Raw genomic sequence first — 242725 nt, forward strand, 5'->3', positions numbered from 1 at the left:
AACTAATTTATTTCATCTTAGATAATGTTTAACGCAAAGTATGTTTTATTCTTCTTTTAAGGTGCAGAAGGGGACAATTCTCCAATGAGGAAAGATTGTCATGGATGATTTCATCGTTTTGTAAAGATGGAGGAAGAGAAAAGATCCACCCCAATGGAAATGGCAAGCTTTCAGTTGTTGGAGAGAAATCCCTTCTGAAAGTATGTTAATATTTATTATTATTGATCTTCCTTAAAAACTAATTTATTTCATCTTAGATAATGTTTAACGCAAATTATGTTTTATTCTTCTTTTAAGGTACAGAAGGGGACAATTCTCCAATGAGGAAAGATTGTCATGGATGATTTCATCGTTTTGTAAAGCTGGAGGAAGAGAAAAGATCCACCCCAATGGAAATGACAAGCTTTCAATTGTTGGAGAGAAATCCCTTCTGAAAGTATGTTAATATTTATTATTATTGATCTACCTTAAAAACTAATTTATTTCATCTTAGATAATGTTTAACGCAAAGTATGTTTTATTCTTCTTTTAAGGTGCAGAAGGGGACAATTCTCCAATGAGGAAAGATTGTCATGGATGATTTCATCGTTTTGTAAAGCTGGAGGAAGAGAAAAGATCCACCCCAATGGAAATGGCAAGCTTTCAGTTGTTGGAGAGAAATCCCTTCTGAAAGTATGTTAATATTTATTATTATTGATCTACCTTAAAAACTAATTTATTTCATCTTAGATAATGTTTAACGCAAAGTATGTTTTATTCTTCTTTTAAGGTGCAGAAGGGGACAATTCTCCAATGAGGAAAGATTGTCATGGATGATTTCATCGTTTTGTAAAGATGGAGGAAGAGAAAAGATCCACAACAATGGAAATGACAAGCTTTCAGTTGTTGGAGAGAAATCCCTTCTGAAAGTATGTTAATATTTATTATTATTGATCTACCTTAAAAACTAATTTATTTCATCTTAGATAATGTTTAACGCAAAGTATGTTTTATTCTTCTTTTAAGGTGCAGAAGGGGACAATTCTCCAATGAGGAAAGATTGTCATGGATGATTTCATCGTTTTGTAAAGATGGAAGAAGAGTAAAGATCCACCCCAATGGAAATGACAAGCTTTCAGTTGTTGGAGAGAAATCCCTTCTGAAAGTATGTTAATATTTATTATTATTGATCTACCTTAAAAACTAATTTATTTCATCTTAGATAATGTTTAACGCAAAGTATGTTTTATTCTTCTTTTAAGGTGCAGAAGGGGACAATTCTCCAATGAGGAAAGATTGTCATGGATGATTTCATCGTTTTGTAAAGATGGAGGAAGAGAAAAGATCCACCCCAATGGAAATGACAAGCTTTCAGTTGTTGGAGAGAAATCCCTTCTGAAAGTATGTTAATATTTATTATTATTGATCTACCTTAAAAACTAATTTATTTCATCTTAGATAATGTTTAACGCAAAGTATGTTTTATTCTTCTTTTAAGGTGCAGAAGGGGACAATTCTCCAATGAGGAAAGATTGTCATGGATGATTTCATCGTTTTGTAAAGATGGAGGAAGAGAAAAGATCCACCCCAATGGAAATGACAAGCTTTCAGTTGTTGGAGAGAAATCCCTTCTGAAAGTATGTTAATATTTATTATTATTGATCTACCTTAAAAACTAATTTATTTCATCTTAGATAATGTTTAACGCAAAGTATGTTTTATTCTTCTTTTAAGGAGCAGAAGGGGACAATTCTCCAATGAGGAAAGATTGTCATGGATGATTTCATCGTTTTGTAAAGATGGAGGAAGAGAAAAGATCCACCCCAATGGAAATGACAAGCTTTCAGTTGTTGGAGAGAAATCCCTTCTGAAAGTATGTTAATATTTATTATTATTGATCTACCTTAAAAACTAATTTATTTCATCTTAGATAATGTTTAACGCAAAGTATGTTTTATTCTTCTTTTAAGGTGCAGAAGGGGACAATTCTCCAATGAGGAAAGATTGTCATGGATGATTTCATCGTTTTGAAAAGATGGAGGAAGAGAAAAGATCCACCCCAATGGAAATGACAAGCTTTCAGTTGTTGGAGAGAAATCCCTTCTGAAAGTATGTTAATATTTATTATTATTGATCTATCTTAAAAACTAATTTATTTCATCTTAGATAATGTTTAACGCAAAGTATGTTTTATTCTTCTTTTAAGGTGCAGAAGGGGACAATTCTCCAATGAGGAAAGATTGTCATGGATGATTTCATCGTTTTGTAAAGATGGAAGAAGAGTAAAGATCCTCCCCAATGGAAATGACAAGCTTTCAGTTGTTGGAGAGAAATTCCTTCTGAAAGTATGTTAATATTTATTATTATTGATCTACCTTAAAAACTAATTTATTTCATCTTAGATAATGTTTAACGCAAAGTATGTTTTATTCTTCTTTTAAGGTGCAGAAGGGGACAATTCTCCAATGAGGAAAGATTGTCATGGATGATTTCATCGTTTTGTAAAGATGGAGGAAGAGAAAAGATCCACCCCAATGGAAATGACAAGCTTTCAGTTGTTGGAGAGAAATCCCTTCTGAAAGTATGTTAATATTTATTATTATTGATCTATCTTAAAAACTAATTTATTTCATCTTAGATAATGTTTAACGCAAAGTATGTTTTATTCTTCTTTTAAGGTGCAGAAGGGTACAATTCTCCAATGAGGAAAGATTGTCATGGATGATTTCATCGTTTTGTAAAGATGGAGGAAGAGAAAAGATCCACCCCAATGGAAATGACAAGCTTTCAGTTGTTGGAGAGAAATCCCTTCTGAAAGTATGTTAATATTTATGATTATTGATCTACCTTAAAAACTAATTTATTTCATCTTAGATAATGTTTAACGCAAAGTATGTTTTATTCTTCTTTTAAGGTGCAGAAGGGGACAATTCTCCAATGAGGAAAGATTGTCATGGATGATTTCATCGTTTTGTAAAGATGGAGGAAGAGAAAAGATCCACCCCAATGGAAATGACAAGCTTTCAGTTGTTGGAGAGAAATCCCTTCTGAAAGTATGTTAATATTTATTATTATTGATCTACCTTAAAAACTAATTTATTTCATCTTAGATAATGTTTAACGCAAAGTATGTTTTATTCTTCTTTTAAGGTGCAGAAGGGGACAATTCTCCAATGAGGAAAGATTTTCATGGATGATTTCATCGTTTTGTAAAGATGGAGGAAGAGAAAAGATCCACCCAAATGGAAATGACAAGCTTTCAGTTGTTGGAGAGAAATCCCTTCTGAAAGTATGTTAATATTTATTATTATTGATCTACCTTAAAAACTAATTTATTTCATCTTAGATAATGTTTAACGCAAAGTATGTTTTATTCTTCTTTTAAGGTGCAGAAGGGGACAATTCTCCAATGAGGAAAGATTGTCATGGATGATTTCATCGTTTTGTAAAGATGGAGGAAGAGAAAAGATCCACCCCAATGGAAATGACAAGCTTTCAGTTGTTGGAGAGAAATCCCTTCTGAAAGTATGTTAATATTTATTATTATTGATCTACCTTAAAAACTAATTTATTTCATCTTAGATAATGTTTAACGCAAAGTATGTTTTATTCTTCTTTTAAGGTGCAGAAGGGGACAATTCTCCAATGAGGAAAGATTGTCATGGATGATTTCATCGTTTTGTAAAGATGGAAGAAGAGTAAAGATCCACCCCAATGGAAATGACAAGCTTTCAGTTGTTGGAGAGAAATTCCTTCTGAAAGTATGTTAATATTTATTATTATTGATCTACCTTAAAAACTAATTTATTTCATCTTAGATAATGTTTAACGCAAAGTATGTTTTATTCTTCTTTTAAGGAGCAGAAGGGGACAATTCTCCAATGAGGAAAGATTGTCATGGATGATTTCATCGTTTTGTAAAGATGGAGGAAGAGAAAAGATCCACCCCAATGGAAATGACAAGCTTTCAGTTGTTGGAGAGAAATCCCTTCTGAAAGTATGTTAATATTTATTATTATTGATCTACCTTAAAAACTAATTTATTTCATCTTAGATAATGTTTAACGCAAAGTATGTTTTATTCTTCTTTTAAGGTGCAGAAGGGGACAATTCTCCAATGAGGAAAGATTGTCATGGATGATTTCATCGTTTTGTAAAGATGGAGGAAGAGAAAAGATCCACCCCAATGGAAATGACAAGCTTTCAGTTGTTGGAGAGAAATCCCTTCTGAAAGTATGTTAATATTTATTATTATTGATCTACCTTAAAAACTAATTTATTTCATCTTAGATAATGTTTAACGCAAAGGTTGTTTTATTCTTCTTTTAAGGTGCAGAAGGGGACAATTCTCCAATGAGGAAAGATTGTCATGGATGATTTCATCGTTTTGTAAAGATGGAAGAAGAGAAAAGATCCACCCCAATGGAAATGACAAGCTTTCAGTTGTTGGAGAGAAATCCCTTCTGAAAGTATGTTAATATTTATTATTATTGATCTACCTTAAAAACTAATTTATTTCATCTTAGATAATGTTTAACGCAAAGTATGTTTTATTCTTCTTTTAAGGTGCAGAAGGGGACAATTCTCCAATGAGGAAAGATTGTCATGGATGATTTCATCGTTTTGTAAAGATGGAGGAAGAGAAAAGATCCACCCCAATGGAAATGACAAGCTTTCAGTTGTTGGAGAGAAATCCCTTCTGAAAGTATGTAAATATTTATTATTATTGATCTACCTTAAAAACTAATTTATTTCATCTTAGATAATGTTTAACGGAAAGTATGTTTTATTCTTCTTTTAAGGTGCGGAAGGGGACAATTCTCCAATGAGGAAAGATTGTCATGGATGATTTCATCGTTTTGTAAAGATGGAGGAAGAGAAAAGATCCACCCCAATGGAAATGACAAGCTTTCAGTTGTTGGAGAGAAATCCCTTCTGAAAGTATGTTAATATTTATTATTATTGATCTACCTTAAAAACTAATTTATTTCATCTTAGATAATGTTTGACGCAAAGTATGTTTTATTCTTCTTTTAAGGTGCAGAAGGGAACAATTCTCCAATGAGGAAAGATTGTCATGGATGATTTCATCGTTTTGTAAAGATGGAGGAAGAGAAAAGATCCACCCCAATGGAAATGACAAGCTTTCAGTTGTTGGAGAGAAATCCCTTCTGAAAGTATGTTAATATTTATTATAATTGATCTACCTTAAAAACTAATTTATTTCATCTTAGATAATGTTTAACGCAAAGTATGTTTTATTCTTCTTTTAAGGTGCAGAGGGGGACAATTCTCCAATGAGGAAAGATTGTCATGGATGATTTCATCGTTTTGTAAAGATAGAGGAAGAGAAAAGATCCACCCCAATGGAAATGACAAGCTTTCAGTTGTTGGAGAGAAATCCTTTCTGAAAGTATGTTAATATTTATTATTATTGATCTACCTTAAAAACTAATTTTTTTCATCTTAGATAATGTTTAACGCAAAGTATGTTTTATTCTTCTTTTAAGGTGCAGAAGGGGACAATTCTCCAATGAGGAAAGATTGTCATGGATGATTTCATCGTTTTGTAAAGATGTAGGAAGAGAAAAGATCCTCCCCAATGGAAATGACAAGCTTTCAGTTGTTGGAGAGAAATCCCTTCTGAAAGTATGTTAATATTTATTATTATTGATCTACCTTAAAAACTAATTTATTTCATCTTAGATAATGTTTAACGCAAAGTATGTTTTATTCTTCTTTTAAGGTGCAGAAGGGGACAATTCTCCAATGAGGAAAGATTGTCATGGATGATTTCATCGTTTTGTAAAGATGGAGGAAGAGAAAAGATCCACCCCAATGGAAATGACAAGCTTTCAGTTGTTGGAGAGAAATCCCTTCTGAAAGTATGTTAATATTTATTATTATTGATCTACCTTAAAAACTAATTTATTTCATCTTAGATAATGTTTAACGCAAAGTATGTTTTATTCTTCTTTTAAGGTGCAGAAAGGGACAATTCTCCAATGAGGAAAGATTGTCATGGATGATTTCATCGTTTTGTAAAGATGGAGGAAGAGAAAAGATCCACCCCAATGGAAATGACAAGCTTTCAGTTGTTGGAAAGAAATCCCTTCTGAAAGTATGTTAATATTTATTATTATTGATCTACCTTAAAAACTAATTTATTTCATCTTAGATAATGTTTGACGCAAAGTATGTTTTATTCTTCTTTTAAGGTGCAGAAGGGAACAATTCTCCAATGAGGAAAGATTGTCATGGATGATTTCATCGTTTTGTAAAGATGGAGGAAGAGAAAAGATCCACCCCAATAGAAATGACAAGCTTTCAGTTGTTGGAGAGAAATCCCTTCTGAAAGTATGTTAATATTTATTATAATTGATCTACCTTAAAAACTAATTTATTTCATTTTAGATAATGTTTAACGCAAAGTATGTTTTATTCTTCTTTTAAGGTGCAGAAGGGGACAATTCTCCAATGAGGAAAGATTGTCATGGATGATTTCATCGTTTTGTAAAGATGGAGGAATAGAAAAGATCCACCCCAATGGAAATGACAAGCTTTCAGTTGTTGGAGAGAAATCCTTTCTGAAAGTATGTTAATATTTATTATTATTGATCTACCTTAAAAACTAATTTATTTCATCTTAGATAATGTTTAACGCAAAGTATGTTTTATTCTTCTTTTAAGGTGCAGAAGGGGACAATTCTCCAATGAGGAAAGATTGTCATGGATGATTTCATCGTTTTGTAAAGATGTAGGAAGAGAAAAGATCCTCCCCAATGGAAATGACAAGCTTTCAGTTGTTGGAGAGAAATCCCTTCTGAAAGTATGTTAATATTTATTATTATTGATCTACCTTAAAAACTAATTTATTTCATCTTAGATAATGTTTAACGCAAAGTATGTTTTATTCTTCTTTTAAGGTGCAGAAGGGGACAATTCTCCAATGAGGAAAGATTGTCATGGATGATTTCATCGTTTTGTAAAGATGGAGGAATAGAAAAGATCCACCCCAATGGAAATGACAAGCTTTCAGTTGTTGGAGAGAAATCCTTTCTGAAAGTATGTTAATATTTATTATTATTGATCTACCTTAAAAACTAATTTATTTCATCTTAGATAATGTTTAACGCAAAGTATGTTTTATTCTTCTTTTAAGGTGCAGAAGGGGACAATTCTCCAATGAGGAAAGATTGTCATGGATGATTTCATCGTTTTGTAAAGATGTAGGAAGAGAAAAGATCCTCCCCAATGGAAATGACAAGCTTTCAGTTGTTGGAGAGAAATCCCTTCTGAAAGTATGTTAATATTTATTATTATTGATCTACCTTAAAAACTAATTTATTTCATCTTAGATAATGTTTAACGCAAAGTATGTTTTATTCTTCTTTTAAGGTGCAGAAGGGGACAATTCTCCAATGAGGAAAGATTGTCATGGATGATTTCATCGTTTTGTAAAGATGTAGGAAGAGAAAAGATCCTCCCCAATGGAAATGACAAGCTTTCAGTTGTTGGAGAGAAATCCCTTCTGAAAGTATGTTAATATTTATTATTATTGATCTACCTTAAAAACTAATTTATTTCATCTTAGATAATGTTTAACGCAAAGTATGTTTTATTCTTCTTTTAAGGTGCAGAAGGGGACAATTCTCCAATGAGGAAAGATTGTCATGGATGATTTCATCGTTTTGTAAAGATGGAGGAATAGAAAAGATCCACCCCAATGGAAATGACAAGCTTTCAGTTGTTGGAGAGAAATCCTTTCTGAAAGTATGTTAATATTTATTATTATTGATCTACCTTAAAAACTAATTTATTTCATCTTAGATAATGTTTAACGCAAAGTATGTTTTATTCTTCTTTTAAGGTGCAGAAGGGGACAATTCTCCAATGAGGAAAGATTGTCATGGATGATTTCATCGTTTTGTAAAGATGGAGGAATAGAAAAGATCCACCCCAATGGAAATGACAAGCTTTCAGTTGTTGGAGAGAAATCCCTTCTGAAAGTATGTTAATATTTATTATTATTGATCTACCTTAAAAACTAATTTATTTCATCTTAGATAATGTTTAACGCAAAGTATGTTTTATTCTTCTTTTAAGGTGCAGAAGGGGACAATTCTCCAATGAGGAAAGATTGTCATGGATGATTTCATCGTTTTGTAAAGATGGAGGAATAGAAAAGATCCACCCCAATGGAAATGACAAGCTTTCAGTTGTTGGAGAGAAATCCTTTCTGAAAGTATGTTAATATTTATTATTATTGATCTACCTTAAAAACTAATTTATTTCATCTTAGATAATGTTTAACGCAAAGTATGTTTTATTCTTCTTTTAAGGTGCAGAAGGGGACAATTCTCCAATGAGGAAAGATTGTCATGGATGATTTCATCGTTTTGTAAAGATGTAGGAAGAGAAAAGATCCTCCCCAATGGAAATGACAAGCTTTCAGTTGTTGGAGAGAAATCCCTTCTGAAAGTATGTTAATATTTATTATTATTGATCTACCTTAAAAACTAATTTATTTCATCTTAGATAATGTTTAACGCAAAGTATGTTTTATTCTTCTTTTAAGGTGCAGAAGGGGACAATTCTCCAATGAGGAAAGATTGTCATGGATGATTTCATCGTTTTGTAAAGATGGAGGAATAGAAAAGATCCACCCCAATGGAAATGACAAGCTTTCAGTTGTTGGAGAGAAATCCTTTCTGAAAGTATGTTAATATTTATTATTATTGATCTACCTTAAAAACTAATTTATTTCATCTTAGATAATGTTTAACGCAAAGTATGTTTTATTCTTCTTTTAAGGTGCAGAAGGGGACAATTCTCCAATGAGGAAAGATTGTCATGGATGATTTCATCGTTTTGTAAAGATGTAGGAAGAGAAAAGATCCTCCCCAATGGAAATGACAAGCTTTCAGTTGTTGGAGAGAAATCCCTTCTGAAAGTATGTTAATATTTATTATTATTGATCTACCTTAAAAACTAATTTATTTCATCTTAGATAATGTTTAACGCAAAGTATGTTTTATTCTTCTTTTAAGGTGCAGAAGGGGACAATTCTCCAATGAGGAAAGATTGTCATGGATGATTTCATCGTTTTGTAAAGATGGAGGAATAGAAAAGATCCACCCCAATGGAAATGACAAGCTTTCAGTTGTTGGAGAGAAATCCTTTCTGAAAGTATGTTAATATTTATTATTATTGATCTACCTTAAAAACTAATTTATTTCATCTTAGATAATGTTTAACGCAAAGTATGTTTTATTCTTCTTTTAAGGTGCAGAAGGGGACAATTCTCCAATGAGGAAAGATTGTCATGGATGATTTCATCGTTTTGTAAAGATGTAGGAAGAGAAAAGATCCTCCCCAATGGAAATGACAAGCTTTCAGTTGTTGGAGAGAAATCCCTTCTGAAAGTATGTTAATATTTATTATTATTGATCTACCTTAAAAACTAATTTATTTCATCTTAGATAATGTTTAACGCAAAGTATGTTTTATTCTTCTTTTAAGGTGCAGAAGGGGACAATTCTCCAATGAGGAAAGATTGTCATGGATGATTTCATCGTTTTGTAAAGATGGAGGAATAGAAAAGATCCACCCCAATGGAAATGACAAGCTTTCAGTTGTTGGAGAGAAATCCTTTCTGAAAGTATGTTAATATTTATTATTATTGATCTACCTTAAAAACTAATTTATTTCATCTTAGATAATGTTTAACGCAAAGTATGTTTTATTCTTCTTTTAAGGTGCAGAAGGGGACAATTCTCCAATGAGGAAAGATTGTCATGGATGATTTCATCGTTTTGTAAAGATGTAGGAAGAGAAAAGATCCTCCCCAATGGAAATGACAAGCTTTCAGTTGTTGGAGAGAAATCCCTTCTGAAAGTATGTTAATATTTATTATTATTGATCTACCTTAAAAACTAATTTATTTCATCTTAGATAATGTTTAACGCAAAGTATGTTTTATTCTTCTTTTAAGGTGCAGAAGGGGACAATTCTCCAATGAGGAAAGATTGTCATGGATGATTTCATCGTTTTGTAAAGATGGAGGAATAGAAAAGATCCACCCCAATGGAAATGACAAGCTTTCAGTTGTTGGAGAGAAATCCTTTCTGAAAGTATGTTAATATTTATTATTATTGATCTACCTTAAAAACTAATTTATTTCATCTTAGATAATGTTTAACGCAAAGTATGTTTTATTCTTCTTTTAAGGTGCAGAAGGGGACAATTCTCCAATGAGGAAAGATTGTCATGGATGATTTCATCGTTTTGTAAAGATGTAGGAAGAGAAAAGATCCTCCCCAATGGAAATGACAAGCTTTCAGTTGTTGGAGAGAAATCCCTTCTGAAAGTATGTTAATATTTATTATTATTGATCTACCTTAAAAACTAATTTATTTCATCTTAGATAATGTTTAACGCAAAGTATGTTTTATTCTTCTTTTAAGGTGCAGAAGGGGACAATTCTCCAATGAGGAAAGATTGTCATGGATGATTTCATCGTTTTGTAAAGATGGAGGAATAGAAAAGATCCACCCCAATGGAAATGACAAGCTTTCAGTTGTTGGAGAGAAATCCTTTCTGAAAGTATGTTAATATTTATTATTATTGATCTACCTTAAAAACTAATTTATTTCATCTTAGATAATGTTTAACGCAAAGTATGTTTTATTGCTTTGCTAGAGTCCCCACTAATTAAGGTTTTACAAGAAATGTTTAACTTATGGCATATCATAGTGAAACAAAACAAACTGAAATTTAAAAAACAATTATCCATTATAATTTTTATTTATTTCGATAGAAACAACTGTTGATTCAAATCAATTGCAAATTGGTGATATAAATCACTAATTCGAACCATTGAATCAGTACCAAATTCTACTGTCCAACACATGAGTCTATCATAATTCTTAAAAATATAATGCAAAGAATTTTTAAGTTTTAAAAATATTATAATTAAAGGGACTAGCTTAATATTAATTTTTTATCTCTAAAGTAAAAACAAATAAAAAAATTGATAGATATACAGTTTTGAACTTGCACGATATAACAACTTTTAATTTGTCCTGTTATCTATGCGGAGAACACTTGATTACGTATTTATACGGATCAACTTAAAAAATTTAGCCTATTTGCTATGCACGGTAACAGCTTCCGAACTTTAGATTAATAAAATAAACCGTCTAATATTTTTACTTAAAAATGTCACTAAGATTGAATCCCGTAGGATATTTCTCATTTGCGACTGGAAGATGTATAAATACTGGAACAATTTTGAGTGAAATTTAATGCTAATTCAGATGTGAGAATAGAGAAGTATTTCGAATTTGTATTTTTCATCAGATTTAAAATTTCTTTACGAATTTCGTCAACAGATGGCACTCCTAACTGATTTGAAAGACCAGTTATAGGAACATAGAGATATGAATTTTAGACTGCTATGTTCTGCTTAGGGAAACAAAAATGTATTTTTATATTAAATTTTGAAATTTGTTAGAAAGTTCATCAATAAATAGCTAAGCTAGCAAAGGAAACTTAAGAACAATGTTTTCTGTTGCATATCAGAAAATTCTAAATAAAATATTTGTACAAGTGTTGTGTTAATTTTATTCTCAGACTACCCCGCATTTTTGCTGCATGTTTCGTAGCGTTAATTTTGATCTCGCGGACTTAGCAGCGTAGAAATGATGGCCGCGTAGCGTAGAAATGATGGTGGTTTAGAAAAAAAAAATTGCTGCACATAGATTGACGAATTTTGCTTCAATTTTTATGTGGTTTATTTTCTTTTGAGCTGAATAGAACGCTGCAAAACCTTTATTTTTTTCTGTTCGTCATTAAAAGGTTCTTTAAATTGCCGGTAAATTTTTAGGCGTCCTTTGCACCATATATGCAACTCACGGTGTCATATGTATTACGGTGAATTAGTTTACAGTGCCACATAAATATCGGTTTATGTGGCACTGTTGTGTTTCTAATTTATACGTACCTGTTTCTGTGTACATGCATCTATGTCATATTTATTTTTGATTTATGATCAACGTTTTTATATTATTTCAATGTCCTTGTAGTGTATCTACCACTACAAAAATAAAATTTCAATTCACTTGTATATAAGACATGTTAACTCGATTCTATGTTGGGGTACCTTTTCATGGATGATGGTTGACATGGTCGATAACAACTCTACCCACACTGGTGACCTTCGAACGCGATGTGAACACGCCTACCTTGGCAGAAACGCCCGCTACTATTTGAACACGACTACTTCGATGGATGGTTCACACTGAACAGTTGACGTGCTATTTGTGACTGCGACATTAATCACCTCTTCGTCGTGCTGTTGTGCTACTCTTTCGATCACGCGCAACGTACAACGTATTCACTCGACTGCTAATGGCAACACAAGAGTGACCTCGACCATGAGCATAATACAGCTCTCGCGATCAGCACTCAAAAGTACGGTGATCTTAATACAGCTCTCCCGACTTCTCACAAAACAGCAATGAATCAACTAGTGGTATCCGTTCATCGAATTCTATCACAGGTATAATTCTGGTGAGGGAGTACTATAGTGTATCTACCACTATAAAAATATAATTCCAATTCACTAGTATATAAGACATGTTAACTCGATTCTGTGGTGGGATACCTTTTCATTGATGAAGATTGACATTGTCGATATCTACTCTTAGATATTCATGAACACAAGCTGTGTCCTCGTTTACCCATTAATTTTTGAGTTGGACATAGTTTTGAAGATATTGTAAAGGAGACATTGACAGACGAACCGAACTCAATCTTATTCTTACGTGGACCTAAATATGATCGCATTCATAAATTCCATTTACACTTTTTTTTTTAAAAATTGGGTATTTATACTTCAAGAAGATCTCCCCTATCCACGCACATGACCTATGATGGCAGCGCCAGCTAATCTTTATTACCAAAATGGCTTATTAAAGTCGAGCTAAGTTTCTCTACATGAGTTAGAATGTTAATTAACGATCAGTCAATTAAATATAGAGCCGTATCACACATCGAATTCGTTGAAAAATCATTCTTTCTCGCTTACTTCCTTTACAGATCTATTACTTGTTTATGAATTTTATTGTAACCGTAATATATTTTTGTTTTGTGTACCTGGCAACTTTGATGCATATAATTTGTTTGTTTATGTTGCACATGGCCACGTGCCAGTCTTTGTGTAACGCCTCTTTGTAAATATATAGCGAAAAAATTGAAATATTTGACAAAGAATCTTTGTGAAGGAATTTAGAATGTGTTATATTAGAGAAATGATTGTTGACGGGCTTGACTTACTCGAAATATAATGAAAATAGCAGTTGCTAACGTAAACAAATGGCACGATTCAGTAACCAAGCAGGGTCGAGCACACTACGCCACTTGCAGGTATGCCCTTTTTATTTTTAAATGTTATTGTAAGCTCCTGCTTCTACTATCACTTTTAACGAGGCTACATTTTTACTTAGTAACTTTCATTAACTGATTCTACTAGTGAGTTTTTACTCAGCTTTAGTTTTGTACTTTCTTTCTGTTCTTTTGTGTTTTTTATTTACATTTCTACCATCCTATGATATTTACTATTTGCCACTAAACTGTTTTATTACCCATTAGGGGTGTTTTGGGTTTGATGGGACCTTATTTGCACGTCATCAACTGTGTTCCAGAGCAATAGTAATCAGTGCGCATGCGTCGTCATTGCATGCTGTGCTATGGCTGCTGTTTGATAACTTGCCTTTGAAATTCTTTTCACCTTTAATTTTGTTATGCATAAAGTTGGTGAGTTTAGTTTTGAGATATGCGACCAGAGAAATCCAATAAATACTTCTTGAGTCGTGAATAAAAGAGAATTTCATCATTTGAACGATATTGTTTTAATTTCACCAGCATTTTTAATGTACTTACCTAATAATAATTTAAAGTATTTTTTATTATTAACTTATAATTACTGTCATGACGGGGATTTTAATATAAATATGAAGAAGGATGTCTTAAAACACGTACATAGGCAGAATGTGAAAATCAAACACCAATGGAGACAGTTTTTGCAACCCATGATTGGAAATGTTGTGCAATTTATAGGAGTCAATTCAGAAAAAAAAAGCATTTGGCCATTGAGTAACCGGTCATCGTAATAAAGCGATCACAATTGAGTACCAGGCATGCTTGGGGATTTGTGGCGCCAACTATCACTATGATTATTAAATATTAGTTCACTCGTTTATGAGACATTCTAACTAGATTCAATCTTGAGGTATCTTTTGATACCTGCGGTCGTGATATGAACTCACTTATTTCGATGGATTGTACACATTGAAAAGTTGTCTTGCTATTTGTGCCTCGTTACTTCTCTGTCTCCTTTACACACAACGGGATATTCCACACACTCGACTGCTCAGAGCAACACAGAAGAGACCACACACATCACTATATGCTTAATACGGCTCTTACTACAAACACTCAAATCTCGGTGGACTTAAAATAGCTCTTACCACAAGTGCTCTTTGTGTAAATGTAATTCTTTTTGTGTAAATTTAATTTTATAACTCCCTCTGTGCAAATTTAATTTTGTTACTACCTCTGTGTAACTGTAATTTTGTGTGAATGTTAATAATTCAATTCATATAATAATACAATTTTAATTGTAATTCATTTTGTGTGAATGTAACTTTGCAACTCATTTTGGCGAATACAAATTTGTAATTAATTTTTTGTAAATGTAATTTTGTAATTCCTTTTGTATGAATGTTAATAAATCAATTCATACAGTAATTCAATTTTTATAGTAATTCATTTTGAGTGAATGTTAATAAATCATTTCATATGATAATTAAATTTTAATTGTAATTCATTTTGTGTGAACGTAATTTTGTAACTCAGTTTGAGAATGCAATTTTATAATTAATTTGTAAAATTTGAAATCTTCAATAGAAGAGACAGTTTCAGCCTAGAAAAACGAAACTTAAAAGAGAAAGGAGAGAAAACCCAAGTTCTAATGTAGAGCTTATTGTTTCAGCAAATTATGGCTGGTTGAATAGGCAGCTAAGTGGGCTGCCAATTGGTGAAAACCATTAAAACCAGAAGGAGAAACAGAAAGAGTAGTTGGCAATTTCATCAACAATGAAACCCGGCGAATATGCTAATGAGAGATGCCTTGCTCTGTTACAGGCAATGTTTTACAGGCAGAGAAAAGAGATCAACAGTCTTGTTAAGTTCCAGGCCTCTACTTTTCACGGAGAAAGGCTTCTTTCTGCATTTCAAGTTGTTAACTGGGGTTAATATTCCAGAGCGCTTGAAAAAGGCTTCAGAAATAAAAATTTCAAGAATCATTAATTTTTTAAAATCTTTGACTAAGAAAAGAAAACAGTATCCAAGACATATTGGAGAAATTTGAAAATGATGATGAAACTTGTGATGAATTGTTCTTAGACACATCTCTGTTTCTGGAGTACTTCAGTGAAAAAAGGGAAGCACTTTTCATTTCAGTTGACGTAAGTATTTATCATTTGTTTTTCAATAAACTTTTTTTGTATATATTAGGAAAATGCTTGTAATTTCAGACATTTTCCTGTAGTTAACCACAAAAAAATAAAATATTTGCAGTTATTGACGTACCTTTTTTTTTACTTCCCAAGACAAAGCAATGCAAAAAAGAAGCTAAAAATGTACACAGAAAAAACAATAAATTTTCGAACACAATGGATGGCCTTATTAAAAAGTTCTCCGCAATACAATGTCTCCTCAGAAACGTTATGAAGTGATGAGCTCGGCTTTAATGAATGAAGCAAATACAAAGATAGCAGTTTTGGATGTTCTCCCGGACAGTCATTACCACCATTAGGCAGAATTTAGCAACAGCTTCGCAACATGGAGAGTTGGGAATGGGCAAGAAATCGTCAATTCTCCACTGCTTTGACTGTCAAGTAACTTCAAATTTTTGTGACATAATTTTATTTTATAACCGTCGTTGAACAGTCGACCCAATTTTTGGGTTTACGACTACCGATGTTCAACTCCGTAGCCTTGTCATTTTGAACCCAATCCAGAAGACAAGGGAACTCCTGTATCAAGTATTGGGAGAAATTTGCTTTCGTGGAGGACTTTTCGATGGAACTAACCCGTATTTGCGTTACATGGAGAGGAAGACCACAAGAACCTCCTACAGTTAGCCTAACGGCAAGGGGACTCTAACCCATGATCCGTCTACCACTAAGGATGTTTCACGTCAGCACTGTGGTCGGTGTAAGCCGGATGCGGAATTCGTATCGACTAGCCATCGCCGGGATCGAACCCGGTTCACCTCATTGAAAGGCGAACGCTCTATCTCCTGAGCCATCGCTGCTCTGTCACATAATTTGTTTAATATACAGCTTTGCTGAATGGAAGGATATTTTTTAAAATCTTGAGCCCTTCCTAACACCTGTTCATTCCCATAAGTTCTACAGTTGCGACAGGAATGCAACCCGCTTCTTTTTTAGGACCAAGTAATCTCGACATTGAAGGATTTCGTTCGATGAAGGATTTGAACTGAAGACCAGGATTGAGAATCAGATAACAGAAAACCACAAAAAAATTTATCTTCAAAACCGAATTACTGCTTTACCGCAATGGCTTCCACCTCGCCGTCAAAGACTGTTCTGTATTTCCCCACGGGAGCATAAAAAGAAAATATGTTCGATAAACTCTTGCTTTCATAATTGTTTGAGAAGGAGCCATCTGTATATACAAGTAACCATTCAGAATCCGGTCATGTAAATTGTTTCAAGGACATAACATCTCGGCACATCTGGCGAACAAGTCTCTTACGAATTAACTTACCAAGTCTCTTAAACTTGACCAAGTCTCTTAAACTTGATTCTACCTCTACAATCTCCAGAGGATTTACTGGCTTTGTTATTTCCTGAATATCATCAGATAACTCATATTCTTTCCGGATAATATTAACAAATTGAAAAAAAGCTGGATTTTCAAATTTCTGATGAAATTTGTGTAATTCATCCAATAAGGATCACCTATTCTAATCAGCTTCTCATATAAAAGCAATGTTTTTTCTTCAACAGTAGCTGTAATAGATTGTTTGTCAAAATGTTGCCGTCATAAATTGTTCACAGCAGCAAGTGATTAGAGGTAGTATGGAGGTTCTAAGTAGTATTTATATCTGATTTATCACTTTCCCTTAAGGATCCTGCTAGTCGTTTTAAAACAGTTAACCTAATTTAAAAAAATGGCTTGAGATTGCATCTATATGTGAAATTACACTTTTAGCTTTTTAATATCTTATAAATTTGATTATTTGAACATTGATTGTAGGTTAAATAATGAATTAATTAACTAGTAAATAAATAAATTTTAAGAAACATAACCAAAATTATAAAATTCTGCGTTTAATTAAATTTGACTTCTTTGCAAGATAACATTTTTCGTTAAATTAATCTTACTTTTAAGTCTGAGTTCTAGGAATTCTCCATTTTCAAAGGTACAAAGCAAGAATACATTTTAAAAATTATTGTATTTTTTGTATAAAAAAAGGAAAATTTGAAAGTGCATTAAATCTATTCTGTAATCAAAATTCTTCAATTAAAGTATAGACATTTGTTATTGAAGTTATACTTCTTATGCGACTTCCAACAAGGTTGCGTTAAACGTTTAACGCTACATTTTTATTGGCCGAGAAATCACGTATTAGGATCCAGTTTTCCCTCATTCATTTCCATATTGTTCTGGTTCTCACTAGCATAAAAATAATAAAAGTCATAAAAGTATTGTTTTTCTATAAATATTTTTTTAGTTTGTTTTGATACACATATAATTTAATAGAGTAGTATTTTTTATTTTCAAATTTAGTGGCTAACAATTGTAAAAAATGAGTGAAAACAATCCCACGGACAATGCGACGGATTTAAGGTTATGTCAAGGTACGTCTCTTGTGAATATCAATTGATTGCTAGGTTTTCTCTTCTGAAATTACATTATGACGCATTCACATACATTATTAATACAAATACATTTTCCAAGGCGAGACGATGAGGCAACCACAAGCACTTCCACTGGTTCAAGAGGTCCACGAGGGAAAAATGCACAACATACCGTTATTACAGAGCACGGAAGCGAGCGGAGCAGGAAAAAGAGTCGTTGAATAGAACTAGTGATGCTTCTACGACTGCTGATTCTTCTACAATTAACGTCGCAGGTTACGAAGTTAAGCTTCTTCCGTGCGGAGGGACTCCACGCACTATTTTTTTCTTTTTAAAAGAAACCTCAAAATAATAAAGGATTTTCCACAAATTTCATTTTGTACTATTAAACAAGATTTATAAATGACACCGGTTGGAGATTATGCCGATTAAAGTATCTTTTCTTTCGCATGTTTTATTTTCTAATTCCATCACACTTTGTTGTCCAGACCATCATTTGTAGGGTATTATCATTTGTTAATAAATCTTGTTTAATAGTACAAAATGAAATTTGTGGAAAATCCCTCATAATTTTGAGCTTTTTCTTAAAAGAGTAAGAAAACTACTTAGAAAATTGCTTGAAACTTTTTTCATTTTTAAGATATTCAAATCGGACTTAACTTATTAGTTGTCAAATACGATTCACTGTAAAAATAAGATAATTTTTTTTTTTAATTTTTTTCCGCACATGCGCTGTATAAAGCAACTACTTCAATTACTCTTATCTAGCGCAGTTTTAATTATTTTTTTAATTTGAAAGCAATAATTTCGTTATCAGTTTAAAATTGATTCAAACGCTTTGCTAATTTTTTTTTTAATATTTGAACTATAGCAAAAAAAAAAATTCTTTTTTTATAAAAATTTTCATACATCTCCATAAATATTTAACCAAGGCGTACGAAGTTTTGTCCAATTATTGCATATAATATCCAAAATAATAGTTATGAGTTACAAATTTATTGCCACATTATTTGGCACAGTTGTTGAAAAATATTTTTAACGTTTGTAGTTCATTGTCGGTACCTCAAACTTCAAAAAGCGTTAAACTTCATTGATATGTAGGAGAAATCGTACCATTTAATGATTTTTAAATTTATGAACTGATTCTCTAAGTATTTATTTTTTAAATATTAAAAAATCTGTTAGTATCGAAGTGTCTCAATTATTTTGTCAAACTCCTGTATTTATGATTAGACACATACATATATATAAATTTAAAATAAAAATTTTTATTAATGTTTGTCATTCCAAATTTTTTTTTTTCATTTTTACTTAATAAAATCTCCTCTCCTAGAGATTACTTTATTACACTATACTTTCCATATCCTTCTTATCTTTATTAAAATGACATAATCAGAAAGCTATAATGGGTAAATGTGATATATAATTTTTTCCCTGTCTTAAAGCATTTTAAAACATGTGGTGAATTTATTTTGCTAAAAATTTTATAACACAAATTAAATCTAAGACACAAATTTATTTAATTTTAATTATACATATGAAGCTTTAATGAAAAACAAACTTTTTATTTTAGTGAATCCTTTTGTTTTAAAATATATCTGTGAATAACAAAATAAAGCGATTGAAACAAAGGGAAAAGAAAAAAAAAGAACTATAGAAATGAAGATTGGTACTTGGTCAGGTAAGCGAAGAATCACTTTAACTAAACAGAAACTAGCATCCACACAGAAATCGGAACTCTTCTGCTAAAGTTTTCATTCCGGATTCAAAAAATAAAAATAATTGGTTTTGTTGGCGATGATCTCGTAAAGGCGATAAAGAATCATGCCTAGTACACACGCAGAGCATTCAGAATTCTTCGCTAACAGCTTCTAATCGCTTTTTAAACGGTAATAACAGGGTCTTCGATATTCGACGGGTAAGGAAGGGGGGATGAAATTCTCCTCGAAGGAAAAACGGATTAATACCCCCAAGGAACCCTTCTAGAAATGATGTTCTTTCTTTCATTTTTTGAAAGAACACCATAATTCAATAAAGAACAGGGAAAACACATTTTATATTTTAATGAAATCTTACTGTGAGTGGGGATTTTGTTACTAATTCAGATATTCAGAACTCTGTGAAATAAGGGGGGAGGGGGATTCGTTTCAAAAAATAAATTTTTTGTTGATCTTAATCTATGAACTTTCCATGATTTTTTCATGATAAATTTTGTACAATACTGAAATCCATGACTTTGTAGGTGAGCAAATACCCCTTATATAAAATGACATAGAACAAATCTAAAATGACAGAACACAAGATATTAGGGCAGTACTATGAAAACTTTTAACTGAGTACAAATACTTTAGAATCTCAGCTCAAGTTGTCCGTAACCAAAATTGTCAACCGTTTGAAATAATTAAATAAATAAATAAATAACGAGTATTTTCATGTACAACGATGGCAATTATGAATTAAAGTGAGATATTATACCTTTGTTTCGATTCACGATGAAAGTTGTTTTTATTAATTATTTTATAACGTAATTATGGCTCATTTTTAATGATACAATTCATGGATTCAGTTGGCTGGAGTTCGATTAAAATATCTTAAAATACATTAAAAATAGTTTGTGAATTCAAATATAATATATACATGTATCACATTCTAGAACAACGATTCCCAAGTGACGTTCCGCGGAATCATAGAGTTCCGTGGAAGAGTTAAAATAGCTTCGACAGTTGAGACTTTTTAAAAAGTTTTAGAAATCTTTAATTATATTTAAAGTAATAAGTCAAAAAATTAGAAATCAAAAACTTTAAAAAAAAAACTTGCATTTATAAGAATTTGCAATAGCATTTCACATTGCGCTTTTCAAATCAAAAGAAAATAACTCAATTCTTTAATAAAGAAATATGTTTCCCTAATAACCATTTTCAACATTTAAAATTTTTATAGCAATATTAAAGCAAATTTTCAGCTAACCTTAAGACAGTGTATGCAACTGTTGAACATAAAACCTAAATTAAGATTATTAAATATAACACGATGAAAAAATTTTATTCCTCTTTTTAAATATTAAAAGTTTAAGATAAAAATAAAGTATTTAACTTTAATTATTACCGGATTATTTAATCGTTTAGGGCTCCATAACCGAAAAAAAATTGGGAACGGCTTTTCTAGAATTGTGCGATTTACTGTCCTGTTAACAGAAACCACAGAAAGAAGTATTTTCATCTAATTTTTGTTTGTATTTATTCGTCATTTGTAGCATGCACTTTACAGAGCTACATACTACCTTCCTTTAATCAGGATAAATATAAATACTAAAAGGTCTTTCATGCTCTATCCATCCTTTAAATTAGGGGTGCGCAACCTTTTTGAGGGAAGGGCCGCATGCCCAAATATTTAGACAAACATGTTGACTGCAATTGTAGGACGTTCTAGGCACTAAACTCTTTTTTGTCAGTTAACTTTGTAATATGTTTGCATAAAATTAAATGCCTTTAAATGTTTGAAATTGGAAACTGCAAAACTTAGTTTTTAAAAAAAAAAAAAAAAAGACATAATCAGAATCAATTTATCAGAAACTTTTTTAGATAAATTGAAGTAATTGTTTTTTTTTGTCATATTACATATTACAAAAGTCCATTTAAGCATAAATTTTAACATTAAAATTTTTTTTCATAGAATTAAATTTAAAAAAAATAAATATTCTGGTTGTTAAAATAAATGCAAGATAAATGCTTTGATTTAAAGAAAGTTTATAGGGTTAAAAATTATTAAAATTAAAACAAAACCGCTTCAGTTGAAAATAAGGTTCAACATTTAGTAGGGAATATACTTTAAAACACTTATTTTAAATTATAAGAGGCAGGGGATGAGAGAGGTGAGGAAAATAAAGAAACAATGAAGGAACTATTTTCCTTTATAATAAAAAAAACTATTAAGATACTGGTTTACAACTCTTTATGGCGATTACATTTTAACATGACACTTAACAGTGGAATAAAATTTACATTACTTTACAAAACTTATCATGATTAAATTTTTTTTACAGTTAAAATTTAATGATATACAAATCATTTTCCAGCATATAATCATTACTGATATAAAATGGTCCGCATAGGTAGAAAATGGTTTGGAATGGATCATGTGATAACTTTTTTGAGCCATTAAATGAAAATTTAATGGTTTTGTTTAAAGACTGCTCTGTCATTTTGTACATGCCAAATTGATTCTGGAAAACAGTCTTTCGACAGAAGAGTTTGAAGTTCAAAAGAACAATTGGCTTTACTAAGCCTACTCTTGAGGAATTTCTTACATTGACCTTTCAGATACAAGGCATCACGCCCACTTTGTAATGATTTTGATATGAAAACACCTGGCCACTTTCTAATGGGTCAACCTATAAATGGTATTCCCGAGCCAAATATAGTTGATAAAAAAGAAAATTTGCTTTATAAGTGGAGCAAGGTTCAGAAAATGGTCCAGTGTATCTGGAAAAAATGGCACAATCCTTATTTACAGTCCCTGACCAAATTATTAGACGTACTATAGGATTCTATGTAAATTCTTAATTATCAGTTGATACTATACAGTTTTATCGTTTTTACACGACTGGAACCGGTTTACACTTCTTTACGTTTGAGTATCAATTGGGTAACATTGTAATGCAATACGTTAAAAATAAATTCAAATAGGAAGTATAATAAAAATCCATTGCATGTGTGTTTAAATATAAAAGTATTGCATATAAACTCGCGCAAAACATGTAATTGCTCAGAAATCAAATTTTAGAATTACAACTCTTTCAAAATTTGATTTCTCTGAAACTATTCAAACCAATTTCGCTCAAATATTGTATTTTAACATGTAAAATGAAATTCTTTAAAATGATGCAAAAAACTGTACACCTTGAAATTTAAAATTTTTTCAAACATTATTTATAAAAAAATAATAAATATTTTCTAAAAGTTATTTTTTTTTATGGAATTATCTTTGATTAAACGAATTCTATAATTAACTATTCTAATTTGCACATGCATTTCTCTTGAAGAAAGTTAATTTACTTGAGTAAGATAATTTTTCGAATATAAACAGTTAAAGTTTAGTTGCTTGTTATTTAAAAGCATTTTTTGTTTCTTCTTATTTGAAATAATAGGATCAAATAAAGCTAACTAATAAAAAAGAAACATATAATATACTTTCAGTCATCTCTGTATAAATATGTTATTTCAATAACAAGAGTAAAAAAAAATTATAATAAACAAAATTTTCGTCTTTTCATTTCAAAACAAATTTTCTGAAACCACTGTATAAGTTCAGGATACTTCATTAAGTATCAACTAAACGATAATTTACCACTCTTCATTCAGGGCTGATCCTAAAAAAATCCGGATTTTTTGCTAACCATGATCCGGAAGTTTCCGGAGATAGAAGGTTCACAAGCTTCAATCATTGATCACAAAAGTTTCCGGAAATCAAATTCTCAAAGGTGGAACTTAAAAACACAGTTTCTTTTATTTGTAAGGGAGTGCCAGATACTTTATAAGCTTATATTCAAGATTAATATTCATTTTCTATCACTAAATAGTTATTATGATCATAAAATCAAGAAAGAAAAATATATTTGTAAATTTCAATTACTTCTCCTGGTCGACATAGGTACTTGTAAATGGTATAGCTATGTGTAAAATTTTAAATATATTTTAAGTAAACTAAGCATGTTGAGAAAAAGAAAAAAACCTTGTTTACACTTTTTCCGATTTAAATTTTTTTTTACTCAAGAAATTTTCCGGAATTTTGATTCGGGCTCACAATTATTGCGTTCATTGCAATGTGTTCTATAAAGGAATTTAGCTCGCTATATTTCTTTGTTCAGCTATTGAGATTTTAAGAATAAAATTCAAATATTTGCTGCCGTTATACTTATATAAGTATAACGGCAGAATAATTTTTCCCTTAGTTTTCTATTTTTTAAATTGCAATGGTAAATTACTTCAAGAGCTAGTGTAGAAAGAATGAAACTCAAGTTTTTATTTATCAATTTATTTGTTTATACATTTTTCATTAAACATTCCCTAAACGTTAAAAACTTCAAATGTGTTTCCAATTTAACTAAGTAATGCGTAATTAAATCTTTTGTAGATCCTGGAATGTAATTAAACAAAATGACATCCGTCATCGCAGTAGTGCATAGCAAAATATTGATTGCTCGTTGTCATTTAATATTCCAATATTCATAGCATTTAAATTTTAATAAGATACACAATACAGTAAAACTTGTGTAAGTTGACCACTTGTGATGCATTGTTTTAGTGGTCAACTTATAGAAGGGGTGGGTCATTGTTTACTTTTTCGTTTCCTACGTGTTGCTAGATATTTTAATTTTTTTTTTTACTTAAAAATTTGATTTAGCAAATGGTCAAATGAATATCTTAAGAAATGTGTTTAAACCTAACTGGAACTACATTAATTTTTGGGGCACCTACACAATTGTGTTTATCCCCAGTAGAAAAGTTGTTGTGCCTGATGAGATAAGATTTCTTCAGGTGGAAAATTTTTACATGAAGTGATGAAAAAATATCTAAGTAGACTTAGGGAGAACTTGAAGAAAGATCTGAAAGTTGATTAAAAAAAAAAAAAAAAAAAAAAAAAAGGGGGGGGGGATTAGTTTCGAGATCCTATCGCCCTGTTGGCCTGTGGAAAGTCATGGAGATATCTCTAGAGTCCATATTTCCTGGGGGTCAATTTTCCTATGCATCCGAAAAGGGTTTACACATTTTTTTTAGGCTCACCCGTTTATTGAACATAAAAACCTAAATGAACTTCAATTTGTTACATATAAATAATTCGAATATTTAACTAACTTTTTTAAAACAATTATTTTGTTAGTTATGCATGTGAAGTGTTTAATAAAAACAATTTCTTAAAATATCAGAACACAAAAACGTTGAAAACTTTAACCAAACAAAATTATTTGAACACTTTAAAATTTATTCTGTTATTACTACACTTACAAACCTATTTGCTCACTATTGCAAATGGAAGAGCAACTTTGTTAACACACCTGTTATCAATGAATCAAAGAAATGGTCAAAAGCTGACCCCCTACAGTTTCCCCTGATGGTCAACTCACAAAAGGGTTTAGATTAGCTTTTTACACTATTTCACCAAACAAGTGAAATTTTAACATACATTGCAAAATGACAGAAAATTTTCTGATTTTTTTTTTCTGGTCAACTTATGAGGGTTTTAGAATAGAAGTTCATAATACTGCTAAACAAAATTGACAGGTGGTCAGGTTACAAAGGTTTTGCTTCTTTACATTATATAGGAAAAATTCCGTTCTTGATAACTGAGATCAACTTATGCTGGTGTAAAACTTACAAGGCTGGTCAACTTGGCAGGTTTCACTGTATATGAATTTTTCAGGAATTTCAACACGAAATCGTTTCACATCATAATTTTTCCAAACAATTTTTCAGCACGAAAATAACAAATGATGAAATTTAAGTACTTCGTCACTAGTGGTGGTGGTTTCGTATGCCTGTAAAAGCAGAGAGGTGCGATCTATGGCCAAGATTCGACTTTTGCCACACCCATACATCACGCCCGTTTATAGGGTGGACCCATTCATTCATTCATCCACAGATCGTCATTTTGATCTGATTCAGAATACAATCAATCTACTTCATCACTATTATAACTAATACAATTCGTCTGAAATTTTGATCAGATCAACTGAAATTGTCATTTTTATTCATTAACTAGCAAAATATTCGGAAGGCGATTCGAAAAAAAAAAAACTCGATACTTTTAAAAGTTCTGAGGAATTTAGGGATAGATTTGCTAAATAAAATCAAAAGCAGTCGAATCTATTATAAAACAAAAACTAAACCAATCACAATAGAAATGAAAAAGCGAAGAAGGTTCTGGAAAAGACGAGCCATAAGAATGTCCCCAAAAGACCCAACTACAACAGCTTTGACATGGGCACCAGATGGAGAACGGAAAAGAGGATGGGGGAGTAAGGAGAAGTGGCTTAGGACCGGCAGGGATGCTACGCCAAACTTTTATTTAGAGAATTAAATCAAGAATACTGTTTTTTCGTAAGGTGTAAAATCAGTTATTAAATCGCTCAGAGAAACATTACGCAATCACTACACTGAAACTCAATGGTATCTATGGCACAAACAGTTCCTTCCAGCTTTTTCATAGCTGTCACACCTTTACGAACTAAGAACTCATGCCAGGAATACACCGATTGGGGTGGTGTATCCCTATTATGATTCTGAATAGTGAAGCTCCCCTTGTGGGTCAACTACGTTCTTCAAAAAGAGAAGACCTCAGCACGGATCAATTGAGTAGTCTAACGTTAAGAACATAAACTGCGCAGTGGAGGAAATAAAAAATATTTCCGAGAATGGATTCCAATACAATTTCAGGCATAATGCCTTAACCCCCATAGTTTGAGATCACTTGAGATAGAAACGAAGCATTTTGACGCATTATAGTTAGTTGCAAAATTTTATAAATTTATACGTGTTATTGATCACCAAACTCTAATGTTAAATCGAAACTGTTTTTCCTTTTTTTTTGTATCCTTAAATAGTACAATTTTCTTCAAAATTTGAAGCAATATTCACAATAAATATAGTTATTGTTGCACGCAAAGATTTTTTAAATTGGATTAACTGGTTTTGTGTAATCCACGAAAATGTAACTTATTTTATGTTGCTTTTTTAATTTTCTTGTGACTAAAATATTTTCAAAAAATAAAAAGAGAGAAAAATTACTACTGGCAACATAATCTATATTCATTTAGTTTTAAAAGAAATCAAAAACTATTTAAACACTTTTATCCTGGAACACACATGGACACAAGCAGAAAACTCCCCAGGATGTAAAGCTCCAGCACCGTCAGCGAATTGACAAAACATACCCGCCTCCCCGGTAAGTAAACAAAACTTATTTTGGCCCATTGGGGGCCCTCTAATTGGTTTATAAAAAAATCCTTGGGTACAATTGTTCGATACATTAAACTCTAATTTTGGGCGGAGTTTGAAATTTATAGGTATAAAATGCAAAAAATGAACATATTTTTATTTTATTAATAAATACAAAGAACTCAAACAAAAGATATTGCACAAGTTTTAAATTGTAATTTTAATTTTCTCATGTGTAAGAAACATTTCATTTAAAATCAGTTTACTATCCAGAGTTATTTCGGGCAAATGAAAAAAGTTAAATATTAGTCATTTGTATGATAGTTCTTACAACAAGGGACAACATAAAGTGATACTTTTCAAACGTCAGTGAAGGAATACATCATTTACTCTTATTGCTATGCAAATTCAGCAACCATCGTTTATACAATCGCACAAAACACGTGTGCAATCCCACAGTCCAACATACAAATAAAACTTGGCAAACAGCAGGTTTTTCGCTTCCGAACGAGTAAAAACGTGATAAAACAAAATGTAGTGACACTAAGCCCGAGTTTTTTCGGGATGATAAATATTTGCAGTATATCCGAGTTAACTCGGGATAAGTAAGGTAAGCGGTTAAACAACGACTTTAGTATCAGTTAAGTGTTCATGAAATCCGGTCGAAATCATTCTTAGTAATTATGGCAGATTAAACACGTGATCTCAAAAATCATCCTTAGTTAATCTACGTAAGAATAAAAAACGGCAGCCTTATTTTTTATTTCGGCATGCTAAAAATTTTGATTGGATAGAGTAAAGTAACAGATTAATTAAACAGCTTTGCGATTTATCAAAGTGAATTTAGATAAAATAATTCTAAATATTGTAAAAACATCTTAAAAAAAGTCAGCTTTTAGCATATCGTTTAAAAAATTAAAGAATCTGCTGATTTTTTTGTATTTTTTTAACGAAATTGAGTGTATTGATTTTTCCGTGATTTTAAAGAATTTCCAGAAGATAGAGCAGGGAAATATATTTTTTGAAAGAAAAATTGTTTGATGATTAATTAATTTAACTTTTGAAACGAACCCATAAAATGAGGGCATTTTTATTATATTAGACAAGTCAAAAATATTAAAAAAATTGCTTGATCTCTATTTTTGAGACTTAGTTTTAGAGTGACGTTATAGAATTTACCGGGGCTAAATGTACTAAACATATATCATGCAAAACAAACATTTATTATTTTAGTTTTTTAGTAAAAGAGAAGTTATTTTTTATCTTTCCTTTTATTAATTTTTTTCAAAACAAATTCACAAAGTTACATACTATTTTAGTAGTTCAAAATTTAATCAAACGTAAAATAAAAGTTTATTATAAATTCATTTGGAGAGCTATTGATTTTAATTAATTGAATGTTAAACTTTGAAGGAACTGTATTAAAACTTTTCATAGTTTTTAAATAAAAATTATGCTTTTATAGTCCTTTAATACTATATTCTAGAAAACTTTGCCTCTGTCAAATAATTAATTTTAGAAAAGAATCTGTTCATTATGATTTCCAATCTGTAATCTACAATCTCTACTTTTAATAAACTATATTGTCAAAAAAAATAATTTTTTGTAAAAAAAAGGCAAGTATAAAAAGTTTAGAAATACATTATTGAAACTTTATTTAGGAACAGTTTTAAGAACATTAAAAAGAAATCTTACAATAAGAAATCTCAATATCTTTAAATTTGACCAAATATGTTGGATTGCTTCATATTAACAGAAAAAAAAGTCATACCCGGGCAAAGTCAATTAAATCAATTTTCATTATAAGAACTCTCTTGCTTCTGCTTCATTAACTCTTTGCCAAATATCACTGACTCCAAAGAGTTGCATAGTTTTACTAACATCAACTTCAATGGAGTCAGTCATTTAGCCATATATTTTTTGATGACTCAAAGATAATACTTCACACACTAATTATAAGGAAAAAGTGCTCTAAGACCCAAAACATTTAAAGTAATTTGAAATAAGCTTAATTGTGTGTTTTAACTAAGTCAAAGAGCAAGCTATATTTACAAACTTAAAAATAAATAACCATCAGAACTAACTAATAATAAAAATCATTATATGTAGAAATACAATTGTAAGAAGAAATATTTAAAGAGCAAGAAAAAAAGTGCAAGTTCAGCAAAATTACAAGTTTGCAAGGAGAGAATAATTTAATAATTGGAATCATATTGTAAAGAAACCTTATATTACAAGAAACTTTATTTCTAAGCACTAAATTGGTTTATGTAAAGTTTTTGATGTTACCTTTTCTAATGGAAACGAATATTTAGCATATAATAAATCATTTAGGAATGATTATTCGATCCAATGTAGGGATGGAAAAGAGTACTACTTTCATGCTTAGAACATTAAAAATAATCTGGAAAAAAACTTCATGTTTAACAACTCACATATTATGAAAATGAATTTCAAGATAAACTGTATTATAAAAAAAAATTGTGAACGGAAATTTAAATATAGTTACTTAAATGAACGATTAATAAGAAAAGCAAAGCTGTAAAATTATAACTTATCCAAAAGAAAATAGTTCATGATAATAATCCTACAGCAAGAAAACATTATAGTCAGAAATCTAATATTTGTAAGTTTTCACAATGTTGTTTTTTCTTCTTCAAATCAACAGAAAAAAAAAAGTATACCCTTCAAAGTTTTCAATATCAGAATATTCTGGCTTCCTTTTCATTAACTAATGACTAAATATCACCAACTCCAAGCAGTTGCTCAGTTTATTAATATCAACTTCAACGGAGTTAGTTATTTAGCCATATACATATATGGCTAAATGATACTTCATACACTTATCCCTAGGAATGGAACATTCCTAGGGATAAGTGAAACATTTAACATGAAACATTTAAACTAATCTGAAATAAAAATATGATTATGCGCATTAACTAAACCCAAAAGAAAGCTGAAAGATGGAAAAATATATACATACATATTAGTATATATTTATGAGCTTAAAAGGTATATATTTTTATAAACTTAAAAGGTAATAGCTGTGTGAGCAACCAATAATAAATAAAATGAAATAACAAAAAAAAGCACTACTCAGTACTTTTAAGTATAGTATAGTAAAAGTACTAAATGAAGAAATGTTTCTACGCAAAAATTAGAGAAAATATTGAAGGAAAAGAAAACTAAGAATAAAACCAAGAAAATATTAAAACCAAGTCTGTAGGCTAAATTTGAAAGAAGAGATCAAAAATGCTAGATTAAGTTCTTAGTAAAATATCTCATGGATTATAGCACAAATAAAAACAAAGAATAGAAACTTAGAGTGAACCACTCATGTACCAGTAAATTAAGATAGCTGCAAATCCAAATGTATTATGACAATCCTGTATTACAAACAGAAATACATTAGTTTCAAAATAGCAACTCAACAACTACAGGTTCAAAAGAAAACTTTCAGCAGCAAGGAAAACAGCAGGTTAATCATACTATGATTCTTTAAATTTTTAAGATCATTTTAATTAAATTAAGATTAAGGAATAACTGAATTATGGAAATGTCACCATTAATGAAAGCCAGAAAAATACAAGTACAATTTGCAAATTCTAGCACAAGGAAATATAATTTAAGGAAGAAAAAAAAATTAATAAATTCAGGCAGATGCCAGAATTTTTTTTAACAAGAAACTAGGAAAACTGTAGATCCAAAGACTATATTGCAATTTCATCTTTATCTCAAGACCACAAGCTATAAATTGAAATCAACTAATACCTTAACCATGGAATTTATTGGTTAAGGTATAAATTCCTTATATAATATGACAGAAAAATAATATGGCAGAAAAATATGAAATATAAAAGTTCCAGGCAAATGATAGAAAGAAATTATAAAGGCAAAGAGAACTTCCGGTCAATAGATCATACTACAATTTCTTCATCTGTAGATAATACCAGCTGTAAATTAAAATCAATAAATAATTGAAGCAAAAATTTAAGAAAAGCAAAAATATTAAATATAAAAATTCCGGGCAAATGCCCGAAAAATAATCAAAGAACCACATAGAAATTTATTTTTCACCTTCAAAGACCACAAGCTATAAAATTAAAATCAATAAGTATTTCAAACATGAAATTCATGAATGGCAATAATATATATATATATATATATATATAAATGTATTAAAGTTCCAGGCAAATTTATAAAAAATTATTCTATATTTACAATATTTTCCCTATGTTAGAAGCACAATGAACATGAAAAGAATAAAATTTATATGTGTGAATAAAATTATGAGTGAATAATTAAGTGTGAGAAAACGTTTAGTTTTGAATAATAAATTAAGAAGATTTAGATAATAAAATAACATAAAAAAATTAAAGTTTTTTATGTTGCAGCCCACTTTCCCGAAAAATGTGTATTACCATCTAAAAATTTATAAAAAATAATTCTCTATTTACAATACGTTCCCTATGTTAGAAGCACAATTAACATGAAGTGAATACAGTTTATAATCTTAATATACAATCAGTATATAAAAATAAGATTTATAAAAAACACGCTTTTGTAAAAAATGACAAAAAATTAATACACAATTAGCTGCAGATAAATCTTTGTAAGCCTACTTTTCAATTAAATGAATTTTAAAAAAAAATATTTTAATAGTTTATATTTACTCTCTGTCAGGTCAAAGTCATTTGTTTATTTTTCTTGATAATAGTCTTTTACCAATGAATACCATTTGCAATCTATACAACTTTCAATTTTTTCACTTAAAATTATAAATTCCCCCCTGGACTTAAAAAAATGCAAACATTCAAAAACACGAAATAGAAAAAAATAAATCTAAAATTAGAGACTATAAAAAGAAGAAATCAGATATTATAAAAAAAGAGAGAACAGGTTGCATATCAAGTAAGCTGTAGCAACACTACAGTAGTCTGTAAAACCAAGGCCAAATATTAAATAATACATTCCCAAAATTTTTACAATAAGTTGAAAAGCTTAAGAGCTCAGAGTAGATTTTTCAGAAAAATACTTGAAAAAGTAAATAAAAAACTAATAAACCCCAGTAAATTTTATTAAAATCTTTTAGATTTAAAACTAATAATAATATAAAACTGCAATAAATCTTAAATAAAATATTATTATCATTCAAAAATTTTTTATTGTAAAAAATGCCTTTACAATTTAGGAAATTTTCTACAAAATTCATGACGTATGAGCATTTTCAGGGAAATGACATAAATATTATTAAAATATCTGAAGCAGAATAGTTATATAAATGTAAAAAGCAAACTGGTATTGTAAATAGAAAATTATAATTAGAGAGGATGAAAAATAAGGTTAAATAAACAATAATAATAACAATAAGACCCAGTTTAAAATCAGGAAAATACCACAGAATGGATTAAATTAAAATCAAACAAACCTCTACATGACAAAAATTTACATTCAATACTTACTGTAATTTACTAATTGTATATTTACATCAACCAACACTGAGCAGGGTGGCCACTTAAATTCAGTTTCAAATTTCCCTAATTTTTTTCAGGTTTTTCCATGTAAACATATTAAAATTTCCAGGTCGTCAAGTTTTTTTTTCATAAAGTGTAGGATAGGTACAAGAAAAGTCTCCATATTATGAAATATTTGTCTTTTTATTCATTTTTTTTTTAATATTTCCAATGGCAAGACAAAAATAAAAATAAATGAACAGAAACAAAAGTAAAGATGACACAACAATAAATTGACCGAAGTTAATGCCTCATAAGTTCTCTGGCCTTCCAATAAAGCACAGTCTCGGAGTCGCCCCTAACGACTGCACAGTGGCGGATGTGGTGTGGATAGGGATATTAAAGTTACAGAGGGGGCAGTAAGGGCTTGAGAAGATCCGAATATGGTGAAGGTGATCTGCAAGACAATCATGTCCGGTTACTATTTTATTTAAGTAAGATATTGTTTCTTATAATTTGTAACTTAGTAAGATAATGTTTTTTATTTTTTAATGTTTGGATAAATTTCTAAAAAATTAAGACAGATGTGTAGGAGATATCTTTAACTAGTAGAATACATTGTTTTTAGTGAATAAAAAATGTTTTAATATGATACATTAAGTAGTTTTTTCACAAAGTGTACCAAATGTGAAATAAAGAGTGACCAAAAAAAAAATTTAATAAATATTGTTTAATATATTTTCATTAAGCAAAAGAAAAGGATTCCTAGTGATTATACCTCAAAATTTTTTTATTTTTACAGTGGCTTTCAAAAGTGTTCGCACACTTATGACTTTTATTGAAATAGGGCTCTTTTCATTAATTAAAATGAGTATTTCAAAATGGGTATTTAATAATAAGATGTATAATCTATTCTTAGCAAAACTTCATGGAATATTTTAAAAACAAAACAAAAGTTTATTTTTAAGAAATCAATAAAAAAATAACAAAAATTTTACTTTACAATCATCGTACACTTAAATGCTTTCAGATTTCAGAATTAAAATTATTGTCTATTACTTTAATTTCTTTTATTTAATTATTTTCATTTAATTTTTATTTATTTATTTATTTGCAATTTGGTATCAAACTTATGTTAGCAAAATTATATCTTAATTTTTGCTGGGTAACTCCATAATATTTTCTTCTATCATTTATAAGTGGCTCATAGTCATAATTATACAACAGACAACCTTTGAAAGATGATTATTTGTCATCATAAGAGGTAAATCAGTAATGAATATTGCTAAATTAGTCTATTTTGTCCCATTCCATTGTGCAACATGAGGTAAAATGCCTAAAAGGTGTACTTCATATCAGCGTGATCTGAGATTAAAATTATAAAATTTGTGCAAAAACATTTCCGCAAAATTTAATAAAAATTTTTTTGCTTATATTTAATTTTCGATGACTTTGCAAAATCAATGATAAATAAGTAATAATATTTAATGGAAACAAACTTAATACATTGGGTTTTCATGTGCATTATGAATCGGAAAAAATTAGTAACTTTATCCAAAACAGTTAAGCATGGTGTCTTTGTATGTTGGTGCATATCATAAGGATAAGGTAAGTAATCATTTATTGATGGCATAATGAATAAACCTGTTTATTTAAATATTTTAAGATACAATTTATAATTATCAGCCAAAAATTTGCTTATTGGAAACTTTGTTTTATATTAAAATTGCCACTGGTAAATATTCTAATTATATTAAAAATGAGAATATTTACCAATAGGCAGAGTTTTTTTTAAAGTGTACGACGACTTTCTTAAAAATAAACTTTTGCTTTGTTTTTAAAATATTCTATGCAGTTTTGCCAAGAATAGAGTATATTTTTTATTGATATATCCATTCTGAAAGATTCATTTTAATTAATATACAAAGTCCTATTTCATTGAAAGTCATTAGTGTATGAACTTTTTTAAGAGACACTATATTTATCTTTCAATATAAAGCTATTTTGTACTTTATATTATCTAAACAGAGCTCTTTATAAAATTCATTGATCCTATTTTATTTAAACCAATATCTAAAGTCAAATCAATCTATAAATAATGTAGTTTGTTAGAAATTAGCATTATTCTAAGAAATAGTCAGAATACAAAAATGAATGTAGTAAATGCAGAATTGTCAAATTTCTTCTTGCGCACTCTATAAGAAAACTGGATAAAATTCTTTAAATCTTATTCATTTTGTCTTCTTAGTTGAAATAAAAATATTTAAAGAATTCCAATCTAACCACATAGTTTTTTAGTTTAAATTAGTCAATTGTTTTTACAACTAGAAACGTGTCCATGTACAGTGCAGAACAAAAAAACAAAGTTTTGTTTTCCTTCTTTCCAAGAAAGACACACGTAGAGCCCATGCAGAGTATTCCCCGAATGCGATAAAATTGTAAATTCAGAGAAAGAAATAGCGTTTTGGTGAAAAAAATTTCTATAGTTAAGAAAAATATATATTCCCATTGATCATGAAAATTACATCAATATGATTTTTTTTGAATAAATCTTGTTTATTTCATTCGATTATAGTAATTTCTTATGGATATGACACATAACAATTAGAATTATATTAAGTCCAGATAATTTAAGCAACAAAAAAGCAAAGGAAAAAAAATTCAGATCACATGTTTGTTGCTGGATCACGCGATATCATGCAACAGAACTCTTTCCTTTGATTAACACTTTTTATATTTGAACCTTTAATAAATGTTTGGATAATTTATTGGCTAGTAATTTGAAGTGTTTAGTGTGGTGCCTGCACATGAATAAAAACTTTTGAGATTTTATTTTAATACCTCCTTTAACATAAATCTTATACATTTTTCAGTCTTTGTCAGCTTTTTATGGTAAAAGGAGAAACAGTTTCAAAAATATCTCAAGATTGCAAACAACACTTACAAACTTTCAACATTTTAATTACTACACATTTCGTATTTTGAATCAAAAATAGAATATTTACCATATTACTTCAAAATAGCGGGAAAACCAAGAATAATTCTTCCCAATTTTTTCATTCCCCGGTTTTCTGGATACCGGATAAATGGTTCTCTACTGTAGTTGGTACTTAAAAGAACCTTTCCATAATTAAAATATGAAATAGGAGGCTAAGATGAAATTGAGAAAATTAGAAGAAATGCAACAATTGAAACGATTTATTGTCAAACATTGCTGTTAGTGATTGCAAGAAAATGTGTGATTGATCGGCTTTGAAGAAAAATAATCCACTGATTTCATTGGCTGAGTGCACAAAAGCTAGTGCTATATAAAATCTTTTGTTATTATAATCAACCTTTGTTGTATAACCAAGTAATTTTTGGAGAATTTTATAACGTTAAAAATAAAACATTTTGTCAACAAAAAAAAAATATCGCAAAAGCATCGAAACAAACTAGAACAATAAATGGATTCAGTCCACAGACTAAAAGGGGAAAAAATCCACTTTTATTATCAGAAGCAAATATCCTAACCTCTTCCCCCACAATCTTTGCCCATTCTGAACTATACAGTCCCATATTCTCCAAAGAGGTCAAAGGTTTATTCACTCATTTAGCTACCATGGGAGTTTAATGTGGTATTCTAGTTTAACAGGGTTATAATGAAGCAAATTTTGATGCAAGTAAGGTATTGCTAAGTTGATGATATTTCAACTGTTTGGCAATAAGAGTTCATCTAAAAAAAGGGGGTTAAACGGATGGTAAAATAATTTAAATTAAGAAAAAAAATTCCTGCTTTTCTTTAAAATTCCCCGATCTTTCTAGGCTTTTATTCAAATTTCCCTGATTTTCTCCAGTACAAAAAAATTCCCTGATAATTCCAGGTTTTCCTGGTGGGTAGCCACCCTGATATAGCAATATAAAAGTATGAAAGAATCGTTCAAACATTTTATGGAACATGAAATAAGAATTTTTTTTTTTTGTTGCATGAAATATATAACAGGGTGCATAGTCAAATCTTTCAACAAAAAATAAGCACCTTTTAAGTACTTTTTAAGCACTAAAAGAATATTTTTAAACACTATATACATTAACAAAATGCAAAATAGCTTACAGAGACTTTACATGATCATTATAAAATAACTAAGTTTCAGATTTAAGAAAAAACTCTTTTTCTTTCTTGATTATATAAACCACCATAAAAAGATGGAGAGTATTCGCATTGCTTGAAATACAGCAAAACAAAAGTATCGAAGAATCATTCAAAGATTTCATGCAATGGAAAATTATAAATTTGCTCTCAAGTATTATTAATGAAATTAAATATAAACAATTATGTTTTGTGGTATTTGTACATTAGACAAAAATGTTACAAAACAGAATATAGCCACTATGAAGCATTTGTTTATGATAGACTATAATTCAACTCTCATAGCACAATAATTGAAAAGCCTCTATAAAAAAAATCATTAGAGATTTAATTCTAACATAAAACTTAATTTGAAAAGTTTGTTTCTGAGATTGAGTTTTGTTATCACTCATTGAAAATTCAAAAGTTAGCTGCTCAATAAATTTTTAATATAACTTTCACATGTTTATAGTATGAGGCATTAAGAAATAAATAGATTCATAAACAACTACTATGATAAAACAACCAATAAATAAAAACATATACACATAAAATGTGCAATTAGAAAACAATTTAAATGTTACCTGCAATAAGATTTTGTTGTTTTTCATGGCAAGACATCTTGTATTGTTCATAAATTGACTACGATCCCTAAAATAAACAAATAATGTCTTAATACCTTAATAACCTCTTAATATCTAAATGAACAAATAATATCATAATATTTTAGAAAAAACAATTAAGCTTAGTTATAAAAAGCATTTAAATTTATAATTCCACAGAAAAAGTCTCAAAATAAGGACAAAAGAAGTTTAAATACTAGCATGTATAATTTAGACTTAGTTAAAAAGATATTTACACTTTTATTAAAAAAATATATACATATTAAGCTTATATTGAATTATTCAAGTGCTTTTAAAAATGCTATATATTTTTAAGGCATGCTAATTTTGAATGTAATTAAATAAATTCTACAAAAAAATTCCAAATTTTAATAAAAGAGAAAAATCAGATCTTTTTTCCTTTATAGACACTTTACGGTTATGCTGCAACAGTTATTGCACAATATAGAAGTTTGTGTCACAAACCCTTTAACAACTACAGAATTTTCAAAGTTACAGAAAATATTTTTAATGGTAGCAAATGCAAAGTATTAATATTTTAATTAACTAAATTTAAAATAAAATTGTTCACCACTACATGCAAATGATTTAAATTAATGTATGAAAAGTCTGATACACAAAAGCTCATAAGTTTGAATTAACATTTAACAAAAATTTTATGTGTTTTAAAATTTCTGCTTTAGTTTACTACCACAAGGATAAATATAGCATTCATGATCACCAAGCACACTACAGGATAAAAGAGGCCTTATAAAATGACTATCCTTCCTTCATATTTTTAAATTTTAATATTACAATAAAGCATTTTTTTTCAAGGGACCGAAGTAAATTGATATATTTACTTCAAAAAATCAAATAACTTAAATTTAATATTTCATAAGAACACTAATTTTGACAATGCAATTGCCATTGTTAAGTTGATATTTAATGTTATCGATGTAGAAAAAATACAGAAATAAGTTTAAAATAATCATACCATTACTTAATAATTTGAGTACACAAATATATACAATTCTTTCCACACACATAGACAAGTAAGAAGGAAAAAAATTGAAGGGAGAAAAATTGTATTTTGGAGTTTAGGAAGCCTTAAGAGTTTCTGAAATCCAAGGCAAATATTTAGAGATTACATAGAAAAAAAAGAAGAAAAAGTCAAAGTACAGAGAAAAAAAAACATATAACCAATATTTTATGCTTTTCAGTCATATAAACAAATTATTCTAACATAGCATATATTAAGAATAAACTGGGACTGTAATTAAATTACGGATAAATGTGATACAGTTAAAATACGCTTTAATAAAAAAAAAAATTATTGCCATCTGTTGGTACTTTCATCAGTGCTATCTACCAATTAAAAAGTGCTAACATCATATATAAGAAACCAGAAATTCAAACGGGAGTTTTGAATTGATTGAGATATTTATCCATTAGCTGGGTACCTTCATCAAAATGGTTACAAGTTTTTCAGCATTAAGAAGGACAGTTACAACTAATCTGATTAATCTTAAACTTATTAAAAATAAACTTTAAGCAGTTAAGTCTTTTGAAAGTTTAAGGAAGCTGTCTAAATTAAGATGGACTAACCAAATAAAAGGTCGACACAAGAATTCAATTTTTTCAAAAGAATAATCTATTGCTGAAGTCCTAATGAAGTTTGGCTATTTTGTTTCTCACCCAGTTAACAGATTAATACAGAAAATATATTAAAATAATGTTCTATAAACATTCAAATAAATACAGGCTCGTGGGCAGTTACTGTTTAACTTGAATCTGGTATTTTCTCTGCTAAGCCAAAATCCCCAACAACTGCGGTCATCTCATCTTCATTCATTTTGATGAGGACATTCTGTAGAACAAAGCATCACTACTTACAAATCATATACAATAATAATAAAAGTTAAAACTTTCAAATTTTCTTTATAAATGAAATGTATATTAAAATAAAAATAATAACACATTTTTATGTCTCATATATTGCAAATGCGCAGCAAATTAGAACATTATAGTAACTTATGAAGATAAAAGATTTCAAATGTTTAAAGTAAAAAAATTTGAGTTAAAGTTGCATGCATAACGATATGTCAAATTAAAGCCATAATTTGCAACGAAAGAAATAATGTATAATTCTTTATATTATATATATATAATGTATGTTTCTAATCCCCAAGAGGTCCATCCCAATTAGACCAATTCCATAAGTCCAAAAATGTCCAGGAAGTCTAAAAACAGATGAGGTTATGAAAAAACCTCGTCGATCTTAAAATCGATACAGTTTAGAATATGCTCGGGCGAAGCCTGAGCAGTCCTACATTTAGTGCAAAGTCCAAAAGTCTTTTGCCCCTGAACATACGAGAGACACCTCAAGTGACCACTTGCAAAGCGAGATAAACAAGTCTGCTGGCTTCTAGGTTCCTCAAAAAGCAAGGCACTTCCAGGTCGTTTTCTGAAATACCAACTATGTGGAGGAGGAACCCTCCAGAGGTCCATAAACATTTTTTTGCACTCTGAAAAGACCTCGTTGAAAGTGGAAGGTAGATCTGGCTGTAGAGGTTCCAAAGAAGCATCCTTAGCCAGTGAGTCCGCCATCTCGTTACCTTTGATTCCAACGTGTGATGGAATCCATTGGAAGTGTACTCCAAAGTCCGCAGAGAGTCTGAAGAGCATCCCCAAAATTGAAGCCGCGGCCCTGTCTCCAACATTCCTCCAGTTGCTAAGGTGTTGGATTGAAGATTTGCTATCTGTCAGTATCCATATATGCTTAAAGTCAGGCTCAGCAATATTCTCAACATGTCTTAGGCCATTTTCAATCGCAATAAGCTCAGATCTGAAAACTGAGCAAAATTCAGAATTTCTAATTTTGAGACTCAATGTGTACGTGGGTGTTTTAATAAAAACCCCACTACCTGAATGACCTTCGTCGCTCTTGCTGCCATCTGTGTATAGTTGTAAAGCATCTGATGGTATTTGGCTAATAGTTTCAAGAGCCATTTGTTTCATAAATTCTGGGTTGTCTTTACTTTTATAGGCCGGGTACAACAGCTCCGTATGGAAATGGATACCTGAAAAATCAGTAACAGGGCTAAAACATGACCTCAAGGAGTGAGGCTCAATTCGGCAGGGATATTGCAAGTCTACAAGATTAATTGAAACAGCCAAAGAGAAGGGACTGTTTCTCTTCAGTCTATGGTTATTTTTCCAATTTTTGAGATAGTAAGAGGTTCTGTTCTGGTCACCAAAACTGATGAGCTTATTGTAGTATTTCTTGAGACTGGAGTTCCTTCTCATGTATAACGGTTGGAGGTCAGATTCAAACAGAACAATTTTATCTGGACAGCTACGCCTCAAACCTGTAATAATTTTTGCAGCACTAATTTGGACTCTTTCCAATCTATTCAGGTTTGTCTCTGAAGCACAGGAATAAATAGGTGCCCCATATTCCAGTATGGGTCTAATAAGTGCAGTGTATGTTAATTTCAAAGTTGTAGCATCTGCTCCCCAGTCTTGCCCAGAAATATATTTTAGGATATTTAACCTCTTTCTACACCTCGATTCCAGCAGTTCGATGTGCTTATTGCCAAGAATCTCCTGGTTCATAATAAAACCCAAGTATTTTGCATTCTTTTCGTAAGGCAAATTTTGACCGTTAAAACAAATAGTAGGTTTATAATTGTATAATATATAATGTATAATTCTTTATAATATTTGTATAATTTGGTATAATTCTTTAACTTTCAGAAAAAGAGAACTTTAGTGAAAGAAAAATCTTGCCTTAGCCTGAAACCTTTTAACTAAACTGAACTTGTGCTAGGAACAGTTTAAGCTCAATTCATCTTAGACACTTTGATGCAAGTGGGACGCCAGTGTCCCTTTCATATATATATTCTAATTACAAACCCTCTAATTACAAACACATATATTTTGGTATTTTTGATTATGAAAATCAGTAATAGTTATGAAAACAAATTGCTAGAAGATTATCACAATTATATTTACACTAAAATATAAAATCCAAAGAAAGTAGTTATTTCTTTTTAATCATATTAAAATTGATCAATTATTGATTTTGTAAATTAAAGAAATTTCAATGATAAATAACTTCCTTTTAAATAGATATAACTGCAATTAAGTGCAAATTTGAAAAATTATTGTTTGGAAGTGAGCAGTGTTTGGAAGATTTAATCTTTAACACATGAAAAGACATAGCTGTATATCATAACCATAAATTATTAAAGTGCTAAATATAATATTTTTCACTCATTTTGACCTAAATTAATATTAAATAATAAAAAATATGTTTAATAAAAATTGTTTGTCAAAGAGTTAAATGTCATACTAGCTCAATTAAGATTTACAAGTATTAAAAATTCAAATCTACTAAAAAAATATTGTTTAAGCACTTTTGGTCTAATTAATTTTTTAAAAAAACCTTAAGAAAAAAAAGGGGGGGGGGAAGAAAAACATCTTGCTGGGGCACGATGTTAAGCATGGCACAAATTTAAACTAAAAAACTATTTTAGGTAAATTTAAAATTTTTATTTTGTTTAATTTATGACACTTAAAAAATAACTGATTATAATTTAATAATTTTACAGCCAACATGTTCTCATAACCAGAGGTAAAATTATAGAAAAAAAGATTAACTCTAAAAAAAAAAATTTCAGTTATTATCCTTACAATACACATACATTTCTCCATAATTATGAGATGTAAAAATAGTTTTAATAGCTGGTAATTTCTTACCAGTGCACACTCTAAAATACAAGTAAATAAAATAAAAATACTAATCAAACAAATCTGATGCTAACAACACAACAATAAACACAGAATGAAAAGAAAGATGAGGTCAAATCATAACAGATGTTTCATACCTTTGAAGTAAGATCTCTGCGAAAAACACCACGTGAATGCAAGTAACATATGCCATGAGCTATATCTAATGGCAGTTTAATTCTTGTCTCCCATGAGAATTCAATATGCTTGTTCTGAAAAAGCTGTTCCAAGCTTCCACCATTAATGTACTAGAAAAAATTTACAATATGAATCACCAAATAATTTAAAATAAAATTAAATACAAGCTTTGCAAAATCTTTTGATAATAAGATAAATATATCAATATTTACAAAAAATCAAATCGTAAAAATATTTAATACTATCATAAACTAAACTATTTTTTCCTAGAAGATAGCTTGCTATTTTCTTAAATATAGAAAAAAGTTTTAAAAAAATAATAAATATATCTAAAGAAATGTTTTTGGCACTAATATATGTAAAACCATAGAAGCATTTACTAGAAAAGATCCTTGGTGATGCCCTTGAAACAAAAAATTTTTTCACCAAGCTACAAAGGGATAAAACCAATGAAAAGTAAAAATATAATAGTAATTTATTTCTTTTCAGTTAATCTCAAAAATTTAAAACCATGAGATAAAAATTTTATCATTATGAAGATATCACTCTTGGTAATGAATGATGTGAATAGTTAAGAAAAAATATACTTTTCAATTAAGATAATTCATTGTTACTAAAATATTATAAAAAACAACATATGATGAAATTAGGTGAACTTTCTTCTTGGTATTTCATTCATAAATTACATAAAGTGTTATAAAAAAAAACAGAATAAGTCTTACAATTTTCTTTTTAAGTTACAGTTCAGATTGAGATTATTTTGTATTTCTCCTATACTTAAATTGAATATAAAAGTTACAACTAGAAAAGTAACATTACTGATTTTCTGAAGAACATAATAAAAAACTTTTTCAACTTATTGAAGATATTGGCATAGGTTCCACACTTTATATTTGCGACTGTTAAAATTAACTCTAATAGTAAAGTGGTGTATTTGTATTAGTATTTATTGACTAAAAGTGTCAAATATTACTCAAACTTACAGTAAAGTAACGCTTGACACTTAAAATAATTTTATAACAAATTATGAAACTTTAAAGATAATACATAGTTAGGTCTTTTTAGAAAAAACTAAGCACCTCAAATAAACAAACCTTTTCCCCTCTTTTAAAGCTAACTAATTTGTATCTGATAGAAATAAAGCCAAACTCAAACAAAAACATAATTTTTCTTTCATTTAAATAGTTCCATCATCATAATTGGTAAATTTATTTTTACTCATAATTATATCAGTAGGGATTATTCTTATAAACACTAATTCATTGATTCTGATTTCAGGATACCAAAACCAGTGGCTTTTCCGCACCAAGAAAATGAAAATAGCTGAAATTAAAAACGCTGGGCGAAAATCATGTATATTTTAAAATTTTGAAGTCAATAGAGGTAACCCCTAAAAACGACCAATTAACATTTTCCCAGTGGCAAAATTGCAGCGACGTGTCGAACTGGTAGCAGAACGTTACAGAAAAACCTTCCTTTTGAAAAGTAACAAGTTTTCTTTTCTACAAGTATTTATACTTAAAATTTTGAATCATGCATTTAATCATTTCAAATGAATTTACGATAATTGTAACGCAAATCCATGTAATATTTCAATTGTATTTTCGTAAATAGTAGTAAGACATATAATAAAATATATAAATAAGCTGAGCTGAAGTTTCTTTTATTTAGAGCACTTGCGGGGAAGAAATATTTTCAGCTTGTAGCTTACTTATATGCGAAGGCTATTTTATTCTTTTGAAATTCATATATTATAGAGAGTTAGATAAAAACATGAGAAAAAATGCTTTGTATGGGAGTAAACAAATACTTGTGTACGAAAAGCTAATTTTACATTTCCTTCTTTTTTATAAGCTACTACGAAGTTTTTTTAATGGTTTTAGTCCCCTAGACAGATTTAGTCCCTTCTCGAGACAGATTAAGCAGAAAAACTGCTCCTATCGTTATGAGCTCACGCTTGATTTGAAAAGATTTCTAATATGCAAGTGCAAATTTTTTTAAATAATATAATACATTCGAGTTGAACTGTAAGAAATTGTATTGGCAGTTACAGTAGTAACTCTATTTAATGTATAAAAATATAGTTTTTATTTAGTATATAATGTTGTTATTATAGCATTCCTCTTTCTACACTGAAAAATGTTCTTTTAAGTTCTTATTATAATTATAAAAATATACATAATTGCAATTTTGATTTTTAGGAAATTCTAATTAATAATTATCTTGACAATGTAAAACATTTAATTTGTTCGAATTGATAGAATACATGTAATTTTCTATGTCACTTCTAGCTAACTTATTTTTGCACTTTTAATATTAAATATGTTTTTAGAATTATTTTTGATTTAATATATTTAATTTTCGAAATTATACAATTTCGTTAATTAATATTTACTCTGAGGAATTAATCTTACTTTATGATATATTACAAGACTTAATTTTCCACCCTCTGTTATAGAACCAATAAATCTCTTGATCATTTTATAATGACTAATATAATCAATAAAAGAGTTCTTTGTCAGAAACTAGTTATTTTATCACGATCATGTAAAGTCTTTGAAAATTATTTTGCATTTTGTCAATGTATATCATGCTTAAAAATATTTTTTGAGCACTTTAAAAGTTCTTAAAAGGTGATATTTTTTTGTTGAAAAATTTGGCTATGCGTCTTGTAGTAGTAAAATATAAAAACTTGTTGAATTAATTTTTTCAATGTTTTAGACAAATTTCTTTATTTACTCTTTTTTTTTTTTAATATACATGAAAAAAATTGCAAATCTTAATTTCTGCACTTAATTTTACAATTCAATTTCAATGAAATCATTAAAAATGGAATGCAGATTAGTTTCATATGTTAACTTTTACAATCTGAATGACATTTTTTAACAATCTAGAAATTTGAAAAAAAAAAAAAAAACCCACCCGGTTATGCAAAAATTTCCTGGTAATTCTTTGGCAAGCCCTGTTAATTAATACTATTATATCAGTGCTTACATTATACATAATAATGGTTTTTACATAAAATTGTTTTTTAGTATTTTTTGATTTTTTTAGGAAGGTATATTCGATGATAAGCAATCATACTATTTTTAAAGTCCTTAATTTTTCAAAATAGTACTTAATTTTTTCAAAAAGAAAGTCCTCAAAAGTGCTTAATTTTTGCTTTGTTGAAAGAGTGGGAACCCTGTATTAATTTTAGTTTTTTAGATAATGTATTAAAAAAGAAGAATATCTGTATTGTTGACTTCTACGATAAAAGGAATGATTTAAATTTAATATAAAAACTAATTACATGGAATTCTAATGTGTCTAAAAACATTTATTTAAATGTCATTTTCAATCAAATAAATGGAATTAGAGGGATTTTTAGCATTGTTTATTTATCCAAAAAACAAATGGACAAACTCCTTCAAAAATTTGATTAAAAACAATTGATATTCTAGTAATGAAATTAAATTCTATATAAAATCATTGAGTAATTGTGTGTTATAATTATCAATAAGTTTATTTACAAATTTTTTTTTTTTTTGTTATTTAAAATTTACAATTTTACCATTTGCAAATCTGTTGCTATAAATCTTTTAATATTCAATTAAGGATTTTTTAAACTAATGTTATTTTTTTCTTCATTGTTGCTTAGGTACATGATGACCACGAATGGCTGCAATTGATTACCTTTTCTAGTCATTTATGGGTGGTGCAATCGAATTACAGGACCCAGTTCATGACATGAAAAAGCAGTCCACATCATCATGGAGCCATCATGGCTTATATTTACTGGCATATATGCACTGGTTCTTGAAGTAAAAATATTTTTTTAAGAAAATTTTTAATTTTAAGGATATTTAATCTCAAATTTATGTCGGTATAAGTTATATTAAATTAGAAGTCTGTTATAATTTAATATGACCTAATATATAGATTATTAGAGTTCTGTTCCATTTTCTTGTTACTTCTATATTCCGATGGTTGTTGGTTTTGCACAATCTGACCTACAGTTTTCTTTTCCTTTTTTTTTAGATAAAATATTTTCTAAATTTTGCAGAATTTATTTGCTAGGATTTTCTTTTTCTTAATACTTATTATTACCAGATCACACACATAAGATTTGCCATGAGCAATAAAACAGGAAAAGATATAAAGAATCTTGAATTAGATCCTGAAAATTAAAAAAGACACATATGTCTGTCTGCTAGTTAGTTATCCTGAGTTGTTAACTTGGTGTTTCTAAAAAAATTCTTTTTTATTACAACCCTGTAAATGAGCTTTTTTTACAAGTTATATCTTTATTAAATATTTCAGGGAAATTTACTTAATTTTTGATAGATTACTGTCAAAGATTTCATTTTAAAATAAACTTAATTTGCATTGACTCTTCAATTTTCAAATTTATCTCATTTAATCTCTTGAAATCTTTATTTAATTCATGTGAAATTTTTCTTCCAAGCATGATGACCTTCTAAATAATGATTGTAAAACACGCGATTCAGGTATGCACAGAGCTGTTGATATAGAATAAAATTCTCATTTTGCAATGTTTGTAAATTTTTCTTTTAAAAGATATTTGGAAAGGAAAAATTTCTTTATTAAAATAAATAACATTGTTATTTAAACAAAACAAAAAAAAACAAAAGGGAACCTTTAATTTTTTAAAAAAATGTTTACATCTATTTTTTTTAAAAATGATTACTTTATTATATATATCTTTTTAAGGCTCGAGTATGGCAGAGAGACTACAGAGATCGAAGAGTAATGCAACCTGATGCGGCATATTATACAGAGGTATTTATTCCTTCAAACTATCGTTTATAACTTTATTTCTATTTTTTGTTGCTGAATTATTTCTACTTCTCAGATGACACCACCACTGAGTATGCCTGGCAACCCCATAAATGCAGTCACCACAAAATTTGTGCGTACATCAACTAACAAAATGAGATGTCCTATATTTTGTGTGGCAGTAAGTTATTTGCAATAAACTTTTGATATTGTAAGCATAGTTTTAAGGAGGAAATATGTAATTTTTACAGGAATGCTACTCTACATTTCTGTTCTCACAGATTTTATTTTAGAGTATGAAATTTCAGAAATCAAAATTGAGTACAAAGTATCAGGTTACAGAAAAGTCTGTGTGTTTTCTACTTTTTAAATTACATATTGTCTAAAAACATTTTCTCACTATGTGAAATTAAAGTTTATATTTCTGATTTATTTGATTTTTTTTTAGCTTTATTTGATTTTTGTGACAAGTTTCTTCACTTAATTTTTTTAAAAAGTTTCTTTATTTAAATATTTTAAAACATTTCTTTATTTCATTCTTTTAAAAAGTTTCTTTTTGTGATTTTCGTATAACTTTCTTCTGCATTTATTACAGAGATCACTCAGTGTACGTAGTTTTAATGTATGTTCGAGGAGGGTTATCTCCTTCTAACATATATTCTAAACGTTTAAATTATAAAAAATGAATAATGAAAACTTTTTCATATTTACCCCCTTCTTACCGTTCAATTTTTCATTAATCAAGTAATGTATATATAACTTTGGCGGGGGTTTTGTCCCCCAAAACTACGCCACTGATATCACTCAAAGAAAATTTAGTCAGACTAAATTTATTTTGAATGATAATTTATATGTAAATTTAGTTGTTATTCATCTTTCATTATGCATATTTTGAACTAATGATTTCATACATTCATCAGTCTTAATACACTCATCATGATAATACATTTATCAGGCTTAACTAATTTTTCTGACTAAATGTTTGAATGAGAGAAGCAAATTGCAAATATTTTGTCATTTTCATGGAAACTTGCATGATGATTATAGTAATTGATTAGAAATGAATGTAACTAATAACAGATTATTATTAAATGTTTATCAACTATTTGTAATCAAGTTATAAAATATTATCACAATTTCTCATTACAGGCAGTAATCATTGCTTATAATCATAACAAAAAGTGGCTACAGATAATCACAATTACAAGTAATCAAAATCTATAATTGCAAGTAATCAGCACTTCATGTTATCATAATTTGAGTTTAGGAGAAATCATAACACTCAGTAATTATAAACTTATTATAACCAATTATCTTTAATACAAGTAATTATAAAATAATTCCAGTATAATTTCAGTAATGCAATCCTAATTTCACGTAAGTTTAATAACATTTTAATCAGGATTGTTGGTAATTGATTACTTTTCTACACAATACATATATTGCATATTAAAATGAATGCTATTGTTAGGTATATTAAATGGATACTTTTAAGGATATATGTGCAAACATAGTTATGTAAATACATTGTACGCACTAATACCTATGCATATTATTGTATGTACATAAATGGGCAATTCTATGGTGACTGGTGTTACATTTTGATATGTTTTCTTATTTTTTAAATTTTTTCATTGATAAATTACATAGGAAGGACATTTTGTAATATGTCTTATTTTTATTTTGAAATGCTCCTCCTTCCATATGCATTAATGGGAAGGTTTTTTGAGATTTAATCTAGAGAAAGCTTTAAACTAACGGGAAGCATTTGAAAAAAATAATGAAATGACCTATAGAAAATTGCAAATAAAAAGAAAAGCCCTTGTGACTGTTGTTACAAATATGAAATATATTAAAATTTATCTAAAGTTTTTTTTAATCAATATTATAAAATATTTAAAAACTGCAATTTTTTATTTTATATCTGAAACAGTTGATAAAAAAAATAAATTTGTTAATGGAGGGAGGCTATTCTAAGTACACAATATGTAAATACATAGAGATACCTTGCACGGCATAGGTAAATGTACAGTGTGTGTGTAGGTATATTGTGACATCACTTACTTTATAATTAATTATGCGCTTGTAATAAAGAATATCCTAAATTTTAGTGGACACCTGAAGGTAGAAGACTGGTGCATCTAGCGGTGAATTTACTTTCTGAAATGGATTAACTTTTAATTTTGAAGCTATTTTACAGGTAAAATAATATTTGTTCTCTAATTTTTTGTGATATATCTCTCATGTCCATTTCTTATGAATTAAAATTTAGTTTATCATAAAATTTATATTCACATATGTTGCTTTTTATTCCTACCTGCAATCAATGTTCATTATTGATATTTCACTTTTTTATTAATATTTTCAACTCCCTCTTTCTCTTTGTCAGAAATTGTCACACTTCACTACCATTCTTTGTCACACTTCACTACCATTCTTTGTCATACTGCTACACAATCACCTCGTATATTACTTAAAGATAAACTGTTAAGTCAAGGGAACCCAAGTTAAAGCTCTCTGTTAAAGAATGACATTTATGCCTTTTATAAGATATTTAATAATTTTTATCTAAATGCAGGATTAAAAATTTTTTCAAGGAGAGTTTTTCTTATAAAATTTATAATTTTTTAAATTAAAAATTAAATAAAAAAAAATAAAATTATGAATTAAAAACAATTTAAGACAATGTTACAATGCTCCATAGTTTTTTAAATTTTTTTTAATAATTTTTACAGTATCTTTATGAGCTGTATTTGTATAAGCCAGTGATGCAAAACTTCTAAGGAGAAATTGTTTGTGCCTTGCTCAGGGACACACACAATTTATAAGTGCATAAAGGAGAAGATAAACTGTATATTATTTTTAAGCTTTTAATTCGTACTTCACAATTAGTTTATATTGTGATCATTTGTAATATTAATAAATTTTTTTATAAATTCTAAAATATATAAATTTTTTACAGTGCCTTAAACATGATGCACCAGTCATCAAGTTTTCTAAAAAATGATGACCACTTATATTAATTGAGGTTCTCATTAATTGAAGAATTGAAACAATTCCAAAAATTTAACCATTCAGTACTTAGGAATAGTTAATTTAGGTAACTTTATGCGTTCCTGTTCAACGGTTTGAATGTCACTCTGATTGGGACTATTTAGAGAAATGTTAGCTTTCTGAAAGGAATTATTTGAATCAAGTTCTTTGTTTAAATTTTTAATGTTCTAAATTTTGTTCTAGTTATTTTTTTCTTTGTACTCTTCTATGCATTTAAATTCCTTTTCAGTGTCATCGATTTTGATTAAGCCCTCAACCTGAGTAATTCTTCGAGATCTTCCAAACTTATGCCCGGTTTTAGAATGTCACTTTCGATTTTTGCAATTATCTTTGTCACCGAAGCTCTAACAATGATTTGTCTACTGCTGAGAATATTTTACATCCGCACTGTGGGCTGTGCGAGCCTGGTGTGTAATTCGTAATCATCAGCTACCCCTGGGATTCGAACCTGCACCACCTCATAAAGAGGTGTTTGTTCTATCTCCTGAGCCACCGTGGCTGTTTAAAAAATTTTTATTTTTTAAAAATTATACCTTTTATTTATTTTTCTTCATAACTTTTAATGGTCTTATATCAGGTGGGCATGATTCAGATAATCTAATATCCATATTAATTGATGAATGATTTTGTGAGAGAAAATAATAAATGTTTCTAATGTGTTAATATGTCAACTACACTGAAGATTTGTTTTCATTTTTGAATTGTTTCGAACTAATTTTATTTCAGTTGATAACTTCTCACTGCTTAAACTTATAATTTAAATTTAAGCAGTACTGTGCTTTTCTTCGAAATTGAACCGCAATATATTATTCACTTTTTAAAGTGTTTCAAATAATTTAACAGTCCAAACAACTTAAATTTGTGTAATTAACATTACTGCTATAGTTAATATTATTATGGAACTCAATATTATGAATTTAATACAATATACTGTTTAATGTTTTGCTAAAATTGATATTATACCATTTTATATTACCTCCTTTATAAATCAATGTTCTTAAATTTCTCCTGTTGTCCAAATATAGTTGATTCTTGTTGTTGTCGGCCATTGAGACAGAGCTGGTGCAATTGTTCTTGTTTTCCATCTTTGGCCAATAATTCTGCCACATCCGCTTACAGGGCGAACCCATTCATTTGTTTACAGAATTTTGACCTGAACCACAGAATCTCTAATTCAGTACCCCAGAGGTATTGATTTGTTATGGAGAACTTTGTAACCTGACAGGTTTAACATGCACCAGTCACCATTTACTACACTGGCTGGTTGGACTCACAAATGTGAGGTCCCTGCCATCCAGGCTATACCAGCCTAGTTGATTTTTAAACTCGATTTATAAAAATTGGTTTGTGTAAACAATAGTAAACTAAATTCAGTTTCCTTAAAAATTTAAATGTTTTATTCTGAAAACCTTAGTTATTTATAGAGTTATAAAAATTTGTACTTTATATTTGCCATTTACACCACAGTCATAAAATATTTCATTTCCATATAGTTAAGGTAAAACAGTAGATTAAACATGTGGGAGCCGTTTTTTGTAATTATAGTATCAAAATTATTTTCATTGTTTATTTTCTTGTTTCTAATTATTGTATGTCACCAGATGAACACAGCAGGGAAAGAATGTGTCTGTTTTTATTAGGGTTTTTGAAAATGTGGTTTTATATTGAAGAGTCTTATAACAAAATGTAACATTAATTTTCCTTTTCTAATGTTTTTAGGGAGGTTTAATCTCAGATGCCGAGTCACTTAATAATTTACGAGAGCTTCTCGTCATAATAAGAATATTACTTTTTGAATGAAAGCTGTCATCTACCTGTGTTTACAAAAATGTCAGGTAGTGTTTATTTATTTCTTAGTTCTTACTTTTTTACATACCGTGTTAGATATTAAAGTGTCAAAAAATGTATCGAATATAAATGTTTATTTTTGATTAGAAGCAGATCTGGGACTCTGTTTTAAATTTCTTGAGCAATACCTTATTTGCAATTGTGTCTAAAAAGTGAAAATTAATCATAACAAGTTTTATAAATATTCATGTTTTATTTCTACTTAAATCTAGTTATTACAAAAAGATAAATATCAAGCATGTTTACCTTAGTTTCCAACTCTGTGCATGTAGTGAGCTGGGCTCGGTGAGATTATTGCACTCGCATGTGCAACTCTGCTGCATTTTGCAAGATATTCTCCATTTCAGTCTTCTTTTTTACCCTCTGAAATCAAGCTGAAAAATCTATTGATCATTTTATAATGGCTCATATAATCAAGAAAAGAGTTCTTTGTCAGAAACTAGTTATTTTATCATGATCATGTAAAGTCTTTGAAAATTATTTGCATTTTGTTAATGTATATAGTGCTTAAGAAAAATTTTTGATTTCTTAAAAAGCATTTAAAAGGTGTTTGCTTTTTGTTGAAATATTTGATGAAACTTATGTCTTGTGAGTAGCATAATTTGTTTGTATGGCATCTTTAAAATCAACTTTTTTTAGTTTCCACTGAAGGAAGCAATATGAGTTATAAAATGTGCCCCATCGTCGTAACATTTTTTTTATTTAAAAATTCTCTAATTAAAAATGGATTGTTATGTGTTTCAATTTTACTTAATTTTTATTCAATGAAGCCTTAGTCTGATAATACATTTTTGAAGCGACAGATTTAAAATATTTTACTTGAACAAATAAAAATGTATTTCTTCTAGCTTGAAATAAAATTGTATTTGCATATGCATATGTTTATAAAATTTCTGTATGCTCCAATTTCCTATTTTTCTGGCTTGATTTGCAACAAGAAGAGGAAATCCCTAGCTACTATGAAATTTCCTTTCTATGTTGTAAACAAAAATACACAAAATCTTCTTATAATTGCTTCTCTAATGCTTGCAGCTATATAACATAAAGAAAAAAAAAATTATGCGTAAACAGTTAAAAAGTAAAAATATTACATTTGCTCATATTTATGAAATTGTTATGAATTATGAAATTGCATTATAGTACCTACACTAAAAATTTATATATTTTATTCTATGTGCATTTTAAATGTTTTATATTATTATTTTAGATAATTTGGATGTTCTGTCACTTGGATGTAATGTTTCCTAAGGATCAATATTTTCTAAAGTCTATGGAAATCTACTGGAAAACAATAATACTATATTATTTGTTTTCTTATCATGATGCTTTAATATATGTTAATTTTAGGTGTTGCTAGCCTAGCCCTGTTCATCATGGTGTGTAGCGTTTTTAAAAAGTGCTTAAAGGTGCTTATTTCCGATTTTCGTTTTTTAAAAGCCTTTTAAGTTGCTTTTTGCATAGGGTGTTTTAAAAAGTACTTAATTTTCCCTTTTGGAAAAGGAGATTTTTTTCTTTACCCTGTCGGTTTTTTCCACGTATTATGCAAAGCGTGGTTTTCTTATGCATACTTTTCACATTGTTCTATACAACGTTTTCACAATTCATTCAACCACAACCCATTTTAACAATTAACCACAATCCAACTGTCAGTTTGAAGAAATACTTGTGAGTCCGTATGAGCGTCTACTGAGCTGAGTTCAGTGAGATTATTGCGTTCAGTATCATATTCCAATATATCATCTTTTCCAAACTGATAGGTAATATTTAAAAAGAAAATTAAATTAATCTAAAGAAATTTTAATGATAAGTAAAATTTTATATTTTTGGAAATATATATATATGTTGCAATTTTTGTTTAATTATACATACTTTTACATAAAATTTTCTTTAAAAATGGACAAATATTTTCAAATATAATAATGTGCATAATATTTCTATTCAGGAATATATCTCAATATGATAGATTGAAAAGTAACAAAATTCATGCCAATTTAGTTTCAGAATTGCCTATCAACATAAATACCTGAACATTGTAATTTTTTCAACAAAACTTTTAAAAAGTTTTAATAAATACAAAATGTATCACCTTTCTATAGATCTAAGAAATTTTACATTTTTGTCTAATCTATTAAGATTTAATAGACAATTTGAAATTGTAAAAATTTGATTTGTTGAAGTGTGGAACTATCCACAAACAATTCTACCAAGTGATTGAAGTATCTTATACATTCTACCTACTTTTTTATTTCAGAATTTTTAGGACTTTTAAATATTATAAAGAAAAAAACTTGAATTCAATAACCACAGAATTTTTAAATGCCTAATTGAGGAATTGAATTCAAATTTATATTTTTGGAAATGACATTTAGTTGCATTTAAAATTAGTAATACTTCAATCAAAAATATTAAAATCTAATTAAAAAAATAATTAATTTACAATTTTAAACTAAATTTTAAATTTTTTTAATGGGCTCATATTATGAAATTATTTCATTTGGGAGTTAAATAACTAATCTAATTTTGAAACTAATAAAAGAAAAAAAATATTTTATTTAACATATGCTTCTTTTAAATTGCATTTTTTATTAAATTTTAATCTGTGATTTGAAGATCGTGTTTTTGAAGTTTTTTATGCTACTATGCAAAAAGCTTTTTTTTCCTCATAATTATTGTGGCAGGGTTCCCACTCAAATTTCAGAAATAAAATCCCCATGCTTTGCCAGGAAAATTTTTCAAAATTCCAGAATATATTTTTTTAATATGAGACAAGATCTCATCAGATATATAATTTTTTATACAATAAATTACAATTACTTTTTGATCAAAAATATATCACATATTATTTTTGTAAAAAATGACATTTCAGTAGATGGTTTACCATGTAGATTTTAAAGTACACAAGTATATAAATTATAGATAGAAGCAATATTTTAAGTACGAAGTCTGAAAAAAATTAAAGACTCAAAGTAACATAGTTCATCAATAAATCTATTATTAAAGAAAAAAGTAATCTTACATCTGATTAAAAGCCAAACTTAATTTATGCAGAAAGATTAAAAATATAGTATTCGAACTGAAAATATTGTTAGATTGAAGAAAAAATTTAAAACAAATTTTTGAACAAAAAGTAGTTTTTACAAATTAATGATATAATTTTAGTTTTAATCCAAAAAAGTTTAACCATGTTGCAGTAAAGCTTTTACTAACTATTAACTTTGTGAAACTTATTCAACTCATCGGCTAATTATCATTATTTTCAAGAATCGTTCCAGGTGTTGGACAAAACTTGAAAAAACTTTACACAAACCTGAGAAATAATCAATTTTAAAATTGATGATAACAATTAGTAACCAATGAGGCTCCAATGTCTAACATATATTTTTATAATTCTGTGTAAAATTTTGCTATGATTAAATTTTGTTAAAAATATTAATTTGTGAAAAATATTTTTGTTAATCAATTTCCTGTTTCAAATTAGTTGAAAATACTTAGTTTTTAAAAATTAAGCTTGTTTTTTAAGCTTTTAGTTATTTTCTAATCATAAGTTGGGTGCATGATGGCAGACTAAATAATTATTAATATATTGCTTCATTAAAAAAATTTTCTTTCCAATTTCTGTCCAAAATAATGCTTCTGTCTAAAATTTATCCAATTGTCTACACTAAAAATCCACATGTTAAGCTTATTTGAATTTTATTTTTTACAAAATTTGATATTTTGCAAATTTTCTATCAAGAAATAAGTTTTATTGCCAATTGAACAAAAATATATTTTATTTCTGACAAAATATTGCCTTTTATAACAAAAGTGTAATTCGGAATTTAATTTAAATTTTAATAAAAATTCTGGAAAAGTCAGGAGATTTTATTACTAAGTTTGAGTGGAAAATTACCATAATTCTTATTATATTCATTTTTAGCTTGTGCAGATGCCAATAGACTAGATGCCATTCCAAACCAGTAAATTGAACTGTCTTCTTTAACACTTAATTTTAAGACTGATGAAACAAGGTAAATACGTTCATCATGTTAAATATTTTCAAAATGATAAGTAGTTTTTCATTGCATTCCTGCCAACATTGGAGAAATAAAATAACAGTGATTTTACAAATTGTGCCAATTTTGGGTTTACAACTACTCGTGTTCAGCTCTGTCGCCTTGTAATTTTGAAACTAATCCAGAAGACAAGGGAACTCCTGGATCAAGTATTGGGAGAAATTTGTTTCAAGGAGAGCTTCTGGGTGGAACCAATCTGCATTTAATTTACATGTAGAGGAAAACCACGAAAACCTCCCACGGTTAGACAGATGACAAGGGGACATAATTATACAATATTAAATAATTATACAATGATAACTTGTTATGTATATAATTTTACAACATACAAAAATTACGGTTGTATACTGAGAGCAATTAAAATAATTATTTTAATAATTGTTCTCACCCGGTAGATTATCTTACAAGTGATGTATTACATCCTAAGCTTACAATATCAGTCTTGTGAAATTGAGGAATGGTTCCTTCAATGGTGTGAACTTTACTGTTGTACCATAAAAACTCAGGTTGAGAGTTGTACTCAAACTGTAAAGGTAAAGAGTTCATGAACAAGGTTAGTACCCAAATCCTAAAACAAAAAAATAAGCACCTTTTAAGAACTTTTTAAGTACTCAAAAAATATTTTCAAGCACTATATACATTAACAAAATGCAAAATAATTTTTATAGACTTTACTTGATCATGATAAAATAACCAGTTTTTGACAAAGAACTCTTTGATAAAGAGATTTTTCGGTTCGATATCAGGGGGTGAAAAATGAAGTCTGAATTTGAGAATATCTTGAATAATGGAGCAGAGTTTTATAATTTTTTAAAGGAAGGCTGCAAGACGTTCCGAATTCATAAAATACTTTTTATATTGAAGTTTTAGTAAACTAAACTCCATTAAAAAAGTATGTTCACCATCCTGTAAATATATGAGTTCATTGTTTTATCTGTAAATTTTTTAATTTGATCTGTAATGTTGACATTTAATGTTAAAAACATATATATTTTTTAATATTTTTTAATACTTTGTTTTAATTATACTTGCGTTTTTTGTATTAACGGACATGTAAATATTTTTTTAATAAAATTGTTTTTTGAAAATAGTTAAGCTTATTTTTTGATTTGTTGCATACAAAACTGTGTATTCATGTGAAAAAGGAAAAATTTTTAAATTAATAAAAATGAAATTGGTAATACTTAATACTCTGAGCCAGGAGTCCTCAACCTTTTTGTACCTAAGAGCAAATAGCAGAATATCGGTCAAATGGCGGTGACTTTGTGGTGACAAAAAAAAGGTGACTATAAGCTCCTTATGATATTAAATTGTTGAAAGAGCTTTTCAAATTGATCTTGAAGTAATTGGAGGTTGATGACAAATGTTGATTAGTCAATTTCATTGCTGTCTATCATTTTTTTCATGTTTGAAAAATGCACAAGAGACTTCATTTTCAAATGTGATATCCACAAAACCAGCGTAGCTCTGAACGAGATCATAATCATTCTTGATATAGGTTTGTCCTTCCCTTCAGCTAAATTATTTAGTTTTTCCATTATGTCTGTTACGAAAGACAAATCTGCTAGCCGAAGAGGATCTCTAAGTTCTAAAAATATTTGATTTTTGGCAGCAAGATAATTTTTTATTTCTTCAATTAAATTTATAAATCTATCAATATATCTGTGGGGATGCAGGTGCTTTTCCTGCGAATTCTATTATGGTTGTCAATATTAAATATTGACATCAATATTAAAAAAGCAAAAAAATTTGCATAGCATTTTATGGGAAAACTGAAATATTTTATCGTTAGCAGCGGGCAAACCAAAACCGATCGACATGATGACCGCGGGAGAGTAGTGCAGGTGTCTCCATGGCCCGACTTAGCCTATTGGGACCCCCTTTGCTTTACTACTTCAGTAATGAAGAACCGAACTTTATGGAGATATTTAAATTTTTCGCCTCATTATAGGTAACAAACTACTATGCTACTTTTTTTTACAAAAAAAGTAGCACTCTACACTTCAAACTACGAATAAAACTAGTGACTACAGTAGTTTCACAACTTGTAGTGCTCTAATTCCGACCACTGAGTTCAAAGGATTTAAACTATGATTGCAACCTATTAAGAAAGTTCATATATTAATTGCACTTTGCATTCAGGAGCAGTGTTAGTACCTGTTTCGCTACTAAAAATTTAACGAGTGCAAGTAATTATAATTGTGTCTTAAAGTCACGAATATGATTTTAATTTATGTCTGGTATTGAAAAGCCGATCTATGTTTGGGTTTACGTCCATCAATGTTCTATTCCTAGTTTTTTTAATTTCGAACCCAGCCTAGAAGACAAAGAAAGTTCTAGATCGAGAATTGGGATAAACTAGAAAAAAATTTTGATAGAATTTTATATGGAGTGGAAAACCATGAGAATCTCTAACGGAGCCTTAATGGCAAAGGAATTCTAACCTTTGATCATTTGATTTAATTATAATTGTAAATGATAATGATATTCGTTTTATTTGTAATTATTTATTCTGATCGTATCTTATAATAACCAAAAATCCAGTTGGCCTATACTCGTGCAAATCCAGAAGCCCCTTTAAAGACGAAAAAAAAATGTCCTTTTTTGGGTTATTTATTAAGACTATAAAAATCAGAACTTTTTTTTACTCCGTCTACTATATGGAATTAGCAATTAATATTCCAAAATATTAAGTGAAGAGACCGGGATAGCCTGTTTGGTATGGCACTGGGCCCATGTCCAAGAGATCGTGGGTTCGATCCCTGCCGGCCGAAGACTCCCCGTGTAGTAAATGGTGACTGGTGCACACTAAATCTGCCGAGTCACAAAGTCCTCCATGTTCCCATAACAAATCATACCTCTGGGAGTATTGATCCAGGGGTTTCCTTGTGTTCTGGAATGGGTTCAAAATTACAAGACTATGGAGTTGAACATTAGTAGTCGTATACCCAAAAATTGGGTCGGTTGTTCAACGACGGTTATAATATAAAATATTAAGTTAATACTTTTCAAAGAAGGACAAAATTGCAGTATTCATGAAAAGAAACTATTATAAGTTTTGTTATTTGCACTTTTATTTTATAAACAAAGTAATCGTTTCTTTCTTTGAGGTGTGAGGTATTAAAAAGAGCAGAACGGTAAAGGAAAGAACATGATAAAAAGTATTAAAAAAAAATAATAACAATTTGCCTCCAAAGGCGTGTGATATAAATTAAACGAGGAATTGAGTATAGTAAATTCAAAAATATTGTGAGTCATTTTAAGAACTTTTAATACGAACTCGTAAACGTATTTTTTCCACTCGATATTTTTTTTTTTTAAACTATCAGACTTTGTTTATCATCGAAAGCAAACCACAAACCCCTTTGAGAACCTCGTTTTCATTTTAAAGATTGAAAATTAGCTAAATATAACATTCTTTATTTTAATTAAGTAATTTAAAAACAATTCTTGCACTTATCAATAAAGCTCGTTAAATTTAAGATAATTTGAGAAGAAAATACTTCTTAATAATTATTTATTATTTTCTATTATTTATGGCAAAATTTAAATTACAAAATAAATTATTTTAAATGGCAAAATTAGAATAAAATCTACGGAGTAGTTCATAAGAAATCAAATTTTAAGCATGGGAGAAATTTTGTCTTCGTAGAGGACTTTTTGATGGAGCTCACCCGAATTTGCGTCACACGGAGAGGAAGACCTCGTGAACCTCCCACGATTAGCCTGACGGCAAGGGGACTCTAACCCATGATCCGTCGACCACTAAGGATATTTCATGTCAGCACTGTGGTCGGTGCAAGCCGGATGCGGAATTCGTATCGACTGGGATTAACGTTTTGCAACATTTTCAGAAAATAAGCAAAGACAGCGGTTGCTTTAGATAGGCTAAACTTGACCTAATAGTGACGAGTAACTGCTGAAAACTCATCAGCTATGAAAATAGTATATTATTCGCAAAAAAGGCATCATTTCATATGACCCTACGAAAAACAGCCAAATGTAAACCTAAGAAACCAATGCCTAAAACCGAAACTGAGAGCAGGATACTTTAAATGTTGGTTACGCAATCATATTTCTATCATCAAGGAAGATTGGTTCGAACTATTTTGAAAAGCGCCTTTAACCGTTCCCTCTGCGGATCCAGAGAGAATTTCGGTCGCCGAGTGTGATGTCCTCCTCTCCTAAATTCATAGATTCCATTTATCTTCAAAATTGAAATTAGCAACCATATGCTTTTTAAAAATAAAAGTATGAATTGAATAATAAATATAATTTTATTTTAAGAAAGATACTTCCGATTTTAATGAAATTACAGAAGTCTTCTTGTTGTTGTCTCTAATGCGACTTGCCAGTATCCAAACCTGCTGGAAGTCAAGCGAACTTAAGGCAGAAAGTGCGTTTCTTGTTTTCCCGTAGCGGCATCTATAATCAAGAATACATCAGTGACACACACGCGTCGCAGCCTGTTAATAGGGAGGAACCATTCATACATCCATTTATTCATCCACAGATCGTTATTTTTACCCGAACCAGAGAAAGACCCATCTCCAATTCAGTACCACTAGAGTTATTGATTTGCTAGGGGAACATGAAGGACTTCATGACCCGCTTCATTTAACGTTCACCAGTCACCATTACAACATAGAAATTCTTTGGCCGGCGGGGATCGAATTCACTACCCCTCGGACATAGGTCCAACCCACTGCCAACCAGGCTATTCCGGCCCACTAAAGTCATTGAGGCGTAATCGCCTAGAATAGTTGAGGTACCTGGGTCTCCTGACCCTCTTTCAGAATAATTGATGCGCTGGGCATGGCTAACAGGACTAGTCCAGCTGAACAATAGTACAATTTACATAAAATTTAAAGAGAAGCTTCAGATTAAATAAAAATTGAGATAAAAAAGGGTGAAGAGGGCCTTATTAAGAGGACGTTATAGCCAGTCCGAAAGAAGATCTCTGCTCAAATCGACTCACAGAGAGGGTAGGCTGATAGAGATGATAATTATGCAATGATTATGAAGAGGAGCCGGAAGGTCAAGAAGACACCCTTCTTCGAAGAGGATGATGAGAGAGAGAGAGAGAGAGAGACTACATCCTCCCCAAAACTTCCGACATCCAGGGAAGGAGAAGAGGGAGCGCATCAGGGAGGAACATAAACCATACTCGGGTCTGTTTTTTCCCCCTCCAGCTGGGGCGTCTTTTTCAGGACGTCCGTGCTACCCTCCAGGGGGTGTTGCATCAACAGGGGCACTGGGAAGAAGCCCCTCTTGCCCTCACAGCCACAACATGAACAGGGTGTGCATACCTGCCAACATTGGATAAATAAAATAACGGAGGTTTTTACTAACCGAAGTAATTTTGGGTTTACGACTACTGATGCTCAACTCCGTAGCCTTGTAATTTTGAGCCCAATCTAGAAGACAATAGAACTCCTGGATCAAGTAGTGTGAGAAAGTTTCTTCGTAGAAGATTTTTTTATTGAACTAAACCGCATTTGAGTTGCATGGAGAGGAAAACTTCCCACGGTTAGTCTGACGATAAGGGGACTCTAACCTGTGATCCGTCTTCCATTGAGGATATTTCACGTCAGCACTGTGGTTGGTGCAAGCCGGATGCGGAATTCATAACCAGCAGTCATCGCCGTGATTCAAACCCGTGTTCACCTCATTGGATGGCGAACGCCCTGAGCCATCGCGGCTCGACTTAAACAATTAACACTCAATATACTGCAGTACTGGCAATAGCACCATCTGTTGAGGAATGAGAGAAATACTTTTACCATCAGTGGATATTTTGTCACCATTTTTTTTTTAAATTACTTCAACAGATACAGAGAAATTTGAGAAAAAACACGTAAACAGGAGATGGTCGTAAAATGCAGGAATCTTCGTTAAAAAACAAGAAACTTGGCAGGTATGCAGGGGATGTCTGTATCATGGAACTAGGAGTAAGTGGAGAAGACACTCACATTAGACCACTCCTTTCAAGGTGAAGCAACCGCGAGAGTTTTCCGCCATCTTACTTGCTGCGTCGTTGTGCGCTCATACATGAGATTTTGTTTACCTTCCATTTATTTAACCTTACTTCACTCCAAATTAACTTTATTATTATTATTAATAATCGCATACAATCTAAAATAGTTGATTTAATAAATAATGTTCCGCCATCTTTTATCTTTTTCAGAATTAAAGAAACCAAGTAAACAACTTTAAAAGCAGAAAAATAATAATCAAATAAAGAAAGAAAAAACTTTATCAAAATCATTATTGAAAAATGTGAGATTATTATTTACTCTTCGCATTTTTAAAGATTCTGCAGTTGATGTATGGTCTGAATTGAGAATGTTTTTTTAATTTACCCCGGCAATGGGTTAGCAGATTTTAAAAATTTGTTAACATTGTTTTCGCAATTTTCTTAGTAAAAATGCTCAGTTTTGCTTTGCAGTTAGCATTTATACTTCATTCAATTTTTGTTATGTCGGTGAATGATAATAAATCCAGGTTTTATAAAATATGTGTCTGACATAAAGAGTAAAAAATAATGTTTAAGAAATCTTGTTAAAAATGGATTAAAAAAAACCCACGTAATGTAAAAAATTCAAGATAAAATTTGAACTAAAAAAAGCTATTGAAATCGAGCGAATCACTATTGTGTAACGCAGGACTCAAAGCAACATAACTTGTTAGGCAATTCGTAGAAAACAGAAAACTTTTGAAAGGCGATTATAATATACACTTTTAAGTTTTATTAGACAGTGATTTTAAATTAATTTTGATGTTTTTCAATCCACCTTCATCATGAACGATTAGACAATTTTGATAACCTTTTTATTTACCCGATTTAATATGATTCATATTCTTTTGATCAATTTAACTTTACATTATTTCCATGAATGTCTAAATTTCAGAAGCGGCGAAGCACGTCATTCGCTAATTTCAGAGGAAAATAAAGTTTTTTTACATAAAAAAACGCACCGACAGGTCTGTGTAGGAGGCAGGGAACTGTCCTTGCATCAGAAAGGTTCTGGGTTCGAATCCCGGGCAAGGCATGAATGTTCTTTCCTTCTCTGTACTATCTGAGAAAAAAAAAAAAAAGAATTCGTTTCAAAGTTAGAGAAAAAAAAGCATTTTTTTTCTCTATTTCTAATTTCAGACGGGGCCAAACTCAATATTGACCCTTTAATTAAGTTTTAAAAGAAAATAAAGTTATTTTTTTGAAAATAACTTCTAAATTGAAAAAAAAAATATTTTTTAAAATTACCAATTTTAGGAGACTATTTTAGCAGCTAATGTTCAAATTTTAGGAGGAGCGAAATATGTTCTTCATTCCCTCACTTAATTTTCAGACTGTTCCCTCTGCCCCACCCCCCGGGTTATCACTTCATGAAGTGTTGGTCATAGCAGACAAGTATAAACCGAACAATAAGGCCTTTATTCTCCGAATAATAATGATGCCCAGCGCATGCATTAAGGCAGTGGTTCACAAACTGGAGGCGAATTCTATCCTCAATAGGGCAATGAGTATTAAAAAGGAAATAAATTAAAATAAGGATAAAATGTAAGCGAAAATAGAAATAGCAAATTTATGCGAAACCAATCATTCAGATGAAGAATTATGAATTTTATAAAATAAATTAAAATGTCTGAACTTACTCGCATATTTTGGGTTAAAAGAAGATCTGTCAGCCAGATTCTCTCAGAACCAAGAATTTTCTTGAATGCATAAAGAATTCATTGTTAAAACAAATAATAGAGTTTTCAAATTTTAATTATGAACGCATTCAATTAAAATAAATATATCTATTACTTTTTAAAAAAATAAATATAAGGTAATAAGAAGAATTAGGAATAATATAATATAGAATTAATAATATAACATAGAATTAAGAATAAATATAACAGAGAGGGAAGAAAGATGGCAGTCAACATTTAGAGGGAGGGTGGCGATAAAACAAAAAATGTAGGCGTTATTTGGCTAAAATTTCTCGTTCAGGAAATACCTTTATCAGGAAGTAGTTTTTATCAAAAGTTAATTATTTTTATTACTTAAAAATTTGAGCAAAATGGGTCAAATATTTTCCAAAATATCAAATTTTAGAAAAATTCGTATTTTTAAAATTAGAAGAATTATTCGATGAATTTCGTTCAAAAAGATTCCAACCTTTAGACTGCCCTCCTGACCAATATATTCGGACCATAATTCCTAGATTGAAGCTACTCCCTATATTTGAACGATATTAATCCGAATGCGAAAAAGTGGAATGTTTATTCTGAGAAAATACGTTTTCTTGTCTAAATTCGTAACTTAAGAAAATTGCTAAGAGTCTATTAATATTATAAGAAAGCACTTGTTTTCGGCTTTTCATCATGGAAACCGCGGTTTTTTAAAGGGTATATGGAGCCCAATAAAAATTCCAAAGATAAATTTAAATATATATATACATATAGAATAAACAAAAACTTTTTTGATAAAAAGATTGGCATTATATTGAAGATTGAATTACTATATATTTTTATTAAACGCTGCAGATGCCATAAAGGATATAAAATCATAAGAAAAAATATTTTCCCTAGAGCTGCGTTTCCCAATTTTTTCCGGCTACAGAACTTTTAAGTGATTGATGTGGCGGAACACCGATTTAAAAAACGAAAAAATAGTTTTGAAGTGAAGAATTGATTTTTGTTATCGTTCAAACAATAATAATTTTAAAATTATGCATAAACTAAAAATGAATAAAATAAGCTGAATTTCAGGAAAAAAACAAACAAATAATACAAACATTGAAAATGGCTATTGGAGAAACACTTTTCTTTACAATTAAACAAATTTTTTTTTAGTGTTAAAGGTTTATTGGAAAATATTATTGTGTTTATTATAAAAAAAGAAGGAAAAAAACGATTACAAGAGACTGAGGTGGTATGATTATTATTTGATTAAAAACACTTCATTGCTTTAAAATTATGCTGATTTGAAATAACAGTAGACATGTTTCACGCACTCAAAATTGGCGCTCATTTTCAAGACTTGCCAGACGCAAATGATACGAAACAAAGGCGATTTGAATTATGTAACGTTATGGGTCCAACGTAAAATGGAAGAATAAAGGTGAGAAACAAAACTGAAAGCTATTTTTTAATTTCGAGTTATTTTTTAAAACTGCGATTTTTTCAGTGACATTTTGCTTGAATAATTCAGTGGAAATAATTAAAATATGAAATAAATTATGATTTGATATAAATATAATATTAGGTTTCTAAAATTGTTACTACTTTAATTGAATTTTATTTTATAACCGTCGTTGAATAGTGGACCTATTTGTACCTCACTTCTAATGCTCAACTCCGTAGCCTTGTAATTTTGAACCCATTCCAGAAGACAAGTGAACTCCTGGATCAAGTATTGGGAGAAATTTGCTTTCATAGAGGACTTTTCTATGGAACTAACCCACATTTGCGTTACATGGAGAGGAAAACCTCCCACAGTTAGCCTGACTGCAAGGGGAGTCTAACCCATGACCCGTCTACCATTGAGGATATTTTACGTCAGCAAGCAGAATGTTGAATTCGTATCGACCAGCCATTGATGGGATTCGAACCCGGTTCTCTCATTGGAAGGCTCTATCCCCTGATTTAATCGAATTGTCTTAACTCTCGGCCTTCCACGAAACACGTCTTTTTTCCGACGAATTTTTGACTCAAATTATAAGGAATAACCACAATTTTAAAAATGCGGTCCAACAAGTTTGTTAATTTGAGACCTTAAGCTGCGAATTGTTAATTTTATTCTTTGCATCCCTTTTTCATTGCAACGAATCAGAATATATTTTCGAAGAATTAAAAAATAGTTTTAGTTATTTACTAAATTTAATATTAATTTAAACATTTTTGTCTTGTCAGATAAAATATATATATTACAATTTTCACGTATCGTTTTATATTGGAAGATGATTCTTTCTTTGTTCAAAGCCTTTTTAAATAATTTCAGAAAAATATTTTACTATTTATCAATTACTTTTGAAATTTTAAGCACATTCGAATTGGATTTTTTTTTCATTACCTTGTGTGGTTCAAATATTAGTTTAAATATTAATAGTTTTTCAGAGCTTATTTTTTTAAATTTTACTCAATGTTTTATATTATATTTTAAATGCATCGTTCAATTAAAATTCCTAAGATCGATGGTCGCAATGCGGTATAAAAATAAATCAGTGGTCGAGTACAGCTCGTAGTGGGTCATGGGGGATAAGATTGCGCAATTTCGTGACCAACGTCATGATTGTGGCAATGTGGTAGACACTACGCACATGCCCCCTTTACTTTACACACCATCTGATACCTATCGATCTGAAGCTGAGTGGGAATCGAACCTTAGCTCTTCTCAATGACTGCCTTAGCCGGTGAGCCATCACGGCTCAAAACAGTGTTAGGAGAATTCCGATAATTTCCACCAATTTTTGCTGTTATGAACCAATCCACTTCAAATTTGTTCAAACGTTAGGAGACACTCCCGCCGGACCAAACTGTCAACTTTAAAATTACCCCCGAGCACCGATTGGGGAGCTTTTCATAGCAATAGTAGATACATATTATATAAGGCCGGGATAGCTTGGTTTTATGAAAACGGGAGTTCGAATCCAGGCGGCCGAAGACTCCCCGTATAGTAAAATGGTGACTGTTGCACGCTAAATCTGTTGGATCACGAAGTACTCCATGTTCTCATCAAAAATCAATACGTCTGGGGGTACTCAATTGTAGATTGATGGTTCTCCGGTTCTGGTCAAAATTATGATCTGTAGATGTATGAATGGGTCCGCCCTATGAGCAAGTGTGGCAGAAGTCAAATTCTTGGCCATAGATGGCGCCACTGGAATTCAGGAACAATCTTACCCCCTCAGCCTATATGGATGAGTACAACAACTATACATATTACATAAAATATTTATCTATCAATTCTAATAGATAAATATTTTTATAATAGTTGCATTGAGATAAAGTTGACGACCTCTCCCAGATCGAACTTATCTATAGAAGTATTTTAAACAAAACGCTCTAGCGGAAAAGACTAGAAAGCTTTTTTCATGCAGAAGAAACAAGTTGCTGTTACGTTTTTCGGTTTTACACGTTTTCACTGTTATTTTTGAACATCTTGTGATAGATTATAGTAGAACTAAAGTAATGAACAGTGCTGAAAAAAAATAAGCAAAACACCTAGAATAACTTTTAATCTAATGACAGCATTTTTAAGTTCTTGTACTTAATAGTTCAAGGGGGTGGGGTGATCTTTAATCTGTTAATTAGTTAGTGCAGATGAGTTACGAAATCAGATACAAAAACGGAATGAGTTACGAAATCAGAACAAAAATTTTTCTACCGATTATGATTATTAACTCCCAAAATAAAGGGGATTGCTGGAAAATAGAATCCCAAAGTTTGGTGAGGGGATCTCCTTATTGTTAATTTTGCGTATTTCGTCCTAAAACGTTTTAAGAAAATAACATAAAATTTAATTAATAGTATGAAAAGAAAGACAAGTGTACATCGAATGTTCTTTAGCCACCTGAAAATGTCGTTAAATGATTTCAGTCGGCCCTGATTATCTGGCATATGTGATGAAAACAATCGATTTTGCAGCAAAAAGCATTTTCATTTTTCGTTGATGCTGTTGTCGTAGGCAAATGGTGCAATTGTTATTGTTTTTCAGTGGCGCTATCTATGGCCAAGAATTTGACTTCGTCCACACCCATACGTCCCACCCGTTTACAGGGTGAATTCATTCATTCTTCCACACATCGTAATTTTCACCTGAGCCAGAGAATGATCAATCTCCAATTCAGTACCCTCAGAGGTATAATTTTTTATGGGAACATGGAGGACTTTGCGACTCGATAGATTTAATTTGCACCAGTCACCATTTACTACAAAGGGAGTTTTCGGATGGCTACATTCGAACTCCCGTTCTCATGAACGTGGGTCCAGCATCCTGCCAACCAGGTTCATTTACCGTTACAACTCCGGTATTGTAAAAAAAATGCATGGAAATTTTCTGCAAAAATTACAGCAATTTTTTACAATGTGCTAGTTGCAAACTCAAAAAAACTTTTTGAAACACTTAATACATTAAATAATTCATTGGATTCCACAAATAAGAAACACGCTCTCATCAAGTTCTAAAAATCTTACTATTTTTATGAAAAAACACACACCTATAAAGTTGTTAAAACCAGTGTAAAGGTTTCATTACTTAAAAAGAAGCTCATTTGAGAACATTTAAATATACTAGGAGGCTCCGTCCCCTACTCGCTAACGCTCGTCAACCCCCGAGAATTGCTACGCAATCCTATGTGGTTCACGCCGTGAACCATGGCTCGCTGCGCTCGCTCGCCAATGAACACAATGTTCTAGCACAAAGATATAGTATATTATCATCAAAGACATAGTATTTTATCATCAAAGACATAGTATTGTACTTATGTAGAAGAATTCTATCAATGTTCTTATTGGCTTTTAAAAAAGTATATTAGCTATTTAGATTGTACATGGTGAAAAAATCAAAACATTAGCTAAATGAGAAACATATTAGCAAAATAAATTATCAAATATTGCAGTTACTCGCCTAAATTCAACTAAATGTGTATAATAAATTAGTTGATGATAGAAATTCTGAATGTTTTAGAAAAAAATTTTATTAATTAAAAATATAAACTTTAAACCCTAACTTTTCCTTGTGAGATAATAACCCTCAAAAAGTCTTTCATTTTCAAGAACACAAAAATTTGTTTTATCGCCAAATGAAATATTTTTTGGTGATCAGCATTATTGAAATCAATTTCTATATTAATTAACATTTGTGATAAAGTACATAGCATTTTAGAACAAAATAAGTATGTTTTACATACAATAAATTAAAATGCATGGCTGTTAGCATTACCCGAGAAATACCACGTGGATGTCGCCATGCTGCATTTCTAATCGGGGAGTTTTGATTTCAGCAGTTCCCCTTGCCTACTGCCAATAGAAGTTTCAATTAAATTTTTTCCAAAAAACATTTTTTTCTGCAAAGCTCTAAGAAATTAACACTAAGCATTTAGAATTTCTTTGAAAACACAATTATAGATTTGGCATCTTGGAGCAATTACTGAAAGGCTGTCAAATGACTTATTGTCCATGACTAAAAACTTGTTTAGTCAATACTAAACTGATTTTCTCAAAAGTCTGACCTTGTGACTTATTTATAGTCATGGAGAAGGCCAGCCTAATTAATTCCAAATTAAGTTTAAATTAAATATTATCATGGGTTTAGGGCATGAATCTGAATTGAACAACCTGATAATGCTCACTCTGGTTATTGTTTCCGTTTTTAAAACCGCTATATGTTGAGCCACCTCATGTGACATTTTTAGCAGCAATCATTGGTCGATTTTCTAACGTTGCCATTCGGGGAGTTGCAATGAGGTTTTTTTTTGGTGCCGTGTAAGAGAAATATATATAAAGATTTTAAATTCATTCACGCTTACAATTAAACTGAAGCTCGTATGAATGCATTAAGTAAGCGGTAAGTATAAATTGAATGTTTTGTATAAAATGTGTGTTTTTTTTTTTTTGTTTTTTTTACTCTTAAGTTTCATAAATTCAATTTTCAACCTGTCAGGTTATATATTTTCTAAATCGTTGGTCTAACTGAGAAACTTTCCGTGATTTTCTTCCCTTTATAACAAGGTACAAGGTGGTTTTACTGAAATAGTTTCTCATTGATAAGAAATTGCACCATCAGAAAGGTTCCTAATTTTACATTAAAATCGAAAATCTTCTTTTTAGTTTTCTATTCAACGTTGGTATTACAAAAAACAATCAATTCTACTCTTTAATTTTTAGAATATCGTTTTAAATGACAATTTATTTTATTTCTCGTTAAATTTATTTCATGTTAGATTTAAAATGTCTTTAACTCCAGATTTTTAGTTTATCCGGTGATTCTTTTAAAAATTTCATTTTTAGTGCTCTATTTTTTTTTTAAAAAAAAGATAAAATTGATGAATCCCAAAAATATTCCTTATTTTTATTTCCTTACTTTTTGCTTTAGCAGAATATTTTATTTTAAGAGAAATAAAATTTTATTCACACATTTCATTCTTTATTGTATTTAATATTTATTTTCAGCAGTAAATTATTGTAGATTTATAGTTTCTGCCTAACCCAGGAGTAGAATTATATCTAATGTTCGGCTACAAAATTCATTGCAAATGTTTTATATGGATTATGAGATCGGTCGAACCATAGAGGGTTTTCTTCATTATTATGCTGCCATTGCAAGTTTTCCAATGGAAACAAACAGTAACTTTTCTTTTCTTCGTTGCAATCAAAATTAGAAAGTGTTAAGCATTGGTTGCCACGAATTTATGGTCAACGCCGATGATAAAATAAACATAGCATTTTTTCATACAGTTCAGTTAAATTCTAACAATAATAATCATTGCAATGTTCTATATTTTAATAAATAAAAACTTTATTATTTTTTTTTATTAAAAGTGTAAGTTTAATTGAAACCAGGGGGAAATAAACAGAATTCTATCACCGTTGTTACGTGTAAATTTACAACAAAATCTATGCATTATTTTTTTAAATATTAAATAAGAGTAAAAATTGCTCAGGATCTAATTTTCCTGAAATTGTCGTAATTTTTTTAGTTTTTGGTAACCCTTTAAGATGACGTTGAATCCCGTTCAAAACAAACTAATTCAAATTTGAATGCGAAATAAGTGGTCTTAAAATTAAAATTAATTTTTAAAGTTTATCCTATATATTTAATAGGTTCCTATTTTACTTGGTTTAAAAAGTTTTCACATAGAATCAACAAAAGAGATAATATTCATCTAAAATATTCAATTACTAAGCATATTAATTTTTAATTTAACTAAATTAACACAATAATTCTAATAATGCGTATCGCAAAAATCTGTTAAACCGGGCTAAAAGCACCTGCAACAGGATTGTAGCCCCCTTCCAAACACATATACAAAAACATGTATGGGTGATTCTTTTTGAACATGACAATTCGAAGCAAAAAATTTCTTCAAATTTAAAGTCTTCGAAATAATCTAAAAATTTTTTTGTATACTTCTTTAGTTACATTTATTAATATCTTACCGACAGCAGTGTAGGTTATTGACATTTAGTCGAGAAAAAAAAAATAGAAATTCGCCAAATCTTGAATGCCAGGAAAATGACATAAGCATAGCTTAGAAGTTTAAAAAATGGTCATTTTAAGTTAATAGTAAGTAACTCAACTTGAGCCTTATGTTAGATGGACCAAAAATTGCTTAAATTAGTTATTTTTATCCGCTGTAGAAAGAATAAATTTTTTTGTTGTTGCTAATATGTACAGAATAAATTTGTGTATAATAATCAATCATTAAATAAATAAATAACATCCAACCATATTACAATCATACATAAACTTGGTATTTGGTTAATATTTGCTTTTCTGCCTTACAGTATTAACAGTTAAAAAAAATTTGGTAACACTTCAATGTCCCGGATTTCATAAGCCAGGAAAATGACAGCCAGGATTATGACAAATTCGCCATTTTATAGCATATAACTTTACTTTAATTTAATATTTTGGCCTAAGACGTTTACATTCTGCAGAAAACAACAGGATTTCTTGAAATAACTCAGATAAATCTATGTAGTTTATGTTATTAATGATTTCAAGAAGCCAGGAAAATGACAACACAAAAACCTACTCATCTTGAAAAAAATTTTGAAATAGATTTTGAACCAGAAAATTGATTCTTTATTCTTGCAACAAGACATGTTCATATAGGAGGGTACCTAATAAATCTATTAACTTAAGATATTGATTGTTGACTCTATCTATTTTGGTTATAAACCACTATATAAGATTAGCCAGGAAAATGGCAGATTTTCTTGGGACAAGCAAATTACTGACTGAAAAAATTATTTTAAACAAAGTTTTCGTTAATAATACCCTTTGCGTATATTCTAGAAATGCTTACATCGGTTGAGGAAAAAAAAAATTAGATATTGAAAATGTTATGGGTAGTTTTGTAGCAAGTTACTATTGGAAACATTGTTTGGGACATGCATGGAAAATGACATTTTGAAGTTCAATTAAATTTTTTAACTATACAAAACAGTCAATGCTAGTGCTAAGTCATTTTAAAATGATAATATCAATGCAATTTATAATTTTTTTTCTAAAGTTCTTTTAATATTATAGTATTAGATCTTGGAGCAAGGGACAGTGAATAGTCATATTTCGTTAGAATCACCCATATACATATCTGAAAAACATATACATACGCTAAGAAATACGTATAAAACATTTTTTTTAAAGATTTTATTCTGAATATGTCACTCGATTTATAATAGCACAGGTGTCGATAGGATCGATGATGGTCTAAAATACGATATGAAGATGAAAACAATTTCTGTATATAATACATTTAAAGTATACTATCGTCTACTTCGACTGGGGCAATTCCTCTCCATTGCATTCAAATTATTATTAATAGCCGGTTATAAGGGGATAAGTTGGTGGACACTTTAGTAATTTTTTTATAATTTTTGGGTTCAAATGACAACTTTGATGCTAATGCCAGATCAAAGGAGAGGTGTCAAAATTTCGAAAAATATATACATATACTGAGAAATCTGTATAAAGCATTTTTAAAAATATTTCATTCTATATATGTTACTCGATTTACAATCATTAGCACAGGTGTCTCTAGGATCGATGATGGTTTAAAATACGATATGAGAAGAAAAACAATTTCTGTATAGTATACATTTGAAGTATACTATTGTCTACTTCACTTATAGGCATTTCTCTCCATTGCTTTCTAAATATTATTAATAGCTGGCTTTAAGGGACTCATTTGGCGGACATTATTTTTAATAATTTTTTATAATTTTTGGGTTCAAATGACAACTTTGATACAAATACCAGATTAAAGGAGAGGTGTCAAAATTTCGAAAAATATATACATATGCTGAGAAATCTTTATAAAGCATTTTTTAAAAATATGTCATTCTATCCATGTCACTTGATTCAGAATAATTAAGCAAAGGTGTCGCTAGGATCGATGATGGTCTAAAATACGATATGAGGAGAAAAACATATTCTGTATATTATACATTTAAAGTATACTATCGTCTACTTCGACTGGGGCAATTCCTCTCCATTGCATTCAAATTATTATTAATAGCCGGTTATAAGGGGATAAGTTGGTGGACACTTTAGTAATTTTTTTATAATTTTTGGGTTCAAATGACAACTTTGATGCTAATGCCAGATCAAAGGAGAGGTGTCAAAATTTCGAAAAATATATACATATACTGAGAAATCTGTATAAAGCATTTTTAAAAATATTTCATTCTATATATGTTACTCGATTTACAATCATTAGCACAGGTGTCTCTAGGATCGATGATGGTTTAAAATACGATATGAGAAGAAAAACAATTTCTGTATAGTATACATTTGAAGTATACTATTGTCTACTTCACTTATAGGCATTTCTCTCCATTGCTTTCTAAATATTATTAATAGCTGGCTTTAAGGGACTCATTTGGCGGACATTATTTTTAATAATTTTTTATAATTTTTGGGTTCAAATGACAACTTTGATACAAATACCAGATTAAAGGAGAGGTGTCAAAATTTCGAAAAATTTATACATATGCTGAGAAATCTTTATAAAGCATTTTTTAAAAATATGTCATTCTATCCATGTCACTTGATTCAGAATAATTAAGCAAAGGTGTCGCTAGGATCGATGATGGTCTAAAATACGATATGAGGAGAAAAACATATTCTGTATATTATACATTTAAAGTATACTATCGTCTACTTCGACTGGGGCAATTCCTCTCCATTGCATTCAAATTATTATTAATAGCCGGTTATAAGGGGATAAGTTGGTGGACACTTTAGTAATTTTTTTATAATTTTTGGGTTCAAATGACAACTTTGATGCTAATGCCAGATCAAAGGAGAGGTGTCAAAATTTCGAAAAATATATACATATACTGAGAAATCTGTATAAAGCATTTTTAAAAATATTTCATTCTATATATGTTACTCGATTTACAATCATTAGCACAGGTGTCTCTAGGATCGATGATGGTTTAAAATACGATATGAGAAGAAAAACAATTTCTGTATAGTATACATTTGAAGTATACTATCGTCTTCTTCGACTGCGGGCATTCCTCTCCATTGCATTCTAATTATTATTAATAGCCGGTTATTAGGGGATAAGTTGGTGGACACTTTATTAATTTTTTATAATTTTTGGGTTCAATTAATGGGTAAAAAATGGATCAAAAATAATATGCATAATGTTTAAAATTCAAAATAAAATTTGAACTAAAAAAAGTTATTGAAATCGATTATTGTGGTCGAATCACTATTGTGGAACGCAGGACTCAAAGCAACGAAACTTATTAGGTAATTCGAAGAAAACAGAAAACTTTTGAAAGGTGATTATTATAGTATACACTTCCAACTTTCATTAGACAATGATTTTTAATTAATTTAGATGTTTTTCAATCCACCTTCATCATCAACGTTTGCATAATTTTGATAACGTTTTTATTTGCCCGATTTAATATGATTTTGAGACCTCTCATTTATATTTAACTTCATTTTTGACAAACAGGGCATAAATATATCAAAGGGCCGGCCAGATGGTTGAGCGGTTAGAGTGCCTGACTGCGGGTTCGAATCCAGCTCCGGACATGAATGTTTATCTGTGTGTGTTGTTCTCTATTGTGTGAATGTGGCCCACCCTATAAACGGGTATCTGTGGCAGTTGGGCACGTTGATCGTCTCCGTGATTTAGGTTCACAGGTACCCGCTGGGTAAAGTTAAATGAATAATACTTCCGGCATCTTGACATTCGAAGTGCGTAAAAGTTCAGTGCCTGCCTTTAGAAGAAAAAATATTAAGGGTGACTGTTATGCAAAACCCTGTAATAAACAAAGAACAATAGCGTGCATAACAAACTTTTAAAAAATAAAATTACTATTTGGCAATCATAATAAAATCAAGTTAGTGAGTTAGTGAATAAAAAAATAATGGTTGAAAAATAATAATAAAAAATAATAAATAATTTACAATTCTGGGGAAAAGCTTTCAAAGGCACGACGTAGAAGGTAGTTTTAAATTTAGTTAAAACAATCTTCTTTGTGATTTAAACATTGTAAAAAAATGTTTTACTGTCAAAATTTAATTGGATAAATATTTTGAAAGCACGACAATATATAAATAAAGATTACATCATTTTTTCTTAACTATATAATACGATTTAATAATCGTTAACATTTAAACACAACAAAAAGCTGATTTCTCTGCATCGATTGCAATCTGTTAGAAAGTCAAATGAAACTAAAACTCAATAATAAATTCTGGCAGATCAAAAAAGAAAAAAAAAAGCACTTCCTTATTTATATTTGGAAGTTGTATTTGTTTATATTTCTAATAGGAGTTATTGGTATTAAAACAAATGGGAGGAACTTTTCAAGCATATAAATTAGAAATTTTTTCTGTAGATATAGAACATTTTATTTGAAAAACATGAAAATTAATTACGATAAGAAAAACCTAATAGATGTATGAGGGTTTAACTTTTGATTCCATACAATCCATTGAGATGTAAAAACTTTTGAAAATTCTTTTTCGAAATTTGCGACATCTTAGATTCGCCCTTCACACCAACTGTTCAGGAGTACTTTTCTTGCATATTCTATGCAGCTTAAAAAAATGGAATTAATTCACCTTCACTGTCACATATACACTTAATGTAATGTGACAATTTTATTTCTAATTTTATTTAAGCCTTCAATTTTTCTTTAAACGTTTTTCCTTTTTTCAATTTGGCAATTTTATTTTTAACTTTCTTGTTGACCTTTCTCATGGTCGTTGCGGTCATCGCACTTCCTGTGGGGAAAGTCAACCAACCCCTCTATTCACGCCTTTCTTTTTCTTCCTTTAATTTTAGGGGGGCTAACTAACCAATCTCTTTCCTTTAAATTTCAAACTCTCCGCCTCTTTAATTTTAATTGGTCGTAGTTTTTCTGGTCTACCCCAGTTAAGAAATTTTTAAGTTTTTTTAAAGGACATTCTCTTTTTTCTGGAGCCTTCGGGCAGGTTAACTTTTTCTTGTTCTCCGAGATGCGGACTTTGGTCCGTATCGAGGGATTTCTTTTTACATTTTTTCTTAACCTTTATCTTAAATTAAATCCATATCTATAATCAAATTCTGTAAATTTAAAATCAAAATTTTATACCTTTAATTTTTCTTTAACATTAAAAGCCCTCTCAAATTTAAGCTTTCTTCTCATATTTATTTTAACGGTTAAATTACTCGTTCTTTTATATTTAACTTTTTGCATGACGCCTTTGGTTTCTTTAAATTCTCTTGTCACCCATTTCCTTCTAAAAGATATATTTTTCCTGTGCCATATAATGTGTTGGAATCATATTGCTTGTTTGTTACGCAATAATCAAAATAAGTAGTTTTACAAAAATAAATGTTTAGTTGAACAGAAAGTTTTGTGTGATTTTTAGCTTTACATTTATAGCTACTATTTATCGCCTTTTTTCCTTCTGTATGTGGTGAGTACCTTTTTATTGTTATGGGCATGCATAAGTGTGATTTTATTAGTTTTTCTTATTGGAGACATCAGCTTACTGTTTAAATCATATATATTTTGGATATAGCATGACTTTACCTTATTTATCTTTAATCTATTTTAGTTTCGCCCTTTTTTCCAAATTTGGTGATACCAAATCATCCAATTTGTTCAAACCTCACACTTTGTGACCCTTCGGACCTATTGGGTTATTGTTATCCCACAATGGCATTGTACAACCACTTACCTTAACGATCACATTCCCTTTAATTTAATTTAATTACCCTTTCATATGTTTCGGCCTTAATTATATTTATCACGACGTTTCAATCATTTAACTGTTATTTAATCATAACTATATCCAATTACTAGTACATATACCAAATATTTCAATCTATTAACTACAATTACACAAATAACTTTACTTTACTTTATTACGCACCAAATAATAATTTTATTTAACTCTTACATTCACGAAGGCAAATTTCTCCCAATATTTGATGCAGAAGTTCCATTGTCTTCTGAATTGGGTTCAAAAATACAAGTCTACGGAGTTGAACATTAGTAGTCGTAAATCGACAGAGTAAAACTATAAAACTCTGTGGGGCTAACATTGCAACGAGGGAAACCATAGATTATTTGGAATTCAGATTGTATTATCAGCTTTCCTGGTTGCCTCACCTTGACTTTATCTATAGCAAAGTTACTAAATTTCAAGCTAACTAAATAGAATCTCTGGGGTCGACTGGGGGATTGGCCCTGATGTTCGGAAATTCATCTACCTAAACAGCACTCAGAAACTTATCTTAAATGGAGCAGAAATTTGGTTTTCCCAACAGGTAAGAATCATTAATAGATTGAAAAAAATGGAAAGAACTTCTTTACTATCTATCACTAAGGCATACAAGACTGCATCTACTGACTCTCTCCAAGTACTTGCTGGAACAATTCCTCTAGATATGGCAGTAAACATAGAAGCTCAACTTAATAATATTTTTCAACATGAGAAGAACATATAATCTATAAACCAATACCTACACCTTATATTTATCATCCGGCTGAAGAAATTTTACTTCAATATCAACTGCATTTACCTACTTATAAAGGACTAGAATTATTCACAGATGGATCGAAAATTTTAGTTAACAATGAATTTAAGACAGGATGCGCTTTCGTGGCCTATCTGGAGGGAGAACCTGTTGAAAGAAAAACCTTTCGCATCTCTGATCACGTTTCCGTGTTTAAGGCTGAATTATGGGCCATTCTCCAGTCGATTCGTTGGATTAAAGAACAAAGAATTACAGACAATATCTCAATTTATACGGATTCCCTGTCTAGCCTGCAAGCTTTGGAAAACAGCAACTCTAAAGAGTATTTAGTCCACTTAATAACGTAAACCCAAAAAATTTAATCGCGTATATAAAAAATCGCGTATTTAAATAATCACTTTTTGACATAATTTAATTTGGTTCAATTGCATCGTAAATCTGAGTTATTTTTCCATTGTTTTCTGGGTGACGAAAGTGATTTGGAGGAATATTCGAAAATAAAAGTCGGCCGAATTCCATATTTTTGGCTCCAGATAGCAACATTTTATTTAACAGTAAAGCAACAGTTTAAATCGAAATTTCAATGTTAATATTATTTTTGTGCAAAACTTATTCGTAAAACAGGGTTAAAGATATAGCATATCAGAAAAGTTTTTGTAAATGCCGCGCTCTCATAGAAATGGTTCATAAAAACAAAGATTATATACAAAAGCGAAACAAAGAAAAGAAAAATCTTAATACTGGAAAGAAAATTTTAAAGCTGGACATCTCAGTTTTCCAATTACCGTATTTTCAAAAAAAAAAAAAAAAAAAAAAAAAAGTAAAGAATAAAGTCTAACAAAAACGCTCCTAAAAATTTTCGCGTTATAATAAAGAAGTTAATTAAAGCAAGTTTGAAACTCTAATAATGAAACTCTCAATTTAAATTGCTATGAAGTTTAATATAAGCGATCTTTAAAAAATGTTGAGTCATGATTAGGACTGGGTGATATAAGAAATTTTGTATCGTGATGCATCGTCAGTTTTGCATCGCGATATAGCGATGTATCGTGATATAGTATTTTTGAAATTCATTTACTTGTAAGGCGCAGAATGTCGGATTTCTATCAAAACTTCATACTCAGATTGATTTAAATCAATTTATGAATTTGATGTATATGTTTTGCTGAAGAAAGATATTAATGTTATATTTTCTAAAAATGATCGCGCAAATAATGAAAGATTTCTTAGTTTAAAAATCAATAATAAAAAAATAAATAAAATTGAAATTTATCAATATATTTACCTAACAATATAGGAAGAAAATTTAAAAAATAAGTTCGTTAAAAATTATTTGTATGCTTAAAGCAAAGTGCTAAATAAATTAAACAAAAAAAAAAAACACTTTTAAAACAACACTATTTTTTATAATTATTATTTCACATAAATAATAAAGTTAAATTGAATAATTACCGAAGTCGGAACGAAAAAACTAAGTAAGGATTATTTTCTTAAAAATAAAAACAAAAGAATTATGATATTCGATAATATATTCAACTGACAATATTGAAAGAAAATTAAAAAACACGATTATACACTTTAATAAAACAAAGTGCTAAATGATTTTAAAAAAAGAAGTCGCTATCGCAAACATTACTAATTTTTTTGAATAAACAAAGTTGATTGACTGATGTCCAAATCCAAAAGAGGAAAAATAAGTTTTGTTATAATTTTATTTATAAAAATGAAAACAGCTAAAGATTTATAAATTTAAAATCAGTAATAAAAGCCCATTAAATTATTATTTTATCCAAAAAGTTTTTAATAAATTAAAATAAAGTAAAAAATAGCCTAACAAATTGAATTACTTTTTAATTTAATTCTTTATGGCCACCTTAAATTATATTTCCGTTTATAATAAATTCAATAATGTAAAATAATACTTAAACATATAATATCAAAATTAATTTTCACATTTAAAATAAAAAAGAAAGTTTTGTTTCAAAGAAAGAATTTACCTAATTAATTAAGAAGCACTTTTTTATATATTCTTTTCAATAATAGATAATTTCTTCGATAGATTACGTTCAGAACAAGGTAACTACGGCGATCACAAAGTCAGTCCCACTGAAAATAATCTACAGATCGATATCAAGTCGCGACAAAGAAGAAAAAAAAAACTAAGAGGTGCGGAAACGAACATGCGAGATCACGATATATGTTCTCAAAACTGATTCTACCGCTCATCTATCAAGGCCGTTTCAATATAACGATACGAACATCGTCTTCCCCAGCGCGAGTTGGCATCGGAACTTAAGAGATCCTTGCGTGTATTGTATCGCTATATCGTATATTGCTATATCGTTCGTCTTCTTTACTCGACGGCTTAAATCAGATTTCTGATGCATCGCCTGGAACGAAAGTCGCTGTATCGACCTGCCGATACAGGCGTTAAATCAATATGTCGCGATATATCGATTTATAGCCCAGTCCTAGTCATGATAAAACGCTAATAAAAAAATTTATGAAGAAGATTTCTTTTTTTTAAAAAGAAAAGGGAAATTTTTTTAAAAGTTCCTTCATCAAATATCGCACTTTTCTATGTTATCTGTCTGTTACAGTAAATGAAAAATTGACAATAAACGAATAAGCTATCTGAAATGTTCCGTTAAAATGTTAAACTATAATAAAACAGAAAAAAATGATACAAAAAAACAATCGTACTTAATTCTTAAAACTACAGGTGTCGAAAAAATCACGAAATTGCCTTGCTTCAATAAAATTTTAAAAAAAAGAAGAAAAAAAAAAGAGAAAAAAAAAGAAAAAAAACAGAAGTATGAAAACTTTTGGTTTAGTATAAAATATCTTGTTTCAAACTTCGTTTTTCCATTTATCTTCCAGAAGACAAATTTGCAAGCACATTATGTTTGCATATTTTAAATATATAGTACTAAGTTTACAGAGATAAAGTTAGTGCTTAGTACACTTATGTTTAATTAAATATTACTACATTTGCCGTCAAAATGTCTAAATAAAATAAGCCCGAAGACCTTACCTGTTGTGCACCTTCATTGAAAAAGATTGCGCATCCCTATTTTAAACGTATTGTTTGTAGACTTTTATAAAATTCGTTTATCCAAAAATAATTGAGAACATTTTAGTAAATATTTTTTATTATTTTACTTAATAATTGTCGAAAAAATTTTGAATGGTTGCAACATTCTTAACATCATTTTAAAATTTTGAAGTACTTAATTTTACACGGCGGAATACAAAATTTGAGCGAAATCGGTTGAAAAGTTTAAAAAAAATCGAATTTTAAGTATACAACTTTTTTAAAAAAATCCTTTTCTTCGGAACTTTTCAACCGATTTTTGCTCAAATTTTGCATTTTGCCATACAGAATCACGTACTTTAAAAAAATGTAAAAAAAAAAAAAACTGTAGAGCTTACAATTAAAACAATTTTTTAATAAAATAATAAATATTTACTGAAATTTATTTTCTTGCATGGAATTATCTTTTGACAGACGTTTTTCATTTCCTAACATTTTTCATATCACTTAAAAAATTCTCGAGATATGGTGAAATACGCTAAAAGTTAAATTAACATTCTGGGATCCAAGATGGGGAAATAAAATCGTCGCACTAAGTAATTGGCATATTTGAGGTCACCTCTCTGAACCAATTAGGATTGAGTCTTAGAACGTGAAGATATCTCATCATTCATTAAACAGTTGTATCCATGCCCTGGGCGGGTTTCGAACTCTCAACCATTGGCTTCGCAGTGAGACACGCCAACCGCTCGGACATCTTCTCCAGCGAAATTAAAATATAAATTATTTAAAAAATGTGAAAAAAAATTTTTGGTACGAAATATTTTTAAAAACAATTTATAAATATGAATGATTCATACATTGGTTATCATTAAGCAATTGTATTTCTCAACATTTAGTTTCCTCCATTTTTTCCACTTTTCAGTGTTTTGAAAGAAACAAGTTTATTCCTGACGAAATCGCAACTGTAAACAAGAACTTGGAACATTATTAGACTAATCATTTTGAGTTGAAAATCCGCTATATCGGCATGACGATTTATGCGTTAAGTCGATTTTTCGTGATATATCGATTTATCACCCATTCTTAATCAGTATCTTAAAATATTAATTGTTGTTGTGGTAGTAGTTCATTTAAGTCGCACTAGAACTGCACAATGGGCTATTGGCGACGGTCTGGAAAACATCCCGGAGGATGATCCGAAGACATGCCATCAAAATTTTGATCCTCTGCAGAGGGGATGGCACCCCCCGTTTCTGCAGTCCGACGATCTGCACGCGAAGTCGAGTACTTTGCGGTAGAACAGTTTAACGAGAACCAATACCGCACATCCTCGGTCCCTACGCAGACTGATCCAAGTGGTCACCCACCCGCACACTGACCGCTACCAGCGATGCTTGTCTTCGGTGATCTGCTGGGAACCGTGTCTTAACGATCAGTCCACTGCGAGACTCTAAAATATCAATTGAAATATGTCTCTTTGTTTTCTTTTATTTATCACTGTTAAATGATTAAGTCACTTGCTCATATATACATTAATTTTTAATTCATTTCCCGATAATTTCTAACATAAGCTTTAACATGGAAATATACATTCATATTAGTTACAATCTTTTATCTGACAATAAATAATTATGCCCGGAATTACAGAACAGATAGCGACATCAACAAACCATTACCACATTTAAAAAAAAACATGCCTACAATTAGCATGAATAGCTTACAAATAACTAAGTACAAATTCAGGCGTAGCTTATTTTTATTTAAATGCTTAAAAGTTTCGAAATTACTATCAAACGATATTAAATAAAAGAAGGAAATGATTGCTTCAACTATGAATATCTTTTACCTTCAAACCACAATATCTTTACATAAAAATCAAAATAAATTTAAATTTTTGAGAAAATGCTATTGATAAATATTAGCAATGGAGAAAATTCTTGAAATTTTATTTCTGTCTAGGATATATATAATTAAAATTTATTTGAATTTAAATATTTATTTTAAGCGAATTAAGTTTAAAGTTCGAAAGCTTGCAGACGATATTTAAAAGAACAAATGATGAAAACGACAGTCTCAACTCAAAATGTTTACCTTTATATGCATGTTAGTATGGAGTGGTAAATAAATACATGTACTTGATAACTAAATATTTAATATAACAAAAGTAAATTAGTTAGGACAAAAACAACAAATATTGAATATAGCAAACAGAGAAGAACGTCTCTTCTCTTCAAACATCAACACCGTACATTACATCTCGTTACTATACATCGTAATAATCTCGTTACCAGATCGTCATTGTCTTTTCGTTTATTACAATATAGTCTGGTGATCAATTATCGTCATCTAGCTGCGTTTATGGTTATGTTCAATTCCATGGCCTTAACATCTCGGCCTTCCTCAATTGGAGCCGTCCTCGGCTATATCACTATTCAGAAAAATTATTAAGAACTCGTACCACATTCGACATCGTTGATTCGTCAGACGTCCTGAGAACCTGAAAAATACAAAAAACAAATGGAAAGAAAAGTGCATAGAAAAGACTCTTTGCAAAGACCTCAGAATTCGTCGTTGGTCATTTGAACTCGTCGTTGCCTTTTGCTTCGTATTTGATTTTTAAAAAAAATAAGAAAAAAAATGTCACTTTCGGGATTAGTGTCATAATCAGTTCAAGGTGTAGTCACAATTAGTTCAATCACAATTTTGAAGAGAAAAAAAAATCACTCTTCATCTGTTGGGCACTTTTTCATAAAGTCTGCTGCTGTTGAAGTGAAGTTTGGACCATCATGTTGTCCAATTTTTTCCATCTCATATCTATCATGTAGTTTGACAGACTTGATTCGGTAAGGTCCGAAGAACTTTGGTCGTAGTTTAAGACCTGTGCCAAATTGGGTTCTTTGTATTGCAACAAGATCTCCTTCCTTGTATGCGTTAGGCTTTTTGTCATATTGAGATTTGCTCAATTTTTGAATTTTTTGGATGTTTTGCTACGCAACTTGCCGGATTTGGTCACGTTCATGGTTAAGGGTTTCCACATGTTCGTCATTTAAAATTTGGAGAATTTTGGCATCATCTTTTGATTTCATCTTAGTACCAGTAAGTAATTCAAATGGAGAATAGTTAGTGGAGGCACTTACTGTACTATTTAAAATTCGTTGGAGATTTGTACCATTTTTCTGGTTCTGCTATAGAGAGTTTACTTAGAACTGGAATGAGAGTAGCGTGTATTCTTTCCACCTGACCATTGCTACGAGGTATTCCTGTTGTAATTTTTATGTGCTCAATTGATTCATTTTTGCAATAATCTTCGAAATTATTTGCTGTAAAAGCAGTTCCTCGATCTGTTATTATTCGCGATGGGTTGCCAAATGTACTTTTCTGTAATTCTAGATTTTTTAAAGCATCAGTTGTTGAAGTTGATTTTACTGGGTATATCCATGTGAATTTCGAAAACGCATCAATTACTGTGAATAAATATTTATAGTTTTTATTGGTTGATGGAAGAGGACCTAAAAAATCAGCATGATATGTGTGAAGAGGCGTATCACCTTTCGGAATTGGATTCAAAAAGCCTTCACCTTTACCACGTTTTTTATTTACTAGTATGCATTGAACACAGTTTTCTATCACATTTTGCACTTTATTTGTGAGTTTAGGAAAATAATAATCAAGTTGGAGAATTTGCACAGTTTTGGCAGTGGCAAAATGACCTTTTTCATGTGCTTGCCTTATAATTTCTGTTTGCATTACTGCTGGGATCACTAACAATTCCTTACCATCTATGACTTTAAACAAAACATTGTTACGCATTTTAAAATCATTAGCTCTATCGTTTAATAAAAGTTGTTTTATTGTTGAGATATATTCGTCATTAGCCGGAGCGTTCTTAATTTTAAGGGTAAGTTCATCGTATGTAATGATCATTACTGGTTGCCGACTCAACGCATCAACGTGTTTCATTTGATTACCGGGCCTATGAACAATTTCGTAATTAAATTGAGATAAGAAAATAGCCCATCTAGCAAACTTAGGTGTTATGTCTTTTTTGTTCATCGTTTGCTGAAAAGCGGAACAGTCTGTAAATATCTTAAACTGGGTACCGTGCAAAAAATGACGAAATTTTTTAAGAGATTCAATTACTGCTAATACCTCTAGTTCATAGCTTGAATACTTTTCCTTGTGGGGTAGTGTTTTCTTGCTCATATAATAAATGGAATGGTATTGACCCTTATCTGATTCCTGAAGTAATATGGCACCGTAACCGTACTTACTAGCATCTGTGTGTAGTTGTAATTTTGCATTTGGATTAAAAATATGTAAAACGGGATCAGATGACAAAGCATCTTTTAATTGGTTAAAAGCAACTCTGTGTTCGTTTTTGAACGAAAAATTATTTTCCTTACGCAATAAATCACTAAGTGGCTTAGCTATTATTGAATAAGACTTAATGAACTTACGAAAATATCCGGTAAGACCTAAAAATTGTTGGATATTTTTTACTGATTTTGGTTCTGGAAAATTTTTTACAGCTTTAATTTTATCTGGGGATGGTTTAATTGTTCCATTCTCAATTAAATATCCAAGAAATTCTATTCTAGTTTGCAAAAATTGGCACTTACTAAAATTAATTTCAAGACCGAATTTTGAAGCAACTTCTAAACTTCTAGCGGCGTTTATGGTTATGTTCAATTCCATGGCCTTAACATGCATTTATTGAAATATTTTGTTCCACAGAGAGTTTATCATTTCAATAAATGCATGGACTCACACTTCTTTTTTAAGAACTTTTTCCTCACATGGAATATCAAAAACAAATTACATAATTAAAAATTACCGAAATAAAGAGGCATATAATGAAGTTGACATTATAATGTAAATAAAAACAAAATTTTTTATAAAAAGTAATTGAAATGAACACAGAAATAGTAAAAATATTTATAGTTACCAACACTGATTCCATCAAAAATAAATAATTCTGAAGTGCAAGAAGAAATGGCGTCTTCGATTAGTCTCTAAAGTGTACCAAATGCTAACTTGGGGGAAAAAGAAAAAAAAATATCAAAAAAATTACAAAAAAATATCAAAAATCATTCAAGTGTCTGCCAAATGCTGCCCTCAGATGCAGTTTTTAATATTAATCAGAAAGCAAAGGACAGCAATGCCAATAACGAAAAAAAAACAATAGTATGCTTTAAAAGTATTCCAAAAAGAATTTCCCAATCCTACTCATATCATATATGCGTCACTATCGATTTTAGCGACACCTGTGCTAATAATCTAGGGTGATACTGACAAGATAAATTTTTTTAAAGATGTTTAATAAATATTTTCCAGCATATATATATATATATATTTAGAAATTTAGACACCTGTGCAATAACTTAAAATTAATAACAAAGTTCTCACGTGAACCAAAAAAATATCAAAAATCGTTTAAGTGTCCGCCAAATGATCTCCTCAGATACAGTTTTTAATATTAATTAGAAAGCAAAGGAAAGCAATGCCAATAACGGAAAAAGACAATGGTGTGCTTTAAATGTATTCCAAAAAGAATTTCCCAATCCAACTCATATCATATATGCGTCACTATCGATTTTAGCGACACCTGAGCTAATAATCTAGGGTGACACTGACAAGATAAAATTTTTTTTAAAGATGTTTAATAAATATTTTCCAGCATATATATATATATATATATATATTTAGAAATTTTGACACCTGTGCAATAACTAAAAATTAATATCAAAGTTCTCGCGTGAACCCAAAAAATATCAAAAATCGTTGAAGTGTCCGCCAAATGATCTCCTCAGATGCAGTTTTTAATATTAATTAGAAAGCAAAGGACAGCAATGCCAATAACGGAAAAAGACAATGGTGTGCTTTAAATGTATTCCAAAAAGAATTTCCATATCCTACTCTTATCATATATGCGTCACTATCGATTTTAGCGACACCTGTGCTAATAATCTATGGTGACACAGACAAGATAAATTTTTTTAAAGATGTTTAATAAATATTTTCCAGCATATATATATATATATATATATTTAGAAATTTAGACACCTGTGCAATAACTTAAAATTAATAACAAAGTTCTCACGTGAACCAAAAAAATATCAAAAATCGTTTAAGTGTCCGCCAAATGATCTCCTCAGATACAGTTTTTAATATTAATTAGAAAGCAAAGGAAAGCAATGCCAATAACGGAAAAAGACAATGGTGTGCTTTAAATGTATTCCAAAACGAATTTCCCAATCCAACTCATATCATATATGCGTCACTATCGATTTTAGCGACACCTGAGCTAATAATCTAGGGTGACACTGACAAGATAAAATTTTTTTTAAAGATGTTTAATAAATATTTTCCAGCATATATATATATATATATATATATATTTAGAAATTTTGACACCTGTGCAATAACTAAAAATTAATATCAAAGTTCTCGCGTGAACCCAAAAAATATCAAAAATCGTTGAAGTGTCCGCCAAATGATCTCCTCAGATGCAGTTTTTAATATTAATTAGAAAGCAAAGGACAGCAATGCCAATAACGGAAAAAGACAATGGTGTGCTTTAAATGTATTCCAAAAAGAATTTCCATATCCTACTCTTATCATATATGCGTCACTATCGATTTTAGCGACACCTGTGCTAATAATCTATGGTGACACAGACAAGATAAATTTTTTTAAAGATGTTTAATAAATATTTTCCAGCATATATATATATATATATATTTAGAAATTTAGACACCTGTGCAATAACTTAAAATTAATAACAAAGTTCTCACGTGAACCAAAAAAATATCAAAAATCGTTTAAGTGTCCGCCAAATGATCTCCTCAGATACAGTTTTTAATATTAATTAGAAAGCAAAGGAAAGCAATGCCAATAACGGAAAAAGACAATGGTGTGCTTTAAATGTATTCCAAAAAGAATTTCCCAATCCAACTCATATCATATATGCGTCACTATCGATTTTAGCGACACCTGAGCTAATAATCTAGGGTGACACTGACAAGATAAAATTTTTTTTAAAGATGTTTAATAAATATTTTCCAGCATATATATATATATATATATTTAGAAATTTTGACACCTGTGCAATAACTAAAAATTAATATCAAAGTTCTCGCGTGAACCCAAAAAATATCAAAAATCGTTGAAGTGTCCGCCAAATGATCTCCTCAGATGCAGTTTTTAATATTAATTAGAAAGCAAAGGACAGCAATGCCAATAACGGAAAAGGACAATGGTGTGCTTTAAATGTATTCCAAAAAGAATTTCCATATCCTACTCTTATCATATATGCGTCACTATCGATTTTAGCGACACCTGAGCTAATAATCTAGGGTGACACTGACAAGATAAAATTTTTTTTAAAGATGTTTAATAAATATTTTCCGGCATATGTATATACATATATATTTAGAAATTTTGACACCGGTGCAATAACTTAAAATTAATAACAAAGTTCTCGCATGAACCAAAAAAATATCAAAAATCGTTTAAGAGTCCGCAAAATGATTCCCTCAGATGCAGTTTCTAATATTAATTAGTTAGCAAAGGAGAATAATGTCTCTAACTGCAATAGACAATAGTTCATTTAAAAAGCAGACAAGAAAAACATTTTCCGACCCTTCTCATATCATATTTGCGTCACTATCGATTTTAGCGACACTTGTGCTAATAATCTAGGGTGACACTGACAAGATAAATTTTTTTTAAAGATGTTTAATAAATATTTTCCAGCATATATATATATATATTTAGAAATTTTGACACTTGTGCAATAACTTAAATTTAATAACAAAGTTCTCGCGTGAACCAAAAAAATATTAAAAATCGTTTAAGAGTCCGCAAAATGATTCCCTCAGATGCAGTTTTTAATATTAATTAGAAAGCAAAGGAGAGCAATGCCAATAACGGAAAAAGACAATAGTGTGCTTTAAAAGTATTCCAAAAAGAATTTCCCAATCCTACTCTTATCATATATGCGTCACTATCGATTTTAGCGACACCTGTGCTAATAATCTTTGGTGACACTGGTAAGATAAAAAATTTTCTGAATATGTTTAATAAATATTTAACAGCATATATATATATATATTTTCAGAAATTGTGACACCTGTGCAATAACTTAAAATTAATAATAATGTTCTCGCGTGAACCAAAAAAATATCAAAAATCATTTAAGTGTACACCAAATGATCCCCTCCGATGCAGTTTTTAATATTAATTAGAAAGCAAAGGACAGCAATGTCTATTACTGAAATAGACTATAGTGTACTTAAAAAGAAGGTGATAAAGAATTTTCCTCGCCCTTCTCATATCATATTTGTGTCATTATCGATTTGAGCGACACCCTGTGCTAATAATCTATGGTGACACTGACAAGATAAATTTTTTTTTAAAGATGTCTAATAAATATTTTTAAGCGTATGTATATATTTTTAGAAATTTTCACACCTATCTAATGACTTGAAATTAATACCAAAGTTCTCTTGAGAACCAAAAGAATATAAAAAAAAATCGTTAAAATGACCGTCAAATGATTAATAATAATTATTAGCAATAGAAGAGCAATTCCTTTTACCCAAATAGGCAATAACTTACATTAAATACCAGTTTTTTTTTTAGAATTTTTAATATTTCTCATATCATATATGCATTATCAGGTATTTTTGAGACATCTGGCCTAAGAATATAGAAAATAAAAACAAAATATTTAAAAAAAAAATTTTTTTTTCTTAGCTTTTTTCTGTTTTAGGGATATCTTCACTCTGATATTTGATCATAGTGTAGTATTTCTTTGAACTATTATTAAATAATGTATGTTTATGAATTCTTTCATTTTATAATAAGTATAAATCTCACTCTAAGAGAATTTAAAAGAACAATAAATTGCTCTCCATATGAGCCCTTTTAAATTCAGTTATATACGTGCTAAACTTTAAAATCTACATATAAGTTGAACTTTTTCCGCATATGTGAATCAGATTTATTTAAGATTTTTTTTTTAAATTCACATTTTTGTCTAAATTTGCACTTTGATTACATTTATGTCGAAATGAGCATCCTCAATGCACGTGACGCTTATGTGCTATTGCAAGGCATGCTCATGCATGTGATTATATATGCGGTAGCACGTAAATGCGTTTGGCCCATGCGTTAGAAGTTCATTTTACATATAGTTCTTTAACATTCACACATTTTTCTCGGGCAGTCGATTGGAGTATAAATGACGTGCGAGAAATTAGTATGATTGAATTAGGAGATGCGAAAGAGAATCTGAGTGGTTGGATATATTTACCCGCGTAATCTCGCTAACTAAATTTTCGTTGAATATGTTTTAAGCATTTTAATAAGTGTAAAAGTAAGATATGATATATTAAAAGAGAAATCGCATAGCTAACTAGTAATTAATGCTCATCACGAAAATGTTTTTTTTTTTTGTAAAATAATTTTTATATTCTTTCTAGTAGGGTGATGGTACTTTCATTTATGTCACCTGCATAATGGGCAATTGGCGACAGTCTGGGAAATATCCCTGAGGATTATCCTTGAATTAGGTAAGTTAAATCTTATTATAAGGATATTAAATCTCATTTAAATAACTGAAATAAAATAATTTCTTTCTGATTTGTTCTCGTATCATTTAAAGTATTTATTGTGAAAAAATCAGTTTAATTAAATGTATTAAAAGTCTTCAGTATTGTTCTTAATTGTTGCAGTCTTTTTTTTTTTTTTAAATCTTTACCTAGGAGATAAGAAATTCTTCAATGGGTAAAATTCGGTTCAGAATTAGTTTTCCTCCACTTTTGGGTAGTTTTGGTGAAAAACAGCTTAAATATCTGTAAACTTGATCTGTTCAATAATTAAAGGCAATACGTTGCTCTTAAATAATAGTGGTACGATGTAGGATTGCAGTACCTAATACATGATTTAGGCAACTACGTGACATCTTAAACAAAGTGTCATTCCTAACTTCAAACAACTTTTAATTACTAAAGAAACCAATAGAATATGAAAAAATAAGTTTATTAACAATTATATGATGTAATAACTAATAAGTACATTATTATATTTTTACTTTATCAAAAACTTACAAAACCGATTAACTTTATAAAAATTTAACGCCAGTACGTAATGACTTAAATCATTTGCATAAATCTTCATGTGAATCAGAATTTATCCTCTAAATCGTTCTCTATTCATTGCTTCTTCAGAAATTGGTGGTGGTACGATTTAGGAGAGGCACAATTTTGGCAACTCTTCTGTATGTTAATAGATGTTGCCCTATAAAAAATTCAGTTTAATATGAGGTTTTAATGTAATTGCCTTTACATGTTGTTCAATAGAATAGGCTATCTATATATATATTTCTCTTACACGGCGAAAAAAAAAACGTCATTACAACTCCCCGAATGGCAACGCTAGAAAATCGACCAATGATTGCCGCTAAAAATGTCACATGTCAAATTTAGCTGAGATGGCTCAACATATAGCGCTTTTAAAAACGGAAACTGAAATAACCAGAGAGAGCATAAGCTAGGCAGAAGTCTTAGTCGATAGATCTCTATTTTAGTATTTTGTTGAAAGCGCTTTTTTTCACGAATTTATTTGACGATTTTCAATTTATATCACGAATTTGTTTTACTAGAATTTATTTGTTTATGCAGGTTTTTCCATTGCAATTCACTTACTTTAATTTTTAATAGACTTATTTATAGCCAAAATTTTAACCTTTTTAAAGAGATATCAGTTTTAGAAATTTTATCTTAAGATTTTAAACTATAGCACATTTCTAATAGGTTTAACAAATTACATTTCATTTATTTGAATTCAAATTTGTTTTAATGACTTAGTATTTACTAAAAAGATGTAATTTTTTTAAAAAAAAAGGTGTTATATGGATTTGAATGATTGTTTTGAATTCTTAGAATTTTGTGCATTTGCAATGTACCTAAGTTAGTAGCGAGCGAAGCGAGCTTGGTTTGCGAAGCAAACCATATAAGATTGCGTAGCAATTTTCGGGGGTTGGCGAGCGTCAGCGAGCAGGGGGCGCAGCCCACTAGTAATAATTATTTTCTACGTTTTTTTTCAAGTCACGAGTATTTTTTATAACAGTATCAAAATTTCTTTTAATATTATTAGTGCTGAGATCTATTGTGAAACTTTGATATGAAACGTTTTCGGCAAGATTTAATACGGTTTCTTGTACAATATGTTATCCACATATTAATTTCTTCATACAATAAGTCGCTGAAATAATGTTGGATTCTATAAAATATGTGGATCGATAATATGCAGCTCTCTCTCTACGGGCAATGTTGCTTTGATGAAAGTATGTTTAAAATGTAACCCTATATAATATGTAGTTGTTGCTTCTATATTATGTGGTCATAAATAAAAGTATTTACAGCAATACTTACCTAGAGGCACTCTTATTATTTTGAGTACATTGGCATGGAAACCCATTACATCTGTGTTTAAATATAAAAGTAAAGGTTGTACATACATAAGGGTTGTGGTGATCTGGACTGGTAGCCAGACCAGACCTTTCGTAAACCTAGATATGTGTCCACGTCGGGTGGAAAGGAAAAGAAATGCAATACTTACCTATAATTTTGAAATTTAACCACTTACAATGAAAAAACATTTATATATACCATACTAAATTTTATTATTGTGTAAATTCGAAGGTGAGTAACGGACCTAATTGAAAGGATGTCGTCAAAATGAAAGATAATCCCCCCCCCCAGAAATATGAATGAACAAACCTCATTCATGGCCATATACAATTGCCAGTATTATTCATAAATATCAACCTATAATTTTGAAATTTGTCACATATATTGTAACATATTTTACTGCCTTTCAAAATTATAGATATTTTTGAAGGGAGTGGCAGCTAAAGGACAAAACTAAAATCTCTTTATTTTACAGTTCTTAGTGGTAAGAGTTTGGGTAACATAGTGACTAGACCTACGTATTCAATGTTTTAATTTTTTTGGAAATTTTTTTTTTAAAACTAAATAATAAGGAGAGGCATTTTTTTCTAAACTATACGTATGTTTCCTTGTCTTAAAATTAATTAAATTTAGATTTACATAAAAAAAAATGCATATAAAGTTTTATCCTCGTAGAAAAGTAAATCAACAAACCTTGTAAATTTCAGTATACAATAACTTGCACTGGGGCAACTAGGATAGTTTTGTAAAGTGTTACATTGGTAAACATATTATTAGTTCTAAGTTTTACACTTACAATTCCGCCCATGCTTATAATACTTGAGTATCTGTCATAGTATATTGAGTATAGTACTTGAGTATTTTATGTACAGGCAAGAAAGAATATCATTGGAAGTTAAAGTAAGATAAGAATGATTCATTTACTATTATTGCAAGTGAGAATATTTATGATAGATCATAAATTTGAATTTAGTTAGGTTTGGCAAGTTTTGAACAATTTGGCTTTTTAAAATTGAAAAGACACGAGGCAATATATGACCCATTTTGAAATTTTGTCAAAAATTTTTTTGAAAAAAAAAAAAAAAAAAAAAACTTATAGTCCGTGGGCTGCACTCATTTATCGTTCTACCTTAAGATATCGTTCCGATACTTTAAGAGCAGTTTTTTCTTTTGAAAAAACGATTAAGATTTTTTAAGATTGACGCTTTTAAGATTGTTTTAGTTACTTTTATTTTATTTATTTCTCAAAAAAATTATTTGGTCATAATTTAATAGCAATAAATTTCACTTCTGGACACTTTAGTACTCTCATCCAATGGAAACCTTGAATTATTTTTCCTCCCACAAGTTAAACAATCATAGATTGTCTCCATTAATGAAATAATTGTAAGCAAATCGATGTATGGACTCCAATTTTTTCCTTTTAAACTTTTGAAGAAATTTCATTAATAATAGGGTTCTTCTAAATGCCATTTATATAGTGATAACATACAGCTCTATTGATCAATATTTGATTTTCGTTTTGAGACTTGTTCAGGCATTCCCTCTTCATGACGTCACACAGATCTCGGAGATCGCAAGCAAAGATATAATGAAAACTAACTGTAAAAAAAAGTTCGACTTTTTCTTGATATTAGCTTTCAAACTATGCACTGTTGTTGTTATTTACGTTGCACTAGAGCTGCGCAATGGGCTATTGGCGACGGTCTGGGAAACATCCCCGAGGATGATCCGAAGACATGCCATCACAATTTTGATCCTCTGCAGAGGGGATGGCACCCCCGGTTCGGTAGCCCGATCACGTGCATGCGAAGTCGAGCACTTTAAGGTAGAACAGTTTAACGAGGACCCATACCGCACACCCTCGGTGCCTACGCAGGCTGATCCAAGTGGTCACCCACCCGCACACTGACCTCAGTCAGTGATGCTTGACTTCGGTGATCTGCTGGGAACCGTGGCTTAACGATCAGTCCACTGCGGGTCTCAAACTTTGCACTATTTCCGTTCAAAATTTTTTCTCTTGACCATAATATTAAAATAAAAAAACATTTTAAAGTAATAAAAAATATTTTACTCGTTGTCGTAAATGACGCTATAAATGCTTCATTTTAAAATTTTCAGTTTTAACTCTTATTATTAAAAAAATTTAAGCATATATCGACACTTTTTTAGCTACATATTGTTCGATAACAATAATTTGTAAAGTTGGGTTAAATTTAGAATCCTGATTTTAAAATATGCTGTTAATGGCATTTTGTTTATAAATTAGGAAACAACAATGCTGTTAATGGCACTTTGTTTATTATCATTAGGAAACAACAACCTTAAACGCCAATTACTGAAACAAAATAATAATTTTAGTTCATAATAATATTAGAAATTTTACAATTGTTTATAGATATTTAAATTTAAAAGAATTTAATTAAAAAAATCAAATATTTAGAATAACTACATTAAACACTATGTTATGAAATTAGAAGAAATTTAATTATTAATACTTTTCATTTGAGTTTTTATTTCCTTTGACTTTTATTTTCCTCATTATTTTTATTTTTCAAGTCCTTTTCTAAAGTTTCAATTCTCTCTTACTGTAATTTAAATTCTGTTTCTACTTTAAAGCATTTATCACAATTTTTTGTACTTAAAAAATTTTCATTCATAGTATTTAAATTGCTTTCTTTTGAGCTTAGAGTTTTTAATTTGTCAAATGCGCGAACCAACACTTTGCGTTTATTTAATCTTTCTTGCCGGGAAGAAGAAAATGGCAAATTTACTCTCGGTATTGCAGTATATTTTAAAATCATTCTAATCGGCAATAGAAGCAAACGATTTCTCATATCATCTTCATAATCTTCCTTCAAGAAATGCTTGCTGCATATTCGTGCATATTTTACATTAAGTGGGTCATTTCGTTTGCAACGTTGTAGCCATTTCTTATATACTAGTTATTCATTTGCTTTAGGGAACACGTGAAAAATTTTCCTTTAGTGTTTTTATCAGAATTGTTGCAAGTTGCTATCACACAAACTGGAATTTCGTTAATTGGTATTTTAAGCTATACAAAAAAATTAAAAAAACAATTGACTAAACTAAGCACAAATCATAAAATTTAAAGGAATTTATGTAGTTTTACTCCGTAGAGTCTGCGTCAAGAATTTCGACGAATTTGTATTAAAGCATTGAACATCTTTGTGAATTTTAGTGCAAATTCAAAACCCGATTTAAACATTTAACTTCAGATATTAGTTAAGATATTTCAAGGATTTTTATAATGGGTACTATTTGGACAAAAAACTTAGTAATTTCCCTCTATTTAAATGTAAATAAATATATTTCAAAGCTTTGTTTCAAGTTTTAAAATATATTGATGTTCAATCGTCTAGAATTATTTTCTCTAGTTTAATAAAAAAAAATATATTCTACTTGTTTAAGGTCACTCTGTGTTGCAGAATGATTCAGTGGTGAATGGGTGCATCAATTAAAGAAACCATATTTAATAACAACAAATTTAATAATAAAACAATAAAAAATATATGATACGAAAAGGGGCTCTCCAATGAGCCATCCAAATCAATCCATTGCCTGCCACATAATTGGTTAAAGAATTATTGTGAGTGAGTGATTACAACGCCCTCTTCTGCTCAGGCAGAAATTTGTAACACTCTGTGCTTGTCTTTTGCTACACTTCATGCTGAAACTACTTGGAATAATATAAGAGAACCTTTTTTTATTTAATCAAAACAATCAATTCTACAAGCTAAATATATTTTTTCAAAATCTCTAATTTTTTTAAAATTAATGTTGTACTAAGACATTAAAACTTTAAATAATGAAAAACAAACTTTCGTTGAATTTTTTAAAATAAATATGCATGTTCAGAATGTGTAAAATACACTGTTCTTATATAAATAAAGTCTTAAAGCTTTAGTAAAAGAGGATTTAAGACAAAGTGTACCACAAAAAAAATTAAAAAAATTCACTTAATATTCATAATTATACAAATGGACTTTTTTTTATTTTTATGTCAAACGAAATTTCAAATATTCATTTGTATGAAATAGTTATTTTTATTTATAAAAAAATTAAAGTGATATCTGAAATAAAAAGAACATAAATATCATTGTAATAAATAAGGGGGAAATATCATATTTTTAAAGAAAATCAGATTATTTTCTGTAGGGTAGCAATCAATTCTTAAAAGGTTCATGAAAGTTCACATTTTTACAGAGAGGAGGACAGATTTAAATTTTCTATAGAAGTCAAATTTCAAATATTTTTCCAAAAATTTTTTAAAAAAAAAACTCGAAAATTATTAATTAGTATACGAAAATTAGTGTCATGTCCCCTCATCATAAAACTATAGTTGTCATAGTCTGAGATTGCTGAAGGCTTTTAGGCCCCCTTTTCATATTGAATTAACAAATCATCTGATATGGTCATCATGATTAAGGAGGGGAAAAAAACGAGATTTTAATATCTCTAAATAAGTATTATAGTATAAAAATTTGAAAGTACTTATATTAAAATTAAGTTAAGTGTTTTAGCGTACAATAACCAGAAGGAACGGGAAGGCTATCGTAATAAACAGACAACTGCTTTTGTTCTGATTCGTCGAAGTACGTTTCTCTTCGGATATTCTCAGGATAAATTCCGTATTTGTGAAAACAAAACCTTATTATTTTGATAACTATCAATTAATAGACAGTTAGAATTCGGGGAACTTTTTAAATTTATGTTTCTCAGTCAAGATTGTCTCACAAATGTCAGGATGAAAATTAGTTTAGAACTATTTTTGAGACTTCGGCCAACGGACTATTAGTGCTTTTTAATATCTGCCTGGAAACAATACGCAGTAACAGTTTCAGGTTGTAAAAATACCGCTACTAAAAAAAAGTATAAATGCTCTTAGTCCTTCTATTTTTCTTACAAAATTTCCTTTATTATAAAATTGCAGAAAGATCAAGTTTTATGAACAGGTTAAGTTACAATATGCTTTACGTTTGTAATTTAATGTTTAAATTACAACACGAAAAATAGCACATTATGGAGACTTCTATGTTTTATTCATAACATACACAGTAGTACAAAAATATTCTTGAACAAAATTTTCTGTTGACAGAAACTTTTTGAAAATGTAACTTAATTTTGAAAAGTAAAATAACCTATTATCAAAATAAGTCATAATATCACAGAAAATTGCTTTTGTATAGTTTTTTTTCCTTACGTTAAAAAAAAGTCATTGCGTCAAGTCATCATCAGTCAAGTTATAAACTTTTGAAGCCCCATACTACGTTAATTTTTTTAAAGCTTTTTTAAAAATTTCCATGATTTTTGAGTTACTATTAAATTATAATAATTCTTATATAAACTCGAAATGTTAAAAAAAATGCGCAACATTTCCGTGTCTTGGGTATGAGCAAAACACTAAATATTCAATGCTCATTTAAAAAAAAGAAATATTTTAATGAGTAGTTGGATGTTAATCTTTACATAAACCAATATACAGGGTGTCCCAAAAGTTTTAGGTCGCAGTTTTAATTTTCGGACACAAGTTCCTATGTAAATCTTGTTCACCATGATATGACAGACCAGCATGTTAAGTTTGTAAACGACCTTTTGGGACACCCTGTATTTAATTCTTCGTTTCATTCTCTGTCTTCTAATATAACACATACCTTTCCTGTATCGCTCTTATAATTTGATTTCAAACTCTCATTTTCTCTCCTTTTTTTCGATGTTATTACAGTAGAGCCCCGATTATCCGAGTTAATGTGGACCAAGACTAACTCGGATAACCGAAAAACTCGGTTCAAGCGAAAAATGTAAATTAAGATAAATCGTGTAGGTTTAAATGTATATTTTAACAAATACAAAAGGTTATACAGATACACCACATGCAATTCATATTTTTACAATAATTAATTAAAGAGTTCTTACTTAAAAAAGTCCTTAATTGTTTTTTGTATAACTTTACTTTGGCGTTTTTCTGCAGCAATGAGTGTCGCAATATTCTTCTTTCAAAAGAAGGGGAGGGGTGGAGCGGTGCGTGATACAATGCAAAGTAAGCTGAGTAGTGCTGATGGATTTTGTTTTCCTGAGTGTTTGTGAGATCAAGTTCAGAATTTTTTTCGGTAGTTTAAAAAAATAGAAAATGTAGAAGCAAAAACAAAAAACAAAATCGTAGAGATATTTGACAGCTCGGTTAAAGCGGAGACTCGGATAACCGGGGTTTTACTGTATTTGTTTGCTAAATTAGATTTAATTTAAATCTCCACGCTTCGAGTTTGTAAACATGTACGTTTCTTAAAATTTAATTTAATTTCAAGTTGAATATGACAATTTTAATTTTTTCATACCAGATATGAGATTAAAGAGTAAATTTATTTGTTAATTTTTTTCGAATTTAAATTCCATGCCATTCGATTTTAACTTTTTCTTCTGGGCTTGCAAAGTTTTTAATTCTATTTTCTTTCACGTTGCTTTTAAAAACTGCTGTTATGGTTGTTTCGAATGCCACTTGAAATATCAGCAACCCTGATTGGTGAAACCAAGCGACTCACCTTGTTTTGTCCAATCAATCTCCAATCACGATCAATCTCCAATTCAGTACCCCCAGAGGTTTTGATTTGTTATGGGAACATGGAGGACTTTGTGACTCGACAGATTTAACGTGCACCAGTCACCATTTACTACACGGGGAGTCTTCGACCGGCAAGGATCAAATCCATGACCTCTTGGACATGACCCTATGAACCAGGCTATCCCGGCCTTTTAAAAATTTAAACTTTAATATAGCCCTCAAAAAAGTAAAAGAATAAATAAATGAACAATAAATCAAAATAAGGCCTTTCTGAAGTGAACTTCAAGTTTTAGTTGCTAAACGCTTCCATATAATATTTTTGTTTTAAATTTCTTAACATAAAATTGCTCAAGCTGTTGATTAGTGATAGCGAGCTGGATAACATTCAATATACTTTAATTAAGAGAAAATTAGTTAATGATATAATATACGTCAAAACTGATTATTTCCTTAAAAAAATTTAAATTTTTTATTTTTTGTAATTCATATGCAATAGAAATATAATCTTTTGCAGCTACGGAGTCTTATTTTCGAACATAAATTTTACTTAAAATTCAACTTTGTTTAGGAGCAGATTAATTGTAATGTCACGCATATTTATGAACCCATATCTATAGATTGAAGACTGGTAACTGAATAAATACGAAAATAGATGTTGGATATTACAACCGCAAAAACGAATCACGACATTGGAATACGAATTGTTACATAGAATTTTAAAAACGCATCAATACAAATCGCGATATTGGATTTTTAAATCTCGTAAATAAGAATTGCAATGAACGATATTGAAATCGCGTGAATCGCAACTTTTAAAACAGGTAAATACGAAAATCGATGTTTGATATTATATTCAGAGACGTCTTGACGGGTGAAAATAAGGAAAATCTTATTTTCTGCTCCTAAAAGCTATAATGTGGAAGGGTTGGCAGCTACGTAGTTTGAATTTTCTATATATATATTTCGATATATTATATCGATATATCAAATCGGAAATAAATATTATTTCATTTCAACGACTGAATTTTCAGAAAAGGCGAAATATTTATTAAAAAAAAAAAAAAACTTTTAGAGAATCGGAGTGTTTGATTTAAAAAAAAAAAGGCTGAAATTTGAGAGACAAAAGCGAAAAAGGCGGAAATCCGTTTAAAAGCGGAAAAATCTCATCCCTGCATGAATACAGAAATAGTAAAAAAGTTTATAGTTACCAGCACTGTTTCAGTCCAAAAAGAAATGGCGATACGTCTTCTATTATCTCTAAGTGTAACAAATGCTAACTTGGAAAATGAGATATTACTCTATTCGGCATGAATCATCACAAAGAAGTATTTTTTTATTCTCGTTTCAATTTTGAGTACTTGTATTTTAATGAAATGTAAAAAAATTAGTGTGATATAGACAAGTAAGAAAGTTAAAAACAATTTTTTTTATATATATTTGTACTTAGCATTAATATAGGCAAATTTTTGTGATTAACTTTCTTAGTTTTTTGAAATTGCATTTACTATTTATTAGTGCTCAACTACAAAAAGTTTTTAAAAAAATATTATTAGATAATGCTATTATTAAAATATAATATAAATATTATAGTTAAAAATATGGGAAAATATCTTAATGTTTTATAATTAGCTACTTTGATTTATTTCTTCGTATTGCATGAAGCTTATTTTCACAGGAGTTTTAAAAGAAATGTTAAAAATAAATTATTAAATGTATCATATTTGACCTTATTTATATAAAGATTTTGCATAATGTTATTTGTGCTTCCTAGTGGATAGGCAAAAATTTCCATATAAATCGGTAAGGGGTGGAAAAAAACGTTGATGCTACAGTTAATGTAAGACAAACGTTTTGCAAAATCTCTCTATTTCACTGTGTAGGGCACAGCAGACAACTGTTTGAAACGAATAAAATAGTTAAGGATAGGTAATAGGTCAATGCTAGGTTGTTCCGATCTAGTTAAATATATTTTTAAGGAAAGTTTTCTGAAATTCAGTAATAAGTTAGAGGTTTGCGAAATAATATTTATGCCAGGAAAAACAAAAACGCTCTAACGCGTCAAGAAAGAGGACTGATTGATTGTTGGAGGTAACAGAAAAAACTTGAATTGTGATTATTAGATACAGGAAGTCGTCATCAGGTTGTCAAACAAGTCTCAATTTCATCACTGGTGATTCTTTAGATTTCGACAGTGTATATGTTTCGCTTTATTAATTTGCTTTTTTAAAACGTGTAAATTATTTATTTTGTTTCCGACAAGTTTAAAAAAAATATGCAAAGATGGGTCCTTATCAAACACCCTGCATAATCACCCGGTGATGAACAGCTTATTAATATAATAAATAATATTTTACTCATATCCAAAAAAAAAAAAAAAAAAAAAATCAGGTTCTAATGTTTGATACCAATTGATTTGATTTCTATTCTGGTTCGTTTGATAACAAATGAATAAAATATCATATGGACTGTATTTAAGATTTTATTATGATTGGTGCTAGGAGCACGCTGATGCTAGAATAACAACTAATTTTCAACTGACTGGGGTTACAAGAAACGGTGGCGAGGATGCTAAGACATACAAATTAGCCTAACAATGGTACATAAACATATTCCAGTATAAAATTTACAAAGATTTAATAAATGATGTAGGTACACATAATGAGAAAATTGACATTCAACTTTTTTAATTGTCCAGTGGCAAAATACACAATTTACTAATGCTACGTTTAACAATCCCCTTGCTTTTTTTAATCTCCGCTACTCAGAACCTTCCACGAAATAGTTTTAAAATTCGTCCCAAGCTCCACTGATTTACAGGACGACAATCCTCCTTCATTAAAACCATCGCATTTAAATTTATGTTGGGTTTTCTACCTTCCATTTTGTTCTTAGTTGCAAATTGTTCACATAGTCGCGAGACCACTTAGTCCAAATGTATTGAACAATTTTTGTCAATCTTTGCCATCAAGAAAGTCGGGTTTATTCAGCAAACTTGGTTCAGCTATGGCAGTTATGGACCTTCCAACCAAAAAATGCCCTGCTGGTGTTAGAACACATCCAGGTCATCAATACCATCAGACAAAGGTGTTTAGGATTCCTTCGACTTGTGTTGTTATTTTAAGGAATTCCTCAAATGTTCATTTCAGATTTCTTGTAGCTCGTTTTAAGTAAAACTTAAAAGGATTTGACTTCAGTGTTATTTTTTTAAGTTGGATATAAATTTAAGTTAATGATAACCATTATAATTACTGAAAATTACCTTAATTTTAGTTTTTACACAATAAAATTTTTTTTCAATTATATAGTTTCTTTAAATAAATTGTCTTCTATTTCAGGTTGGAATGAAAGGACCATTGAGTTTTATAGCATTTTCCATCTTGTGGAATTTCTGGAATAAAAAAAAAACTGCCACCGAAAATTTTCTTTTTTGAAAAATGGGGGGGGGGGGGGGAAGCTGAAAAATTTCGTTACTTTCATATACATTAAAAAATCTATTGAAAAAATGCCACTGTACATTAAAACGAAAAAGAAGGCAATAACAATTTTTTACTGTATTATTAGCCTATAGAAGTTTTTTTCTGGGAAAAAAAGATAGTGCAGGAAAAATGATAATTTAATAGTATTATTTATTGCCTGCATAAAATTAAATATGCGTTTTGTACAGCAGACGATATTAACCATTTACTTGAATTTAGTGGCACAGCTAATGGTGAACAAGAACATGTCCCCAGTTGTAGCATTAGAGCTGCACCAAATTTATGAAGAAAAGAAAATTAATAAAAATTCTAGAATAAATTTTTATCTCTTTATAATACTCCTGTCTACAGTTTCATTTGCCAATTACAGGCCCAGTAACAACTAGCTATTTTTATCCCATTTACCTAAAAATTGAATGGGATGTGTTATTTGTTGTAGTTTGTTATGCAAGTAATTTTATTATTTTTATCTTAACTCAATAAATAAATAACTACAGTACGTACTGACTTTCTCTAAATACATAAATTTTTCAAGTTCTAAGAAAAATGATTGATTTAAAATGTTCTAAATGAAGTTAAATTGCTTCTCCTCAAAAACTGTGTAACTTTCCTCATATAAATAAATAAAATAAAACAAAACTTCATTGATCAATTTTAAGTTATAATATAAATAACTTAAAAAACAGCATAGTTAAACAAATTATATTAGGTTACTGAGGTGAAATACATTATTGTAAATTAACCAAAAGCAATATTTAGATGGTTTCTATCCATATTTGGCTTCATTTTATAAAGAAAAAACAAAATAAGAGATGGAAACAAATAAAATATATGTAATGAAAAGAAAAGCAGTGGTGTCTGACATAAAAACAATTAAATAATTTTACAAATAAAAATAACACTTTACTATAAAAAAAATAAAACTTTGAACAGAAAAATAATTTAATTATATAAAATTTTAGTGGCACAGAACGATTAATTACGTATTTTGAGGTCGCACATAAAATATCAAAAGTGTATCTTGAGAATGATTTTTGTAAATAAATTTGAAATGTCTCTACATATTTGTGCAAGATAAACTGCTTTGTTACAGTTCACTTTTATTATTATTTTTTTCATTTACTATTATTAATGTGACTTTTTTGTAAAAAAAAAAAAAAAAAAAAAAAAAAAAAAACTGTACTTAGAGATTCACTTACTACAGTTAAAAATTTCAAATGATGTAGCCCTTCATTTAACAGCCTATAGCTTAAAAACTGATATTTCTGCCAAACGTCATTTTTAAATCAACGATTTATTTTCAAACGATTATTTTTAAATCTTCAATTTTTTACTTAACAAAATTTGCTTAAACATATTTAGAAATATCAGTAGTGAACACATATGCATGTTGCTTGAATCGCAAAAGAATTGAAAATAAATCTTGTTGTATAGTACCGCCCTTGTACAAAATATCATTTAAAGAAAGACGTCGTTTTGGCTGAAGCGTTAAATACCACCCTCAACTTAGAGGTTTTACTCTCTGGGCGAAGTACACCATGATGAGGTAAAAAATACGAAGCTGTTTTATCAAGAGGTTCTACAACTAATTGCACATGCTGCAAGTCAGCATATTCCATTAAGAATGATTTATAAAGGTATTGCAACTCATCTTTCGGGAGTTTTTTCCATAACTGATTTAAACGGCTTTAGAATCTCCGAGCAAAGCGGGATCCTCTTTCAAAGGCAACTGTAACGCCCTTCATGATTTCGATAATGACTATTTTTATATTAAGTTTCGCAGAACTCAAATTCGACAACACATGGCTTGTCAACAGTTTCTACATTCCAAAATGCTTGTAGCTTGTTTATCAAGGCTTTATATCTGAACTAAGCGTTAATCGACAATACGCTCTATTTGTACTATTATCGGAGCTCCCCACGACAACGTAACCAAATACAGTTTCTTGAAACAACCATTTCCTACATGCCGATCGAAACTAATTTGGCTTTAAAATTTCAAAAAAGAGCTCGCAACCTATAATTAATTCTACTTCTTTTTGTGTGTTAATCTCTGGATCAGCCAAATTAATGTCCGGATGGAATCTTTATATTAGATACTTCAACCTGAATAATAATCGTCAAATTTGTTATCGAAGGAAAAATTAAAAATTCTAAAGATGTTGAAAAACTCCCACTATTGTTTTTAATTACAGTGGCTACCTTTTCTATGATATGTACCGAAATATCGCTCAATCCAGAGACAGAAGCATTTATTTTTTTCCTTTTTCAACATTAAGTTATTAGCTAATTTTTGTTTACAGAAGGAAAGATGAGAAGCGGAATCCAAAATCGCTCTGCATGGATAATAGTCTCCCAATTTATTTCTGATATAAACAACTGGAGTAGGCAAGAGAATATTTTGTTTCTTTTTTTATACTAAATAATTTGAATAAGTGTTCGAATGTTCTTGTGGGAATGCGCTTGCGAGACAGTTGTTTGATCGGCGCCTGGCATAGTAGAAACTGAGGAGTAGGAGGCGGGGAAGAAATTTCATAAATATGAAGTAAAGTGTTGTGGCGTTTCTTACTAACAAAGCAGGAATTATTCAATTTACAGTCTTTTACTTTGTGATTATTCTTTAGGCAATTAATACACAAATTTAAACGTTTTATTTCATTAAATCTATCCGAAACCTTCATATTTTGAAAGGTATTGCACTCATGTGTGGTTAATTTACAGATTACACAAGAGTTGGGATTATTATTCGAATTCAGGAAGGATTTACTCTTATTATTAACAGCTGTTTATAAATTGAAGAAGAAGCTGTTCGATTAATACTATCAAGAATTTGGCTTCTTTTTTCTAAAAATTCTTAAAACTTATCCAATTCTGGCATTTCATTTGATGCGATAGTTTGTTCTTATTGTTTTCTAGTTTATCGATCTACCTTTTTCAAAATGATGTTAAGCAAAAGTATGTCAGATAAATGATTACGATCGAAAAGTAAAAGGTTCAAAGCTCTGATATTTTTCTTACGATATTTTATAAGATTCTGATATTTTTATTAGATTTTATTATGATTGGTGCTACGAGCACGCTGATGCTATAATAAGAACAACTAATTTTCAACTGACTGGGGTTACAAGAAATGGTGGCGAGGATGCTTAGACAAAGATGCCAAGTTGGCGCTATATTTCTGAGACATTGAACAGGTTGAATTTAGAGTTAAATGCCAGAAGCAGTTATACTGAGCTAAAAACAAAAGTTATCACGAATACTTTTTTTTTTCCAATGGCAGGCACAGAATTTGAATTCTTTGCCTATGAAGATGCCAGAATTGTTGCTCATTTCGCGTTACCCAGTGGGCACCTGTGAACCAAAGTCACGGAGGCGAGCAACATTGCCCACGCCACACTGCCACAAACCCGTTTATAGGGTGGGCCACATTCACACACAACAGAGGACAACACAAAGAGAGAGAGAAACATCCATGCCCAGAGCGGGATTCGAACCCGCAGCCAATGGCTTCGCAGTCAGGCACGCTAACCGCTCGGCCACCTGGCCGGCTATCACGAATACTGAAATCAGCGAAATCAAATGATGACATAAACTATGGTTGGCTTGAAAAAAGGTGAAACTGATAAGGAGCAGACGATTGTTTGTCATGATTAGTGTTGGTAATCACGCACTTAGCGTATAAAAGGTACGCAGAGAAAATATTGCTTACCTTTGGTTGCTGCATGGTCACTTGTGTTCAATAGTGCTGTCATACCTTACTCAAGATAACTAAGGCATTATTAATTCAGTAAAAAAGGTCAGATTGGCTTTTTAGACAGGAGTTTATTATTAAACAAACATAATTTGCAAGTAGGCGAGCTCTTAACAAGAAGGATAGATGAATAGTGAAGTGGAAAAAAAACATTATGCATTTCATAATTAAACAGCGCCATCCAGTGGCTAAAATAATTAAAGGATATAAAATAATAAATTGAAATATTAGTGATGACATATATATAGTTTATGACAATTAGAGTGCCCGGAGGAGAAACAGTGCTCACTTATCAGTTGATGATATGTTGACTCAGGTTCGAATCCCAGTGATGGCTGGCTGACTACTCCCTTCTGGCACTGTGCTGTGGTAGACAGTTCACGAGTTAGAATCCCCTTGTCCTCTGGGTAACGGTGGATGATTTCCGTCATATTCCTCTTCATATAACGCAAATGCGGTCATCGAAAGTTCTGCCATGAAGGCTGATTTTTCCTAATGCTTGAGTTCTCTTTGTCTTCTGCGTTGAGGTAAAAATTACAATGCTAAGGAGTTGAGCGAAAGATGCAAAACGGCTGTTCAACGCTGGTTTTAAAATTAAATTTACCAGAGAAAGCTTCTTTTTTTATGCTTTTCACAGACATCTTTTTGTATGACGTCACCTCTAAAATGAGTTTAAATCGTTACTTTGCCGGACCGGTCAGGGGAATCCCTTAGAGGTGAAATCACATAGATGATGAACACTCTGATAAAGTCTGAGTGGTATGCAGATAACAAGTCTCTTTGTATTAACTATATCACGACAGTGCTTTTCTTCACTGTGTAACGCAAATGAGGGTGAGTTCTCCACGAATATGAGTTTATCCCTTTATTTATTCTAGAACTTCTCTTCTTCAAAACGCGGAATCGATAGTCGTGTTTAGTATTCTAAAAAGTATTCTTCATCGATCGTATTCTAAAAAGTGTTTGCTCTTAATAACCAGAAATACTTTTTTTTTTTTTAAATTGACTTAAGATACGCGTACATGAAAATTACATTTGTAGTTAAGGCAGAGTGGTGCGATTGTTCCTGTTTTCCAGTGGAGCCCTCTATGGCCAAGAATTCGACTTCCGCCACATCCGCTTATAGGGCGGACCCATTCATTCATCCATAGATCGTAATTCGGACCTCAATCAGAAAACGATGCATCAGTCACCATTTACAACACGGGGAATCTTAGACCGGCGGGGTTCGAACTCTCGGCCCCATCGCCCTACCGACCAGGCTATCCTCCGGCCTAAGTGAAGTATTTAATGAACAATTCTAAAGTAAGACAACAAAATTATCTTATTTTCAATTTTTTTCCCTGCATGCATTAAAAATCGATAAAAAAAATTGGAGTAAAAATTAACAATGGAAAAATTTCGAATTTGAAAAGAAAGTTAAATTTGGAAAAAGAAAAAAAAAGTAAAAAAATAATTTCTTTATGGAGTTTTTGAGGTCAAGAATTATGACCACTACAGAAAAATATAAAGGATTCTCGAAGAATATTCTACGTATAAGTGTTGTAAAAAGATTGTTCGTTTTGTTTTATGAAAATTTTATCTTTTATTGATATTAAATCGTAAAGTTGAAGTATAAAACAAGAAGGGGGCGTCTTTCTTTCATAAGCGTGGTAACTATTATGTTAATGGATCAAATTCAAGAAGAAAACCTTGGCAACAACTTAAAACCTAAAGATTAAAGTTGCATTTGAATAAACACAAAACGCGCCAAATTACATTTGATGATAAAGATGATAGTCTGGCAACCTAAAATGAATAGGAGACCAAGAATTTAAAGATTATTAACTTGCAGATTAATAATCTTAATTACTTTGTTACAAGATTACTTTGGCGATCTGCCAGATGTTGCTTTAAAACTTTAAAATGAAAGAAAAACAAAATTAGAATTTATTTCAAGAGAATTCTCATTTTTTACTGTTTCGATAATAATGTTTGTCACATAATTTTTTATGCTTCTCAAATTTTATGAAAGCTTATCGAATATGTGCTTGCAATAAGGAACATTTTATGCACTTAATTGTAAACTTTACTGACCATTTTCTCTCAGATAAGAGCCAGCTTTTATAAGAATACGAATGCTGCACCTTAAAACCCTTACTTGGTCAAACTTGGTATCAATTTAAGATAATAATAATGCTTAATTTTCAATAATTTATAACTCAAATGATAATGTATGGACGCTAACGCCAAGACGTTTTACCAGATTTCTGTTTCAACCATTTTCCATTATACACTTTAATTTATGATTTTAATTATTTGTTTGCAGCACAAATTAACAATTCAAATGTTCTTTATATTAAATATTTTGAAAATAATTCATAGTGTTTTTTTCGGTTAGTATATTCGCAGATAAAGAATTTTTTTTTATTATACTCCCAAACCAAAACTTTTAAGAAAAAAAAAAAACTGCCCCAAGAAGCTCAATCAATCATTTAGGATTCCATAGCTGACTAATATTAGAAACCGCTGCGTCTACGCTAGGTCCTAAAAATAATTTTTTTACAGACTCAATAAATTTGAATCTTCATGTTGTACTTCCACATTTGAAAAGTGGAGCCATCCATCTATGGTCTAGAATTCGACTTCTGCAACATCCAAACGTCACACCCGTTTATAGAGTGGACCCATTCATACATCCATAGATCGTAATTTTGACCTGAATCAGAGAACGATCGATCTCCAATCCAGTACCCCCAGAGGTTTTGATTTTTTTTAATGAGAACATGGAGGACTTTGTGACTCGACAGATTTACGTGCATCAGCCACCATTTACTACACGGGGAGTCTTCGGCCGGCGGGGATGAACCCACGAACTCTTAGACATGGGCCCAGTGCCCTACCAACCAGGCTATCCCGGCCTAGAATCCGCTTATGAAATCAGAATCTGTTAATGAAAATCTGTCACATAAACATAGCATCCAATAATTTTTGGCCGAACGGCTAAGTATTTGGCAGTTGTAACGTTGTGCAACCGTTGAGTTGTTCCCCATAATGTTCAACATCCATAAAACAAGGTTTTCTTTAAATTTTATAAATGAATTCCTAATTGTAATTGGGTGATAGAAAAATATGAGTAAGATCTCTACTAGTAAATTGATCCTGTTTACTTTTTTCACGTTAAACCCCGGTTTTTTAATAGTATCCACCGCAACTAAAATAATTTTCCCACGGAGTATTATTTTTTTTGTCCAAAATTTGATAACATTTCAATGTTTATTAGGAGTGGGGAGTTACAAATTAGGCCCAGAGGCCTTAGCATTAATTTCATAATTAAATCTCAAAAATTTTCCCAATCTGTGGTTGACTTTAATTAAGTAATTAGGCTGTAATGCAGCATTATTAAAAATAAGTGGTCATAAATATCATAGTTTTAAATGGGCAAAAGATCAGCATTATTTTAAGATAAGATTTTGAAAAGTGTATCTGATCATAATTTTTAAAGAACAGGATAAAAACATTTTATATTTTAATAAAATATGACTATGAGGGGGGATTTTGTTACAAATTCAGATATTCGGAACACCATGAAATTGGGGGGGGGGGGGGCAAATTCCATTTTAAAAATTAGATTTTTCGGCGATCAAAATTCGACTTTGCATGATTTAAAAAAAAAAAAAAAAAAAAAAAGTTAAAATCATGACAAATTTTGTTCTATACCGAAATTCATAACTTTTCGTGATTTTTCCTGACTTTCCAGGAGCGCAGACACCCAGTATAAATGATTAAATAATCTAAGATTAACATCATTGGGTTTGATACACAGATCTTTAAGAAATATTGATTCGTTTCTTTTTTTTAATTTTTTTTAATGTGAAATCGAAAAAAAAGAAGTTTTCTTTGATTTCCAAAATGAAGCTCAACATTCTCTTAAATGTGGACAACGCGTTGAAAAGGATTAGAACACAAAAGATAGGGATCTCAATATTTAAATATTTTTTTACTAATATGTTCCAAAATATTTTTTTTTTACTCTGCATAAAATGTTAACTTTTAAGTGGCTTATTCGACTCACATTTGAAAATCTCTCTCCGTGTGATGATTTTAACTATTTGTTTTATTATATAAGTTATGCTAATTTAACATTTTGACTTAAATTTGGAATTATATTAGTGAAAGTTTTTATTCATAGAAATATTCCACAAATTAGATTCATTTGCTAGTTACAATATTTAATTTAGCAGAAATATAGCCTTTATTTACTTTGAAAAAATTGTCCTTCGAGACTGAATTCATTTCTTTTAACCTTAGCAAAAGTTTGGATACTTACTTTGAATGCATAAATCACACTTCGTAATTATTTGCTTTATGTAAAAAAAAAATTGTTTCCAAATTGTTTTCTCCATTTACTTAAATTAAAAGGTTATCTATCCTTAGAAGGTTATATAATAGCTCAAAAAGCGGTATTTGAATTAGAAAAAATGAGAAGAAAAATTTAAAACTCTTAAAAATCCTGTGTTAAAGATTCACGACGCTTTTATTCCAAAAAGAAACTGCCACATAAGTATTTTCTTCAACAGAACTGACTTGCGTTATTGGATCGGCTATTATTATCTTAGCCATGAGAACTACTCCTGATCAATTTTTGCTTTCACAAACAAAAATTTAATTCATAAGTAGAGTCAATTCAAAAATTTTAATAATTCGTATAAATTTTTTTATTTATAGATAGTACGCGATTCATAAACATTTTTTTAGCATTCACGTACCTAAACTTTATGTGTTGAAATATATTTCAGTACAAGTTTTAGTGATTCAAAATGACAAATTGGAAACTCATAATTCAGCAACAAAAAAATTATAAAAATTTGTATTTAATTTTTTGATCAGTAGATATTAAATGAATAAAATATTAAATGAATAAATTTTAGACGTTAAATGGATTAACCCTTAACGGACCAATGCCGCACTATAAGCGGCATGGGATATCGGCCCAATGTCTTTAATATGGTAGTAAAAATCATTTTATAACTTCTCCTTCTTATTATTAATTAATGATTTTTTTTAATGGCGGGCACTAGGGGGTTGTCCCATTGGCCACAGAAGTGCCAGAACTGCTACTCTCTTCTGGTTACCCAGTGGGCACCTGTGGCGATGCCACGGCGGTTGAGCAGCGTCGCCCACGTCACACAACCACAAACCCGTTTATAGGGCGGGTCACATTCGCACATTCACACAAAGAGGAAAGGACATAGAACACACAGAGAGAAAGAAACATCCGTGCCCTGAGCAGGATTCGAACCCGCAGCCGATGGCTCCGCAGTCAGACACGCTAACCACTCGACCACCTGGTCGGCTTAGTTAATGATATAATAATGATAATTTACGTAATTAATATTGTAAATTATCATTACAATAATAATAAAATAAAAAATAAATTTCACTATAAAAATTGTGTCAATAAATTTCACTATAAAACTTGGAGAAAACTCAAAATATTTTTTGATAGTTAAGGGTTAATATTTAATTTTACCAAGTTTATTTAGTAATATTTGAAGTTGAAGATATATAAAATAATTCATAATTTTTATTAAAAAATTAAACGTTTATGGAAATTAAAAATGTACACTTTAATAGTAATGGAAAACGAAATAAATTCCTTATTGCTCTCTTCTTATATAAATGTTTTTTTTATTACTTATTTTCTAACAACTTATGAACAATTTTTTTCTTATATATTATAAGAGTAAAAATTAATTGAATAAATGTATTTGATAGAAACTTGAATAAATGCATTTAAATTAAGAGGGAAAAAAATGCTGATGCTAATCAATGGCTAGCAAACATATTACAATTTTCATGAAACATTTGAACTTGAACATACAAAACAACTGAACAACTAGAAACTTTCAGGTAATATGAAATATAATTAATTGGTAACATACTTAGAAAAGCAAAACAATTATATTCAGTTTGCATTATTTTAATTTTCTTTTCAGTTTTCTCAATTATTATTATTTTTTTTAAATTTTTAAATTTTTTTTTAAAATTTTTTTTAGTCTTTTTTATTATTTTTTTTAAAACTTTTTCTCAATCTTTTTATTTATTTTTTATGCAAACTGGACAAATGATACAATCACATTTAATCCTCTTGGATATGATCCTCACCAACCAGGCTATCCCAGCCTTTTAGAAATTTTAACTTTAAATTTAAAGTTAAACCAAAAAAATTAAAAGAGTAAATAAATGAACAAGAAATCAAAATAGGCCGTTCTTTAGATGAACTTCAAGTTTTAGTTGCTAAACGCTTGCATATAATATTTTTGTTTTAAATTTCTTAACATAAAATTGCTCAAGCTGTTGATTAGTGATAGCGAGCAGGGAGCTTAACATTCAATATACTTTAAATAAGAGAAAATTAGTTAATGTATTAATATACGCCAAAACTGATTATTTCTTTTAAAAAAATTAAATTTTTTATTATTGTAATTTATAGGCAATAGAAATATTATCTTTTGCAGCTACGGAGTCTTACTTTCGAACATAAACTTTATTTAAAAACCAACTTAGTTTGGGCTCAGATAAATTGTAAAATCACGCATATTTATGAACCCATATCTATTCAATCTAGCATCTTGACTTTTAGTTTCTTTATCGGTAGTAGCTTCGTAATGATATCAAAATATGGAAGAGTAAATTCTAAGGCACTTAACAAGACAAAGGAGAAAGCAAGCCGAAAAGGACTACGTAAGTAGTTCCGAGATTGACGACTGGTAGCGAGCAGGACTATGTGCTCTCTAATTTATAAAAGAATAAATCCAGGTTTTAAATTCAGTATTTTAAAGTAAATTTCTTCAAATAAAATGTTTTTGGAAGCTAGCTACTTTATTGGAGATAAAATAAAATTACATATCATATTGATAGTTTTATTATTTATTCATTGTAAAATTATATTTTCTTTAGTTTACACAAAATGTAAAATCCACTTTTTATGATATTAATTTGAATAAAAAGTTTTAAATGAAGTTTAAGAAAATGTTTTCAATGTAAGCCAAAGTCATCAGAGGCGGAAGTTCCGATGAAGAAGAAACGTAAAGAACTATTTTAGCAAGTTAAGATCGCGAAGCGGTAAGTAGAAAAAAATGCATTGAATTTTAAGAAATGAGGGGGGGGGGAAACGAAATTTCAAGCAAATAAATAATCCACACTATGGATTCTGGGACAAAAATAATGAAAAGATATAAATTCTAGGAATATGCAACTTTTCGAGGGTAAAACCAAACGGCTTGTGTAGAGAATATGAAGATAATTTTAATTTGCAACGCATGTCTTAGCTTTCATTCCCAGCTCCGGGGATTAACATGCGAGAAAAATAAATCTTCTGTAGAAATAATAAAGGAGTCAGTAGAGGGGAAAATTGAGATTTGCTTAGATGGGCTAGAAGAGATTTATAGTCTTCTAAAAATTATGTAAAGATAAAATTACTGAAATCAAACATTTCCAGGGTGTAGAGTGGATTTAATTCACCCTGACCATTAACTAACCTGTAGTTATTCTAAATATTAAACTATAATTTGAAAATTTTCAGTTATTTGTTAGAAATTTCAAGACCATCAACTAATTAGGGTGGCGAATAAGAGACTTACTGTGATGTTGACTAACTCTAAGCAACTTTTTTTCAAAAAAACATTTCATTTCCTTTTATCATAGAAAATATTCTAAGTAAAGATTCATTCCTGCTGGTTTTGATGAATCGAACAAATTTAAATTCAATTGAACATTAGCATTGAACTGAAAATCCTCGAAATTTTAATTGTTAACTCCATACTTAATCATGAGTATAATGTCCATTTCTGCATAGAGGTCAACTTTACATCTGTGAATCCTTAATATTCACTGTCTACTTAATATTGATGGCTGAACATTATCTATTACACCATTCCTCAAAATGCACAATATTGATTTTGAAGTAAAACATTGATTTTATTAACTTAATTCATGCTCAATATTTATCAGAAAAACATTTTTTTGGAAAAGTTGCACCAGAAAGTTAATCTGCAGATCTTTTATGAAATATATAAACAAACTAAGTAAACAATACAAATTATCAATGAGAAAAATATTTACAACAAACACAGGGCTGCCACTGAAAAAATGAACAAAATAGTATTGGCTAATATATTATTGGCTTAATAAGAACAAATTTTTTTCAATAATATTAGTAAAATTTTATTAAATGACTTAGTTGTCATTACTAGTTTCCCAAATCTCATGCCAAGAAAATCAGTGCTATGTTTCCGTCATATTATATAACAAGTGTCTTCAACAATAAACCTTAGAAAAAAATCATTTCTGAAGTAGACAAGCATTTAGCCTCGTTCCTTAAAAGAATCTCACTTCGAACCTCAAAATAAGGAACTCTTAAAAATGAAATCGCAATTTCATTAAATATTTAAATTAAAATTTGTATATCGCTTTTTTTCATGCTGATATTAAACTGATTATTACTGATTTCATACTGATATATGATTTAAAAAACGTATTTTATACTGATTATTATGGAAATTCTAAAAAAAGCCGGCCGTAAATTTTAGAACTCAAACATAAGACTGTGATTTTGACTAGAAATTGTAATAATTGCGGATAAATGCAAAGGTTGACCCCTCTGGTTTCATAATTTTTGAAAATATTCAATTTTTTAATACTTAAATTCAAGTCGACATTGGTGTTATGAATTTGAAAAAGTCATTTTTTTTTCAATTTCCAAAACCTTGATATATCTAAACGAGATCCTTAAGACGTATAGCAAGTGATATATTATGGCACACAAGCCACCATTGTTCACATTTAGGACATAAATTGCCAGAGCAAAAATAGGTAATTTTAGGAATTGCTTCTCACTTAAAAAAATATCCAATATAATTTTAAAACAAAAATATAATTGTCTCCATTAAAAAAAAAACTATTTCAGAAAATAGAATTCAACTAATTATAAATGAATAGTTCAATAGTCTCCAACGTCAACTCAGTTTAAATATTTTATTTTAAACTAGCCGCCTAAGGCGGCCGCCACGCTAAAGGTAAATAAAGTTTTTTAAAACATAGCAGGAAATCTGAAGATGAGTGGACAATTAAAGTGTTCCTGTCCTGCAATTATGTCTTCATATCCTTGGGCCCTAGCACTGCTAGTAGAGACACGATCCTCTTCCTATCTTCTTTGACGTTCCTCAGGTGTTTCTCGGGCCCTGAGAAACACCTGAGAAACGTCAAAGAAGATTGGAAGAGGATCGTGTCTCTACTAGCAGTGCTAGGGCCCAAGAAATATAGCGTGGTGGACAGCTGGCCGCCTTAGGCGGCTAGTTACTTATATAAAATTAAAGAAGTTTTAAAGTTTTAATTTTTATTTTTAATTTCATTTTTTAAAGATTTAAAGTTTTTTTTTCTTTATTTATAATTAAGATAACCAATAAATTCTTGAAATTAAGTTTTCGCTTAAAAAAATAAATCAAAGAAGTGAAAAATCAAAACACACTTCACTTTTTTTTTAATATTTTGTTTCAATTTTACATAATAAACTTAAAACATACGAAATCGTATAAAGTACACTGCCCGTGCTTGTTATGCAAATCTAAATATATTGAACATTGGAACCAATTTAAACGTTAAATGGATATAAAAATTATAAATGTTATAACTTTAAGTCATATAAGAAATCAATACAACTATGCATCCTTTCATATTTTTCATCTCTTTCATAAAAATAGCATGCTTAAAAGCAAACTATGAAACATGCTTGAACCTTTTACAAAATCCTCAGGTCAGAAATTTATCTATGCAGTTTAGAACAATAAATATTTAAGAAGTACATAATTTTCCTATAAAAGATTAAATAAGTTGAGATGTTATTGGATATAATACACAGCTCTTTAATAAAAACTGATTTAAAAAAAAAACTATAATGATATATAATTAACTAAATATGTCACAGAAGCTGAATAATAACAAATTTTCCTTTTTACAATAAACTGAAGACAAAAAGAAATTTTCTCCGTTTTCACATTCAAATCGAGTAAATGTTGAACAGCCTTTATTTGGATTCATTTTAAATTGCGAATACACAAAATAGCACTTAATAAGTTACCAAAAGTTTGAGATCTCAATACTTATGTTTCTATATTCCCTTTTCAACAATACTACTACTTCAAAGAAATTATTCTCACATAATTTCGCTAAGTATTTTCAAAAATTCCTCTAGCTTTGAAGTGGCTTATTTGACATATTTTTGAAAAGCTCTCTCATTTGATGATCTAAATAACGTGTTTTATTAGATAAAATTAATTTTCCAAATTTTCACTTTAATTTGGAATTATAGAATTAAATTAGCGAAAGTTCAAAAACTGAAAATTATCTTAATTTTTTATCCGTTGAAATAATAACTGCGCAAAAATTATAATTAATTTTTTTTCAGTTAAATATTCTTTAGATTCTTTTTTAGTTAAAGTGGCATTTTGTAATATTTAATTTTAAAAAAAAATATCGTTTATATATACTTTGAAAGAATATTTCGAACAAAATCAGTGTTCAAATAGAATTGTTGATAAAATGATTTTTATTTCCTTTTCGTTTAAGTAAAAACATTACCTTGGATGCAGAAATCATGCTTCATAGTTTTTTTTCTTTAATGAAAAAAAAAAAAAAAAAAACTGCATGGAGTCCCTCCGCGCGGAAAAAGTTAAACTTCGTAACTTGCGACGTTAATTGTAGAAGAATCAGCAGTCGTAGAAGGATCACTAGTTCTATTCAACGACTCTTTTTCCTGCTCCGCTCGCTTCCGTGCATTGTAATCACGGTAATATTGTGCATTTTTCCCTCGTGGACCTCTTGAACCAGTGGAAGTGCTTGTGGTTGCCTCATCGTCTCGCCATGGAAAATGTATTTGTATTAATGTATGTGAATGCGTCATAATGTAATTTCAAAAGAGAAAACCTAACAATCAATTGATAACAATCAATTGAGACGTACCTTGACATAACCTTAAATCCGCCGCATTGTCCGTGGGATTATTTTCACTCATTTTTTACAATTGTTATCCACTAAATTTGAAAATAAAAAATACTACCCTATTAAATTATATGTGTATCAAATCAGACTAAAATATTTATAGAAAAACAATAATTTTACTATTTTTATGCTAGTGAGAACCAAAACAATATGGAAATGAATGAGGGAAAACTGGATCCTACCACGTGATTTCCCGGCCAATAAAAATGTAGCGTTAAACGTTTAACGCAACCTTGTTGGAAGTCGCATAAGAAGTATAACTTGTTGTTCTTGTTAATTTACGTCGCACTAGAGCTGCACAATGGGCTAAAGTATAACTTCAAAAGTTTCTAAAGTATTTTCTCTATTTATTAGTATTGGAAGCTATTTCAGAATTTAGAATAGTTCAAAATCGGAAAAATTGAATAGATACTTTGCACAAGAAAATCACACAGAATTTTCTTAAATGTCTGTTTTCATTATTTTGGACGCAACTTATCAATCTTTGATCTCAGAAAAGAAATATCTATTTTTTAACATAACTAGATTGTGTTGTTTAAGCGGGAGAGAGACAATATTTTTATTCAATTTAGCCGTGAGAACTGGCAATTTTGGCATTCACTAACAGAAATTTAATTCCTTTTTTAGTAGAAAAAATAAAGCAGTAAAATTTGAAGCAAAGGAATCTCAGCATGAAACAGATTTCATTTGAACATACTGATTAGCACTTTAAAATCTCGGACTTGATTCAAAGTATATCGAATAGTTTCAGTTTAATCAGTGTTTAAATCTACAGGAATCGGTGTTTACTGAAGCATGATTCAAATCAGTGATCAGTACCTGATTCAAATAAGTGATCATCAGAATGAAGATTTCAAGAATTTAAATTATAGATATAGCATTCAATATTTTTATTCGTGTGTATTTCAACCAAAACTATGTTAATAATAAAACTTTTTGTTCCAAACACACAAATAAGATGCATGTAAGGACGCGTTATTAATTTTTGAATATATTTATAAAATCTAAAAAAAATATCCGACTTGTATTTTAATTTTAGAATTGAAAAATATTAGTAAAATTCAACATAATTTATTCGCTGGACTTTTCTAATGAATTAAAATGAATATTCGACATTTATACTAATTTTTAATATTTTGTCGTACTTTTTTTTTCAGTTTAAAAAGTTAGCAAAATTTACAATAACTTATTTGCTGAATTTCATTCAATTGTTGAAATGAATAATTTGGCATTTTGATTTTCCCATTTTAAAATTGAACATTGTTTGAAAAAAAAAAAGCAAACTATTAATTTAAAAAAGGTTAAGTACTCATCATTTTTGAGTCTAAAACTGAATAAGGAAATTCTAAGGTTTCTTAGCAATTAAATTAATAATTACTTTAACTATTTAGTTAAAGTTTCACCGACTAACTAAAAAGATTCTAGCTGACACAACTAACTACAAATGTTGAAAAATTTTCAAAACTGATTCAAAGATTTGTTTAAAAATCATATAAAATTCATAGCCATTCTTTTGGTATTCACATATATGTTAAAATATATTTTTCGATTAATATATTTCAGTACAAGCTTTGATGATTTAAAACAATAAATTTGAAACTGATAAATTAGTAAAAGAATTTAGTGAATATTTGTAATTAATTTTTGATAAATAGATATAAATTGAATAAAATTTTCGATTATTGAATGAATTAAATGAATAAATTTTCGATGTAAACTAAACCATAACGGACCTATGGAATGAATATAAGCATCAGGGCCCAATGGCAGTAATATGATGTTAAAAATCATTTTATAATCTTTACCACTCCTTATTATTTTCATATTTTCAAACATTTATGTGATTATAATAATTATAAATTTTGTATTTGATCATTGTAATTAATTGATATTAATTAATAATGTAACTTCAAACTGTCCACAGTTGGCTAACTTGGAAGAGAGTAGACTAAATATTTTTGAACTCTTAGGGGTAAATATCAAATTTAACCTAACCTTTTAAGCGATATTTAAAATAGAAGACATATATCATAATTCAGATTTCTTTACTTGATTTATTTTAAAACTTGTTGTTTCGCCAACTAATAATTCACTTTAAACCAATACATTTGAATTGAGAGTGAAATTCTGAAACTATGAATGACTTGCAAACATTTTTTCTGGAAACAAGATTATACATTTGAACTTTTTCGTATAAAGCAACAGTACAATAAGAAGCTTTATACATAGGCAATAAGACAAAATAAAATTAAATGTTACATAATTAGAAAAAAACAATAATACAGTTTGCATTTTTTTTTTTTTTAACTTTTTTTTTTAATTTTTTTTCTTTACTTTTTTTTTTTTTTTTATATAATTTTTTTCTCTCCTTTTTTTTTTTTTTTTTTTTTTTTTTTTTAAACTTTTTTTTCTTTTTTTTAATTTTTTTTTTTTTTTTTTTATTTATTATTTTTTTTTTTCTCCATTTTTTATGCAAACTGCTAATTAAATATTTGTATATTTCAACACAAAAAAAGCATCAAAGAATAAATAGTTCATATTCAGTGACATTGAAGAATACTTTAAAACAATGAATTTTTAAGGTATTATTAGAACTATAGTAAAAAATATGTGCTATCAATACATGGTATGATGAGGAATCATTAAAGTCAGAATAAAAATTAATGTACATAGGCTTATAAAAAGAAATTCCGAAATGATGAGATTGTTCTAGAACCATCCATTTGACACTGGTGACACATCCCAATATTATGAGTAGTCTTGCAAACGAGAGGCAGTAACTCAAACGGTCCGAGGCAAGGATTTTATTCAGACTGATAGTCTACATCTTCTGCATCTAGGAGCTTCTCTCCTTTATGTGTTCTTTCTAAGTTTAATGTGTAAAACCCTTGGTGAGTCTATCGGTCTGTCCCCAAAGTCCAGCAGGGCTAGACTAGCAGGTGCATGACCACATACACGCTCAGGAAGTACTAGAGCAGTAATGTTTTATCAAGAACTTGATAACTGAGCACTGCAAGATGTGAATTGGGGAAGCTTGTTCAGAAGAGTATCTGGTAAATAGTTCTTAAACCATCTGTGAAGGTCATAGTTGGCGACTGAGAAGACGGATGAGAGCAGTTAGTCCCAGCTTGTCACCTTTTAATGTCAAAGAAACACCAGGTCTGTGCCCACGGATGCACCGGGGGAACGGACCCTATTGCTTTCCACTCGACTTTTAGATCTTGTGAATCTCTGCATAGGTAAGAGGCTCAGGTGGAACCAAGAGTGCCGATTTTCCCCCACATGGATTGGATCAGCAACTGGAGGACAATGATTTCCCATCTCATCTCAAAATGCTTTATTCTATAGGTATGAATCAGTGCATTTTCATCACTACAGTTTAGATGAGATCGTCCTGGTCAGCTTCCGCTATCTCTCTGACGCCGAGTCCAATGTTCTCTTATTTCTGATACCCAACACGCCATCTCTTTCTACATAGTTCAGCCACCTGATGGCTGGGCGACCTTTTCCTGGTACCAGTGGACTTAACCGCGGCAAGATCTAAAGCCACATTCAATTTCTGTGCAGTGCATTTTCATCACATCATTTCTGTTGCATTCACAGTTCCAGAAACTTTCCACTAATGTTTCTTTCAAAGGCCAATAGCCAATGATATAATATCAAAATTGTCACAATACTTCTCAATCCTGAATAAGTTATGAAGGAGGTTTGAGGTAATAAAAATTAACGCGGCAAGATCTAAAGCCGGATTCAGTTTCTGTGATGTTCCGAACTTCTGCAGTCTTAATAAGAATATAGCCATTTTAGGGCATTTTTATGGACCCTTTTTTGGTCTTTGCGAGCATTTCGATAAAATTACAAAACTTTTTTGACACAAAGACAGCTATGACTTAATTTAATACAAATAAAGCATTTTAAAAATATGTAATGATAGCACAATAAACACAATTTAAACTTTGCACTCCTAAAAGTTTTACATAGTAATATACAGTATTACAAATTAAAGCTGTATGCTTTCTCATTAAGTTTGCAAGTCATTCATTAAAAAAAAGAAAAAATATTTTTATTGCAAAATTATGCAATTTATAGAAAATTTACCACCTGAAGCTACATTCAAAATACTAAATAATTTAAATTTAGAAAATTTGAAATTAGAAAGATTAGAATCTTAATTTAGAAAGTTTAATTTAAATTTAGAAAGTAAATAGGTAACTTAAATTTAGAAAATTTAAAATTTTATTGAAAGAAAATACTTTTGAAAACAATTCTACAGTCTATTGATTAAGAAAATTATCACATTCATCGATAAGAACCTTTTTTTTTTGTTATAGAAGAATTTTTGTAATGAAACAAATAAAGCGATACATTATTTAAAGAACTGAAGTTCTCCAAATAAAGTTAAAAATAAATAAATAATCAAAAATTATATTGTGACTGAAAAAAAAAATTTTTTTTTAGTAAATTTATTGTTTTTCTCATGATATGTAATTTTTTTAATAGTCAGTGCTTTCTCTATTTAATGCAATGCATTAATTTTTTTAAACAAACAAGATGAATGTGTTAATTTACACGACTGTTTCCAAAAAGAATTTTAAGATGTACTGAAAAATATTTAAAAATTCACAAAATGCTTATGTGAAAAATAATAGTAAAGGTTTGTATCAGTTTATCATTACAATTCTTCACCATTTGTGTAATAAACAAAATAGATATTAGAATACTCTATGGTACTTAACACAGTTGCTGTTTCCATTTTATAAAATTTTACGCAACTGAATAGAAAATTTATTGTTAAATTCGAAAACCCATTCATTCAATGTTCAATCTCATCTGATTTGAAAATCAATGCCAAACTGTAACAAGACAAAATATTTGAGGTTCCCAGCTTATTATTAGCTCATTAAAATTTTTAATATGATTTCCAGCTGATTAAACAATTAAAACTCGTTATTATTAGGATTAACAAGTCTTTATATAGACACTTATCACGTGATTCAATTTTATTTTATACATTGTGACGTAAAAATATTTACATCTAATTTTAATGTTTTAAAAGATAACTAAAAATGTAGCATGTGTTTTCTCGATAAGAAAAATTAGTGTATTTAAAACTCGTTGAAAAAAATTTAAATGAGAAAAATCTCATCGAAATAAGATTGAAAGTAACTTAAATGGCTGAAATATATTTAAAAATATTAAATGAATATCAAAAATAATAAAAAAATATATATATAAATGATGTCTTATTTCATAATTCCATAAAAATAAGAATTATCCTGAAAATGCAAGTAACTTGCAAAATTTAATTTAGAACCAAAAATTAAATGCAATTCGTGAACGTTTGCAATGAGAGATTGAGTTAAAGAATGCCATTCCTTATGATAATTTATTCAATTGATGCTTAATGAATCCTGTCGTCCCGTCATTTTTAATAATAATTTTTCTCTATATTTTCAGTGTAGACACATTACAATCCGCTATGAATGTATTACGTTATAAACTTTTCTTTTTCTCGCTTTAGAAAAATCAACAAGTGCTTGTAAAAAATTAAACTTAATATTTAAATAATTAAAATAATTTCGCCTTTCAAAGGTGTTTAAAGTTTTTTCTTGATCATGGTTAAAGACGAATAAAGCAAACACTTTGTGCAAAGTTTCTTTTCAATCTTTCTTTGAAGGATTATTTGTGGCTCTCGATAAATGTACCCTAGTTCCCTTTTCATTTTTGTGCTATTATATTTCAAAAAAATTATTGTACGGAGCGTATGTGTTTCAAAATGTCTTTTAAATTACTGACAACAAATATGAAAGACGCTGTAACAAATTTCATTTCCGTCACAAGTTAAGAATACGATATGACTCATCGAAAACTGCGCGAAAGAACATAAACAGTGGCGTAATAGTCCGATTAACACAATCTACCAATAATTTATTCTTTTTTTTTCTAAGAAATTTCTAACAAATTTTAAAGAATTATAAAGAGAAGTAAAATAAATGTGTTTAATTTTTAATATTTAATACACATATTTTGTACTTTTATTTATGTTTTCAATAAATATAATTTGTGCATAAAAAAAAATTTAATACCTTTTTTACGTACCTTTCAAATACGTTTTTAATTGCGGCTCGCGAAAAATTTCAAATTTTGAAAAATGGCTCGACTACCAAGGAGCTTGGCCACCCCTGTCCTATAATATATTATTTAAGAAAATATCTTCGCGAGAAGAGGCAAAGTTGGAAAATATGTTTTTGTTTACATAAAACACCAAAAGTAAAATAAAAGCAGTTGTAAAAAGCTGATTAGTAATTTTTTTATAAAAAAAAAATTAGACCTGATTTTTGTCAGGAAATTCTTAAATACATTAATTGAATACACTGTTACGCATACCTACTGAGTCGTTCTCTTTTCCTTAACACTAGATTCTAATTTCTAAGTCCAATTAATTTGATACTCATTTATGTTTAAATGGTGATTTGAATACGTTCATAAACGACCTCTCAAAGTTTTTGTTCTAAATTTGCAATATCCAAATTTTGTTCTATAATTAAGAGAGCAGAATAAAATAAATTATGACAGAAAAGAAATTCCTTATTTACTCACAGAAGTTTATTTTGAATTTGCATGGTGTATAAATATATAAATAATTTCAAATGGATATCAATTATTAACGTTAATGACTAACAAATGTTTCTTAAAAATTAATAACCATTCCAGCTTAAATGGAAAGACTCAGATATTATAAGTTTAAAACGATGTTTCCTCGCCGGCAAAAATCCAGAAAGACTGTTCAACTTACACCAGAAAAGCGAAATGCTGACCTTGAAAGTGGGACTTATTGTAAAAAAAAGTTTTTCTTTGATATCAGAAAAATGTGTCTTATTTCTAAAACAATTTTATTATTATTTGGATGGCATATGAAATGATTCTTCGAAACACTTTTACTTCAAAATAGTGAATTTTACTAAAATTCGCATTTATGTATTAGCATCTACCCAATGGAGACAATTATAGAAAAAACACGAAATCGAAAAAACTTAGAAAAATTCCTTTCGTTCACTGTTTAGGGTGCTAAATCTAGATGTTTTTTTAAAGAAAATAATTAAGTTTAAAATTTTTTCGTAGAAAATATTAGTTTATTCTTAAACAAATTAATAGCCACGTGCAACAGAGTTAATTTAAAAAATGAACAGTTTCCTTGTAATAACAAAAAGATTACTTGAAAAAAATTGATTCATTAAATTAAATAAATTAGTTTTGAGGAAATAAATACTATATTTTAAAGTTTACCTCATCTTTAATGCTAATTTTTTCCAACATGAAAATTACCAACATCCAATATGAAAATTATGCTCAAAGATGAGTAATACTGTCAAAGATATACTTTGCAATACTTGCACTGCAGTACTTAGAAAATCGTTCATTCATAGTATTTTATCTTTTACAAAAATTACAAATTGAAAAAATTATAGTGAATTCTACCTTTTTTTTACATTTAAATATTATATATTATTGCAATTGGCTAAACTTTATGCATAAACAATCTCCCTACAGGGTGCGTAGCCAAATCTTTGAATCAAAAATAAGCACTTTTTAAAAACTTTTCAAGCACTTTACAAAAATTTTAAAGCACTCAAAAAACTCATATTGAATCAATGATATTATTGAAAAACAAAAACTTTTTATGAACAGTTTTAGCATTAAAAAAAAAAACTCAAAAAGAAACGGACGTAAATCGAAACAATCAGTGCTTTCTCACATCACCCAGTGAATTCTACTTGACCCTGCACTCAGAACAAAAGTATCCTTACCTCCTACGTCAAAAAAAGTGTTAGAAATAAAATAAGATAAACAAGAACAAAATTAAAATAAATTAAAAAGAAAAAGATTTCATAAGGATCTGATATTCTCTATCCGAATTGGAGCACTCGGATTTTGGTTTCAAGTGTGCGCGCATGAGCAAGTCATAACGTGGGTACGGCATGAAGTCCGCGTGAATGATTACGTAGCAAACTCCCCATTTTTCGTGAAATGCATGGGATCCACCAGATATCACTGAAGGAATAAAAAAAAATATTCTGAAAAAAAGCACTTTTCAAAAACGCCAGCTGAAAAAAAGACATTTAAAAGCTTTTAAAAACGAAATCCCCAAAAAAGCACCTTTAAGTACTTTTTACAAACGCTACGCACCCTGTCCCTATCTTACTGTTTGACAGTTTCCTGATGATGATTCCAAAATAAATGTATAATTATCTCCTGCGCAGGGGGCTCAGGAGGTATGAAATGTGGAAGAATCTAGTAAATGTTCTAATACTAATAACTTTCAGCAAAATAATTTTAAAATAACAAATATACATGTTACTAATTTAAAATAACAAAAGCGTCAATTTAAAAAAAAAAAAAAAAACTTTATGGATGAAATTAAATATTTTTTTTTAATTGAATATGTAATATATTTTTTTATTATAATATTATGGGCAATATTCTCGTACATTGTAGGGGGAAAACACACTTATTATTTCCTTTTCCGCATTTTGCAAATTATTACATAATCACACTAAAAATTCTTTTTTCTTTAAAAATCGTGAAATCCGTAGCTTTAACTATCGAGAAAAAAAAATCGACAGCAAAATCAAGTGATTCGGACTCTTTAAAAAGGGGTGTGTTTTCATTTCGAGATTCAGTTGTAATCAATAATATCGTATTAAAATTATTGGATTTTAAAAGCTATGAGGAAATCAATAATAATAACTGCATAAAAAATGTAGAATAAAAATTTCTACAGAAAAGAATATTATTATTTTTTTTACTTCCTAAAGGAAGAATATTTCTTCAAGAACTCTAACGATCTGCAACAATGTCGCCGTGTCATAACAATTCTGCCAAGGAGGCATCTGATAGTTTATTAAAACTACAAATGAAAATATTATAAAGACAGTGTGTTGAGTGCATGAGTTGAAATTAAAAATATTTTTAATTTCGTATATAAATAATTTTTCACTAAAAATATACCCAATATTAATTAAAATTAGTTATTTTTTTAAAAAAAACAGGCAGGTGACATATTTTTATCATTTTGCAGATAATCCATTGACATCACCAGATACATTCATAACATAGTAGTAGATTCTAGGCACAGTGAATAATTTCAAGAACTTTCAAACCCAATAAAATGAATATTACTTATTAAGCCAATAAAATGCATATGCCAATAAAATGAATTCATAGCCAAGAAAATGAATATACACTTATTAATAAGGTTAAAATGACTGCAATATTTCCTATTCATGATTGATATTAATAATGGAATTGAATATTAAGTCCTTTATCAAGTCTATCATACTTTGAATTCTTACTTTTAAATAGTGATAGATATTGAAGTTAATTAAGAGTTCTGAATTGATTTTTCCCTTTTAAAAATGCAACTTATTTATTGACTTCAAAAATGAAGAGTTTTATATCTAAAAACTATAAAAATTCAAAATATTTAAAAAAAAATATTTATATATATAGTTTCATATTGTTCACTAGTTTAGGGGATTTTTTTGGGGGCAAAATTCATAAAAGCATTATGTAACAAGATTATAAACAAATTAACCTTTTATCTTAAACACAATCGATAATTGTATTTTTGGTCGGAATTATTTTAAGAAATTTAGAGGCATTATGCTTTAACTTTACTCAAATTTTTTTTTATAAACATATTTTTGCAGAAGAGCAATCACTTAAACATTTAAAAATTACATGTCACTTATTTATTTAAAGTAACACAGACTCACAATAACAATCAAACTCAAATATGAAGAGATTTTTATGAAAAAAATTTACTATGTTTCATTTAGGTATATTAAAATTAAGTATTTATATAATAGAAATTTAAGTTATTTTAAATATTTTCTCCTAAAAAAACCAAGCTTGGTTTAAAAAAAAAGTTTAAATAAAAGTGGTTTAAGCAAAGGCAGCCCTGTACAAACTTATTGAAGATGATAAAATTTATAAGATGATAATAAAAAAGCTTAAAAGTATAAATCATTATAAAAAAAAGCTTAACACCATGTTCACCATTATACAGACGAGAAAAAGACATCAATTTTCAAAAACCTGTATCCAAATCACAGATAGAATTATAACAACGATTCAACATCTTTCGAGTGATAAATGATAAATCCATTGGTTGCTGCAAATGAAAATAAGTGCTTAAATTAATATCACCAATATTAGGAAAACATAAATTAAATCTATGAACAATAAAAGTTTAAATATCTGACTATGATGTGGACTTAATGTTAGATTCAACAAAATTCTGAAAATATTATTCCTTTTCATGTTTTGAAGTAACCACCAGCAGCATAAAAAGAAAATGTGAACACAATGAATAACTTTTGATCAGATTAACAAACGACTGTTCATTGTAAATCCACCTTGAAGTAATTACTTTTAAAAGCTTTCATCCACAAAATAAATCAAAATGCTCATTGAAATAATAATTACATCTCAAAAAATGATTAAAATATTTACAATTGATAAAACTTCAATATCTGATCTTATTTAGCGAAAGTAATTTTTTGTGTCGCATTTTGTAACTTACTCGCCTGCACTAATTTATTGATCTCGCCTTGAATAATTAAATTTAAAGCCTAGTATGTGATTTTATTTATTTATTTTTTAATTTGGGTTTTACATTATCAAACCCAAACTGATTTACATCAGAATTTAGCACTTTTAAGTGAAACTGTTCTCCCGAAACAGGAATGTTTCTTTCCAAAACATAAGATTCGTAATTAAATTAACTGAACTACATTTTATACTATCACAAAAAGAAAAATTTTTTAGGAAAGTGATAAAAGCAACAAAAAAAGTTTAAGAAGAGTTAAATAAGAAAAAAGCTTATATGTAAAGACACTAAATAGATGCCAAAAAATTTACAAAAACTAATGAATTCAAATTTGTCAGAATATGTCAAATTTGGACAGTTTCACAAGGAAAGCTCACATCTAAGTTAACGTGAAGAATTAATCAAACAAAATCTTGCTTTATAATTAAAAGCAGGATTTTAGGAGAAAAGGAAACAAGAAAGAAAAGACAAAGAAAAACGAGAAAATATTTTCAAGAAAATAGGTAAATAAATAAAATAAAAAATAAATAAACTGAAACAGGATAACTTTTGGTACAGTATACATGTACCAGATAAGTTTTAAAAAGAGTAAACAACAAAATATAAACTTGCTGTGCTCCAGTAATATTGGCAAATATTTGCAAAAAATGATTAACTACAAAAAACTTCAATAAGAGTAAATTAAATTGAATGAACAAACTAATTAAAAAAAGGAAATGAGTTGAAACTCTAACTTATTTATATTCTATCAGGGTGGCCACTCAAATCAGGGTCCAAATTTCCCTGATTTTTCCAGGTAAAAATCTTAAAACTTCCAGGTTAGAGTGTTTTTTTTTCCTCATAAAGTGTAGGATGGGTACAAAAAAAATGTGCATTCAAGTATTTTACTTAAAATGTTATTTTTTTAATATATCATCTTGAAAAAATAATTAGACTAAATTTATTTATATATATATATATATATATATATATATATATATATATATATATATATATATATATATATATATATATATATATATATATATATATATATATATATATATATATATATATATATATATATATATATATATATATATATCAGCAAGATTTTGTTTCTTATTTTTCAATGATTTTTCACAATATTAATTTTTAAAAAATGAATAAACGTGGAGAGAAAATATGTTTAGCTTGTAGAATATATTGTTCATATTGAATAAAAAAAATTTAATGGGTTACTTCAAGTAGTTTTGGATAAGTATTTTTTAATATATTCTCATTAAGCAAAAGAAAACCATTCCAGGTGATTATATATCAATTTATATTTACAGCGACTCCCACAAGTGTTCTTATAACTGTTATTGAAATAGGACTCAATTCTATTAAAATAAATACTTCAGAATGGGTATTTAATAATATGATGTATAATCTATTCTTAGCAAAACTGCATGGAATAAAAAACAAAGCAAAAGTTTATTTTTAAGAAATCAATAATAAAAAAATAACAAAAATTTTACCTCACTAAAGTCATCCTACATTTAAATGTTTTTGGATTTCAGAATTAAAATTATGGCTTTAATTTATTTATTTAACTATTTTTCATTTACTTTTTTTATTTATTCGTAATTTAGTATCAAACTTATGATAGCAAGATTATATTTCAATTTTTACTTTCTAAATCTGTAATATATTCTTTCATTATTTAAAAATGGCTTGTGGTCGTAATAATACAATAAACAACATTTAAAAGTTGATTATTTGTTATCATAAGAGGTATATTAGTAATGAATTTCGCTAAATTAGTTTATTGTATCCTATTCCAATGTGCAAATGTGATAAATGCTTAAAAGAAGGACTTCATATCAGAGATTAAAATTTGGGGAAAAATTCATATTTTTCCATTTGAGTGTTGTAAAAGGTTCTGTTAAACTTAATAAAAATATTCTGCTCAAATTTCACCAGACAAAAAAAATAAATAAAAATTACAAAAAAACTAGTTACATTTACTTATATACTTTTAAAAGCTATTGTAGATGCGAAAGGAAACTCTACTAAATGTTAATTTAACAAAAAATAAGTACTAATAGGTGGAGATTTCTTTTGATAGTGTATGATGACTTTTGCGAGATCAAGTTTTTGTTACTTTTGGAGTATTGTTTTCTTAAAAATAAACTTTTGCTTTGTTTTTAAAAGATTTCATAGTTTTGCTAAGAATAGAATATATTTTTTAATATTAAATATCCATTCTGAAATATTGATTACAAATAATGGATGGGGTCTTATTTCATTGAAAGTCATGAGTATACAAACACTTTTATGAGTCACTGTATTTACAAGACAGTATAAAGCTATTATATATACTCTACTTTATCGAAGTGCTCTTCATAAAATTCATTGATCATATTTTCCTTAAACCAGTATCTCAAGTCAAATGTTTAAATAATGTTATTTTGAATAAGCATTATTATTTTCAGAGATTCTGTACAGAAAAATGAATGTCGCAAAAGCAAAATTGTCCAATTTCTTGTTGCATACTCGATAGAAAAAAGTACATAAAACTCTTTAGAATTTATTCTGCTTTGTTTTTTTTTATTTATTTGAAATTAAAATAATTAAAGAATTCTGATCTAAATACAAGGTTCTTTTTTAGTTTAGCATAGTTAATTGTTTTTGTTTTTATAACTAGAAGCTTGTACCAGTACAGTGCAGAACAAAAAAACTAAGTTTCGTTTTCCTTCTTAATAAACACATATTAATAAAACATTTTAATATTCCATGCTTATACGTCATTTAACATGCTTCCTGTACTTTCCTTAGTCTTTGTCAGCTTATTAGGGCAAAAGGAGAAACAGTTTTGAAAATACATTTCAGGAATGCAAGCAACATTTACGAATTTTGATATTATGATTACTATACAATAGGAATTTTGAATAAAAAATCAAATATTTACCAACAAAAAAGTTAAATTAAATGTTAACATATAGTTAGTTCTTAAAAAAAACCTTTCTTTAATTAAAATACGTGTCATAAAAGGTTAAAATGAGAAAATTAGAATTAATGCAATAATTGTAACGATTTGTTAACATATATTGCTGTTAGTGATTGCAAGAAAATGTGTGATTGGTTGTCTTTGTTGAGATTCAGAGATTTCACTGGATGGGAGTACGAAAGCTTTCATAAAAAAATGCAATATAAAATCTATTAATAATTGAATTATAACCAACTGATTTTTGGAGAATTTTATGAAGTTAAAAATACTAAAATATTTTTTTTATCATTTTGTCAAAAAAGAAATAACCACCAAAGCATCCGAATCAACTCAGACCCATGCCTATGGACTAGAAGAAAAAAATAACAACCTACTTTTAAAAAGAGAAGCAAATATCCTAACCCTTTCTTTCACAATTTTTGCTTCACAGTCCCATTGCCTCCATAGAGGTCAAAGGTTTCTCTATTCGTTTGGCAACCATGGGAGAGTTATATGAGGCATTCTAGTTTAACAGGATAATAATGGAGCAAATTTTGATGCAAGCAAAGCATTGGTTAGTTAAAGATATATGAATTGTTTGGGTGATACATTTCTTACAAAAAAGTGAGCATATATGGAGGATAAAATAATTTAAATTAAGAAAATCAGTAAATAATTTAAATTAGTAAAAAAATTTTTAAAAAATCAAAAATATTCCAGTTTTTCTTTAAAAATCCCTGATTTTTCCAGGTTTTTTCCAGTAAAGAAAATTCCCTGATAATTCCAGGTTTTCAAGGTGGGTGGCCACCCTGTCAATGTGTGCGTCTATATTATCTAACTATGTTCATGGGTAGTACAAAGTGTACACTATCTTTTAATTTGGATAATCAATGTGTGCGTCTATATTATCTAACTATGCTCATGGGTAGTACAAAGTCTACACTATCTTTCAATTTGGATAATCAATGTGTGCATCTATATTATCTAACTATGTTCATGGGTAGTACAGAGTATATACCATCTTTTAATTTGGATAATTAATGATGTTTACCTGTCAAGACATTCCTCTTTCAGTGAGACACTGCAGAGCTTCACCTTCAGGTAATCTCACGGACAATTTTGGTGAAGACATCAATCATGGTATTATAATTTCTAAGCGTGGTCTGCGAGATCTCACGGCCCTTGGTGAAATGGTGTTGATAACATTGGTTCAGCTTCCTTCCAATTCCAGATTTAGGTAAAGTAACACAATTTGCTGGTAAGATAAAAGGTGGACTTAAAGTTTGACAATTCCGCAAAACATACTAACAATAACTGCAGATTAAACTTAATTTTGACAGTTATAATTAATTTAAAATTAGATACATTGATAAACAAATACTATAGGAATTAGAGAGGCAAGATATTAGGTACTTATGTATACAATTTAGTAAATAAAAATTTAAAAACCAAAAACAAAATTCTAAAGATATGTATTTTAGCAATCAGGGGTCTGTCCAGGCCGAATTTACTACCGTTTAGCGGTACCTTCACAAATTCAACCTTAGGAAAAACGGTAGTTTCACAAAATACTTAAATCTTAAAATTTTATTTTGTATCCTTAAGAAATGATAAATTTATATTTTTACTATGTTTTTATGTTGATTTTTTAATATAAGTTTACATTTTTCTCAAATTATGCCTAAATTTTCACAAAATAGGTACCTCTCAGAAAAACCTAGACAGACCCCTGGCAATAACAGCACTTCATCAAGGGACATACTGTCTGCTAACACACAGGAGCCCTTCTGCAGTTGACCCCTGATGAAGTGCTGTTTTTGTTTACATACAGATCTTTAGAATTTCGCTTTTGCTTTCTAAATTTTTATTTAAATGGTTTACATAAGACAAATTTGGTTTTAGCACTTTTCCATTTTGACTTATTATTTTAAAGTTTTTTCTTAAAACTTGCTTAATACAATTTCACACTTTGATTGTACTTATATATATTTACATTTGATAATGAATCTATTTATTCAAATTTATGAGAAATAGCAGCAGGAGAGATTGATAATGCTTTAAAAATTATTGATAAGTAATATTGATAAACACCAGAACATTCTTCAGTATAAATTGATCCTCTTTTTTAAAAACTTAGTTTCAAAATGGATGTCTTTCTATTTATTGGGTATATAACTGGACCCATTACAAACATGCCTTTATTTATAGGAATATATAAAGAATTTGGCAAGTATTAAAATCGAAATTTAGAAATATTTGCAATCTTGTTTCTAAAAAGGAGTTAATATGTATTACGCTTTTCATGAAGACAAATCATTTAAGAAACAGTGTGATAAAAGAGAATGTCGGTATTAGTGTTAAAAGGGTTAAGAAACTGATAAATAATATAAATATTCATTTGATAAATATCACAAAGAAGTAAAGAACTCATGACCAATAAGATTAACAGACCTCATATTGCTTTACATAAATAGTATAGTGAGACAGTAATACAGATTTAATTGTAACCATTTAACAGTCAAAATGGGCAAATTTATGCATATTCTTGTTTCTCAGTTTAATGTGGTAAAACCTTTGAACACTGGTCTAATGTGACCAGTGTCGAGATGCGATCGCGATTTGGAGTTGTTCAAAAAATAAATAAATAAAAAATACACACAGTAGTATAAACACACCAAAATACTACTTCAACAATTATTCCTTTATATTTTAAATGTTATTTATTTGTATTTTTCCAGCCATGTAGCTATTTTTTGTAAAATTATTCCATTTTTATCAACCTCAATAACTTTGTTCCCATGTTTCAATGAGAGGAATTTTTGCTCAGTATAATTTAAATTATTTATTTATTTCATGGCAAATTCTTTTTCACCTACATTGGTAATTTGAAAATTTAAAGTTAAGAGAAAAGTCAATCTGCACTAGACCCATGAATATTCTCACGACATCGAAATGCAAAAAAATTATGGTAAAATAATTTTACTGCGAAATGTTAAGCAATCCTCTATAATTTGCTGGCCTTTTGATATTTTTAAATTTTTTTTTAGCATTTGAAACTTTATGGCTCTTTCTAGGTTTACCTGAATTCACTTCTTGTGTATTTTAAATTTACTATTTATTTATGATATAATTTAGGTAAAAGAGAATTTGTCAGGAAGAGTTTCTTCGCCCAGTATAGTGTCTGTTTAAATTTAACTTTAGGCATCTCTACCAAGTTATTTCTTTCACCTTTCCATGAGTCATTAATTCCTTGCATTACATTTGAATTGTATAAAATACAAGTTTACGATGACGAGTCAAGAATTGTCCCACATTGTGAATGCTGAAGCAAAATTCATGCACACCACCCACTATTAGACAAAATTGAACTATCAAATTGTAATTATGATTGGCTTCTGCAAAAAAACGCTTATAAATTGTTCTTTTACATTTATTTGAATGTGATGACTATTTAAGAAAAATATGCTTAATAATGATCAATTAAAAATTTATTGCAAGCTAGGGTTGAAAAAGTATATCCTAAAATAAAATTGATATCAGCAACATAACCGTTGTTCAGAAATCGCTATTTTGAGGTCCCTCGTCATATAAATTCTATGGAAGATTTGTCAGTTCTATGAAGATATGATCTTTCTTTGGTGGTCTCCATTGTTTAGACATGGTCATGGTTAAAATATTTGACTTTAACTGTTTTTTGGGGAAAACATTCAAATTAATAAACTAACTAATTACAAGATGAAGTGAAAGGACTAATTGAAGTAAAATGGTTTGTGTAATTAAAGAAAAATTTAAATAAATGTCTATACAAACATAGTAAGTCTACAAGCCTAGAGCAGAATAAATAGAAAATAAATAAAATTTCTAAGCATTTAAATATGAAAAGACACATTAAAGAGATGAAGTACACCACTTGAAAAAAGGGAGAAGACTGTTTAATAACTTACCATGAAACCAGTCTTTGCATAATTCACATTGAATCAATCATACTGGCAGAGGAGGATTTATTACAAACACACTAACGTGAGTCAGGACCGTCTCCGGTGTGTTTTCTAATATTCTTTGCACGCAACATCAATATTGATTTTTATTCCTTTCTTTCAGCTTCTTTGAAATTAGCAACCTAAAAAGGAGAAGAAACTACTAAATCTAACTTTTCAGTGACATCTAATTTATATTGTCCTAAAATTTTTTAATTGTATTTAGAACGCATTGAACAGTTGTCAATATTTCAAAATGAAAATTAGGAAGAATTTTTGGTTGATAAATTATGTGATTAAAACGAAGTGGTGAGTACGAAAAATTTCGCATAAAATTAAATGTATAGAAATATTAATTATAATGTAGGTTGCCCGTCTTCATGAGATATATTTCTATAAATATATTTATTATTTTAAAATTCATATAAAAAATACCAGTAAAAATAATATATATACAAATGCATATTTGTTTTTTTAATAGTAATAATATCAATATTATATATGATTTAAACACATGTAGTAGTATATTCTAATCTACATTTTTCTCTTTGCAATTTAAAAAAAAATTTCTTTTTTAATTTCATTTTTAAGTTAATTTTTAATATTTTGAAAAACTTATAAGATACTTAAATTTTCAGTGGTTAACAAGATAAAGCAAAAATTAGGAAGTCTGAAAATGAGAATAACACAAAAATGACAACATAGGCAAAGCAAATAAATAAAATAATAAACATAAATAATTATCTAAATGCTTTTAAAAAAATATTTATTAAAGTACTAAAATTTTGAAAGCTATATCTCTTTCAATTGATAAAAAATCGTATCATAAATTTAGATAATAAAGATTAAAATAAAATTTTAAATGAGCAAAATCTGTAGCTGTACTTACAAATGCTGATGTCTCTCTGGATTCTTCTAATCTTATATCCAAACTCACAGAATCTTCACATATACTATCTTCATTTTCTATCAGCTCTTTTCTTTTTACGTTTTGATGTGAGAGGGGCACCAATATCTTTTCTTGGAGAAAGCACCTAAAAGTAAATTTATTGAAAAATGTACTATTGTTTAGGGTTGCTTTGAAACCATTTTCTTACTTTAAAGATTTTTTTTGGAAAATTAACTGCAAAAAATCTATTTTTTCTAATATTAGTTGAACTACGTGTGTTTTAAAATCAATCATTTTAGTTTTGTTACCATTCATAATAATCATAACAAATGAATGAAATTATTGTAATACATCGTTTTAAATGATCCAATCAAAAATTGTTGGACTTTTTTTTTTAAACATTGCTTAGTTTAAAATTAGTTTTTTTCTTTCATAACCATTTAAAATAAACATTTTTACTTTCAGATAAAATTATGAGACGCGCTGCTTAACACTTTCATCCGAAACAGAACTATATAAATAATGTCGGATTTATGATTTGCATTCTACATTTTTTTAAATAATCAGTTGTCTTTAGTTTACAATAATTAATATTCTTTACTGAGGTATAAAACTTTCTTGTAAAAAATATAAAAGCATTTAATCAGTCTAAAATTACTTCACTTTTGTATGTAAACATCATTTAAGTTTGTAAAATTAATGATGCAAAATTATACTGATGATACTGATTATACTGATTAATGACGTAAAATTAAGTATAAATAAACTGATAAAGGCTGCTGCCTAAAAATGAAGAAAAAAAAGTAGCTTGTAGTCATAAATTAGTCACTACTACTATTACAGTAAAGCATCTCTGCAACAAGCCATTGTGGGCCAGGGAGGTTACAGTTCCATCAATTTGAGACCAACAGCAGAATTGTGGCTAGGTGGTCAGCATTGCGCACAAACCACCTTTAATTTCCAGACAAGCTGGTACCAATCAATATGAAGCTTGGCCTTTGTTACAGTATATAAAATTATTTCAAAATAAAACAGGTATGAAAAAAAATATAGAGCAAATGTACATCATACAGTGTAACACTGTTCACCTGTACACTTCTTGTGGCACTATACAAGACAGCTTAACATTTCTGGACTATAAAAGAACTGTGAAAGTATATTTAGAAGAAATTAAGTTTTCTTCTACTGAATTTTGATGATGTCATTTGATGAATGATAATTAATAATGATATTGGCAATTATAATAGGAATTTCTTAGCAATAGCATTACACTCAGATAAAGAGAAGTTTTTTCTTTAGATAATTTTGTTTAGTTTCAATTGCATTCCACATGTTTTTAATATTTTTATTTAAATATAAAAAAGAATTCTGGCATTTAAAGCTAGCTGATAACAAAAGTTGATTTAGAAAGAAGAAATGAAAAAATAGTCCCTCGACAGTAAATTCAATAAATGGAATTTAAATTATGCATCGAGAGATCACTTAACTTGACAAATAAATAACTTGATTCTAAAAATAAATTTAAAATAATCTTGAAATTAATTAAAATTATCAAGTATTTAATGAACATAAGAAAATTTTTATTATTGGTAAATCTCACTTTGATGGCAGTGGGTGCACTCGAAAGAGTGACTAATGTACCGGCTGCTTCATACCGAACAGAAGGGCTACTGGAATTCAAAAGATTATAAATACAGCGAATGAATCTTGATCTTTCAGAAGGGTTACCATGGCAGACCTGTAAGACAAAATGCAATGAAAAATTATTCCACACACTCATATAATACATTACTGAAATAAGCCAAATATATTTTATACATGAAACTGAACAGATTTGATGAATCTTTGCACCCGATATTTCTTGTGAACCACTTTTGGTATATTTTTAGCGGTGCTGCTTTTACCACTTGCCGAAAACCAAATAAAATACTGTATCTTATAAATTCAAATTTCACTTGTATCATAATAACTTTTAAACACAAAACATGAATTTCATAAATAACTGCAAATCCATATTAAATGTTAGATCCCATACAACTGTTTCGTTATGCATCTGCACCCAATGCCAAAGACGGAATCTAATATTGGCATTAGTGAAATTTAAAATTCACTTGTATTACAGTTAATTTTAAGCAACAGTGTTAGGTAGGCTATACAGTGGCAGTTAAACTTAAAAAAAAAAAAAAAAAAAACAGCAGTGTAGGGTATATTAGGCAAATATATACTGAGTAGTGGCACAAAATGAGCAAAACAAAAAACCTAGATATTAAAAAAAAAAAAATCTCTCTTACACAGGTAAATCACATATTGTGATTAATACAGACTAGGCTATAAGTTGAAAATACTTGCCTCCTACAATAATTTATTCTTTGTTATATTTTAAAACCTACAAATTTAATTATACACCATGGTATTTATTTTATAAAAACTGACATGAAGAAAATATTGTTAGATAATAACCTTATAAATAAGTTCAACTATAACAAGTTGCAATATGTCACCAAACGTGTGAACTTGATCAATGCAGGATCCAAGATAATTCAGAGCACGTTCCTGATCAACATGAATCAACATCATAAAGGCATTTCTTTTGCAGGACATGTCCTGCTCTGTCTCCAAGAAATTTGCTACAAGTTCAGGGGCATCAGGAATCAGAAATTCAAAATTCCTATAAAGAAAAAAGTACATATTAATCTAAAAATAGGCTGAAAAAAAAAAGAACAATAAATTGAATATTTTCAGGAAAAAATTTTTTTTAACATTAAGTTAATTTATAAAAATTTTTGGCATATAATTCACATTCAATATGTTTTGGTCATTTTTTATAAAAGACTTTGCGAAAATGCATTCTCGTTGCATTTGCTTAAGCCGTTGGAGTAAAAATTGTCGTTCCGAGTACCAATTGAAATTCAGCTGTACTTTCGAATTTGATTAGTGCAAACTTTACAGGAGTTTCGTTTATCACAATATAAAAAAAATTTGAAATAAAAAATGCCTTTTTTGAGAAAAACTGTTTCCTTCAGTATTTTTTTTTTTTTTTTTTAAGTAATATTGAGAACTTTTTACTATTTTTTGAGGACCTGCAGAAAGTGTGGGCTCTAGGCCCATGCCTCAATAGTCATAATTGGGCCCTGGGGATTACAAAAGGAAAAAATACACATACTACTGTATTTTCATCTGACACTAAAATATGAAAAATTTTATAAGAATTTAACATCACGAAATACAAAGCAATGTAAAATCACACACTTTTAAGCTAAAATAAACTGAACACATATTAGAACAAGTCATTCTTTTAATTGATGTCTTACTTCCTTTTTTAATGGGAGTTGATACCTCCCATACCCGCAATGTTAAATTGCCCTTTTTTGATGTACCTTTTCTGGCAAACTACAGCATAGAATTGCATGAAATTTTTTCTACAATATATTTGAACATTGTAGATTATACTGAAATGAACTTTTTTGGATTTCTATTTCGGTTTTTGTTTTCTACTAATTTATAATGTTAAACTAATGTTTTGAGAAAACAGCATTTAAAGACAAAAATTTATTTTTTTCAAAACATGCCTGCACCATAATGAGATTTATTTACATTTTTGAAATGACCCTCTTCTCTCTTTTTTAACAATCTTTTTTTCTGCCTCACTTCTTTAGATTGTTGGGAATGAACATATTTTGCTCTAAATAAGCGTTCCTCGTCAATGCGCTTCATGGCTCTCGTCAAGTGATATCCAGGTTCTATGTTCATTTTTTCAATGGTTCTCAATTTCATGATGTTTCCATCATTGAAAGAGCTTATAGCATCATAAGTTCTCAAAGAAAGCACATCGATTTGTACAAAAGTAGATTTGGGTACCGTTGACCAAATAATGTTGTTGACACTTTCGCTTGGGTTTTGTGTGTTTCCATGCACACACTTTTTGAGTAAATCTGGGTGAGAAAGATCCTTGAAAATGGGTCTCATTTTTTCTACAACTGCAATAGGCAGATTGTTCTTATGCTCATACACTTGATTAGCTGCTTTAGCTTTTCGAAATTTGCACCATGACTCTGCACCAGGTGGACAGAAGTCATGTTGTGGAGAAATATTGCCCACACTGCTGGTCTCATCGAAGTGACACTATTCAAATTTTGCCTGATGGCCAATCCATAACCATTTATCAATCATCACATCTGTGAGACGGTTTTTACCTGATAGAGTTTTTCCATCAGACAATTTTTGCCCTTTCATTGAAGATTTGAGGCGGCGAAGGTGGCTTCCCATACTCTTCATGACATGGCCAATGCATTCAACTTCGGATACTAGGTAATCACTTCCATAAACATCTAAAGATTTTAAATGATCATAAGCTTTGGAGTCGCCATCCCCTAAATAAGTTATGTATCTTGCATTGTATAAGGACAAAGATCCTCGAAAAATTGGTGATGAATAGACTCATGAAAATGTCTTAAAAAGTTGTTCCAGAGAAAATGTTTCGCAAAAACCCAGAATTCCGCAGAAAAGTCGCAAGGGCACCGAAAAATAAACATTTCCTCAAAACCATTTAAGGTTTTTGAAATTTGTGAATATATATTTAAATCCAATAAATAATCCATTATCTATTTAATATTTAGATTATTCTTACTAAATTGTATAAATAAAATGTCAGTGAAAAGGAAATGCATTCACGAGAATATTTATTTCTACTTACAACATATTAAATAAATAATGAAAAATATTAGCATTTATAAAAATATTTGCAGTAATGTTTACTACAAAAGATTAGCCTTTAGAGAGTTAAGTGAGAAAACTCACCTATGTCAAAGCCCTAAAGAAGTAATTAATTGAGAAATAGAATTATATATTAATTATCACTAGGTATAGAGATTCCTTACATACATTTTAAGATGTTGGATTAATTTTTTTAAATATTAAGATTATACATTAATGTATTAAATTTTACATTAATATACATTTGAAATTAAACTTCTTCAAGAACACACTTAATTTTAAAAAAATGAAAATTCAATTATTTTTAGTTGCTTATTTCGACCTATAAGATAATAATTCGATTTATAAGATGAAAATAAAAAAGCTTAAAAATATAAATCATTATAAAAAAAAGCTTACCACCACGTTCACCATTATACAGACGAGAAATAGACACCAACTTCAAGACACTAAAGTCTGTATATAAATCACGGACAGAGCAATGATTCAACAGCTTTCGAGTTGATAAATCCATTGGTTGCTGCAAATGAAAATAAGTGCTTAAATTAGTATCACCAATATTAAGAAAACATAAATTAAATTTATGAACATGAAAAGTTTAAATATCTGACTATGATGTGGACTTGATGTTAGATTCAAAAAAATTCTGAAAATATTATTCCTTTTCATGTTTTGAAGTAACCACCAGCAGCACAAAAAGATAATGTGAACACACTGAACAACTTTTGATCAGATTAACAAAAGACTGTTTATTGCAAATCAACCACATACCTTGAAATAATTACTTTTAAAAGCTTTCGTCCACAAAATCCTCATTGAAATAATAATTGCATCTTAAAAAATTATTAAAATAGTGCAATTGATACATTTTAATAAAACTTCAATATCTGATCTTATTTAGAAAGAGTAATTTTTTGTGTCTTATTTTGTAACTTAAAATATGTTTTGCACTAATTTATTGATGTCGCCTTGAATGATTAAATTTAAAACCTAGTATGTGATTTTATTTATTCATTATTATTTTGGATTTTAACCAAACCAAACCGATTTACATCAGAATTCAGCACTGTTACTTTTAAGAGAAACTGTTCTCCCAAAACAGGAATGTTTAATCCACTTTCCATTTACATAAGATTCAGAATTAAATTAAGTAAACTATATTTTATACATTCGCAAAAAAGAAAATCTGTAAAAAAATTGCTGAAAGTGGTAAAATTTTCAGCAACAAAAAAAGTTTAAGAAGAGTTGAATAAGAAAAAAGCTTATAAGTAAAGATATAAACAGTAAATAGACGCCAAAAAATTTACGAAAACTAAAGTTTTTTTCGGTCAATTTGAAAAAAAAAAAGAAGAAAAAAAACTTTTTTTACTTGTTTGCTTATGTATTTTTAGAGCATAATTAACTTTACTGTCTAGAATTATTATCAGGAATTCAGATTCTTTTCATGAAGTGAAATAATTTAGCTATAACATAAACTCTAGCAAAATTAGCAGTCATCCAATAAAGTGTGGTTGTGAGAAAGACATGCTTTTTTCTCACTCATAATCCTTGACAAACTTTTTAGAACATTTAAAAAAACCTATAATTGAATAGTTTTTAAAAAAAAAAATCTAATTTAGGTTTTGTACTTGCTTAGCTATTTAAACTTACAAATTGTTTTGTAACAAATAAATTTACAATAATAGAAAGAAAAATCCTTTTTACATGTCATCACCTTGCAAAACATTTTTTATATGTTAATTTATACTGCGTATAAGTAAGTTTTATACCTATTTCCATTGGAAAATTTGAATATATTTCCTATTCTCTTTAAAGCTTAATTTCAAAAATAACCATAAGTAATTTTTAAAATATAATTCGCATCTTTAATAACAATACTTTAATTATTCAGAAGAATATATTTTTTTAAATTTTTTAATAGCACTGGTTTAAAGATTTTTCTAACTCTACTCTGGTCAGTAAAAGAAATTCTAAAAAAGACCTGTATTAATAGATGTTAAAGCGTAATAAATACTCTGTTTATTCAAATAATATTTTTCTTTCCTCGAAATATTAATGCAGTTATTTTGACACGAGAAATAGGTTTGTTTTTTTAAAAGATACTTGTAATTAATCATGTAACAAGAGAAATGTTTCACAAAATATGTATAAATATCTTACTTACTGAAATTAATCAATGCTTCTATGGATAGTTAATTCTATTTCAATTTCAATTTTCTGACCAGAAGATTTTTCTTTTTCCTGGAAAAAAAAGTAAACAAAATAAATACAGAAACAAAAATTTTACTTCAAATTAGACTAAATATTTTATGAGAAGGGGAATTTTTTAAAATGCTTTTATAGCGCGAATGATGTTTTAAAAATTTAAACATAAAGAAAAAGGGAGAAAATATTATAGATTTTTAAAACACAAGATACAAAATAATCGGTGGTAGGGAGGCAAATTTTTTACCTCCATTTTATTTATCTGGGAATTCAATTAAGAACAAGAATTCCTTAATCAAATAACTCTAAGGTGTCAACAATCTCGAATTGAAAAGACGGAGAATATGCCATTTTCAATATTGTACACAAGTGATTTTAGTGGATGATCCCTCAAATGATTATTTAAAATTCTGTAATATGACCACTGTATTCATGATTGAAATCTGTAAAATCACATGATAGAGACTAATCAATTGTGAAATTATAAGTTCACCCTAAGGATCTGTTACTGTATTAGCGTAAAATAATAATTATGCATAAAAATTTGATGATTTAAAATCGTTAATTTAGTTTCTTTTTTACAACAAATTGACTGAATTCCCAAATTGGTTTAAGCAATAAATCATGAGGATAAGGTTATATTTTTGAATGTAATTAAAAAAAATTTTGATGCATTTTACTGCTGGCGAATTTTGCAAATTTCATTGATAGTTGAGAATGTTTTCAAATAAGTTTGCTGCTACGCATGGCATTACTTTAAAAGAAATAGAATAAAAAATTCTGATGGGTATTAAAAAAATAGGCATTGATGAATAAAAAGTATAATGGACCAAGCCAGGAAAATGGAAAAAAAATAAAACTGAGATTCAGCTAAAACCTTAATGGGTTGAAATGCTACAATCAAATATTACTACTAAAAAGGGATTACCAGGGACTGATCAAAACAAATTCAGGCCCACAAATTTTCCGGACCCCTAACAAAATATTTTGAAATGAAATTTCTGAAGATTAGTCCTAACGATAAAAAGAATCTATTGAACTGCATGATTCAAGACAATAAATTCTAAAAAATTTTGAAAGCAGACAATTGAAGATTATTTTTCTAAGATAAAGTTTCCGCGTATCTAAATAGTAAAGCTAAATATAAAACAACAAAACAATGTTGTATAAAAATAAAAACAGCTTGGTGACCAAAAACAAGTGAAATCAGTGATTTTTGCTATAAGTCACTGATTAGTTGAATTATTTTAAAGATTGTAGCCTTCCATCTACAGCTTTACACATTTGTTAAGAATAAGCTTTTAGTTCTTGTTGACACTAATCAATTCAGGGTTCATAACAGAGATCAGAAGAAGAAATCCAAGGAGTATCCAAGGAGGCCAAAATTATAAGGACTTATCAAATATTTAAATAAAAGATAACTAGATGGTTTTTTTTATTTTTTAATTAAAAAGCAGTTATTATAAAGAACTTGCAAAAATATATATTTTGCATAAGATTTTTTCTTCTAGCCGTTTGAAAGTAAATTTTGACTTTGTCAAACTTCATCAAGAAAAATAAATTAAAGTTATCACTTTCACACATAAATACATTTTCCAGTTTCAAATATTTTAATAAATCTTTTTTAAGTACATAATACAGATGTTTAAGATCCCTGTGGCAGAATTTTTTTGGACTTTCTGCAACTTACCTCTCTGTTACTAATATCTTTCTGCAAGATACTTTTAAAAATAACAAATATACATGTCACTAAATTAAAGTAACAAAAGCATCAACTTCAAAAAAAAAAAAAAAAAAAAAAGAAAGAAAGAAATCTTTTGTATCAAATAAAGAATTTTTTAAATAAATATATATAAAAATTTTTTATCCTAATATTATGGGCTATATTCTTGCATTTCATAGTGGGAAAACAAATTATTTCCTTTTTCGCATTAAAAAATCGTGAAATCTGTAGCAGTAAATCGGACTCTTCAAAAAAGGGTTACTAAATGCACGTTTTCATTTCGAGATTCAGTTGTTTTAATAAATAATGTATTAAAAATATCGGATTTTAAAACTATGTGGAAATAGTAATAGCTGCATTAAAAAAATTAGAATGAAATTTTCTGCCGAAAAGAAAACCAAAATTTTTTTCATTTATCTTTATTTTTCAATGTTCTCAAATGAGAATAGAAAAAGCATTTTTTTTCTACTCAGATACACGAGAAGGGCATCTTTTGAATATAAATCTGAAGTTTATTTTGAAACTTTCTGCTGAAAAAAAAAGCTTTTAACTTCCGAAAAAAAAAATCCTTCTGCAAGAACTTGGTAATATTCTGCGACAATATCGCCACGATTCTGCCACAGGGTTAAAGATTAACATAAAAACCTACTAATCTTATATTTATAAATTTGAATACATAAAGCAAATTTGAATATATAGTCATTTTATACAAAAAATAATCACAGTAAATCATTAATTAAGTTTGCTTGTAACATGTAAAATTAAAATTATTAGCTGTTAATTTTCTTCTAACCCTTGCAATTCAATTTTTTTTTTCTTTTAAAGTTTTTCTTAAACTCTTAGATTTTGACAGTTTGCATATCATTTCGCTTCCCTGCTTGGACAGCAAATTCATCAGTGGATTTAGTAAATTCATCTATGCAACAAGGAGTATCTAAGGAGTTTGTAAGGACTAATTTGGAAATCTAAGTAGTTCCAAGTACTCCTTGGAGACTTTTTTTTATTTCTAAGGAGTATAAGGAGTCTGTACGAACCCTAACATTTACAATGTTTGAAGTTATAAGTTACTGCCAAGTCATGTAACATCCCAATAAAATTTAAACAAACCAAACCCAAACATGATTTTTTCATTATTTTAAAATTTAATAAGTTTCTCAGTCATTTTAGTAATGAATGCAGCATTTGAGCTTTTTAGCTATCATCGATGGCTACAGTAGAACCAAGCATAATCACGGAAACGTTGATATATTAGAAAACCGAAATCATTGGATAATCGGGAGAACTTTTAAAGGAGACGTTTTAACATACGAATATTGAAATGATTTTTACTTAGTTTTTTTACCACTAAAAACTTTCAAAAGAATGATTAGTGAATTTGGTTAATATTATATTCAACTGTAAAAAAGAGTATTAAGCTTCAGCTTTAAAAGCACTGCTTTAAACAGCTATGGTTATCATCATAAAATTTATCACAATGTATTGGAATGGGGTGATTATCTTCAGAAGCAGTGTAAAAATATAACAACAGTGTAAAAATATAATCAACGGTGTAAAAATAAAATAAAAAACACTACAAAAATAAAATAAAATACAAGTCAGAAAGTGTTTTGAAATGGAAAAATAACAAACAGAAGAAATACTTTAAATTAAATAAATATTGATTCCACAAGTGTCTAAAATATTTCTTAAGAAAATTTTCAAATTACATATGAAAATAATTTATTTGCTTTATAGATTTGAATAAATAATTTATATATTCAAATCTATGGAGATTTTAATATACTAAACCAGATCATAGTTTATCAACTAAAGAACAATGTTTTAGCGGATAACTATACAATTTTGTAGAAATAGCTTTGGAAGAGCTTGTGATAAGGAATAACTCTGATAAAGTTTAAAATCATATATTTTGGTCAAAAACTAAAAATTTTTTTTAAAGTTAATCTGATTTTGTGTCGAAATATATGTAAGAAAATTGGTTGCATTATCAATTATATACCAATAGTACAAACTGTTGAAAATATTCAAGACCTGTAAAATTTAGAGTTAGCAAAAGATCATAGCTTTTTAATATATATATATGAAACATGAGAGAAAATTATATATAAGATTATCCGGTTTTTTTAAAAAAAAACTTTCCTTTATCAATTAAATTTCTGATAAAAAATCAGTATTAATAATGATCAATATTTCTAGCTGTTTAATATTTTAATAAATTTCTATAGATAATGGCGAATTTTAATGAGATATCAAATGAGGAGTAAATTAATTTAACGAAACATAATAAAAACTAATGGTTACTTTTAGTAGAACAATTCTTTCTGTATTATTATATAATCCAAATTTAAAAAGTTTTACAAGTACTTGCATTTAAATAAACAGTAAATTACTTTATATACAGCTAATGGAAAATTTAAATTTAAAAGTTTCATGCGATTTTCATCCACATTTATTTTTTATTTATTAGTCTATTTTGAACATCAATGAATTATTTACATTCATTTCAATCTCGGGACAAAACCTTTAATATTATTGAAATTATAATTTAAAATAAAAATTATATTTATTTAATAAAGTATATTTAAAAATTATTATAAAAAATATTTTCCAAGTTAAATTTATGATTTCTTAAAAGAAAAAAAATCTAGGTATAAATTAATAATTTAAAAAAAAATTAGGTTACTTAAATTGCAAATAAAATAGAACCATGGTACAAGATACATTTTTAACTACTCATAAATGACCATCTTATTCAACAGACTTGAATCCATTGAAAATTCAGTATAGTCCATCTTGGGTAAAACTTCATAAGAATATGGCACCCATAAAAAATCCTCGTGTAAAGAATTGGACAGAATATTAACAGGTGAGTCACAGCAGGTAGCAGAAAAGTTTAGGACATGGTGACAGCTCCGAATTAAGGCTAAAGATAGTCACTCTGTCATATTTAGCAACTATTTACAGGTGATAATGTTTTCATGAGTTCAGACATATTAAAGCGAATATGCGTTATTTTTTGTCACTCAGTATAATTTGAATATTTTACATCATTGTTCAATGAAAATAGTCATGATATTTGTTTCATACCTGACTTTTAGCTCGAATTCTAATGTGACCAGTCACTGGAGCCTCAGGATGAACAGGATTTTTCTCAATGCTTACATTAGCTAGGGCATATTCACCAAAAATAGAACGGGCATATAAATTAGCAGCCATGAAACCACATTCACCAGACAGGGCCTACATGAAAATAAATAAAATGACAATAAATATGTCAATACAATTTTTTTTTAAGTATTAACAATTTTACAATTGCATATTCACATCTTATTTATAAATTTGCAAAACCACTAAATTTTATATCATTAAAATATGTAATGTATAATACAAATAAGGCAGGAGATATATAAGCATAAGACTTTATTAACCCCATGCTAGCATCGGCTGAATCCAGCTCGGGTAACTACTATGTGCAGTATTTGTGATGTCCGAACTGACTTCGGGTAGGAAAAAATTATTGTTTCTACTAGTGGTCCTAATTTTTCAGGGATTACGACTTAAGTCGAGGGAGAGAAATTTGGGTGGAGTTTTGGGATATACCATACTGTAAAAAATTTTTAAAATTTACGTATTGAAGATCATATTGTTGTGTATTTATATTATATTATACTAATAATATTAAATTTTGCTTCAAAATTTAGTTCAATTTGTTCTAATTGAATAAGATGTGTGTGTAATCCATTACTTTTTTATATGTATGTACAGTACAGTATACAGTAGTACAAATATGTACAGTAAATACAGTAGTTATTGCATTTAAAATTTTACTTTTGCAATAAAAAACCATTTTCTAACTTTTGTATTAAAGAAAGAACAAAACTAAACAGTGAAAAAAAATTTCCATTTTTGGTCCATTTTTCTGAAATTTATGTCACTGTTAAGAGGTTACTAGATTTCAAGAATTCACAGATAGTAAATAGAATATTTTTTGACACAGACGCAGATGAGCACTAGCCATTAGCAGCAGCATAAGTAAGAGCTCATAGTACAGTGTCATGGATCAACAACAATCAAAACAGAATCAGAAATGATTCGTTGTCACTATCAACACTAACTGGTAACCCACAGCTTTATTAGAGCATGTCAGCAGCTGCCAGCCAGATCTCACAAAAACTAATTGCCTCAAATCCACATCAAATACAGCACATACCAGGAAAACCAATACAGTAAGGCGTACTGGCTGTACAGAGTAAGGTTCATTTTTCAGTAATTCATCTAGTAACAACTGCCAGTAACTGAAACCCATCAATAGGTAAGAATAGAAAAGGGAGACAGATGGAAACCAAGCCATATTTATCTTTCAATCTTATTACATAATTATTGATGCAACGGCTCAATATTTAATAAAAATAATTACTTAGAAAGCTAATTATCTACCATTACAGAAAAATATACGTTAATTCTTTAACTATGATGTATATTGCTACTGCTTTGCTTTCTGACTGATGCTCAATCTATACAAAATCGTGCTGAATTAAATTTCACTGTAAACATAGAACCCATTGTCATAAACAAATATTGCAAACTAAAATAGTTACTATCCGAAACCATGATGAAGCTATTTTTTCTAATACATTTTTCCCTATAATGTTTTTCTTAATATTTAAGACAATTCGGGTGCCAATTAAAAATGCTTCATGGGTTACTTTTAGCACATTTAGTTGTAAGTTGTGCACAATGTTATAAAAAATAACATTTTCAGAGACTCATTTAATTTTTTTTACTAGTTTTTAAGGAGTGAAATTCAAAACCAAACAGAGAATTTCAAGACAGAGATTAAATTTATAAATTACCACCATTTTACAACACAGATTAATTTGTAATTGACATATTACTTATGTAAAGTAGCAAGCTTTAAATTGTTGATGGAATATTTAACCTAAAATATTAACCAAAATGGTTCTTAATTTTTATTACTGGTTAATAAGATTAAGATTTACATTAAAAGAAAAAACTTATGAACAAAGAACATCTGATTTAATTTTTTAACACACTTTTTTTGTTTCTACAATTTTACAGCATGTCTAAACTTTCAAGTCAAAATTAACACTCTTATATATTGGTATGAAAAGCAGATCTTTCCCAAGACAATTTTGAAAGGTCACGCAAATGATCCAAGCAAAACTTATTTTACTTATTTATTTTAAATTTTATTTTGGGGTGTAAGAAACTTCTTTTTCAAGCAATTTCAGCTATTAGCAGTGTTAAGCAATAGCAATCACTTTCCTGAATTTAGGATACTTAAAAGAATAATCATGGCATGCTCTTAGCATTTATCTCTATTATAATACTGCAATTTTATGCTAAAAATATACCAATAAAATATACTATTATTTTCCTGCACTTAAGATGAATCTAGTGATTTTTTAAAAGATTCTCTATTTTCAATGGCAGAAAAAAAAATCTAGTAGTTTTAACAAAATAAAATTTACAAGGATTATTTTCAATCCTGGAAAAATTTTTGATAAGTGGAAATTAAATCTGTTAATTGCATGTTTAGATGCATACTGGCAATTTTGGTTGGGCAACCTTAGCTTAAAAATTTAGTCCCAACTTAACAGTATTTTGAATAAACAAGAAAAAAAATGAACATTGACTGCAGCTACAAAAGCAATATAAACCTGGTTTGAACCAGACGGCTTTAATTCAAAGCTGTTTCAACTATTCATTAAGTCTGTATATAAGCTGAGCAAATTAAATTCTTAAGTTAAACCAGACAGCTTAAACCTGATACTGCTTCAGCTATTAAGTCTGTATTCAAGCTGAACAAATTTAATTCTAAAGTTAAAACCAAACTTTTTAAACCTGATGTAACTTTAGAGATTCATTAAGGCTGCATTTAATCTTAACAAATTGAATTAAGTTAAGCCAGACACCTTAAACCTGATACTGCTTAAGCTATTAAGTCTGTATTTAAGCAGAACAAATTGAATTCTTAAGTTAAGCCAGGCAGTTTAAATCTGATGTAGCTTTAGAATTTCAATAAGTCTGCATTTTAGCTGAACAAATTAAACTCTTAAGTTAAAGTTTAGTTTATACTGCTTATGTAGTACAGCTATTGGAAAACATCAATGAGCTTTACCTTTTCTGGTGTTAGACACCTCATATTTGTAAATCCAATCAAATGCATGAGATAGCATTTTAGATTATTCAATGTAGTATTGACAGACACCTAGGAAATAATTAACATATTAATATTTGTGCAGCCAAAGAGCGAATGCAACATTCAGATGTTAGTTCAAAATAAATAAAGCTAAGTTCTTACTTTGTTTTCCCATTCAAACGCTGCCCACATTTGCCTGAACTCTTGATCGGTGCATGTAGCAGGAATAATGTAATCCATAATATCAATGTGAATATCATTCAGAACAACAACACTTCTGTCACTGGCTGATCCGCTGATATCATATACTGAAAAATAAATGACTTAAAATAAAAAAGACGTGGAGGGTAAAAAGTGATAACCCACTTATTTTGTAATTAAAAGATCAATAGATTTAACTGCACAGATACTACAGATATTTGTGGCTTATAAAAAAAAGTGAGTTTGCATTGACTTGCTTAAAATTTGAAAAATCTTTTACTGCTTGTGGACAATGAACACAAGATCTTGATGAACATAATTATTTCTAAAATTTTTATAAGTTGTGTCTTATTAAACCTGCAAGGGGCTGTCGTGCTGAAAAAGAAGTGGCTTATTGCTTTTTATTAACCAGATCTTTAAGTATTAACGACATTCTTTAAGAAAAAAAGGAACTTTTTTTTTATCTGATCAATTAATACTGTCTAAAACACTGGCAGTTCTGCAAGTAGAACTTAATTTTTTTGATCCCACCAAATGGTCAAGCATGTGGAAAACCTTCATCAATTTTTCATTTAGAACAAAAACTTATTTTAATGAGCAAAAACAGCTACTTATTTTGAATTATATAGAAGAAAAATTACTCTTTATGGCACGGTTTTTTGGTGTGAAGAGGGAAAGGTCTGAACAATAATTGTATAAAAATAAAAAGAGTAAACATTTGAAAGGAGTAATAATAAAAATGTCAAAACAGCTAGCGAGTTAAAGAGATCATATATTGATCTGGTAATAAACTAGAATAAAAAAATTAGAATTAAATTTTGGTCAAATCAGACCTTGCATAAATTTCGCAACATTTAATTTAATTTATGAGTATAAATCATTATCATATAATATCATGCTTTTTCTTTAAAAAAAAGAAATAACATTAAAGCAATATTTTATAATTATAGTAAAATTTAAGGCACATTATTAAAGTTAATCATGAGAAAATTTGGATTTTAACAGCATAAGATTATGACTTAAGAAAAGGGTAATAATAGAAAAACGAATATAAGTCATGACAAATTTGAGGGTCTCAAAAAATTTATAAGTAATTCTACGAATATTTTTAATATAATGAATCAAAAAGAAACATTTTTTGGCATAAATAAATCATTAAAAAAAACATTTATTAGGTATTATATAGTACCAAACACATTAAAACTAATATCTAACTTGTTCTTAAAAAAATTAAATAATATTGACAACCAAATGGTTGACACTTTCTTAATAGTTAAAATATAAATAATAAATAATATAAAATATAAATTAATTATTTTACATTAAATAATTCAATAGTCAAATTAGTTAAATTAGTATATGAATAGTTAAAAATGACTTACCAATGTTACCAAAAATGATGCCATTTTCAGTTGATGCAACTTTAACACTTGCTTTGATGTTACAGAAATCATGAGGAGCAAGAATTACTGGTGATGGCTTTTCAACAAGTTCTCCTGCAATAAAATAAAATCATCAAATGTAGTATTTTCAAAAAAGATATATATATTTTTTAAATAAACCCTCCCATTTTAAAGCTACAACTTAAGTAAAATACATTTGAAGTGAATAACATTTTAATTCAAGTCTTTAACGACACAAATTCCTTAAAATGAGATTCTGGCAATTAAGAACTTCTACAAAAAAAGAAAATGTTACTTCTTCTAATATTGTTTACGAACATTTTTAATAAATTTGTTGCAGATGTATAAATCGATAATATAAATGTTAACTTGTTCAGCTATATTTTACTAACACTTAAATAATCTTAATATTATGATTGAAAGAAGTAAAATATTTAAATTTTACAGGACTACTATAAAAAAAAGAGCAAATTTTCCATATTTAACTAGATTTAAATATTTTAATCACATCTTTTTATCACAAAACACTATTACAAACCTTATGGCATGAAATCACAATAATAAACAGCATACTTATATTTAAAATCAAATTCCTACTTAGACAATATGGTAAACAGATTTCTGAAATGTTTAAAAAATCAAAATAAAACAAAAAAAGTTCTTTTTTTTAAGTAGATGAAAAAAATATTATTGATAATGAATTTAATTTGTTTAATTTTTAAATATTTTTATAATGATTCTCGTTATTTCATTAGCCTATTTTATTTTATTTCTTTTCATTGTTGGATTTTTTTCCACATCAAAAATAAGATTAATTTTGTCTCCTAAGTTAAACATGGGGTCCCTTAAACATCTTTAACACTCACTAATAAATACTTTTTTTTTTGAAAATTCTAACAGAAAATTATAAACATAAATCTTATCATCACCTTGATCTGGTATCATTGAGTGAAAAGAATGAGATATCTTTGAATAAACACACTTACATTGAATCCATTCATTTACAAATTCAAATCAATACAAATAAAAAAACAATCAGTCTTCAAACATATAAGAAATCATTAACTATTCCTTCTTTCCCTGAACTGGTTCTGATCAAAGTCTATTGTGCATTCATTGCAGAGAAGCAAGAAATTGTTATCCCCCTTTTTTGAGCTATAAAAGATTGAGTCCTTTTTTCTTTTTTTTAGAAAAAAAAGTTAAAATTAGTAAAAAATTAAGTAATTTAAAGTATTTTACATGAAATTAAAAGAAAAAAACGTCAGAACCGCATAATATGAGAATAATAGTAATACTGTACAGTTTAGCATCCTTTTCAAGAAAGAAGAAAAAAAATCAAGTTTAAATGAGTGAAAATTAAGAGATTGTCATTAGCATGAAATTATAAATAGAAGTTTCAGGACCTCATTCAAAAAGTTGAGTCACAGTAATAATTGGACTATCTTACTACAGTAATATAAAAATATTGTAATATAGATAAAAATACACACTTACTTATTTATACGTACAAGAAAGACAATAACAAAAAGAAAACTGAAATTGGAAAACTAAACAATAAAATGCAATTACCTAATGTAGCTAGTTCTAGAGTACAGTTTTGAAGAGTATCAGAAGTTTGGTTGACAATCAACACATCCAGAACAATATCATATTGGTTTACATGAACATATCCTTCAGCATAAAGTGGATCAGAGAACCCAGTGAGTTGAGTCACTTTGCTCAGTTTAGAGGAGCTTAAATCAGCAGCATAATCTCTTTTCAGCACTCCCATAGCTTGAGAAACCCTTAGCTCAAACCTTGGCCACCAAACCTTGGCTCAAGGCTCAAACATATTCTGATATAACATAATAAATAAAGTAAAGTATTGTAATGAGACTTGAAAAGAAGCATATAAAATGCTTAAAATTATCCAAAAAAATTTAAAGTCACTATTCATTAAAAAATGCACGGAAAAGTTATCAAAGTCACTGAATATTCTTTCCGGATTGATGTTTGGGTGATTTGTTGAAAGAGAAATCATATTTGATTGAATATTTGCCCTCAATAAATGATGACATCCTGGCATTACATGACGTCAAAAGTTTTAATCGTGAGTGTGGGGTGCTAGGTACTGATGATCAAAGAGAGGAGCCGAGAAGGTGGTGTAATTCAGAACGGCCTCCGTTTTGCCTTTGTTGAAAATACTGTAACAATTGCCAACGGGCACCACTATGGTGTCTAGTCTCTGAAGAGTAAACTTCCTTCTGTTTACCGTCATTTCTATGTGGTCTCCCTTCGCCACAACAAAATTGATGTTTTGAGGAGGAGGCTGCTGTTCCCCCGTTTTCATTCCTTTCTTTAATTTGAGTACCCCAAATGATATCAACGGGCTGCTCAAATGGGTGGTGAATTTGAACTCCTCGTCGTCTGAAGTTTTGACCACGGACCACTGAGGGGGGTCAGATGGAAGTCCGAGGTGGACGACTTCCTCTCCACCAGTGCATGGATCAACCACAACAGTTGGTTTCTTCCTTCTGTTTATATTCCTCTTCCTCCGAAGATATCTATCTTGATCTCTCCGAATTCTGAGGGAATCCACAGTGTCGGGTTGGTTCCCTTCGTCCACCCTCACGTCGGTCACCAACCCGTTTTGGTAGGTGTAAACCAACCGCTGATTGCGCCAGTGCTCCAGTGGCGGGAATCTCTTGCGTGTTGACCTGCGGAGATCCCGTTCACCTTCGTTGTTACATCTGAAACAATATAAGTACTTAAATATGAAACATTTATTTATTTCAGGGTGCGTTGTCAAATTATTCAACAAAAAATAAGCACTTTTCAAGCACTCAAACAATATTTTTAAGCACTTTAAAAAAATATCATAATTAGGCACGGTTGGAAAGTTTTTGAATTAATTGTGAAAGCGTTGAACAGAACAATGTGAACAGTGCCTTTCTGCATTATTCGTAGCGAAAATCAACAGGGTAAAGAAAAAAATCCCATTTTGGAAGAGGGGAAATTAAGCACTTTTTAAAAACACCCCATGAAAAAAGCACCTTTAAAGGCTTTTAAAAAAACGAAAATAGGCACCTTTAATCACTTTTCAAAAACGCTACGCACCCCGTCTTTAATAAGCATTTGAAATAGTATTCGCGATCGCAACACTCGAATACGCCATCTGGGGAGAGACCGGTTTCATGCCTTTAGCCCTTCTCCCTTCCCTCTCCTCCTCTTTTCAGTTATATAGGAATGTACTACGATATTTTCCCTTTTCTTAATATTTTTCCTTTTGACTTAATAAAAATATTTTCTAAAATTTCCGTGATACCTTTCTTCAGAACTATGTTTAATGTAGTTCTCAGTTCCATATAGTTTTTCAAGTTAAAAGATTTTAATCTATATGAAAATCAAGAGAGAAACTAACGTACTTCCTTCCTCTATGACTTTCCACACGCTAATGGGGAAAGCATGTGAAGTGTTGCCATAGGAAAAGAGTTCTGCTCTACGCCACCTGCAGCCCATTTCGATCGCCAATTACAGGGTGCGTAACCAAATCTCTCAACAAAAAAATAAGCACCTTTAAAGTACTTTTTAAGTACTCAAAAATATTTTTAAGCACTATATACATTAACAAAATGTAAAATAGTTTTCACATGATAAAATAACTATTACTAGTTCCTGACAAAGAATTCTTTTCTTGAATTATTGATTGTATTAGCCATTATTAAATGATCAATCAGGGGTTTGTCCAGACATTTTGTGAAAGGTCCGTTTTTGTAAAATTGTGAAAAAATTACTCGTAATTTGCGAATGTAAAATAAACGTCAAGTCAAATTTTTTCAACCAGGGTCCTGCTTTTGTGAAAATAGGGTCCTGTTATTGCAAAAAATCTTTTGAAGGAGTTTTTTAAATTGTAAAGAGATACAAGATCAAGACTGTCAAATTATAATAAAAAATTTTAATTTCAAAAAATAAGCAGCAATTGCTGCTACTAAATTAGAGATGCAACATACAAATATTCGGTATTTAGCCTATGCTGCTGATTGCACAATATATTAATTTCGGACGAATAAAGAAAGAAGCGTCTGCTGAAGACAAAACTTAGTTCGTTTACATCTGTCTTTCTTTCTCACCCCCACTCCTATGGGAAGGGTTTATTCGATTAACTAAACAATAATGAAGATAAACAAATTTGTGAAGAGTCCGATTAAAAGAAAAATTATTTTGCGAAGGGTCCGTTTTTTAAGTTAAAATATTTTGTGAAGGGTCTGTTAACGGACCCAAATTTTTTCTAAACAGACCCCTGTCAATAGATTTTTCGGTTTGAAATCAGAAGGTGGAAAATGAAGCCTGACATTCAGAATATCTTGCAACATGCAGTAGAGTTGCACATGAGAGTGCATGAATCTTACCGAATCCAGCTCAGTAGACGCACATGCGGACTGCCAACAGATAAAACCATTGGCGTTTTCATACGCTACGGACTGACAATACGAAGTAGATTGATTGAGTTTGAATTAAATGTGAAAACGTTGAATAGAACAATGTGAACTATTTCTTTTTGCATAGTTCGTAGCGAAAATCAACACAGTAAAGGAAAAAATCTCATTTTGAGAAAAAGAAAATTAAGCACTTTTTAGAAACACCCACTGAAAAAAGCACCTTGTAGGACTTTTAAAAAATCAAAAATAAGCATCTTTAAGCACTTTTCAAAAACTCTACGCACCTTGAAAAACCATGCTTTTGCATAGAACGCAGAGAAAATCGACACGGTAAAGGAAAAAATCTCATTTTCAAAAAGGAAAAATTAAGCACTTACAAAAAAAAAAAAAAAAAAAAAAAACACCCCAAGAAGAAAGCACCTTGTAGGGCTTTTAAAAATCAAAAATAAGCACCTTTAAGCACTTTTCAAAAACTCTACGCACCATGCAGTATAATTATAGAGATTTACATACTTTTTTTTTTTTGGAGCTTCCATCATATCTGCTCCTCGCTTCCTTTTTGTGGATGTTGAGGCCACAACTTCAGTAGGTGATGGTCGCCTACGTTTCCTTGATGCTGCCACCACATCAAGGTCCACTTCAGCAGCACGCTTCTCTGCTATGCGGGCAGATCTTCTCGGCTGGATCTTCTCTGGCATGACTGTTTTCAAAAAACTAGAATTAAAAAAAAAAAAAATGTAGAGAATATATTTATTACTCAAAATTAGGATTTTGCTTATTTAAATGAATTTGATATTTTAACTAACTAAAAAGAAAAAAATATATAAGAACATTTTAAAAATGTCCCAAGGGGGTAACAACTACTTATTCTCAAAAACAAAACACACTGTGTTAAAGTATTTTCAAGTTTCACAGTTTGACATTTTGTTAAAGGTCCGTTTTTGTAAAATTGTGAAAAAATGACTCGCAATTTGTGAATATAAAATAAAAGTTAAGTCACATTCTTTCAACCAGGGTCCTGGTCCTGCTTTTGTGAATTTGTGCAATTATCGCAAAAAGCTTTTTCAGGGAGTTTTTAAATTGTTAATAGATACAAGATTATGCTCAGTACTGAAAAATTATAATTTAAAAAAATTAAATTTTAAAAAGTAAATTGCTACTAAATTAGAGATGCAACATACAAATATTTGGTATTTAGCCTGAACTGCTGCAGCAGAACATTTATTTCGGACGAATAAAGGAAGAAGCGTCTGCTGAAGACAAAACTTAGTTCGTTTATATCTGTTTTTCTCCCCCCCCCCCTTCCTGGGAAGTGTTATTGGATTAACATAAGAATAATGAAGATAAACAAATTTGCGAAGGGTCCGATTAAGAGATGAATTATTTTGTGAAGGGTCAGTTACCGGACCCAAATTTCTTCTAAACAGACCCCTGACTATGTTTAAAAATAAATTACTTTATTTAAGTAAATTTTACTTATTGTAAAATATTATTTGTTTCTGTTAAAACACCATTTTTAGCACTAAACTTGTTAAAATCCTGCAATGTCGTACTACGATTTTCAGTAGATTTTGTCCAGTAATTTTCCATTTACATAAACTTAAGAGTTTCTTTCATTTGTCAAAAATTTATAAACAACATTGTCAGATTCCTTAAACAATTTTAATGTATTCTTTTTAAATAATATTTTTTTTCATTTAAAAAATGTAGTGGTGTGATTTACACAGTAAATTTCTTTTTATATTTTAACATTCGATTTCTCAGGAATTATCAGGGGTCTGTTAAGAAGAATTTATCTTTTAATCGGACCCTTCTCAAATTTGTTTATCTTCATTATTGTTTTGTTAATCGAATAAACCCTTCCCAGGAAGGGGGGGGGGGAAGACAGATGTAAACGAACTAAATTTTGTCTTCGGCAGACGTATCTTCCTTTATTCGTCCGAAATTAATATTCTGCGTTCAGCAGTATAGGCTAAATACCAAATATTTATATGTTGTATCGCTAATTTAGTAGCTGCAATTGCTGTTTATTTTTTAAAATTAATTAATTTTAAAACCTAAGAAACGCTGTTAAAACGCTGCGCTACAATAAAAAAACAGAATATAAAAACAGAAGTTCAATAAAAAAAAAAAAAAAAAAGAATTGGAAAAAAAATTTCTTAAATTCATTAAAAAAAAATATCCCCCTTTTCATATTATTGCACTTACAAGAAAACGAGGCGATTAAACAACATTAAGAGAAAATGTCTATTAGAATTACTCTTAAAAAAGTAACTAAAATAATATGATTAAAACAAGCCAATTAGAAACCTCTTAAAAAATACAACAACTTAATCAAAACGTTAAAAACAACGAAAGAAAAGATTTCAAAAAAAATAAATAAATAAATAAATAAAAATAGCGCAGCTGAAAGTGCGAAAATCATCTGCATTAAATCTACTTAATATTGCTGTTTTGATATATCAGTGATTGTTATGGTCTAAAACTTTAAATGAATAAGCACAAAACACCATTTCTCTTTTTATTTATGGTATCCCCCTCTTTAAACTTTTTTTGTTACAAGTATTTGCCTCTTTCAAAAGTTCTACGCAAGTTGTTTTGCAGATTTTATAATAGTATAAAAAACAATTTGAAGTGTCATATTTCAACATTTAAATTAATAAAACACCAGATAATCACACCTGGAATGACTGGTATTCACAATTACAAATAACATACAAGTGTTCTTTTATATGCAGATTTTACTTTCTCATATCTTATTAAAATATTAAATGTAATTTAAGAAATAAAAGTAAGAAACTTTAATTTTGAATTTTATTTTTTATCAATTTCAAATTCTTCAAAACATATTATTTGCTTTTAAAATACTAAAGAATTACGTATAATTTTTTAAAAAAAATTGAGGAATATTTGGAGTTGTAATTATGAAGAAAAAAAAATGGTTGTTGTAAAGTGCATTTTTAATGCATAGGGTACTGAATTTTGGTAACTAATGTAAGATGTCTTAATAAAGCTTCATACTACATTAATTTCACATTTTGATAGATTTAAAGTCTAGGATTTAGTAACATTTTAACTTAAAAATAAAAGGTACTTCAGGTTGGAGGGGCTTTTCCGGGAAGTAATGACGGCTCATGCGCAGATGCATCGCTGTCACGAAATTGTATCCCATTACACACGTCAAAATTTGTGATTTTTTTTCCCATTAATGTGTTTTTTAAATCTAATATGAAGAAAATAATTTGAATTTCAAGTTATTAGGTGTAACTCGGAAAACAATTTCTAAAACCTAATAATATTCTAATGCAATCATGAAAAATTTAATACTTATAATTTTTGTAGATATGATTAAAAGTAGATAATTATTATTTTAAAAAAAAATTACTTAGTTAAACGTCTTTTCTACATTAACTACTTTTTTTTAGCTATTTTCTTTCGGTTTTAACATTAATGTATTTTTACTGAATTTTCTTAATAATTTTATATTTAATATAATAAAAATAATTTAATTCATTTTGGGTGAAAGGTAAGCCACCATTTCAATAAATATTTTTTTATTTAAACTGTGGCGAATATTTTTCACTAATTTTATTTTTCTGCTATTGACAAGTCTGAATAAATCCATAAATTATTAGTAATTCAATTGGACGTAAAAACTTTCGATTGAGAAATTTACTGAGAAAGTTTTTTAACTTGAAACGGTCAGGGGTCAGTTTAGAAGAAATTTGGGTCTTCACAAAATATCTTTTCCGAAAAACACAAAATCAACTTCACAAAATAATTGATCTTTTAATCAGACCCTTCACAAATTTGTTTATCTTCATTATTGTTTTGTTAATCGAATAAACCCTTCCCCGGGGGGGGGGGTTGCAAAAAAGAAAGACGGTTGGAGACAAACTAAATTTTCCAAGTTTCCCTAAGTTTAAATTCCAAATGTAGTAGTCTAAGAAAATATTTCTGCTTTTACAAACATGGTGTGCACATTGTTATTGATATTAAATGATAATTTTTTTTGTAAATAAAAATAATTTATCAATTCATATTTATTCATGGAATTAAAACAACATTAAATAAATAAAAATTAATTTATGGCAATTTTTTAAATAAAATATTATAAATTTAAGAATTGTTTTAATTTACTTAATGCGTAACACATTAAAAGTGATACATTAGTAACTTGCGTAATTTAAAATATGTTAATTGAAATTATTTAAAATGGGAGTGATTTTGTTTCCATTATTTGTCCGAAATGAATATTCTGTGTTGAGCAGTATAGGCTGCGTACCAAATATCTGTATCTCTAATTTAGTAGCAGCAATTGTTGAGCATAACCTTGTATCTATTTACAATTTAAAAACTTCTTGAAAAGGGTTTTTTAGCAATTTTTACAATAACAGGACCTTATTTGCACACATTCACAAAAGCAGGACCCTGGTTGAAAGAATTTAACTTAACGCTTATTTTATATTCTCAAATTATGAAGTTTTTTTACAAAAACAGGACTTTTCGCAAAATGTCTGGACAGACCCCTGAATATGCTTACATTACTTTCACTAAGACACAAAAAATTTCGTGAATGAAAAATTATATTATATTTAAGAGATAGAATGGTGTATACAGGCATCATGCACCATATCAGAGAACAAACCATTTAGTTGAACGCTTGTTTGTTATGAAATTTGTTTTATTATTCTTTTTATTTACTTACTTGCAACTTTAATCTATCCAGGGTGGCCACTCAAATCCGATTTCAAATTTCCCTGATTTTTCCATGTTTTCCAGATAAAAATCATAAAATTTCCAGGTTTTTGTTTCTTTTTTCATATTAAGTATAGGATGTGTTCAAGAAAAGTGTCGATATTATAAAATATTTTATTCAAAATGTTATTTTTTTAACATATCGTCTTGAAAAAAATAATTTTTTTTGACAATTTTCAAGATTTTTTTAAATTTATTTTTTAATGTTTTGGTACAAAATATCGAATCAAAAATCATATTGACCAACAAAAGAGTAAAATTAAATATAAATATATAGTTGGTTCTTAAAAAAACATTTTTTTAAAATTAAAATATGTTATAAAAGGTTAAAATGAAATAGAAAAAATTAGCATTAATGCAACAATTGTAACGATTTGTCGACAAGCATTGCTGTTAGCGATTGTAAAAAAATGTGTGATTGGTTGGTTTGCTGAGAAAAATAATTCAGATTTCTTTGATTGGGAGTAGAAAAGCTTTCAGAAAAAGACTGTGATATAAAACCTATTATTAAATTATAACCAACTAATTTTTGGAGAATTTTATAAAGTTAAAAATACAAAAACATTTTGTCAAAATAGAAAAAAAATTTACCACCAAAGCATTGGAACAAAGTTGAGCCATAAATGGATTCAGCCCAAGGAGAGAATTAAAAAAAAAAAAAAAAAGAAGCTAATATCCTAATCCCTTTTTCCACCCCCACCAGAATCTTGCCTAAATTGCACAGTCCCATAGCAGTCAAAGGTTTCTACATTCGTTTAGCAACTGTGTGAGAATTTTATGTGGCATTCTAGTTTAACAGAGCTGTTATGGAGCAAATTTTGATGCAAGCAAAGTATAGCTAAGTTGATGATATTTCAACTGTTTGGGGATACATTTCCGTTTAAAAAAAGTGGGTATAATGGATGAAATAATTTAAATTAAGAAAATTAGTAAATAATTTAAATTAGTGAAATTAAAAAAATTATCAAAGAAAAATTTCCAGCTTTTCTTTAAAATTCCCTGATTTTTCCAGGTTTTTATCCAAATTTCCCTGATATTTCCAGGTTTTTTCCAGTATAAAAAAATTCCCTGATAATTCCAGGTTTTCAAGGTTTTCCAGGTGGGTGGCCACCCTGCTATCATAAAAACATATGATAAATCTCAAAAGAACTAATTATACGTTTTCAAAAATAGTAGCACACAAAATATTTAATGAGAAAATTGAGGTTTGTCTGCTGCAACCACCAGAGAATCGATATTTACATTTTAAATTTAAAATTTACAAATGTGTGTGTAAATATTTTCGTCCAAGATGAGTGGTTTCAAAAAGTTAAATCGGAGAAATTCTTCGAGAAAATTTTTGATACGCACATGCTAAATTATACATTCACAAAATACAAAAGAAAATGAAATAAAAAAGAGCAACATACACGATTATTTTTGTATTTGAATAAATATTTTTTTGGATGCAAAACCTGAAAAATAAATTTCGTTGCACCGCTGGTATGTTAAATTTCACAGAAACGAAGAAATTAGGTTTTTATTAACGAGAAAAGTATATTAAACCCGTATAGAATTTTTACGAAAATTGCCCGCAAAAAATGACAACTAATATATTTTAGTTAGCGGGCCTAATATATTTTAGTTCGCAGTATTCTTCATAATAACACAATTTAAGTTAACTCTTCCATCAAGATGAAAAATTATAAACATCTTTTAAAAATGTTGTAAGTAAAACATAAAATACAAAAACAGCTTTACAGGAAAAATTTCATATGGAATTACACTTGAGTTTGAGTATTGCTTACCTAGTTTGAAAAAAAAAAATTTAAAAAATGACACAGTGGTTGTTATTCTCACACACACAGTGGTTGTTATTCTCAAGACCAAAACTTCGGTATTCTTTTTTTTCCCACCTTATTTATTATTTACTATTCATATTTGTCACTTTAATAGCAAAATATTTGAAAATCTCCTGAAGTTAGAAATTTACTTTTTATCTTGGATTTAAACAATTCTGTCAACATAATTTTGACAATATTATGCACCATTATCACATTTAGTCTCAAGAACATTTGAAAATTCAAGATTATTTTCAGATTTGTTATTTAAATCTTTGTTTTTAAGTCTATTTTTTGTCTTATTTTTCTTTAAATTCACTTTGTTTACATTCTTATTCTTCTCGATTTGTTATGTCCAAAATTTTCTTTTCTTTCTTTCCTTTAATTTTCTTTTCTTTCTTTCTTTTCTTTTCTTTCTATTTTCTCTTTATTTATTTATACTTTTTCTTTCTTGGTATTTTTATTGCAATTATTAACCCGGATTTCAGGAAATATTTCTAAGGACAAATTGCGTCATTATAAGAATGCCTACATATAGAAGAGTTAATTAAAAATAAAAGCAGAAAAAACAAATTGTTCTGAGTTCCTAAGACAAAACATAAACACAGAAAATCTCAGTTTTCTATGTTACCGGTTATCTATATTACGGTACAGAGAAAAAAGTGATAATTAATCAAAAGTATGGGACGCTCCGTTAAAATGATGAGTTGAAATAGAAACAACAACAACAAAAAATCCTTTTCAAACCTTAGAACTAAAAGTATCGAAAAAATTAAGAAATTGACTTGTTTGAATTAATTCTTTCTTTTAAAAAAGCAGAAGTGCAAAAGAGTCAAAGCAGAAATGCAAAGTCAGTATAAAGTAATCTAGTTTCAAAATTCTTCCAACTTGGTTTTTTCATTTGTCTTCCAGAACAGGGGTTTCCAACTGGCGGGCCGGCATTTTTTTCTGGCCCGCGAACTAAATTATATTAGTTGCAATTTTTTTGCGGACCATTTTCGTAAAAAAATCTATATGGATTTAAAATACTTCTCATTCGTTAAATAAACCTAATCTTTTCGTTTCTGTGAAATTTAACATACCAACGGTGAAAAAAAATAAATTATTTCTCAGGTTTTGCATCCAAAAAAATATTTATTTAAATACAAAAATAATCGTGTATGCAGGCTCTTTTTTATTTTTTTGTATTTTGTGAATATAATTTAGCATGTGCGAATCAGAAATTTTCTCGTGGAAATTCTCCGATTTAACTTTTTGAAATCACTCATCTTGGACGAAATTATTTACATTTGTATATTTTAAAACGCATAAAGGAGATAATAAATATCATATAACTCTTTGATTAGAGCGTGAGCGGAAAAGATAAAAATTTTTTTATTTCAGATGCTCGAGAAGTTTTTTTTTCTTTTCTGCTATAAATCATAATGGGTCGGAAAAAATGTTAATTTATCACAGAATTAAATTTAAAAGAAGAAGAAAAAAATCTTGTCACTAAGTTTCTGATTAAGAGAAGATTAAAAATGATACGTGTCTCGCAGTGGACTGATCGTTAAGACACGGTTCCCAGCAGATCACCGAAGTCAAGCATCACTGGCTGCGGTCAGTGTGCGGGTGGGTGACCACTTGGATCAGTCTGCGTAGGGACCGAGGGTGTGCAGTATGGGTCCTCGTTAAACTGTGCTACAGTAAAGTGCTCTACTTCGCGTGCTGCTCGCCAGGCTACCGAAGCGGGGGTGCCATCCCCTTTGCAGAGGATCAAAATTGTGGTGGCATGTCTTCGGGTCATCCTCTGGGATGTTTCCCACACCGTCGCCCACTGTGCAGCTCTAGTGCAACGTAAATGAACAAATCAATCAATCAAAATGATACGTAACAATCATTATTTGTAATGCTTGTTATTTTGCTTGTTATTTTAATATTATTAAAAAAAGCTGTATATTTAAATGCAAATATAATCCCTATTTTACTTTTTATTCCAATGCAAGTACACTTCCTTTGTTCTTATTGCAGGCGTCAATGAGCTGTGTGCAGGCGCCAGTACAACTTGAGTGCACAGGCGCCAATGTCAGTACCTCTACTTCTTTATCTTTTTTGAGAATTTGTTTTTATTTCGTGGCGGAAGAAGCTAATTTTTTCATTGTTATTTTATGTAGAAAATTGATTTTTCTTAAAATAAGTTTAGGTTTTCTAATTATTCAATTAATTTTTATTTTATACTAAATAATTATAATGAGTGGAAAGAAATGCGAGATTGAAAATAGAGCTCTCAATGATCGTTGGGAAAGGGATTACTTAATGGGTCAAAATAACATTTCAATGCTTAGTTTGCATGCAAATGATATCAGAGTGCCTAACGAATATAACATGATAATATTTAATGTTCCCTCTAACATAAAAGAGTCCTATATAAAATTTTGATTAAGTTGCTTGTTAATTACAGTTTAATTGCGGCCCCCGGCCTCATGTAAGTCGGAAACCCCACTGTTCTAGAAGATAAATTTGCTGCAGAAACATGGATTTTCAAAAGTAACAAATTTGTGTAAAAACTATTTCTCATAATAAACAGTACTATAATATAGTTAAAAATACGATTTTATATTATTCTTTATCATATCTATACAAATTCAAAAAAAAAAAAAAAGAACTTTGATTGATCACTTGACTTACTGAATTTTTGACAAAAAGGCCGAATACTCGTTACATCCCTAATTTAAATGCAATGTGATTGCAAGTTGAGGAATTCTCAAAGTGGTGGAAAACGCGAATTTTTAAACTGCTCGCTATTTGTAATTTTTATTTCAATTTTTCTTTTGCTTGAATGTTTTTCCGTAACAAAAAAAAAAGAAAACGTTTACTATATAAAAAAAAATTAAATAATCATTAAAAAGAAATAAAGTACATTTTGAATTTATATTACTTAATATATACAACACTTTTTATCTACTTTCATTCTGTGAGCATTGCTGTCTTTATTATAATTTATTTTTAAAATGAATAATTTTTGCATTACGTGATATGGTTATAAAAAAACATTTCTTTTCTTGTTTCCATGTTTATTTACCTGTTATAATAAATATATTTTTGATAAGATAAAATTGGAAATTATTTTTAAAAAAGTATTAGTTTTTTCATTTTTGACTGAGTTCTAATAATTGAACACCTTAATTTTCTACAAATATATTACTAAGTTTATTGATTAAAAAAAATTAGAACCCTAATGTTTAAATTCATATTACTACATTTGCCGTTAGCATGTCTAAATATATATGCGGCCCTTTGTTAGTCAACCTGCTGTGCAAGTGGCCCTTCACTCAAAAAGGTTGTGCACCCCTAGTATTTAGCCTATACACAGAATATTCATTGCGGACGAATAATGGAAACAAAATCACATTTTTTATAATTTCAATTGACATATTTTAAATAACACAGCTTAGTAATGTATCACTTTAAATGTGTTGCGCATTAAGTAAACTTTAACAATTCTTAAATTTATAATATTTTATTTAAAAAATTAACAGAAACTCATTTATATTTATTTAATATTTAATTAATTAATTTTATGAATAAATATAAATTGATCATCAATTATTTATTTACAAAAAAGTACGATTTAATATTAGTAAAAATGCACACACGATGTTTGTAAAAGTAGAAATATTTTCTTAGAGAACTACATTTGGAATTTTAAACTTATTAGGGAAACTTAGTTTATCTCTTCGACCCCCCGGGGAAGGGTTTATTCGATTAACAAAACAATAATGAAGATTTTGTGAAAGGTCGGTTTTTATGGAATATTTTGTGAAGGGTTCATTAACAGATCCCTGATCAGGAATTAATCAATCCTTAGCAGAATTGAGTGGATTCGTAGCTACCAACATGGATATGAAAAAATCCAGACATTACGAAAGTAATAACATTTCATAATAATTGTTGCACAATGTACTAAATATTTTACGCATATTGAATTTTAGGGATTTTTATAGTTATCAAAATAGAAAGACAGCAATATTTTCCAGCTATGATTGACTTTATACATAACAATTCAAACAATTGCAATTCTCTCATAATTTCGAATTTTATTATTTATTTGAGTCATTAAAGATTGTTAAAAGATTTATTTAAATGAATTTAAAATGAGATTTCTGAATGAAAATAAACTGAACATTTTAGAACAAAAAAGTTTTGAATTGATTTCACTAAATGAAATTCGCTTTATTTTGTGTTAGTAATACTCATTTAAATATTGAAGCAAGCAATACAAAAATCCTATTTCAATAGGGATTTTGTTTTAGAAAACTTATTCAATTTGAAATAATTTAAAAAATGTACAAAAACCAAGGCAAGCTGGCAAAATCCAGTAGAGTTAGCAGCTACGTGGATTAATTTTCAAAATTTCGAGAGAATCAATCTGGACAATCAATAATTAAAATTAAAATGAATATAAATGCAGTGATTTAATTACCTGAGTTTGCTTTTATTAAGAATGAAAATCAGCAGACAGCAAAAATAGACAACAAAATTATTAGGTGGTAAATATCAAGATAAATGGAATATAGCGAGAAATATTCAAACTAATCACAAGAAAACTGGATTTTAACGAGATAACCTCTAGCAAATCGAGTAACTATAAAATAGTGAAGAGAAATCGAAAAAAATATTGTCATATGCAATATTGGCGGCCGTTTGGCGACTAATTAAATATCAATTCTTTTTAAAACCAATCAAAAGACTTCAAGGCGCGGAATTAAACAAATCGGAGCTGTCTTTAATGTAGATGTAACCTGATTACTGAAACAGTAAAACACGAGGCTTAATTACACCTGCAAAGAAATTTGAGAAGAAAAAATATGCATAGCTAAACAAAAAGGGTAGCAATGTTTTCAAGGCCTATAAAATATGAATAATTTAATAAAAAAGTAAAAATAATTTTTGCACAAAAAATTCCAATTTTTTTTTCATGCATAATATTATGCTCACGAGCTAAACTAATATTGATTAAAAATCACCAAAATAACCAAATTTTCAAAACCTTATTTGTTTTTAAAATTAACAAATATAACTAATTTAGCAGCTTAACTTGTCTAAAATATTGCAAAAAAAAAAAAAAAGAAAAAAAAAGAAAGCAGATTTCGCAGCATACAACATGTATTTCTGTTATATATTAATATGACAGTTTTAAATATACAGAACAATTTTCGCATTGCTATATACTATTTTATAAAACATTTCATTGTATAAAATTTGATTCTTGCATTTCTATCGTTTATGCAATTACGAATTCAACAGATTTTTTTAAAATCAGTAACAGATATAAATTACCGTTATGGTAAAAATATAACTTATTGTTAGATACAGTGAAATTTAGGATCTGAAAAAATTGAGTATTTAAAAATGAACCCATGCTTGGGTCAATCAATGTTCAACTCTTAGTTTTGTAATGTCGAACCCAGCTCGGAAGACTAGGAAACTCCCAGATCTAGCATTGGGGTAAACTATAGACGACATTTTTGAAGGAGAAAGTTAGCGTTTGTGTTATATGGCGAGGGAAACCACGAATATCTCTCCACCGAGCCAAAGGGCGAAGGAATTCTAACTATATATATAATATATATATATATTGTTCGAAATTGGGTCGTTGAACAGCCGACCCAATTTCGGGTTTATGACAAAACTCCGATTTTCAACTCCGTAGCCTTGTAATTTTGAACCCAATCCAGAAGACAAGGGAACTCAAGTATTAAGAGAAATTTGCTTTCGAGGAGGACTAACCCGCATTTGTGTTACATGAGGAGGAAGACCACGAAAACCTCCCACGGTTAGCCTGACGCAAGGGGACTCCAACCCATGATGTCATCCAATCCATGTCTATCACTGAGGGTATTTCATGTCAGCACTGTGGTCGGTGCAAGCTTGATGCGGAATTCGTATAGGCCAGCCATCTCCTGGGATCGTTCCCCTGAGCCATCGCTACTCAAAATGATAATATTTGATTAATTTTATAATTATTTATTATGATCATATCTTAAACTAACCAGAAAATCAAGTTGGTCAAGACTTGGGCAAACCAAGAAGCCGCTCTAGAGACGAAACGCTCTAGAGACGACGCTCAACAGATAAAATGTGCTTTTTGGGAGTTTTTTTTTATTAAAACTTTTTTTACTCCATCTACTGCATGGAATTAACAATTAATGTTCCAAAATATAGAGTTAATACTTTTCAAAGGAGGAAAAAATTGCGGTATTCTTAAAAGGAAACTATTATAAGTTTCCTTTCGCGGTATTTGCATTATATAAACAAAATAACGCTGAGCATGAAGATAAAAGAAATTTTTAAACTATCAGACTTAGTTTAACATCGATAGCGAACCACAAAGACCCGTTTTCATTTTAACGATTAAAAATTGGCAAAATATAAATGCCTTATTTTGATTACTAACACTTATTGCAAAGCAATTTTTTAAAACAAATCTTACACTTAACCTATGAAGCTCGTTAAATTGAAGATAATTAATAAGAAAAAGATAAAATAAGAAGAATAAAAAAAAATACTTTTCAATGATTATTTGTTATTTTCTATTATTTACTACTTTCATTATTATTTATCTCATTTTTATTTATTACTTTCTATTATTTATTGCGAAATTTGAATTGCAAAATACATTATTTTAAATGACAAAATGCAAAATTAGAATGAAATCTGCAGAGTAGTTCACAAATCAAATTTTAAATTTACGGCTTTCTTAAATTGGATAACTCAGAAACTGCTTAACCAATTTCGTTCAAATTATATCATTTAAAGTTACATGCTTTAAAAGGATGCAAAAATTTACACACCCTAAAATTAAAAATATTTTTGACATTTACTAAACGAAATAATCATAAAAAAATAATATTAAAGAAATTATTTTTTCCTTGGAAAAACTAATTTTATAATTGTGTACAAAAATGTTTCGGTTTGCTTGAAAAGTCCACGAAATAGCAAAATACACAAAAAGTAAAATAATTTTTAAGGGACCCAAACGTAAGAGTAAATTTTTGGGACCCTATTTTCGACAATTTCGGCCACTTTGTTAACACTAATTAATTAGCATATTTGAGTTTACTCCTTTACACCATTAAGTTCGGTTTTTAATACGTGAAAAATCGATCATTCGAACAAAACTTACTCAGAGTGATACTTTTTTGTTGCTGTACTTTATCATAGATGTTAGATTGAAAAATGCTTTTGCTACTTTTAATTTCGACTAAGAATTAATACTTAAAGTATGTATAAATCAATCATTAATTTGAAATTTAAAGAGTCAAAATTTCAACATCGTGTTTGTAAAGAGATGGCCTCAGAAGAGTAATAATCCATTGCTCTTAAAAGTGTCGATTCGTTTCTGATTTAGATTTCAGATCCCACCTTAATTTTCAGATTAACAATCAATTTCATATGATACAACTCTTGGGTAATCATTAAAAATAAACAATTTCGAAGAGCGTATATTTCTTTCAAAATAACTTCGAGAAATCAGCGTTTTCCAAGTATTCATTCCACATTCGAATTTTTGATAATTCGAAGATTTTTTACCTTCCTCTCTGATTTCGAAGTTCTAAAAGTGTATGTGGTGCTATTTGTATTATGTTTTGATTACTTTTAATTGATTCTCTTTTTAAGCAAGCACTTTAAAGAACTGTGATTCATATATAAATGTAATGTCAAAGAAAAGTATATGTTCCTTAGAGTTGTAAAATCGTTTTAAAACTGTTTCATAGAAAAGAAAAAATTAAAAGAAAAATTTTGTTTCAAATTTTGTACCCTTTTATAAAGAAAAGTAGACCCCGTTTTGAAATGGAACAAAGCTTGATGCTTAAATAAAAATAGTCCTGCGACTATTTTTATCAAAATGTGGTTTCACAAAAAAAAAATCAAATCAAAATGTGGATCAAATCAAAAAAGGATCAAAATGTGGTTTCACAAAAAAAAAAGTGAAAGAAAACTGATTAGCAAATAATTTTTTTTTCTTTGTCAAGATAATATCTTGCCATCCAATTCCCACGGAATTTCTGAAGTAAAACTTCTCAAAATGTGTTTCAGTTGTACCACAAATAATGCTTAGAATTCGATTTAAAATAATTTTCGCCGCCATGTTGTATAAACTCTTTTTTGCCATAAGCTTCTATCACCTTATGCATCGTCGTTTTTCTTTTTTTTGTTTTTAATGTGATACACTCACCGTTTTTCATTTAAAGTGTTATACAAATTTAAAACTTTCACCTTTTTAGTCTACCTAAATAAAGTGGTTTTTAGGAAAACTTATTTCATTATTATTTGTAAACAGGAACTAATTTACGGGATTACTGATGTATTCGTTCCTAGAACCCCAACTCGAGCTTGTAAAGAACTCCCAATTTTTTTGTTTGTTTTTTAATAGTTTTTCCAGTAACAAATACTGTTAATTATACAAAACAATTAGAACCATAGGGTTAGAGTCCCCTTGCCGTCAGCCTAAGTGTAGAGGTTCTCGTGGTCTTCCTCCCCATGTAACGCAAATAAGGGTTAGTTCCACCAAAAAGTCCTCCACGAAGGCAAATTTCTCACTATACTTGATCCCGGAGCTCCCTTGTCTTCTGGATTGGGTTCAAAATTATAAGGCGACAGAGAACATTTGCAGTCGTAAACACAAAAATTTGGGTCTGCTGTTCAACGACGGTTATAACATAAAAAAATAACGTGAAATGATTTTATCTTACTGTCATTGAACAGTTGACTAAATTTTGTGTTTATTACTACCAATGTTCAACTCCTAAGGCTTTGATTTTTGAACCCAATCCAGAAGACAAGGGAACTCCTGGAGTGAGAAATCTGCCTTCGTCTAGGACTTTTTGATGGAACTAATCCGCATTTGCGTTACATGGAGAGAAAAACCACGAAACGGTTAGTCTGGCGACAAAGAGATTCTTACCCATGATCAGTCGTCTACCACTGAGGATTTTAATTTCTCATGGCAGCGATTTCTCCAAATTACGGAAATTAATTTTGTGACTATATAAGTTTGATAATGAATCCCTGGAACTAGTCCGCAACCATCTTTCTTCAGAAAGTTTTCTAAAAATAGATTTCGGTCAAATCCAGGCCAATTTTTTTTTTATTGTTTTGCTTCGATCTTATTTTGATAAATATTGTATAATTTCTTCGATTTTGAGTTCAAGTTAAAAAAATAAATAAATTAAGTTCTCATATCATTTTGAATGTGATTTTGGTATCTCTCATCATAAAAATCACTTATTTCAAAGGTTATCAAAGCAAAACAAATCCGAAAGTGACGTGTTTTTATTTTTTAATGAATTGCATCGAGGAAATTTTTTTTTTCTCCATATAGACTGTTTTTATGAAGGAAATGTAGGAATAAGAGCATTTCAGGAGTCATTGTGACTTCAGAGATTTTTATTTGGACACACACATCAGTGTTTCCAAACTTTTGTGTACCCTTTCTAAATTTTTCGTAACGCTGTGCACCACTAATAAAAAACTTTTACTCTAGCGCAAAAGTTCGCAACTGGCTGTTGATATATATATATATATATATATATATATATGTATACAGTCCAGTCACATTAATGTGACCACCACCTACCTTGGACGTCAACGTGAAATAAACATTCACAAAAAGCAGGTGGCAGCATATTACAGTAGAGTGTATATAAAGGATGTCCTAGGGCATCGGAAAGCATTTCAAACGTTGGCGTAATGCAAAAACGTATCGATTTATCCGCGTCCAAAAGGGCATGATTATTGGCCAGGTGTGGATGCATTCCGGAAACGGCTAATTTTGTGAACTGTTCGCGTGCCACCGTGGTGAAAGTATACCGTGCATGGTAAAATGGCACTATCCGAAATCGGCGGCTAGGCACATGCGGTGCACCATAGGCTATAGATGACAGAGGCGAAGGAAAGCTACGGAGATGCGTTCGGGTGAATAGACGTGCAACTGTTGAGCAACTGACAGCCCAGTTGAACCAAGGGGCTACCAAGTGTGTATCCTCAACAACGGTTCAGCTAATGTTGCTGCGCATGGGCCTCCGTAGCAGAAGCCTGGTTAATGCATCTATGCTGACTGCTGTACATCGGCGACGAAGGCTCGAATTTGTAAGCCAGTACCGCAACTAGACGTCCACAGAGTGGCGACAGGTGGCTTTTTCCAATTAATCACTTTTTATGCTCCATCGGACAGATGGACGTTGGCGTATACGGCATGAAACGTCTGAAAGCAAATACCCTGCAACAATTGCCGGAAGGATGGCTGGAGGAGGGAGCATTATGGTTTGGGGAATGTTTTCCTGGCATTCACTGGGTGCACTCATCATTGTGGCAGAAGCGATGGATCAGCACAAGTACTCATCTGCCCTTGCGGACTATGTCCACCCCTACATACGAATGATTTTTCCTTAGAATGATGGCATCCACCAGTGGGATAATGCAAGGTGTCATACAGCTCACAGTGCATGTGCGTGGTACGAAGAGCACAAGGATGAGCTTACCCTACTTCCCTGGCAAGCAAACTCACCGGATTTAAATCCAATCGAGAATCTGTGGGACCATCTCTATCGGGTTGCTCGCGCCAAATATTCTCAACCGCGTAATCTGGCGCAGCTCGCTATGGCACTGGAGTCGGCATGGCTCAACATCCCAGTGAACACCTTCAGAAACCTAATTGACTCTTTTCTTGCACGTCTCGCAGCGGTCCACTCTGCCAAAGGTGGTTATTCCTGCTTTTGACAGGTGGTCACATTAATGTGACTGGACTGTGTATATATATATATATGGACATAAAGACATATAAGACATATAAGACATATATAGACATATATATATATATATATACTGTAGGAACACAAGTGATTAAAAATTCAATATGATGAATCACATAGAGGCAGAGATTGACAAAAGGCATGAAATTAAAACGCAGAAAACAGTTTAGGAGAAAATTCTAGTAAAAATCAAACCATAACAGGTGAATCAATAGGAGATTTAAAGTATATCTTTTCTAACAATAGGCATCAAGAGGCCATCAGGATTCAGGGAGGTGCCTTGTTACTACACAAATTTCTTACTATTTTCTCAATTCCCTTTTTTATTTTAGGGTTTGACCAATGCTCCTTTATAAACTCATGCGTGGTTTTTGAATGAAAAAATTTCTCTCTAATGTGCTTAAAATTGATACAATGGATTAATGTATGTTCCCAATCCTCAACAAGCTGACAGGTACGGCACAGCTCAGCTCCCCCCTTCATGAAGGACTTTCCACATTTGCGTTAAATGGAGAGGAACACCACGAGAACCTCTCACGGTTAGCCTGACAGCAAGGGGACTCTAGCCCATGATTCATCTACCACTGAGGATATTTCACGTCAGCACTGTGGTCGCTGCAAGTTGGATGCTGAGCCAGATGTCATCGCTGAGATTCTATCCCGATTCGTGTCTTTGGGAGGCGTGATCTTCCCGTTATTTCGTATTTTATTATAAATTTACCTGAACGCATTTTTCTCTATACTTTAAATTTTTAGCTGCAGACTTATGTGCGTGAAATAGAATTTGCCAAAAAGTTCTCCTCTTAAGACCAGCTTAATTTTCACTAATTAAAAAAATCTTTAAAAAGAAAAGATTACATAAAAAGTAAGCAACAATGAAAGCAAATATTTCATTGTTATTACGAAATCACAATAACTGTATTTAATACCTTTATGTTAAACTTTACATATTTTTCACATAATCGAAAGTGGAAAAAAAAATAGCGATGTACTTTTTAATGAAGAAGAGATTAAGTTCGAAATACTGTTCTCATAAGAGCATTACGACAGACAGCAGAAATTTCCTTCTAAGAATGCCTTCTAATCTCCAAGTTTTAATTCTAAGTGATATGTGAGAGGAATGATGAGTGTTGACTAAAGTCCTAAATTCGAAACAAGTTTTGAATCATTCTGTCTATTGCCAATCTTATGCACCATCTTATGTATACAAGGTAAGGAAATCCTTACATTCACCACACAAAACGTCAAAATTTCTCATTCCAACAATTCTTCTACAGACCAACTATGAAGGTGAGTAAAATTCACGTTTTGCATAGAACGAAAAATCCCATTTTTGTTCGATAGTGTAACGTATCTATTTTTATTGCTAGTTTTGGAACTTATATAAACAAATAAGTAAAATGTAACAAACAACTAATTAGTTTGTGTATTTCTATGTAAGATAAGAAGATAAAGTTCGAAAACCTTTTTCACTGATGCTAGCAGCACCTTATTGGCTAGAAAAGTCATGTGATATGGTCCTTAATTAACAAAGAAGAAGAAATTCTATGAATGTCGTTCGCTTTCTCACTTACTTATCCTTTTCGTGCTGAACTGGCGCATAAGATTTTTTCTCCACACACTTCTGTCTTTGGACAGGCAACGCGCTTCTTCTCTTCCAGTTAATCCTACTCTACTAAGATCATCCTTCATCCGTCTTTGCTATGTCAGTCTCGGTCTCCCTCTTTTTCTCTTTCCGTCAGGTTCTCATGAGCTTGCAACATTTGCAGGATTGTTTCTATCTGTTTTTAGTATATGGCCGAGTCAAAATTTCTTCATTAACAGATGGGATATTAGCTGTTGTCAAAAGGTCTTTATTTGTTACACTATTGGGCCAAAAGATATTTAGTATTATTTGTAAGCAACTTTTTTTGAAAATTTCAAGTTTTTCTTTTTCTGATTTCCGGGGACTACAGCATTCGGCACCATACAGAAGAAATGAGAGCACGGTAGCCTTATTTTTAACTTAATATTTTCATCATTAATCTTTATGTTTCCTTTAATTCTATGAAAATGTCTTCTTCCTCAGTAAAATTTTACTTTAAGATGTTAAATATTAGGGGGATCAGAAAATAATGTCGTTTCGGTCCATTAAATATTCGCTAGCTTTTAAAACCAAGTCATTTTTTTCGATCCATTTCCATTCATTTTCAATCCGGCATTGAAAGGTTGTTGCTAACGAGGGTGGATACATTATTGACTAAAAAAAAAATCTTGATAACAATAATCAAACGTACCGAAACGACATTGCTTTCCGGTCCCCCTAATATATTTATTGATTTAGTAATTACAATAAAATATTTGCATTCATCCAAATGTCAGCCTCAATATTTCAAACAAATTTTTTTTCATGAATTATCCTCTGCTTAAATGCTTCGAAAAATTTAAAAAAACAAGAAAGGTAAAAAAGTGGGTAATTTATATTTTTCAGGATTTAATAAGTTTCTTTTCCTTATATGTGAAATTTAAAGATCCTTTGTGGCTGTGTAATTTAATTTTATTTCCCCCTCCCCTCCCTTGGAAAATATGTTTCGGGGACTACTCTAGAGAGAGAGGGAGATAAGTTATTTATTTATCTCTTACTTAATGTCATCTTTATTCTGATGTTGATTACCGAGATATTTAATAAAGTTTTAAAAGCAAAAATGTTCAGAATTTAGCGAATTATATATAATGTAAGTAATCGAACAACATGTATTTATTATACACCATTTTAGGATAAAGATATACAGTTACCCTTTTATAATTATACTTAGAAAAAGTATATCTGAATACAGAATTACACGTGGCTAAAGTAACAAATGCGAAATGATTATTTAAAAATTCGTAAGTAATAATAAGAATCAACTTTTCGCTTTAAATCGCTAAATATTTAACGAGTTTTTATAGAAACCAATATATGAGAAAATCGAAAACAGTTTTCTTGTTGAAGTTGCAGTGGTAACCAACAAAAATTATTAGGTTTCAAGTTTTATATCATTCGAATCGAACACTAAAAGTGCGGAACCCATTTTTGAAAAACACAATTGTGGGGGCTAAACAAGCAGTTTATCCTTAACTAATATGAAAGCAAATAATATTTTTTAACGTCTATCTAAATTTCTAATTATTTTTAATCTAGTGGAGTTAAAACAGAGTATTATTTTAATAAATATGTATGAGCTGTTTCATGGAAGCCAATAATGTTTGTAAACTGAACCAGATTATTACATTTTCTTATTTCTAAATTTTGAAAGCAACTACCACTAAGTAATTTGTTTGGTGCAATTAAAAATGGCTCTCTTTTGCAGATTCTTGCAGCCGTGCTTGCAATTGTGCTGTCTTTGAGTTATGCCCAATCGCAGTTTGATTCATCTATGGCAACAACAAGACTTGGAGATGACGGAACTTCATCGATTACTCAATACCATAGAAACGACGTAAGTAATATATCAAAATAACTCCATGTAACTGTCGTTCTACTGTATCGTACAATCTATCATAGGGCAGAAATTATCAAATGATAGGGTTAATTTATTAAAAAGGAAGGTCCGGAAACTTCTACCTCCGCATATTATTTTCTCTGTTCTGTCAACAGTAAATATTGGGAGTACAAATTAGTTCGGTCCGTTTTTAAAAGATGGCTCTGGTTGTTATGAATGTTTCATAGTGACAGCTGGTTTCGGTGGTTTCAGAGAGGTTAGACATCTGTCAAAATATTATTCAGTTTATATCGCTTTGAGTTTCATACAAAAACCCTTTTTTTTAATTTGTTGAATATGTCAAATTTTGTGGTAACTAAGCAGTATTTGAAGGAGGTTTTATACTTCTGCTTTAATTTTAAGAAAAGTGCAACTGAAGGGCATCAAATGCTTGTAGAAGTTTATGGTGACAACGCTCCAACTGATAAATTATGTAGGGAATGGTTTCGACGTTTCAATAATGGTGAGTGGTGTTATGAGCTGCTACAACCTGGCGATTCCGGCGATCGGTATAGGCTACAATTGATTCATTCAAGCCGTGCATTACGGAGTCATTATAAAGTTAATCTTCTGCATGATAACTGTCTCTTGTCGCAAAAGTCATAAAAAATTATTTGGAAACGCTCAAGTGGGATATTTTACCGCACCCGCAGTATTCGCCGGATATTGCTCCTTCTGATTACTGATTGTTCCGACGGATGCAGCATGATTTTGTAGATCACCGGTTCACTTCGTTTGCAAAATTGGAAAATTGATTCCTAACTTGGATCGCCTCAAAAGAAGAGACATTTTTTTCGATATGGAATTGCCTGATAGGTTGAAAAAAGTAGTAGCCAGTGATGGACAATACTTTGATCAATCTGTTCATTCTTTTTGTTCTGAAATAAATGCATTTTTGACCACGAAAAAAGCGGAACGAACTAATTTGTACTCCCAATATATCAAACTTTTGAAATAAAAATAGGCTCTAAAATAGCCAAGTCTCTGACATGATGATATATTATTTTTATCTGTTATAATTGCAGTTGTGTTTGTTGTAATATACTAACTGGCTCAGTCACTTGCTAATATTATGGTTATAATTTTTATGAAGCAAATTTAAAACAATATTTCATGTTTTATTAGACTATTTCGATTTTGGAATTTAAATATTTATCTAATATCTTCAAAGTGAAGCTTAAGTAATTTCAGAAACTATTTATAAAGTTTCAAGTAAATTTTTATTTACAAAGTTAAAAAAAAATTTACAAATATTTTAGAACGGTTTAATCAAATCCTTCAAAATTACGATGAAATCTGTTCAGTTGCAACACTATAACTTCTGTTCTCAAATTCTAAATATATAATCGGAATAAGAGTCGAAATTATTTATCATAAACATTCTCTAAATTATTCATAGTTTTTATTAACGGTATATAATAGTAAACCTCATTTATAATACCTTCTTAATATTTTTCTCTGTTATGTTTATTTTCATTGTTATTATTATTCAAAATAGAGAAATTATTACAAAACTAGAGAATACTTTAGACTGTTATTAAGAAACAACTAAAAGTGTTGTTCCTCCAGTAAGTGTTGTCCATCCAGTATTAAGATTATAAAATAATTACATTATATTAATTATTATGTAACACTGTAAGACCAAGAAATTTCGCAATTATTTAACAATTATTACACGGTAAATAAGTTTTACTTACTTTTCAACAAGTTGTATTAACTTTCAAAATAAATTTTTCGCAAAAAACGCACACAGTCGACATGGGCAAGTTTTTAACAGCAACCGAAAATGTTACAACTTAAAAAGATGAGGTTAATGAAACGAAAGATGATCAGGTTTAAATGCTAAGAAACTAATTTCTGTCATTTTAAAATTTTTAATTTTAGAATTTTAAACTAAATCTACGTTAAATAGTTTTAAATAAGAGTGAAACGAAAAGAAATTCACAATTCTGCATAACAAATATTTGCTTATCTACTTTTACTCTTGGAAAATAAAATAGACATTACAAGATCTCACGATTTCTCTACTCTCCACACTTTTTTCCTCTCCGTAACCGTGGCTGCAGACAATTTTGCTTTGTACCCACTGTCATATATTTCAGTGAGAATTGGGAGTTTGTCTTCCGGTCAGAACTCCCCCCTGGCCATACCATTAGACGTACTATAAGATTCTATGTAAAATTATAATAGTCAGGTGATACTATACAACTGTATTGTTTTTACTCGGATGAAACCGGTTTGTTTACGCTCCTGTATCAAATGGGTTAACATTGCGTTAGAAATAAATACAAATAGGAAGTTTATAAAAAATCTCCTGAATAAAAACCCATTTCATTTATGTTTAAATATAAAAGTATTGTATCGTGCAAAACATGCAATTATTAACAAACTACAGTGCGTCTAATAATTTGATATAATTATTATAATATAATACCTAATATAATAAACATTCTATATTTATATAATATATCGTCAAATTAATATTAGATATCGGCTCATTTAACCATACACGAAAGTAAACAAGATTTCAGTCACATAAAAACAATAAAGTTGTATAGTATCACCAGATAATTAAGAATCTTACAGTGAGTCTACTGTAAGTCTGACACAATCCTCTGCTATAGAAACAAGAATAGCATATTTCAGGGAGGGTAGCTTCTCTTCACTCTAAAGTTAACACAATAGACCGAAGAAAAAGGTACCCTTTCGCTCGCCGACCTAAACAATGACACCACACCCCTACTAGAAATAGTTATATCTTGTTACCATAGTTACCACCAAGGGTAAAGACGAATGGCTAGGGGAGTTCTTACTTTAGACAAACTATAATGGCGGAAGGAAAAGGCAAACTTTTTGAATATCATGGTTACGGAGAGGAAACTGCATGAGTAAGGAAATCGCGTATTCTAATCGCGATAAGCTGTTCTATTTACATTTGTTTCGTTGCTTGTTTTAGATTGTAATGTATTCTATTGAAATTTTATTTTCATTGCAGAACCAGGGCAACTACGACTATGGGTACAACGAGGGACACAATGAGGGCGGGACCTTCAGGCGTGAGAGGGGTGATGCATTCGGTCGCAAATTCGGCACATACGGCTACACGAACAACGAGGGCCTGATCAGAATCGTCAACTACGTCGCAGACGAAAATGGCTTCCGTGCTGAGCTCAAATCAACGGAACCAGGAGTCGACGAAAGAGAACCAGCTTCCGTCATTGTTTTCAAGGAAGACACTCCCACCCTCATGACGTATCCAGGGCCAGAAGCAGCATCTGTTCCAGAGTCAAATGGCAACATTCCGGGAGTGCCTCCTGTCCAACCCCAATATGCACCTCCTGCCTTCGGAAGCCAACCATTACAATTTGCAGCTTCTGCATCAGCACCCTACCCCGTTGCTGCAAACACTCCTCAACAGCCAGGGAGTGCAAGAGTGATGGTGTCTGGACAGTATGGTGGCTACTCTTATAATTATTAAGAGCTTTTGTAGAAGAAATTATTAAAGTTGTTGAATTTAATTAGATTGTTATGTCTAAATATATACTATAGTTCGTTCCCTAAGAGATGGCACCTAATACCTACTTCCTCGGACGAAGAGTTATTTTCGGCGAGGAAGTAAGAGGAGAAAAGTCTCCGAGCTTGAAATTGAGAACCCTTAAGGCGTGCCAAAAGTAAACAGTGAATTCTTTTTCAGTTACTTGCTTCGCTTTAACATCTGCTCTTATACCTTTCGTTACTCTAGCTAATTAAATATATATAGCAGCAAAATGTCTAAAAAAGGACAAACTATTCACTCAAAAGAGAGAAATATCAAATTTATGAAATATTTAATGTTAAAAAAGTGCACATAAAGATTGCGAAATAAATATTTTTGTCATGCGATCGCCAAATAGCAACCTTGTTTCAGGATTGTTCACATCCTTGTCCCAAAAGTAGCGAAATAGTATCGTCGGATACCATAGTATAAGTGATGGAGTATAGTGATGGAGGAGACAAGTTCCAACTCCTGGTATAATTAATGAGCTATTGGCTATAAACTATACACTAACAACTATACTATACAAGGATATACAAACTATGCACTAATGGGCTATTGGCAATGGATTAATCATGAAAAAATAACGTGCACTGAAACATGCACGAGATACACTATTCAACACTCTATTACAGGGATGGCGAATCAATGGCACGCGTGCCATTTATGGCAAGCGACACAATATTTTGGGCACGCCACCGATCACAAAGTTCACTATGAAGCCTATTAACAATTAGATTAAATTTCACAAAGAACAAAAAAATAGGCAATTATTGACAAAAAATGTAACAATTAATGTCAAAAAATAATTAATAACCATAAAAAACAAGCTCACAATAAATGACTAGCAAAAAAAAAAATAATTAACAGTCCTGCTTAAACTAACTTCTTACAACCAAATATAAGTTATTTGTTATTTGCTATTTATCTGAAACAACAGAAGTCACACTGATGTTACTTAAGTTGAACTACGCATATTACTGAGACATTGCAGAATGTTTTTTTTTCATAGTAAATAAATAGTTTTGAGTTGGTACTATTTTGTATCATTTTCCCAAAAATCACGAAGTCAAAATTATTTGACGGCACGTCCATGATCTCATTAAGCGTTTTTTTTTTTTAGAAAAAAATGGCGCGTTGGTGCTTAAAGGTTCGCCACCCCTGCTCTATTATATCAACACCGATAGGTACACATTGCGGACCCCCTAATTGGCCTATAATTTCCTTTGGTAGGGTACTATAGAACCCTGTAATATAATACCTGGCTTAGTTCGAATATTATGGATCAATATTAAGTGGAGATATAGGGCCAAATATGACTACAGTATATTAAGCTTGAATTGCCTCATTTTCACGCTATTTAATAAGTTCATAACGTAATTCATAAATATTCGTTTAGCGATCTATGAAAATATTTATGTCATCTTTATACACCTCTCACATTAAGAGTCTGCTTAATTTAAACAGTATAAGACGAAGGCTTAGGATAGAATAACATTTACCTAAGATTCATAAGTGATATGATATTCTTGAAAAGGTTAAAAGCTAGTGGGGTGAAAATTTTAATTTTTCAGAAACTAAAATGTCGGATGTAATACACATTTTCTCACATCTGGGAATATTTTTTTAAAGCGTACAGAGTGTGGATGAAAAATCCCCCCCCCCCCACTTATATTTTTGAATGGTTAAGGACATTAAATAGTTCAGAGTTACTTTTAATCTTTTCAAGAATCAGATTTTCCCAATAGATTGACGAAGGAATTTTGCAATAAAAACTATACTTCACTAAACATTAACCTTACAGAAAAAATATTCAGAATATATGCAGTCGACAATGAGGCAAAACGCCGTAGAAAAATAAGACACCGGAGTCAATTTCATAATCATAAATTAAAATTCTAAATTAATTTTCACCGTTTTGACCTTAATACGAAATTTTTTTTTTAAAAACATTTGTTTAATCAAAATTCTGCGTCAAAATGCAAAGAACACTTTTGGGGGTTACACTGGGTTCCAAAAGAGGTAAGCCATATATTTAAATTTAGAATTTAATTCTTAGAGGGATGAAAAATAAAACATCTTCAAAATAGTTCTTATATCGGTTAAAAATATTTCATTCTTGATAATGATGAAAATTTTGCAGTTTATGTCTAGTTAATTAAATTTGATTTCTCACCAAGACCAGGAAAACACTTCTTTAAATGTTTTAAGAGTAAAGTAAATGTTGCCAGATATGAAAATAGCTCTAAATATTTCTAAAACTAGTGTTCCAACGTTAAACTTAGTCAAAGCAAATCTAGATTTCATCAAAACTGAATTAACTATCCGTAGCTATAACTATTCGTAGCTATAACTATCCGTAAAGTAATTATAGATAAATCCAACTATAATCCTATTATTTCCTTCTTGTAAATTTTAAGTAAAACCTGAAGATAAATTTACCAAACCCTTAAGTTTTAAATTACCACTTCAGAGGCATTAACTTATTTCAGTCTGGAATAAATAGAAACTCTTATGTATAAGAAATATGAAACTAACCACTTAGTGTAACAAATATTTATTAAAAAGAACATTTTGCAATACATATAAATATTCTAAGCCACATTTTGACATTATTTACATATTACATTTCCCTCATTTACATATTAGTGTTAAACACCTTCCTTAATTACATGGAGCTCTAATAACAATGGAGTTGAAGCAACATTTCATATTAAGCTATCGCTTTATTTACACATCCTTTTACATAAACTGAAAATTTTGCATCAAATGAAATATTTATTAACATAGATTTCTTAAAGAGTACATTGAGGTATCAAACAGTAAACTGGATATTTAATTGCATAAAGATTATATTGAAAATTCCCCTTGTAAAAATCTGCATCAATACATAAAGAATTAGCCTTAATTATTGAGCCTTAATTATTAAGCCTGAATACATTAAAATTTTTAACTGAAATTAATTAATTTTGTCATTCTGAAAATTGCGTCTCAAAAAAGAAAACAAATTTAACATTTCAAAACGTTTTCACTTCAGAATTAAAAAGTTTCTTTTGAAATTGAAACTATTCATTAGTTTTTGAAAATTTATGTATGAAAAGCAGATTTGTGCACATTTAGCGCATAGTTTTTAACTTTAAACTTTAGACTACAATTTTGATGAAAACTAGCATTACTTTTTACTTTAAGTTAAATGTAACAGTTTATTTACATTTTCTCTGCCTTTTTAATTTTTATAATCTCTTCCGAAATTTTAAAAACTTTTAACCGGATTTTTTTTCTTTCGGCTGGTTTATAAATTCTGAAGACTTACTGCGATTGATCTAATTTTTACTATAATTAAATAACCTTAGAGTTCTGTTGAACACACGATCATTATAGCGAAATAAATCAAAAAGGGAACTCTTCTTAACTATTCTGTTTAAGTGTCTATGCTGAATGAATACATAAATAGCTTGTTTCGAGTTTTTAAACCAATAGACACTACCGTTAAAGATTTAAGGTCTCTACACAGTACGAGGATACTAATCCTCCACAAAAGAGTGCATGAGTGAATCGAGAAGTTCCGAAACGGCTGGACGAGTGTGAAACATGACGCGAAAGCAGAACGGCCGTCTTCCGCTTCCACGTCATATTCCACACTAGTCTAGTATAAGGCTCCTATACTATCAGAGCTGACCTATCAAGCAATATTGGAGCAAACAAGTTAGCAAGTTAACGTTATGTTAGTATTAGTTATGTTATGTGCTTATGTTAGCTCTTCGCTCCAAAAATGAATGATAAGTCGGCCTGTCTAATTCAGGGGCTCTAGTCTAGAACATACCGAAACTTCCGATTAATCCTTGCACACTTTTGCTGCTGATAGATGTCCCCTAATTGCCCCAAATCTGCTATATCATCGACTATAACCGCGCTAATACTGGCTGTTTTTCATTGAGCTGTCTTTTAATTGAAGTTTATTGATAAATACGTGCAACTAGGTTTAAATTTTGCTCTCTAGAACTATATAATGCTATAGCCGCAATTTCTATTTAAAATTTCAAAATTTACTTGGGTGGAAGGAATGTTAACAGCGTAGAATTAGAATTTCGTTGAAATTTTACTTCATAGAAAACAAAACAGTTAGCTATCCCTAAAGATAGTTAACATTTCGTATTATCTCCAACATTTCATTTAAATTTGCATAGAATATTTCTCGTCTGTTAACAATGTTCAGCTTAGGGTGGAACGAAAATGAATTTAGAGATTACAAAATCTATATTTTAAAATTTACAAATCTGCATTTCATATGGTCAAGTTTTAAACTCTAAAACAAGCTTATTGTTATTTATGTCATTAACTCTTATCGAAGTATTAAGCGCAATCGCAACATACTATGAGAATAAGAAAAATTGTTCAAAATTTTACTGTTAAAGACTTAAAAATGAACACATTAAGAAAGTTTCTACATTACCTCGTGGATTGTTTTGGCATTTTTTCAAACTGGCAAATTTCTGATAAAAACTTAAATCGACTTCTCCGACTAAGAACCTATATTTACAGTATTTTTACACGGGAATTTGAGAAAAACACACTGATACAATTACAGAACTTGCTAGATTTAAAAATATGCGTTCACGAACTTTTAAAATACTCATTTGAATCAAATTCTATATGTATATTTGCTTTACGTAGCACCAAACTCAGATATTTGGAATCTTAAATTGACAACATTTGAGTTATACGTAAATACGTGGAGTTTATTTTAAGGCATGTAAACACTTACTAAATACCTATTCTTTTTATTAGAAACATATACACGCTGAAAAATTTAAATTTCCTTAAAATATATTTTAAATAGTTATAAGTTATCCTGAATTTGGATAAATCTTGTAGCAATACTAAGTTAAAACATTCACAACTCCAATGGTTTTAAATTTTCGAATAGACTTGATTTAATTCACGTTCCAATTTTGCCATCTAACTTAAATTTAAACTTATTTATAAAGTAAATTCTATAATTTGGACCTTTAAGGACGTTATGATTTATTTTCGAAATTAAAATATATTCTTTTATCAGACTATGGGATATTCTGCATTCTGAAAGGATTACTTTTGTAAGGAACCTATTTTTAGTAATCTCTACCATGCGTGCATCGAAAACTAATTTGTCTAGTGCCCACTTTTTTCGTTTTAGATTAGTTTAATGTCAAGTAAAGGATCCTGTACACGAAGTTCCTCATTGCGTTATGCCTAACAGTTAGAATTCATTATCCTTTAATGGCTATAAAAGTTTTAAAATGTGCCGACTACTTTCCAGAATGTTGAAAACCTGGTTAGAACAGATTCATACTGTGGATAGACGGCTCCAGATGCAGGACCTAGCTTACTTATAAATCATACTTAGTCAATCTATTATGAAACTAGTTTAATATTACAAGAGATACTATTTAAACAAACTATTGCAAACTATTTAAATTGATAATTATTCTGCAAACTACTTAAATTGGTAATTAAGGTTTAAGTTACTTCGTCGACCTAAAATATCACTTAACTAGGCCCATCAGGTTGAGGAATTAAACATTTGGAGTCGTGCATCCACCATCCGAATTTAATCGCTTGTGATAAAATTCTACATAAGAGTTGAATCTGAGAAAAATTTCAGCTATACATCTTTTACAAGTTTATTTGATCAAATTTCACAATCAATTTATTTCTTCCCTCAGCCGGCCAGCTGGCCGAGCGGTTAGCGCGCCTGACTTCGCTGACTTCGAAGCCAATGGCCGCGGGTTTGAATCCCGCTCTGGGCATGGATGTTTCTCTTGTGTTGTCCTCTGTTGTGTGTGATGAGTGAATGTGGCCCACCCTATGAACGGGTATGTGGCAGTGTGGCGTGGGCAATGTTATTCCCCTCCGTGACTTTGGTTCACAGGTGTCCACTGGGTAACGCGAAATGAGTAACAACTCTGGCATCTTCTAAGGCGAAACGAATAAAGTTCAGTGCCTGCCATTCGAAAAAAAAATTTCTTCCCTTAATTGCGCATAAGTGACCATTTAACAATACAATTGCGTATGTATTGACTAATGTAACATTGGATGAAAAAAGATTGATATGGAATATTATAAAATTTGCGATAAATTTTAAACGTTACCCTTTAGTTACAATTTCCCAGAAATATCGCGAAAAGAAAATAAATCAGAAGTTTGAGGTAAGAAACGAGACAGTTTCAGGCTATTATTTAGGGTGTGTCTAATAGAAATGATTTTCAAAATTAAAGCTGTCAAGTTTAATTTTTATGTTTTTTTATTTTATTAATTTTAGTTTCCGTTGGTATAAGTACCATAAGCTCTCCAGTCATAGTAGAAGTCGCTAGTTTTTTTTTTTTTAAATGTCTACCGAGTTAAAAATTTGTTTTAGTTTAAAAATACAAATTTAAATTTGATTTTGTAAATACTTATTATAACAGATCCACGTTTTTAAAACTCCGCTGTCTACATCTTTAATTTACCGGTTTTGCAATATTTCATCAGAATTAGAAATTTAAAAATTCGAACAAAGCTGAATTTTAATAAAATTAGTTTGTTTCCAAAATATTTCTAAGCGTTCTCTACGCGTGAATTTTACTATTTTATAACTGAAGATTATTCAAAACTGCTTAATTTCATAACCTTAATTACAAAAAATTTTAGTGCTTCTTAATTCATAAAAATTTTAATATCTTATATCGCGTCATTGTGCCCCATTGTTTTAACTTATTTAACCGCCGAGTCAATGAATCAATGTTAGTTTGTGATTGAAATATATGTTATAGTTAGTCGTATGTTAGTAATTAGACAGAATTAATGTACACAAAAATATGAATGCATAACGAAATTCCTTAAACATGAACTGCTTTAAATTTGCTCATCCCAGCATATTTACATTAAAAAAAGAGAAAACTCAAAAGTTTTCTAAATTTATTTACTTTTTAATATATCCTTTTATCACGTGCTATACTCATAGCCCGTTTCTCAATTAAACTAACTGAATCATCTGTAATAAATATTGTTCAGTGTTGAAGTTTAGCTAAACAGATACTTTTGGGAGCTCAAAATGTATCATTAAAATGCTATAAGTATTTAGAGTTGAGATGAAGCAAATTCAGGCATATCCATTTAAAGATTTTCGTTATGCAAATAGACTCGGCAGAGAAATAAGATTAAAAAACAAGACTAGTTTTGTAGAAGCCCATTTCTAAAAATATATTTTATCAGAAATATAATTTCCGTTTAACGTAAGAAATCACCTGACAAGTTGAAATATTTGTTACTATCAAATTTGTTACCTATCTAATTCATTGTAGGAGAGAACGAGTATAATTATTTTAAACTACAGATTTTAAAACTTAATTACTAAACAGTTACGTTTAAATTTTTCTTAATCATTTCGTTCTTAAATTTGATATAGTTCTCATTAATGTTTTTAATTAATAGAAAACGTAGAGTTGTTATTGCCTATAGATACTACAGAAATGCTTGAAAAATTATAAATTTAGATACGTTTGTTTAGTGTAATTTATCCTAACACACTTATAAATACGCAGATAAAAACAAGACTGTAGTATTAACACGACAAACATTCAACATTGTGTTTTCAATTGAGGTACACTATGATTAGGGCGAGCCGGCCAGGTGGCCGAGCGGTTAGCGTGCCTGACTGCGAAGCCATAGGCTGCGGGTTCGAATCCCGCTCTGGGCATGGATGTTTCTCTCTCTTTGTGCTGTCCTCTGTTGTGTATGTGTATGATGTGTGAATGTGGCCCACCCTATAAACGGGTTTGTGGCAGTGTGGCGAGGGCAATGTTGCTCGCCTCCGTGACTTTGGTTCACAGGTGCCCACTGGGTAACGCGAAGTGAGCAACAATTCTGGCATAGTATAGGCAAAGACTCAAATTCAGTGCCTGCCATTGGCAAAAAAAATTAGGGCGAAAAGAAATTTTGAAAAAATGCGGAGTTTTGATGTGACAGCGAGTCTTAAGCCTTAAGGGTTTTAAATATAAGCGATGATTACACAGGCAGATTTTGAATTATCATAAAAATTTTATTTGGAACAGTATACACGTTACCTTAAATACTAAAACTGCTACTTAATAATAAATTACTAATGAGGTAGTATTTATTCATTGCTATCAATTTGATAGTTTGCTTTATTTAGGTAACAAAATGTGCGATAATGCATATTCTGTTTTTTTTGGTATCCAAACATGTCGTTACTGCATAAAAGTTCTGAAATTTAAAATGAGAGTTTAATTATACCGGTTTTCCCCTGCTCACATTGATTTGTTAAAATTAAAACAAATATAAGAGTTACTTTAGTATATTTTCATAAATTTGGAGTTGTGAATTTTATCAATTAAACGTTTCATTAAATCATTTTTTACTCAAGTTATGCTTTAAATTTTCAGATTGATTAAGTGTATTTTAAACGTAGATTTTAAACTAGCACATTTACTTCAACCGATTCTTTAATGTGAAATACGTATCTAATAACGCATTTAGTGGAGAATAAGGGATAATTTAAAAATTAGTAATACCAAAAAATTCGATCTAATGTTCTATTTATCTAAGTATGCTTAGTCTGAGAATTTGACGAAAGTACTTTAATTTTCAATTCCCTGAATTTAATGCTTTGAAACGCAACTTTAACTGGCACTAAAAAAATTCCTTTCAATATTAAAACCTTAGATTTTAGCTTCTTTTACAGTTTAACGCAAAAACACCAAAAAATTTTAGTTAGTTCTTTAGCGTTGAAAGTTAATTTTTCTTAGATATTAAGTCATAGCTGATAACAAGTAATAGCTGACAATAAGCTTGCCTTAAAAATTTTAAGAATTTTAAAAATTTTAAGAAGGTGCAACGAATTTGCAAGCACTAAGACTAACTGCAACTAATTTTAGATATTTAATAGGTAAATATGACTCATTAATGAATAAAAATTTATGTATGATAAATAAAAAGAATATTAAGATTTGAATTTTCTGTTTGTTTAAAAAAGCTTTGAAATAAATTTTAGAAAAAAGGTACCTAAAATTGCTTATAACTTATGAGTCTGGATTTAGATTTAATTAAAAAATATATAGCTCAATTCTTAGGAGAAATTTAAATATTCATAAAATAAGAGTAGAATTTTCATATCATTCAAGGAGAATATAAAGTAAACCTCTTGTTTAGTTGAAGTAAGGTACAGTGAGCGCTTCTGTTATGTCGTAACGACAAGGCAACTAAAGTAGGCCATCTTGGTAGGGAACGATCCTCGTGGCAACTGGGTCAGTCATGGAGATCTTGGTAGGGAACGATCCTCGTGGCAACTGGGTCAGTCATGGAGATCTTGGTAGGGAACGATCCTCGTGGCAACTGGGTCAGTCATGGAGATCTTGGTAGGGAACGATCCTCGTGGCAACTGGGTCAGTCATGGAGATCTTGGTAGGGAACGATCCTCGTGGCAACTGGGTCAGTCATGGAGATCTTGGTAGGGAACGATCCTCGTGGCAACTGGGTCAGTCATGGAGATCTTGGTAGGGAACGATCCTCGTGGCAACTGGGTCAGTCATGGAGATCTTGGTAGGGAACGATCCTCGTGGCAACTAGGTCAGTCATGGAGATCTTGGTAGGGAACGATCCTCGTGGCAACTAGGTCAGTCATGGAGATCTTGGTAGGGAACGATCCTCGTGGCAACTAGGTCAGTCATGGAGATCTTGGTAGGGAACGATCCTCGTGGCAACTAGGTCAGTCATGGAGATCTTGGCAGACTACGGCTCTCGTGGCATCTAGGTCAGTCATGGAGATCTTGGCAGACTACGGCTCTCGTGGCAACTAGGTCAGTAATGGAGATCTTGGCAGACTACGGCTCTCGTGGCAACTAGGTCAGTCATGTAGATCTTGGCAGACTACGGCTCTCGTGGCAACTAGGTCAGTCATGTAGATCTTGGCAGACTACGGCTCTCGTGGCAACTAGGTCAGTCATGTAGATCTTGGCAGACTACGGCTCTCGTGGCAACTAGGTCAGCCATGGAGATCTTGGCAGACTACGGCTCTCGTGGCAACTAGGTCAGCCATGGAGATCTTGGCAGACTACGGCTCTCGTGGCAACTAGGTCAGCCATGGAGATCTTGGCAGACTACGGCTCTCGTGGCAACTAGGTCAGCCATGGAGATCTTGGCAGACTACGGCTCTCGTGGCAACTAGGTCAGCCATGGAGATCTTGGCAGACTACGGCTCTCGTGGCAACTAGGTCAGTAATGGAGATCTAGGCAGACTACGGCCCTCGTGGCAACTAGGTAAGTAAAGGAGATCTTGGCAGACTACGGCCCTCGTGGCAACTAGATCAGTAATGAAGATTTTGGCAAACATGGACATCTAGTCAGAAATGGAGATCTCGGAAGATGTCCCCAGGGACACGATATGGCGGTGAAGTACTCAATACAAAGCCTAGTGTTAAAATATAAACTGTCCTTACTTTTATGGTAAAATTATAATAGGTCTTTTAGTCAAAGAGAGACAGTGTCTGATATCCGAGCGTCGAGGGAAAGTATGACCATTAACATTATGCACAGGTCTCCGTTAACCCCATTTGTAGGTAGGCCCTTGAAACGCAAACCCCAGTCTGCATTATTTCACTAAAAAATGTTCTTAAATCTTATTACGGTGGTCATATTAGTTTGAACATGTAATTCGTACTCGCAGGACCACTGAACTATGTGCGTAATTTTCAAATCGCTGGAGTAAAACGGAAATCTATATAAGCAAATGCAAACCAAATGCGAATGAAAACCTCCGAGACTAACAATGGTGCAGTCAAAATTTCAATTATCAAAAACTTTAAATAGCCATGAAATTAAGTGATATTTTTACTTTTGAGTGAGCGGGGATTACTGAAATCTAATATTTGATAAAACTTTTGTGACGGTTTTAATTTTAGAGCTTTGTGGCGAATAACTAAATTTCATCAGTATCCTGACCATTCTAAGCGGATTTTCAGTAGAAGTTGAAAATATCCCTCACCAAGAAACTGAAGGTGAAAATTAATTTCAGATATGAAAAATATAACGTAGGGCTCAATACTGACGCAGCGGTAGAGGGATCATGGCTAAAAGCTCCTTACCGTCGGGCTAACCGTGGAAGGATTTGCACAATTTTATAAGGCTAAATTTATTAAACAGTGTCTTAAAATTAAATTTAAAGTTAAAGAGCGCACGAAATATTTTTTTAAAAGAAACTAGATCAAAAACTACTTTGTCATGCTATGCTAACAGTTCTAAAGTCAATTGTAACGCATCAATTTCAAAATCTCTATATTAATGTTAGAATTTTGAATCTTAAATTTCAAAACGACAAGTAGAAATAAATATATCAACATTGAATTTATAAAATTTAATATACTTAATGCTTGATAAAAACAAATATACACTTGCATCCTACCGTTTAGTTCAGCGCTAAAATTACACAAAATCTAAAAGCAAAATTCAAAAGTTTACTTTAAAAACGTGTCGAGTAAAGAACCAAAATCAGCGTTTTGTAAAATTCCTTTAAACGAAAATTCTAACAAAAATGAATTAGAGAATATTGCTTTCATATTAATTAATATAATACTTTATATATTAAAAAAGGAACCTTTTAATTTACTCAAATAAAGCATAAAAATATAAGTTTCTACATCTATTTTCATCAGTCAGCATGAAAAAATTACTATATCATTTCTAAATATCGGAGTTAAAAAATTTAAAAGGCTTTGGAAAGCTAATGAATTAAAGTTAAAGTGTGAATAATAAAAAAATTTGCTGAAATTACCCATTTTCACCTAGTTTGATACCTTCAAAATGTTTATTTTATTGAATAGTTAGATGAGTCAAATGTTTTATAATACAATCCGTGGTAAAAATGCTACAGAGTAAATACATTAAAATTTATATTAAACAAACTACTTGAGTAGATCAAAATAAATCTTAACTTACTTACCCATGCATATCTGATAATTCTTCTGCAAGGAATATATTTTCAATCCAGTATAAGCAATCTTTTTGTAGTAGAGTCAAATAACACTTCTAAGGTAGCTTCCTGGATCCTGTAACAAATAAATTATACTGTGGTGTATGTTTTATATAATGTAATTTAACCCTTTAATGGGCTTTTTGTTTCTAGGAAAATTAAAGTATTTTTGGAATTGAAATTGTTATAAGAAAAAAAACTCATTTAGTTAATAAAAATGCCATTTCTTTGTGGTAAGCATATTAAGCACGACCTATTCCAAACTTATTGATTTATTTCTCTTTATTTATAAAATAAATTTCATCAATGTTACAATCTTCCAAAAATTATGCATTTTATATTTTTTATAAGTTCTTAAACTAACAAATGGTTGCCAATTTTATTCAAACGCACTTCAAGAAAGCTGAAGTTATTCACAAATTGAAACCTAAATTAAAAATGGTAAAAAAAGTTCACCCTAGTCTTTAAAAATGGGTGGTAAGTACACCACCTTGGCCTTAGAAAGGGTTAAGTTGGCTGATGAACGTTGTATACTTATGACTAATATATCGATAATATTAGACAATTCAACGACAATACTAGAGTTCGGTGTTACATATTTATGTGGTTAAGTTAAAATCTCTAATTCCGAGAATTAGAGAAATAATTTTAAAAAAAAAAAAAAACCTTTCGCTCATTTTACAGTTTTCTGACAAATTTATTTTCTAGTCTGAATGACATTTCAACTATTTTCGAATTTTTAAAATCTGTTTACTTTAAGTCGTGAAAAAATTACTAGTTACAGAAAATTACCGAACGACCCAACATAATTTTAGATATATGTTCGTAGCTAGCCAGGGTTGACCTACGAAGGAAATACGCAGTAACATAAACGACCTATTCTTAGAAAGCTACAACGCATTTCTTTACACAGTTTCAAAATCATGAATAGATTGCTCATAAAATTAAAATAAGCCAACAACGTACGCAAGATCTTTAATGTATACAAATAGCAATTTATATATAACAATCTGATAGTGTTTTAGTACGAAATTATTTAATATATTTAGCTAAAATTATGCTATTTACTGATTTTCATGCCCTTTTCGATTTATCGGGATACAGTTGAATCTCCCAATAGATTTATAATCGGAAAATTATATAGCACTGATATCTATCATCTTTTTATTCTAATTTCCAATTTCGAAGAAAATTGCTTCAGTTAGCAATTTCTATTAACCATTGCGTTAGTAGCCATTATTGATGCCAGGAGTTACACAGATGGACTTTGCTCCAAAGATAAATTTCTCAATTTAAAGTGTAATTATTTTGTCTGCAAACTTTTATTTTACGATTTATTGAATTAAAAGGATAAAATTTCTTTGAATTTAATGGCACCAGCAGGAAAACATTTGCGCAAATGCTAACGAACTATATCACTGCATAACAAAATTAAATGCATAGAAGCCTTCAATATAGAAAACAATTTGCTTTTGTTTAAGCAAACAAGTTTTCGCTAATTAAATTAGTTAAAAAATTTGGTATACGCTAATCGTTACTGAATTATTAATATTTAATATTTCAAAGTATTGGGATTAAAACTATTTGGAATATAAAGGGAAAGAGTATTCAACTCATTTTAACTTAGTGCGTACCCTTGCGTAAAATATACAAGCGTATAAAAAAATTTTAACAATGAGTGGAAATTACATTTAAAGTTTCAAACAGTAAGTTAATTAAATACTAGGAGGGGAAAAAGGATAAAGTTTAAAAAATAAGTACAATGTTTTAAGTACGTACAATGCCTGGAATCATTCATAAACTGCTACTAATACTCAAGTTACAGGCTGTTAAAAATATAGCAATAATTTAAATTTTAAAATAGCCGTTTCGTAAACTTTAGTTTGTTTTCCATAAAAGAAAATAAGCAATACGATAAGTCTGTTTTGCACAACAATATAAAACTGGTTTTAATAAAGCGTAACACTGTAAGCTAATAATCAATTTGAAAACTAACACTTTAAGCAGGCTAAGATCTTGTCAGAAAATTCAAAGAAAATTATTTTTAAAAATATCCAAGCGAGTACGTTAATAAACTAGGTATACTAATTATACTTAAGAGTAATCCCAAATCATTGAAAAATACTAGCGTACCATCAATCTCGAAAGTTTAAAAACGTGTACAAGCTAGAATTAAAAAGACTAACTTTTGAGTTCGCGAAAAAAAAAAGTCACCAATAAACAAACTTCAAAAATCTTGCAATAGCGGGTAATACATTTATTACTATTTAAAAGAAAAGAGTTAAAAATGAGATCTGTGAGCTAAAATGAAAGTAATGTAGAAGAGTTTCCAGATTATGAAGTTGTGAACATATACGAAGACTAATATTAACTTTTTTCATTTGCCCGAGATGATTTGGGATAGTAAACTGATGGTGAATTAAATATTTCTTACGCATAAAAAATTAAAATTTAAACTTAGAAGTTATGTATTATGTTTCGTTTCCTTGTATTTATTAACGAGACAAAAATATGTTGACTTTTCTCTCAAAACATTGGTAAGGGTTAGCGGTTAATCTATCAGCATGAAAAAATTACTATCTCATTTCTAAATACCGGAGATCAAAAATTTAAGCTTTTGGAAAGGTAATAAATTAAAGTTAATGTGAATAATAAACAATTTTCGTCGAAATTACCATTTTCACCTTGTGTGATACGTTCAATATGTTGATTTTATAAGATAATTCGATGTTTAAAATTTCTTATAATTCAAATTTATGATGAAAATGCTACACTAGAGTAAATACATGAAAATTTATATTAAACAAATTTCTTGAGTAGATCGAAATAAATCTTAACTTGCTTACCTGTCTATATCTGATAATGATAAGCAGCATTCTTCTGCAAGGAATAGAATTTTCAATCTAGCATATTCAAACTTTATGTAGTAGAGTCTCAAACATTGATTATAGGGAAACTTCTTGGATCCTGTAACAAATAAGAAAAATAAATTAGGCTGCGTACACAGTGGCGTACCTTTTTTATATTTTTAAGTAATGCACTTTAACCCTTTAATGGGAAATTTATTCCTAGTAAAGGTAAGTAAAAGTATTTTTGAAATTGAAATTGTTAAGAACAGCAATTGATATAAAAAAACTAATTTAGTTTATAAAATTGCTATTTTTTGGTGGTAAAGTATATTTAGCACGAGATCTATTAGGAACTTATTGACTTTTCTTTATATATATATATAGAATAAATTTTATCAATACTACAATCTTCAAAAGGATTTATGCGTTTAATATTTTAATAAGTTTTTTTTAAACTAACAAATGTTCACCAACTTTATTCAAACGCACTTCAAGAAAGCTGAAGTTATTAACAAATGGAAACCTGAATTAAAAGTGGCAAAAATGTTCACCATAGTCTTTAAAATTTGTGGTAAGTATACCCCCTTGTTGACCTTAGAAAGGGTTAAGTTGGCTGATGAACGTTGTATACTTATGATTTATATATATCGATAATATTAGACTAATTCTACGACAATGATAGAGTTTGGTGTTATTTATACGGAAAATTAAAATTTCTAATTTCGAAAAGAATTGGAGAAATTAAAGACTTAATATTTTAGTTTTACAGTTTTCTGACAAATCTCCTTTCCAGCTTGTATGACATTTCCACTATTTTCGAATTTTTAAAATCTGTATTTAAGAAGTAATGAAAAATGACCAATACAGAAAATTACCGAACGACCCAACACAATTAGATAAATGTCGCAGCTAGCCATTGTTGACTTACGAAGGAAATTCTAAAGTACTCAGTAACCTCCACAATCTATTTAGAAAGTTACAACGCATTTCTTTACACAGTTTTAAAATCATGAATATATCAGACATAAAATTAAAATAAACCAACAATGTAATGCAAAATATTTAATGTATACAACCAGCAATTTATATATAACTATCTGATAGTGTTTTAGTACTAAATTAAATATAATCTGTTAAAATTAGCAGAAGATTTAATGATTTCATGTCCTAGTAGATATATTAAAATACCGCAGAAAATTTATAATCTGAAAATTATACAGCATTTTAATATTTTCCATCCTTACATTATTTTTCTAGTCTAATTTTAACTTTTTGAAGGAAATTGCTACAGTTAGAATTTCTATTGACTAATTTGTTAGTCTCCATTATTTATCTCAGGAATAACAGATGGAATTGGGAGCAAAGTTTGCAGACAAAGTAATCACAATTAAATATAGAAATTCTATAATATTTTATTATTTAATGACTTATTGAAAGAAAAAGTTAAAAAATTTATTTGAATTTATCTCACCGGTTAGAAGATATAGCACTTGCGCAACTACAAACTAACTATATCACTACGCAATAAAATTAAATTTTGTACAAATATTTTATCGAAAGAACAGTGAAGGAGAGGAACGATCCTCGAAATGCATAGGGTTGTGAAACCGAATGAAAATGAATTCGTGTGACTGATAAAAATAATTTGATCACAAGAAGCCTTCAATATAGAAGACATTTTGCTTGCTTAACCAAACATGTTTTCCCTTCTTAAATTAGTGAAAAAAAAATCTGCCATACTCTAATAGTTATTAAACTTCATTTCAAAGTATTAGGATTAAAACTGTTCTGAAGACAAAAGGAAAGATTGTAACTCAGTTTAACACAGCGTATTAATACCATTGCAGAAAATAGACAAACGTATACAAATTTATGAATATACCTCTTAATATTGAGTGGGAATTACGTTTTAAGTTTTAAACAGTAAGTTAATTTGATATTAGTGAGGGAAAAAAAAGGACCAAGTTTCAAAACTATGTACAATTTCTGGTATTAATACATTGTTGCAAATACTCAGGTTATAGCCTTAAAAAAAGAGAAAGCACATAAAGTTTTTCATTTATTGCTTTGTAAACTATAGTTTGTTTCCATACAGGAAATTAAGCTACACGATTACCCAGGTTTACACACAATATAAAACTGGTTATGATTAATCGCTTAACAAGTAATTTTAATCTAAACTAATAATCAATTTGAAAACTGATACCTTAAGCAAAGCTAATATCTTATCAGAAAATAAAGAATATCCAAGAACGTACGTTATCATACTGGGTATTTTAGTTATTATTAAAAGTAATCCCAAATCATTGACAATTACTAGCATACCACACAACTAGAAAATTTTTAAAGACATGTAAAAGTTAAAGAAATATAAAAACTTACTTTATAGTTCTTCCAAGAAAAAGTGATCCATAAACAAACTTTATTTAAAATGAGCGGTATTTAACATATATGGTATACATAACCATAACGGTATTTAAAATGAGACAAACTACATTATGTCTACCTCTTACATAAAACACACAAGCAGCGAAGGCCGTGCTTCGTAGTATATATCCCTTAATATCGATAACGATTATTTTCCAGCAAAGTTGATTTGAGTTGAGTTGTTGATGAAGAGGGTGTGTAGTACTCGCTTTTTTTTAGATAAGCTTTTTTGAGCTTGGGTTTTGTTGATTTAATTCATTTACGTCGCACTAGAGCTGCACAATGGGCTATTGACAAGGGCCTGGAAAGCATTCCCGAGGATGATCCGAAGGCATGACCTCACAATTTTGATCATCTGCAGAGGCATGCTATGTCTTTCCTCTAATCGTTTTAGTCAGGCCGGGATTGCCTGGTTGGTAAGGCACTGGGCCCATGTCCAAGAGGTCGTGGGTTTGATCCCTACCGGCCAAACACTCCCAGTGTCATAAATTGAGACTGATGCACGTCAAATCTGTCGAGTCACAAAGTCCTCCATGTTCCAATAACAAATCATACCTCTAGGGGTAATGATCCAGGATTGCCTTCTGGATGGGCTCAAAATCACAAGGCTACGGAGTTGTACATTAGTAGTTGTAAACCCAAAAAACCTGTTCAACGACTATTATAAAATCGTCAAATTGGATTGTCTTTCTGAGGAATGCTCTGAAGCGGGATTCCGTTCTAACCATGATTCTACCGAATTCGTGCAATTATATCTTCGATTTGACAAGGATTTATTACCCTTCATTAAAATTGAGTATGCAAATCTACATGTGAATAAATTAATCAAATCAATTTGATATTCTAGTACCGTTCAGCTTGATGAAGTTTTGCAAGGGAATCAAGCAAAGTAGCAAAAAAACATAGAGCCAGCACAGTGATATAGACACAGATTCGTTCCCCGAAATCACTGAAACACTTCGACAACAAAGGGATCAACATTCAAAGTTTTTATATCAAATATCCGTTCCTTCTAATGAACGTGCAAGGCGGCTTATGTATGTGTGTAAGAATTTTAAAAAAATATCAAATTTTTAATTATGATTTGTAAAGTTTATTTTTACCGTACGTTTATAAACATGTGTGATTGATGCATAGAAGATTATACGGTTCGATTCTTCCGAAGAGTTGCAAAAACGAATAACATTCAACCACAAATTCTGCAAGACTTTCATATAAAAGACTAACTCTGAAATCGAGATCCGCTCTTCCCCGCAAATCCCGCAGTGGACTGATCGTATGGACGTGATTCTCAGTAGAACACCGAACTGGTTGCGGTCAATAAGTGGGTGGGTGACCACTTTGATCTGCCTGCGTAGGGATCGAGTGGGCTTGCATGGTGCCATTTCTCGTTAAACTCTTCAACCGTTCGACTTCGCGCGCAAGTCATCATGCTACCGAATCAGGGGAGCCATCCCCTCTGTTGAGAATCAAAGTTGCGATGGAAAAATGACGGTATGGCACAAATATGGGTTTGTGATTTGCTTATTTTTTGGGGGTTTATAAGGGTTTAAGCAATACTTACGCAAAACAGACAGAACAAAATTTTAAAAAATTTTCTGAAAAAGAAAAAATCGAATCTTTTTTTCAAAATTATAAATACTGCTTTAAAAACGAAAGTTTTGTTTTATACTAAGTTATATCTTTTATTTTTACCTAATTCCAAAATTAGGTTACAATAATAAAACTAAAAAGAGGTACAGCAGCATTCTTGCAACAAGGACAACCAATCACTATAACGACAATGCAGACAACATTTTGCATCGACCTCCTTTACTTCCCACACAAGCTAGCACCCATCGCTTTGTTGGAGTCGAACCCCCGTGTTAAACAGCGACAGTTCAGTGCCACTGAGTCATCGCTGCTCTGTAAAATTAAAGCAAAATTCTGAGTGATTGAGAGTTTCTCAGATAAGCATTAGTTATTAGCCTATTTTTGCTCACAATAGGGAAAGGGGTTCAAAATTGCCAAAAATCAGTATATATTTGAATCAGAATATTTAAATGACCCCCAATTACAAATTATGGCTTACAAAAGTATTTAATGGCAGAGATTTTATACGAATATCAATATTTAACTTAGTTGAAATAAAATAGTTTATATTTATGGAGATTGATTTTCATTGGTAAGCGCAAAATAGAGTGTCAGTTTCGTTAAACAAGTAAAGTAATTCTAAATCATGGCCTTTTACATAATTTTTAGTTCCCTTGTGAAAAATACTTAATCAATAAGAAAATAAAAAAACACTATCAAAATCTAACGAGTCTTTAACATGGAGGGCGAGACAAACTATCACCAAAAAAACTTGTTTTATAGCAGAAGGAAACGTAGAAGAAATGATATTTAATACTTTATTTTATATAACCGTTGTTGAACAGCCGACCCAATTTTTTGGGTTTGCAACTACTAATGTTCACCTCTGTAGTCTTGTAGTTTTAAATCCAACCCAGAAGACAAGAGAACTCCTAGATCAAGTATTGGGAGTATTTGCCTTCTTGGAGGACTTTTTAATGGAACTAACCCGCATATGCGTTACACGGAGAGGAAAACCTCCCGCGGTTAGTCGGACGGCAAAAAGACTCTAATATATGATCCGTCAAACACTGAGGATATTTTAAGTCTGCACTGCGGTCAGTGTAAGCCAGATGCGGAATTCGTATCGACCAGCCGTCGTTAGGATTCGAACCAGGTTCACTTCATTGGAATTCTCCGAGCCACCACGACTCTAGATAGAAGTGTTACAAACACCTTCTTCAGCAATTAAGCAGGTTTTGATGTTTCTAATCCAGTCTTCCTTAATAGTAATTCGCCAAAGTTAGATAGCGATTTTGTTAGTTCCTCGTGTTTGTATTTTGCTACCCCATTTTCTCAAAGAGTTTTATAAATGTGGCTACTAGGAAGGAATAGGTTCGTAAACATCCCGATCTGACAGTGGTTCATGTCATTCTGACGTTTTATTTCTTTACTAAACGAATAGCAAACAATTTTCCTTTTAAATCAACTAATTTACTCTCTTTTTATACTTTTACAAATGTTGAGAATAGTTATCAGAGAAACATAATACTTTATTCTTGAATTTGATTACTTTATTTCGAATTGAACAGCTAAATGATAAATATTCATTAAATTTTTTATAATTGCATATCTTTTTCATAATTGTATTGTCGTTTAAAAAGAATTAATTCCATTGTGCTAGTGTTCAGATTAACATTTTACTTAAATAATTTAATATAAATAACCGATATATATTAAATAAATTCCGGATTTTGGATAAGATACAAATATAATTATTGCTGGTTAAAAAAAAATTCCAACCTTCGGAACCCCTGTGACCCTTCCTAAAGGTTCCGCGGAACATTTTTTGGAAACCACTGCTTCAGAATATGAAACTTTTCCATTTTAGTTTCGTTTTTAAATGTCAATACGATAAGGATATATTTTCACAATCCAAAAAATTACTGATCAACTGAAAAATTAAAGCTCAATTGTACAAACCTAAAAAGGTCTATACGAGAGCTTGTTAGTACAGATATTAACTGTCCAAATGCAAAGTTTCTCCACTAGAAGGAGCAACACTCGTTCCTCTGGTTTGATCCTTAACCGATTTTCAATCTCAGAAGCTAAATAATTGATCTAAGTTTACGAACAGAATTTTATTGTGACAGGTCAGTAAAATATCAGTAAATTCTGGAAAAAAATACAAATTATTATTATTATGAAACTGGTAACAAAATGATTACCTACATCTCGGTTTCTAATAAATGTGACAGTATCGTTGCCATTCATCCCAACAGGTATGACAATTTCTTGAGTCACAGCAAACACAACACACATTGAAACCTGTAATAAAACCTAGAAAAGAGTTAAAAGTTTTTAAATGCCGTGCAGGATAAACCTTGTAATACGTGTTATTAGCCGTGGTTGGTAATAACGCACTACAACTGGTGAAACTACTGTAGTCGCCACTTTTTTTCACAGTTTGTAAGGTAGTGTGTACTTACCTTACAAACATATAACATATAACAATAACAGGAGTAATCTGCTTACGCATGCGTCAATTGTGGCCAAGGTTGCAGAGGAGATGTGAATATTAAGTAATCATGGTGCATTACTTAGACATGTAATTCTCAAATGCAGAAAAATGAAGGAAATGAGCGTGCTAGTAGACAGAATTACAAACAGATTTTAAATGTATATGCAGTTTTAAATATATATATACCCGTCAATGACGATTTCTCACTTTTAGCGTCTTTTCAGCTTGGTTCTATTTAATCTTCTATATTAATAATGTTAAAAAATCATGGTATTTAGAGGGTCCTCTAATATTATTGCCTTGAAATACCATGTTTCAACAACTTACCAAGTCATCTTTCAACAAAAAAGAATAAGTATTTTAGAATTGTTGGAAAATTCTTTGTGTATTCTCTCTTTATTAAAAAATCATAAAAACTCTTTTGAGTGTTCATTATATTTTGTTTTGCTGCATGAAAACTTGAAATTACTAAGATACTTAGAAAAGTGCTCAGGAATTGTGATGGAATAAAAAAAATTATCATTAAAAAATTAATTGTTAAGCTTGTTGGAAAAAATACCATCGTTCGCAGACTGCAGGGATACCACTACAGAGTCAAAATTTGGCATGTTAAAAGATTTCCACGTGTTTGTTTATTAACTTAACAAGGAAATATTTTTAAAAATTTCAATTTGCTCAAACAATTTTACAATTTTAAAAGTTTTTTGTGCGAATTTTTCTACCTTTTTTTTTTCATTGCTTTACATTACATTTTGCTTTTTCTGCTCAAAAAGTATAAGACTTAGAAACTTGAAATGTGTGCAAGAAATAAAAGTATGATTCTATTGTTATTTCGGGATACAACAACTTGGGTAACCGTTAAAGTAAAAGAAAATAGCTGTTGAAATGAAACTACAGAGTTGAAATTTAATGTGCTGATGGAGAGCAGCATTTAACGAGAGTTCTTTTCGAAATTCCCACCTGTTTGATAGTCATTGCAAATAAAAATGCCTTTTTGTGATTTTTTTTTTAGATTTTTTACTTTAAATGTTATCTATTGTTGTAGAAAATTTATTTTTCTCCACGAAATCTTTATTTATTTATTTTTACTTTATTAACTCACATATGAGCTGTTGTAAATCAAACATTACAAAAGAGAGAGAGATTATGTGTTGTCAGATATAAATCTTAATATTTACAGTGAAATTTTTAAAAATATTAAATAAAACTTAAAAAGTGCTAATAACCAGGGGTCTGTTTAGAAGAAATTTGGGTCTGTCAACGGACCCTTCACAAAATATCTTTCCAAAAAAAAGGACCCTTCACAAAATAATTTATCCTTTAATTGGACCCTTCACAAATTTCTTTATCCTCATCATTGTTTTGTTAATCGAATAAACCCTTCACGGGAAAAAAAAGGAAAGACCATTCGAAACGAACTAAGTTTTCCAAGTTTCCCTAAGTTTAAATTTCAAATGTTGTATTCTAAGAAAATAGTTCTACTTTTACAAGCGTCGTGTGCACATTCTTATTGGTATTAAATGATTTATTTTTTTTTGTAAATGAATAATTGATCAATTTTCGATTCATAATCAATTAATTATTCTTAACATTAATTAACAGATTATTATGTAATAAAAATTTATTTCTAGCAATTTTTGAAATAAAATATTGTAAATTTAAGAATTGTAAGTTTACTTAATGTGTAATACATTAAAAGTGATACATAACTAAGTTGTGTTATTTAAAATATGTCAATTAAAATTATTAAAAATGTGAGTGAATTTGTTTCCATTATTCGTCCGAAATGAATATTCTGCGTTGAGCAGTATAGGCTAAACACCAAATATTTGTATGTTGCATCTCTAATTTAGTAGCAGCCATTGTTGAACAGAATCTTGTATCTATTTGCAATTTAAAAACTTCTTGAAAAGGCTTTTAGCAATTTTTGCAATAACAAGACCCTATTTGCACAAATTCACAAAAGTAGGACCCTGGTTGAAAGAGTGTGACTTACCGCTTGTTTTATATTCACAAATATATGAGTAGTTTTTTCACAATTTTACAAAAACAGGACATTTCACAAAATGTCTGGACAGACCCTTGATAACTTTTCTCTATTTTGAATTGGTATAAATTTTGTAAAGGAGTAGAATTACTTTTCATTTTTTTCTTCTGATTGAGTCACACATACTGTGTTCTTTCGGCTAAACTTTTTTTTATAGTCCAAAGGATTATTTTACATAATATAACTCATGATTGTAAAGGGTGCGCCATTTGTTATTCGCTTAAACTGCACCAAAAATTCTTTTAAGTATCCCCCCCCCCTCTCTCTCTCTCAAAAAAAAAAAAGTATGAACAACCAGACCTAGTTCATATTATTAAAGGCCAATCCAGGGATGAGATTTTTTCTGTTTTTTAGCGGATTTCCACTTCTTCAGAAAATTCAGCCATTGAAATAAAATAATTATATTTATTTCCGATTTTTCAAAGGTAAACAGAAAATTCAAACTACATAGCTACCAACCCTTCCGCATTTGTACTTATTTTAGCTATTTTCTCCGCTTTTACGCGCAGAAGGTAAAATTTTTCTCATTTTTACCTGCCCGCCAGATAGCTCGTATTTTCATAATTCAGACGTCACTGTTTTTATACCGATGATTATTAGTATATGTAGGTGTTACAACATCAGCGAAACTGGAAGAGAATATATTCAAAACTTACATTCTGTGCTTTCAAAGAAGAAAAAGTAGGATTTGTCACCAGATGTTTGAAGATGGGCTAACGACTAAATATAGCAAATAAAATATATAGCAAACAAAAGCAATCACTTAAGAAATGATTCAATTTTTTTTTTTTTTTTTTTTTTTTGAAACAGGATCAAAATCCAAAATTTAAAAAATAGTGTTGCTGTTATTTATGCTATAAAATGCAAAATTCTTATCTAATGAAAAATAATTATCTAAACAGTTCCTGATTATGTAATTTTTCAAACTAAAATAGCAATTTTTGTATGTTAAGGAGTTACTATATATTTCTACTTCACAATTATTGATACGTTTCACAGGGCTCTAGTTAGATTAGAATATAATATGAACATAGTGATTCCAATTGTAAATGTTTTTTGCTATAAATCACGCAACAGTATTTATTAAAGGAAATGGAATATTAATGTTTCTTCTCCGTAGTTTTAATTTGCTAAACAGGTAGTTTTTCAAGTAATAATTGACTCTTATGTGAACTAAAGAAAAATATAATTTCCAGCTTTATTTTTTCAATTTGTAATTTTTCTTTTTACTAAATGTTAAGTATCGATGTAATCATTTATATAATAAATAAATACACAATTTTATGTCAACACATTGTTATTTATTATGTTAAACTGTCTGGAATTTATTATGAAACGATTGCGCGTGCGTAAAATTTACTAGTGTGGAAATTCAGCTTTTTTGCCTTTTGGCCAATCTCATCCCTGCCAATCGCATTCAATGGCTAGGACACCTTTATAGATCTGTTATCCAAAACCCTGAAAAAAACCAGTAGGTACAAGAAAAAGGGGTCGTCCACCGACTAGGTGACTGGACACAGTTGAGAGGTACCTAAAGATAATAGGAAAAACTAACTGGAAGGCCATGGCACAGAATAGATCAAGATCTCAAAAACTTATTAGGACGACCTTGGCCTGTCATAGGCTGTAGTGCCCAAGAAGAAGAAGAAAGGATTAGTTTACAAATTCAAGTGATCATCCATTTCGTTATGTTAGCAAATGTTCTTGCATAAAGCTAAATGATTGTTTATTTGGAAACCAAAATGTTCTGCGTGTTTGTGGAAAATATTGGCATTTAAAAAGAAATAAACAATGATGAACGAGAATCGATTGTGGGGATTGGTGAGCAGAGCGAGCAGGGGTCGTAGCCTTCTAGTAAGATGAGAGTAAACAAACAAAAATAACAAAATGTAATTAAATTTGTATGCACTTTCATGGGAATTTCAGTTATAATGGCAATTTTTAAATCTCTGATAAAATGACATCTTCTAATTTATGATGTTTTTGTCCAATCTGACAGCCTCATCATATCAAGGTCCTACTGTATGTATAAAATATTTTTCTGAATAACTTTATGGAGATAATTTATAATAAATCTGAGCATCAAATTAGATCATTCCTTTGTTGCAAGTGTCTTGATTATCCAAGTTCTAAATTTTTTTGTTTTGTCTATCATTAGAGAGAATAGTTATGAATGTGCATATTAATAGGTGAATAAAATAGGGAACTCACTTCTTACCAATTCAAAATAGGGAACCTACTTCTAGTGTAAGGAAATTTGGATGTAATGTTTCCTAAGGATCAATATTTTCTAAAGTCAATGGAAATCTACTGGGAAACAATAATACTATATTATTTGTTTTCTTATCATGATGCTTTAATATATCTTAATTTTAGGTGTTGCTAGCCTAGCCCTGTTCATGGTGTGTAACGTTTTTAAAAAGTGCTTAAAGATGCTTATTTTTGTTATTTAAAGGCCCATCAAGGTGCTTTTTCATAGGGTGTTTTTAAAAAGTGCTTAATTTTCCCTTTTGGAAAAGGACTTTTTTTTCTTTACCCTGTCAATTTTTCCCACCTATTATGCAAAACGTAGTTTTCTCACACACGCTTTTCACATTGTTCTATGCAACGTTTTCGCAATTCATTCAACCACAATCCCACCATTGGTCCATAGTATCCATGTTTGAAGAAATACTTGTGAGTTCGTATGACCGTCTACTCAGCTGAGTTCGGTGAGATTATTGCTCTATCATGTGCTCCATTTTGCAAGATATTCTCAGACTTCATTTTCCACTCCCTGATATCGAACCAAAAAAATTTATTAAAGAAGAGTTTATTAAGAGAGTCTCTTTATTAAAGAAGAGTTTTTTTTGTCAAAAACTATTTATTTTATCATGATCATTTTATTTATCATGATTTTTCATTTTGTTAATGTAAATAGTGCTAGAAAATATTTTTTGAGAGCTTTAAAAGTTCTTAAAAGGTGCTTATTTTTTGTTTTAGGATTTGACTACTAACCTTGTTTATGAAATCTTTACCTTTACAGCTTGAGTACAACTCTCAACCTGAGTTTTTACGGTACAACAGTAAAGTTCACACCATTGAAGGAACCATTCCTCAATTTCACGAGACTGATATTGTTAGCTTAGGACGTATTCCATCACTTGTAAGACAATGTACCAGGTGAGAACAATTATTAAAATAATTTTTTTTATTGCTCTCAGTATACAACCGTAATTTTTGTTTGTTGTGTAATTATATATATAACAAGTTATCATTGTATAATAATTTAATATTGTATAATTATGTGCCCTTGTCCTCTGGCTAACCTGTGGGAGGTTTTCATGGTTTTCCTCTACATGTAAATTAAATGCAGGGTAGTTCCACCAAAAAGTTCTCCATGAAACAAATTTCTCCCAATACTTGATCCAGGAGTTCCCTTGTCTTCTGGATTGAGTTCAAAAGTTCAAGGTGACTGAGCTTAACACGAGTAGTTGTAAACCCAAAATTGGGATGGTTTGTAAAATCATTGTTATTTTATTTCTCCAATGTTGGCAGGTATGCAATGAAAAACTACTTATCATTTTGAAAATATTTAACATGATGAACGTAATTAATTTTTTCTTTGTTTCATCAGTTATATAGTCTTAAAATATAAAATAGTCTTAAAATAAAGTGTTACAGACAGTTTAATTTACTGGTTTGGAATGACATCTAGTCTAAGTCTGAATTTGTTTTGCACAAGCTAAAAATGAATATGATAAGAATTATGGTAATTTTTCACTCAAAGTTAGTAACAAAATCTCCTGACTTTTCCAGAATTTTTATTAAAATTTCAATTAAATTCTGAATAGCACTTTTGTTATGAAAGGCAATATTTTGTCAGAAATTAAATATATTTTTGTTCAATTAGCAATGAAACTTATTTCTTCGTAGAAAATTTGCAAAATATTAAATTTTGTAAAAAATGAAATTTAAATGAGCTTAACATGTAGATTTTTAGTGTAGACAATTATATGAATTTTAGACAGAAGCATTATTTTGGATAGAAATTGGGAAAATATAAAAAATCTTTATGAAACAATATATTAATTATTATTTAGTCTGCCATCATACACCCACCTTATGGTTAGGAAATAACAAAATGCTTAAAAAACAAGCTTTATTTTCAAAAACTAAGTATTTTTAACTAATTTGAAACAAGAAATTGTTTATCAAAAAATATTTTTCACAAATTAGTATTCCAGTTTTTATATTTCTAAAAAACTTTAATCATTGCAAAATTTTTACACAGAATAATAAAAATATATGTTAGACAATGAACCTCATTGGTTACTTATTGTTATCATCAATTTTAAAATTGATTGTTTTTTAGGTTTGTCTAAAGTTTTTTCAAGGTTTGGCCAAAACCTGGAACGAATCTTAAAAATAATGATAACTAGCCGATGAGTTTCAAAGTGAATAACTTTCACAAAAAAGTAAGTAGTTAGTAAAAACTTTGCTGCTACATGGTTGAACTTTTTTGGATTATAACTAAAATTATATCATTCATTTGTGAAAACTACTTTTTGTTTAAAAATTTGTTTTAAATTTCTTCTTCAATCTAACAATATTTTCAGTTCTAATTCTTTGTTTTTAGGCTTTCTGCGTAAATTAAGTTTGGCTTTTAATCAGATGTATCAATGATTATATTATTTCCACTTTTGAATTATTTATTTTTTTTTGTTTATTTTACTTCTACAATGTATGCAGGTATGCACAATTAATATGTGATATAATTTTGATCAAAAAGTAATTGTAATTTATTGTATAAAAAATCATATATCTGATGAGATCTTGCCTCATATTGAAAAAATATATTCTGGAATTTTGTAAAATTTTCTTGGAAAGGTATGGGAATTTAATTTCTAAATTTGAGAGGGAAACCTGACACAGCTTTGATTATGACAGCAAAAATTGCTATCTGAATTATGGAATTTAACAAGGTGAACAGTCAATCTCCCAATTCCCTCAGATTAGCAGGGTTTTTGTGTAATTTGTATTTCTTTGATTACAATTGTTACAGAATATACTGTTTCTTACAGATGTTATAGAATTTACAGATGTTATAGAATGAATATAGATGAATATAGATGAATATACATGAATATAGATGATAGAAAGATGTTACAGATGTTATAGAATTCTAACCTTTGATCATTTGATTTAATTATAATTGTAAATGATAATGATATTCGTTTTATTTGTAATTATTTATTCTGATCGTATCTTATACTAACCAGAAATCCGGTTGGCCTATACTCGTATACTCGTGCAAATCCAGAAGCCCCTTTAAAGACGGAAAAAAATTTCCATTTTTGGGTTATTTATTAAGACTATTTCAAAATTTTTCAATTTATAATTCAAAATTTTTTTTTACCTTCTCTTCTGAATTCGAAGCACTTTCGAGTGTAAGTGGGTATTAAATAAATGAAATTATTCTTCAAAAGTGAGGAATATCATTACTATTCTCATCACTTTTATTATTTTTTTAAGCAAGCACTTTAAAAGAAAACTGTGATTTAAATGTTTTTATTAGAGTTATAAAATCGCTTTAAAATTGTTTCATAGAAATTAAAAATTAAAAGAAAAATTTTGCTTAAGAATGAAAACGATATTTTAAAAGACACCTGACTCCTGCATTAAAATTTGATGAGTAAGTTAAACATCTGCTAGCAAAAAAGGCATATCGTATTGAAAGAAATGAAGACCCCGTTTTGAAATGGAACAAAACTAGATGCTTAAATAAAAATAGTCGCCCAGATGAGAATGTGGTTTTTAAAATGTGTTTCAGTTGCACCGCAAATAATGATTTAAATTTGATTTTAAATAATTTCGATCACCGTGATACATAAATTCTTTTTTGCATTAAGCTTCTATCACCTCGTCGTTGTTTTTCTTTCTTTTTTTTAGTGTGATTCACTCCACAATTTCAATTTATAGTGTGATAAGTATTTAAAACTATCACATTTTTAGTCAACCTAAATAAAGTGGTTATTAAAATCCATTTGATTTATTATTATTTGTTAACAGGAACTGGTTTACAGGAGGGTATTCGAGGTGCGTTCTCAAAACCCCTACTCGAGCTTGTAAGAAAAGTTTTGTTCGAGAATTAAAAATGAGAATTGAGTTTTTTAAAAAAGAATATTTTTCTCTTTAAGTTTAATCGGTGTATGATTATGTTATTAAGCGTTAAAGTTAACTTTCAAGCTATTTACATTATATTGTCAACGTTATTTTAAAATGATAAATATATTTAACGTGAGTTGCAAAAAATTGTGTTAGATACGAGATAGATCGCTATGATTCATAAAATTATTATCTCCAATAAATTGAATACTAAGTGCTTTTTGAAGAAAATAATGAATTTTACAAATGATATTTCAGAATGCAATCGATACTTTGATCGACGTCATTCTCACCAACATCTTTAACTGTGTCAAATAAATGTAAGAAATTTTTTTTCCGTCATAGTTAAGCTAAATTCGAATTTCTGTGTGATGCACTTTTAAATAAAGCTTCAGGTTGTAGTTACAATTTGTAGTACTTTAAAAATTAACTGTTGGCTATAATTTTATTTTATTTTATAACCGTCGTTGAACAGCCGAACCAAATTTGGGTTTATGTCTACTAATGTTTAACTCCGTAGCCTTGTTATTTTGAACCAACCCAATCCAGAAGACAAGGGAACTCCTGGATCAAGTATCAGGAGAAATTTGCCTTGGTGGAGGACTTTTTGAAGCTAACCGGCATTTGCGTTATATGGAGAGGAAAGCCACGAAACCCCAACACGGTTAGCCTGTGGGCAAAGAGACTCTAATCCATGATCCATCTACAACTGAGGATATTTTACATCAGCGGTGCACAGGAAACTATTTTATTTTTTTATTTTATAACCGTCGTTGAAAGCCGACCCTACTAATGTTCATATCCGTAGCCTTGTAATTTTAAACACAATCCCAAAGACAAGGGAACTGCTAGATCGAGTATTGGCTTAAATTTTGATTCGTGAAGGGCTTTTTGATGGAATTAACACGCGTTTGCTTTACATGGCGAGGAAGACCACGAGAACCTCTCACGGTTAGCCCTCTAACCCATGATCTGTCTACCACTGAGGATATTCTCGCGTCAGTACTGTGGTCGGTGCAAGCCATCTCGGAGTTCGAACCCGGTTCACCTCATTGGAAGGCGAACGCTCGATCCCCTGAGCCATCGGGGCTGAACAAGGAACTATTTTATTTAATACAACCGTCGTTGAACAGACGACCCAATTTAGGGTTTACGACTACTAATGTTCAACTCCATGGAATTGTAATTTTAAACCCATTCAGAAGACAAGAGAACTCCTGGATCGAGTATTGGGAGAAATTTTGTCTTCGTGGAGGACTTTTTGATGAAGCTCACCCGAATTTGCGTCACACGGAGAGGAAGATCTCGTGAACCTCCCACGATTAGCCTGACGGCAAGGGGACTCTAACCCATTATCCGTCGACCACTGAGGATATTTCATGTCAGCACTGTGATCGGTGCAAGCCGGATGCGGAAATCGTATCAACTGGGATTAACGTTTTGCGGCATTTTCAGAAAATAAGCAAAGACAGCGGTTGCTTTAGATAGGCTAAACTTGACCTAACAGTGACGAGTAACTGCTGAAAACTCATCAGCTATGAAAATAGTATATTATTCGCAAAAAAGGCATCATTTCGTATGACCCTACGAAAAACAGCCAAATGTAAACCTAAGAAACCAATGCCTAAAACCGAAACTGAGAGCAGGATACTTTAAATGTAGGTTACGCAGTCATATTTCTATCATCAAGGAATATTGGTTCGAACTATTTTGAAAAGCGCCTTTAACCGTTCCCTCTGCGGATCCAGAGAGAATTTCGGTCGCCGAGAGTGATGTCCTCCTCTCCTAAATTGATAGATTCCATTTATCTTCAAGATTGAAATTTGCAACCATATGCTTTTTAAAAATAAAATTATTAATTGAATAATAAATATAATTTTATTTTAAAAAAGATATTTCCGATTTTAATGAAACTACAGAAGTCTTCTTGTTGTTGTCTCTAATGCCACTTGCCAGTATCCAAACCTGCTGGAAGTCAAGCGAACTTAAGGCAGAAGGTGCGTTTCTTGTTTTCCGGTAGCGGCATCTATAATCAAGAATACATCAGTCACACACACGCGTCACAGCCTGTTAATAGGGAGGAACCATTCATCCTTCCATGTATTCATCCACAGATCGTTATTTTTACCTGAAGCAGGGAAAGACCCATCTCCAATTCAGTACCACTAGAGTTATTGATTTGCTAGGGGAACATGAAGGACTTCATGACCCGCTTCATTTAACGTTCACCAGTCACCATTACAACATAGAAATTCTTTGGCCGGCGGGGATCGAATTCACTACCCCTCGGACATAGGTCCAACCCACTGCCAACCAGGCTATTCCGGCCCACTAAAGTCATTGAGGCGTCATCGCCTAGAATAGTTGAGGTACCTGGGTCTCCTGACCCTCTTTCAGAATAATTGATGCGCTGGGCATGGCTAACAGGACTAGTCTAGCAGAACAATAGTACAATTTACATAAAATTTAAAGAGAAGTTTCAGATTAAATAAAAATTGAGATAAAAAAGGGTGAAGAGGACCTTATTAAGAGGACGTTATAGCCAATCCGAAAGAAGATCTCTGCTCAAATCGACTCACAGAGAGCCTAGGCTGATAGAGATGATAATTATGCAATGATTATGAAGAGGAGCCGGCAGGTCAAGAAGACACCCTTCTTCGAAGAGGATGATGAGAGAGAGAGAGAGAGACTACATCCTCCCCAAAACTTCCGACATCCAGGGAAGGAGAAGAGGGAGCGCATCAGGGAGGAACATAAACCACACTCGGATCTGTTTTTCCCCCTCCAGCTGGGGCGTCTTTTTCAGGACGTCCGTGCTACCCTCCAGAGAGTGTTGCATCAACAGGGGCACTGAGAAGAAGCCCCTCTTGCCCTCACAGCCACAACATGAACAGGGTGTGCATAACTGCCAACATTGAACTAAACCGCATTTGAGTTGCATGGAGAGGAAAACTTCCCACGGTTAGCCTGACGATAAGGGGACTTTAACCTGTGATCCGTCTTCCATTGAGGATATTTGAATAGGCGGAGGGTATCGCAATCCGTCTTCCATTGAGGATATCGCAAAAGTATAAAGCGTTCCGAACTTAAAAGGCTATGATACCTTTTCCGGCCAGAGATTTTTCTAAATTATTCTCACTCTCAGCAAATGTCATCCTCGCAGGAGATGCCAAACACACCTTTTGGAATAATAATTCTAACAATGTGTATCGCAAAAATCTGTTAAACAGGCCCAAAAGCACCGGCAACAGGATTGTAGCCCCCTTCCAAACACATATTCGAAAAACATATACATATGATAAGAAATACGTAAAAAATATTTTATTCTGTCCTTGTTACTCTCTATGTATAGATAGCACAGGTGTCGCTAAGATCGATGATGGTGTAAAATACGATATGAGGACGGAAAGAAATTTCTGTATGGCCTAAATTTAATGTATAGTATTGTCTACTTTGCTTATAGGCATTCCTCTACATTGCTTTCTAATTATTATTAATTACTTGTTTTTAAGGGGGAATCATTTGGTGGACACTTTAATAATTTTTTATAATTTTTGAGTTCAAATGACAATTTTGATACTAATACCAAATTAAAGGATAGGTGTCGAAATTTCGAAAAATATATACACATGTTGAGAATACACATATGAAAATATAGACACATGTTTTGCTATTTTTACTTTTGATTTAGATCTTTTTTCTTTTCTTAAAAAAATCATGGAATTCATTCAATTTAAATTACGATTTTTTTTTAAAGAAATTGTAATTACGAAAATTTCTAATGCAAAAAATACTGTTTCTTTTATCGCTTATTACTTTTTGAATTCCGATCAATCTGAAACTCTGAGATTTTGCTTACCTTCCATTTATTTAACCCTACTTCACTCCACATTAACTTTATTATTATTAATAATAATCGCATACAATCTAAAATAGTTGATTTAATAAATAATGTTCCACCATCTTTTATCTTTTTCAGAATTAAAGAAACCAAGTAAACAACTTTAGAAGCAGAAAAATAATAATCCAATAAAGAAAAAATAAATAAAGAAAGAAAACACTTTATCAAAATCATTATTGAAAAATGTGAGATTATCATTTACTCATCGCATTTTTAAAGATTCTGCAGTTGATGTATGATCTGAATTGAGAATTGATTTTTTAATTTACCCCGGCAATAGGTTAGCAGATTTTAAAAATTTGTTAACGTTGTTTTCGCAATTTTCTTAGTAAAAATGTTCAGTTTTGCTTTGCAATTAGCATTTATATTTCATTCAATTTTTGTTATGTCGTTGTGAATGATAATAAATCCAGGTTTCATAAAATATGTGTCTGACATAAAGAGTAAAAAATAAAGTTTAAAAAATCTTGTTAAAAATGGATTAAAAAAAAACACACGTAATGTAAAAAATTCAAGATAAAATTTGAACTAAAAAAAAAACATTGAAATCGAGCGAATCCCTATTGTGTAACGCAGGACTCAAAGCAACATAACTTGTCAGGCAATTCGAAGAAAACAGAAAACTTTTGAAAGGCGATTATAATATGCACTTTTGGGTTTCATTAGACAGTGATTTTCAATTAATTTTGATGTTTTTCAATCCACCTTCATCATGAACGATTAGACAATTTTGATAATCTTTTTATTTACCCTATTTAATATGATTCATATTCTTTTGATCAATCTAACTTTACATTATTTCCATGAATTTCTAAATTTCAGCAGTGGCGAAGCACGTCATTCGCTAATTTCAGAGGAAAATAAAGTTTTTTTAAATAAAAAAACGCGCCGACCGGCCTGTGTAGGGGGCAGGGAACTGTCCTTGCATCAGAAAGGTTCTGGGTTCGAATCCCGGGCAGGGTATGAATGTTCTTTCCTTCTCTGTACTATCTGTCTTCACTGTGGGAGCGACGTTGGCCCACCTAATATGGTGCCCCTGAAAGAGAGGCCAACAAAATCGCTCTGTATACGCCTGAATTGACGTATGTTAACACGGATGGGCATTGGAGAAAAAAAAATCGTTTTAAAGTTAGAAAAAAAAAGTTTTTTCTTTCTGTATTTCTAATTTCAGACGGGGCCAAACTCAATATTGACCCTTTAATTAAGTTTCAAAAGAAAATAAAGTTATTTTTTTGAAAATAACTTCAAAATTGTAAAAAAAAATTTATTTTTAAAATTACCAATTTTAGGAGACTATTTTAGCAGCTAATGTTCAAATTTCAGGAGGAGCGAAATATGTTCTTCATTCCCTCACTTAATTTTCAGACTGTTCCCTCTGCCCCACCCCTCGGATTATGACTTCATGAAGTGTTGGTCATAGCAGACAAGTATAAACCGAACAATAAAGCCTTTATTCTCCGAATAATAATGATGCCCAGCGCATGCATTAAGGCAGTGGTTCACAAACTGGAGGCGATTTCTATTCTCAATAGGGCAATGAGTATTAAAAAGGAAATAAATTAAAATAAGGATAAAATGTAAGCGAAAATAGAAATAGCAAATTTATGCGAAACCAATCATTCAGATGAAGAATTATGAATTATATAAAATAAATTAAAATATCTGAACTTACTCGCATATTTTGGGTTAAAAGAAGATCTGTCAGCCAGATTCTCTCAGAACAAAGAATTTTCTTGAATGCGGATCTCAGACGAAAATTCATATTAAACTAAAAGCACAAAGAATTCATTGTTAAAACAAATAATAGTTTTCAAATTTTAATTATGAACGCATTCAATTAAAATAAATATATCTATTACTTTAAAAAAAATAAATATAAGATAATAAGAAGAATTAAGAATAATATAATATAGAATTAATAATATAATATAGAATTAAGAATAAATATATTACAGAGGGAAGAAAGATGGCAGTCAGCATTTAGAGGGAGGGTGGCGATAAGCCAAAAAATGTAGGCGTTATTTGGCTAAAATTTCTCGTTCAGGAAATACCTTTATCAGAAAGTAGTTTTTATCAAAAGTTAATTATTTTTATTACTTAAGAATTTGAGCAAAAGGGGTCAAATATTTTCCAAAATATCAAATTTTAGAAAAATTCGTATTTTTAAAATTAGAAGAATTATTCTATGAATTTCGTTCAAAAAGATTCCAACCTTTAGACTGCCCTCCTGACCAATATATTCGGACCATAATTCCTAGATTGAAGCTACTCCCTATATTTGAACGATATTAATCCAAATGCGAAAAAGTGGACTGTTTATTCTGAGAAAATAGGCTTTCTTGTCTAATTTCGTAACTTAAGAAAATTGCTAAGAGTCTATTAATATTATAAGAAAACAGTTGTTTTCAGCTTTTCATCCTGGAAACCGCGGTTTTTTAAAGGGTATATGGAGCCCAATAAAAATTCCAAAGATAAATTTAAAAATATGTGTACATATAGAATAAACAAAAACTTTTTTGATAAAAAGATTGGCATTATATTGAAGATTGAATTACTATATATTTTTATTAAACACTGCAGATGCCGTAAAGGATATAAAATCATAAGAAAACATATTTTCCCTAGAGCTGCGTTTCCCAATTTTTTCCGGCTACAGAACTTTTAAGTGATTGATGTGGCGGAACACCGATTTAAAAAACGAGAAAAAAAATTTTGAAGTGAAGAATTGATTTTTGTTATCGTTCAAACAATAATAATTTTAAAATTATGCATAAACTAAAAATGAATAAAATAAGCTGAATTTCAGAAAAAAACAAACAAATAATACAAACATTGAAGATGGCTATTAGAGAAACACTTTTCTTTACAAATAAACAAACATTTTTTTAGTGTTAAAGGTTTATTGGAAAATATTATTGTGTTTATTATAAAAAAAAAGAAGAAAAAAAAAAACGATTGCAAGAGACTAAGGTGGTATGATTATTATTTGATTAAAAACACTTCATTGCTTTAAAATTATACTCTTATCCCGACTGGCCAGTGGACACCTGAAAAGTTTCACATTTTCTGCTAATCAAAAGACCTTTCCTCTTTGCCCTAAATGCCAACAAAACCACCAGGCATCACCTGAGCACATCTTGAACTGTTTAGGGCTGGACTGGAACGACATTCATTCCTCTCCCATTCTGGTTTCGGATTTTCTTAATGTTAACGGATTTATTGATCTGGTCTGACCCCGTCAGACCAGATGGGAATTAGCAACAACAACAACAAAATTATACTGATTTGAAATAACAGTAGGCATGTTTCACGCACTCAAAATTGGCGCTCATTTTCAAAACTTGCCAGACGCAAATGATACGAAACAAAGGCGATTTGAATTATGAAACGTTATGGGTCCAACGTAAAATGGAAGAATAAAGGTGAGAAACAAAACTGAAAGCTATTTTTTAATTTCGAGTTATTTTTTAAAACTGCGATTTTTTCAGTGACATTTTGCTTGAATAATTCAGTGGAAATAATTAAAATATTAAATAAATAATGATTTGATATAAATATAATATTAGGTTTCTAAAATTGTTACTACTTTAATTGAATTTTATTTTATAACCGTCGTTGAATAGCCGACCTATTTGTACCTCACTTCTAATGTTCAACTCCGTAGCCTTGTCATTTTGAATCCAATCCAGAAGACAAGTGAACTCCTGGATCATGTATTGGGAGAAATTTGCCTTCATAGAGGACTTTTCTATGGAACTAACCCACATTTTCGTTACATGGAGAGGAAAACCTCCCACAGTTAGCCTGACTGCAAGGGGAGTCTAATTCATGACCCGTCTACCATTGAGGATATTTTACATCAGCAAGCAGAATGTTGAATTCGTATCGACCAGCCATTGATGGGATTTGAACCCGGTTCTCTCATTGGAAGGCTCTATCCCCTGACGAATCACGACTCAATTTAATCGAATTGTCTTAACTCTCGGCCTTCCACGAAACACGTCTTTTTTCCGACGAATTTTTGACTCAAATTATAAGGAATAACCACAATTTTAAAAATACGGTCCAACAAGTTTGTTAATTTGAGACCTTGAGCTGCGAATTGTTAATTTTATTCTTTGCATCCCTTTTTCATTGCATCGAATCAGAATATATTTTCGAAGAATTAAAAAATAGTTTTGGTTATTTACTAAATTTAATATTAATTTTAACATTTTTGTCTTGTCAGATAAAATATATATATTACAAATTTCACGTATCGTTTTATATTGGAAGATGATTCTTTCTTTGTTCAAAGCCTTTTTAAATAATTTCAGAAAAATATTTTACTATTTATCAATTACTTTTGAAATTTTAAGCACATTCGAATTGGATTTTTTTTTCATTGCCTTGTGTGGAAAATGTAATTATTTCCGCATCTGCGTTGCTTAAAACTACCGATAGTTCAAATATTAATAGTTTTACAGTGCTTATTTTTTTTAATTTTACGCAATGTTTTATATTATATTTTAAATGCATCGTTCAATTAAAATTCCTAAGATCGATGGTCGCAATGCGGTATAAAAATAAATCAGTGGTCAAGTAAAGAATTCCCGCTACAGCCCGTAGTGGGTCATGGGTCATAAGACTGCACAATTTCGTGACCAACGTCATGATTGTGGTAGACACTGCGCACATGCCCCCTTTACTTTACACACCTTCTGATATCTATCGATCTGAAGCTGAGGGGGCTTCAAACCGCCTCTGGGAATCGAACCTTAGCTCTTCTCAATGACTGCCTTAGCCGGTGAGCCATCACGGCTCAAAACAGTGTTAGGAGAATTCTGATAATTTGCACCAATTTTTGCTGTTATGAACCAATCCACTTCAAATTTGTTCAAACGTTAGGAGACATTCCCGCCGGACCAAACTGTCAACTTTAAAATTACCCCCGAGCACCGATTGGGGAGCTTTTCATAGCAATAGTAGATACATATTAGATAAGGCCGGTATAGCTTGGTATGTTAGGTGCTGGACTCAGTTTTATGAAAACGAGAGTTCGAATCCAGCCGGCCGGTGAAGTAAAATGGTGACTGTTGCACGTTAAATCTGTTGGATCACGAAGTACTCCATGTTCTCATAAAAAATCAAAACCTCTGGGGGTACTCAATTGGAGATTGATGGATCTCCGGTTCAGGTCAAAATTATGATCTGTGTTTGTATGAATGGGTCCGTCCTATAAACGGGTGTGGCAGAAGTCAAACTCTTGGCCATAGTTGGCGCCACTAGAAAACAAGAACGATCCTACCCCCTCTGCCTATATGGCTGACTACAGCAACAATATATAAAATATTTATCTATCAATTCTAATAGATAAATATTTTTATAATAGCTGCATTGAGATAAAGTTGACGACCGCTCCCAGATCGAACTTTTCTATCGAAGTATTTTAAACAAAACGCTCTAGCGGAAAAGACTAGGAAGCTTTTTTAATGCAGAAGAAACAAGTTGCTGTTACGTTTTTCGGCTTTACACGTTTTCACTGTTATTTTTGAACATCTTGTGATAGATTATAGTAGAACTAAAGTAATGAACAGTGCGGAAAAAAAATAAGCAAAACACCTAGAATAACTTTTAATCTAATGACAGCATTTTTAAGTTCTTGTACTTAATAGTTCAAGGGGCTGGGGTGATCTTAAATCTGTTAATTAGTTAGTGCAGATGAGTTACGAAATCAGATACAAACACGTATTTTCTCTGAATAACACTTTTTCTACCGATTATGATTATTGCCTCCCAAAATAAAGGGGATTGCTGGAAAATAGAGTCCCAAAGTTTGGTATGGAGATCTCCTTATTGCTAATTTTGCGTATTTCGTCCTAAAACGTTTTAAGAAAATAAAATAAAATTTAATTAATAGTATGAAAAGAAAGACAAGTGCACATCGAATGTTCTTCAGCCACCTGAAAATGGCGTCAAATGATTTCAGTCGGCACTGATTATCTGGCATATGTGATGAAAACAATCGATTTTGCAGCAAAAAGCATTTTCATTTTTCGTTGATGCTGTTGTCGTAGGCAAATGGTGCGATTGTTATTGTTTTTCAGTGGCGCCATCTATGGCCAAGAATTTGACTTCATCCACACCCATACGTCCCACCCGTTTACAGGGTGAATTCATTCATTCTTCCACACATCGTAATTTTCACCTGAGCCAGAGAACGATCAATCCCCAATTCAGTACCCTCAGAGGTATAATTTTTTATGGGAACACGGAGGACTTTACAACTCGATAGATTTAACGTGCACACGTCACCATTTACAACAAAGGGAGTTTTCGGATGGCTACATTCGAACTCCCGTTCTCATGAATGTGGGTCCAGCATCCTGTCAACAAGGTTCATTTACCGTTACAACACCGGTACTGTAAAAAAATGCATGGAAATTTTCTGCAAAAATTATAGCAATTTTTTACAATGTGCTAGTTGCAAACTCAAAAAAACTTTTTGAAACACTTAATACATTAAATAATTCATTGGATTCCACAAATAAGAAACACACTCTCATCAAGTTCTAAAAATCTTACTATTTTTACGAAAGAACACGCACCTATAAAGTTGTTAAAACCAGTGTAAAGGTTTCATTACTTAAAAAGAAGCTCATTTAAGAGCATTTAAATATATTTTAAATTCATTCACGCTTACAATTAAACTGAAGCTCGTATGAATGCAATAAGTAAGCGGTAAGTATAAATTGAATGTTTTGTGTAAAATGTGTGTGTGTGTTTTTTTTTTACTCTTAAGTTACATAAATTCAATTTTCAACCTGTCAGGTTATATATTTCCTAAATCGTTGGTCTAACTGAGAAAGTTTTCGTGATTTTCTTCTCTTTGTAACAAGGTACAAGGTAGTTTTACTGAAATAGTTTCTCATTGATAAAAAATTGCACCATCAGAAAGGTTCCTAATTTTACATTAAAATCGAAAATCTTCTTTTTAGTTTTCTATTCAACGATGGTATTACAAAAACAATCAATTCTTCTTTTTTAATTTTTAGAATATCGTTTTAAATGGCAATTTATTTTATTTCACGTTAAATTTATTTCATGTTAGATTTAAAATGTCTTTAACTCCAGATTTTTAGTTTATCCGGTGATTCTTTTAAAAATTTCATTTTTAGTGCTCTATTTTTTTTTGAAAAAAGATAAAATTGATGAATCCCAAAAAATATTCCTTATTTTTATTTCCTTACTTTTTGCTTTAGCAGAATATTTTTTTTAAGAGAAATAAAATTTTATTCACACATTTCATTCTTTATTGTATTTAATATTTATTTTCAGTAGCAAATTATTGTAGATTTATAGTTTCTCCCTAACCCAGGAGTAGAATTATATCTAATGTTCGGCTACAAAATTCATTGCAAATGTTGTATATGGATTATGAGATCGGTCGAACCATAGAGGGTTTTCTTCATTATTATGCTGCCATTGCAAGTTTTCCAATGGAAACAAACAGTAACTTTTCTTTTCTTCGTTGTAATCAAAATCAGAAAGTGTTAAACATTGGTTGCCACGAATTTAGGGTCAACACCGAAGATAAAATAATCATAGCATTTTTACATACAGTTCAGTTAAATTCTAACAATAATAATCATTGCAATGTTCTATATTTTAATAAATAAAAACTTTATTATTATTTTTTTTATTAAAAGTGTAAGTTTAATTGAAACCAGGGGGAAATAAACAGAATTCTATCACCTTTGTTACGTGCAAATTTACAACAAAATCTATGCATTATTTTTTAAAATATTAAATAAGAGTAAAACTTGATCAGGCTCTAATTTTCCTGAAATTGGCGTAGTTTTTTTAGATTTTGGTAACCCTTTAAGATGACGTTGAATCCCGTTCAAAACAAACTAATTCAAATTTGAATGCGAAATAAGTGACCTAAAAATTCAAATTAATTTTTTTAAAAGTTTATCCTATATATTTAATAGGTTCCTATTTTACTTGGTTTACAAAATTTTCACATAGAATCAACAAAAGTGATAATATTCATCTAAAATATTCAATTACTAAGCATATTAATTTTTTATTTAACTAAATTAACACAATAATTCTAATAATGTGTAGCGCAAAAATCTGTTAAACTGGGCTAAAAGCACCTGCAACAGGATTGTAGCCCCCTTCCAAACACATATACAAAAACATGTATGGGTGATTCTTTTTAAACATGACAATTCGAACCAAAAAATTTCTTCAAATTTAAAGTCTTCGAAATAATCTAAAAAAAAATTTTTGTATACTTCTTTAGTTACATTTATTAATATCTTACCGACAGCAGTGTAGTTTATTGACATTTACTCGAGGAAAAAAAAAATAGAAATTCGCCAAATCTTGAATGCCAGGAAAATGGTCATTTTAAGTTAATAGTAAGTAACTCAACTTGAGCCTTATGTTAGATGGACCAAAAATTACTTAAATTAGTTATTTTTATCCGCTGTAGAAAGAATCGATTTTTTTTTTGTTGCGAATATGTACAGAATAAATTTGTGTATAATAATCAATCATTAAATAAATAAATAACATCAAACCATATTACAATCATACATAAACTTGGTATTAGGTTAATATTTGCTTTTCCGCCTTACAGTATTAGCAGTTAAAAAAAAATTTGGTAACACTTCAATGTCCTGGATTTCATATTACCAACCATATAACAATCACACATAAACTTGGTATTAGGTTATTATTTGCTTTTCCGCCTTACAGTATTAGCAGTTAAAAAAAATTTGGTAACCCTTCGATGTCCTGGATTTCATATTACCAACCATATAACAATCATACATAAACTTGGTATTAGGTTAATATTTGCTTTTCCGCCTTACAGTATTAGCAGTTAAAAAAAATTTTGGTAACACTTCAATGTCCTGGATTTCATATTACCAACCATGTAACAATCATACATAAACTTGGTATTAGGTTAATATTTGCTTTTCCGCCTTACAGTATTAACAGTTAAAAAGAAATTTGGTAACACTTCAATGTTCTGGATTTCATATTACCAACCATATAACAATCATACATAAACTTGGTATTAGGTTAATATTTGCTTTTCCGCCTTACAGTATTAGCAGTTAAAAAAAATTTGGTAACAATTCAATGTCCTGGATTTCATAAGCCAGGAAAATGACAGCCAGGATAATGACAAATTCGCCATTTTATAGCATATAACTTTACTTTAATTTAATATTTTGGCCTAAGACGTTTACATTCAGCAGAAAGCAACAGGATTTCTTGAAAATAACTCAGATAAATCTATATAGTTTATGTTATTAATGATTTCAAGAAGCCAGGAAAATGACAACACAAAAACCTACTCATCTTGGAAAAAATTTTGAAATAGATTTTGAACCAGAAAATTGATTCTTTATTCCTGCAACAAGACATGTTCATATAGGAGGGTACCGAATAAATCTATTAACTTAAGATATTGATTGCTGACTCTATCTATTTTGGTTATAAACCACTAAATAAGAGTAGCCAGGAAAATGACAGATTTTCTTGGGTCAAACAAATTACTGACAGAAAAAATTATTTTAAACGAAGTTTTTGTAAATAATACCCTCTGCGTATATTCTATAAATGCTTACATCGGTTGAGGTAAAAAAAATTAGATATTGAAAATGTTATGGGAAGTTTTGTAGCTAGTTATTATTGGAAACATTGTTTGGGACATGCTTGGAAAATGACATTTTGAAGTTCAATTAAATTATTTAACTCTGCAAAACAGTCAATGCTAGAATGCAATGAAATCTATATAAAGCAATTTTTTAAAATATTTCATTCTATCCATGTCACTCGATTTACAATAATTAGCACAAGTGTCGCTAGGATCGATGATGGTCTAAAATACGATATGAGGAGAGAAACAATTTCTGTATAGTATACATTTAAGTATACTATCGTCTACTTCGACTGGGGGCATTCCTCTCCATTGCATTCAAATTACTATAAGTAGCCGGTTATAAGGGGATAATTTGGTGGACACTTTAGTAATTTTTTATAATTTTTGGGTTCAAATGACAATTTTGATACTAATACCAGAACAAAGGAGAGGTGTCAAAATTTCGAAAAATATGTACCTATGCTAAGAACTCTGTATAAAGCATTTTTTAAAACTATTTTATTCTGTCCATGTTACTCGATTTATAATAGTTAGCACAGGTGTCGATAAGATCGATGATGGTGTAAGTTACGATATAAGAAAGAAAAAAAAATCTGTTTGACCTACAATTAATGTATACTATTGTCTACTTCACTTATAGGCATTTCTCTCCATTGCTTTCTAAATATTATTAATAGCTGGTTTTAAGGGTATAATTTGGTGGACACTTTAGTAATTTTTTATAATTTTTGGGTACAAATGACAACTTTGATACTGAAACCAGATCAAAGGAGAGGTGTCAAAATTTCGAAAAATATATACATATGCTGAGAAATCTGTATAAAGCATTTTTTAAAACTATTTTATTCTGTCCATGTTACTCGATTTATAATAGTTAGCACAGGTGTCGATAAGATCGATGATGGTATAAGTTACGATATAAGAAAGAAAAAAAATCTGTTTGACCTACAATTAATGTATACTATTGTCTACTTCACTTATAGGCATTTCTCTCCATTGCTTTCTAAATATTATTAATAGCTGGTTTTAAGGGTATAATTTGGTGGACACTTTAGTAATTTTTTATAATTTTTGGGTACAAATGACAACTTTGATACTAAAACCAGATCAAAGGAGAGGTGTCAAAATTTCGAAAAATATATACATATGCTGAGAAATCTGTATAAAGCATTTTTTAAAAATATTTTATTCTGTCCATGTCACTCGATTTATAATAGTTAGCACAGGTGTCGCTAGGATCGATGATGGTCTAAAATACGATATGAGGAGAAAAACAATTTCTGTATAGTATACATTTAAGGTATTCAATCGTCTACTTCGACTGCAGGTATTCCTCTCAATTGCATTCAAATTATTATTAATAGCCGGTTATAAGGGGATAATTTGGTGGACACTTTAGTAATTTTTTATAATTTTTGGGTTCAAATGACAACTTTGATACTAATACCAGAACAAAGGAGAGGTGTCAAAATTTCGAAAAATATGTACCTATGCTAAGAACTCTGTATAAAGCATTTTTTAAAACTATTTTATTCTGTCCATGTTACTCGATTTATAATAGTTAGCACAGGTGTCGATAAGATCGATGATGGTGTAAGTTACGATATAAGAAAGAAAAAAAAATCTGTTTGACCTACAATTAATGTATACTATTGTCTACTTCACTTATAGGCATTTCTCTCCATTGCTTTCTAAATATTATTAATAGCTGGTTTTAAGGGTATAATTTGGTGGACACTTTAGTAATTTTTTATAATTTTTGGGTACAAATGACAACTTTGATACTGAAACCAGATCAAAGGAGAGGTGTCAAAATTTCGAAAAATATATACATATGCTGAGAAATCTGTATAAAGCATTTTTTAAAACTATTTTATTCTGTCCATGTTACTCGATTTATAATAGTTAGCACAGGTGTCGATAAGATCGATGATGGTATAAGTTACGATATAAGAAAGAAAAAAAAATCTGTTTGACCTACAATTAATGTATACTATTGTCTACTTCACTTATAGGCATTTCTCTCCATTGCTTTCTAAATATTATTAATAGCTGGTTTTAAGGGTATAATTTGGTGGACACTTTAGTAATTTTTTATAATTTTTGGGTACAAATGACAACTTTGATACTAAAACCAGATCAAAGGAGAGGTGTCAAAATTTCGAAAAATATATACATATGCTGAGAAATCTGTATAAAGCATTTTTTAAAAATATTTTATTCTGTCCATGTCACTCGATTTATAATAGTTAGCACAGGTGTCGCTAGGATCGATGATGGTCTAAAATACGATATGAGGAGAAAAACAATTTCTGTATAGTATACATTTAAGGTATTCAATCGTCTACTTCGACTGCAGGTATTCCTCTCAATTGCATTCAAATTATTATTAATAGCCGGTTATAAGGGGATAATTTGGTGGACACTTTAGTAATTTTTTATAATTTTTGGGTTCAAATGACAACTTTGATACTAATACCAGAACAAAGGAGAGGTGTCAAAATTTCGAAAAATATGTACCTATGCTAAGAACTCTGTATAAAGCATTTTTTAAAACTATTTTATTCTGTCCATGTTACTCGATTTATAATAGTTAGCACAGGTGTCGATAAGATCGATGATGGTGTAAGTTACGATATAAGAAAGAAAAAAAAATCTGTTTGACCTACAATTAATGTATACTATTGTCTACTTCACTTATAGGCATTTCTCTCCATTGCTTTCTAAATATTATTAATAGCTGGTTTTAAGGGTATAATTTGGTGGACACTTTAGTAATTTTTTATAATTTTTGGGTACAAATGACAACTTTGATACTGAAACCAGATCAAAGGAGAGGTGTCAAAATTTCGAAAAATATATACATATGCTGAGAAATCTGTATAAAGCATTTTTTAAAACTATTTTATTCTGTCCATGTTACTCGATTTATAATAGTTAGCACAGGTGTCGATAAGATCGATGATGGTATAAGTTACGATATAAGAAAGAAAAAAAAATCTGTTTGACCTACAATTAATGTATACTATTGTCTACTTCACTTATAGGCATTTCTCTCCATTGCTTTCTAAATATTATTAATAGCTGGTTTTAAGGGTATAATTTGGTGGACACTTTAGTAATTTTTTATAATTTTTGGGTACAAATGACAACTTTGATACTGAAACCAGATCAAAGGAGAGGTGTCAAAATTTCGAAAAATATATACATATGCTGAGAAATCTGTATAAAGCATTTTTTAAAACTATTTTATTCTGTCCATGTTACTCGATTTATAATAGTTAGCACAGGTGTCGATAAGATCGATGATGGTATAAGTTACGATATAAGAAAGAAAAAAAAATCTGTTTGACCTACAATTAATGTATACTATTGTCTACTTCACTTATAGGCATTTCTCTCCATTGCTTTCTAAATATTATTAATAGCTGGTTTTAAGGGTATAATTTGGTGGACACTTTAGTAATTTTTTATAATTTTTGGGTACAAATGACAACTTTGATACTGAAACCAGATCAAAGGAGAGGTGTCAAAATTTCGAAAAATATATACATATGCTGAGAAATCTGTATAAAGCATTTTTTAAAACTATTTTATTCTGTCCATGTTACTCGATTTATAATAGTTAGCACAGGTGTCGATAAGATCGATGATGGTATAAGTTACGATATAAGAAAGAAAAAAAAATCTGTTTGACCTACAATTAATGTATACTATTGTCTACTTCACTTATAGGCATTTCTCTCCATTGCTTTCTAAATATTATTAATAGCTGGTTTTAAGGGTATAATTTGGTGGACACTTTAGTAATTTTTTATAATTTTTGGGTACAAATGACAACTTTGATACTAAAACCAGATCAAAGGAGAGGTGTCAAAATTTCGAAAAATATATACATATGCTGAGAAATCTGTATAAAGCATTTTTTAAAACTATTTTATTCTGTCCATGTTACTCGATTTATAATAGTTAGCACAGGTGTCGATAAGATCGATGATGGTATAAGTTACGATATAAGAAAGAAAAAAAAATCTGTTTGACCTACAATTAATGTATACTATTGTCTACTTCACTTATAGGCATTTCTCTCCATTGCTTTCTAAATATTATTAATAGCTGGTTTTAAGGGTATAATTTGGTGGACACTTTAGTAATTTTTTATAATTTTTGGGTACAAATGACAACTTTGATACTAAAACCAGATCAAAGGAGAGGTGTCAAAATTTCGAAAAATATATACATATGCTGAGAAATCTGTATAAAGCATTTTTTAAAACTATTTTATTCTGTCCATGTTACTCGATTTATAATAGTTAGCACAGGTGTCGATAAGATCGATGATGGTATAAGTTACGATATAAGAAAGAAAAAAAAATCTGTTTGACCTACAATTAATGTATACTATTGTCTACTTCACTTATAGGCATTTCTCTCCATTGCTTTCTAAATATTATTAATAGCTGGTTTTAAGGGTATAATTTGGTGGACACTTTAGTAATTTTTTATAATTTTTGGGTACAAATGACAACTTTGATACTAAAACCAGATCAAAGGAGAGGTGTCAAAATTTCGAAAAATATATACATATGCTGAGAAATCTGTATAAAGCATTTTTTAAAACTATTTTATTCTGTCCATGTTACTCGATTTATAATAGTTAGCACAGGTGTCGATAAGATCGATGATGGTATAAGTTACGATATAAGAAAGAAAAAAAAATCTGTTTGACCTACAATTAATGTATACTATTGTCTACTTCACTTATAGGCATTTCTCTCCATTGCTTTCTAAATATTATTAATAGCTGGTTTTAAGGGTATAATTTGGTGGACACTTTAGTAATTTTTTATAATTTTTGGGTACAAATGACAACTTTGATACTGAAACCAGATCAAAGGAGAGGTGTCAAAATTTCGAAAAATATATACATATGCTGAGAAATCTGTATAAAGCATTTTTTAAAACTATTTTATTCTGTCCATGTTACTCGATTTATAATAGTTAGCACAGGTGTCGATAAGATCGATGATGGTATAAGTTACGATATAAGAAAGAAAAAAAAATCTGTTTGACCTACAATTAATGTATACTATTGTCTACTTCACTTATAGGCATTTCTCTCCATTGCTTTCTAAATATTATTAATAGCTGGTTTTAAGGGTATAATTTGGTGGACACTTTAGTAATTTTTTATAATTTTTGGGTACAAATGACAACTTTGATACTGAAACCAGATCAAAGGAGAGGTGTCAAAATTTCGAAAAATATATACATATGCTGAGAAATCTGTATAAAGCATTTTTTAAAACTATTTTATTCTGTCCATGTTACTCGATTTATAATAGTTAGCACAGGTGTCGATAAGATCGATGATGGTATAAGTTACGATATAAGAAAGAAAAAAAAAATCTGTTTGACCTACAATTAATGTATACTATTGTCTACTTCACTTATAGGCATTTCTCTCCATTGCTTTCTAAATATTATTAATAGCTGGTTTTAAGGGTATAATTTGGTGGACACTTTAGTAATTTTTTATAATTTTTGGGTACAAATGACAACTTTGATACTGAAACCAGATCAAAGGAGAGGTGTCAAAATTTCGAAAAATATATACATATGCTGAGAAATCTGTATAAAGCATTTTTTAAAACTATTTTATTCTGTCCATGTTACTCGATTTATAATAGTTAGCACAGGTGTCGATAAGATCGATGATGGTATAAGTTACGATATAAGAAAGAAAAAAAAATCTGTTTGACCTACAATTAATGTATACTATTGTCTACTTCACTTATAGGCATTTCTCTCCATTGCTTTCTAAATATTATTAATAGCTGGTTTTAAGGGTATAATTTGGTGGACACTTTAGTAATTTTTTATAATTTTTGGGTACAAATGACAACTTTGATACTGAAACCAGATCAAAGGAGAGGTGTCAAAATTTCGAAAAATATATACATATGCTGAGAAATCTGTATAAAGCATTTTTTAAAACTATTTTATTCTGTCCATGTTACTCGATTTATAATAGTTAGCACAGGTGTCGATAAGATCGATGATGGTATAAGTTACGATATAAGAAAGAAAAAAAAATCTGTTTGACCTACAATTAATGTATACTATTGTCTACTTCACTTATAGGCATTTCTCTCCATTGCTTTCTAAATATTATTAATAGCTGGTTTTAAGGGTATAATTTGGTGGACACTTTAGTAATTTTTTATAATTTTTGGGTACAAATGACAACTTTGATACTAAAACCAGATCAAAGGAGAGGTGTCAAAATTTCGAAAAATATATACATATGCTGAGAAATCTGTATAAAGCATTTTTTAAAACTATTTTATTCTGTCCATGTTACTCGATTTATAATAGTTAGCACAGGTGTCGATAAGATCGATGATGGTATAAGTTACGATATAAGAAAGAAAAAAAAATCTGTTTGACCTACAATTAATGTATACTATTGTCTACTTCACTTATAGGCATTTCTCTCCATTGCTTTCTAAATATTATTAATAGCTGGTTTTAAGGGTATAATTTGGTGGACACTTTAGTAATTTTTTATAATTTTTGGGTACAAATGACAACTTTGATACTAAAACCAGATCAAAGGAGAGGTGTCAAAATTTCGAAAAATATATACATATGCTGAGAAATCTGTATAAAGCATTTTTTAAAAATATTTTATTCTGTCCATGTCACTCGATTTATAATAGTTAGCACAGGTGTCGCTAGGATCGATGATGGTCTAAAATACGATATGAGGAGAAAAACAATTTCTGTATAGTATACATTTAAGGTATTCAATCGTCTACTTCGACTGCAGGTATTCCTCTCAATTGCATTCAAATTATTATTAATAGCCGGTTATAAGGGGATAATTTGGTGGACACTTTAGTAATTTTTTATAATTTTTGGGTTCAAATGACAACTTTGATACTAATACCAGATCAAAGGAGAGGTGTCAAAATTACGAAAAATATATACATATGCTGAGAAATATGTATAAAGCATTTTTTAAAAATAGTCTCCTCCTTCAATTCTCCTCCTGTTGTTGTCGCTTAAATCTGAGATTCTGTAAATTATTCTGGATAGCTGGGATAATTTTTTGTTGTATAGCCATGTTTAAAGGACTGACATTTACTGTTTCATGCATTGTTTTCTTTTATTTACTTATTATCATCAATTGCTGCATTTTAGGGGGTCATTTTGCGGACAACTGACTAATTTTTTATATTCATTTGTTTGAAAGAGAGTACTTTGATATTAATACCTAGTGAAAAGGCTAGGTGTGAGATAGGTATAAGTTCTTTTCAAAAAAATGTTTTTTTTTCTGTCTTTGCGACTTAATATAGTCTCCACAGGTTTCGTTATAATAGCAATTGAAGCAAATATGATAGGACACTAGTTAAAAAAATTCTTTTTAGTAACATTTAATATAGCTTTTACTTTTTTTCGGTTTTAAGCATTGCTTTCTTCTGTATATATGTTATTATTACATTTAATATAATGATCAAGAACAGGTAATAAATATATGTGATTTAAGCCCTTGGAATTTTTGTGTCTAACCAAACAATCCGCCAAAGCTTTACACAATGTTGCAGGATAGACTGATTTACAGGATGGTAATACTTTCTGAGGAGTTTTGCCTGATGGAATTTGCGTGTGTTGAAGATTTTGTTGACATGGGACAGAATTTATAGCGAGTAAAATTGTTGGAGGTGATATGAAGCCGTGGTATCCCCAATTATACGGGGAAAGGGAACGACTATCTGCCGGGGTAAAGTAGTTTGAAATTATCATGAAAACAAACCTATTGGCAACTTGGCGCAATTAAGTTACATAGATGGAAAACTGAGCGTGTTACGATATTTCGAAAGCCGTAACATAGAGCAAAAAAGTTGTTAACATTGAAGAAATGAATTGTCTTACAGAAATACTGACCCGTTTTTAATATGTAAGCGTTTTTAAACTTTTAATTCTAAATTATTTTGCTTTTTGTCTTTTTTTAGAAATATGAAATTTAACATTTTCTTTACGTAAATCGTACCTATAGCTACATAAATAAATATAAAATCTTATATTTACACATATTGTACATTAAGTTAATCTTATATTTACATATACTACACATTAAGTTAATCTTATATTTACACTGTTTTGAGTAATTGGTAGTAAGTCTTTTTATTGAATACTTTAAAATCAATGTTACACTCAAACAATTTATTTTATTCAATGTAGGTATTGTACTTTTCTCTTTCAGAATTCTTCACTTTAACAATAAACAGTAAAAAGAAAACTTTAAAGATTATGATTCCAACTTTCATTCAAAATAAATTATGGCCAGGAGGTGAAATTACGTTTTCCTTTGAAAGCTGTTGGATTTAAAAATGCACACTCTAATCAATGTATTTTGACTAGAGATAGGTTGATGTGCCTACGTTTTGCTATTTTTACTTTTGATTTAGATCCTTTTTCTTTTCTTAAAAAAAATCATGGAATTCAGACAATCCAACGAAATTTTAATTACGAAAATTTCCAACGCACAAAATAGTGTTTCTTTTTATCTCTTATTACTTTTTGAATTCTGATCAATCAAAAACTCTAACTGATATTTTGTTTACCTTCCATTTATTTAACCTTACTTAACACTAAATTAACTTTATTATTATCAATAATTAAAATCGTGCACAATCTAAAATAGAAACTTCAATAAAAAATGTTCCACCATCATTTTCTTTATCTTTTTTTCAGAATTAAAGAAACCCAGTAAACAACTTTAAAAGCAGAAAATCAATAATCCAATAAAGAAAAAATTAATCCAGTAAAGAAAAAATGAATAAATAAATAAAAAACTTTATCAAAGTATGACAAATCATTATTGAAAAATGTGAGATTATCATTTACTCTTCGCATTTTTAAAAACTTTGCAGTTGATGTATGATCTGAATTGAGAATTTATTTTTTCATTTACCCCGGCAATGGGATAGCAAATTTTAAAAATTTGCTTACGTTGTTTTCGCAATTTTCTAGATAAAAATGCTCAGTTTTGCCTTGCAGTTAGCATTTATATTTTATTCAATTTATTTTTTATGCTGCTGTGCATGATCATAAATCCTGGTTTTAGAAGATGTGGTTCCTGACACAAAGAGTAAAAAATAATGTTTAAGAAATCTTGGATAAAATGGGTAAAAAATGGATAAAAAATAATATGCATAATGTTTAAAATTCGAAATAAAATTTAAACTAAAAAAAGTTATTGAAATCGACTATTGTGGTCGAATCACTATTGTGGAACGCAGGACTCAAAGCAACGAAACTTATTAGGTAATTCGAAGAAAACAGAAAACTTTTGAAAGGTGATTATTATAGTATACACTTCCAACTTTCATTAGACAATGATTTTTAATTAATTTAGATGTTTTTCAATCCTCCTTCATCATGAACGTTTGCATAATTTTGATAACGTTTTTATTACCCGATTTAATATGATTTTGAGACCTCTTATTTATATTTAACTTCATTTTCGACAAACAGGGCATAAATATATCAAAGGGCCGGCCAGATGGTTGAGCGGTTAGCGTGCCTGACTGCTGGTTCGAATCCAGCTCAGGACATGAATGTTTATCTGTGTGTGTTGTTCTCTATTGTGTGAATGTGGCCCACCCTATAAACGGGTATCTGTGACAGTGTGGCATGTTGATCGTCTCCGTGACTTAGGTTCACAGGTACCCACTGGGTAAAGTTAAATGAGTAATACTTCCGGCAACTTCACATTCGAAGGACGTAAAAGTTCAGTGCCTGCCTTTAGAAGAAAAAATATTAAGGGTGACTGTTGTGTAAAACCCTGTAATAAACAAAGAACAATAGCGTGCATAACAAACTCCTAAAATTTAAATTACTATTTGGCAATCATAATAAAATCAAGTTAGTGAATAAAAAAATTATGGTCGAAAAATAATAATTAAAAAAAATAAATAATTTACAATTCTGGAGAAAAGCTTTCAAAGGCACGACGTAGAAGGTAGTTTTAAATTTAATTAAAACAATCTTCTTGGTGATTTAAACATTGTAAAAAAATGTTTTACTTTCAAAATTTAATTGGATAAATATTTTGAAAGCACGACAATATATAAATAAAGATAACATCATTTTTTTTGTTAACTATATAATACGATTTCATAATCGTTAACATTTAAACACAACAAAAAGCTGATTTCTCTGCATCGATTACAATCTGTTAGAAAGTCAAATGAAACTAAAATTCAATAATAAATTCTGGCAGATTAAAAAAGAAAGAAAAAACACGTCCTTATTTATATTTGGAAGTTGTATTTGTTTATATTTCTAATAGGAGTTATTGATATTAAAACAAAAGGGAAGAACTTTTCAAGCATATAAATTAGGTATTTTTTTCTGTAGATATAGAACATTTTATTTGAAAAACATAAAAATTAATTACGATAAGAAAAACCTAATAGATGTATGAGGGTTTAACTTTTGATTCCATACAATCCAGTGAGATGTAAAAACTTTTGAAAGTTCTTTTTCGAAATTTGCGACATCTTAGATTCGCCCTTCACACCAACTGTTCAGGTGTACTTTTTTTGCATATTCTATGCAGCTTAAAAAAATGGAATTAATTCACCTCAAAGCACTCGCTTTTTTTTCTGCGTCTATCTTTAAAACAATAGAGAGCACGCGTAAAATGTTTTTAATCGCCTCTTAATCTTGTCATATCTTCTAGGAATCACCAAAGGGATTTCTTTCGCATGAAGATTTCAAATTACGCACCTCGGAATGCTATGCTATAGCGTTGAGCTTTAGCTCGTTTTCAGGTGATAGTAAAGCATAAGCCGGGAGGGCACCATAAGGATACCGATGCATTGTACAACAGTCCACTAATTAAACATAAGATGAATGCAAAAAAACAACTTTTTATTATTATTTATACCTGTTGAAAGAGGCTTAAATGCTTTGATGGTATGAGCGCTTTTAAATTATGTATTAATATATATATACAGTGGAGCATCGTTTATACGACGCCGAAGGGACCACCGAAAAACGTCGTATAAACGATAACGTCGTATAATCGATTTTTACTTCTAAAACTGAAACTAACTCTGTTTTCAATTATTTTTAATGTTTAACGTGTTAATTTACATAAATTTCCAAATTAGACAAAGCAAAACAAACAAATAACCAAAGGAGAAAAATTGCAGTGAGCCATTTGAATGTATGTTACCTTTAATTATATTTTCTTGCTATTATTCTCTACAATGCTTTGAATAGCGAGTTGAAGTTACTGCTTTCTATGATGCAATTTTAAATTTCTAATCTCGGCCAAATCTAATGGCTGAAGCGCACTTGTGCAATGAGCAGGAAAAAAGAGAGCTTTTACATTTTCCAAAATAATTAGTATCGATGGGTGCGCTGGACATTGGTCGATGAATAGAGCAATTTTTCGTTTTTTCCTCTTCATAACATTGTCTAGTTTTTTCAGTCATCTAGTAAAAATTACGGTCGTCATCCAAGCATTCTTGTTGACACCCTTTTCTGCATCATTCATGTTGGCAAATTCCGCCCTTTTTTAAAATACACAAGAAAAAATAAAAAATTAAATAAGGAACAAAATCTAAAAATCGACGTATAACCGATTCTGTGCGTCGTATAAACGATATATTTTTACATTAAAATGAATAGGAATGATTTGGGACCACACTAAAACGTCGTATAAGTGATCGTCGTATAAACGACGATCCTCCACTATATATATATATATATATATATATATATATATATATATATATATATATATATATATATATATATATATATATATATATATATATATATATATATATATATATATATATATATATATATATATATATATATATATGTTGTTGTGTTGTTGACGCATGCCATGAAGGCAGAGGGGGAGCGATTGTTCTTGTTTTCCAGTTGCGCCATATATGACCAAGAATTCGACTTCTGCCACACCCATACGTCACACCCGTTTATAGGGTGGACCCATTCATACATCCATTCATTCATCCACAGATCTTAATTTTTGACCTGAATCAGAGATAATGCTTGATGCTCATTTAAAAAAAGAAATATTTTAATGAGTAGTTGGATGTTAATCTTTACATAAACCAATATATTTAATTCCTCGTTTCATTCTCTGTCTTCTACTATCGCACATACCTTTCCTGTATCGCTCTTATAATTTGATATCAAACTCTCATTTTCTCTCCTTTTTTTCGATGTTATTATTTGTTTGCTAAATTAGAGATTCAATTTAAATCTCTGCGCTTCGAATTTGTAAACCTGCACGTTACTTAAAATTTAATTTCATTTCAAGTTGAATATGATAATTTAAACTTTTTCATACCAGATATAAGATTAAAGAGTAAATTTATTTGTTAATTCTTTTCAGATTTAAATTCCATGCCTTTTGATTTTAATTTTTTATTCTGGGCTTGCCAAGTTTTTAATTTTAATTTCTTTCACGTTGCTTTTAAAAACTGTTGTTATGGTTGTTTCTAATGCCACTTGAAATATCAGCAACCCAGATTGGTGGACCAAGCGACTCTCCTTGTTTTGTAGTGGAGCCATCCATGCCAAGAATTCAGCCACACACAACACGTTTATAGGACGGAACCATACATACATACATACATTCATTCACAGATCGTAATTTTGACCTGAACCAGAGAACGATCAATCTCCAATTCAGTACCACCAGAGGTATTGATTTGTTATGGGGAAATGGAGGACTTTGCGACTCCACAGATTTAACATGCATCAGTCACCATACACGGGGAGTCTTCGGCAGGCAGGGATCGAACCCACGATCACTTGGACATGGCCCCAGTGCCCTACCAACCAGGCTATCCCGGAATGGTAAAGTATATTAAAGGTATATTTTATGACTATTCTGTATAGTTTAACCATCTCCCCTTTCTTTTTTTTAATATAGGGATAGGCTTGTTATTATTTTTTGGTTTCATTCATATTACCAGGCATAAATATAAAGATATCCCCTATATGCGTCCCTGCGACCACGGTAGAAAATTGAACAAGATGAAAGCGTCGGGGGGAAGTGTTAGTATTCTGACTTTACTCCCATGCATGTGAACGATCTCTGGCCTGGAAGGTGTTGTTCTTGAATAGGAAAAGATTTTTAAAAGAGAAGGACATTTTTTGGATATGTACTGATACTCATAGACCTAGGCGTACAAACAGTAATACGCCTTGCCATATATGAAGGGAGACGGTTGAGAACCGGAGAGATGTGACTCCATGAGTAAAAATTTAAACTTTTCCTTAAAGTAACCGATATTTATTATTTACTTATACATATTTTATAATCGTCGTTGAACAGTCGAACTAAATTGGAGTTTACAACTACCATTGTTCATCTCCGTTGTTTTGTAATTTTGAACACAATCCAGAATTGCCTTCTGGATCAAGTATGCGGAGAAATTTTGCTTTTGTGGAGGACTTTTTTATGGAACTAATCCGCATTTGCGTTACATGGAGAGGAAAACCACGAAAATATTCCTCAGCTAGCCTGGCTGCACGTTGATTTTAAACCATGACCACTGAGAATGTTTTACGTCAGCACAGTTGTCGGCTCGAGCCGGGTGTGGAAATCGTTTCGATGGGTCATCGTTAGGATTCGAATTCGGGTCGCATCATCGGGAGGTGAGCGGAGCACTGTCCGTTGAGCCAAAACGACTCATATATATATATATATATATATATATATATATATATATATATATATATATATATATATATATATATATATATATATATATATATATATATATATATATATATATATATATATATATATATATATATATATATATATATATGTATATATATATATATATATATATATATATATATATATATATATATAACGAACCTACAAAAACCTGTCTCTCATAGTATTATTATATTGTTAAAAGATATTGATGAATTTTACTTTGGAAATTTTCCGATAATTTCATTGGTTGTTAGAGAGCTTTTTGCAGCGGGGCCGTCCATGAATGAATGACTTTAATTTGCACTTTTTTTTTCAAAATTTTTTGATACCCCATACCCTTTGTCACAAAGTATCCCATTTCACAATCCCCCCTAACCTTGACGCATGTTACACGATTCTAAACAAACGAATGCTAGCAGTTCGGAAACAAAATACATGTTATAGATCACATCTAAAATTTTACTCTTTAATTTTAAAGCGTTTTTTTTAATTACATTTGTGATCTGAATATAGATGAGCCTTTAATTTGTTATACGAGATAAAAAAAAAGTATAAATATGCTAAATAATTTCAAATACATTAATTAATTTTAAATATATTAAATAATTTTAAAGCTATTAAATAGTTTTAAATATTTTTATTTTAACCAAAATGTGTGGTGTTTTATTTGATATTACCTCTTCCTTTTTCTCCAAACATGACTGTTTTAGAGTATTTTTGACCCACTGATTGAAAAGTACTAAAAATTATATTTCATTTCAAATGCAGTGAATGATCTTTTAAGCCTTTTTTTATCCAGACTTTTTTTTAAATCCCTCTCTACCAAGAAAGTACTATCCTTCTTTTAAATTAGAATATCTATTCTTTAAGCTTTGAACAGAAGTTATATTGATTTTGTAACACGGTATGGCTAAAAGAAAGAAATAATAAAATTGAAAACGTCTAAAAAAGATTGAATAAAATTTGAGCTTAAATATCAAGTTATCGTTTTCAAAATAATAGTTCAATACTTCTTTGACTGCATGCCAACTTTTTAAATTTGTGAAAAGGTGAGGGAAGGAAGTTTTTTCTTATTTATTTTATTTTTCCTTCTCTTGTTTAAAATCAACAGATGGGATTTTCTTTTCCTTCAGGTTTCCATATTTATGACAGAATCTTTCTTTTTATTAGTTTGGCGAAACCAACGCTTCGAAGTAATATATTTTTTTCGCCTAAAAGCATTCAAAATCAATTTTAATGATTCTAATAGTGTTATTGTTTACAGTTCTAAACGTAAAATAAAAATTATATAAAAATAGGATTTAAAAAGGGCAGGAAAGTATGTAAATACGGTTTCAAAAATGCTAATAATAACAATGATTGTTTTAGGGAAAGGTGTATTTCAGGATAACAAATGTTTCTTTTTTGTTTTATTTTAAAAATGAAAAATAATTATCAATCAATGTTATACTTCAATTTAAAATAATAATTTAACTCATTATTTATTAACAGCTTCTAAATAGAGGGTTATTTGACTATCTGGATTTGACTATTATAGATTATTTGACTATCTGGAAATTACCTTTTTAATATACAGGTTGTTTATAAATTCCCGGACCCATTTTGATGTTTAATAACTCATAAAATAATGAATTATAAACAAACTTATGACATTTATTGATGGAATAACTCATATATTTCCCTTTTCAGGTTTGAGTATCTTTACTTTTGTAAATATCGTCTGCGCGTGTGATTAATTTCAGATAATTTCATTTTCCAGTCTAAATATCTGTACTTTTCTAAATATCGCCTGCTTATTAATTGCATTTTTCTCTCTTTTGTTTTTGGCAACTATTGCAATGTTATGTTTACTTTTGATGTGTTTGTTCTATGTAGTACTTTTCTATGTGATGTTTTATTCGAGCGGACATTAAGGAGAATTCATACACCACAAGAGAAAGCACAGATTTAATGGTGGATGCCGACATGCTTGCCGCTACCTGGCTTGTAATTGACTATCGGCTTGATATTTTTCGTGCGACGAAGGGGGCACACGTGGAAGTTCATTGACAAGGGTCATGAAACTTTTTGATTCTATCTAACCATTTATGTTATTAATTTTAATCTATCTTTATTATTTTATGAGTTATTGAACATCAAAATGGGTCCGGGACTTTATAAATACCCTGTATATTTGAAGAAATTTTTCTAAATAGGAAATAAACAAAAGTAGTTGCCCATAAGGGATTGCAAATTAATATTAAAGAGAGGGGAAAAACTCTGACAAATAGTATAAATATTTCTTTAAAAATTACGGTATAAAATTTTACGGCAAAAATTGATTTTACAGTGGGCATGGTTTTACATATAATGCACAGAAACGTTCAGTACTTTTAATCGTAAAATTCCAAATTTTTTACAGTGTTATAATGGTAAATTAGATTATATCTATAATTGGACAAAGTGGCATCTTCTTAATTCTTACTTAACTTTGCAGAATTATGCTTTCTTTCAAGAAACATTTTTCAAACAACATAAAGGCATCAATATATTTACCATATATATTGATGCCAACCCAACATTCCAACCCAATTTTGAGTTTACGACTACTAATGTTCAACTCCGTAGCTTTGTAATTTTGAACTTATCCAGAAGACAAGGGAACTCCTGAATCAGTACCCCCAGAGGTATTGATTTGTTATGGGAACATGGAGGACTTTGCGACTCCACAGATTTAACGTGCATCAGTCACCATTTACTACACGGAGAGTCTTCGGTCAGTGGGGATTGATACGAACAGGCATCGATATTATAACAAATGCTCAATATGTGTGTGTGTGTGGTTTTTTGTTGTTAAATGTTTAAGTTGTTAAAAATGTGCACCATATTTTCCCTTAAAAGTAGAACATGACTCAACAGCCTGTTCTGAGCTAGAGGAGAGAGTCCATATTGATTAATGATCCTCAATTTCGTGTCCAACAACATGATTGTAGCGATGAAGTCATCAAACTAACTTTACTTTTAAGACTATAGTATTTTTTACTTGTTTTTATATATATTTTCACATTCAATCAGAATAAGCTGTTCCTTAGTTTAGTTATTTTAGTTGTTACTCATGATAAATGTGTAATTAAATTGGTCACTAAGAAGGCAACTGTTTGAATAAAATATGAATAAATAATTAGTATTACTCCTTTTTTTTACATTACTGGGAAATCTGGTAAATTTTCAGAATAAAAACTCAACTTGTTTGCATCTAAACTAGCTTAAGGGAAAAAATATTTTCATACGTCTTAATTACTTCTACCTTCTATAAGTAAGTTTATTTTAATACATTTGTTTAGATTTCATAATTAATCAGTCTTCGAAAGGTTTATTTAAACAAAACAAAAAAACTTTTTTATTACGCTTAAATAGTTTTTGGTTAAATACTATTTTAAAAAAAAAAAGATTTTAGCAATTTTGTCCCTGTCACTACTACCTCTTAAGAATATGTTTTCGTTTCCTTAATTAATGTTGTTCTTGTTGTCGTCCCAGTGGCGCGATCTATGTCTAAGAATTCGACATCTGCCACACCCATACGTCGCACCCGTGTATTTGGCAGACCCATTAATTCGTCAAAATGTAATAATTTTGACTTAAGACAGAGAACGATCCACCAATTCAGTACACCCAGAGGCACCGGTTTGTTATGGGAACATGAAGGACTTTGTGACCCTACATATTTATTGTGCACCAGTCACCATTTACTACACGGGGAGTCTCCGGCCGGCTGTTTCCTTAATTAATACAAAAGTTATATGCTTCTTCAAACATTTGTAATGCGGTTTACCAGAGTATGTTTCATTAGGGTGTCAATAGAGTGTGAACTAGATTTCCTATTACTATCATTATTGAAAAAAGTACTTCATTAATCATGTTTACTACTTATGAATTATCACACTTTCTCAAGATTCAGAATTGTATATTCTTAGATCTTATTAAAAAAAACGATAAACGTTAACAGATTCGAATTAACGAAATAACATTTCAGTGAATAAAGGGAAATCAAACACACTATCGATCACGATCGCGTAGGTGGGTTTGAATAAATCAAAACTTGTTTCAATTACTGGAAGAAAAAAAAAACATTTTTTTTTCTTTTCCAATGCCCAACTGTGTTAACATCCGTCAATTCAGGCATATACAGGGCGATTTAGTTGGTCTCTCTTTCAGGGGCACCATATTAGGTGGGCCAACGTCGCTCCCTCAGTGAGAACAGATAGTTCAGAGAGAAGGAAAGAACATCTATGCCTTGCTCGGGATTCGAACCCAGAACCTTTCTGATGCAAGGACAGTTCCCTGCCCTCTACACAGGCCGGTCGGCCCGAAAAAAACAGGAGGAGAAAAAAAATTGATCAAATTAAGTAATGTTATGCAAATTAAGTTTAGTAATGGCATTTCTAGTAAGGGAAAAACTTTATTCTGGTAATAAAAACCAAAATATTAGGCATTTAAACCTTTCAGTTGGTGGTAATTTTTCCGTTCATATGGTAATGATTCACCGGAAATTCTGGTTTTTAAAATTAAAGATTTTGCTACTACACATTTAGAAAAATATGCAGAACTGAAAAGTAAATTTAACCGAATAAACGGTTTTTATGCCATATTCTAAGTATCGTGATAAAATGATCTAACTTTACCACATTTATCTTATTTTAGCATACATTGTAAAACCATATTTTATTGTAAATTGTCAAAATCATTCTTAGCTTCTGTAAAAATTATTGAGCTTTTTATTGTTAACATAGAGCCAGGAACATGGTAAATATTACCATATTCTGAAAGTTTTGACCATACTTTTTTCTCATTGTCGAGTGTAGTTTAAAGGTAATTATTTAAAACACCCGCTAACTTCAAGGAACAATCAAACAGGTTTTTATGTTTCTTCCTCAGTGGAGATTCGTTTTTAAAATATACCGGCACCCTTGCTTTTTACCTTGGTTTGATCCGAGAATTTTTACAGTGAAGGCTTAGACAGGGATAACAGTCCCAAGGTCCAGAACTGCTGAGAGCTATTTGCAACTTCCTTGCAAAAATATAGTGTTTTGTGTTTCAAAATAATTTTTATGACAAAAAAATTGCGGAAAATTCATTTATAAGCTGCATGAACTTAAGTTTTGAAAAAAGGGTCTTTTAAACTTTGTGACTCCTTCTGTTTTTAGCCCTCAATAAAATTTGTCCCGGAATCCATAAGCAAGGCCCGACTTAGCCTATTTGGGGCCCGGGGTAAAAACTTCTTTGGGTGCCCCCGTCTGCTTCACATTTTTAGTTATGAAGAACCGAACTTTATGGAGGTATCTAAATTTTTCACCTCATTATAGATAACATAATAAGAAAATTGACTAGAACCTAAAATAGCTATAAAGTACCCCCCCT

At 29.9% G+C, this 242725-nt stretch overlaps 5 protein-coding genes and 1 long non-coding RNA gene across 16 annotated transcripts; 2 read left to right on the forward strand and 4 right to left on the reverse strand.

The window, feature by feature from the left end:
• Positions 1-32507: 32507 nt before the first annotated feature.
• On the reverse strand, positions 32508-43620 carry LOC147810048 (dual specificity testis-specific protein kinase 2-like). Its single transcript, XM_087164896.1, has 6 exons — positions 43056-43620; positions 41922-42071; positions 38817-38899; positions 37012-37078; positions 35325-35469; positions 32508-32776 (listed from the first exon to the last, which is right to left on the reverse strand). The coding sequence occupies exons 1-5, from the start codon at positions 43122-43124 to the stop codon at positions 35329-35331; spliced, it is 510 nt and encodes a 169-aa protein (XP_087021022.1). The 5' UTR covers positions 43125-43620; the 3' UTR covers positions 32508-32776; positions 35325-35328.
• A 128-nt stretch (positions 43621-43748) lies between these two features.
• Positions 43749-206634, forward strand: LOC147810049 (pre-mRNA 3' end processing protein WDR33-like). 8 transcript variants are annotated; one of them, XR_015434081.1, is made up of 7 exons: positions 43751-43942; positions 45602-45764; positions 46675-46743; positions 46817-46921; positions 51514-51629; positions 52850-53048; positions 206260-206634. XR_015434081.1 is itself a non-coding variant. In XM_087164905.1 (6 exons), exons 2-5 carry the CDS (start codon positions 45714-45716, stop codon positions 51592-51594), a joined length of 306 nt encoding a protein of 101 aa, XP_087021031.1. In that variant the 5' UTR covers positions 43749-44031; positions 45602-45713; the 3' UTR covers positions 51595-51629; positions 52850-56785. The 8 variants fall into 8 exon arrangements, 6 of the variants coding, with proteins under 6 accessions (XP_087021031.1, XP_087021029.1, XP_087021030.1 ...); XR_015434082.1 differs by lacking the exon at positions 206260-206634 and adding an exon at positions 48852-48940 and having other exon boundaries at positions 43761-43942; positions 52850-56785; XM_087164905.1 differs by lacking the exon at positions 206260-206634 and having other exon boundaries at positions 43749-44031; positions 52850-56785.
• LOC122272265 (coatomer subunit beta-like) lies at positions 131488-139496 on the reverse strand. Of its 2 annotated transcripts, none has more exons than XM_087164899.1 (6): positions 139390-139496; positions 137657-137864; positions 136797-136934; positions 135197-135341; positions 134275-134450; positions 131488-131585 (listed from the first exon to the last, which is right to left on the reverse strand). In XM_087164899.1, the coding sequence occupies exons 2-4, from the start codon at positions 137795-137797 to the stop codon at positions 135267-135269; spliced, it is 354 nt and encodes a 117-aa protein (XP_087021025.1). In that variant the 5' UTR covers positions 137798-137864; positions 139390-139496; the 3' UTR covers positions 131488-131585; positions 134275-134450; positions 135197-135266. The 2 variants fall into 2 exon arrangements, with proteins under 2 accessions (XP_087021025.1, XP_087021024.1); XM_087164898.1 differs by lacking the exon at positions 139390-139496 and adding an exon at positions 138791-139016.
• On the reverse strand, positions 140357-153395 carry LOC107444098 (coatomer subunit beta-like). Its single transcript, XM_087164897.1, has 7 exons — positions 153174-153395; positions 151584-151697; positions 150163-150308; positions 149980-150069; positions 146925-147077; positions 142074-142150; positions 140357-140429 (listed from the first exon to the last, which is right to left on the reverse strand). The coding sequence occupies exons 1-6, from the start codon at positions 153373-153375 to the stop codon at positions 142079-142081; spliced, it is 777 nt and encodes a 258-aa protein (XP_087021023.1). The 5' UTR covers positions 153376-153395; the 3' UTR covers positions 140357-140429; positions 142074-142078.
• On the forward strand, positions 164602-180411 carry LOC107457324 (uncharacterized). Of its 3 annotated transcripts, none has more exons than XM_087164901.1 (3): positions 164602-164664; positions 176723-176851; positions 179889-180411. In XM_087164901.1, the coding sequence occupies exons 1-3, from the start codon at positions 164617-164619 to the stop codon at positions 180369-180371; spliced, it is 660 nt and encodes a 219-aa protein (XP_087021027.1). In that variant the 5' UTR covers positions 164602-164616; the 3' UTR covers positions 180372-180411. The 3 variants fall into 3 exon arrangements, with proteins under 3 accessions (XP_087021027.1, XP_087021028.1, XP_087021026.1); XM_087164902.1 differs by lacking the exon at positions 164602-164664 and adding an exon at positions 174561-174683; XM_087164900.1 differs by lacking the exon at positions 164602-164664 and adding an exon at positions 175082-175381.
• On the reverse strand, positions 190562-197801 carry LOC147810050 (uncharacterized). The gene is made up of 4 exons (XR_015433566.1): positions 197664-197801; positions 195279-195399; positions 192403-192508; positions 190562-190875 (listed from the first exon to the last, which is right to left on the reverse strand). It is a non-coding gene; the product is annotated as an uncharacterized LOC147810050 (long non-coding RNA).
• Positions 206635-242725: the final 36091 nt, after the last annotated feature.

Source organism: Parasteatoda tepidariorum, chromosome 5 (assembly GCF_982258835.1).
Source record: "Parasteatoda tepidariorum strain Cologne lab strain chromosome 5, Ptep-v5.0, whole genome shotgun sequence".
Lineage (NCBI taxonomy): Eukaryota > Metazoa > Arthropoda > Arachnida > Araneae > Theridiidae > Parasteatoda > Parasteatoda tepidariorum.

Excerpts from the sequence above, each read along its gene's own strand:
- LOC147810049 (XM_087164905.1), top strand. The coding sequence starts at position 45,714 with ATGGAGCCATCATGGCTTATATTTACTGGCATATATGCACTGGTTCTT. Across the intron at positions 46,744-46,816 it reads ATGCGGCATATTATACAGAG|ATGACACCACCACTGAGTAT; the intron begins GTATTTATTCCT and ends TCTACTTCTCAG. Across the intron at positions 46,922-51,513 it reads GTCCTATATTTTGTGTGGCA|GGAGGTTTAATCTCAGATGC; the intron begins GTAAGTTATTTG and ends TAATGTTTTTAG.
- LOC122272265 (XM_087164898.1), bottom strand. Across the intron at positions 136,935-137,656 it reads TAGTTGAACTTATTTATAAG|GTCTGCCATGGTAACCCTTC; the intron begins GTTATTATCTAA and ends TTTGTCTTACAG. Across the intron at positions 135,342-136,796 it reads GTGCACCCACTGCCATCAAA|GTGCTTTCTCCAAGAAAAGA; the intron begins GTGAGATTTACC and ends ATTTACTTTTAG.
- LOC107457324 (XM_087164900.1), top strand. The coding sequence starts at position 175,097 with ATGTCAGTCTCGGTCTCCCTCTTTTTCTCTTTCCGTCAGGTTCTCATG. Across the intron at positions 175,382-176,722 it reads ACAGAAGAAATGAGAGCACG|ATTCTTGCAGCCGTGCTTGC; the intron begins GTAGCCTTATTT and ends TCTCTTTTGCAG. Across the intron at positions 176,852-179,888 it reads CTCAATACCATAGAAACGAC|AACCAGGGCAACTACGACTA; the intron begins GTAAGTAATATA and ends TTTTCATTGCAG.
- LOC147810048 (XM_087164896.1), bottom strand. The coding sequence starts at position 43,124 with ATGTTTTTGTTTGAGTTTGGCTTTATTTCTATCAGATACAAATTAGTT. Across the intron at positions 42,072-43,055 it reads GCTTTAAAAGAGGGGAAAAG|TACATTAATGGTGGAAGCTT; the intron begins GTTTGTTTATTT and ends AATTTTTTCTAG. Across the intron at positions 37,079-38,816 it reads GAGAAAATACCAGATTCAAG|GGATCGTAGTCAATTTATGA; the intron begins TTAAACAGTAAC and ends TGTTTATTTTAG.
- LOC107444098 (XM_087164897.1), bottom strand. The coding sequence starts at position 153,375 with ATGGGAGTGCTGAAAAGAGATTATGCTGCTGATTTAAGCTCCTCTAAA. Across the intron at positions 147,078-149,979 it reads GGTGTCTAACACCAGAAAAG|GCCCTGTCTGGTGAATGTGG; the intron begins GTAAAGCTCATT and ends ATTTTCATGTAG. Across the intron at positions 142,151-146,924 it reads GAATTCGAGCTAAAAGTCAG|GAAAAAGAAAAATCTTCTGG; the intron begins GTATGAAACAAA and ends TTTTTTTTCCAG.